The 288,358-nt window shown below is 44.6% G+C and overlaps 2 protein-coding genes and 1 non-coding gene across 3 annotated transcripts; 1 reads left to right on the top strand and 2 right to left on the bottom strand.

Annotated features, from left to right (window-relative positions):
- Nucleotides 1-48,684: 48,684 nt before the first annotated feature.
- RBP2 (retinol binding protein 2) lies at nucleotides 48,685-80,154 on the bottom strand. Its single transcript, XM_019961765.2, has 5 exons — nucleotides 80,023-80,154; nucleotides 73,514-73,636; nucleotides 58,885-59,063; nucleotides 50,450-50,551; nucleotides 48,685-48,939 (listed from the first exon to the last, which is right to left on the bottom strand). The coding sequence occupies exons 2-5, from the start codon at nucleotides 73,584-73,586 to the stop codon at nucleotides 48,889-48,891; spliced, it is 405 nt and encodes a 134-aa protein (XP_019817324.1). The 5' UTR covers nucleotides 73,587-73,636; nucleotides 80,023-80,154; the 3' UTR covers nucleotides 48,685-48,888.
- Nucleotides 54,647-54,775, top strand: LOC139185340 (small nucleolar RNA SNORA33). Its single transcript, XR_011568966.1, has one exon. It is a non-coding gene; the product is annotated as a small nucleolar RNA SNORA33 (small nucleolar RNA).
- A 35,649-nt stretch (nucleotides 80,155-115,803) lies between the features above and the next one.
- On the bottom strand, nucleotides 115,804-285,609 carry LOC109559781 (uncharacterized). Its single transcript, XM_070794115.1, is given in 9 exon segments — nucleotides 115,804-116,044; nucleotides 118,418-118,519; nucleotides 141,881-142,059; nucleotides 142,550-142,741; nucleotides 142,744-142,878; nucleotides 173,675-173,757; nucleotides 179,512-179,695; nucleotides 226,151-226,296; nucleotides 285,372-285,609. Coding segments are annotated over 8 exon segments (1,038 nt in total). The 5' UTR covers nucleotides 226,260-226,296; nucleotides 285,372-285,609; the 3' UTR covers nucleotides 115,804-115,990.
- Between the last annotated feature and the right edge of the window lie 2,749 nt (nucleotides 285,610-288,358).

Raw genomic sequence — 288,358 nt, 5'->3', positions numbered from 1 at the left:
TAAGCCTGGTTGGTCTTTGGCAACTTCAGCCTCTCAAGTATCCTCTCCTCCCTTTCCCACCAACTCTGTGTGCCATTACAGGGCCTTGTTCTATGACTTTCTCAAACAAAACTCATCACCTAGCCTATCATATTAAAGTGCAATCAACCAACATGGGTTTTTCAGGCCCTTCTCAGAGTGTCAAGAACTTTATGGGGGACCACATTCTAGGGAAAGAGACCAAATTCATTTTTTTCTTTTCTTCCCAAATTCATTCATTTGTGGTTTTGTATAGAATTATAGGTTTAGCACTAATTTTCTCTGAGCACATTAAAGCTCTATCAGTCTTCCCTCTTGCTGTTAAAAGTCCATTGTCAGTTCCTTCTTTGAAGATAATCTTTTTTTCCTCTGATTGTTTTAAGGTTTTCTCTATGTCTTGATTTTATGAAGTTTTAGTATGAGCTGTTTAGGAATGGGTTTTATTTTGCTGGAATCTACTGAGTCTCTTAAATCTGAGAATAGGTCTCTTTTATCAGTCCTGAAAACTTCTTGACCTCATCTGCTTTTCGCTCTTTTATATCTTCTAGCATGCCAATGTTTGCACCAACCTTGTACCACATTTCCCATGGCTTCTACACACTTCTTTAGCCAGTGTGAATTTTTTCCATTTTCTTCTCTCAGTCCTGCATTCTGTATAAGGTCTTCTGACCCTACCTTCCCGTTCTTCATTTCTCCCTCATAGTGTCACCATGTTGTAAATGTGATCATTGAGTTTAAAATTTCAATTATTATCTTTATTTTTAGTTTGGTTCTTTTTTTCAGATATAGTATGTAATTTTTGATAGTCTCTGAATAGTTATTTTCATGGTTATTATTTATTTCCATGAACATGGAAGCCTGGGTTTTAAAATCTGGCTTTAATAGCAGAAGTATGTGTGGGTTTATTTCTTCTCTCTGTTGTTTTGCTGGTTCTTGTTTCCTTGATGCTTAGTCATCTCTGATTGGATAACTAGTCACTGCCTTTAAATTGTTGTTGTTTAGTCGCTAAGTTGTGTTAAACTCTTTTGTAATCCCATGGACTCTAGCCCACTAAGCTCTTCTGTCCATGTGATTTTTCCAGGCAAGAATAGTTGGAGCGGGTTTCCATTTCCTTCTCTAGGGGATCTTTTCAACTCACGGATTGAAACCTCATCTCCAGTATTGGCAGGCAGGTTCTTTACCCGTGAGCCACCAGGCAAGCCCATCTTTAAATTATTTAGGGGGATATCTGAAGCCTGGTTTAGATGCGTGCCCTTCAGAGAGGCTTTATTTGGTTTTGCCACGCACCTGATAGCAACTGAGATCTATTCACACCAAATTCATGACTTAAATGCCTCTGTCCCACCCAGGTCAAGTGTACCCACAGTACAAATCCACAACAGGGTATTCTGTGGCTACCCCTTCTTAAAGACATTTAGTTCCTTTTCTTTTGAATTCTTTTGCCTTGCTTATAGCCATGGTAGGGTTTCCTGCAGTCCCCTGAGGTTGATGGGTAGGAGGAGGCAGCTTTATATCTGGTTTATCCTCAGTCTGTATGTGTATTGATTTGGGGAAAGTGAGACTTCAGTTTCGGTGAGTCTCAGGCTTTGACATGTGCCCATCTAGCTCCTACTGGTCACAGCAGTAATAGCAGATGATCTTAGGAGTTCTGATTATCCCATAGTCTTCCTTCCTACCATTTTGATAGAGGTTTTCATTCAGATATTGACCCAAGGTTGTTTTCGTTTGTTTTTTTAATTGGAGGATAATTGCTTAACAATGATATGTTGGTTTCTGCCATGTAACAACGTGGATCAGCCATAAGTATACACATATCCCCTCCCTGTTGGTCCTGCCTCCCACTGCCCCCCACCATCCCACCCCTGTTGGTCGTCACAGAGCACCAAGCTGACTCCCCTGTGTTTAAGTTGCCACTAGCTATCTATTTCACACATGGCTGTGGTAGTGTATACACGCCAATGCTACTCTCTCAATTTGTCCCATCCTCTCTTTCCCCCACTGTGCGCACACGTCTGTTCTCTACATCTGTGTCTCTATTCCTGCCCTGCAAATAGGTTCATCAGTACCATTTTTCTAGATTCCATATGTAGGCATTAATATATGATATTTGTTCTTTTCTCATCAAGAGTTTTTATCTGAGTATACCAGCTTGATATTAACAGAAACCAGAAGCCTTGAGTGATTTTATAATTGGGTCTTAACAAAGGCATTTTGAGTATGAAAAACAATAATGCTGGGTTTAACTTTAAAAATTAAAATGAAAAAAGAAAACAAAGGAAAACTCCACAGCACTGCAAAAGCCCAATGTAGAGGCAGAGGTTTATAACAACAGCAAAAAAAAAAAAAAATGTGACTGAGAAAAAAAAAAGTTCAGAAGCTTAATTAGATTTCATAGTGCCAATAAAACCAACAACTACAATAGAGGGGGGAATAAAAAGAAAAGAAAAAAAAATCCAAAAGAATCTACAGAACAAATCAAAACATAAGAATAATACATGTTTTTCTTGAGTCACTGCTGTCAGAGTCCTTTCCCATGCTGGGAGTCATGGTCCACCTCACCTCCCCAGGATGCCCTCAAACACTGTGCTGCTCTCTGGACCTGCTGTGGGGGCAGCTCAGATTCTAATCTGGTCCTACTTCTGTGTGTTCTTGCCTCCAATGTGCACAGCTATCAGAACTAGTGCGTTTTCTTTTGTGGGAGCTCTCAATGACATTTTATATATTCCATAGACAAAGAATCTGCCTAGTTGATCGTGTGGGTTTAATTTGCAGCTTGTACAGCTAGTGGGAAGGTTTTAGGTCTTCTTCCTTAGCCACACTGCCCCTGGGTTTCAATTGTGATTTTATTTCCACCTCTGCATGTGGGTCGTCTACTGGGGTTTGCTCCCGAGGCTGACCTGGAGGATTTGGGTTTGCCCCTGTGAGGGCCAGGTGTGGAAGTGGTGCAGCTGCTTGGGTCACAGGGGTTCTGGCAGCACCAGGTACTCAGGGGAGTTGACAGCTAGGGCAGCAGGAAATACAGTGCTCTAGAAGGATATGGCAACAAGTATTGGCCAATACACTCCAGTATTCTTGCCTGGAGAACCCCACTCCCTGACAGAGAAGCCTGGCAGACCACAGTCTATGGGGTTGCAAAGAGTTGGACACTACCAAAGCAACCCTGTGTGCATAGATGTGAGACTTTTCTTTGCCTGTGGCAGCCCTGCCACAGTGATAGCTGAGTGTGAAGGTGGCCCAGGTGCTTGGCTTGCAGGGATCCTGGTGGTGTCCAGTGTACAGCGACACGGACTGTCTCCGCCGCAGGAGTTATGGCCCTATAAGAGTCTTTTTTCGAGCCTCTTGTACCTGGCGATCAGAAGGTCTCTTTGGCCAGTCTTTCTCCTAGCTCCTCCCATTCAGGCACTTAGAGGGCTACCTTGCCTGAGGTCCTTCTCTGCTGTTTGATGCAGCAGGCACATAGAGGGGCCTCCTTGGCTGGGATCCTATTCTGTAGATTGGCGCATCAGGCACTTAAAGGGGCACCCTGGGTGGGGTCCTACTCTGTAGTTCAGTGCATCAGGCCAGCCTCTCTGTTGTTCAGCTGCAGATAATGGCAAGTGGGGAGAAAGCGGCTATGGTATTGGCTCCACCCTCTAAGCGTGACTCAGCAGTATCTCCTTGTTTCCATGGCTGCCTGGCTTTCCTCCACTGGCATTTCCCACCACAATCTCCTCCCTCACACCCCCTTGATCCATCTCTCCGCAGTCAACAGCAGCCCTCACCCTGGGATTGCTTCACAATCCCTCAACTCCAGCTCCCAGCCACTGCGCCTTCTAGGGCAACTGCATCCCTGTCTGGGGTATGTATGTCTGGTTCTCATTCCATATAGGCTGTCACGGCTCAACTGTTTCACTCTTAGCCTTAAATGTTTCTCCTCTGACTCAGACAATTGCTCCATGTGGGGATCGGATCCCTGCTTCAGTTCCTCCACCTGCTGAGGGCAGGTCCAGTCCTACTAACACTCCTGTTTTTCCCACTAGTTCCTTCATCCTACCGAGTTTTGCGTGGGTCTATATATTCTTTTTCACTGGTCAGGTACTCCTGTCTGCTTTCAGCTGGTGTTCTGCATGCACTTTTTTGTTTGAAGGTGTATTTCTGATGTATCTGTGGAGAGAGATGTACTCCATGTCCACCTACTCTTCCACCATCTTGTTCTCCTCCCACATTGATTTTTGACAGTTCAGTTTAGTTCAGTTGCTCAGTCGTGTCCGACTCTTTGCGACCCCATGAATCGCAGCACGCCAGGCCTCCCTGTCCATCACCAACTCCTAGAGTTCACTCAAACTCACGTCCATGGAGTTGGTGATGCCATCCAACCATCTCATCCTCTGTCGTCCCCTTGTCCTCCTGCCCCCAATCCCTCCCAGCATCAGAGTCTTTTCCAATGAGTCAACTCTTCGCATGAGGTGGCCAAAGTTTCAGCTTTAGCATCATTCCTTCCAAAGAACACCCAGGGCTGAGCTCCTTTAGAATGGACTGGTTGGATCTCCTTGCAGTCCAAGGGACTCTCAAGAGTCTTCTCCGACACCACAGTTCAAATGTATCAATTCCTTGGCGCCCAGCTTTCTTCACAGTCCAACTCTCACATCCATACATGACCACTGGAAAAACCATAGCCTTGACTAGACGGACCTTTGTTGGCACAGTAATAGCCACAGCGAATTTGGTGAGGCAAGTTGTTATTGTTGTGTAGTCGCTAAGTCATGTCTGACTCTTTTGCGACCCCATGGACTGTAGCACACCAAGTTCCTCTGTCCGTGGGATTTCCCAAGCAAGAATACTGGAGTTCATTGCCATTTCCTTCTACAGGGAATCTTCCCGACCCAGGAATAGAACCTATATCTTCTGCACTGCAGCAGGTTCTTTACCCCTGCCACCCCTGCCACCAGGGAAGCCCAGGGTAGCAAGTAGTCATTCCAAATTAGCCCTGGGTTTGGTCATCATTTATGGAAATAATGCTCTTTTCTCTCCTCAACATATGGGTGGCAAGAAAACAGTCTGAGTCAATCATCAAACCAAGCCTGACCCTTGGTTCTGTGTGACTCAGCTGGTTTCTTGGCTTGTTTCTTATTTCATTGAAAGCCAGGTCAGACTGTCCAGGTGGAATGTTCAAAAAACCAAAGCCTTAATGTGAACATTTTCTTTAAGGTCAGGGTAATTTACAATCTGTCCAGAGAAGCTTTTAGAGATTTAGCATGTGATGTTGAACGTGACCGTAATCCACAATGCCCTCTCATGGCCCTTCCTTCCTATCAGAAATTGATTCTGGCATGGTTCGTTCAGATGGAAAGTGACTCTGTCAGCAATTACTGTTTCTTTTTTCACACACTGGGGTTCCCCCCCACCGAAGTATTAAAGCCTCTTTAATGCTCCTTTAGGAAAGGTTAAATACAATTATCACCAACATCTGGAGTCTTATATCTGCCTGCTATTTCTACTGTGCTTTACTCCTTGGACAGTTAGCCATCCAATAGAGTAGAAGAGATTTCCCTCCAATCCTGAGCTTGACTACTCTCTGTGCCAAGTGACCCCGAAGGAAAGCATAACCAAACAAGGCCCTTAGCTCTGGCCATGGTTTACAGCATATGTTTTCTTTTCTCCCTCCCTCTGTGGGTCTTCCTTGCACTTCAGGAACATATGACACTGCCACAAAACTGTTTGTGACCACTTACATCTTGACTCTAGACAGGTCCAGAGAACACACTGACCCCTTTCAATAGATGAGCTGAAGCTGACAAAGAGGGCAGTCAATTCATCTTTGTATATGGCCTTTAGAGCTCCTATAACTTTCAGGGTATTTGGTAAAAGTGAAAGTCACTTTTAGTCACACACTTAAGTTGTGTCTGACTCTTAGCGACCCCATGAACTGTAGCCCGCCAGACTCCTATGTCCTTGTAATTCTCCAGCCAAGAATACTAGAGTGGGTAGCCACTCTCTTCTTTAGGGGACCCAAGGGTCAAACCCGAGTCTCCTGCACTGCAGGCAGATTTTTTACCATCTGAGCCACCAGGAAGGCCCATTTTGGGTAATATGATGGTTAAGTTTATGTATCAACGTGACAGGATCACCAGGTACCCAGCTATTTAAATAAACATTATCTGGGTAGAGAGGGGATGTCTGTGAAGGTGTTTCCATATGAGATTAGTGTTTCAGTTGGACTGAGTAAAGCTTGTGGCCCTCCCCAGTATGGTGGGCATCATTCCATCTGCTGAGGGCCTCCCTTTCCTCCAAAAAGTGAAGGAAGGGAGAATTTGCTCCATTCCTGTTTGAGCTGAGATGTTGATCTTCTGCCCTTGGATTGAGATGGAAACCATTGGTTTCCCTGGCTCTCAGACCTTTGGACCCAGATTGAATCATGCTTCCAACTTACCTGGGTTTCCAGTTTGCAGACGGCAAGTCTGGGACTTTGAAACCTCCATAATTATATTCCTCATAATAACTCTCTCTCTCTCTCTCTCACACACACACACATATAGTTTCCCAGGTAGCGCAGTGGTAAGGATTTGAGGTGCAAGAGATATAGGTTTGATTCCTGGATCAGGAAGATCCCCCAGAGTAGAAAATGGCAACCACTCTAGTATTCTTGCCTGGAAAATTGCATGGATAGAGGAGGCTGGTGGGCTACAGTCGTGGGGTCTCAAAGAGTCAGACACGACTAAGCATGCATGCACACTCATACACACCTACATAAATATGCTTTGTTTCATAAAGACCCCTGATTAATACAGATGGTGTCTCTTAATAGTGCCCAAGGTGCTCACTTTCTGTTATCAAACTTTTCAATCTGCTTAAATTTATGTCCTCTTTGGTTAAATATAAAAATTCTCCCTTACCATATATAGGTCATTACAGTTTCAGATTCCCAGATGTGAGGAAGATGTTAAGTTAAATTTTTTTTCAACCTATTATTTATTTTAAAGTTCCCATATATGAAAGCATATTGAATATACCTTTTAAAAATGAAGTAGATCCCCTAGAAGTTCGGGCTGGTTAGCATAAGGAGAGGCCCCTGGATAACAGCTATGGATTATGGCAAACCTGCAGGGTGCTGGACCCAACAGCCATTCTCAACCTTCTTGTTATAGCCATCCACTTGAAACACTGACTAGCTTTTCCAGATTTACTTGCAGTGAGGAATGGCCATGTTACATAGTATTGTACCAGTGATATGCTAGTAGAAGTCTGTCAGTGCGGGTTCTGAGAAAGCCTTCACTTTCCTAATAGAGGGGACAGATATAGCTGACTCAATCTCTTCACATTTTCTTCTTACCTTGGGGAAATTTGTCACCTCTAGCAACCTCAGTCTTTTCAATGTAAACTGATGATAATACCTAACTTATGGATTGCTGCAGGTGCTATAAAAATAATACATTTGAAATGAGGTTACCATTTCAAAAAATATTGACCCACTTTTTTTAACCTCATATTTCCTTTTTTGTGTGTTCTAAAATTCCTCCCCCCATCCCCTTATTCACGGTCAACTAAATTCTGAAAGAGATGGGAATATCAGACCACCTGATCTGCCTCTTGAGAAATTTGTATGCAGGTCAGGAAGCAACAGTTAGAACTGGACATGGAACAACAGACTGGTTCCAAATAGGAAAAGGAGTTCGTCAAGGCTGTATATTGTCACCCTGCTTATTTAACTTCTATGCAGAGTACATCATGAGAAACGCTGGGCTGGAAGAAACACAAGCTGGAATCAAGATTGCAGGGAGAAATATCAATAACCTCAGATATGCAGATGACACCACGCTTATGGCAGAAAGTGAAGAGGAACTAAAAAAGTCTCTTGATGAAGGTAAAAGTGGAGAGTGAAAAAGTTGGTTAAAGCTCAGCATTCAGAAAACGAAGATCATGGCATCCGGTCCCACCACTTCATGGGAAATAGATGGGGAAACAGTGGAAACAGTGTCAGACTTTATTTTTCTGGGCTCCAAAATCACTGCAGATGGTGATTGCAGCCATGAAATTAAAAGATGCTTACTCCTTGGAAGGAAAGTTATGACCAACCTAGATAGCATATTCAAAAGCAGAGACATTACTTTGCCAACAAAGGTTCGTCTAGTCAAGGCTATGGTTTTTCCAGTGGTCATGTATGGATGTGAGATTTGGACTGTGAAGAAGGCTGAGCACCGAAGAATTGATGCTTTTGAACTGTGGTGTTGGAGAAGACTCTTGAGAGTCCCTTGGACTGCAAGGAGATCCAACCAGTCCATTCTGAAGGAGATCAGCCCTGGGATTTCTTTGGAAGGAATGATGCTAAAGCTGAAACTCTAGTACTTTGGCCACCTGATGCGAAGAGTTGACTCATTGGAAAAGACTCTGATACTGGGAGGGATTGTGGGCAGGAGGAGAAGGGGACGACAGAGGATGAGATGGTTGGATGGCATCACTGATTCGATGGACATGAGTCTGAATGAACTCTAGGAGTTGGTGATGGACAGGGAGGCCTGGTGTGCTGCGATTCATGGGGTCGGAAAGAGTCAGACACGACTGAGTGACTGATCTGATCTGATATTATGATTACTTCCCCAGAGGTAAGATGTACTGTATAAAAAACAGACTTATGAGAAGTCCCCTTTAGTCACTGAGTAGGTGGAGGAGAGGAAAGAAGGACACAGGACATAGACTAGAGAATTCAACAATTTGGATGTTTTAAAATTTGTAAATATCAGTACTTGACTTCCACTTCCAGGAAAATGAAGTAGACAGACTTTTCCCAACTATTCTTCCTAAGTATAACAAACCATCCAGGAACCCAAGACCCAAATAATGACACAATGGTGAGTTCCCTGGATTGTTGTTTTGTGCTATATATCATCAGCTTCTTTGGAACTGAAGAAGCCAGCAATCTGGAAACACCAGTGGGCACAAGCAAGCAAATGAACAAACAAAAAAAGCCCAAATAAGAGCCCATTCTTACTAACCAATGGATTAGGAAATAGGAAGTTTAGAAAGACAGGAAAGCTTTAGGTGATAGCCACTTTTCTCTAGCCAAACACTACAGAAAAAAATGCTGCCCCACTCTACTCAAGCCGGCAAAGACCAAATAGTGAGCCTAGGCTTGCACCCATGCCAGACCGTAACGAGGTGTCCCAACCCTCTTGCTGTGGTGGTGTCAGGGAAGGCCAGCACCAAGCTGGATCCTTCATCCCTGCACACCCCCCGCCACAGTGTCAGTGGAGACCATGTGGGGAGCCTGGACTTCCCCTCTGCATGTCAGTAAAGAGATGCCCCTCTTCCTGCTTGAGTGATATCAATGGAGAGTTAGCAGTAAGGTGACCACTGTCCCCTTGACCCTCATGATGTTAGCGGAGCCCATTAGGGAAAAACAATGATACAGTCCTACCCCTCCTAGCTAGACAGGTGTCAGTGGAGGTCTGATCGGGAGCTGTAACTCCTACATCCACCTAACAGTAACAAGGAGCTCCCCAATACTGCTCTTAGGTGTCAAAGGAGGCTAAGTAGTGAACCTGAGCTTCTACTTGCATCTGCCAATGAGATGCCTCTCTTCTCCCCACATCACTAGAGCGTGTCAGAGGAAGTCAGCTAAAACACAAGGTTCAAATAAGGTCAAAAGTCAAGCACAATACCCAAAATGTCCAGATTTCAATTGAAAATCACTCATCATTCAAAGAATCAGAAAGATTTCAAACTGAATGGAAAAATACAATCAATAGATGTCAACATCAAGATGCCAGAATTGCTAGAACTATCTGACAATGATTTTAAAGCAGTCATCTTAAAAATGTTTTGTGAGCAATTATGAACACGCTTGAAACAAGTGAAAAGTGAAAAAAGAAAGTTTCAGCAAGAAAACGAAATACATAAAGAAGAATATTTGTGTCATCAGAGTCCTGGAAGGAGAGGGAAAAGAGTATGAAGCTGAAGTGGATCAATTTCTAAAAAATACACAACTAACCTAATATGAAATAGACAATTTGAATAACTTTATTACCATTAAGGAATTAAGGGCTTCCCTGGTGGCTCAGATGGTGAAGAATCTGCCTGCAATATAGGAGACCTGGGTTTGATCCCTGGGTTGGGAAAATCTCCAGGAGAAGGGAATGGCTACCCAGTCCAGTAAGTAGACAATTTGAATACCTTTATTACTATTTTAAAAATTGAGTTTATAATTTTAAAACTCCTCAAAGAGAAGTCTCCAGGCTCAAACGCTTTCACTGGAGAATTCTACCAAATGTCTAAAGAGGATTTATCACAAATTCTACACAGTCTCTTTTAGGGAAAAGGAAACGGAATTTTCCACATCATTTTATAAAGCTGCTGCTGCTAAGTCACTTCAGTTGTGTGACCAGGCTCCCCCGTCCCTGGGATTCTCCACGCAAGAATACTGGGGTGGGTTGCCATTTCCTTCTATAAAGCTAGTGTTACCCTAATACCAAAAATAAAAACCCTGAAGACCTCAAGAACTTAGACATAAAAAGCCTCAACAAAATATTAGCACATGTAATTCAGCAATAAGTACAAGTAGTTATACATCAGAGTCAGTTCAGTTCAGTCGCTCAGTCGTGTCCGACTCTTTGTGACCCCATGAATCACAGCACGCCAGGCCTTCCTGTCCATCACTAACTCCCAGAGTTCACTCAAACTCATGTCCATTGAGTCGGTGATGCCATCCAACCATCTCATCCTCTGTCGTCCCCTTCTCCTCCTGCCCCTAATCCCTCCCAGCATCAGGGTCTTTTCCAATGAGTGAACTCTTCGCATCAGGTGGCCAAAGTATTGGGGTTCCAGCTTCAGCATCAGTCCTTCCAATGAACACCCAGGACTGATCTCCTTTAGGATGGACTGGTTGGATCTCCTTGCAGTCCAAGGGACTCTCAAGAGTCTTCTCCAACACCACAGTTCAAAAGCATCAATTCTTCAGCACTCAGCTTTCTTCACAGTCCAACTCTCACATCCATACATGACCACTGGAAAAACCACAGCCTTGACTAAACAGACCTTTGTTGGCAAAGTAATGTCTCTGCTTTTGAATATGCTATCTAGGTTGGTCATAATTTTCCTTCCAAGGAGTAAGCGTCTTTTAATTTCATGGCTGCAATCACCATCTGCAGTGATTTTGGAGCCCAGAAAAATAAAGTCTGACACTGTTTCCCCATCTATTTCCCATGAAGTGATGGGACTGGATGCCATGATCTTCATTTTCTGAATGCTGAGCTTTAACCAACTTTTTCACTCTCTTCTTTCACTTTCATCAAGAGGCTTTTTAGTTCCTCTTCACTTTTTGCCATAAGGGTGGTGTCATCTGCATATCTGAGGTTACTGATATTTCTCCCAGCAATCTTGATTCCAGCTTGTGTTTCTTCCAGCCCAGCGTTTCTCATGATGTACTCTGCATAGAAGTTAAATAAGCAGGGTGACAATATACAGCCTTGATGTACTCCTTTTCCTATTTGGAACCAGTCTGTTGTTTCATGTCCAGTTCGAACTGTTGCTTCCTGGTCTGCATATAGGTTTCTCAAGAGGTAGGTCAGGTGGTCTGGTATTTCCATCTCTTTCAGAATTTTCCACAGTTTATTGTGATCCACACAGTCAAAGGCTTTGACATAGTTAGTAAAGGCGAAATAGATGTTTTTCTGGAACTCTCTTGCTTTTTCAATGATCCAGCGGATGTTGGCAATTTGATCTCTGGTTTCTCTGCCTTTTCTAAAACCAGCTTGAACATCTGGAAGTTCATGGTTCACGTACTGCTGAAGCCTGGCTTGGAGAATTTTGAGCATTACTTTACTAGCGTGTGAGATGAATGCAATTGTGTGGTAGTCTGAGCAAATTTCCAAATTTGCTGGCATATTGCGTGCAGCACTTTCACAGCATCATCTTTCAGGATTTGAAATAGCTCAACTGGAACTCCATCACCTCCACTAGCTTTGATCGTAGTGATGCTTTCAAAGGCCCACTTGACTTCACATTCCAGGATGTCTGGCTCTAGGTGAGTGATCACACTGTTGTGATTATCTGGGTCATGAAGATCTTTTTTGTACAGTTCTTCTGTGTATTCTTGCCATCTCTTCTTGATATCTTCTGCTTCTGTTAGGTCCCTACCATTTCTGTCCTTTATCAAGCCCATCTTTGCATGAAATGTTCCCTTGATGTCTTTAATTTTCTTGAAGAGATCTCTAGTCTTTCCCATTCTGTTGTTTTCCTCTATTTCTTTGCATTGATCGCTGAGGAAGGCTTTCTTATCTCTCCTTGCTATTCTTTGGAACTCTGCATTCAGATGCTTATATCTTTCCTTTCTCTTTTGCTTTTGGCTTCTCTTCTTTTCACAGCTATTTGTAAGGCCTCCTCAGACAGCCATTTTGCTATTTTGCATTTCTTTTCCATGGGGATGGTCTTGATCCCTGTCTCCTGTACAATGTCACAAACTTCAGTCCATAGTTCTTCAGGCACTCTGTCTATCAGATCTAGTCCCTTAAATCTATTTCTCACTTCCACTGCATAATCATAAGGGATTTGATTTAGGTCATACCTGAATGGTCTAGTGGTTTTCCCTACTTTCTTCAATTTAAGTCTGAATTTGGCAATAAGGAGTTCATGATCTGAGCCACAGTCAGCTCCCAGTCTTGTTTTTGTTGACTGTATAGAGCTTTTCCGTCTTCGGCTGCAAAGAATATAATCAATCTGATTTCGATGTTGACCATCTGGTGATGTCCATGTGTAGAGTCTTCTCTTGTGTTGTTGGAAGAGAGTATTTGCTATGACCAGTGTGTTCTCTTGGCAAAACTCTACTAGCCTTTGCCCTGCTTCATTCCATACTCTAAGGGCAAATTTGCCTGTTACTCCAGGTGTTTCTTGACTTCCTACTTTTGCATTCCAGTCCCCTATAGTGAAAAGGACATCTTTTTTGGTGTTAGTTCTAAAAGGTCTTGTAGGTCTTCATAGAACTGTTCAACTTCAGCTTCTTCAGCGTTACTGGTTGGGGCATAGACTTGGATTACCATGATACTGAATGGTTTGCCTTGGAAACGAAAAGAGATCATTCTGTCGTTTTTGAGATTGCATCCAAGTACTGCATTTCGAACTCTTTTGTTGACCATGATGGCTACTCCATCTCTTCTAAGGGATTCCTGCCCACAGTAGTAGATATAATGGTCATCTGAGTTAAATTCACTCATTCCAGTCCATTTTAGCTTGCTGATTCCTAGAATGTTGACATTCACTCTTGCCATCTCCTGTTTGACCACTTCCAATTTGCCTTGATTCATGGACCTGACATTCCAGGTTCCTATGCAATATTGCTCTTTACAGCATTGGATCTTGCTTCTATCACCAGTCACATCCACAGCTGGATATTGTTTTTGCTTTGGCTCCATCCCTTCATTTTTTTCTGGAGTTATTTCTCCACTGATCTCTAGTAGCATATTGGGCACCTACTGACCCGGGGAGTTCCCCTTTCAGTATCCTATCATTTTGCCTTTTCATACTGTTCATGGGGTTCTCAAGGCAAGAATACTGAAGTGGTTTGCCATTCCCTTCTCCAGTGGACCACATTCTGTCAGATCTCTCCACCATGACCCGCCTGTCTTGGGTGGCCCAACATGGCATGGCTTAGTTTCATTGAGTTAGACAAGGCTGTGGTCCGTGTGATCAGATTGACTAGTTTTCTGTGATTATGGTTTCAGTGTGTCTGCCCTCTGATGCCCTCTCGCAACACCTACCTTCTTACTTGGGTTTCTCTTACCTTGGATGTGGGGTATCTCTTCATGGCTGCTCCAGCAAAGCACAGCCACTGCTCCTTACCTTGGACGAGGGATATCTCCTCACAGCCACCCCTCCTGACCTTGAACGTGGAGTAACTCCTCTTGGCCCTCCTTTGTCCACACAGCCACCGCTCCTTGGAAAACTCAGCACTGGCCACAGGACTGGAAAAGGTCAGTTTTCATTCGAAACCCAAAGAAAGGCAATGCCAAAGAATGCTCAAACATCAGAGTCAAGTGGGGTTTATTCATGCAAGGGTGGGATGCAAGGGTGGTTCAATATTTGAAAATCAATCAGTGTAATACACCATATCAATGGGCCAAAAAAATCACATGATGGTATCAGTTGAACTCCTATTAATGATAAAATCTCTCAGAAAATTAGGAATAGAAGGGAATTTCCTTAAGTTGATAAAGTGAAAGTGAAAGTGAAGTCTCTCAGTCGTGTCCGACTCTTTGCGACCCCGTGGACTATAGCCTTCCAGGTTCCTCCATCCATGGGCTTCTCCAGGCAAGATAAAAGTCATCTCTAAAAACCTTCAGTAACATTATAGTTAATGGTAAAGGATTGAATACTTTCCCCCCAAGATTAGGAACAAAGCAAAGACATCTACTCTCATTGCTCTTATTCAACATAGTGATAGAAGTTCTAATTCATGCATTAAGGCAAGAAAAGAAAAATAAAAAGCATACATATTGGAAAGGAAGAAATAAAACTGTCTGTATTTACAGATGACATGGTTGTCTATGTAGAAAATCTCAAGTAATCTCCATGGAACTACAACAAATGAGTGGCTTTAGCAAGTTTGATGATAAAGATAAACATACAAAATTGATTGCTATATACTAGCAATGAACACAAGGACAATGAAATTAAAAATACAATGCTGTGTGCTAAGTCTCTTCAGTCATGTCCAAGTCTTTGTGACCCTATGGACTGTAGTCCACCATGGTCCTCTGTCCATGGGATTCTCCAGGCGAGACTACTGGAGTAGGTTGCCATTCCGTTTTCCAGGGGATCTCCTGACCCAGGGATTGAACCCGTGTCTCTTACATCTCCTGCATTTGTAGGTAGGTTCTTAACCACCAGTGCCAACCAGGAAGCCCAAGCTACCAGTTATAATTGCTTCAAAAATTAAATACTTCGATGTAAATGTAGCAATACTTGTATAGAACTTGTATGCTGAGAACTACACAACACTGATAAAATAAAGAAGATCTAAAGGTCTGTATAATCAAAGCTATGGTTTTTCTGGTAGTCATGTATGGATGTGAGAGTTGAACCATAAAGTAAACTGAGCACCAAAGAATTGATGCTTTCGAACTGTGGTGCTGGAGAAGACTCTTGAGAGTCCCTTGGAATGCAAGGAGATCAAATCAGTCAATCCTAAAGGAAATCAACCCTGAATATTCATTGGAAGGACTGATGCTGAAGCTGAAGCTCCAATACTTTGGCCATCTGATGGGAAGAGCCAACTCACTGGAAAAGACCCTGATGCTGGGAAAGATTGAAGGCAGGAAGAGAAGGGGATGACAGAGGATGAGATGGTTGGATGACATTACTGACTCAATGGACATGAGTTTGTGCAAGCTCCAGAAGATGGTGAAAGACAGGGAAGCCTGGAGTGCTGCAGTCCATGGGATGGCAAAAAGTCAGACACAACTGAGCAACCGAACAACAACTAAAATAAATAGAAAGACAATCCTTGCTCATGGATTAGGAGACTCAGTATAGAAAAGATGTCAACTCTTCCCAAACTGATGCACAGATTTATATATATTTGCAATTCCTATCAAAATTCCAGCAAAGTATTTTGTACATATAGACAAAATTATTCTAAAATTTGTATGGAAAGATAGAGGAACTACAATGGATAAAACTATTTTGAAAAAAATAAAGTGAGAGGAATAATCTTTTTAAGGCCTATTATGTAGTTACAGTAACAAAACCACATGGCATTGGAAGAAGTATATTCACGTAGATCAGTGGAACAGGAATAGAGAACCCAGAAATAGATGCACACAAGTATGCTGGACTGATTTTTAACAAAAGTGCAAAAACGATTCAATTGAAGAAATACAGGCTTTTCAACAAATGATACTGGAGCAGTTGGATATCTAGAGAGGAAAAAGAGAACTTCACTCTGTCTCATAATTTGCATAAAAATTAACTCAAGATGAATCATAGACTTAAGTGTAAAATATAAAACTATAGAGCTTTTTAAGGAAAAACAGGAGAAAATCTGCAGATCTAAAGCTAGGCAAAGAATTATTAAACTTGACCACAAAAGCACAATCCAAATAAGAAAAATTTGATAAATGGGACTTCATAAAAATTGAAAATGTTCTGCTCTGTGAAGGACTCTGTTAAGAGGATAAAAAAGATAAACTACAGGCTGAAAGAAATATTTATACACTACATGTCTTGCAAAAGACTAGTATCTAGAATACACAGGGAATGCTCAAAACTCAACAGTAAAACAAATAATTCAATTATAAAATGGGCAAAAAACATGAAAAGAATCTTGCTAAACGAGAATTTCACCAAAGAGAATATACAGAAGGCAAATAAAGACATAAAAAGATGTTCATCTGTAGCCATTGGTAAAATACAAATTAAAACCACAGTGAGGTATTACTATACACGTGTCAGAATGGCTAAAATGCTGATGAAGATGTGGAACGAATGGACGACTCATACATTGCTGATGGAGATGTAAAATAGTGAGACTGCTCAGGAAAAGTGTAGCAGCTTCTTGAAAAACTAACCATGCATCTACCATACAATTTAGTCACTGTACTTCTAGGATTCTATCCCAAAGATACGAAACGTACATTCACAAAAAACCTGTACCCAACTATTTACAGCAGCTTTATTTGTGTTAACTCCCAAACTGGAAACAATCCAGATGTCTTTCAGCATGAAAATGGTTAAACAATCTGTGGCACATACACACCATGGAACACTACTCAGCCATAAAAATGGAGGGGCTACTGATAATACATATGACAATCTGGATGAATTGCCAGAGAATGAAGCTGGGCTTCCTAGGTGGTGCAGTGGTAAAGAATCTGCCTGCCAGTGCAGGAGACTCAGGAGACAGTGGGTTCTATCCCTGGGTTGGGAAGATCCCCTGGAGAAGGAAATGGCAACCCACTCCAGCATTCATGCCTGGAAAATTCTATGGACAGAGGAGCCTGGTGGGCTACAGTCCATGGGGTTGCAAACAGCCGGATGTGACTGAGTGCGTGCACACAATGCTGAGTTCAAAAGCCAATTCTAAATGGTTATATACTATATTATTTACAGTATGTGTGGATGAAATGACAAGTTTGTGGACATGGAGAACAGATGAGTGGTTGCCAGGAGCGAGAGGACCATGGGGGCGATAAAAGGAGGTGTGGCTAAAAAGGGCAGCAGCAGGAATCACTGTGGTGATGGTAAAGTTCTATATCTCAACTGTATCAGTACCAGTATCCCAGTTGTGATCTTGTACTGTAGTTTTACAAGATGCTACCTTTGGGGAAAATGAGCAAGTTACATGATATCTCTGTATTCTTTCTGACAACTGCGTGTGAATTTACAATTACCTCAAAATAAAAAGCTTAATTAAAAGTATCAGTGCTTTGTGCAAGAAAAGTTCTTTTTTTTATTATTTGTAAAGCAACTTACTTTAATTGAGAACTATTGTCCACGACTGAAGCAACTTAGCAGCAGCAGCATTGTCCTAGAAGTTTAAGCAAGTTGATTTTTATTTAACTTTTTATTTTGAATTTCCTCTGGATTCACAGAGAAATTGTAAAATAGCATGGTTTCCATATATCCTTCACCTATACACTCCCAATTATTAACATTTTGTATAAACATCTGTTGTTACCAGAACCAGGAAATTGACATTGCTACAATCCTGTTAACCAAATTGAAGACCCCATTCAGTTTTTTTGTTAATTCTCAGGATCCCATCTTGTATCTGGTTGTTATTTCCCCTATTCTCTGACTAGTTCTAACTGTTCCTCAGATTGTCCTTGTTGTTCATGATCTTGACATCACCAAAAATCAAGGCTTTTTTTTGTTGTTGAATGCTTCTCATTGCAGGCCTATCTTCTTGTTATTGGACTGGGTCCTTGTGCTGTGAAGCCATCGAAAGCTTTCAGCTTCTGAAATTTGCAAAGGATTCCTAGGGAAAGAAAGGGGTGGTGGGTGGTGGTGGGAGAATTCACTGCTATTGCTGGGTCCTGTGAAGCAAGGTCCTTTCCCTCCTGAACCTTTAGATGTGTCCCTGGGAGGAAAACCACAGAAGTCCAAAGAGGCTTGTGCAACTCAAGGGCTAGAGGTCAGGAGACTTCTCAGTCAGCACGAACAGGAAATGTCCAAGATATTACACAAATCCCCATCATTTTGCCCCCATAGCTAGATGCAATCAGGGGGTTGAAGGGGACCTTCAAATTGGCTCTCCACCTAGCAGAATAAGGGCTCAGATCCAAATCTGTTTTGAGTTAGAGCAAAATAAAGATTACATTTCTTATGCTCCTGAGTTGAAATTCATCCTCGTTGGTAATAATGGAATATATGTCATCGAATATTGTGAACAAAAAGATATATACATATATATATATATGCCTAGTGGTGTGTGAATGTATGAGTGTGTGGTTTGTTCTGAGCAGAAAGAGCAGCATGTTCAAAGCCTGGAGATAGACATAAGCATGTGTATTTTGGGAGCTGCAGAATGTTCATGGGAAAGTACGCACCACCGGCTGTCTTGTCAGGTGGAGTTCCCTTCTATACTGTGTTGTGTTCCTTCTTTTACACATGGGTTGCAGTGCACCAAGCTGGGATGATCTTTTTATGAAATGCCATACCCCCCATCTGGGTAATGATGCTGCATGTCTTTGGTTTTCCAGACCACCCCAGGGTGTGCTGCCAGTGACCACAAGGGGGCATCCTTGGCACGTTTATGAGTGTGGGTGGGGAGCCTTGCCTCTCCTTCCTCCAGGTGATGAGCAGCTGAAGGAATGCAGCCACTCCACCACCAATAAAACTCCCAAACACCATGCAGTTCTTTATGGACTGAGACTCAAACTTCCAGACTTGTGAGATAATAGAGTTTCAGACCAACGAGGTTCCTAGAGGGGCCAACACCCTAAATTTACAAGTGGGCCAACTGAGGGACAGATAGGGAAGGATTCTTTGTCTCAATGCCCAGCAAGCCAGGGACCGAGTCTCTGGGTCTCTGAGCCCCCATCCCAGTGTCTTGTGGCTACCTCACCATGTTTCATGACCCTCTGGGGTAGCTTCTTCCCGGGAAAGCGCTACCTGTCCCCCAACAGTCCACCTAAATCCTACCCAGCTTTCAGAGACCCCCTCATGAACTTTTCCATGGAAATTCTTCTCATGCTGTGCTGTGCTTAGTCACTCAGTTGTGTCCGACTCTTTGTAACCCCGTGGACTGTATAGCCCACCAGGCTCCTCTGTCCATGGGGATTCTCCAGGCAAGAATGTTGCGGTGGGTAGCCATGCCCTCCTCCAGGGGCTTTTTCCCAACCCAGGGATCGAACCCAGTTCTCCCGCATTGCAAGTGTATTCTTTACCAACTGAGCACCAGGGAAGCCCAAGAATACTGGAGTGGGTAGCTTATTCCTTCTCCAGAGGATCTTCCTGACCCAGAAATCGAACCAGGATCTCTTGCCTGGCAGGCGGATTCTTTACCAGCTGAGCTACCAGGGAAGCCCTCTTGTCATACTATTTGGCAATTAAACAAGCCAAAACATTGTTTTAATGTCTTATCTTCTAAGGTTGTTTTGTCTGCTTGAAAATATATGCATGTATATATATTGCTATTACTTAATTTTTAAGCCTTTATGTGTTACATTATGCAATAAAATCATTTAATTCTCAAGGATGGACATCATACTCTGTGTGTGTGTGTGTGTTCTCCCAACAGTACCAAGCATAATATCATGCGTCCAGTGGACAGATACAAATGCATATTAGTTGATTGGATGCTGGCAGCACAAGCTGACTGAAATCTAACATGTGTTACAAAGGCAGTGTCATATGGAGATTAGTAGGCCTGGTTTTGACAGGCTGTGTGACCTTGAACCTCAGTTTGCTTATCTGCAATATGGGATAATGATATTAATTCTCACAGGACTGACAAGAGCTTTAAATCTTTCATATACATTTGTGTATATATGGCATACAACATACTTATATACACACATGGTCACAACCAAAAGCCTTCAGTTGATGGCAGCCATTATGACTACTAATGTCATGATTTGGAGACCACTGAAGGTCTATTAGCTGCATGGAATTCCATGGCCTCAAACTCAGCCTTCAACAAACACAGTCATTTCAACACCTCACAGAAGGGTTACAGGATTCAGGCAGGGAGACATGGGTGTGTGACCATAATTCTCACTCATTCTTATCCGTTTCCCACTGTCGTTTCCATGAAAAATGGTGGTGTATATTTGATATATTATATATATAATAAAATTCTATTTTTATCTTATAAAAGTAATTATAATATTAATCATAAATTATTTGGATGGCATCACCAACTAGATGGACATGAGTTTGAGAAAGCTCTGGGAGTTGGTGATGGACAGGGAAGCCTGGCATGCTGCAGTCCATGGAGTTGTGCAGAGTTGGACACGACTGAGCGACTGAACTGAATTGTATATTAATTAATAATACAAAATATTATATATTATATATGTATATTATAACATAAAACAGATAGCTTCAGGGAAACCCCTCCAAAAATCCCCAAACAAGCTCAGTCCCTTCAGTCATTCCAACTCTTTGGGACCCCAAGGACTGTAGCCCACAAGGCTGCTCCATCCATGGAGATTCTCCAGGCAAGAATACTGGAGTGGGTAGCCATGCCCTCCTCCAGGGGATTATCCCCACCCAGAGACTGAACCCACACCCCTTATGTCTCCTGCATTGGCAGGCGGGTTCTTTACCACCAGCACCACCTGGTAGCCCTAAAGAGTTGGTGCTGCTGCTGCCAAGTCGCTTCAGTCATGTCCGACTCTGTGCGACCCATAGACGGCAGCCCACCAGGCTTCCTGTCCCTGGGATTCTCCGGGCAAGAACACTGGAGTGGGTTGCCATTTCCTTCTCCAATGCATGAAAGTGAAAAGTGAAAGTGAAGTCGCTCAGTTGTGTCTGACTCTAGCGACCCCACGGACTGCAGCCTACCAGGCTCCTCCGTCCATGGGATTTTCTAGGCAAAAGTACTGGTTGGGGTGCCATTGCCTTCTGGTCCTAAAGTTGTTAGCCATATTCTCTCTGCGTAAATACTTTCAGGCACTAGGCGGTGCCTAAGTACTTCTCCAGTGGCAGCATTTTTGCTCTTTAACCACAGGGAGTCAGCTCTGAAAGTCTTTAAGTGAATCTTTCTCGACCTACTGCGGAGTGAGCAGATCATTTCCTTAGCTGATTCAGATGTATTATGATGTGCTGGAAAACCTGAGCATTCTCTTACCCTGTGGAGATTAATTACCTTGAAATATTCATTGGATTAAATGTATTTAAACATGCACTGTTAAAGCTCAGCGCTGCAAAATGCCATACTCAAGATCTATACTGTGGGCATTAAATAATTAACTTTCCTGTGGGAAAGGGAGGGAGAGAGAGAGAGAAGAAGAGGGGAGGAGAGAAAGAGAGGGAGAGACCGAAAGAGAGGGCTTATTTAGTACCAGGCCATGGGTGAGACTGATAGTCGCCAAGTCTAAAACTTTCCACAAATCGGCTAAATTCTGGATTGCCCTAATATCAGACTCATGTGACCTTGGGAAAAATACTTCACCTCCCTAAGCCTCAGCTTCCTCATCTGTAAATTAGGAATGATAGCCCTCAGAAGTGTGAATGTTACACGCCTAATATGTGGAAAGCCCTGGGCAGCTTTGTCTAAAACATTGTAGGCGCTCATACAAAACAAGATTCAGGGTTTGTTGTTGCTGTTGTTGTTGCTGTTCCTTTAGATGCAGAAAAGGCCTCAGTTCTGGCTCTGTGCCCTCTTCGTCTTCCTTCTCTGTGTTTCCCCTTGGCTCTAGGAGAAGCATTGGAGAATGAACGTTACGTGCACAGACTCAGGAGCTAAACTGCCCCAGTCCATGGTCCAGATCCACCACACACCCACTGTGTGAACTTGGGCAAATTTCTAAACTTCTAGTGCCTCAGTTTCTTTATCTGTAAAATGGGATAATAATGGTAGCTTACTTTAGGGTTGTTAGGCAGATTGAATGAGTCATCACCACTAAAGTCACGAGACCGTACATGCTGCATAATTAGTGCTCTCCAGATGTTGTTATTCCTGTTATTTCAGGTTCAATTCAGGCTTCACAGGAATCTGCCTCATGGCTGGCCTTAACATAAAGGGTAGGGGGTGAACTGGCTCCCAGTGCCCCATCCTGTCTGTCTCAGGGCCATACACAGATCTTAGAACTTCTGGAAGCCCCTGTGCAGACCTACCTTCTGCACACCTGCTCCCTGCTCCGAGCCTTCTCTCTTTTATTCAGTAAAATATCCCTCCTCCTTAGTAGCCTGCTTTGTGGCTGCTGTGGAAAATGAAGCAAACCAGCTAATTCACACTAAGATGCTAATGGCACTATAAGCTCCAAGGGAACAGAAATCCCAGTTGTCTTACTCACTACTTATCCCTAGTACCTGGCAGGTGCCTGGGGGTAGAAAGTGCTTAACAAATGTCTGCTACATGACTATTTGGACCTTAGTTGAAAGGCATGCATCTTGAATCATGGGATTCAAAACCTTAGTTGAAAGGTGTGCATCCTGAATGATGGGGTTTCAGACATCTTAACAGGCTGGAGAGGAAACTGGGAAAGACAGGGGACTCCAACCTGTGTCTGCCAGACTGCAGTGTCTAGGGGAACTTCTACTTCACTTAAGTACATAGCAGTATTTTTGAAAAACTTTTTATTTTGAAATTAATTTTTGGCAACAGAAAAGTTGCCAAAATAGTCCTCATCTCTCAGTTCCCCTGGAAGTAAATGCTAACACTTTAGCCATAGTCCAGTGATCAAAACCATGGAATTGACATTGGTACTATGAATGTGACTATTAGTGCTATTAATTTCTATTAACTAAACTTTAGGCCTGACCTGAATTTCTTCCACTAATGTAGAGCTCACATTACATTTAGTTGCCAGGACTCCTAATCTCTTCTAATCTGTGACAAGTTTCTTAGTCTTTCCTAGTCCTTGGTGACTTTGCCACTTTAAAGAACACTGGTCAGTTATATTGTAGATTATCTGTCATTTGGGGTTTATTGGAAGTTTCTCACTATTAGATTGAGGTTATAGATTTCTGACAGGAATAGCTCAGAGTGATGTGACCTTCTCAGCATGTATATCTGGAGGTATATGATGTCAATATGCCTTATTACTGGTGATAATTAACCTTGAGCAGTTGCTTGAGGGGGTGTCTTCTGGGTTTCTCTAGTATAAAATTGCTATTTTTACCTTTATAATTAATAAATACCTTGGGGGAAATACTTCAAAACTATGCAAATATTCTGTTTATCCTCAAACTTTCTCATACTAATTTGAGCATCCATCAGTAGGTTTTGCCTGTAATAACTGTTGCTGTACTATAAAAAATCATGATTTTTTACATTTATTTTTTTAAATTGAGGTATAAATTGATTTACAAGATTTTTTTACAGTTCTCATTTCTTCTACATTTATTTTTGGGGATTCTTCCCTATAGAAGAGTCATCCCTTCTTCTCATTTAATTACTTATGCAATAAAATTTATGTTAATATAGAATCATTTATATTTATTTTATTTTATAATACAGTCCTTACTTTAGTTATTTCTCATTTTGCTTCAGTTTTGGTCGATGGGGTTGCCTTTAAGTTGATTGTGCTTCTTATCACATGCTCCATTTTTTGAGCCTTCCCATTAAGTCATTTGGATCCCTGGGTCAGGAAGCTCCCTGGAGGAGGACCAACCCACTCTAGTATTCTTGCTTGGAGAATCCCATGGACAGAGGAGCCTGGAAGGCTATGGTCCATAGTGTTGCAAAGAGTCAGACATAACTGAAGCAATTTAGCATGCATGCATGCATAAGATCATATTTGGTAACCACAGAGATCACCTGGGCATATCCCATATTGTATACTGGGAGGAAGGTCCAAGAAAGCAGGCTGCTCTTAGGGGTGGTTGGGCTTAGAAGCCAGGTCTGCTGGATGCCTGTGGACCTTTTGCCTCTCCACATTTCACAGCCTTTGTTTACCAAGAAATTCATGTAACCCCGTGCATCCCTCCCACTTCTGATTCCTAGGGCTCATCCAGTCCATGGAAGGCTGGGAGGCATGACTCTCTCTACTTCTACCTGGAAACTCCTGGACCAAAGTGTCATGCAGGACTAAACTTCTCTGGTGACTCTTTGCATCTTCCCCCAACTCCTGGCAGGCAGTCAATACTTTGGGAAGGTAAACCTTTAGATTATCATTATTGTTGTTGTTATACAACTGTAAAAGTGTAGCATCTCACTTTTCAGCTAGTGTGGACAGCCACAAGTTGAGAAGCTACAAGTTGGCTGAAGGAAACAGGCTTGCAAGTGGGGCTTGTCTTCAGGGACCTTGAGATCATTTGAGCAAATGAGATTATACATATGATCACTGTCTTTTCATAATTTAAGAGTACTAACTCATTTAATGTGAACATTTAAAATATGTGAAAATATTTTAAGATTCTCTTTTGGTGTAGCTTCTTTTTTTAAGTATCAGGAGCCTCAAGAGTAGGACTGACAATTTGATATCTTTATGTAAAAACACAATTCTTGACCCTTATGTGACTCTATATACAAACATTAGCATAAAGTGGATCATAGACTTGAATGTAAGAGCCAACTAAAAGACTTCTAGAAGAAAATATAAATTAAGACCTTAGCTACCTTGGGTTAGAAAACGTTTCTTAATAGGACACAAAAAGCATGAATCATAAAAGAAAAAATGATTAAATTGAACTTCATTAAAGACAGTGTCTTCAAAAGACACTATTAAGAAAATGAAATATCATGGTCTAGTTTGGTAGAAAATGATTGCAAAGCATATATCTAACAATAGATTGTATTTAAAATACATGAAAGCTTTCTCAGAACTCAATAATAAGACAAGCAACCCAATTAAAAATGGGCAAAAGGCTTGAACAAATACTTTACTAAAGAATATATACAGATGGCAAATAAATACATGAAAAGATGCTCAACATTAGTCAAAAACATAGTGAGATACTACCACACACCCTCTAGATGACTAAAATTAAAAAGACAATACCAAGATTTGGCAAGAATATGGAGCAACTGAAACTTTCACACACTACTGGCGTGAATGTAAAATCATAAGGCCACTTTGGAAAACAGTTTGAGTCTATAGAGTTAAACATATACTTACTTTAATTTCTAGAAATTCTACTCCTATTTACCCAAGAGAAATTTATCCAAACATTTACCCAAGAGAAATGAGAGCATAAGTCCTCACACCATTTTTATGTGAATGTTTATAGCAGCTTAATTCACAGTAGCCCAAAACTGGATGCAGTCAAAATGTCTATCAGCTGGTGAATGGATGAAAAGCTATTGTATGTCCATATAATGCAATGCTATGCAAAAAAAAGGGGGGGGGTATGAACACACAAAACATGAGTGATTCTTAAAAATATGAAGAGTGGAGGAAGACAGACACATAACTGCACTTACACAGTGGTATTTCTTTGCCTTGCCCCTCAATGACATTTATCTTAACCCTTCCCTCTGTGCCTCCTCAATAAGAAATATAAGCATAAACCTGAGCTGGGTTAAAACCTGTCCCCTGGCCAGCTTTTAGCCAACACCAGCCCTCAGTAGGGTTTTTCTCCAGCACACCTTGGTCACCAATATTCTGTGAAGCTTTGGACAAGTCAACTTCTTTCTCTGGGCATCTTCTCCAGAATGAAAGACTTGGGCTGGATAATTGCTATGGGCTCCAGTTTCAGCTCCTCCATCAGTCCAGGAATGAAGCAATGGCAGAAGTCAAGAAGGAGTTGTAGTTGTATATAAATATCAAAGGGAGGAGACAGATTCTCTAGAGCCCTGGACTTGGGCCTGTGGTCCAGCTCTGAATGGAAAGAGGACCTTCAAGAAGAGTCAGTCTGGAGTCTAGAGGAGACAGATAGTGAATTTAGAGTGGTTCCTGTTTCCCCTCCTGAACAACCCCCCACCCTGAAAGGTGTTGTGGGGTGGGGGGTGGAGACATTGTCCTTTCTCAGAGGAAAATCATTCCTCAGGACTCAGTCCCTGAGGGTCTAGAGGCACTGACCTGCTCTCTTCCCCAGAACAGCTGACCATCAGTAGCTTCATATGAACAATGGTACTTGGCAGCAACCCACCTTCTTGAATTTCTAGTTTTCCTGTGAATTCCACCAAGCTGAAAGCAGTGAGAACAACAACGACAAAGACCAATCTAACTGAATTGCCTACTTTTGGCTGGGGCCTGCACATTTTGTATGTCTTTGCTGAGTGGGAACTGCATCATCTTGTTAGTTACAGGTTTACAAGTGGGCATGTAGTTTTGAAACAGTCAATGAGACCCAGAGGGAAGACTTCCAGGACCTTGTAGAAAAAACTTCCTAGTTCTTAAAGAAAAAGCCCCCAAAATAGACTAGTTTATCGCAGTTTGACAAGTCTGGGTATGACATCTAGAATTGTTGTTATTGTTCAGTCACTAAGTCATGTCGACTCTTTGTGATCCCATTGATTGTAGCATGGTGAATACCTCTGTCTTCCATTATCTCCTGGAATTTGCTCAAATTCATGTCCATTCAGTTGATGATGCTAGCTAACCATCTCATCCTTTGCCACCCCTTCTCCTTTTGCCTTCAATCTTTCCCAGAATCAGAGTCTTTTCCAGTGAGTCTGGAAGCCATCAGGTAGCCAAAGTAGTGGAGCTTCAACTTCAATAATAGTCATCCCAATGAATATTCAGGGTTAATTTCCTTTGAGATGGATTGGCTTGATCTCCTTGCAGTCCAAGGGACTCTGCAGCCATAATACCCCTACACTGAGAATAAGCCAACAAAAAGAAATGTGCAGAACAGAACAAATCACAGAGCAGCCCAGTCCTCTAGATGAGCGGGCATTTCATTTTTCACTGCAGAGATAAGGCACTGCTTCCTGGGGCCTGACAGAGAGGATGGGAAGACACCCGGGAAAGCACTCCCTGGATGGCAGTTTATTCCCACAAGTGATGTCTTACTCATCATGAACAATACAGATGAGGAAGGAGCCAAGTTGATATTGCAGTCCATACTCAGCAAAGGCATATCGATTTGGGGGAAGATGTTATGGGTTGAATTATGTTCCCATTTCCCACCCCTCAAATTTACATGTTGAATTCTTAGCCCCCAGTACTTTAAAATGCAACCTTATTTGGAAATGGGGTCATTACAAACATAATTATTTAGGATGAGGTTATACTGGGGTAGGGTGAACCCCTCCTCCAGTATGCCCATTATCCTTATAAAAAGGGAAAACTTGGACACAGACCTGCACCCAGGGAAACAGCATGTGAAGATGAAGGCAGAGATTGCAGTGATGCAGCAGAAGCAAAGGAACACCAAAGCTGATCAGCAAACCATTAGAAGCTCAAGGAGAGGCTGAGAACAGATTCTTCCCATAGCCCTGAGTAGGAACCAGCCCTGCAGGCAGCTTGACCTTGGACTTCTAGCCTCCAGAGCTATGAGACAATGAATTCTTCTGTTTAAGCCACCCACTTTGTGATACTTCACTGTGGCAGCCCCAGCAAACTAAAATAGAGGTGGACTAAATGTTAGGGAGTTGATCACCATATCTGCCATCAGGTAATGAAAGTTGCACAAATATCATTACTATGATGTACACTTAAAATATGAGATGAGCAGGGTCGTGAGATAGAAACTGCCAAGGTTTTGGAATCCAAAGGTGTGTTCAAGCTGTATCCCTGACTAGCTATGTGACCTTGGAAAAATCAACTTAAGCTCCCTGATCACTAAACTATAAAGATCTCTACTGAACTTGAGATGAGATATCAATTATTAGCTTGGAGATATTCAAGATATTTCTCTTCCCCAGCCTACCAAAGAGAACCCACTCCCTCTTAATTTTCTACCTGGTTTCACTTTATCCTTACTTCAATCCTTCCCTACTCCACCTCCACACCAAGAGAGTAAAAAGAATTGATAGAAAGAAAGGAGGAGATGAAAAAAAGTTTCAAAGTCTGGAGGTAGAGAGACATACTTTTGAGGGCATTTTGCTAGTGAGGGGCTTCAGAGAGAGTGGAGTAAAAGAGAATTAGGAAACAGAGAAAACAGATTTCCCAGGAGACTTGCTGGGGATTATGGATTGGATTCACCTTTGTTTTTTTCTAAAGGTTCTAGTAAAGAATATAACTCCTGAGCTCTAGAGAGAATATGAAGTTGGATCACAACTCACCTTCCTGGAATACTTAATGAAAGAATCACAGAATTAAAACCAATCTCCCTTGGCCATCCACCTCATCTTCGCCCTGAAAATAAAAATCAGTAGCAGCCAATCAAGGAAAGGGGTACAACTTTATGACCAAAAGCCCAAAGAGTGGTGGTCAAGGAACATGACTTGACTTGCCATGACTCGTAAACTTTCCAGAAGAATGCGAGTGAATAAAATTCTGAGAATTCCCACAACTCTTGTTCCCCATCTGGAGCAAGACTGACCAAGGCAGGGCTGCCAATTTACAGATAAACAATAATAGTTCTTTATCTATGTAATATAATTTTTAATTATATTCATAAAATTACAATGTAATTTTTATTCTATGCAATATTTAGAACATACCTACCCTAAGGCTCAGATGGTAAAGTATCTGTCTACAATGCGGGAGACCTGGGTTCAATCCCTGGGTTGGGAAGATCCCCTGGAGAAGGATATGGCAATCCACTCCAGTACTATTGCCTGGAAAATCCCATGGACAGAGGAGCCTGGTAAGCTACAGTCCACGGGGTCGCGAAGAGTCGGACACGACTGAGCAACTTCACTGTCTTTCACATCCTAAAAATTACTTTTTGTTTATATGAAATTCAAATTTAACTGGGTGTCCTGGCATCATTATTATTATTATTGTTAAATCTGGCAACATTAGACTGAGATCATAAGCAGATATTCTGTATAGTATTAAAAAACAAGGCCCTAATTACCCTAGAAAGGTCTCATTGGCAATAGGACTCAACATTTCTTAGTCTCCTTTATGAAGAAGGGGTGAAATTGATAGTCGCTTGGTCATGTCTGACTCTTTGCGACCCACAGACTATAGCCCACCCAGCTCCTCTGTCGATGGGATTTCTTAGGCAAGAGTACTGGAGTGGATAGCCATTCCATTCTCGAGGAGGGGCAGTCTTCCCCACCCACGGACCAAGCCCAGGTCTTTCACATTTTTGCAGGCAGATTCTTCACCGTTTGAGCCACCAGGGAAGCAGGTATAGGAGGGGCCATTCTAAAACCTTAGGGGAGATGCCTATAGCTTAAATAAACTCCCAGGAGAGAAAACTGAAATCCTCCAGCCTTCACGGAACTCATCCATGAGTCCTCCTCTCTATTGCACCCATAAGACTGGAGAGACTTGCATTACGCCAGCTTCCAGAGCTTGGAGAAGACAAACAGCCTTTGGGTACAGTGGGACAGAGTCTACAAATGAAGTTTTGTCAGAGGTGCCTACATTATAATGACCAAAAAAATAAATAAATATGAGAGCAAGCAACATGAAGAAGGCAAAGGAGAGGTGAAGAACATTGCCTAGAAGAAAAACCCAAGGAATAAAAGAAAATTCCCTCCAGCCATTTTGAGGCAGCTGTTTCTGTCCAGTTGGCCGTTCACCATATTTTTATAACAATGAAAGAAAAAGACAAGAAGAAAATGTCTTAGATCTCTGATTAGCCCTCTACTTCTGGCAATTCATGCTTAAGGACAAAATCAGAGAAGGGCCCCTCAGCAAACAAAAACAATATATATTCATGGATATTTGTTCTACTGTTGTTTATCATAGTAATAATTTATACAAAAATAATTTATAGAGTCAAAAATTGGTTGAGTAAATGGTAGAAATTCATACAGTGGAATACCTTGCAGTGTTGAGACTGAATATTGGGGCTTGCATATTTAAAACATTTCTGAGTGAAAATAATGAGGATATGGAGCAACATGTAAAGCAAGACACTCTTTGCCTTGTTTTTGAACCTGCTGAGTGGCTTGTGGAACCTTAGTTTCCCAAACCTGGGCCCTCAGCAATGAGAGTGTGGGGTCCTAACCACTGGACCTCCAGGGAACTCCCAAGGAAGACCCCTTTGATGCCGTTCTACATACTTGCTGTTGTGTGCTTACGTTTGGAAAAGTGCTCAAGAGAGTGTTTTCTAAGATGTTATCAATGGCTGTCTCTGGATGATAGGATTTCTCATTTTTCACTCTCATTTCTCATTCTCTGCACTTCTCTGTATTGAGTTGAATTTTTTCTTTTACATCATATATGTATTGATTTTATTTTTTTAAAAAGCTTGTACACTCTTCTGCTTTCTTGAGCTCAGGGGACTGGCAAGGTCCCTGTAGCCATCTGGGATGCGATGGACTAGACAGAATGAGACCAGGTCAATGTTTGCTTTGTAGTGAGTTTGCCAAACACCTTGTCTGGCCTTAGGACAGTTCTACAGCCCCAAGCCCTTGGGAAGTTTCAGCAACAGCTGCTTGACCTAAAGCTATTGATCGCCAGCTAGGTAGGTACCTGTTGGGACATTGGACTTGTGGCAGATGAATTGTTTTGGGAAGTAGAATGGGGTGGCAAAAGAGAAAGAACCCAGAAACTGTTGGGCAGGCAATCTTGGACACTTATTTCTCCTCTCTAGCCTCTGTTTCTTGGTTCACGAGTGCATGTGTGCATGCTAAGTCGCTTCAGTCATGGCCAACTCTTTGGGACACTGTGGACCATAGCCTGCTGGTCGCCTCTCTCCTATGCGATTCTCCAGGCAAGAATACTGGAGTGGGTTGCCATGCCCTCCTCCAGGGTATCTTTCCAACCCAGGGATCGAACCCATGTCTCTTATGTCTCCTGCATTGGGAGGCAGGTTCTTTACCACTAGCACCACTTGAGAAACCCTCCTCTGTCCATAAAATGCACTTAATAGACCCTATGCTATAGGGTCATTGTAGGAATCAGATAAAATAATATACATGAGAGATACTCAATACATGTCAGTTTCCCTCTTTAAAGTCTTTCCATTGTGCCATTAAAATTAGATTATTTTTATTTTATTGATAATTGGACCCTAGGTTGAGGGCAAATTTATGTGGAAATGTTTGTGGAGGACAAATGCTCTCCCTGTCCTCTAGTCTGTATCCACATATCTAGCCTTAAACACATTTTAGGATTTCACTCCTGATGGGAGACTTTCAACTCAATTATTTGTTTCCAGAACTTGATTTCCCTGTGCATTATCTTGTTTGATATGTGGGAAACAAGAGATTTCTACTATAATTTCTATGAATAGACTATGATTAAACAGTTGTCAGAAAATCAGAACAAAAGGGGATGCTTTGCACTGAAAAGGCTCACAATCAATGTTGAGAGGTCAGAATGGCATTTGTCATCCGAGACAAGTGAGTAGTGTTTCCATTTCTCCCTCTGGGTGATAGACTCTTATTTCCCACCTCTTCATCTCTGGATTTCAGCTCAATTAAACACCAGAGTCAGCCTGCTGACCTGGGCGGAAACACAAGTTGAGTACATTTGGCTCCTTCTAGCTTATTCAGAAGAGCAATTTGAATTTTTAAAAATAGTTAAGATGAGTGAACCAGCACTCCACATTGTTTTTTGGAGGGAGAGTCTGTCCCAGGCAGGGTATGGTGAAAATATTCCCTCTGAAGTCAGCTTACTCAGGAACCCAGCAAAACAGCTGTTCACTGGATCAGAGTTTTGGAAACATTTAAAACAAAGATTTCCAGGCGGCTCCGTGGTAAATAATCTGTCTGCCAATGCAGGAGATGTGGGTTCGATCCCTGGGTCCCAAAGATCCCTTGGAGAAGGAAATGGCAACCCACTCCAGTATTCTTGCCCATATAGTATGGGCAGAGGAAAATCCCATGGACAGAAGAGCCTGGCAGGCTACCTTCAGTCCAAGGGGTCACAAAGAGTTGGACACGACTGAGCATGCATGCAAAACAAAGATTATTTTATGGGAATTATTATATCAAAGCAGTGAACTCAAAGGGCTGAGTTCCAGTTCAGGTCCCAAGCCTGTAACCACGGAATCCAGGATTCACCAGAGCAAATAACATACCTGCACACAGTCCAGGCAATTTCTCTCTCAGAGGACAATATCTGCATTTTTTACTGAGGTTAGGGCTTCCCAGGTGGCTCCGTGATAGAAAATCCGCCTGCCAATGCAGGAGACCTGGGTTCAATCCCTGGGTCAGGAAGATCCTCTGGAGAAGGAAATGGCAACCCACTCCAGTATTCTTGCCTGGAAAATTCGACGGACAGAGGAGCCTGGTGTGCTACAGTCCATGGGGTCACAAAGAGCTGGGCAAACTGAGTGACAGAGCATGCATGCAGTGATTTAAAAAGATGGCTATACAAGTGAACCTAGATGTGTACCTAGCCCAAGGGCTTCAGAATTAAAAATTGCATGAAGGTCCAGGTGATAACCTTACAAGTCCAAGTCCCTCCACCAGGTAAATTTCACTTCCGTCCAGTGGGTGTGTGTCTGCAGGGGGGCTTGACAATACCTTGACCCTTGTCAACATCCTTGGTGTGGGAATTGGGGATTGAGGCGTCTAGGAGCAGTGTCTTGGGTTGAACATGATTAGGAAGTGATGACACTGATGAATCAACCACCATCAAATGGTCAATCATGGAGACTGAGCTCTTCAGAATTTTCCTCACATGGGATTAGTAACTTGGCCCATACTGTGAGTGATGTGTGTGTGTGTGTGTGTGTGTGTGTGTGTGCATGCATGCACACACATGCACAGACATTAAGTGGACCGAGAGAACAGAAATAAAAAATTCCAAACAATTAATTGCCCAATTAGCTGTCCTCACAATTATGGGAATGTGACATTTATTTAAAAACTCAATGATTGTTTAAATTAAATTGCCCATTTTGAAAGCATCCTCCTGGCTCAGTCGCCATGCCAACTGGCTCTTACAGCGGTGCCTTTGCTTTTGAGAGGCAGGCACAATAGTCTCCCTCACACCAAGCCCGGTCTGTTTTCTTAATTAACAAAGTTGAAACCAGGGAGGGAAAGGCCTGTGGTTGGGAGCTTGGGGTTCAGCTAGACTCTTCAGGGATTTCTCAGGCTTTGGAGCGGCCTGCCTGGCCTCTGAATCAGAGGAAATACTACAGGGGAAGGCAGGACCCGGCCAAAACGGGCTGATCAGGGATGTTGCTGTGCAATCAGCTGAAGATTTCTTTTCTCTTTTAAAAAAACTAAAAACTATGATTTGGCCACATCAGGTCTTTGGCGGCATGCAGGCTCTTTGTTGCAGTTCATGGGCTCAGTAGTTGTGCCTTGAGGGCTTAGTTGCCTTGTCAAATGTGAGATCTCAGTTCCTTGACCTGGGATGGAACCAATTTTTAAAGCACGGTGGTAAATGAGCAAAAATAAAAGACAAGTGAAAGTAAACAAAATCTAAGGTTCTAGAGAGCTAACAGCATTACTGATTGAGGTCTGGCTGGATTCTTGGCAGAATTTCCCATTGGCATTCAGAAATCCAGAAGGAGACAGAACCTGTAAACTTTCTCCCTCCTCTGTGTTTGCAGGTGTCTTGCTTGTAGACTGAACTGTTTGCTCACCCAGGGCCCATCTCTTGGATACACAAGAGCCTCAGGACTTTTTGGCATCCTTTCCCCCCTGCATCATACCCACCCATAAAGAGAGCATGACCTAAATACAAAGGGGCTGATTGTTCTCACATGTATCACTTTCACATCCCTGCACTCAGGGCAGAGGAGGGGTGGTCAAGATTCTGAAGGGCCCTGAGACCTCTTCAGGGAAAGCTCTGCACCCAGTGAACAATGAACAAATGCAAGCTTATGTGGCAGCGTGCTCCTCAAAAAGCCCCATTGGCCAACACTTCTCCTCTCCTGCACTATGAAATGTGCTGTTGATGTATAGGACGAACCAGCACTTGCTTAAGACCAATGGGAGCTTTGGATTTGGGCTTACTGAGGGGTCTGCTGCTTTGCAGTTGGAGGCACTTAGACAGGTTACTTAAACTTTCTGAACAGCAGGGAGCCTTGTCTATAAAATGCGGACGAAAAATGGTTACTGAGTTATTGTGAGGACTCAGGAAGGGAATGGATGGGAGAGGCCCAGCACTGTGCCTCATATGTAAGTACTCACAAATGGTAGCCTTTACTATATAACATACTATTATATAGTATATTACTATTACTATATTACTATAAACTATTACTATATTACTATTCGTTTCAAAAGGATAGCTCAATGTCAAAGTTTTAACTCCAGAGAGGATCCATCAATCTACAGGCTTACACAGACCCTGGGGCCTGGAGGCCAGACACAGGCCCACTGGGCCCACTCCGTGGTCCACCTTCCACATGGCCACCAGTAGGGTCTTTCTAAACATGGAGCTATAAAAACATGTCTTTTGTAGTACTTGAAGCCCTTCAGTGGCTGCCACTGACCCCAGGATAGGAGCTGGGGCTTCCTGCAAGATGGAGGGTTCCTCTGAGTTATGTGGACTCCTGGGTCTGGAGTAGAAGCAAGTATATGGGCCCAAGCGGGGAGCCTTCTCACTAGGGCAAGGGTCTGGGCCTTCATGCATCAGAGCCCAGGGTTCAATCCAGGTCTAGAGAAGACTCAGGAACAGAATGGGAGCAGAGATTTGGGGCAGGCATTCTAGGACCTAAGGCAGGCTGGCAGGAGGGGTGGCCAGGGTAAGAGCAGGACCTGAGAGTGACCGTTGATCCTGGGAGTGGGGGGTGGTGACCTTGCTCTGTCCCAACACCGTGTGACTGCTTTGCATCCTAGTGTGTGTGGAGAAGTGTGGCAGTTTCCAGCAGCACCCGGGATGGCTTCAGTGGCTAGTGGGAGAAAGACACCATCACTGCGGGCAGTTAAGATGTTTGAGTAGCAAGTCACAGGAACTCCAATTCAAATAGGCTTGAAGCATAAGGCTATTTGTTTTCTCACAATTTTAGAGGTACAAGTGGAACTGAGCAGGACCCCATGGGGCTCCTGGACGTGAAAGCCTTTCTGCTCCTCTCCCCACCCCTTCACCCCACAAAGTTTCTTTCTTTACAGGTAGGCTTCATTCAGACTTCTTGACCTTCCCTGAGTTCCAATGGGCAGGTTCAAACGGTTGTTAATCAGGAAGGGAGGGGATGTGGGGACACGAAGGAGGAAATAGTGCAGCCTTGGGGCAGGGTCCTGGTTTCCCATCAAAGGATACACACAGCAGTATCTTTGAGTTGTTTTGCAGTTACTGAAACCCCTGTCAGGTAGGAGAAGTTAACTTGTGCTGCCCATAAGCATGCAGACCACAGAACAGTTGGAACCAGAAGGTTGATGATACTAACTCCCACTCATCTCACCACCAACCAATCAGAATAAGGTCCATGAACTGGTCACACCCTCTTTGAAACTATTTCTATAAAACTCCTCACTCCTCACTCCAGGTTGGGACACACAATTTTAAGGGCATTAGGCTGCAGTGTCTCCCTTTGCCTGGCAAAGCAATAAAGCTATTCTTTTCTACTTCATCCAGAACTCTGTCCTTGAGGTTCAGTTTGGAGTCAGGATACAGAGGCCAAATTTCAGCTACACAGGCGAGGGACTACAGGTGGCTCAATGACGTTGTCAAGAATGCAGGCTGTCCTTGTGTCTGGGCTCTGCCATCCTTGCTGTGGACATCCTCCCAAGATGCTTTTCTTCAAAATGGCTAGTCTCTGCCTTCTTGTGAGGGTGGGGGACTAGTGCAAGAGTCCCCTTCCCCAGTCATGAAATGTAAATCATTTCAGCCTGACTGGGCAACTTAGGGTGCCCCAAAATCAATAAGTTTCCCTCTAGAGGTGAGTGGGTCCCAGAACAAACTTGAGACTGAACTAGGAGGGGCGCAGGGCAGAACTGTAGATTGGGTGGGCAAGCAACTCTCCAGCATGTCCTAACAGAGACATGCTTTACTGTAGTTCACGGGAAGCACTCCCAGAATTTTAGGACTATGACATCTTCTAGCTTCTTGAAGACTGTTAGGCTATACCCAGGAGGCCTGCAAGAGCTGTCCAGCTTCAAGACCAAAGAAAGAGCCCAGAATTAGCAATAGAGATCTGAAGCAAGGACTTACAGCAACACCCCACTGTGTGCAGTGGAGGCAGGACATGGCAGCAGTTTCCACTCCCCAGGGGAAGGGGAGATTGCCAGTTATAGGGGAATTGACGACAGGTGGGCTCATTAGTTACCAGGGAAACCAGCAGAGGGGCACGCTCCTCACAGCCTCTTTGATAAGAACAACCACTAGCTGGGGCCTGAGGCAAGCACTCAGGAAGGTCGATCCTGTGCGGAGGGTGTAGGTGTGGCAGGCACTAGTCAGGCAGGGGATGTCCGGAGAGAAAGAGAAGGGACATCTTGAGTGGCCTGATCATACAAAGACCCATGGCAACCTTGAGAGGTGGGCAAGGATTAGTCTACCTACTTGCCACAACAAGGCTCAGAGAGGTGAAGAAATGCATTCATGGTCACACCGGTAGAGAAACAGCAGAAGGTCTTTATTCCCCTCCCTGCCCACTCAGAGCTCATTTGTGATCTAGTGCCCCATGGAGGCCCAGAGATGTTGAATTTTTGCTGTGTATATGACTGGTACATAACAATGCCCTCTGGGACAACCCCACCACCTGCACATCCTAGAATTTTGGTGCTAGACTCATCCCAGCCCCCAGCCCTTAACCTTTAACCAGCAGCTCCCCATCACCCAGCTCTTCCTCTGCTTCCTACCCACAGGTTCTGCTTTTTCACATTTTCCCTTCCCACCTCTGAGTACCTTTGTCTCATGACTCCCCACTATCAGTTAATGACAAAGTCCTTCTAGTGTGGGTGTGATAGGAAGGGGACAGGGAGGAGAGAGAGAAGCACATTCCTAAGCAGGGAGGCTGGGGCAGCTGCCCCCCACCCCCACTCCAGGCTATGTGGCAGTGAAGCCCATCTGAGCAGATCTGAGCCAATCTGTATGGGTGCTCCCAGCTGGACCATCAATGCCATCAAGGAGAAGACACTGACTCATCCATTAGAAGATGTGGTTCCTTCCATGAAGTTTCTCTGTTGATGTTTGGTACAAAATAAGGGATTGGAAACAGGACTTTGGACAAGCTGGTTTTCAAAGTACTCAAGGAGCAGAGTCCACCTGTGGGCTGGTGGGGCCTGATCTTTGCCACCTGGAGGGATACAGGGAGATGGGTGTGTATGGCCTTTTCCTCCTTCTTATTCTGATGAGAGAACCAGAATCAGGGACTATCCATTCCACCCCCTTCCCTGTACCTTCCAGGTGCCACAGGAGGCTGCGGGCTCCTCTGGTCATTGAGACGTCCACCCTCCAGGTCAGTGAGTGCCCGGTTCTTTCAGGCTCTTTCTCTCCTTTTCCAAAGAGTCTCCCAAACTTGGATGGCCCTCATCAGGAATTTCTGGGCACTCTGGGGTTTCTCCTGCCTTTTGGATTTCCCGGGGCTGGAGCAAATGTGGTCCCCAGAGGAGCGAGAACTGCATCTGAAGCTCGGCTCTGCTCTAAGCATTGGAGTGACCTGGTAAAAGTCACTTGACCCTCTTGGGCCTCAGTTTTCTTCTCTGCCGAGAGGATCGTGACACTACCTGCCTTTTCTTCCTGGTTTTCACGAAGATCGAACACAAGTATGAAAACGCTGCACAAACTGAAAGATGCTTCATGCTTGTCAAGTGGCCCTTTTAGTGACCCCAGTGCTCTCCCTTGTGATCCCCATTTGGAAAGAAGAGCATGGGAGCGGGCAGCAAGTCTTCAAAGAGGAGGTTATTCTCCTTAAGCCAAACGTAATTGGGAAGCATTGTGAAGCAAAAGTCGGGAAAATCTGAATTTGAGTCCCGGCGTCCTCATCACTAAGGCATCTTAGCAAGTCCCTTCTCTGGCTTCTAGCAGGGAAGGAATGTCAGATGACCACCAAGTCACATCTTAGCTTCAGTTCTGTGAATTTTATTGAAATCCCTACCCTAACAGCCAGAGTTATAACCAGGTCCCAAAAGAGCTCTATTGAAGTATAATTAACATACAGCAAACTGCGGACCTGACTTCTGGCCAAGGGACTCGAGTTTTGACCATGGAAGGTCTTCTGTAGTCTCACCTGTTAGAGAAAATGTAGCCATGTCCCTGCAGATGCCTCTGCGGTCCCAGAACCTCACTCTGATTAGAGAAAGCAGCACCACAGTTTCTAATTATCCCTGCAATTCTGACAAGGCCATTGTTCCTTGAGTCCAAAGGGATTTGAAGTTGTTCTAATCTGGCTGGGCTCGCGTCACATGGCACAGGCTTTCAGATTTCCCATTATTGGAAGTGCATTAACATTCCCCCAAGGTCTTAACGGGGCTAAGAGGGATCTCCAGGCCTGCAACAGGGAGAGAAGGAACTCAGACAGGGCAAGCACTTAAAAATAGGAATTAGGGACTTCCCTGGCGGTCCAGTGGTTAAGACTCCGAGCTTCCCCTGCAGGGGTACGGGTTTGATCTCTGGTCAGCTTCCCTCATAGCTCAGTTGGTAAAGAATCTGCGTGCAATGCAGGAGACCCCAGTTCAATTCTTGGGTTGAGAAGATCCCCTGGAGAAGGGATAGGCTACCCACTCCAGTATTCTTGGGCTTCCATTGTGGCTCAGCTGGTAAAGAATCTGCCTGCAATGCGGAAGACCTGGGTTCGATCCCTCGGTTGGGAAGATCCCCTGGAGAAGGGAAAGGCTACCTACTCCAGTGTTCTGGCTTGGAGAATTCTTGGGTCGACTCTTGAATCACAAAGAGTGAGACACGACTGAGCAACTCTCACTTTTCTTTCAGAGAACTAAGATCCCGCATGCTTCATGGAGTGGCCAAAAATAAATAAATACATACTTAACTTGTCATCTGATCTGAAAAAATCCTTTTTAAAATATAGGAACTAAATCTTGGAAGTCCTGACTCTGCAAAAAAGTAGGTCTTGTCTAACTTCCGTGGTCCCTGAGCGAGCCAAGAAAACAGAGGGGACGTGGGATGAGACAGACAGTGGCAACACCCGAAGCCCATCTGTGAAGCTGGGGTAAAGCCGATTAATCCTATACTTAGATTACAAGGAAAAAAAAAAGAGCCTTCCAACTAATTCTAGATCATCACCCAGGGAATCGATCACTCTATGTCTGCTGAAAATAATGTTATAAGAAATAATGCTGCCAGAGAAGTCTCCATAAGACCAGCTTCTCATCCTCGGCATTTTTGGCATCTGGGGCCACAACACTTTTTTTGGGGGGGGCTGTCCTGTGTGTTGTAGGGTGTTAGCGTCCCTGGTGCCTTCTACCCCTAGTTACAACAACCAAAAAATGGTCTCCAGACAATGCTGAATGTTCCCTGGAGGGCAAAATTTTTCCTTTCTGGTTTTAAAAAATAGTGCCATTTTATTCTTTAAAAAAAGGAATTACAGACTACTGTCTTAGATTTGTTGCCTGACTGTTACCTGCCAGGCTCTGGGTCACAGGCCTTACAGACAAGATCTTGTTTATCTGTGGATAGTAGATTATAAGGGCTTTTTATTTTCTTCTCTTATCATGCTTCCCTGGTGGCTCAGTGGTAAAGAATCTGCCGATGGAGGAGACTTGGGTTGCATCCCTGGGTCAGGAAGATCCCCTGGAGGAGGAAATGGCAACCCACTCCAGTATTCTTGCCTGGAGAATCCCATGGACGGAGGAACCTGGCAGGCTACAGTCCATGAGGTCCCAAAGAGTCAGACACAACTTAGCAACTAAACAACAACAACATTATGGAAAACACATAAAACAATAGCATCTTCTTTTTTTAACCTCACTGCCTACAAGGTCTTAATTCTCTGACTAGGGCTCGAACTTGCAGCCCCTGCAGAGGAAGTACGGAGTCTTAACCACTGGACCGCCAGGAAAGTCTTAGCAGCAGCATCTTCTGATTTCTCTAGTTAATTTGCAGGTTCTCCCTCTGCCTCCTGCCCCATCCAGTAAGGAGGAGGAGCAGCGTCAAGCAGGGAGAAGAGATGCCTGACTCTGTCACTTCCAAATCAGGAGTGTGCTTTTGGAATCCTTCTCAGCCTGTTTGAGCTGCATTTATAAATGTGGATAATGATGCCTGCCTTGCAAAGCTGTGAGGCCAAAAATGTGGGAGGAGGTAACATGGCTGCTTGGCTTCCCTCTGTCCCATCAGTGTCCGCCTGCTGGGCCTGGTAGATGATCAGTAACACTCCTGGAATGAATAGGTTGATGAAGAAAAATGTTTGCATCTATCACAGGCCCTGGCACCAGGGTGCCCGATGAATACTTCCTGACTGACCACGTCTGCGATGCAGACAGGCAAAGGGCAGAGGCAGCAGCAGGCATGGAGGCTACAGAGAGCAGTATGCAAACCAGAGCTGCCTCTGCCCTTGTCTGTGATCCAGGAGGATGCGAATGACAAAGAACACGAATTCCAAATCGCTAAGCAGTTACCAATTTGAAAAGTGCCACAAAGAAAGGGTTCAGAGGCACTCACACCCAACACTTACCTGGACACAGGTAAGCAGATCTGCTAGAGCTGTGGTGTGGCCTGTGGAGTTATGGTGAGAGCCAAGGATCTGGGCTCCAGGGAAGTTTTAGAGAACTTGCCATGGCTTTTAAAGTTTAAAACAGTGAACTTTAATAAAATGTTTCCATTGAGCTTTTAAGTACTTAATAGGAGTTAAAAGTAAGGTGAATAAAATAGTCTGTTTTGTTTCAATTCAGTAAGTGCTTTCTTTTTATTAATTTCATTGTCCTTTAAGATTGGGGTTAAGGTTTGTCTGCATTTGGAAAAGGTCACATTTGCCCAGAGAGTGATGGATGTCAGGAGCCAGGCACGGGAGATGCAAACAGGAGCCTAAGCTCTGTGAGGCTGTACCCAAAGCTTCCCCACCCCCACCATGCCTGGCTGTCACCCTCCCTGCCCTGCCAAGCCTTAGTTTCCTTTTGTGGAAAGTGGGGATGGAACGGCTGTGCAACGTTGTGTTGAGGATTGAGAGATCTACCTCCCTACGGAAAGCACCTGGCACACTTGTGGCACAGGAGGGGTCAGTTGATGATGACCCTCCCCCTCTTCCCTGTACTGCAGAGATGGCCTGAGTCAGACTGGAAGCTCCTGAAGGGCAGCGCCTGGGTGCCACTCCCCCTAGTGCCCCTAGTGCCCGCTTGCTCTCAGATGCCTTCCCCTCCTTTCCCTGTGCTGCTCTGCCTTGCAGGGAACTCCATTTCCCAGGCTTCCAGGCAGCAGGCTTTGGGCTACTTTCTACTTGTGGGAGGACTGATGGGAGATTGGAAGGTGGAAAGAAGAAGAAGACAGGGTGATTCTCCATCTCTTCTTCCATCTTCTGTTTTTGGCCTTCTCTGATAGCTCCTCCTGCTGTGGTCCAGCCCCGCCCGGCAGCTGGCTTCTGGCTTCTGATAACTATGTTCCTCCTGATGCATCCATCCCTGTACGTGGTACTGGCAGCTTCCTGCGATTGCCAAGCTTCTGGATGCTCCACATCTCCTACTAGGCTTCTAAGCTTTCCATCTTCTGTGTAAGCAATTCCCGGTACCAAATCCCCTTCATGAGAAATGCCTAGCAAGGCTGCTTCCCTCACAGGAGTAAACTGACTCATCTGTGTCTCCAGCCTCTGACCCTGGCAGGTGCTTACTAATCTCTTATTGGCCGAATGCATTTTCTGTTAGAATATTCTAAAAAAAGGTGGAATTTGACCATTTTTTCCAGGTTTTCTCCTTGGTGCCCCTTCACTTTCCATAACCTTGGCAATCCAAGAAGCATGAGGAGCAACTAAAGTGAGGCCAGCCCCAGAAAAATCTATGACCAAATCTTGGAAGTTCTTGAAAATTCTGTCTAGTTCATTTCGATTTCATTTTCTTAAGCCCCAGCTTTTCACTGCATCCATCTACATAACCAATGTAATCAGTGAGCCAAAATTAAATATCCCTAACCCCTGACCTTCTAACCAATCACAAATCATGAATGAAAAGAGCCAGTTCAAGTGGAAAAATCAGTTTCAGGAAGCCTGCTCTGTACATCAGTTCTGTCAGGCTCTTTACAGAGGCGTGACCCAACTCCCCAACCGGGAGAATACAAACAACTCACTTCCAGTGACGTCTTGTCCACAGACTTAGTCTTGGAAGAGACATAGTGAATGTTAATTTAAGAAAAAGAAAACCTGATTTCAAATAACAAGGAAGAAATGGCCTTTGGTCTCCTGAGCATCCTACTGGGATGGATCTGGACATCAAGGAATGGGGAGAGCCACCCTGTTCCTGCCAGGGGCCACCTCCCCCAGGAAAGGTCTCTGACTCTGGTGACAGACCCACCTGGGTTCCAGTTCTGCTCTATGCCTTACCAGAAGTGAAATTCTGCGGGAGTGTTGGAGCCAGTCAGAGCTTTCCTCTTCTGTAAAATGGGATCCTCTGTCCTAATCTTAGAGAGTGTTCTAGCACTGATGAGGTACTTAACAAAAGTGGCCTGTATCCCCTCTCTGAACACCAATTAAGGACCCAGGTCTATTGAGCTCCTGTAAACATACCTGCTCTGTATTGACTTGCCAATTTCATTTAAATAAAACTTCCTATGCTTATGGCTTCCCAGGTGGTTCAGTGGTAAAGAATCCACCTGCAATGCAGATGCAGGAAACTCGGGTTCCATCCCTGGGGTTGGGAAGATCCCCTGGAGAAGGGAATGGCAACCCACTCCAGTATTCTTGCATGGAGAATCCCACTGACAGAAGAGCCTGGCAGGTTACAGTCCAGGGGGTCACAGAGAGTCCGACGTGACTGAAGTGACTGAGCACGCACTCATGCTTCAGGGTGTGTGTAGGGGGAACAAAACTAGAGAAAGTCTCTGGGGTGTGTCTCAGCTGCTGCTCTGCCTGGTTAGTCAAGGTTGTGTCTGCATCTCTCTGCCCTTACTCAAGGTGAACCGGGGCTCCATCCCAAGTCCCTCCTCCTCTCTCCTCCTCCCCCTCTTGCCCCATCTTCTCTTATTCTCCTCTTCCCTCCCCTCCCTTCCCCTCTCCTCCCTCTGCCCTTCCCCTCTCCTCCCTCTGCCCTTCCCCCTCCCCTCTCCCATCCTGTCCCCTCCTTTCTCTCCCCCCTCTCCCTCTCCTCCTCTCTCGCCTCCCTCCTGGTGTCATCATCACTTCCTGGCCTCAAAAGTGTCTTTGCAGCCTGGCCCTCTTTCAGCCCCAGCCCGGCCTCCTGCCCCAGCAGGGAGGTAAGGTGTAGGGGGTGGCACTTGGCCACTGGAGCGTGGCAGTGGGTAATGGGAAAGGCACATGCGCTTTGCAGTCACTGCTCTGTCAACGTCCTTTGCAGCAGGCCTAACCCAAGCCCACGACCTTCTTTGGCCCTCTCTCCCCTCGGCTGCTAAGCTGCATTGAGGCTCCTTCTCCCTCTTCCCCAAACTCACACCATCCTGTGGCCTCACTTCCTCTCAGAGCTTCGTGCAACCACCACCTAGTACAGGGGCCCCTCCCAGCATCTCTCATCTTCCTCGCCTGCATCCTAAAACCACCCCCTGGCCCTAATATGGGTCCCTCATTGCTTCTTCATATGAATGACCTATTGCAGCAGCCTGAGTCCCTTTCCTCACCTCCATCCCTCCTGCCAACAGTGGCCGAGCATCACTGCTGGCCTATGAATTGAATCACATCACTTGGCTCTCAGAAGCCTGCACTGACCCCCATGATGCTCCCACTGAGGCCCAGCAAGGCCTTCATAACCTACCTTGGTTGAGAAACTACCTTCTTCACCCAGCTCCTCACTTACCATCACAGGTGGATGTGGCGCGACCACCACCCCAAGCCCTCGCTGCCTTTCTGCCTCCTGCTTCAGCCATTTCCTTCTCTGCTGTGCCCTGTCCCCATCATCCACCATCATCCTCCAGGGCCTGAATGCCTCCCCTGTCACAAACCGGCTCCAGAGTGTGACATCACTTCTGTTACAGGGCTCAGCCACATGGGCAGCAGTCCTGATTCCACACAGCAGAAAGAACTGTGTGGGTGGTTCACATGACCTTTGGCCACCTGCAGAGATGGGCCTGGCTTTTGCTTGATAGTGTGTATGTAAAGTGAATCAATCATGCTTCCCTGAACAAGGTAGTGTTTGTCAATGTGCTTGCCAAGCACCTGTGGGTGCTCACCTGGGGAGCTTATAACAACACACATTTCTGGACTGTGCCTGAGACCTTAGAGCCAGAATCTTGAAAGGGAGGGGCAGGAATCTGTGTTTCTAATCAAAGTCTTCCTGGTGATCTTTACTTTGGAGGACTATAGTCAGAATCTTAGGGTTAAAGCTTTTAGAAAGCAAATAATTTTAATGAAGGGGATCACTTATTATATATGTACATATAAATATGTGGAACTGGGATGGAGAATGTGTATACATACATGTGTGTGTTAGTCATTCAGTCGTTTCTGAGTCTTTGTGACTCCATGGATTGTAGCCCGCCAGGTTCCTCTGCCCATGGGATTTTCCAGGCAATAATACTGGAGTGGGTTGGGGTTGCCATTCTCTTCTCCAGGGGATCTTCCTGACTCAGGGATTGAACCTGGGTCTCCTGCATTGCAGGCAGATTCTTTACCATCTGAGCTGCCAGGGAAGTTCATATATCTATATACATCTGTATATTTATACACACATATTTGTCCCTTAGTATTCATGGGATTGATTCCAGGCCACCCATGGAAACAAAAATTTGGAAATGCTTATATCCCTTATATGAAATGTCATAATACAGTTGACTCTCCACATCTGCAGGTTTTGAATCCATGAATCCAGCCAACCACTGGTCTAAGTTTGGATAATAGTGATATTGGCTGTTGTTTCAGTCACTTGCCAAGATCTTACTCAATCCTGACTACTCCTCATGAATCACAGTCCATATTCCTCACTTTGCTGATAGACAGAGGTTCAGAGAGGAGAAGTAACTGCCAGACTGTCACACAGCTACAGGGAGATGGGGCAGGATTTGATCCAAGGGCTGACATGTAAGTCCACACTGAGCCACTTGGCAGCGCTGCTCATTTGTGAGCTGAGGTTTTCATGTGACAAGTTCTCTTTAACTTTCAAGATTCAGCTCCCAGGTTTACAGTTAACCCCAGCCTTATAACAACTTTGAAGGCTGGGGTCCTGAAAGTCTGGGAATCTTTCCCACCAGCGTAACCCCTTCCACTCTGTCCCCAGACAGCCTTGTCAGTACCAGGGCGAGGCAATCCTGTCATGATTTGGTTTTCAAACAGGCTGAAAGAACAGAAACAAGAGGCAGGCAACTTGCTCTACCTCACTCACAGTGAGTGCAGGACTGGGCGACTAGCCAAGGTCCCAGATATTTCCCCTGGCTTTAATATAGGCACCTCTAGGGACTTCCCTGGTGGTCCAGTGGTTGAGACTCCACACTCCAATACAGGGGACATGGGTTTGATCCCTGCTCAGGGAACTAAGATCCCACATGCTGCATGGTGTGGCCAAATAAAGTTAAAGCATAAATAAATAAAATCATAAAACATAGATAAAATGGGTACCTCTCATTTGACCATTTCTGATGAGTTCAGATGCATTTTAGTTGAAAAAGAATGATCAGTAGCATGAATACTGCCACAGCAAGTCTTTCACACCATATGTAAAGTAATTCAGTTACTCTCCATTTGCAGGAAAAAAATATACTGAGAAAATCCCACTTGGGAAATGAGGGTTTTAAATGAAGTCATTTGTCCTCTCTCATTGAGTGCAGATGTACAGTGTTTCCAAAACACCCTGTGGACAGGAAACACTACAGGGTGAAGGGAATGCTGGGGTTTAAGGTCAAGCTTCTTGGCTGAAGGCCTTTGCAGGGCTTTAAAGACACTAATTCTCACTCTGCATTCCCAAGAAGAGGATGTAGTTCTCAGCAGTTCTGAAGTTCATTTGACCACGAAGATTTGCACAGAATCTTGGGGGGCTACCATTCCCTAGAATACACTTTGCAGAAACTAGGATCAAGAATTACTAATAAATATAAGTAATATATAAGTAATTCTCAACCATGGGGAGAACTCCCACCTCCCCTGGGTCCCTAGCCAGCGTGAAGCTCCATGGGTCACTTCCTTGGACATCACATGGCTTTGGGGGAGCACAGATTGCCAGCAGGCCCATGTCACAGCCTCCTGTCACAAGGGCTTGAGCCAAGACTGACCCTGGGTCACTCAGGCAGCTGGCAGCCTTTCTCTCCATCCCCAAACCCATTTAGGATGTTTGGGATCAATGATCATTCAAATCATACCAGAGTGTGCTAACACTACATGCTACCCCTCCTGGCATGAGCCTACTTTTCAAAGGCAAGGCTTGTCTGATTGTGAGATCCTCATTACTGAGGAGTGAGGAGATGCCTTCCCAGGACCCCACGAATGATCCACCTTAAATCCATCCCTGTTAACTACTCTGCTGTTTCAGGTGCACTATTCCACTTGTGTACCGCTCAGAGTAACGAACCTAATGTTCTGGAAGCACCAGAGGCCTTGGAGGAGCTGACCTCTTGCTATTTAGCATCCACTCATCTGGACCCCTGGGGTTGTGGAGGGAGTAACTCTACATAATGACTAGAGCTAGGAGAGCCCTTACACATTCCAGGTCCTGTTCTAAGCAATCTGTTTGTATTAACTTACTTAATCCTCACAGTGACCCATCCCAGTGGAGAAGATGTTATTTTTATCTTCTCCATTTTATGGAGGAGGAAAACAAGGACAGAGAGTCAAATGATCTGCCTATGGTGACCCCGGTAAGAAGTGGCGCAATAGGACCTGAACTCAGGTTACCTCGCAGAGCTTCGTGACCTCTCTGCCAGCGTGCTGGTCTGCCTGGAGCTGTAGGGCAAAGGGCTGACCTGAACCAAGAGCAGCTGGTACTGCAGACCTGCAGAGGCTTTTAGAGGTAGTTCCACTCAGGCTCTTCCAGGGAAAGAACAAACTGGAAGGCATATGCTTCTTAAAATAGAATCTTGAAGACATAGATGTGCTATCCAAAGGAATGAATCTCAAATAGGCAATGTCCAAGAATTAATAGGGGCTGCTGTGTTGGTCAGAGAATGTTTCCAGGTAAAACAACCCCACACAGAAACTAACAACAAACAAACAAGGCTAAACTAAACTAAAAACTAGACAATAACAAAAGCTTCATAGAAAACCACCATGTAGCCAATCACTTACGCTTATGAATAAAACTGACAGTTCTAGAAATAAATGGGAATAGACTAAAGGGTTTCAAAGAAGAGGAGTGATTTTTGATTTTGGTTTAATGCCAGCTTTCAAGGAAGGAAGACTGTGTCTGTTACTGTTACACACTCCTGTTTAAAACTCATATAGATGTCTTTTTTTTTTAATGCTCAAAATTCTCCAAGACAGGCTTCAGCAATATGTGAACCATGAACTTCCAGATGTTCAAGCTGGTTTTAGAAAAGGCAGAGGAACCAGAGATCAAATTGCCAACATCTGCTGGATCATCGAAAAAGCAAGAGAGTTCCAGAAAAACATCTATTTCTGCTTTATTGACTATGCCAAAGCCTTTGACTGTGTGGATCACAATAAACTGTGGAAAATTCTGAAAGAGATGGGAATACCAGACCACCTGACCTGCCCCTTGAGGAACCTATATGCAGGTCAGGAAGCAATAGTTAGAAGTGGACATGGGACAACAGATTGGTTCCAAATAGGAAAAGGAGTACGTCAAGGCTGTATATTGTCACCCTGATTATTTAACTTCTATGCAGAGTACATCATGAGAAACGCTGGGCTGGAAGAAGCACAAGCTGGAATCAAGATTGCTGGGAGAAATATCAATAACCGCAGATATGCAGATGACACCACCCTTATGGCAGAAAGTGAAGAAGAACTAAAGAGCCTCTTGATGAAAGTGCAAGTGGAGAGTGAAAACGTTGGCTTAAAGCTCAACATTCAGAAAACTAAGATCATGGCATTCAGTCCCATCACTTCATGGCAAATAGATGAGGAAACATTGGAAACCTGTGGCTGATTTTATGTTTTGGGGCTCCAAAATTACTGCAGATGGTGATTGCAGCCATGAAATTAAAATATGCTTACTCCTTGGAAGGAAAGTTATGACCAACCTAGACAGCATATTAAAAACCAGAGACATTACTTTACCAACAAAGGTCCATCTAGTCAAGGTTATGGTTTTTCCAGTAGTCAAGTATGAATGTGAGAGTTGGACTGTGAAGAAAGCTGAATGCCGAAGAATTGATGCTTTTGAACTGTGGTGTTGGAGAAGACTCTTGAGAGTCCCTTGGACTGCAAGGAGATCCAACCAGTCCATCCTAAAGGAAATCAGTCCTGGGTGTTCATTGGAAGGACTGATGTTGAAGCTGAAACTCCAATACTTTGGCCACTTGATGCGAAAAGCTGACTCGTTTGAAAAGACCCTGATGCTGGTAAAGATTGAGGGTGGGAAGAGAAGGGGTCGACAGAGGATGAGATGGTTGGATGGCATCACTGACTGAATGGACATGAGTTTGGGTGAACTCCGGGAGTTGGTGATGGACAGGGAGGCCTGGTGTGCTGTGGTTCATGAGGTTGCAAAGAGTCGGACAAGACTGAGCGACTGAACTGAACTGAACTGAAAGAGAAAAAAGGTTTATTCAGGGAGGAAACACACTCCATAGACATAGTGTGGACCATCTCAGAAGTGGGAGAGGCCCAGATATCTTAATAGGCTCTGTCAGGACCAGGGGGGTCCCCATGGCTGCTCCCCAGTGCTGGCAGAGAACCCTTCACGGCGAGCATGGAGTGCATGCTCAGCAGGCCCTCCTCAAACCATCACTTCTTCTTGAACACTTGACGGCATACCTGGTCGCCGCACGTCAGCTCCTGCAACACCAAAAAGCAGGTGAGCGACTAACAAGCGAGGCCTTCCTTCCACCCACCCCCAGCCCTCTGGGTGTCTGAGTCGGAGAGGAGGGGAGCTGGAATAAAGAGAACAGTTAGTCATTCCAGGCAAAGAGCATTTCAGAGACCAAATCAGCTGGCGTGCCCTGCAGGTAGCAGTAATTTGATTTTGACACTTGAATTGAGCTTGAACAGCTATAAAAATGAAAAATGCAAAGAAATTACCCTCTTGGGCGGGATTTCTCCTACTCTCATCATTAAAGCAACATTGCTTAATTTACAAAAGGCAGCAAAGCCACGGTGAAGGGAAGGATCTGAAAGGGGAGTGTTTGGAAGGCCTGGTGAGGGGTTTTCTGGCCTCTGGTAGGTTGGGCTGTAGAGGGACTCCTCCAGGCCTGCCTGGGTAAAATAGATGCTGCCTTTCATCTGGACAGAGGGAGTCCCCACGCCTTACCCACATCTCATGACCCTTTGAGGGGAGAGGAAAAACACAAGTGTGGGACAACTACAAAAATCTTTCCAGTTGACAATGAATCCATTGTCTTAGCCACAGGGACCACCAGGGTTTGTACTACAATTAAAAAAATCTATCATCCAAACCAGAGCACGTAGGGAAAACCATCGATGGAAAACATGGTGACTCCCTCCCATTCATCACTGGTTGACATTGCCTCTGAAATAAAGATCTCAGGTGAGGCAAGACTGGCTCTGAAGGACACCCTGTGACCTGAATACTGACGCTGGAGGCAGGTATCTGCCTGACTCTACAGGTGAATGAATGAACGAGTGAAGAGCCATCCACTGAATGAGTCATTCAGTTAACAAATGAGTGACTGAATGCATGAAGGAGTGAAAGATTTTTCACTCTTTGAATGTTGGATGCATCAATTTTAAAGACTGAAGTGTGAAAAATTAAGCTATCTAGACAGGCGTAATTTATTTAAGGAAATCAGCAATCGTTCCAACTGCTCTGTTCTGGTGCCAAATTAACATAAAATATTTTGGGATCAGGTGGATGTACCTTAGGATGGGAGGGGAGTGCCTGTCATCTACAGGCAGTTCCCAGGCCCAGCGGCCCGCAGTACAACTTGTCCCCACGACATCCCACCCCTATGGTGACCCCGCTCCTCCGAGGCTCACATCACTGAGGCCTGGTCTCAGCCTCCTCCAGGGCCTCTTAATTCTGTGCCTCACATTTCTCCCTAGCTGGTCTTTAACAGACTCTCTACATTTCTCCTTGGATTTCAGCTTCCTAACTCAGCATTTTGAACTTTCCTTTTAATTGCAGCCATTCACAGAAATAGCCATATAGAGTTCCTCCTGGAGTCCCCTGAGCCAGAAAGGAATGACTTTCTAACTGTATGACCACACTTGTTTGGCTGGTGCTTAGGGGAGGAGGGAGGGCCATTTTTCTTGTCAAAGTGCATGGCGAGGTGAACCAGCAGTTGACAAAAGCAGAGTAGAGGGGAGCTAGGGGGACCCTGAGACTTACCAGATACAGCTTGTCCCCCTCAACCCACTGCTTCCAGCCTCGGTTCTCCTTTTCCCCCTTCTGCACGCACACAAGGGCATCACCTTCCCAGACGACCAGAGTCTGCAATGAGAGGTTTCCAGGCAAAATCAAACACATGGTCTTGATGGGGACTGAACGCATGTAACCCGCAGCTGTAGACCCTGCAGCCACTCTCGGGTGCCTGTTTGGCTCCAGGGCAGAGCCCTCAAGCCACAGCCATGCCAGCATCACCCTCCCTACCCCGCCCCAGACTCCTTTCCACACACACTCTTCATTCCAGCCAGACCGGCTAATCATGGCTAGTTCTGTTCTCTTGGAAAGATTTCTATTCTTCCATTTTACCATATGGTAAAGACAGTATTCTAGATCAGTGGGGGAAAATGATGATGAATTTAACTATGCTGCCATGTAAATTTTCTGGGAGGGAAAAATACCCCAGTGTCAACAGATACATAACAAACTGGGAAAAGTAGTTGTAACTCATATCAGACAAAGATCTGATTTCCTTATATGCAAAGTGAAAGTGAAAGTTGCTCAGTCATGTCTGACTCTTTGTGACCCTGTGGACTATACAGTCCATGGAATTCTCTAGGCCAGAATACTGGAGTGGGTAGCCTTTCCCTTCTCCAAGGGATCTTCCCACCCCAGGGATTGAACCCAGGTCTCCCGCATTGTGGGCAGATTCTTTACCAGCTGAGCCACAAGGGAAGCCCTCCTATAAATCAATGAGGCGAAGATCATTAATCTAATAGGAAATTCAACACAGGACACCAAACCAACAACTTATAAGGAGAAAAAAAAACACCCTAAGAGCCTATTATACAGAGTGAAGTAAGTCAGAAAGATGAAAATAAATATCATATGTTAACACACACACACACACACACACTCACACACACACACAGGAATCTGGGAAGATGGTGCTGATGAACCTATTTGGAGGGCAGCAGTGGAGACGGAGATGTAAAGAACAGACTTGTAGACATAGGAGGGGAAGGAGAGGGTGCGACAGACTGAGAGTAGCATGGAAACATACATCACCATGGGTAAAATAGATAATCAGTGGGAGTTTGGCTGTGTTTTGCAGGGAGCTCAAACCCGGTGATCTGTGACAACCGGAAGGGTTGAGATGGAGTGGGAAATGGGAGGGAGGTTCAGGAAAGAGGTGATATATGTTTACCTCTGGCTGATTCATGTTGATCTATGGTAGAAACCAACACAATATTGTAAAGCAATTGTCCTCCAATTAAAAATAAATAAATTTAAAGTACAGGCAAAAAAAACAAAACCAAAACCCAAACCACCCTAGCAGGTGGCTTTTAAACATAAAAAACATATTCAACCTCACTTACAATAAGAGAGATGCACATTTTAAGGTTGTTTGTTTTTCAGTTACAATTCATCCTGTGGTCAAAGATCAAAGAGTCTAATAACACATTGAGTTGGAGGGGATGCTGAGAAACATGGGCCCTCATACAGGGCCAGTGGGTATATAAATCGGTATGAATCTTTTTGAGGGCAATTTTACATTACCTTTGGAAATATAACATTGATCTAGAAATTCTACTTCTGGGAATTCTCCCTGCAGGAAACACATTGGAGGACTGCCCATTGGAGGGCAAGAATAAAGGCAGGGAAACTCCCTAGTTAGCAGGGGGCTGCACGGATCACTCCAAAGTTAACCTTGTCATCCAGAACCAGGAGGTGGACTTTCCCTTGGTCTTGGGTTTTCTCCAGGCAGCCCTGCTGACCAATTAGCACAGAGAAGGTAGCAGAGATGCAGAGCTTGTGATGGACAACCTGGCTGAGTTGACCAGCGGGTTGGAGATGCCACAAAAGGCTCCAACCTCTTATTAAATTTATATATTTACAAAGTTCACATCCCGCCCCACTTCTCCTCCTTCTTTTCCCTCTTTACCTGTCTTATTACTTGCCTAAGGACAATCTGTGCTATCCCTAAGTGGTCCTCCAAGCCACCCACCTCTGTGCCCACATTAGGCTTGCACATGAAGTGATGATATCATTCCCATCCAGGCAGTGGTGGTGTGTAGGTACTGCCATTCTTCAAGGATGACCCTGATGTGAGCTGGTTTTCTTCCAAGTATGTGCAAACCATATTATACCTCTATGAATGATATTATGCTAAGGACCAGACATTTATTTCCCCTCTATCTTGCAAACCCAGTTGGTGATAAACAAATCTGTGTGTTTATTTTAATTCACTGTCCTTGCAACTTCAGGTCTATCTTTTTTTTTGGTAGAAATCTGTTTTCTACAGATTGTTAAGTCTACCTATTTCTAAAATAATATTTGACCTTGACCAAATTAAATATTTTATGTACAATTTTATTTCTCCTTATTTGACTCCTCAGCCCATCACAGCATTGTTTGTTACAGCAAAGGCCTGGAAGCCTCATAAATCCCATCAGTGCGCGACTGGTTAAATATAGTGTGGTTCCTCCCTGTTCTGCAGTCCTTGGAAGGAGGAGGCAGTTCTATATTATGGAGAAGCACAATCTCCATAGTGTATAGTTTAAGTTAAAGAAGCAAGGAGGAAGGCCATGTACATGAAAGAAAGAGGGATTGGGGATGCACGCATATGTTTTGAATATGTTCTCTGCAAGGAGGCAAGAAAATCTTTAATAGTGGTTGTCCCTGGGGAAGGAACTGAGGGGCTGGGGGCCAGGATAGGAAGGAATTTCACTTTTTAGTGTTTAATTTTATTTAATGTGTATATATATTAATATTCCCCCAATTAATTTAGTGATAAAATTTTACATGTTTAATAAAGAAAATATATCTCTTCTTCCTTCAGGGCCATCCCAAGCCTCACATTTTTTAATGTCTTAGAGAAACTTAATTCATAGGTTGTTCTTTTTGTCCTTTTGGAAGGAATTTATTATCTGGAATATTCCAGAGATTCCTCCCAAATAGACAAGAAAGGACTCACATCTTCTGTTTGGGCAAGGACAGTGTCTTCTAGTCCCCCAGCCCATATTGTCTTACACACCAAGGACACCTAATGCATGTTGACTGAAGGAATGTCTGTCTCCAATAGACAATAAACTTCATAAAAGAAGAGGCCATGGCAGCTGTTCATTTCTTCAGCCCCAGACTCAGCATAGTCATCAGCATATAGGAGGTCCCTGAGAAGCACTGCTGAATAAGTCTGTGATTAAATGATTTTGTTGAAATGGAATCTTGAGGATAAATCCACATGGGGAAATAAATGAGCATGTGTATATGTTTTTCACTGATAGTTCTTGACAGTGTCTTAGTCATCCCGCCTTCTTGCTTTAGTTCTGGTATCACCGGAGTGTACACGTGTCCATTAACATGGACACTAGATGGTAATTGTCATCTACTTGTCTGTTACTTCAAGAGGCTGTGAGATTTTTGAGGGCAGGAAAGGGGGTCTGATTCATTATTTATCGATAGCTCCCAGGCCTCACAGGTAGTAGGGGCTTAACAAATTTGTGGGAGGAACAAAGGAGAAAAATGTTGGCGCATGAGGGCTTGTCCCAATGTCTTCTTTTAATAACTCATGTTAGGGAACAAGATTAACTAAAAGTTATTCTGACCCCAGAGTAAATTGGTTACTAATGAATTGTGGTAATACCTATAATACTGTAGCTACACTCCTACATGAAGCAAACAATCAGAAGGGAGAAGAAAATGGTTATAGGAACTAAAATGCCACCACTCAATTTGCTTTTAGTTGGTGTCCTTTATCCATGCATTGGAAGAGGCTTTAAAAAGAGATTCAATTGCCTTCACAGATCTTGAGTTTGAGGAGATGGATATAAGAGCGGAAAACCACTGGTTCTGGGCCATGCAGAAGAGGGAGAGTGGTGTTCCATGAAGATGAAGAGGATGACTTGTAGGAAATTAGAGAAGGCAGTTGGCCTCACACTGCAATTTCCCCATCACCATGTCCAAAGTAAAGTCGTTCAGTCATGTACGACTCTTTGGGAACCCATGGACTATAGGCTACCAGGCTCCTCTGTCCATGGAATTTTCCAGGCAAGAGTACTGGAGTGGGTTGCCATTTCCTTCTCCAGGGGATCTTCCTGATCCAGGGATTGAACCTGGGTCTCCCACATTGCAGGCAGACACTTTACCATCTGAGCCACCAGGGAAGCCCACAAAGTTAACACCATTAAAAACAGCCCATGATAGCCAGTCAATGAATCTGCTTACCTGAATGTGTTTCTGCAGAAACACGTTTAGAAAAAGCTGGCAAAAGCCATGTTATGAGACTATAAGACACTGAAGTCATTAAGGCCCCTGAAAATGGCCACAAGAAAACAACAATAACAACAGCCTTTTGTGGTAAATTAGATACAGGTATTGTGTCAATGTTAAAGAAAAAAATGTGTACATACTAGAAAGAGTAAGAACAAATGATAAAGCAAATGAGGCAAAATGTCAACAATTGGTCACTCTTGGTGAAGAGTGTACAGATAGTCTTGGTTATACTCTTGAAACTTCTCTGTAAATTTGAATCACTCTGAAATAAGTTTTCTTTAAAGGAAAGTAACAGCTCTTTAAATTATGAGCGGTGAAAGATACTATTAGTATGTTAAAACCCTCCCCAGTACATCTGTTCTCTTCTAAGCGTCAGTTCTGCCTCCTGCCTCCCCAGGTGGGGCCCCTCCTGCGGAGTCGGTTTTCCCTGGGCTCTCATGGGTCCTCTCAAAATCATGACTCTAACCACCATCTTTATATCTGTTTTTCCCTACCATTATTTTTTAATCGAGATATAATTCTGATAAGATAAAATTCAGCCTTTTATAGCATATGATTCAGTCATTTTTAGTATATTCACGGTTGTAAGGCCATCTCCACTAATTAAATCTAGAACATTTTCATCACCCCCAAAAGAAACCCAGTGCTATGCTATGCTAAGTCACTTCAGTCGTGTCCGACTCTGTGCGACCCCATAGACGGCAGCCCACCAGGCTCCCCTGTCCCTGGGATTCTCCAGGCAAGAACACTGGAGTGAGTTGCCATTTCCTTCTCCAATGCATGAAAGCGAAGTCGCTCAGTTGTGTCCGACTCTTAGCGACCCCATGGATTGCAGCCTAACAGGCTCCTCCATTTGTGAGATTTTCCAAGCAAGAGTACTGGAGTTGGGTGCCATTGCCTTCTCCAAAGAAACCCAGTACCTGTTATCAATTCCTACTAATGGCAACCATTAATGTCTCTATAGATTCACCGATTCTAGACATGTCATATAAATGATACAATATGTAGCCTTTTGGCTTTGTCTTCTCACTTAGCATAACAGTTTCCAAGTTCATCCATGTTATAGTATGTGTGAATGCACTTCATTCCTTTATATGGCTGCATGACATTCTGTGGCATGAACATCAATTACTGCTTCTTAGTTTTATTTTACTTTGGGTAGCTTGTGTATTTTATTTTTTAAAACTTTTTGTTTTATATTAGAGTATAGCCAATTAACAGTGTTGTGATAGTTTCCAGTGGACAGCAGTGGGACTCAGCCATACCTATACATGTATCCATTCTCCCCAAAACTCCCTAGCTTGTGTATTTTTGATGGAGCTTTAAATTCTGAGAAATAAGTAAGTGTAGGAAGCTAGTAATGTATACAACCCACAGGAAGGAAGAAGGCGGTCCCTGAGTCCCTCAGAAAAGAGTCAAATGCATGATCAATGTGGTTTCATCACTCCTGCCCTTGGACATCACAGAACTGGGCCCTGCAGGGCCCTGAAGGGCCTCTGCTGCAACTCTACCCCCAACCTCTCTCCTCCAAACTGCTGGACGAGGTTTTCAGAGGGGCTCATGCAAATGACCAAGGAGTTAAGAAAGTGATGTCCTGGATCCTGGAGATTAAGAGGACGAGGAGTAGAGGAGCACTACACGCAAACGTGCACATGCATACAGAGCAATTTCTGCTTGCACTCGGGTGTGCTATCAAGCGTGAGCAATAGAAATTAATCAGAGACTTAGACTCACCCACTTTCTCCCCTCCCTCTTCAGCTAAAGGGTTGTAGTTAGGTTACAAGAAGAAGGTAGTGCTGAGGGCACCTGCTCTGTTGTATTTCTCATGGGAACAGCCCATGCTGAAGGCTGGGAAAACTGTCTGGGTACTTCTCAGCCCCTCCCCATTGTGTGTGTGTGTGTGTGTGTGTGTGTGTGTGTGTGTGTGTTATGTATGTTTATCAGCCCTGGCTTTTTGCTGCAGGCAAAACATCAACCAGAAGTGAGAAAGGAGAATTATCTCTCTCTGCAGGGCTAAGAGCTGATCTGGGAGAGAGGATGGATGGCTCTCAGAGGGGACAGTGTGCGGAAGGGAGAGGCAGAAGGGTAGGCATAATCAGATGGAGTCCTTTAAGAGTCATGAAGGATCAAAAGGACATGATCTATTTCAGCAAAAGTGAGTTCTTCAACATCAAAGGTGATAAAAGAATGAGTCAGAGGACAGGCCTGCTTTTCAACAGCCCACACCCAAAACTGAGAAGTGAGGGGAAAATGAATCATTTAGAACTGATTAGGTTAGAACAGCAGAGGGATGCAAAAATCCTGAGACAAATCTTCCTATCAGTTCTGGTGTCTGATGATTTGGCCTTGCAGCTACACAGTTCAGAAAAGCCTTGAAGATCCAGCAAACCCTGGGGGAGTGATTCCACAAGGGCTGAGCTTCGGGTCTCCTGCCAAGACTGCTCTGATGGAAACATTTCCAAAGTGCTTTCCATTTCCCACTTTTCTTCAGCAGGGGCATTAAACGCCATTCAACCCAGACTCAATGGCTGAGATGATCAATGTCTCAGGACAACTTGATTGAGAAATAAAATATTGCTTTCTTGGCTTTAGAGTTGTCCTCAGAGAATGATGACCTCTTTTCCTCCACATGCCAGGAGAAGAGCCAGAGCTCTGGGGGAAGAGTTGAGACCTGCAACTTTGAAGGAGCTCCTGGAAGCACCAGAAAGAGTGGGACTCTGGGGTGAGAGGTGCTTACAGGGAAAGGGGAAGCACGGGCTGGTGGGTCCTGCTTCCTTGTGACCCTCCAAGAGGCTGGCCCTCTGTGGAGGTGAGAGCATGGATAACTGGGCACAGGAGCCTTAGTCCAGCTCTCCTCAGCTTGGGAGTCAAGAGAGAGGTCCTGGTGGCCGCATTGGCAGAGAGGGAGTGGGTATCATGAGGCTTCAAGCTGCCCACTCCTGTATGAACTGCACGGGCTTGTGCTGGACTGTGCAATCTCAGGGCACTTGTATGATGCTAAGATTTGGGTGTGGGCATCCTTAAATTGGATTTCTTCTTATTTGTGTTTGTTGGGACTACCCACATGCAATTAGATTTGGAAAACCAAAGACGTTCACACTGATCGTGAGTGTGGACATGACTGAGATTGGATTTCTCCCCATTTGTGTTTGTTGAGACTACCCAGGTAATTGCATTTGGAAAACCAAAGACATTCACACTGAGCATGAGTGTGGACAGTATAAGAGTCAGTCACTGGGCTGTGATACCATGAGGTGACACAGGAGGAGAGAAGGACCTGCTGTTGGCCTCATGTTCCCCACCACTACCCCACTTCTCCCTGCTACTACCAATTTCTGCCTTATTCCTGAAGGCCCCTTGGGTGAGGGCCTGCCTCTTCTGCAGACTCCAGTTCTCAGGCTTGGAGATCACTTCCCACTCTGCACTCAGTCGTCTGCTTGCCTTAGGTGCCTCCCTATATTCAAACAGTTTAAGCAGCTGGAAGTCTGCCTTCTGACGCACAGAGGGTTTCCTTGATTATGTCCTGCAAGTTAAGGTGAGGCTGAGACTGAAAATGCAAACTTGACAGAGATTTCTCTGAGTTACTAGGATTGGAGAAAGCCTGACTTCATCTAGTCTACTGATTTTTGGGTGTGGTTTGCATTGCAATTTTCTAAAAGATAAATAGATAAATCAGTTGGGATCATCGAAAATGGAGATATTTCATGTAAGAACATATGAATGCTCAACAGCTCCTGAAAAGAATAAAAACTCTAGCAACATGAGGGCTTCATCCTCTATGGCAATGCTTGGCTGCTGCTGAGGAGGGCTGCCCTGTGATGAAGCTATGCTGTTTATTTGGCACCATTATCATCCTTCCCTATGTCTCCCCCTGGCCCTCTTCCCTTTGCCTGCTAGGCCCATGTCAGTCTATGAGTCAGTCTCTTACTCTGGATACTTGAGAGGTCAGTATCCTTTAATCTCTCCTTGGCTTATAAGCTTTGTTCAGAGGCCAGCCTGCTTCTTCCCACTAAACTTTCAATACTTGCTTATCCAGCATCATTGAGTCCATCCTGGTGCCACTCTCCTGATGCCTCCAGGTTGTTTCAGTCATTGTTCCCTTGTAAAGCCAAAACCCAGCCCCTGCACCAAGAGCACGCCAGTGAAAGCTCTAGCCCGGTCAGTACCTTAACTTTCCGGTCGTCCAGGCCCTTTGTATGCTCTTCAAACTCCACCCCAACTGTGAAATCCACATTATAGTTACGGAATGTGCTCTTGGTTTGCGTCTTGAACTTATCGCCATCTTGCTCAATGATCTTCGTCTGAGTCAGATGGAGGGCGATCTTGCGGGTGGCAAAATCAATATCTGTTGGCACAAGGAGTTGTGGAGGTTATGAGGTGCTCAGCCAGACTCATTCATTTCTTTAACAAGGCCAAGGACTTAAGACCAGAGGTGCGGATCTCAGGCTGGCCACATTTCTTCGCTTAAGTGGGAAGCAAGAGCTGTATTGTATACGGCCAGTCCGGGCATCTCAGCCAACTGTCAGGAAACCCAGGGTCTCTGCGCACCTACTTGGGAGCCCTGATGGGAACAGGAGGTAGCAGGCAGGGTTCACCCCTGAGTTGCAACTCCCCAGGGTGTGTGTGTGCACACGTATACACACACATGCATACATATATACAACGTGGACACACCCCTCCCCCACAGGAGCTCCCTTCTATCTACTGACATATTGGTTTCCTCCCAAGAGTCTGCTGAACAGAAGTCTTTGTGGTTTAAAAAAGACTGTTTAAAAGCAACCAGTCTAGATCCTGGGTAAAGACAGAACTTCCATTCATGCTCTCCAAAAGGAAGCATACATACAAACGTCCATTCTATAGCAGCTTTAGGAGGCTGTTGTGCCTTAGTCATGGCCCCCAGCGCAGCTTAAACATGCATCAGACACTTAACCAACACTTGCTCAGAGCTTTCTTTTGTTGTCTTTAAGGAAAAGATGAATAATTTTTTATCTTTTTATTACAAAAAATTCCAAACAAACCGAAGTAGAGGGGAGAGTACAAGGAACTCAGCACACTCACCATGCAGAGTTCACTACTGTCCAGTTTTTGTTGCAGCTACTCCATTTACACCTTTTCTTTGCCTTGATATTTTAAAGAAAATCTTATTCATTTCCTAGAGACTATTTGTAAGCAAAAGGGAGCATGTCCTTTAATAGTGTATTTCATTTCCTAAGCTTTTCATTTTACAGCAAGAATCTAAGTGCTTAGCCCACCTCCTGCTAACCTCCGTACATAAAATGGCACCCAAGCCAAAATGTTACTGGCCTGTGAAAATGATGTAGAAACAGAGGCTAATACCAGAGCTGTTACATTCATATCCTTGTTACAAATATCATTAAGTTTTCAGTTTCTAGCCAAATCATATTTGATATTTGACCTTAATGCCTGTGAATTTTCTTGCTTCCCTGGTGGCTCAGATGGTAAAGAATCTGCCTGCAGTGCAGGAGACCAGAGTTTGATCCCTGTAAGGAAGATCCCCTGGAGAAGGGAATAGCAACCCTCTTCAGTATTCTTGCCTGGAGAATCCTGGTGGACAGAGGAGTCTGGTGGGCTATAGTCCATGGGGTTGCAAAGAGTCAGACTGCAAAGAGGTCAGGTTGCAAAGAGACATGACTGAGCAACAAACACACACACTGTGAATTCTCCAGAATCTTTGGATGTCAATCTAAATCTTTAATTTTTTTTTATTAGAGACAGTTTACCTAGATGATTTCAAAACACACTGAGATTGATTCTCTCATAACCCAAGGTAATAATGACTTCAAGAATAAGAACAGTTCAAATTCACTGAGTGCTGTTTCTTTGAGAATTCCAGTCCCATCTCTATGGTTGTAGGTGATTAAACTTCACATTGTGTACTATCTGGTGGGGGATAAACACTATTGTGCCCAAGAGTGAGACCAGTAGTTATCAACACTTCATGGAGTAACTTTCAGTTTAGAGAATGAACAGCTCCAGTGGTTGCATCCCGACTCTTTCTGCTATCCTTCCCTGGATAGCAGCGATTCACTTCCCTGAAGTGAAGCATCACTTCACTCACCTTCTTCTCCCATTTCCTTTCTGACCCATTTCTTTCCGAATCCCTCTTTGGTCACTACCGCTTTCTCTTTCACAAAGGACCAAGAAGAGGTCCAAGCTGGATGCCTGGACCACAGTAGAATCCAGGAAGGATCTCAACTGCATGGTCTTTGGGGTCCTAAATAATATAAAGTCAGCTTTTATCATAAGGGGCTTCCCTGGTGGCTCAGATGGTAAAGAATTCGCCTGCAATGCAGGAGACTTGGGTTTGATTCCTGGGTTGGGAAGACCCCCTGGAGAAGGGAATGGCTACTTGCTCCAGTATTCTTGCCTGGAGAATCCCATGGATAGAGTCTGGTGGGCTACAACCATGGGTTTGCAAAGAGTCAGACATGACTGAGCAACAAACACTTTAATCATAAGGGAATAATTTCAAGTTATGTTAGGCAACCCAGAAGGTAAAAGGATTACATACCATAAATTGAAGAGACCAAAAGGTTCAAGTTGCCCTAAGCTGGTACATGAATGCCAGCTCCTTGCCCAACTACTGTTCATTATTAATACTATTTGTTGAGAACTTGCCACATATAAGAATTCACCGATGGGACCCAAAACTGACTGCCCATCTGCATCACCTGGGAAGATGTAAAAAGTATAGATTTCTGAGCCTCATCTCAGACCCTGAACCTCTGGACAGTTTTAGACCTTAGATTTCCTTAGGGGGCTGCTTTTTGGGGAAAGACTTCAATTGTTTAAGAAATTTGAAAGCTGCTGTTTAAGAAATTTGAAAGCAAGGCTGGGCCCAAGAACAGGTTCCTTATGCATAGGTATTATGCAGAAGGCAAGCCATCTCCTTGTTCTGCATTTAATGAGGCCATGATGGAGGAATGGCACCCAAGACAAAAACTTTGTAGCATCTGAGCAAGGGACTCTGACATGAAAACCGTGGAGCAGGCTCAATAAAAATGTACAGACTGCAGATGATTGGATGAAGGACAAAGCAGCCATGGCAGCCTCCTCATTCTTGTGATGGAGAGGATTTCTTCACCCAACACAGGTGCGGAGAGGATGTCAAGTCGTCCTCTAATAACCCTGGCCACATTGTAATATCATCATAATATGATTAGCATTGCGGTTTTGACCCCACCCCCATGCCTGTGGGTTTCGAGTAGGTGCTGTGGGAAAGATTCAAAATGGAGCCTGGTGGAAGTCCAAATAAGGAATTACAGATGATACAGTCATAGGAGAGGGAAAGGGGAGTCACTCCCACCTAAGCCTGGGAAGATTAAGCCCATATCCACAAACTAAGCTACCCCTATTCACACCCCTCCATGTAAGAACACCTGTGCTCTTCTTCTTCGAGGATCCAACTTCAGCTTCTGCCCTAAATAAACCGCTTCTTTGTACACTCTTCCACACATACTGTGCTTCTAAGAAACTCTGTGCTTGCTTTACAATCTTGGTCTCTTTGTTGAATTCTTTCCTCAAAGGGCTAAGGTCCTTTCACTTGCAGAAATCTCTCGTGGCATCTCACTCGCAAATCTCTCTGATGACATGGAGGCCCAGAGACGTTAAGTGACTTGTCTAAGGTTACACAGTTGAGAAGCAATCAGAAGGGTTTGGCAATTGGATGGATGTGTGGAAGATCAAGTTGGGAGGTGAAAACAGAGGTTCTGGGCTTAGGGAACCAAGATAGAACCAGACAAATTGGAGAAAAAATTTTACGGGGGCACTTAGGAGCTAAGTTTTAGCTAAAGTGACTCTGGGGGCCATGCTGTGTGAGAACTTTGGGGTGATAGTTAAGACATGCCTTGGAATCAACCAGGAATGGTGCCCCATGGTAGAACCTTCCCTGGGAAACTTCACTCACTCCATTCTCTCGGGAAACCCACAGATGAATATCAATTCTATATTATATCCATTTTACTAATGAGGAACCTGGCTTACAGAGGCTGTGCCACTTGCCTTGGATTATATAGTGAGGAAGCAATAGAGGTGGTAATAGAACCTGTAATTGATGGCCTGTCTCCAGGGCCAGCTCTGTGCTCCACAAGCTCTGGGCTGGCCCATCGCATCACATCAGACCACTCCAATTTGTGCACTTCCAGTAACTACCCAAGATACTAAGAACTTCTGATTCTACATTTCCCCTGGAGCCACAGGGCTTCTTGATCCAACTGTGTGAGCCCTCCCTGTTTGGAGCAGCTGATGTTCCCCAGAGTTCATGTGAACTGTCCCCATCACTCATCAATTGCTTACTAGGCCTATGACTCTACAGGAATTCAGAACTGGAGGAAACACACTCCAACCCTGAATGTTTTCTGATAGCTTCAGCCTTGTGACTTACAAAATGGTACCTGGGCACTTTCAAGCCATACAGCCTGGGTGTTTGGGGGGAAGGTATATAGGCCCCAGGGTTTGGGGGGGAGATAAATGCCCTCTCTGCCACTGTGAAGCCCCTGGGCATCTTGACCAGCATTCACAGAGCCCAGGGTGCCCCATGGTGTTTGCCACGGGTTCAGTCCATAAAAGACTAGTGGTCAAAATTACTTTCAAATGGGAACTCAATGATCAACTAAGTTTGAGAAATGAGGAATTAAAGCCAAGACAGTCTGGCTGTTTTCTATGCTGAAAAATTTTATGGAGCCTTTAATCTGGAAAAGATCCTTTGTAGCTCCAACAGCAGGGTACAAGATGTAGCCTCTCCCAACTTTGCATGTGTGCTAAGTCGTTCAGTTGTGTCTGACTCTGTTCAACCCTATGGACTGTAGCCTGCAAGGCTCCTCTGTCCATGGGATTCTCCAGGCAAGAATACTGGAGTGGGTTGCTGTGCTGTCTTCCAGGGGAACTTCCTGACCCAGAGATCAAACCTGCTTCTCTTACATCTCGTTCATGGGCAGGTAGGTTCTTTACCACTAGCATCACCTGGGAATCCCATTCCCAACCTTATGTGGCTGCATAACCCTCCATGGTGGGCTTTCCAGCTGGTCAGGGTTTCACAGAACATAATACAGGAAGGGCTGATGAAACCCCTCCTGAGGCCTTTATCTCTGTCTCCTGGTCCCTGCAATTGTGAAAATATCCCCTGTTCAATTTTTCTCCCTTTAAGGCAACAGTTGCTTTGTTTGGAATGGAGGAACAGGACCAAGTGGTCAAGCATTTCTGATTTAAAAATGAATCCTTCCTTAAAATTGCAAAAAGCTGAAAAAGAATGTCTTCCACCTTCCAGTCGGTATAAATATGTGCTTATGCTAGGCAGAGCCTAATATCATCCTCCGACTCATGTTTCTCTCCTTCTGCCCCAGAAATACAGCCTAACGAGCCAGGTGATATCCGGGGGTCCAACTTCAGCCACATCCCTGGTCACTAGGGTGCAGATCTGGAAGCAGCACAGAGCAGCGGCTGTAAGTGGAGTTATTTACAAACTGCATCAGGCTATTTTGAGGATTAAATGTGATGGCGTAGGAGAGTTTCTGCCTGGGATCCGGTGGCTATGGTAATGGCTCCTTAAGTGTAGCTGCTGGCATCATTGAAATCAGCCCCCTGATTGCACAGGCTGGTTTCCTCAGAGTCCTTTGCATTTTTCCAGATACTCCCTGTACCTCTGTTCCCTCTGCTCCCCTCTCCACCCAGCCTCACCTGCTCCAGCACGTCCTACCCTTTCTTGCCTCCTTCCTCACCTGCTTTCCAGGCCCAGAATTTTAGCTCCCAGGAGGCACTACCTGATATTCTCCTCTTTTTCATGGGGTTCGTTGTTCTTTTCTCCAAAGTCTCATCTCTGTGAGGACAAGGACAATGTTGGCTTTTTGCTCTGTGTCCCCATAGAACCAGACCCAGGGCTGGGCACACAGTAGGAGCTCAAGAGATGCTTATGGCTGGTTAATGTGGGCACTGTGGTCTAGGACCAGGGTTCTCCAAGTGAGGCCCCTGGGCCCGCAAGCAAGTACATGAGAACCTTTTAGAAATGTATATTCTGGGATCCACCCTAAACCTACAGTAGAGGGATGGGCCCTTCTTGTTTTTACAAGCCTTGCAAGTAATTCTGCACATGTACACTTTTAGAATCCCTGGTATAAAAGAGTGAGGGTGAGATCTGGGCAAAGATCCTGTCTCTGATCTTCCAGCTGTGTGACCTCAGAGAAGTCACTTTCCTGTCCTGAGTCTGTTTCTCATAGTAAAGTGGGGAAAGAAAGCTCATCTCATAGCATTATTTATGTAAGGATTCCCTTAAAATGATAAGTAAGTGCTTTACCCAGTGCCAAGGAGCTGGTGGGTATTTGATACAATTGGCCCCCACTCTTTGGTCTTTTCTGTTCTGGCCAAACAGTGGTCAGGGAGGCCTGCTGTTCTAATGGTTAGAATTCCAGGCTTTCACTCCCAGGGCCCATGTTCAATCCCTTACCAGGGAACTGAGGTCCTGCAAGCCACACAACATGGCCAAAGATAAATAAAAATATTTTCTTAATGCTTAAAAAACAAAACAGTGGCCAGATCAGCATTCAGGTCCTATTTATGCATCTCCACAGCCATCTGTCACTCCACACAGCCCAAGGATCCTGGGTTCTGGAGGAACAGTCAGAATGCTGACTAATCTAAGCTCTCCCTCCCTCATACAGCCCCGACTTGCCACAAGGGCATTTAATCCAGCCTGACCAGACCTTCGTTTGCATGGACTGGTTTCCTCACTCCATAGTTTGGCCAAAGGGTAGAAACTTGAGTTCCTGCTCTAGCCCTCTGTGCTGAGTGAGGTCCAGGCTATGCTAAACCCTGCTGGAGTCATAGGTAGGAGATGAGGAAATAAAACCACGGATCATGTGTTAACCAGATGAAACAGAGGGGAGGGTGTCATACAAAACCACAGCTGACTCCTGAATGACACAGGTTGGAACTGTGCAGGTCCACTGATATATGGATTTTTTTCAATAGTAGCTACAGAACTACACCATCTGTAGTTGGTTAAATCTGCAGATGCAAAACCACGGACACGGAGGAACTACATACAAAGGGAGGGCCAGCTCTATGTTCTGTGCACAGTTTTGACTCCGTGAAGAGTCAGGACCCTTAACATGCCCCCACTGCGCCCCCACCCCCCTGCCCCCATTGTTCAAGGGTCAGCTGTACTAAGGAAGAATTGGGAATTACAGAGCAATTTAGAAATCTAAATGTAAGTGGTCTTCAGAGAGCAAGTCTATTTTTACTCCACAGATATGGAAATCAAAGCTCAGAGAATTTAAGTGACCAGTTCAGAGGTACCCAGCTAGGAAACGCTCCTGACTCTTTGCCTACAAGTACATTCTGTTTATCATTTACAACTAAGGCTCCCCAAACAGAAATTATTGCTTGTCCCTGGTAGTTCAGAGAGGTAGAGAGCACCTAAAAATGTCTATTGCCAAGAGAGCGGGTTTGTCCTGGAAATCCCAGCCCCAGTCAGTCTTTCTGACCAGAGCCAGGGAATCTTATTAGGGGCTCTATGCAAATTGAATCAAGCATCGTTTCTTCTCTGGATTGAAAAATATCTTGGTCTCTTGGCTACCCTTTACCACGTGCGCTGGCTAGTTAATCATGTCACCTCTGCTCCACCCCAGGGAAGGGAGCCGAACGTTCTCTCGGTGGATTCTCGATATTTCTAATCAAAAGGCAAGGTTTAACTGCTGCTGTAGAATACACAAGCACACACACACAGAGATTACAAAAACACTTCCTCTTTGTACTTTGCAGGGAAAATTATTTTCCTGATACGGTATTTTAACACCAGGGTTATCAAATATATTTGATCTGCTTTTCTGGATTAAAGGTATCTCTGAGCTTGATTTATAGCCAGGTGAAATGAATTTCTATCTCAGAGGAAAAGGTCCAAAGGCAAGCTATTTCTGAATAGTATATATGGCTTGTAGCTGCTGCAAAAGAAAAAAAAAAAAAACCCACGGAAGTGACTTTATTAAAGCATACTTTTCATAACTGCATTTTGAACAATGCAAGCCATAAAGTTGAAATATGAGTATGCTACTCAACATTAAAAATGCTTTGTAATGTGCTTGTGGAAAAAGCTAAAGTTGTAGGCTAAAAGGGCAGGCGAGCTTTGTAAATTAAAGAGCAGAGATGCACACGGATTCATCACATGAAATCTGAGACCCATTCCAAGTGCAGCTTCCGTGGACTTCAAACCTCGACTCTTAATTCACAAGTCATCAGCACTCAGGCAGTTATGAGAAGCAGAGTGAAAGAGCAATCTTCTCCATCTTTCCATGCCATTTCCTCCTCTGGATAATCCATTAAGAGAGGAACTGTCCTTGCCCCCTCCTGCCTCCTCCTCTCTCACCCTCATGGACTTCTCCAAATATATTCGAAGCCTTCCCTAGGCAGCAGAGGCAGGCTGGAGACCCTGAGGTGTCTCCATGCCCCCTTGTACTTTTCATCTCTATGCAAATTGAATCAAACACTCCTTCTTCTCTAGGTTGAAAAAATGGCTTGGTGCCCCACCCAAAGTCTGGTCCCCACCATTGGGATGGAGGTCAGGGAGATGGGGCTGCCAGTACACACCAGGGAAGACCCATAGAAAGGGACCAGACTTATCTTCATCTGGGCTTTTCCCACAGCACTGTCCCTGTGTGAAAATGCAATCAAGTAAAGATTTTCGCAAGTGTCTAACTTCATTGATTTGTGAGCACCAGCAGCAATTTAAATGTCGTGAAACTAACTCTTTGTTAGGTCATCAGACATTCATTCACATATTCACTTGTTCATTCATTTCTACCCAGGGACTCTGAATTATTCTCTTGCAGTGTTTCTGCAGGGTCTCTGCAGTGTTCTGAATGTTTCTCCTGCCTTCTTTGGAGGTCCTCATCCTGACGAACCTTGCTCACTCTGAAGCTCCCTCTCCCATAACTCCATATTAGTACCCTCACATGGGAGAAGGAAATGGCAACCCACTCCAGCGTTCTTGCCTAGAGAATCCCGTGGACAGAGGAGCCTGGTGGGCTGCTGTCCATAGGGTCGCAAAGAGCTGGACACAACTGAAGGGACTTAGCATACATGCATGCATTGGAGAAGGGAATGGCAACCCACTCCAGTGTTCTCGCCTGGAGAATCCCAGGGACAGGGGAGCCTGGTGGGCTGCCGTCTATGAGGTCACACAGAGTGGGACACGACTGAAGCGACGCAGCAGCAGCCGCAACTAGGACTTGTGCAGTGGCCACTGCTCTTTTAAATCTGTGCATGAAAATTTCAATGAGAAGATGCTCTTCATAGAAGATGATTCTCACTTTTTTGTGTGAATTAAGGGGATTGTATTTTTCCTGATGTGTACAATGTTTGGAATAAAAATTTCCCCAAAGATTCTAAGTTCAAAGTTAACTGGGTATTTTCAGAACAGATGCCTTCCATTATACATTCCTATTTTCCTGATTAAAGTTACATGGTGGTGTTTTATTTTCTAGGCTCATTCTTGCCTCTTCTCCCCTTAGTCACCAAATCTAGTCTGTTTCCTGCTATGGACAAACCCCCGGCGGCCCTCCTTGGCACAGCTCTGGCATCTTCCCAGGGCCACTGTAACCGCTTCTTCAGTTCTCTGATCATCTCTGCTGTTTACACCTGTTTACACCCTGGCTGTTGGGGCATTCATGGTCTCTCTCTCTCTCCTCTCTATAGTTCTTCCCAGGATTCTCTTCTTGCATGATGTCCTTGGGTGACGTCCACCTGTGGTGACACACCACTTTATGATCAAGCCCTGGTGCCTTTTTGACTCTTCTTGCCCCACTGCCTTGGTAACATGACTCCTGCTTCCCTTGTCCACAAACATCCTTATCAACCCAAACTTGGCATGTGCCCACAGGGCCAGAGCTAACTCCATCTCTGTGTGGAACACTCCTCTCCTTCCTTCAAAACTCCATCCAGAAGTACTTAGAAAGACTTCATGCATGCCTGCTCAGTCAGTCAGTCACGTCCAACTCTTTGTGACCCTATGGACTGTAGCCCACTGGGCTCCTCTGTCCATGGGACTTTCCAAGAAAGAATACTGGGGTAGGTTGCCATTTCCTCCTCCAGGGGAACTTCCCGACCTGGGGATTGAACCCAAGTCTCCTGTATCTCTAGCATTGCAGGCTGATTCTTTACCACTGAGTCACTAGGGAAGTCCAAAGAATAAGCATCTACAATTTTAGCTAATTGGGTTTTAAAAAAATTATTATTATTTTATTTGGCTGTGCTGGGTCTTAATTGCAGCATGTTGGATCCAGTTCCCTGACCAGAGATCAGAGTCAGGCCCCCTGCATTGGAATCACAGAGTCTTAGCCACTGGACCACCAGGGAAGTCCCAGGAAGCCTTCAATGACCCGTCTATTGTAGGTCTCCCACCACCACCCCCAACCACACACACTTAAAAAAAAAAAAAAAAAACTATGTAAATTTCAGATGTACAACATCATAATTCAACATCTGTGTAGGCTGTAGAGTGATTCTCACCACAAGCCTGGTTACCGCCCATCAGCACACAGCTCACACACTTCCGGCCACCATTGTTCTATCGTCACTATAGTCCTTTCAGGCCCAAGGGACAGAATCACCTGCTGTCCCTTCTGTGGCAGATTATACTTTCTTAAATAGCTGCAACACTACGTCTCATCCTACTGGATGTTCTTACAATGTGATTTTGACATTTTGAGAGGCGGGGTCTATGTACCTTTCCTTTGAATATAGGTGGGCTCAGGACTGCTTCAACCAATAGAATACAACAGAAGTGATGCTATGTGACTTCTGGGTTTGGGTCATAAAAGGTCATTCAGCTGCTGCCTCCTCTCTCTTTGCACACAGCCAGGGTGATGTGAGGAAACCCAGGCCATGAGGGACACCACAGGTAGACACCCACAGCCCTGGCTGAGGTCTCAGGGGCTGGCCAGCACTGAATGCTAGACACAGGAACGAGGAAGCCTTTGAGATGGCCCCAGCCACTGTCCTGCTACAATGGAGTGAGAGCCTCCTAGCAAGACCTCTCTAGATGAACCCAGTCAGCTCCCACATCTAAGAGAGGCAATAATAAAATTGCTGTGTAAGAAAATGAAGCCTCTACGTTTTGGGAGCGATTTAATCACACTGTAATAGAAAACAGGAATGCAACTTGTACATGGCTATAGCTTGACTGGCTGCACCATTTTGCGCTCTTTGAGAATAGAGACTGGGCCTGGGCCTGCCTCAGATGGCACAGTCCCTGGCTTCCACGGCAACATCTAAAGCTTTGGTAGAGAAGTTGAATGATCCCCCTTGTACGTGCAGTTCTGACTTCACTCTTCTGGAGCAGAGTGAATGGACTCTCCCCTGCTGTTCTGTCACAGCACTGGGAATCTCTGACCCCCTGATCCAAGTTGAAGGAGAACCTCAGGACGTGACAGATTCCTCAGGGAAGAGGAGTTCACTGGCTGCTCTCCTTACTGTCAAGAAAGAATCTAGGGCCTTAAGGAACACCAGAAAACAAGGTACCATTGACCCTTGGCACTCACTCTCTGAACAGCTAATGATCTGGCTAATTTGGGGCAAGCCCAAAGGTTGCCCTGACATGTCACTGCTGAGGCTGGCAGCTAGGTCATGTGGGGAAGCCAGATATGGAGTGAGTTGCCAGCTGGGAACAAAGCCAGTTTGTCCCCCACCCCCCTCCCCCTGCTAAAGAAGAGTACTTCCTTCCTCCGGAACTAGCTTCCAGGTTCACAGAGAAAGCCGACTCCTTGGTGCTAGGGACTAAGGTCTAAGAAAGTGAAGGCTCTTTGGAATTATACTTAGTGATATTTCTGCTTCTGGGGACTTGGGAGGATCTCCACATATGTTCTTCCCAAATGCCATGGGCCTCATGCTCCAAGGGGCAAGAAAGTCAGGCTTCAGCTTGTCAATATTGGGGCAGTAACGTTTGTCTTGCGGGGTGGATGTGGAGGGAACTGTATGGATCTGCTGGGTTTCTGTTAGCAGATTCAATTGAAGGGTGGTGAGTGGGTCGGGGAGCCCCGCACAGCTGCTTCTGGCTGAGCCCTTGAGACCTGTCTCCAGTCACCGCCAGCGCCTGTCTGGCCCACTTGTGTCCCCACGGGCAGACGAGTGGGGTCAGGTGTTCTCTCTTGGAGTCGGAAGGTGACTCTGGCAGCAGCGTTTCTGCACAGAGTCATGGGTTCGAGCTGGGGCACATTCCTAGGACACCGTAGGAACACTGAGGCAGCTGGGCACGCCAAGGCACCCCACATCCGCATTCTGGGGTTAGCTACTACCATTCCCTATGGCGTTAGTCTCCACCCGGAACTGTGAGCCCACCTCTCAGCACTGCAGAGACTGGCACGAAGAGGCCAACCCACTGGCTCGCTAGAGTGAAATCAACATAGTAAGATGTTGAATGGAAAGTCGTGACTGCAGCTCTAAGAGATAAGAGGTGTCCAGTGCCAAGGAGAACCAGAAAGGCCACTCCCTCCAAAACCTCCTGCAACAAGACATCCACACATCACATTCACAATCCAAACACCCCTCCTCCATCAGGAGGCTGTAAGTTGAGGTGAAAGAGTCCAGTGGAAGGCTGCTTTAGAAGAGGATTGTTTGAAAGAGCTGACAGGGTGCCCTGCTTCCTGGCACCCCCCAGAGGGGTCAGGGGATGGTAACAGGACTGCATGTCTTTTACCTCCAGCCTAGAAAGAGGGGCTCCAGGGGCCCACCCTGTACAGAAGAAAACTAAACTGAGACTTGATTTTGTGCCTAAAGTCGCCACAGGACTTTTTATTATTTAAGAATAAGCAGCAAAGGACACAAAATTGCCTTTTGATTATATTCCCTGAGTTGGGCTTGTGCAGTTTTACTGCAGAAAGCTTGAACCCACCAAATAGCTCTTGTTAAAGTACTTTCAGTCATTCCAAATAACAAGCACATCCAACATCATCTGGAGAGACAGGCAAGGCTGCTATCTCTATTTGGTGGATGAAGAGACTGGGTCAGAAAGGTTAAAAAATTGGTCAGAGAGAAAGCCTCAGCTGACCTTTTGGTTTGGTTTCCTCCTCTGTATGGTGTTGTTCAGAATCCTAGTCCTGAGCTGAGCTCCAGAGCATTTACCCACATGTTAGAGGCAGGATTCCATTTTCTATCCTCACTCAGTATTAAAAGCAGAGGCAACAGGGTTAGGGCTCTGGTAGGAGGATTTTTTACCTCCTCCCTCCTCTCCCAAGTATATTGGTAACACTCTGTGCGTGAGTGCAGGCTGGATTGCTTCTGCTGAATCTGACTCTTTGCAACCCTTATGGATGGTAGCCTCCTAGGCTCCTTTCCCTATGGGATTCTCCAAGCAAGAATACTAGAGTGGGTTGCCACGCCCTCCCCCAGGGGATCTTCCTGACCCAGGGATCGAACCCACATCTCTTATGCCTCTTGCATTGGTAGCTGGGTTCTTTACCACTAGCACCAGCTGGGAAGCCCAACACTGTAGCCAGGAGGAAAAAAATCCATTCGGTGTTGGAAACATGTCTAAAGTCCATGAAAAAATTCCAGTCTCTGAAAATTGCACAACATGTCACATGAGCTCTCCTTATTCATTGCCACGGTGGAAGTGTCATCAAGGTAGAAGTGAATTGCACAGAAAAACCTATGATTCCCATTCTTGATGAGACAGTCTATCATCATATCCAAATTATTGGGCCTTGAACTCCAGTTGCAGCCGTTTTTCTCCTACTTGGTATAGAGAAGTTCCAGTTGGGAACTCTCTATGTGGAGAGATCTAAAGCTAGAAAAGGTGATCCAGAAGCCATCACAGGAACAAGAACAGGCAAGCTTCCTTGTCTGGGGCCTGGCCTACAGTGTGTGCTAAGTCACTTTCAGTCTTGTCTGACTCTTTGAGACCCCTTGGACTGTAGGCCGCCAGGCTCCTCTGTCCATGGGATTCTCCAGGCAAGAATACTGGAGTGGGTTACCATTTCCTTCTCCAGGGGATCTTCCCAACCCAGGGATTGAACCTGCATCTCTTGTGTCTGCTGCTTCGGCGGGAGGATTCTTTACCACTAGCACCACCTGGGGCCTATAGTAGCTGCCCCCAAAAGTGAACTCCTCTCCATGGGCCCAGCTCCTCTGGTTTCATGTTTTTTCTGCCTGCCCCAGAAGAGATCCCACAAGAGATTAACTCAGTACACATGCTGGTGGAGCCCCTGGGCTGGCGTCTAGTTCAGAAGTCAGGTGAGCTTCTGATTGTTTGATCTATGTGACGAAAGCCCTTCCTAGCCTTCTGTGGGCCTGACTTTTCCTCGGCTGAGAGATTTGTTAGCCACTCTTTTTTTGCTTCTCCACTGCAAGACTAGCAAAGGAGCAATGCAGGGCTCATCTGTGTATAATATCAGATCCAGCTGGTGGCGATCACAAGGCAAGGAGACCTGCTGTGTTTTCCTCTCAAGTCTGGCTTTCCTCATGTGTGCATACATGTGCCTTTGTGTGCATATGTGTGTGTGTGTGTGTGTGTGTGTATGTGCATTCTTCATTCAGTGAATCTTTTCTGTGTGCCAAGAACCTTCTAGACATAGCCTCATTTATTATCGTTCCCAGCTTGCCAACAAGGAATCTGAGCCTCAGCAAATGAGTATGGCCTGCCTAATACTATACAGCTGGTAAGAAGTGGGGAGCAAGACTTGCACACAGGTCTGGGGAACTCCACAGTGGCACTGTCAGAGGGGTCAGATCACAGTCCTTACAAAGCTGCCCTCTGTCTCCCCTTTTCACCTCCCCTCTCTCCCACCTTACCCAGGGCCTTCATGTAGCCTTCAAAGTTATCATTACTCTCCATCTCCCAGGTTCCATTCTGGTCCCTTGTCATGGTGGTGGCCTCTGGTTACCGTGGGTATGTGCTGGATGGCAAGGAGCAAGCTGCAGGAAGAACATGTTAGAATGAGCTACTTTTATAATCCAGTGGGCCAGGCTTACGACTTTGAAGATAACGAGCTCAAAGATCACAAGTACAACCCAAAGGAACTTTCCTTTCCTTTGCAAAGCTCAGCTGGACTATGAGCAATGTACGCTCAGAACCTGGCACAGCCAGGCATAGGTGTCCTGGTGACCTCATTTCTGTCTGGTTGGGCTCCCACAGAACCCCTGGCCTCATACAGAACACTCTGTCCAGCAAATACCCAGTGCTCACCCCTCATGTACAACAGGCCACCGGTCCCAGGCTTCAGACCTCAGCTGGAGTCTCTCGGCTGTGCAGCAGCATTTGTGGCCTGGCTGGTGAAGCCAAGAAATGAGAACTCACACCTGTGCACCTCTACTCTACTTTGGGCTGGGCACCAGACATCTTTCATCTTGTTTTCTTACAAGAGCTCTGAGCTATGTTTAAACATCTCCATTTTACAGATGAAAAAGTATCAAGGAGGTGAAATCACATGCCAAGTAATTACTGGTCACTGACCAACCTGGGATTCAAATCCAGGTCTGTCTGGCTCCAATGCTCTAAGGAAAAGAGTTTTGTTAAAACAGGGTGCTAAAGACATCACTTTGCTCATAAATGTTCATATAGTCAAAGCTTTGGTTTTTCCAGTAGTCATGTACAGATGTGAGAGTTGGACCATACAGAAGGCTGAGTGCTGAAGAACTGATGCCTTCAAATCGTGGTGCTGGAAAAGACTCTTGAGAGTCCCTTGAACTGCAAGGTAATCAGCCAGTCAATCCTAAAGGAAATCAGTCCTGAATATTCATTGGAAGGACTGATGCTGAAGCTGAAGCTCCAATACTTTGGCCACCTGATATGAAGAGCTGGCTCATTGAAAAAGGCCCTGCTTCTGGGAAAGATTAAAGGCAGGAGGAGAAGGAGGCAGTAGAGAATGAAATGGTTGGACGGTATCACCAAATCAATGGACATGAGATTGAGCAAACTCCAGCAGATACTGAAGGACAGGGAGACCTGGCAGGCTATAGTCCATGGAGTTGCAAAGAGTCAGACACGACTGAGTGACTGAACAAATTCAGCTTGGAAAAGGCAGCTTGGATTGGGGTTTGATTTGAGAACTTTATTCTCACTTGCTTCCCAGTAAGTTTCCCCAAGGCATCTAAGCAGTGGGGTTACTCAAGAAAAGTATGTTTGGGGAAGGCCAGATGGAAGGTAGTGGGGGTAGTGGGACTCTGCTTGAGACCCCAGGAAAGAGCTGAAGATTACCTTGACCAAGGAGGGGTGCATGGCTGGCATTTGGACAAGGACTCTTGGTTCAGGACTGTTCTTCAAATGGGCTATCCCAGTAGGTCAGAAGGTAGGTTGACTTACTGCTCTGACACATGGTTCTGAGAGTTGTGACCTGAGCCCTAACGACACTCTGAAGAATGGAGGTGTGGACTGAGATGGATAAACCACAAGTCTCTGATTTTAATTTTGATGCTTTAAAGCTCTAAGCTCTAAATCTAAGCAAATGGTTCTGCTGTTGAAACAGGGAAGGACCTTATGGTCCTTGCCCCCTCCCCACATCCTCTGGTTGCCTTTTGCCAGAGTAAAACTTTAATCAAAGAAAAAGTTTAATCAGAGAAATGAGAACATAGAAGAGCAAAGGAAAATAGTCACAGAAGACCAAATAATAATACTGTATTCATTAAGCATAGTCAAGGATCTTTAGTTCTTTCTCAAGGGCAATAGACAATATTCTGAGCCATATCCTGTGAGCTGTCTTGCTGCTGCTGCTGCTGCTGCTAAGTTGCTTCAGTCATGTCTGACTGTGTGTGACCCCCATAGACGGCAGCCCACCAGGCTCCCCCGTCCCTGGGATTCTCTAGGCAAGAACACTGGAGTGGGTTGCCATTTCCTTCTCCAATGCATGAAATTGAAAAGTGAAAGTGAAGTTGCTCAGTCGTATCCGACCCTCAGCTACGCCATGGACTGCAGCCCTCCAGGCTCCTCCGTCCATGAGATTTTCCAGGCAAGAGTACTGGAGTGGGTTGCCATTGCCTTCTCTGGTGAGCTGTTTTAGAGATACCGAAAACCCCAGGTGGAGAAGTTAACTACATGATGATCGGACTGTACCCATGACATGAGCTGCCACAGTTCTAAGAACTGGCTTCAAAGAAATGGAAACTCACCAATCCTAGAACTGAAGATTAACTGTAGCTGAAACAGTCAACATGCACTGATCAGACCATCAATGACCAATATGAAAATGACTGTCAGAACTGACTGTGCTGTTTTTACATGTAGCCCCCCCACTTCTGTCTATAAAAACTCTTACCCTACTTGTTGCCAGTAGGGGGAGTTGGCCTTTGGACAGATGTCTGCCCTCCCCACCAGTTGCTGGCATTTGAAATAAAGCAAACTCTCCTTCCCACCAGCCTGGCCTGTTTATTGACTTCTGGGTGGTGAGCAGCCAGACCCCATGCCTTTTAGTAACAGTGTGTGTGGTTTAGGGGTATAAAAGAGTATATTTCTTATTTTTTTTCAGTAAATATACTAGAGTCAGAAAGACACACAGTCAAAAAAATGGCCCATCTGTTGTCCAAAGGCCAATGTAGGATGAAAGGGAAAGAGGAATAAGGGAAAACTTTACAACAAATGGAGGATAAGTGAAGGCAGCAGAAGTGGACAGATAAGGGAGCCTCGGGCTTCATCCTTTGAAGTCTGGCCAGAACCTGCTGTAGGCTGAGCATTCAGCCTCCTGGGTTGAAGAGATAGGTATTCCCCTCCAGGTTCAGATTCCTATCCCTACCTGTCTGCTGGGGACCCCTCCCAGCAGTCCCCAACATTTTTGGCACCAGGGACTGGTTTTATGGAAGACATTTTTTCCCATGGACTGGGTGTAGGGGGATGGTTTTGAGATGATTCACTCACATTACATTTATTATTCACTTTATTTCTATTATTATTACATCAACTCCACCTCGGATCATCAGGCATTAGATCCCAGAGGTTGGGGGCTCCTGCTCTATAGGCCTTCCTTGCAAGAAAGTAACGAAACAAACAAAAAAACCTATGCTGGTAGGAAAGGAGGTTGACAAAAAGAATGGGTTTGCCAACTGCAAAAAGCCAGGGACTTGAGTTTCATAGGTCTTGGGGATGGGGGTGGGGAGCATTTACCCTGTGTAAGCGGGAAGCTGAAACTGAGAGGCTTGCGTAAAGTCAAAACACTTGATGGATTAGTCCCTCAGTGAGAATGTGAAGGCCAAAATCTACCTAGAGACAACAAGAAAGTTTGTTTATTTGGCTTGGGTTCTATGTGAGTTGGGTTTCCCAGGTGGTTCAGTGGTGAAGAATCTGCCTGCCAATGCAGGAGATGCAGGAGTTCCATCCTTGGGTTGAGAAGATTCCCTGGAATAGGAAACGGCAGCCCCCTTCAGTATTCTTGCCTGGAAAATTCCATGGACAGAGGAGCCTGGTGGGCAAAGAGTCAGACCCAATTGAGTGACTGAGCACGCATTATTTAAGTTAAAAAAAAGGTTCTTCCCTGCTCTCACTCTGGTTTAGGGTTTGAATTTATGTTTCCTGGTAGCCAATATATTAAAATAAATGGAGTCTTAAGCTTGTAATATTTGTAGGCTGCTGGAAAGAAGTAAATGTAAAAGCTGTCTAGGGGGACACACCTTCAAACCAGACCAACCAGAATGTCCTGTAATAAAGCCATGCTGAATGTGAGCTCATAATCCAAAATTACAAAGCACACATTAAATTAATCCACCAGAAAGCGAGCATCAGCAGAAACTTACAGTCCAATTAGACTTACAAGAGCTTCAGATAATAAAAATAATCGAATAAACTATAAATAAGTATGTTAAAATTAAATAAATTTAAAGCACCTAAAAACATAAAAAAAGGATAAAATGATTTTTTAAAAAGATAGATTAAAAATGACGAGAGTAGTAAAAATTTTAAAATAGAGTCATTAAAATTTAAAATATAACAGAGGAGTTAAATAACTGATTAAACACAGCTGAGGACAGATATGCAGGATGTATGTAACACAGAAACTACTGGCGGAAGTTTAGAACATCAAAACAAAACTTTAAATATTACAGAGAAAACAAAAACAACCATATAGATTACCATAAACAACACAATAATCAAATTGATATCACACTTCTAAACAACTCTGATGGAAGATAACGAAGGAATAATATCTGAGAGTGATAAGCGGAAATAGTTTGGTATAGAAATTACAGACCCAGCAAACGTCATTAAAATGTGAGGATTTTAAAAACGAAAATAGTTTCACATTTAACAGCCTCAAACTGGAAATAACTCAAACATTCATCCGCAAGTTAATAAATACATTGGGATATATTCACAAAATGGAATACTGCTAAAAGGAACAATCTCCTGATATATATATATATATATATGTATATATATAAAACAGCATGGGTGAATCTCAGACATTATGCTGAAGGCAAGAAACTTGACACAAAAGATCACGTACTACATGGTTCCACTTATATGAAAGTCTAGAAAAAAGCAAATCTTATCTACAATGATAATAAGATAGGTCAGTGATCTGATATTATGGGAAGAGAAGTAAAGATAGGAAAAGGCGCATGAAAAATTTCTTAGAGAGGTAAGATAGAAATGCTCTATAGTTAAGACGGTGATTGTAAGAATATTGCCAAAACTCAAGTTCTACAATTAATATATATTCCTTTAATGTATGTAAATTTTACTTAACAAAAATGAATACAACTGTTTTTATTCATGAGTTCATTCATGATTGTTTATGTAAAAAACATTTAGTTTCAACCCAAACTAAAATCTTGTGTTTTGAACACATGAGAAGTTAGCTGATTGACATGAAGTAAACAGGTACTAAAGGAAGCTGTAACGGTTGATTGACTAGACGTTTATAAGAAACTTAGGTGTAAATATCTTAAAAACTTAAGAGGAGCTTCTAGAGCAGTGGTTGTCAAGCTCCAGACAACATCATATTCGTTTGGAGGGCTTATAAAAACATACATTGTTGGATACTACCCCTAGGATTTGATTCAAAGGGCCTGGGGTGCGACCCAAGAATTTACACTTCTACTAAGTTCCCTGGTGGTGCTAATGCTGCTGGTCCAGGACCACAATTTGAGAACTACTGTTAGAGAGTAATGGGGGAAAAAAAGGGAAACAATGGAAAAATAAAATCTTAAAAAGTTTTGGAGCTGGGCACACCCAGTGTTGAATCCAGTTTCACTATTCCTAGCAGTGGGATCCTTGGAAACTTAGTTGAGTTTCAGATTTGTTTTTTGAGTCTTGGGTTCATGTAAGAATTAAAGGAGGTCATAAACATAAAGCTCTTGCCAGAGTTCCTAGCACATAGCATGGGTTTAATTCCAAGGTAGTGGCAATGGCAAGGGTCATAGCTCAAGTTCCTAGCAAGTATGTGACAGATCTTCAATGGAACACAGCTTTGGCACGATCTTCCATCTCAGATCTGTCTGTGAAGTGGATGGGGGGGGGCAACAGGAGAGGGTTCTAAGGGGGAAAATTGAGGGACCACTGAAAGAAAGCAATTGTCACTCAACAACTCAGCTAGGAGTGTCCTCTACACTCCTCTACACCTTCTATTCATTGAGGACCACTCTTCTTAGAGGGCTTCTCAGGTGGTGCTAGTGGTTAAGAACACACCTGCCAATGCAGGAGACACAAGATACTTGGGTTTGAACCCTGGGTTGGGAAGATCCCCTGGAGTAGGAAATGGCTACCCACTCCAGTATTCTTGCCTGGAGAATCCCATGGACAGAGGAGGCTGGCAGGTACAAGTCCGTAGAGTCGCAAAGAGTTGGACGTGACTGAAGTGACTAACATGCATGCACTCATCTTAGAATTGGCAGCAGAGCTCCAGTTTCAAAAGTTCTGTTTTAGGGCCCCTTCCTGGAGGAGGGCATGGCAACCCACTCCAGTATTCTTGCCTGGAGAATTCCCATGGACTGAAGAGTCTGGCGGGCTGGAGTCCATGGGGTTGCAAAGAGTCGGACACGACTGATTGATTAAGCACAGCACAGGGCCCCTTAAGTCTCCTGTTAGTTAGTCTCATACTAACATACTCATACTAACAAATCACATACTTGGATGCTGCATCTTCTCAGGTGCCTGGGTGTCTCCACTACAGCATTTGTTTACTGACTCTTTGCAGAATCCTCAGGTGACTCTGAGGACTGGGAAAACTCATCAGTTATAGATGAATCTTTCTAAGCTGGAAGAAACTTTCTTGAGATCACACTAAAAAGTGAAGATGTGGACTTCTCAAGAAGCCTGGATCTGAGATAAATTATTCAGCTGAGAGCACACACAGCAGAGATCCCCAGGTATTTACCTGAAGTCCTTCAGAGCATCTGACTGTAGGCAGCTGGGCTCCAGGCTGGCTCCGGGAAGCCTGGAAGCCTCTCCAGCCCAGGCCTGCCCAGCTCTACCCTCTCTCCTTCTCATGAGGTGAAAAGGTGTGCCCTTTGAAGACAAATGTCACCAACTGGGTGTTCACTGAGCTTCTCTGCAGAGCCCTTTCCTCTCCTCCCATTTCTGTTGAGCAACACCCTTTTGACTTGCTTGTCTCATCCAGCAAAATGTGCCGATTATGGGCATTAGACTTCCCTTGGAGAAGGCAATGGCACCCCACTCCAGTACTCTTGCCTGGAAAATCCCATGGATGGAGTAGCCTGGTAGGCTCCAGTCCATGGGGTCGCTAAGAGTCAGGCACGACTGAGCGACTTCACTATCTTTTCACTTTCATGCATTGGAGAAGGAAATGGCAACCCACTCCAGTATTCTTGCCTGGAGAATCCCAGGGACAGAGGAGCCTAGTGGGCTGTCATCTATGGGGTCGCACAGAGTCAGACATGACTGAAGCAACTTAGCAGCAGCAGCAGCAGCAGACTTTCCCTCAGACTTGTCTTCACCTGAAGACCCAAGAGGAAGGGGTCATGGGACTTTCTCCAGCTGCCAGCAGTACTGGGCCTGGCTTTGAAAGTGTTAGTCGTTCAGTCATGTCCAACTCTTTGCGACCCCATGGACTGTATCCCATCAGACTCCTCTGTCCATAGAATTCTCCAGGCAAGAATGCTGGCGTGGGTAGCCATTTCATTCTCCAGGGGATCTTCCTGACCCAGGGATCGAACCCAAGTCTCCTGCATTGTAGGCAGACTCTTTACCGTTTGAGCCACCTGGGGTCTTGCTTTAGTTTTATGCAAACTGTACTTCTCCACTTTTGCTTCCAGAAGGCAGGCCAGGAGATCAGGAGGTCACAAACCTTCATCCCTCCCAGGGCCACAGGGATCAAATTGCTCTGGCCCAGGAAGGGGCCCATTTGCAATTCTCTTATCCTCTGCCTCCCCTTCCGACTTACCAACTGTCCAGAGGAGGTCCTTAGGTGGCAGGGGTCACCCCAGACCACCTCTTCCCAAGGGGGCTATTTCTGCCTTTCTTCCAAGGATTTTTGGGTTGCCACTGGCTTCACAACCAATAGAAACTTCTTCCCACTAACCTTTCCTTTCACCAGACTGAAGGAATGTCTCACATTTCCCAAATTAGGCAAAATCTGTTTATTCACTGTCTGTCTCTCTGAGACGAAGAGGCCTTTTCTGTTTTATTTACCACCACATCCTCACTGCCTAGGAAATGGCAGATGAGAAATCAACAAATGTTCATGGAGTGAAAACTGCTCATCTTGCATGTGAATAGGAGGGGGACTTTCTGCAGCAGAAGACCGAATTTTCTGTGGAAGGAAGAGCAGAAAGACTTTGACTACCAATGGAGTTATGAGTTACTGACAATCTTTCTTTTTAAGACTTCAAATTAAATGAAAGCATTGGTGAGTTAATCAATAATGTATTGGTCCATATACTCTCCAACCATTTGTCAAATGCCATTTGATGTGTTAAAATCAATGAAGAGGTTCCAATTCAAGAACTTTTATTACATAGTGTTTTGTTTCCAATAAGTGGCTTGACCCTCGATTACAAAACAATTATGACCTTGTGAGTGCTGAGAATTTGCCCTGGCTTATTTCTTTTAACTCTCTTAGCAACCCTTTTAGATAGGGGGATATTACTATAAGGATGATGAAGATGAGGCTCAGAGAGGTTAAGTGCCTTCCCAAAGGTCACACAGCTAGTAAGAAGATGGTAGACTTGAATCTAGACTCTTTTATATCTGGCCTACTGGATCTTATTTTCTAATTGAGAAACAGAGTGGTTACAGCCTAAAGCAGTATTGAAGATTAAATTGGATGGCTGAAAAAATTTAGTGCGGTCATTCTCCAGCTTTGGTCCTATAGGAATCACTTGGTGAACTTGGTAAAAACACAGAGGGCAGGCCCTATGCTACTGTAAGGATGCTGAGCTTCTGTGTGCCTATTTCCTCCCCAGGCGTGATTCTGATACCTGCCAAAGTGGGAGAACCATTAATATGCTGTATCAATGGTTGGGGAAAACATGGGAAAGCTAGGAAAAAAGCAAGCAAGTATGAATTCCAATGAGGTCAGCCCACTCCAGTATTTTTGCCTGAAGAATCCCATGGACAGAGGAGCCTGGCAGGCTACAGTCCATGGGGTCACAAAGAGTCAGACACCACTGAAGGAACTTAGTATGCGTGCATGCATGTGTGAAAAGAGAGCAGAGGGTAGCCAAAGATGTTGAGCCAGAAAAAGCACTCGTTTTTGTTGTTGTTGTTGTTTTTAATGTTTATTTGGCTGTGTTGGCTCTTAGTTGCCGGCATGGGATCTTTGTTGTGGTGCGTGGGCTTAGCTGTTCCGGGGCATGTGGGATCGTAGCTCCCTGACCAGGGATTCTTTTTTTTTTTAATTTTTGGCTGAGCTGGTTGCACTCAGGCTTTCTCTAGTTGGGTGAGTGGAGACTACTCTTCACTGTGGTGTGCGGGCTTCTCATTGTGGCGGCTTTTCTTGTTGTGGAGCGTGAGCTCTAGGGCGCACAGGTTTTGGTAGCTATGGCACATGGGCTCAGTAGTTCTGGCTCTTCAGCTCTAGACTGTGAACCCAGTAGCTGTGGTGCACAGGCTTAGTTGCTCTGTGTCATATGGAATCTTCCCGGACCAGGTATCGAACCCATGTCCCCTGGACCACCTGTGTCTTAACCACTGGACCACCAGGAAAGTCCCTACACCAGCCTTTCATGGTCCCCTTTTATGAGGAACCTCATAAAAGGGGACCACAAAAGCACTTTCTGCAGGCGCTGCCCCCTGGACTCAGGAGAGCCAAACCTCAGAAATAGGTATTAGTAATGGCCATGGCCACCCTTGTGCCCACAGTGGCCTCAAGGAAGCCACATAGGAGCATGTAACTGCATTTGAATCAATGCTGGGCTGGTGAGGAGCGCCTGGTTGCACTGCCCTTGGCTGAGCAGACTGCCCACCTCAGCCATGGATGTGAATCTGTTTGAATGTTTCCCAACCAGATGCTCCTATGAGATTATGGAGACCAGGTAAGTCTGTACCCCCTGCTGCCAGAGGTGGGACTCCAGACCCAGATCCCCACGTGGCCTTGAGTAAATTTTTGTTTACTCAGGTCGGGTAGAAGCCATTGAATTTGTCTTCACCTGAAGACACAGGGAGAAGGAGATCTGAGACTTCCTTTAGCCACCAGGCAGCACTGTGTCTGGCTTTAGTTTTATGTGAATTGTGCTTCTCCAACTTTGCTCCCAGAAAGCAGGCTAGGAGAGCAGGAGGTCACAAACCCTCATATCAGGATCAAATTGCTCTGGCCCAGGAAGGGGCCCAATTGCAATTCTCTTGTCGTCCACCCTCCTCATCCTCTTACCAATAGTCAGGAGGAGGTAAGGAGCTGGCAGGGGTCATCCCAGACCACCTCTTCCCAAGTGGGCTGTTCCTTCCTCTCCAAGAATCCCTGGATTATTGTTGAAAGTCACACCTGATGGAAACGTCTTCCACTGAGCTTTCCTTCCACCAGTCCTAAGGACTGCCTGAAGTTTCCATTTAATATATCTTGGAAATCTTTCCAAATCAGCATACATGATCTACTTCATTCTTATTTACTTATTTATTCATATGTTATTGCATTTTTGAACAGGTAACATATTCACATGGTTAGAAATTCAGGTAGTATGGAAACATAGAAAACACAATGAAAATGCTCGTTCACCTATGTTCAGGTCCCACTGCTGCCACTGCCAAATGCAAAACCATCTGTATCAATTGCTTGTGTATCTCTTCAGAATTTCTTTATGTGTATAAAGCCAAATATGAAATATTTTCTCCCTCTTGCCTGTTTATCCGAAAAGGAAAGTATACAAACTTCGATCTACAGTTTTCTTTTTACTTATCTTGGCAAACTTTCCATAACAATACAGAGAGAATTTTTTCGTTCTTCCCGACCGTTGTATAGTATCCTATTGATTGCAAGTACCATACTTAATTTAGCTGGTCCTGAGCTGAAGGTCATTCGGATTGTTAGTATTACTCGTAATGACAAACTGTGCTATTCTGATCTGTTGTGTACATACGTTTTTGTACACATTAAGGAAAATGTCAAAGTGGTTTTCAAGTAGGTTTTCCCGGTTATGAGAGATCTTATTTCATCACATTCTTGGCAGCCCCGTGTATGAGAAAATAATTTAAAAAATCTTTGTCAGATAGGTTTAAAAAAGTGTATCTTCTTGTTTTAAAATGGATTCTTATAAGTACAGTTGTACATAGTTTCAAATTTTTGTGAACCACTTTTCTTATTCTATGAGCTTCCTTTTCACGCCCTTTGTTCATTTGAAATTGTGCTGTTAGTCTTGCTTATTGATTTAAAGAGCTTTTTATATATTAAGGAAATTAATCTTACTGTGCATCTCTTATAATTATTTCTCTTAGTTGCTCTTACCTTTCGTTACAACACTTTTTTCATATTTTTCTACATTTTTGAAAAGAGTGCATGCAGATATTACAAAAATTGAAGCACTACAAGCTTATAATAAATGGATAAGCTTTCCAGATGACCCAGCAGTTCCACTTCTGGATACATATCCAAAACAACCCAGATCACTAACTCATAAAGATACATGTACTCCAATGTTTATAGAAACATTATTTATAATTGCCAAGATATGTAAGTAGTTTAAGTGTCCATCAACAGATGAATGGATAGAGATGTGCTTTGCATATACACAATGGAATAGTATATAGTCATCAAAAAGAATGAGATTATGCTGTTTGCAACAACATAGATGGACTTGGAGGGTATTATGCTTAGTAAAATAAGTCAGAAAAAGAAAAATATGTATGATATCACTTACATCTGGAGCCTAAAAAATAAAGCAAAGTAGTGAATATAATGAAAAAGAAATAGAGAGAGAACAAAGTAGGATTATCAGTGGGGAGAGGGAAGAGGGAGGGGCAAGATAAGGGTAGGGAATTAAGAGGTACGACTATTAAGAGGTCTACTATACTCCTATGTATAACAAGCTACAGTGATGTTGTACAGCACAGGGACTATAGCCAATATTTAATAACAACTATAAATGAAGTCTAACCTTTAAAAATTGTGAATCATTGTGTTGTACATCTGAAACTTACATAATATTGTATAAATATACCAACTATATCTCAATAAAATCTTTTTTAAATGTAGAAGTCTTTTATCCCATTCCTACTTACTAAATTCCTACTTTTCAGAAGATGCTCTTTTTTTATTTTTAATGACTTTTAGTTGTTTTGCTGGCCCTTGCCTCTGCAGTTGTAAAAAAAATTGTATCACTTTCAAAATTATATCAATTTTAAACATTTTTTGTTGACTTCTGTCAATGAATGGTGAAGATGTAACACTCATACCAGCTCTTCCTTCCCTTCCCACGTGTACATTCATGTCCTCTATTTGCTCTCTCTTTCTCTCTATATATATACATACACATACATACATATATGATATTAGTCAGTTCAGTTCAGTCGCTCAGTCGTGTCTGACTCTTTGTGACCCCATGAACCACAGAACACCAGGCCTCCCTGTCCATCACCAGCTCTCGGAGTCCACCCAAACCCATATCCATTGAGTTGGTGATGCCATCCAACCATCTCATCCTCTATCATCCCCTTCTCCTCCAGCCCTCAATCTTTCCCAGCATCAGGGTCTTTTCAAATGAGTCAGCTCTTCACATCAGGTGGCCAAAGTATTGGAGTTTCAGCTTTAGCATTAGTCCTTCCAATGAACACCCAGGACTGATCTCCTTTAGGATGGACTGGTTGGATCTCCTTGCAGTTCAAGGGACTCTCAAGAGTCTTCTCTAACACCACAGTTCAAAAGCATCAATTCTTCTGTGCTCAGCTTTCTTTATAGTCCAACTCTCACATCCATACATGACCACTGGAAAAACCATAGCCTTGACTATACGGACCTTTGTTGGCAAAGTAATGTCTCTACTTTTGAGTATGCTGTCTATGTTGTCTAACTTTCCTTCCAAGGAGTAAGCATATTTTAATTTCATGGCTGCAGTCACCATCTGCAGTGATTTTGGAGCCCAGAAAAATAAAGTCAGCCACTGTTTCCATTGTTTCCCTATCTATTTGCCATGAAGTGATGGAATCGGATGCCATTATCTTAGTTTTCTGAATGTTGAGTTTTAAGCCAACTTTTCCACTCTCCTCTTTCACTTTCATCAAGAGGCTCTTTAGTTATTCTTCACTTTCTGCCATAAGAGTGGTGTCATCTGCATATCTGAGGTTATTGATATTTCTCCTGGCAATCTTGATTCCAGCTTGTGCTTCTTCCAGTCCAGCGTTTCTCATGATGTACTCTGCATAGAAGTTAAATAATCAGGGTGACAATATACAGCCTTGATGTACTCCTTTTCTATTTGGAACCAGTCTGTTGCTCCATGTCCAGATCTAACTGTTGCTTCCTGACCTGCATACAGGTTTCTCAAGAGGCAGGTCAGGTGGTCTGGTATTCCCATCTCTTTCAGAATTTTCCATAGTTTATTGTGATCCACATAGTCAAAGGCTTTGGCATAGTCAATAAAGCAGAAATAGATGTTTTTCTGGAACTCTCTTGCTTTTTCCATGATCCAGTGGATGTTGGCAATTTGATCTCTGGTTCCTCTGCCTTTTCTAAAACCAGCTTGAACATCTGGAAGTTCATGGTTCACGTATTGCTGAAGCCTGACTTGGAGAATTTTGAGCATGACTTTACTAGTGTGTGAGATGAGTGCAATTGTGCGGTAGTGTGAGCATTCTTTGGCATTGTATTTCTTTGGGATTGGAATGAAAACTGACCTTTTCCAGTCCTGTGGCCACTGCTGAGTTTTCCAAATTTGCTGGCATATTGAGTGCAGCACTTTCACAGCATCATCTTTCAGGATTTGGAATAGCTCAACTGGAATTCCATCACCTCTACTAGCTTTATTCATAGTGATGCTTTCTAAGGCCCACTTGACTTCACATTCCAGGATGTCTGGCTCTAGATGAGTGATCACACCATCATGATTATTTATGTCATGAAGATCTTTTTTGTACAGTTCTTCTGTGTATTCTTGCCATCTCTTCTTAATATCTTCTGCTTCTGTTAGGTCCATACCATTTCTGTCCTTTATTGAGCCCATCTTTGCACGAAATTTTCCCTTGGTATCTCTAATTTTCTTGAAGAGATCTCTAGTCTTTCTCATTCTATTGTTTTCCTCTATTTCTTTGCATTGATCTCTGAGGAAGGCTTTCTTATCTCTTCTTGCTATTATTTGGAACTCTGCATTCATATGGGTATATCTTTCCTTTTCTCCTTTGCAATTTGCCTCCCTTCTATTCACAACTATTTGTAAGGCCTCCACAGACAGCCATTTTGCTTTTATGCATTTCTTTTTCTTGGGGATGGTCTTGATTCCTGTCTCCTGTACAATGTCATGTACCTCCATCCATAGTTCTTCAGGCACTCTGTCTATCAGATCTAGTCCCTTAAATCTATTTCTCACTTCCACTGTACAGTCACAAAGGATTTGATTTAGGTCATACCTGAATGGTCTAGTATAAATATGTATATTATATATATATATATATTTTTTTTTTTGTCCAACAGAGATTACAAATCTTTGTAAGTTAAATCCTCATTTGAACCAGTTGTAACATCTTATTGGTTGCCTCATTAATTAATGAGTTAATTTAAGTGTTCATTTTATATTTATATGAGAGCTATGATTTCATCTTTTTAAAAAAACATATTTTAACAATTTTGGAGTTGCTGCTCAGACACACAATCGATTCACCTTGAGAGAGTCACCTAGGCCCTGTGCCCAGAGTATCCTTCATGGACGGCTTCAGCCAGAGCGTATTTCCTTGTTGGCTCCTAGAGGTGAATTCCAAATGTCAATAGAATTTTAACCTTTCCAGCTCTGTATTCTCTGGGATTTTTTTCCCTCTGAATTAATTTTGGTTTTATTTCACTTAGAGCCCATAAATTATACCTCATTGCCAACAGCAATGACTGGGAACTTGGCTTAATGGTCTGACCATTTGGTGATTTTTGTAGATGAATGATGGATATCTATTTTCTGCTGGGTGAGAGATAACAGAGAATCGGGCTATTTATTTGTTTTTTCATGTGTCTGAATACAAATTAGTTAAAAAATCTATGCCCACTAAGAGAGCAGTTGTTTTTGATAAATAAAATGTTAAAAAAAGTTTCTTTAATTTCTGTGTCTGCATCATTTAACCTGTGTGACAAGTCATAAAACTGAAGCTGTAAGTTCTCTGTCTGTAATTTAGAAAGAACTTTACCTCTCAATGTGCTTGTGTATATTTTTCTGTTTCTGGAGGGTATAAATTAATTCGATTATAAAATCTTTTGAATGAAAGAAGCTTTGTTGTGATTGGTTTATGGAATAAATAAGTGCTGATATAAAGTCCTGAAAAATAGGATAATTAAACTTCTAACACTTTAAATGTGCTAAAAATTGTTCTTTCTGCAGCTCACTCAGAAACCTTTTTAAGAATCCAAATTCACATAATTAAAGTAAATGTTTGGCAAACAAGGTCAGTTTACTAATGTGCGTTAATAAAAACAACTTTGTCTTCTCTGAGTTATCACTGTTAAGTATCTGGTTGATCCTTGAACAACACGGGTTTGAGCTGAGTGGTCCACTTATACACAGACTTTTTGCTAAATAATTTTTTTCATTACAGGATCCACAGTTGACTCTGCAGATACTGAACTGTGGACAAGAAGGGCTGACTGTAAAGTTATATGGGGATTTTCAGTTGCATGGAGGATGGGTGTTTCTAACCCTCCCATTGTTCAAGTGTCAGCTGTAATTTAGCAAACAATTATTTCTAATTGGGTATATTTTCCCCAAATGATTACAGGTTTGTTGATTGAATTAGCTCACATGACTCCTCCATAATGTTTGAGGATGGAAAATGTAAATTTATGTCCAGCTCCATCGAATCATGATTCTGATAAACAATTTCAGCAGTAATTGTATTCTGTAGTATGTCAGCTTGAAGATCATTTCCAGGATCTCTCGGTAACTTAAAATTTTAAGCTAATATTAAATTAAATTAATTATGTAATTGATGGATATCTAGGTACTAAGAGCCTAGAACACTAACACACTGATTACAAAGCATAATTTTGCATATTTGTACATGCTATAAGAGAAGCTATAGACATGAGTCATGTTAATGAATGTGTTTATTTTTTGCCACACAGGAATGCATGTGTCTGGAAAAAATGTATTATAAACTTTTCTAATCTGCTAAAATGGTTCAGTATGACAGAACACTCAATTATTTTCTCTGTGAAATAGAAGTTAATTACTTTAGTGAAAAGTTATAATTAATATGAATGGTTACAACTGCAATAATGACAGAAATATGACTGAGAGTATGGTTTTGCTTTTCCATAAGCAGTGGTTCTTGGGATTTTTGTTTTTTAAACCACTTTGTGCCTATTGAGGGCACAAAACACTTTTATTTATGTGTTTATAGCTAGTTATGTTTATTAAATGGAGAAGGCAATGGCACCCTACTCCAGTACTCTTGCCTGGAAAATCCCATGGATGGAGGAGCCTGGTAGGCTGCAGTCCATGGGGTCACTGAGACTTGGACACGACTGAGCGACTTCACTTTCACTTTTCACTTTCATGCATTGGAGAAGGAAATGGCAACCCACTCCAGTTCTTGCCTGCAGAATCCCAGGGACGGGGGAGCCTGATGAGCTGCCGTCTCTGGGGTCGCACAGAGTCGGACACGACTGAAGTGACTTAGCAGCAGCAGCATGTTTGTTAAAAACCAAAACTGAGAAAGACTTAAGATATTCATTTATCCACTTGAGGACAGCAATGATGAATGCATAGCATGCTAACTGAAATAGCCTTTAAATACTGTTATGAAATTAGTTTTGAACATATGGACCCCTTGAGATCTGTGTTAGAATAAAAGAGATGCTAGAAGTAATCAGGCTTGGTGAGTATAAAAGAGCATAATAAAAGATAAAACTTGGATTTGTCCTGAATCAAACAAGTAAATTTTACTTGTCTTGATTTATAATACTAAATCTCACAAGCTACAAAATTTGTTAAAATGTTTGCAAAGTTCTCAGTCTTGATGGATTTGCTCCATTGGTTTTCCGATTAACGTTTTCACCTACAGTTTGAATGGTTATTCTTTCTGGGGTGACCCACCTTTCTGATTGGCCTGGAACTGTGGGGTTTCTGGGGATATGCAGTTTTCTGTACTGAAACCAGGATGGTTTTGGGGGAATCAGGATGACTGGCTACTTTATATATTCTCTGTATAATCTACCTAGAAAGCACAGATTCTGTGATTAACTTGAGTAATTTTACATGCTATATGTTGACTTTATACTCTTAATTACCAAAAAAGAGGAGAAAGAAAAAGATTCCTCAATTATTAAAGTGTTAAGGTTCTTGTTTATTTTAAAATGTTTTATTGTTCCTTTGATTCATAAGCAACCAAGTATTGTTTCTCAGGTACTTGTTATTATGTCTTAATCAAGTGTCCAAATCTCCTTTGACAGCTCTTGATTTCTGCCTTTTAAAAATCAGGTCTGAAAAATAGAAGATAATAAAAACGGCCAGATGTCTTATACACCTAAAGCAGCCTTTGAGATTTCCCATAGGATTCCTAAAGAAACTCACAAAATTTTACCCTTTAACCTTATAAAAAGGGATGCTAGAAATAATCAGGTTCGGAGAGTTGTGTGGAAGGAGTTAAATCAGAAGAGATGCTCACCCTTCCCTGAGTTAAATTTTATAGGTAAGGTGTTATTAATAAAAGCATTTCAGAAATGTTATGCTTTATGGGATGATCCAGGAGATTTTTCAGTGCCTCACTTTCTGTGTGTTTTAATTTCAGGGAAAACACTGATTGAAGGTCTTATAAAATTGTCCTGTTGAATTTCCCCCTATTTATCTGAATCTTGGTAGTGTTATCAGTACCCGATAATATTGAGCAACAATATATTTCAGTTATTATTTAGCATATTGATTGCCAGTCTTTTTTCTTTTTAAAAAGACTTCAAACTGAGTAACCTTTAGGCCAGTGGTTCTCAATGCACATCAGACGTAATCTTGAAGTTTTACAGCTATATAGGTGTCTAAGCCCTTTCAGGTTTATGGAATCTCTTTACTCAACAGTCTAAGAACATTATATAGTATATCAAAGGATTATCGTGTGTCGTCTCTCAAGATATTTACCCCTATAAAATCCAATTTTATAAATCAGAGGCAGCATTCACTGGCCTCTTAGAAAATAGACTTTATCATTGAGCTAAGATATATTTATTTTTAATGTTTTCTTGGAGAATGGGTTATCTTTGTTTTGCATGCCACCAACCAAACACCCAAATATCCTTGTCAGTTGTATTATTCTTTTCTTAAAAATATTTATTTATGTATTTGGCTGCACTGGGCGTTGGTTGCAGCATGCAGGATCTTTAGTTGCAGCACATGGGCTCTAACTGCCTGACCTGGAACTGAACCAGGTCCCCTACATTGGGAGCATGGAGTCTTAGCCACTGGACCACCAGGGAAGTCCCAGTTGTATTATTCTTTTGTTTATTACAAACTCTCATCAGTCCTTCTACGCTTGAAATTTTTCAATGACAAAAAACTATAACTTTGTCTTTTATAAATAGCTTGTGTTTTACTCTAACTTTTGCTAAAGTCTCTTTTACAAGCAACAGGCCAGAGTTTGTGTCTTCAACAAACAAGGAAAATCTCAGAGACTTGTGAAAACAGGTACTGCAAAATATTGACCTTTCAAAATATCAAGTCTTGGATAGAAGCATCTGAGCTGGAATCACTTAGGCAACTTTCAGACCATATCAGTGGAGTGATTTGGGATTTCCAGAGCTCTTTCCACTGGGAAACAGATGGCTTCGTGAGACTACTAACCCAAGATCCAGTGGAGCAAGAATTAATTATGTAGAACTGAATGAGCTGATGTGCAACATTTTATTGTGGTTATTTGTTTGGAATTTTGCTGATGTCATATGAGTTTTTCCAGATCTATATATTTTCCAGATCTAAAGGACGCCCTTTCTGTGTCTTCTCATGCTCCCTGTGGCCTATAGCAATTGGTAGACTCTGCTTTTTTAAACTAAAATGAAACATTTAAAAGTGATATCTAATTTACCAACTAATTCAGAAGCTCTTTCTGAGTCTCCTTTTCATGGCAATATAGTTATTTGTGTAAGTTTAATAAGACTTTTTCTTTATATGAGAACATAATTAAACAAATTGATTAAACATCCAAGGTCCTCCTGTAGTATTATATTTGAGTACAATGCTCTTTTAATCAGGCATGACAAGTCATTCTTAAGGAACAAAGTCTGGTAGTACTTAAAGAGACATTGCCTATTATGGCCTCCCAGGAAAACAGGTCTGAGTGCTTTATTTACAGGGTCCAGACTCACAGATAGTAAGGAAGGTGACTTCCTTTAGGGGAAGAAACCCAAGTTATTTTAGGAGCCTTGAGAAAAAGAGAGTCATTGAACTTTGCAAGTAAAATCTAGTAGAGAGTTTCTTAGCCATGGGATGGCAAATAATAGATGTTTTTGAAAGTTCAATCTGAGTTGCCTTATGAAGACTTTCAGATAGAAGATAATCTTGTAATTGTTCAAATTTGTTTTGCTCTAGATATTGTTGGTTGTTCTTTAGTTGCTAAGTCATGTCTGACTCTTTGTGATCCCATGGACTGTAGCCCACTAGGCTCTTCTGTTCATGGGATTTCCTAGGCAAGAATACTGCAACGAGTTGCCATTTCCTTCTCCAGGGGAATCTTCCTGATGCAGAGATTGAACCTGTGTCTCCTTTTTGGCAGGCTACTCTAGATACCACACAGAAAATTTAGAGACCTGTTTGAACACTCCTCCAGCACCTATGTAGATAATCAGGTCAAACCTTAGGAGAAGAGTGTTATTTGTCATCAGGAATAATCTTTCTTGAGATTATGATGATTACAAGTAGGGGAGAGTATCAGGAAAATTGTAAAAGTCTTTGAAATGGGCAAAAAAAATATTATTAAGTGTCCTGTCTAGCCTAGCCATCCAAATTATCCTTGGTTGTCTTTGACTAGGCTCTTTTCCAACACTTCAGGGATAGAAGTTAGAACTAATAAAAATGCAAGAACTTCCCTGATTAAGACTGGTTAAGACTTTGCCTTCTAATGCAGGGGGTGCAGGTTCGATTCCTGGTCAGAGAGTTAAGATCCCACATACTTTGTGGCCCAAAACCCAAAAACATAAAACAGAAGCAATGTTGTAATAAACTCAATTTTTAAAAAACCTCTAAAAAATAATAATAGTGCAAATGTTTCCAGTCTATAACTATGCAAATGACTTCTGAATGTGGCAAAAATGAATAGATTCTGTTAGGTGGGGTATAATAAACCTGTAAGTTAAAGCCTCCATTGTAAGAAATGTAGCATCTTACTGGTTCCCTCATTAATTAAGAAGTTAAATAAAATCTCTGCCAAGTGTATACGTTGTATGAGGGTCATGATTTCTTCTTCTTTAAAATATGTTTTCTTCAACACTTTGTCTAAGTGAAATTTTGGAAAAAACAGTGATAAATCTGTGTATTAAATGCAAATTTTTAGACTTAAAGTTTTGTGCAGACATTTTAATTTATAAGTATCAAACTTTTACTTCATTGGTTCTGAAGTTTGTGTTTTAGAGTGGCTTTCCCTACCCTAAGATTAATTTAAAAAAGACAAACAAAAAATTCCTGTTACTTCTAGAACCTTTACATGTTCAGTTTTAGCTTATAAACTTTGATTTGGTTTACTTATTTTTGCAAATGTGTGAATGATTATCTAGCACCATTTCAAGTCATTTCCTCACTAATTTAAAATTCCATTTTGTTATAAAAATGAGAAACTTTTCATATTCCATTTATGTATTGATTTAGGAAGAAAGGACATTTTTATAATGTTGGGTTCTCCTATGTAAGAACAGGGTAGAGCTTTTCATTAATTCACATCTTATTTTATATGAAGACTGAGTTTAAAGTTTGTTGTAAATATATCTTTCCTATTTTTGGTAATTACTTCTAAACATTTTGTCAGTTGTTACCACTGTAAATGGAATATTTTTGTCCCTCTGTATTTTCTAATTCTTGTTCATATATAGAAAAGCTATTTATGAGCATATTTTGTGGCCTTTTTGAATTCTCTTATTATCTGTAATAGTTGCTCAGTTGGTTTGCTTGTATTCTTGTATTTTCCTGAATATAATGTCATCTGTATGTGGTGCTAGTGGTGAAGAATCCACCTGCCATTGCAGGAGATACAAGAGGCACAGTTTGATCCCTGGGTTGGGAAGATCCCCTAAAATAGCAACCCATTACAGTATTCTTGCCTGGAAAATTTCACGGACGGAGGAGCCTGGCGAGCTATGGCCCATGGGGTTGCAAAGAGTGGGACATGACTCTTATTGGACGTGACTCCAATTTACACCTTTACTCGTTTTGATTGTCTGACAGCAATATCTAATCCTTCCAGGAAAATATTAGTGGTATCTATAGCTTATTCTTGACTTTTAATAGAAATGTTTTTAATGTCTTGCCAATAGGACTGATCAGTTTTTAACCTAAGTCAGTCATCCATGTTTATTTTACTAAACTTTCATTTTTAGGTTAGAAATGGATGTTCCACATCCAAAAGGATGGTCATATCAATTTCTCCTTTGACATATTAACATGGTGAATAACATTTAATCTTCCTTACACTCTAGGAATTAACACCATTTTTCCTGGTGACTTGTTCTTTTAAAGTACATTTTGATTATTTTTATTTGGGATGTCTACACAGATATTTATGAATTAGGCTAATACGTAGTTTTCTCTGTTTAGACTATCTTGTCTGCTTTGGGTATAAATACTGCACTAGTTTTTAAAATGAATTTGGAAGCTTTTCTTCTTTTTCTCTCTGCTCTTGACTGCTTTGTATAAGCAGTATAGGGATTGGAAGACTTAGAACTGTCATTATTTGAGGTGATATAATCATTTACCTAGGAAAAGTCGGTATCAGCACACAATCTGTTAGAACTGATAAGAGACTTCAGAAACTTGGTCAGATATAAGGGGAAATAACAAAAATCAATAGCATTGCTTTATGTCAGCCATAATTTACTAGAAAGTATAATAAAAAAGGAGAAATTATTTACAAGGGCAAGAAATCCACAAAGAATATGGGAAAAAATGAAAAATGAAATAAAAATGAAAACATACACAATCTATTTGGAGAAATCTTAAAAGCCTCAATTAAAGGTCACATAGATAATTGAATAAAAGTGGAGATGTGTTATACTCTTGGATTAGATAATTTAGCATTCTGAAGGCCTCTATTCCCCCACAAATTCATCTATAAATCCAGTGTATACCCAAACAAAATTCTAGGTGGAAATTTTTGGTGGGGGAACATGATAAACTTGCTCTGAAATTTATATTGAAGAATAAAGGCCCATGAATAGCTTAGTCTAAGAAGAGTTAAAGATGGGGATTTGTCCTAACAATGTTAAGAGATATTACAATGCTAAAGTCATAAATGCACTAAATATATAGTATTACCACAAGTACACACAGACAGAAGGAGCACAATAGAGAACTAAGAAAAAGAGCCCTGTGTGCACAGGAAGTTAATACGCCATAGAACTGACACCACAGATCAATGGGAAAGAGTCAAAGAGCAAGCAAATCTGATTCAATATACAGAGAAAAATAAAACCATATATTTCCCTGATAGCCCATGCAAACGTGCATTCTAAGTGAATTAAAGACCTCAATGTGAATAGTAAAACTGTAACATTTTTGAATGACAATGTAGGGGACTGTTTTTGAACCTAAGGGCAAGGAGATACTTCTTGCAATTTCAGCAGCACAAGCCATATGCAACAAAATACCATTTACATAAATAAAAAATACAGTATCACAAAACAAAGCATATCTTGCAAAAATATGCCAACACTAAACTTACTAAGATGGTAGCTTATGGTATACAGGGAATGAGAGTACAAAGAAAAAAAGGAATAAGTATATTCATAAAAATGCCATGAAAATTTGAAAGAAAAATAAACAAAGTGGCATTATTTATTCCTATAGGATTTAGTAACATTTGCTTTTGAAACCTTATGGGTCTGGTGCTTTTGTGAGGAAGGGTAGTTCACTGACAGCTTACTCAGTTTCAACTAAGTAATTTAAAGATCTCTTTAGATCTTCTGTTTATTCTAAGGTCAGTTTTGAGTTTTGAAAAATATTTTACTTGAAAAGCTCCCATTTCTTGAAATTACTTACTTTTATTTCCTTGTATCAGTGGCTATTTCTTCATTCCAATTTTAATTTTGTGTACTATGGTTTCTTATTTTTTCAAAAATTTGGTTGGTTAGTGGTTTCTCTGGAGCTTCCCTAGTAGCTCAGCTGGTAAAGAATCTGCCTGCAATGCAGGAGACCCTGGTTTAATTCCTGTGTTAGGAAGATCTGCTGGAGAAGGGATAGGCTACCCATTCCAGAATTCTTGGGCTTCCCTGGTAGCTTCGCTGGTAAAGAATCTGCCTGCAATGTGGGAGACATGGGTTTGATCCTTGCATTGGGAAGATCCCCTGGAGAAGGGAACAGTTACCCACACTAGTATTCTGGCCTGGAGAATTCCATGGACTGCACAGTCCATGGGGTCGCAAAGAGTTAGACATGACTGAGGGACTTTCACTTCACTTAACAGTGGTTTCTATATTTTAATTTTAAAGATCCAACACTCAAGTTTGTTCTTTTTCTATCTTCAGTGCCAGTAATGTCTGCTTTTTGCTTTATCAATTCCTTCTTCCTATTATTTTTATGCTTTTTTACTGCTTTTCCTAACTACCAAATTCATAATTTAATTATTTTCATAACTTCTTTGTTGAGTGTTAATTGCTTAAGGATATGAATATTTCCTCTGAGCTCTTTTTAAATCACATCCCTTAGGATTTTATAAGTAGTGTTATTTTTAAAGCTTTTTACTTTGATATGATTATAGACTTAGAAGAAATTGCAAAATGAGTATGACGAGGTCCTATATAACCACCATCTAGCTTCCTTCACAGAGAAGGCAATGGCACCCCACTCCAGTACTCTTGCCTGGAAAATCCCATGGACGGAGGAGCCTGGTAGGCTGCAGTCCATGGGGTCGCTAAGAGTCGGATACGACTGAGCGATTTCACTTTCACTTTTCACTTTCATGCATTGGAGAAGGAAATGGCAAGCCACCAGGGTTCTTGCCTGGAGAATCCCAGGGACGGGGGAGCCTGGTGGGCTGCCGTCTTTGGGGTCTCACAGAGTCGGACACGACTGAAGTGACATAGCCGCAGCAGCAGCAGCTTCCTTCAGTGGCGACATCTTTTGTAAGTATAGAATATTATAAAAACCAAGAAATTGGCTGGCACCATTAATACAATTGACTACAGAACTTATTCAGATTTCACCATTTTTTTTGCATGCCCTCAGTTTTTGTATGTCTTTGTGTATGTGCATGCATGTTCAGTCACTCAGTCATGTCCAGCTCTTTGCAACTCCATGGACTCTAGCCCACCAGGCTCCTCTGTCTGTGAGATTCTCCAGGCAAGAGTACTGGAGTGGGTTGCTATGTCTTCCTCCAGGGGATCTTTCCAACCCAGGGATCTAACTCTAATCTCCTGCAGCTCCTTCACTGGCAGATGGATTCTTTACCACTGAACCACCAGTGAAGCCCATTTAATCACATGTATTGATTCACAGCTGAAGCTCTAATACTTTGGCCACCTGATGTGAAGAGACAACTCATTGGAAAAAACCCTGATGCTGGGAAAGATTGAAAGCAAAAGGAGAAGAGAGCAGAGAGGATGAAATGGTTAGATAGCATCACCAACTCAATAGACATCACTTTGAGCGAAATCCAGGAGATAGCGAAGGACAGGGAAGCCTGGTGTGCTACAGTCCATGAGGTCACAAGGAATCGACATGACTTTGTGACTGAACAGCAACAACATAGATGCATATAACCACCACCACAATCAAAACACAGGATTTCTTTCTCACAAAAGAACTTCCTCATCCTGCCCCTTTGTAGTCACATCTTCCTGCTCATTTCCTAACTTCCAACAACCACTGATGTGTCCTCCATTTCTATAATTTTGTCATTTATGTAATGTCATACAAATGAAATCTTACAGTATGCAACTTTTGAAATTGGCTTTTTCCATTTGCTTAAGGACTTTCCTCCTTGCTCAGTTGGTAAAGAACACACCTTCCAACACAGGAGACACAAGAGATGTGGGTTCAATCCTGGGTCTGGAGAAGGAAATGGTAACCCACTCCAGTATTCTTGCCTAGAAGATCCTATGGACAGAGGAGCCTGATGGGCTACAGTCCATGGGGTCTATAAGAGTCAGACACTTGGTGATGGACAGGGAGGCCTGGCGTGCTGCGATTCATGGGGTTGCAAAGAGTCGGACACGACTGAGCGACTGAACTGAACTGAACTGAGCTGAGCAACTAAACTACCACTTTGCTTAATGCCCTAAGATCCATCCAAATTATTGTTAAGAATCAATAGTTTGTTTATTTAATTGCTGAGTAGTATTCCATTGGTGGTTCAGTGGTATAGAATCTGCCTGCAATGCAGGATACCTGGGTTTGATCTCTGGGTCAGGAAGATCCCCCAGAGAAGAGAATGGCAACCCACTTCAGTATTCTTGCCTGGAGAATCCTATGGACAGAGGAGCCTGGTGGGCTACAGTCCATGGGGTTCCAAAGAGTCAGACAGGACTTAGGACTAATTTTCACTTTCATTCAATTGTATGGATATGCCACGGTTTGTTTAACATTTCATCCGTTAAAAAGAAATTTGGACTTTTTTCATTTTCAGATGTTACAAATGAAGCATCTGTGAACATTCATGTACAGGTTTTTTTGGTATGTATATAAGGTTTTATTTCTCCGGGGAAAATACCCTGTATTGAGATTGCTGAGATGTATAATAAGTATATGTTTAAACTTTAAAGAAATTTCCAGACTGATTTTTTCACAGTGGCACTACCATTTCTTATCCCCATAAAAAATACGTGAATTATCTACTATTGCTGTATCTTTGTCAACACTTGGTATTATCAAATTTTAAATTAAAGCCATTCTAACAAGTAAGTCATGATATATTATTGTGATTAATTAATAATTTGAATTTTTCCAATGGCTAATGAGGTTAAACATCTTTAATGTATTTATTTGCTTTCCTTATGCCTTCATTAGTAAAGGGTCTATTTAAGTCTTTTACTTACTTTCTAACTGGATTTTTTGGTTTCTTACTGTTGAGTTCAGAACATTCTTAACATATTTTTTATATGAGTTCTTTGCAAATATTTTCTCCCATACAGTTTTTTTTAATTATTCATTTTAAACTATTTTACAATTTCAGGTTTTTTTAATTGAATTATATTATTTACAATGTTGTATTAGTTTCAGATGTAAAACATGGTGATTCAGTTTTTGTAGATTATACTCTATTTAAAGTCATTACAAAATATCAGCTATATTCTCTGTGCTGTATTTCATTGACTTTATACCTTGTAGTTTATACCTCTTAATCCTTTTCTCCATCTTGCTCCTCCGCCACCCCTCTTCTCACTAGTAACCACTGTTTTTCTTTGTACTTACAAATCTGTTTTGTCATATTCATTTGTTTGTGTTATTTTTTAGATTACACATATAATGATTTCAGTTTTGATTTATTGTTTGATCTAAAAAATTTTTTAATTGAGTTAATGGTTAACCAAAAAAATGGAATTTAACAATGACCCAATGTTAGTCAGGAGAGGTCACCCAGGGTTGATGTGAAAGTTGTCTTGCTTAAGCAGGGCCTTTAGCTGATTCTTGAAGAATAAGTAGGGCTGGGAGAAAAAGTCTGTAGTGATTACAGGAACTTTGAGGGTTATCAATTAGGGGTTATAAAATTGTAAGAGTCCCAAAGTACAAAACAGAAGAGAGTTTCTTAAGACATCCCCAGGCATTATCTTGTTACCCTCGATTAGATGCTGCAATGCCCACTTCACCTGAAGGCAGCAACCTCTCAGACGTGGCCTTATTTTGTTGGCCAAAGGTCCTCACCTACTGCTGCGTGGCAGGAACATTTCTTAACATAATCTGAAGGTCTTAGAAGAGCCATAAATGAAAGTGTAGTCGAGGTTGGGCTGATAACCACAGTGTGTGAAGTTAAGTCTATTCATTAACTTACTTGCACAGTCTAGTCACTCAGAGAACTCAGGGTGAAGTGAGGAGAGCAAGGAGAATGACAAGAGCCTGGGTCTCACCTGGTTGGAGGAAGCCTGATGGAGGCCAAGAGAGAACTCCGAGATGGGCAGCCTGACTGGCCCGTCCCTGCCAAGGTCACAGCAGCACCAAACCAATCAAAATTGATTGGAATTCTTAGGAAAGAGGAAGTCAAGGAAGTCTTGGAGGAGTGTTAGTCACTCAGTTGTGTCCAACTCTTTATGACCCCGTGGACTGTTACCCTCCAGGCTCCTCTGTCCATGGAGTTTTTGAGACAAGCATACCGAGTGTGTTGCCATTTCCTTGTCCAGGGGATCTTCCCGACCTAGGGATCTAACCCGTGTCTCCTGAACTGGCAGGCCGATTCTTCACTGTGAAGCCATGGGAAGCCCTACTTCAATCTAAAAAACAACAAAAAAAGAAGTCCTTCCCTCCTCCAACTTCCCTGGTGGCTCAGACAGTAAAGAAACTGCTTACAATGCCAGAGACCCTGGTTCAGTCCTGGGTCAGTGGTTGCAAAGTGTTCCTGCCTAGGAAATCCCATGGACCGATGAGCCTGGGGAAGTACAGTCCAGGAGGTTGCAAAGAGTCCATTCTCTCACAAAAGACTCAGACACGGCTTAGTGATTAAATGGCAACAACATAGTTGATTTTGTGTTAGTTTTGGTGTAGAGCAAAGTGATTCAGATTCTTTGATTCATGATTCTTTTCAGATTCTTTTCCATTATAGTTTATTTCAAGATATTGAATATATAATAGTTCCCTGTGTTATACAGTAAGTTCTTGCTGTTTATCTGTTTTATATATAGTAATGTGTATATAAATGGGGAAACTGGAAACAGTGTCAGACTTTATTTTTTGGGCTCCAAAATCAATGCAGATGGTGATTGCAGCCATGAAATTAAAAGATGTTTACTCCTTGGAAGGAAAGTTATGACCAGCCTAGATAGCATATTCAAAAGCAGAGACATTACTTTGCCAACAGAGGTCTGGCTAGTTAAGGCTATGGTTTGTCCAGTGGTCATGTATGGATGTGAGAGTTGGACTGTGAAGAAAGCTGAGTGCTGAAGAATTGATGCTTTTGAACTGTGGTGTTGGAGAAGACTCTTGAGAGTCCCTTGGACTGCAAGGAGATCCAACCAGTCCATTCTAAAGGAGATCAGTCCTGGGTGTTCTTTGGAAGGAATGATGCTAAAGCTGAAACTCCAGTCCTTTGGCCATCTCATGTGAAGAGTTGACTCATTGGAAAAGACTCTGATGCTGGGAGGGATTGGGGGCAGGAGGAGAAGGGGACGACAGAGGATGAGATGGTTGGATGGCATCACCGACTTGATGGACATGAGTTGAGTGAACTCAGGGAGTTGGTGATGGACAAGGAGGCCTGGTGTGCTGCAATTCATGGAGTCTCAAAGAGTCAGACACGACTGAGTGACTGAACTGAACTGAACTAAGTGTGTATCTGCTAATTCCTAATTATTCCTCCCCCCTTTGGTAACCAGAAGTTTGTTTTTTCTGGGTCGGTGAATCTGATTCTGTTTTATAAATAAGTTTGTTTATATCATTTTTTTCAGAGTCTACATATAATTGATATCATATGATATTTTTCTCTCTCTGTCTGATTTACTTCACTTAATATGACAATCTCTAGGTCCGTCCATGTTGCTGTAAATGGCAATATTTCATTCTTTTTAATGGGTGAGTTATATCCCATTGTGTGTGTGTGTGTGTGTATCACATCTTTATCCATTCCTCTGTTGATGTACACCTAGGTTGCTTCCATTTCTTGGCTATTGTAAATAGTGCTGCTATGAACATTGGGATGCATGTGTCTTTTTGAATAAGAGTTTTCTCTAGATATTTGCTGAGGAATGAACTGGATCATATAGCAAATTTATTTTTAATTTTTTAAGGAAACTTCATACTGTTTTCCATGGTGGCTGTACCAATTTACATTCCTATCAACAGTGTAGGAGGATTCTCTTTTCTTCACAGGATAAAGAAGTTTTTGAGCAAATGTGTAAGAATTTTCTAGGAGGAGAAGAACTAGGTAGTTTTCAGGGGTGTCAGGAAGAATACTAGTGTGGGGCCGGAACTACCACATGATTTTGGGAGACAAGCCTGGCTCAAACAGAAAGAGTGTGTCTGGGAGCTTCAGAGGAGGGACTTGTGAATGAGATCTTAAACATCAAAATGTGGAGGCAGGTGCCATAGGACAGAAGTTAATGTGCCGCCTGTCCCTCTGTTTTTCTACCCACATGATGCACCAAAGTGCATCACCTGGGCTGCATCTGTGTGCCTGCCAGAAATTTCTGCCCTCTCACCTTTCCAATTTTCTACCCAGCTTGCTCAGTCTACCTGCTGCAGGGGGTCTTTCTAGATCCTGTACCCAACCCTGCCCTCCATATGCCAGTGAGCTTGGGCTGACTGAGGTGTTCATTTGGTCCCTGGCTCTAATGTAACATTTCCTTTGTGTATGGTCCAGACATGGCCCTGGCACTAGCCAGGTGATCAGCATACATTTATGGAGAATGAATGACATCAGGGGACATCTCAATCCACTAAGGCCATTTTGAAACTGTTATCTGTTATTGTCCTGCTGCTGCTGCTGCTAAGTCGCTTCAGTAGTGTCCGACTCTGTGTGACCCCATAGACGGCAGCCTACAAGGCTCCCCCGTCCCTGGGATTCTCCAGGCAAGAACACTGGAGTGGGTTGCCATTAATATCATTGGTAGGGGTTATTTGTTTGTTTGTTTTTGGTTTGAAACAATAGAAATTTAGTCTCTCACTTCAGGGAGGCAGAAGTCCAAAATCCAGTTACTGACAAGGTTGGTTCCTTCTGGAGGTTTTGAGCAAGGATTGGCTGAGTGCTTCTCTCCCAGCTTCCAGTTGTTGCTGGCAGTCACGGCATTCTTTTGTGTGTAGACACATCACCCCAATTTTTGCCTCCACATTCAAATCACCCACTTCTGTGTGTGTCCCTTTCTATCTCCTATAAGGACAGACTAATTCGATTTCAAAGCCCCCGCCCCCGCCCCCGCCTAATCCAGTATGATTTCATCTTGATCTCTACCTTAATCACATCTCTACTCAGCTTTATTTATCAAAAAAATTTTTTTTGATGTATTTGTTTGGCTGTACCAGGTCTTTGCTGCTCATTGTGAACTCTTAGTTACAGCATGTGGGATCCAGTTCCATGACCAGTGATCGAACCTGGGCTCCCTGCACTGGGAGCTTGGAATCTTAGCCACTGGACCATTGGAGAGATCCCTCCAATGGGTTTTAAATAATTAAATTAATAAGAGAAGCACCCTCTTACTCTATCCTCTAATTCTTGGTCTCTGATTCAAAAGAACCACCTTAAGTTTCTCAGCTGTTCCTTCCTGCTCTTCTAGCTCCTTGACATCCAGACTTTGAACTGTGACCTCATGGAGAGGCACAGTCTTTGGCATCACAAAGACCCAGATGCCAACCCTGGTACTGCCTCTGGGTTCTGCCTGGAAAGTTCTACAGAGAAGAAAGGAAGTCTTGCCATTGGCAGATATGTCATATTCATGGGTTCAGAGGACGAGGCATACCTGTCCTTTATGATTTCCATGGAGATACCATCAGTCCGCCAGAGGCCACCCTGATGGCGTGTATCAGAGAGTTCCTGTTTTAGTTATTACTTGCTGTGTGACAAATTACCCCAATAACTTAGTAGCCTAGGACAACATAAATGGGACTTCTGTAGTGGTCTAGTGGCTAAGGCTCTGAGCTCCCAGTGCAGGGGTCCATGTTGATCCCTGATTAGGGAACTAGATCCCACATGCCGCAACTGAGACCTGATGCAGCCAAGCAAACAATAAATATATATTTTAAAAGTAGATATTTATTATCCCAAAGTTTCTGTGGGGGTCAGGAGTTTGAGAGAAGCTTAGACTGGAGGATCTGATGTTGAAAGTGGCTCACAGCCTGGTAGGCTGCTCTCCCTGTGGGCGAGGCTGCTCAAGTGTCCGCATGACGTAGTGGCTAGCCCCCCTCAGACCAAGTGATCTGAGAGAGAGCAAGGAGGAAGTTGTATCCTCTCATGACCTGGCCCTGGAAATCACATCCCATCACTTCTGCCACCAGTCCATATTCAAAGGCAGGGTGGGTGGGGAGCAGTTAGGCTCCATCTTTTGAAAGAAGACACGTCAGAGAATTCGCCAAAATATTTTAAAACCATGACAGTTCTCTTCCACACTCCATCTTTCTTCTCTTTTGTCTTCAGCTACTTGGTCTTATTACTATTCTGCTCCCCACCCCCCACCTTCTCTCCACGACTCCCAGGGTCTAGGGTCTCTGCCAGAGTGGGGTGTGTATGTGTGTGTGTGATGGGGTGCTGGATTAGCTCACAAAAATCTCTTCCTGTTCTGTGTTCAAAAAATCTTCTCAATAAAAAGTGAGTGAGAGAGAGAAAGGGGTTGGGGAAAGAAAACACCCTACTTGACTTATGAAAGTGGTGGGTGTGTGCTCAGTAGCTTCAGTCTAGTCTGACTCTTTGTGACCCTATGGACTATAGCCTGCCAGGATCCTCTGTCCATGGGGATTTTCCAGGCAAGAATACTGGAGTGGGTTGTCATGCCCTCCTCCAGGGGATCTTCCCAACTCAGGGATCAAACCCCCGTCTCCTACATTCCCTGCACTGGTAGGTGGATTCTTTACCTCTGAGCCACATCAGAAGCCCATGAAAGTGCATAATTTTAAACAATTTCACTAATTTGTCAGAGATTTGGCTTTTTTCATCAGGAGGTTGGAGATGGTAATATTTGTCACACAAGATTTTTATATTAGGACTATTTTAGTCATAAGTCACAGAACTCTGATTCATGCTAGTAAAGAAAAAACAAAGGAGCTAGTTGGCTCATCAATCAATAGCTCAGGGTTAGGGCTGGCATCTGGAGAAGGCAATGGCACCCCCACTCCAGTACTCTTGCCTGGAAAATCCCATGGATGGAGGAGCCTGGTAGGCTGCAGTCCGTGGAGTCGCTAAGAGTCGGACACAACTGAAGCGACTTAGCAGCAGCAGTATCAGGGCTGGCATCAGGCAGGACTGGATCCTGGTGTTCAAATGAGCATCAGCATCTCTCCATCTCTCGCCCCTGCTTTCCTCCCTGTAATGAAGGCTTCATGACAGTAAGGCTCTCTCCACTCGATGGCTCTCAGCTGTTCCGGCTAACATTCTACCCTCTTCAGTTCAGCCGCTCAGTCATGTCTGACTCTTTGCGACCCCATGGACTGCAGCACGCCAGGCTTCCCTGTCCATCAACCACTTCTGGAGCTTGCTCAAACTCATGTCCATCGAGTTGGTGATGCCACCCAACCATCTCATCCTCTCTCCTCTCCTTCTCCTCCTGCCTTCAATCTTTCCCAGCATCAGGATCTTTTCCAATAAGTCAGTTCTTCACATCAGGTGGGCAAAGTATTAGAGTTTCAACTTCAGCATGAGTCCTTCCAATGAACACCCAGGACCGATTTCCTTTAGGATGGACTGGTTGGACCTCCTTGCAGTCCAAGGGACTCTGAAGAGTCTTATCCAACACCACAGTTCAAAAGCATCAATTTTTCGGCACTCAGCTTTCTTTATAGTCCAACTCTCACATCCATACATGACCACTGGAAAAACCATAGCCTTGACTAGATGGACCTTTGTTGGCAAAGTAATGTCTCTGCTTTTTAATATATGCTGTCTAGGTTGGTCATAGCTTTTCTTCCAAGGAGCAAGTGTCTTTTAATTTCATGGCTATAGTCACCATCTGCAGTGATTTTGGAACCCCCAAAAATAAAGTCACTGTTTCCATTGTTTCCCCATCTATTTGCCATGAAGTGATGGGACCAGATGCCATGATCTTAATTTTCTGAAGTTGAGTTTTAAGCCAATATTTTCACTCTCCTCTTTCACTTTCATCAAGAGGCTCTTTAGTTCTTCTTCACTTTCTGCCATAAGGGTGGTGTCATCTATGAATCTGAGGTTACTGATATTTCTCCTGGCAATCTAGATTCCAGCTTGTGCTTCATCCAGCCCAGCGTTTCTCATGATGTACTCTGCATATAAGTTAAACAATCAGGTGACAATATACCACCTTGATGTACTCCTTTCCTGATTTTGAACCAGTCCATTGTTCTATGTCCAGTTCTAACTGTTGCTTCTTGACCTGCTTACAGATTTCCCAGGAGATGGGTCAGGTGGTATGATATTCCCATTTCTTTAAAAATTTTCTAGTTTTTTTGTGATCCACACAGTCAAAGGCTTTGGCATAGTCAATGAAGCAGATGTTTTTCTGGAACTCTCTCACTTTTTATACCCTCTTAGCATCCCCATATGAGAGAGAGCATCTCTTTCCCAGTGGTTTAAACTGAACACCCAAGATTACGTACTTGTGCCAGGACCAGTGACCCTGGGTCTGATTGGCCAGGCTGTGTTGTGTGCCCAACTTGGAAGTGGCTAGGGAAAAGGGAGGTGTGTTCTGTCTGAAAGACATGAACCAAGTGCTATTACCAGAAGAAAGGGGACCAGATGTGGAACAAGCAAACTAGCATGGTCTGCTACACTGATGGTGAATGTTGAAGGAGATAAAGTATGTAAACTGCCTAGCACTTTTTGGGAAATATTTTTTTCTGAATTCTTCTCTGTTCCTCTCTCTGTATTTAACCACTTGATACATCAGTGGAATCCCCTTTAGCTTTGTTGCTTGCAGCTTCTCCTCCTCCACCCCACTGCCTTGCTGTGGCCTCTCACTGCCACTCTCCTGGCCTATTGTTGGAGGACCATCTCACTGACCTCACTGCATCTCTCTCCTAAGTCACTTCAGTTGTGTCCGACTCTGTGCAACCCCATAGACAGCAGCCCACTAGGCTCCGCTGTCCCTGGGATTCTCCAGGCAAGAACACTGGAGTGGGTTGCCATTTCCTTCTTCAATGCATGAAAGTGAAAAGTGACAGTGAAGTCGCTCAGTTGTGTCCGACTCTTCGGGACCCCATGGACTGCAGCCTACCAGGCTCCTCCATCCATGGGATTTTCCAGGCAAGATCTCCATCTCTCTCAGAGCACATCAACTAGAATCTGAATCTGAGAGATCCAGCTTCACAGTTTCCAGTGTCCCCTTGGTTGCAGAGGTCCATGCAGATGGTTTCTGTCAGAGAAAGCTGGCTGCAAGTGGCTGTAGGGTTAACTAGCTGCGATGGGGTGGAGATGCATGGTAGTCACGGCGCTGGGCACCATGGTTCCCAAAGCAACCTTGGGAACCAGAGCATCTCTGAGCTGAGGGAGACCAGTTGGCTGGAAGTGTACTACAGATTCACAGCCTCCCCATCCAAGTAGTTCCACCTTCCATCTCCCACAGAAAGAAGCCATTGTTGTCCATGCTTTGATCTAAAATGGAAAGTACCTGGCTAACCCAGCCCATCAGTTCTGCAAGGGTGTTCTTTGTTAAGCTAGATGAAGTTTGATTTAATATAGGATCATTGATTTATTTGGAGAAGGCAATGGCAACCCACTCCAGTACTCTTGCCTGGAAAATCCCATGGATGGAGGAGCCTGGTAGGCTGCAGTCCATGGGGTCACGAAGAGTTGGACACGACTGAGTGACTTCACTTTCACTTTTCACTTTCATGCATTGGAGAAGGAAATGGCAACCCACTCCTGTGTTCTTGCCTGGAGAATCCCAGGGATGGGGGAGCCTGGTGGGCTGCCATCTATGGGGTCGCACAGAGTTGGACACGACTGAAGTGACTTAGCAGCAGCAGCAGCAGCATTTCATTGTGTCATCTCTAAAAGATAAGAACTCTCAAAAATCCACGACCATACTACCATGATTTCACCTAAAAATTTAACAGTATTTCTGGTAATATTATCAAATATTGTCAATGTAAAAATTTCACTAATTATTTCCTATTCTTTTTGGCTTGTTTTAGTTTTTGTTTTTTGCAGTTCATTTTTGTGGATTGAAATAAAGGCTAAACAGTGTGATTAGTTGATATATCTCCTGAGTCTCTTCTAGAAGACACTTTTAGGAAGATCCTCTGGAGAAGGAAATGGCAACCCTCTCCAATATTCTTGGAGAAGGCAATGGCACCCCACTCCAGTACTCTTGCCTGGAAAATCTCATGGACGGAGGAGCCTGGTAGGCTGGAGTCCCTGGGGTCGCTAAGAGTCGGACACAACTGAGCGACTTCACTTTCACTTTTCACTTTCATGCATTGGAGAAGGAAATGGCAACCCACTCCTGTGTTCTTGCCTGGAGAATCCCAGGGCCGGGGGAGCCTGGTGGGCTGCCGTCTATGGGGTCACACAGAGTCGGACACGACTGAAGTGACTTATCATAGCATAGCATAGCATCCAATATTCTTGCCTGGAAAATTCCATGGACAGAGGAGCCTGGTGGGCTCCAGTCCATGGGGTCACAAAGAGTCAGACACAACATAGCAACTGAACAACAACAGTAATCCCTCTCCATCTCTTTTTTTAATTTTTAAAATTTTATTTATCTTTTACTGTACTGGGTCTTCATTGTTGCGTGGGCTTTTCTCTAGCTGTGGGGAGCAGGGACTACTCTCTAGTTGCAGTGTGGCAGCAATTGGAGAAGCTTCTCTGGAGCACGGGCTCAGTAGTTGCGGCATACAAGTTTAGTTGCCCCACAGCATGTGGAATCTTCCTGGACCAGGGATCAAACTCATGTCTCCTGCATTGGTGGATTCTTAACCACCAGGCCACCAAAGAAATCCCTCTATATCCCTTGTGTGTGGGGGTCCCTCGTGATTCATTTGTTGACAGAAACCAGGTTGTTTGTCCTCTAGCTTCTCACAGACTGGGTTTTGCCGGTTGCATCCCTGAAATGGCCTTTATCATGTCCTTCTGCTTCTGCATTGCTTGTAAATATGTAATTAGGTTGGAGACTTGACCAGATTCAAAGCTGGGTTTTGGAGAGACCACTTCAGAGGTGGTAACTATAGGAAGTACAGGACATACCTCTTTTGTGTCCACCATCAGTGTAGATGGCACTTATGACGCCAGACACCAGGAGCCAGAACCTCTGCCACTGGTACCACCCCAAAGCCAGTCCCTGTGTATTCCCAAAGAATCCAGTCTGCATTATCAATCTCACATAGTTCTTCTTCTAAATATTTTCAGTTTAGTCGCTCAGTCGTGTCTGACTCTTTGTGACCCCATGGTCTGCAGCACGCCAGGCTTCCCTGTCTATCACTAACTCCTGGAGCTTGCTCAAACTCCTGTCCATTGAGTTGGTGATGCCACCCAACCATCTCATCATCTGTCATCCCCTTCTCCTCCTGCCTTCAATTTTTCCCAGCATCAGGGTTTTTTCCAATGAGTCAGTTTTTCACATCCAGTGGCCAAAGTATTGCAGTTTCAGCTTCAGCATGAGTCCTTCCGATGAATATTCAGGACTGATTTCCTTTAGGATGGACTAGTTGGATCTCCTTGCAGTCCAAGGGACTCTCAAGAGTCTTCTTCAACACCACAGTTCAAAAGCATCAATTCTTCAGCACTCAGCTTTCTTTACAGTCCAACTCTCACATCTATACATGACTACTGGAAAAACCATAGCTTTGAGTATATGGACCTTTATCAGCAAAGCAACATTTCTGCTTTTTAATATGCTATCTAGGTTTGTCATAGCTTTTCTTCCAAGGAGCAAACATCTTTTAATTTCATGGCTGCAGTCACCATCTGCAGTGATTTTGGAGCCCAAAAAAATAGTCTGTCACTGTTTCCACTGTTTCCCCATCTATTTGCCATGAAGTGATAGGACCAGATACCATGATTTTAGTTTTTTGAATGTTGAGTTTTAAGCCAGCTTTTTCACTCTCCTCTTTCACTTTCATCAGGAGGCTCTTTAGCTCCTCTTCTCTTTCTGCCATAAGGGGGGTGTCATCTGCATATCTGAGGTTGTTGATATTTCTCCAGCAATCTTGATTCTAGCTTGTGCATTCCAGCCCAGCATTTCACATGATGTACTTCACATATAATTTAAGTAAGCAGGGTGACAATACACAGCCTTGAAGTACTTCTTTCCCGATTTTGAACCAGTCCATTGTTCTCTGTCCAGTTCTAACTGTTGCTTCTTGACCTGCATACAGATTTCTCAGGAGGAATAAGGTATGGTATTCTCATCTCTAAGAATTTCCCACAATTTGTTGTGATCCAAACAGTCAAAGGCCTTGGCGTAGTCAATGAAGCAGAAGTAGATGTTTTTCTGGAATTTTCTAGTTTTTTCTATGATCCAACAGATGTTGGCTGTTGATCTCTGGTTCCTCTGTCTTTTCTAAATCCATCGTGAACTTCCAGAAGTTCTCAGTTCACAAGATAATTGAAGGCACCTCAGTCTTACATCTGGAGCCTGGGTGCAAGTAGGCTGAGAAAGGTAACTCTCTTTCCCATTAATCTTGGAGAGACAGAATTCCTAATGAAGAAAGTTCTTTAAACGTGGGAGAATTGTTCACAAGATGGTAGACAGCCACAAATGTGATAAATGTCCAGTGGAGTGTCTATAACTGTGGTGGGATTGAGAGTTAAGTGTTAGGAATTCAAACAGGGCTTCCAGTGGGAGCCCACGGTGTTGGGGAAAAGGACCCATTGGCCCAGACATCACATTCATGAAGGGCTCTTCAACTTTGGATATTATCATCAAAGGAAGTTACACATGAAGGTCACAGAGAAACAGTGATGAAGTTCATTCTCCACCTTTAAACTTGTGAACCATGATTGGACCAGACTGCCTCAGGGACTCATGAATTCATTAATCTTACAGATTCTGTAAAGAGTTTGGAATTTGCACAGCATAATTATATTACTCTGTAATTTTGTCTGCTAAACTACTGGTTACATGCAACCACTTCAACAACAATTTTGTCATATTGATCTGTATTTCTGTATTGGGAGCATCTCAAAAAGGGGAAATAGCCAGAACCACATTCAAGAGGATCAGAACTCACAGATGGGAGGTTTGTGGGTTGTAGGGGTGGGGGGAAGAGGACCCAAAACTTGTCCCTGAAGGATGAGTGGGGGTCTGGTTATTGGAAGGGAAATGGGGGATGTCATGATTGGTAAGTATCCTTCCCAGAGCAAATCAAGTCTTTTTTTGTTTTTTAAACAAAGAGACAGCCATCCCTTTCCTTGTCCCAACTTTCCCTGAGAGGAAAGCCATTCCTGTGATGTGGGTGGTTAGGATATATCCCCACCGCTGCTATTGACTCTGCTCTGCAGGTCTGCAGGTCCCAGCTCAGGGTGGGATGTGTGGCTGGGGCTGAGTGGGCAGAGATCCTGGAGACACAATTCTGCAGGTGAGGTGGGATGGTGTGGATAAGGGACATTTTAGAGAATTGAGCAGAGGTTTTAATTGCAAACAGCGATGAGCTGTTTAATTTGCACCTTGAAAGGAATGGTAGAGGTGTTCTAATTAACCGAGACAGAGGTTATAAATTAGGACTTTCCAGAGAGGTCCTTGGTGGTCACATGTCAGGACTTTCTTGTTGGAAGGTTTGGGAAGCTGCCCAGAGAATGACATTTCAGGAGCCCTGGGGGTCTTGGTCAGAAGTCCATCCTCCTGCCAGCCCTGTGATGGACGGCATGGTGTTTCCATCAGAAACTCCAGAGTCTGTCAGTGCCCTGTGGTGGGGGTGAGGGGGTGGCAGACCTACGCTGGACTCTACACCCTCAGGTCAGAGGGGCCCTGTGTGAGATCTCTTGCTGAGGCAGTCTGAAGTTTCCTGCCCTAGAAACCCACCCCTCCTGATTCCTGTTAACAGCTTCAGGCTGCCGTGAGATTAGCTTCTCTGGCTCTTTCATCACCCATGCTGTGTTGTCGTGTCTACAGTGAGTTCACATTGCTTCCACCCTGAAGTGCCTCTCAGATCTCTGATTTTTAACCACACACATATAATTTGGCTAGTTATATGCCAGGCACTGTTAAATCTCTTTGCAGATAAAATACGTATTTGTTCTAAGTCGCTTACATAGATTAAGTAAATCCTAACAAATTGTCAAAGAGGAATTATTAGCCCCAATTTACAGATGAATAAACTGAGGCACAGATGGGTTGTGATGACTTGCCTTAACCTCACAGAGCTAGGAAGAGACTGAGATGGGATGCAAACCCGGGCTACATGGCCAGTGCTTGGCTACTCAGCAACTTCACCCCCTGCTGTCCCAGTGAGGGCCTGCCATTCTCTGAGGTCTGGCTTCAGCAAGGTGCCTGAGCTGTTGCACGTGGCAGCCCTAGTTTTTGAATATTTGAAATTATATGATGCAAATATATAAAGGCCTCACTTCAAGTGTATTTTGAAATGTTGCAACCCTTCTATTTGAAAAAATGTGAAAAAAAAAAAAAACCTCCAAAATAAAAACCAGGACCTTTCCAATTTGGCAGGCCCCAGGACTTTCAAGATGTAGTGACACGATTTCCAAAGCCTCATGGCACCAAGTGAGCCGATAAATAGGTAGCCTCCACCCTTTATCGTCCTGTGGGTATCACAGTATTGCTGCCATTCTTTGGGAGATCAGTGAGTGAATCCATTCCTAGAGCCCGATTATGTGATCAACCACTGTTGTTAGAACTGAAAATCTTTTTTATATCTGGTAACAATGCCATCCAAGTGTCAATTAGGTGGTGGAGCTGGCGGCAGTGTTCCCAAGATGGAGCCAACATCAATAGCTTTGTATTGAAAGTGAGAAGTACTAAAATGCCTCAAAGAGGGCTGAGCAAGCACTGTGATACACACTGCTGCCAATTTAGGAGCAAGCCCTTTGCAAGCCATCGGAAATGGCTTTTCCAACCGGAAAGTAGCAGTTAAAAGCCCAAAGCCTGCTTCTGTGGTGATAGATTTATGTACAGTAAGAAACATCCCTCCCACTCGACATGTACTTCTTTGGAAAGATTAATCTCATGTGAAGTGAATTTCAATTAAATGTGACTGCCCTGTGCTAAACTCCAACTGCTATTCCTCACCTTTTCTCTTCTTACTTTGGAGAGAATGGCTACCAGATTAGTTCTGCTAAAAGATGGATCTTGCCACTCTCCTACTCAGAAACCTCCTGTGGCTCCCACTGCCCAGTGAAATAGGTCTTGATATTCAAGCTAATCAGTGAGTGGGGCTGAGTCTCCCCTGGGGAACAGAGACTCCCGGGAGTCTCTGTACATCACACTCACACCAGTAGGGCCACACCATTGAGACCACCCCCATTCAGAACCTAATGGTTGAGTGAGGCATTTATGTATTGAGAGCAGAAGTCTGATGGGATCTCAGTTACCAGGGATGGGATGGGAATGCCTGGTGGCCAACAGGTGTAGTGTTTGCTCAGTGCCTGCTGCTTAACAGATCCTTATTAAGCATTGGTGAGGTTTCCCAGGTGGTGCCAGCAGTAAAGAATCTGCCTCCCAATGCAGGAGAGTAAGGTTCAAGCCCTGGATCGGGAAGATCTCCTGGAGAAGGAAATGGCAACCCACTCCAGTATTCTTGCCTGAAAAGCTCCATGGACAGAGGAGCCTGGCAGGATAGTCCATAGTGTCGCAAACTGAAGGACTGAGCATTCATGCAACATTCATGTGATGAATGAATGGATGGTCTTTACAAGAATCTTGGTCTTTGAGTTCTATACCCTCAAGGACAAAGACCAAGGCTACAAATGTAAAGGGGTCTTTAGAGTCTTAGGCCATTCTGGACTTTCATGTCCTTGGTCTGGGTTAGGGAAATAACCTCAGTAATCAAAAAACAAACATTTCTTATGTTTTTCTAGGTCAGGGCTTCTCAATCTTGCCACTGTGGACACATTGGGCTTGGTAATTCTTCATTGTGGGGGCTTTCCTGGACATTGAAAGATATTTAGAGGCATCCCTGTCCACTTCCTTTGTGGCTCAGATGGTAAAGAATCTGCATGAAATGCAGGAGACCTGGGTTCGATCCCTGGGTTGGGATGATCCCCTGGAGAAGGAAATGGCAACCCACTCCAGTATTCTTGCCTGGAAAATCCCATGGACAGAGGAGCCTGGCAGGCTGCAGTCCACGGGGTCACAAAAGAGTCAGACCCGACTGAGTAACTAACACACACACACTGGCCTCTATCCAAATAGTTGCCAGCAGCACCCACAACCTAAGCTGTGAAATCAAGGATGTCTCCAGACATTACCAAATGCTCCTGAATTGGGGTTGGATTACCCCCAGGTTAGAAACACCCAGCTCGGGCAGTGATTCTCAATTCCAGTGGCATACTAATATCACCTGGGGAGCTTGAAAAAAAAAAAATACTGATGCCTGGGTCTCACCTGGAGACATTCTGATGTAGTTGGTTCTGGAGAGTGGCTTGGGGATGGGAAATTTTCAAAGCTTCTTAGGTGGGTGTAAGGTTTAGCCCAGTCTGAGAGCCACTGGTCTAGTGCTGGGCAGTCCACAAGTTTTACATGCATGATAAGCTTCATGACCTTCCTGTGCAGGAAGAGGGAGATTATTGTTGTGGGTTTCTGACTACAGAAGTGAGGTCCAGAGAGGTATGGTGGCCCTGTGAGTGGTGGTACTGGCATTCCAACTCAGCTCATCTGACTCCTAACACAGTGCTCCTCCCAGGGGGCAGGGCCCAGCCTGGGCTAGCTTGATGTTGAGGGTCATGAGTGAGTTTCTCCCTTCCCAGTGGTTCTTCCTATCCCTTAGCTCCCATTCCCTCACTGTTTCCCTGTTTCTTAATGCAAAGGTGCAGCTAACAGTCATTTACACTTGGGTGAGAACATAAGGCTGCTTTTTGTCTTCCAGGGGGATTTGCAAGTTATGCCTCATCTCTAACAGTGAAGAAGATGGCTTTGCATTAGCCCACAGATGAGGTGGGGATGGTTTTGGGGTGGTGAGGAGTGTGTTTCTGACACCTCTAGAATCAAATCCAATTGGTAACAGCCTTTCATTAATGTTCACCTCATTCTAGCTTTGAGCTGAAAATCCTATCCAGCTCCATTTCATTTACAAATAATTTTTGGAGCGTCTCCTGTACACTTGTAAGTGCAGTCACGAAGTCACTGTTGGCTGGTTCTCATTCACAAGGCTATAAGTTCCCAGGCAAAGGGCATCCTGGCCTTCTTCCGTGGCACTCACTACACCTTGGCCCACACTGGACACGTGACATGGTAGGTATTTGGCACATAGACAGTTGAATGTCAGGCCACCCATCTCAAACCCAAGCCTATGCCCCAGGGAGAGACCACATAGGTTAACCTCAGGACTAAACCTGCAGGCATGTGGCTGAATTTTTCACTTCTGCTCTGGGCTGGCATTAAGAGAAGCCAGCTTCAGAAGCCTTCAGAGAAAATGTGAGCACCGTGGGGTTTTGAAGCTTCCCCAAAACAGACATCTCAAGCAGAAACCACTTTTATTGGGATGGCTTCGTTTGAAGAAAAGGAAAAGAGACAACACCAAGAGACAGACTCTGCTAACAGGCGGGGGTAGCCAGGCGTCTCTGCCCCATGCTGTGCAGAAAGGGGGGGACCCCGGTGCCCCCGTCATGTCACTCATTCCTAGAGACCAAGATCTGCTCAAGCTTCAATTCACCTTTTTGAATACTTGCTTGCAGACCACACCCTCCACTCTCATCTCCTGAAACAAAAACAGATTCTTGTTATTGGCCAAAGCAAGGTCACACTTGAGGCTCAGCATGTCCAGGGGCAGGAACTCTGAAAATACTCTGTGACTGCTATTTTTTCCTCATGAGTTGGTCTGAATGAGACAATTCCTTGAAGAGTTAGATGACCTGGGTCAGGGGACATCAGTCTTGGCTATGCCCTCTAGATAGAGCTGGCTGGAGACAGATGTGGCTCAGAGCTGATCAACAGGACCCTCGGATGCCTCCTTCCTCCTACTACCCTCCAGGAGCCAAAAGGCTTTAAAAACACCAGGTCTAAGCCCAGGTCAGAGACTGTGCGCACATTTGAAAGAAATCAGGGCCAGAAGCAAGGCTCAACCCCTAAAGGGCTCAACAGGTCACTGAGACCAGGGTTGCAAACTGGCATGGTGGTTCCAAGCTCCAGCTGCACACTGGAGTTACCTGGGGAGTTTGAAAAATGCCTGGGTCCCAGGTTAGACTGGTTATATCAGCATTTCAGTGGGTGGAGTCCTGGAATTGCTATATTAAAAGCTCCCAGGTTGTACTAAAATGCAGCAGGGCAGCCCCTGCTGAATGTCACCAGAGAGAACGACAGCACAGTGTTTCTACACGTTCCAAGGTTGTTTTTTTTTTTTTTTTTTTATAGGAGGCTGGAAACTTGAATATTTATGTAACATCTCCTAATTTTTAAGTTGTTAGCTGAAAAAGTGTAAGGCCCATGGATGGCCAAATAAAAGATACCTATGGTCCCTACTTTGTAACCTCTGGCAAAAAGTCATGGAACTTTTGAGCTGAAAGGGCCGATGAAGATCACATAACCCACCCTGGTTGCTCTGCAGCTGGGGAAGTGGAGGCTCAAGAAGAAGACTGGTTCAAGGTCAGGCACTGCAGCCCAGGCTGTAAGCTGCCTCTGAATATGATGTCCTGGTGCCTCTTCTTAGTGCACACATGTCCTGAAGCTCCTACAGACCCTGATCTCAGCAGAAGCCCTTTGTGGTAGGATGCTGTTTTCCAGATGAGGTTGACAGAAAGAAAGCACCTCCCAAAAGTACCTGGTGAGTCAGAATAGAACCCTGGTCACCTGTATGTGGCTCCTTTCTCAGAACACAGAGTTCCAAGGGAGCAGGAGTGATGCGAGGTCTCTGCTCAGAGGGTAGGTGGTATTTTAGACTCCCAGGGGCTAAGGCACCTACTCTGGATATGGATGTGCTTTTTCCCGATAATGATAGCATAGACGTGGCTTTAACCAGCGGTCCCAGGCTGGAGGACAGCGTGAGGGAGGGGCCCACACCTGAGCCAAGAAAGGCTTCTCCTCTCCTGACCCAGACTGTTGAGACTGTGAGCAGATAGGGTAGGGGGTCCTTGGACATAAAAGAAACCATTTTTGACTGAAGCCACTTTGTGATCTAATGCCTGCCCTCGAACAGGTCTGAGTAAGTAATGATCTTAAGGGAAGTGAAGAAATGCAGGAATCAAGGAAAAGCAGTCAAGGAACTGTGATAAAACAGGGGCTGAGTTTCTTCTCAAGGGATACACATGACAATCTCTGGGTTCTGAAGGAACTAAAGCCCCCACTGAGGTGAATGATGGACATTTTCTGACCCTTGTGACTTCCATCAATTAAAGCTTGGACTCTGTTGACCTTTGCCCCATCTCAATGCTGAATTCTCCTCTGCTCAAGTCCCTTCATGAATACGTATGAGCCCTTGGCTTAAAACTTCCCCAATTTTGGTGTTTGGAAAGACATGGCTTTCAGAAAAATGCCCAGTGTTCTTCTTACTTGCTGCAAGTAATAAATGCTTCCTTCTCCCAATCTGTGGCTTGGCTGTATCTTTGGGCTTGACACCCACCAAGAGGGGAACCTAGTTTTAGAGTAACAAGATCATGTCTTGAGAAGCTTAGAGAAGTCACCCTGGTTCTGGCTAGCCACAATTTGGCATGGTGAAAACGGGTATCATTTGGGAGCACATGTAAGTTCTGTCATCTTCTAGCTGTGTTACTGGGATGTGAGCCTCCACGTCTTCTCCAAAATAAGAACCATAACAGTACCTGGTCATATGGTTGATGAGACAATGGAAAAGAGATATGGAATGCTAAAGAGCTTGGGTCCACATCTGATGGTTAGCAGATGCATGTCCTCACCTCCCTCTGATTGGACAATTGGGTCAGCCCAGACCTTAAACACATTGCTCTGTTCTTCAAATCACTCAAGCATCTTCTCCAGGGCCTTGGAAGAGAAGTGTCAGAGCAAAGCCAAGGCCCAGACATGGTGCATTCTTCCAAAGTCCACCCAGGCCCCAACGCGACCAGGACCTGTGGGGTCCAGCGTGGCTTACCCACCCACCTTCCCAACCTCCAGAACCTACCAGGTGCAGCTCGTCACCCTCAATCCACTGGGTCCAGCCACGTCCCTCCTTCTCGCCCTTCTGTACACACTCGAGCTTGTCCCCATCCCAGCTCACCGTGGTCTACCGAGGCAAAAAATACAGTTGTTATTCTGGAGCCAGCAGCCCCTGGGCTTTGGGGTAGGGGCAGCCCCAACCTTGAGAATCCAGGGTGTGCTCAAGTCAGTTTCATTAGAGAAATCTACAGCCTTGTGCCCCTTGCCCATCACATGCAAATCAGTTTTAAAATTTACAAAAACCTTCATAAATGTAAATGGGTAATTAGGAGAGAAAAAGTCACTGGGGTGGGGCTGACAGTGCAAAGGCTGAGAATGGGGCTGGGGCGGGCACGGATGTGGAGCATGCTCAGGAAGCTCCTCAAGACGGTTTCGTGTCCGGTTCCAGGTTCCAGGGGACCACGGTGGGGAAAGAGGAGGAAGCAACTTGTCTGCCCTTCCGGTCAGGCCACCACCCCCTACCCCCTGCCCCACCTTTGAGCTCTCACGTCTTCCCTGAGCCTCGTGTGCCACACAGGTACTGGGTGTGCTGATGGCCAGACAGACAGCAGGAGGAAGCCCAGTCTCTGCACCTGGACCTACCCAGAAATACAGAGCTGGGAGTGCTGGAATTTAGATGGGAGACAGCCCAGAAGCCCATGGGCTAGACTGGGACCTGTGTACAGAGGGCTTATCCAGTATCTGCAGCTGCCCACCTCTGGTCCATTGAGCTCTGCCCTACCCCATGGAGAGGTTAGAACCCCATGCGTCCCTTCACTGTGAGGCTCTGAGCAAGTCCATCACTTCTCTGAGCCCCAGTGTCCTCATTTGTCATATGAGGCGGTCAGAGGCCATGAACTCAAGAAGCCTTGGCTTCACAGAGGTAAGCTTCTAGGATTCTTGTGTTCCTGCCCTGCTCAGCTGAGAAGACGGTTAGCAATTGCCTGAAAAGGATTTAGGAGAGCAGGAGGAATCTGGGAAGTGGGTGTGGAGTGAGGGGTGCACTCCCTACAGGAGGACCACCTGCCCCTTCCTACTCCACCCCCCAGTCTCCAGCCTGGGTTTGCTGATCTCTACTGCCCCCTACTGTTGGGATGAAGCCTGCCGTGAGAGGCGGGCACAAGGGGGACAGGTGGAGCCGGTGTGTCCCCAGCTCCGCCCAGGAATCAAGCTGCCCTCTGCTCCCGGAGCCCAGAGCGGGAGGGATATGGGAGGACTTGGGGTGAGAGCGGCTTCTTTCCCTGGTCCAGAAATCACTCGGGGCACATGTCCAGCCCCAAGCCAGAGGGAAGGTCCCACCTCCAAGTCAGAGCAGAATGAAGTGAACGTCTGAGAAGGTGGGTGTAGGGTAAAGGCTACCAATGACCTCAAGCCACAGACAGGATGACCCTTTGCTGAGCGCCTTGTGCACACCCAGCCTGTGAAGGGAAGTGGGGACTGAAATCAACTTCAAGGAGCTCATAAGAACACTTGGCCTCCTCATCAACTGAGCTGCTCTTCATGTTTATTCAGAAGCCTCCCCTGCATACAGATGCATACAGAGGGCTCCAGATGCACCCAGAGGCCAAGAAAGAACCGTGATGCTCAGTTACAAGAAATACACTTCTGTCTCTACTGGAAACATTCGAGCCAAGGAGCGTATTCCTACCCTCCGTCCTATAAAATGCAAGAAATGCTCAAAAAAGATCACAATAATAAAAATATTGTAATCTTGCTTCTTCAGAGATAATTACTCTAACATTTTGGTGCATTTCTGTCCAGTCCTTTTTTCTCTATGTATGAAAGTTGAAAGAATTAGTCGCTCAGTTGTGTTCCACTCTTTGCAACCCCATGGACTGTAACCTGCCAGGATCTCTATGTATAATGTTTTTGTTTTTAAAACAGTGGGCTTCCCAAGTGGTAAAGAACCCTCCTGCCAATGCAGGAGACATAAGATACAGAGACATAAGGTTCAGGGTTGCATCATATATGGTTTTGTACCTGTTTCTTCATTTAATAGAAGCAATTTTCCACTTTGACAAATATTCTCCATAAGCATTATTTTAATTGTTATGTAATATTTAGGAAATGGACACATAATTTGTAAGGCCCAGCCAGCAAAAAATGAAAATGAAGACTCCTTTATAAAAAATGATTAAGGATGGTAAAGGATGGTAAAGAACCTGCCTGCCAATGCCGATGTAAGATACCTGGGTTGGGAATATCCCCTGGAGGAAGGCATGGCAACCCACTCCAGTATTCTTGCCTGGAGAATCCCCATGGGCAGAGGAGCCTGGCAGGCTACAGTCCTGGGGTTGCAAAGAGTCGGACACAACTGAAAAGACTTAGCAAGCATGCAAGAATTTTAAGACAGTGACAGCAGAGCATTAAACCAAGGGAGGGGCCCTTCTGGGAACAGAAGCCTGTGGAGCTCCCCTGATGGCAGGCCCATGGAAGGCAGTCCTGGCAGTATTTCCTTGTACATGCACCATTATTTAACCTGTTACCTATTCTTGGACATTTAGGTTATTTATAATTCTGTGCTACTATAAATAAGACTTCCGTACATAGTTTTGAACACAATGTTTTGTTAGAATAAATTCTGAGGCAAAAAGACTTGCATAAAAGAGTGAGCATACTTTTAGGGTTTTTGATATATATCACCACCTTGATCTCCAGAAGGCTCACACCTGCTTCCCTTCCAACATCAATGTCAGAGAACGAGCTTGAAAGAGATGTTCATTAATGGTAAAGCAGGCTTTGCTCCGGTGCTAACACGTTACCCTTTCCAGATCATTTGGCATCTTTTAACAGGGACCATTTGGATATAGATAATAAAAATACCTTATCAAAAGAATGATGGATGGTGCAATTTCAGGCTTCATGATAGACCTAGGGATTCAGGGAGTAGAAGGCTCTTGGAGTGTAGAGAACTCTTTGTTAGAGCCCTACAAATCAGACCCTCAAAGAGAAGGATCCCAAACACACAAATGCTATGTCAGTTTCCACAGGAGGTACTTTCTCAGCCTAGAATTCCTGTTGACTCTTGACCCTGGGTGAGTTAGGCAGAAAAGAGACCGGTTCTCGTCTATATTGAAGATACAGAGAGGCTGAGCTCAGGGAGGTTAGGTGATTTTCTCAGTGTCACCCAGCTAATGAGGAAAAGAACCTGGGCTGGAACATGGGCCTTACATGACGCAGTGCCTTCGTTTCCCAGCCCATGCAGGGCGCCCAGCAGATGTCTGGTAAATTTTGAGGGGCTGCAGAGAAAACATGGACATTATGCTAAGACTCTGAGCAGCCCCAGAAGGAACACTCTTCAGTTCAGCCCAACCATTGCTGGGTGTAGGTGCTGGGAGCCAGAGTTGGGTCCTGAAGACCCATGCCCCTAAGAGACCACCACAGAGAAGGAGGGACAGTGACATGCCAGGTGGTTATAGCTCAGTGTTATAGGCGCTGGCGTCAGGGGAAGCACAGAGGCAGGAGGGCCCTCATTCTCAAGGAAATATGACTAGCTTTCTAAAGTGGGAAGGCATTCCAAACAGAGTCAGTGCTGAAGGAGGGGGAGGTAGACAGGGTCATAACCCTTGCACTATAACTGGGACTGTGGCCTGGTGCATGTCTTCAATGCCTCCTGACGCTGCCTTTGCCCTCACACAGCCCCATGGCTCTGGTCTGCTGGTGGAACACTCACCAAGGGGCCAGGGAGCCTGCTGGGCCGTCCTCTGGGTTAAAGAGGCTGGGAAGCTCAGCTCTTGGTATCTGTCTCCCTCCCATGCTGTATCAGGTTGACCCAGTATTGTCAGCAAAGAACACATTCCCTGGAGTCAACAGACCTGGACCCTCTGTCCCGAGCTGTGGGAATGACCTTGGGCAACAGGAGGAACCTCTCTGAGCCTCAGGCCCTCATCTACAAAAGAGGGATTCACAGTACCTTCTGTGGCACTGTTCCATCAGGATCCCCAGTGGGTCATATGACGTTCACACCCTTGGGAAGCCCCCTCCCACACTGATTCTGGCCTTGGTGGTGTGAGTTGCTTTGGCCAATGGGACAGCAGGAAGCACAATACAAACAGTGCTTTCAGAAGCCCGGGGGGCTCACTGGGGGCTCATCATCTCAGGATCCTCCCTCTTGGGATGGAGCTGTTGTGCTTTAAGGAAGTGCAGGCTATTCTACATGGCATCTGGTCCCATCACTTCATGGCAAATAGATGGGGAAACAGTGACAGACTTTATTTTCTTGTGCTCCAAAATCACTGTAGATGGTGACTGCAGCCATGAAATTAAAAGACACTTGCTCCTTGGAAGAAAAGTTATGACCAACCTAGACAGCATATTAAAAAGCAGAGACATCACTTTGCCAACAACAAAGATACCTCTAGTCAAGGCTATGGTTTTTCCAGTAGTCATGAATGGATGTGAGAGTTGGACTGTAAAGAAAGCTGAGTGCCAGAGATTTGATGCTTTTGAATTGTGGCGTTGGAGAAGACTCTTGAGAGTCCCTTGGACTGCAAGGAGATCCAGCCAGTCCATCCTAAAGCAGATCAGTCCTGAATATTCATTGGAAGGACTGATGCTGAAGCTGAAACTCCAATACTTTGGCCACCTGATGCGAAGAACTGACTCACTGGAAAAGACCCTGATGCTGGGAAAGATTGAAGGCAGGAGGAGAAGGGGATAACAGATGCTGAGATGGTTGGATGGCATCACTGAAATGGACATGAGTTTGAATAAACTCTGGGAGTTGCTGATGGACAGGGAAGTCTGGCATGCTGCAGTCCATGGGGTCACAGAGTCAGACACGACTGAGCGACTGAACTGAACTGAGGCTCTTCTATTGGAGTGAAGACCGCATGATTCTCTCCAGAGGATGAGAAAAAGTGATCACTGTAGGAGAACTGAGGCTCCTCAACCGAGCCTTCAGCTGAATGCACTCACATGAAGCTGCGAATACCCAATCAATCCACAAAACCACGAGTAGGGAGTAAATGGTGGTTGTTTTAACGTATTATATTTTGGGGTGGTTTGTTAAGTGGCTTTGGATAACGACAAGACCCACTTTACCAGTTTATGCTGAGGATGAGAGAAAATATACATAAAATGCATAGGGCCTGTGTATGGGGTCCTAAGTAATGGTGATCATGACATCCAAAACTTAGATAAGGGTGGGATTTGCTTGTCAAAGTTGAACAATAACTAAAGCATTTGTTTCTTTTTTTGTTTAAGCCTTTCTTTTTAAAGTTGGAGATTAGAGAAGTGATGGACAAGCTAGTTACCATGGCTAAATGTTTCAGAAGCACCTTCCCTTCCAGAAGACTTGGATCCAAGAGGAGACCCTGCAGGGCTGCCTGGTGCCCGGAAGCCTTCTGATGTCTGCTTCCCCTAAAATTTAATTAGTCTTTGTTTAAGTAGAAGACCTATTTGGAGACTCCCCACTGACAGCTGCAGTGGCTCTGAAAATGCGATTGAGTTCTCCCACTTTGCTGTTCCCTGTTCATACTTGGTGGACATGGATTTTTCTTTTTTAAGCTTTTTATCCTGTAGGAATAAACCAGCCATTTCCCAGAGGAACAGATTTGTCCTAAGAACAGAAAAGGGGTGGGGAGTCAGGGAGGGGGGTGATCATCTACAAACGCATAAGAGGACAGAAGGAAAGAATGTTGGGAAATGGGTGGGTAACAAACAATGGTTGCTTGTTTTTCTATGACACAAAACAGCTTATGATAACAACCTTTCCCGGAACCCAAGGACTTCTGTGACCTCCCTCTGTGGTGAGCAGCCACCTTTGGCACATCAGGCCAAGTCTGGAATGAGGCTCAGCTTGCACTGTGAATGCAAATCTGAAAGGGTCTTTAAGAGGTCATTCAATTCAATTTCCTAGCTTGGACACTCATCATGGCTTAATCCTGTAATCAGGGTCTAGTGGGGGCACTTTTAGGCAAGAGGATGTTCCTGGTGCTTTTTAAGAGGCACAGGAAGGCAGGTGCCAGTGGGAGCTGAGGTGGGTATGGTACAGATCACAGTGTGCTGTCCCCCCCAACCCCTGCACCATGGGCTCTGGGGCCCCACCTTGGAACTGAAGCCCAGACAAGTCAAGGACAAGGGGAACGTATGGCCACCTTCAGCTCCCCTCCTAACAGTAATCCTCACAGACCATCTGAAGTCTGCAAATGAGCTGCAGCTCAAGGCGGCTGGTTATAAAGCAAAGCCGGTCCAACTTTTCTATTAAAAACTAATAACCCCCAACACTTTGTCCTTGTCAGCAGCTTTCCCAGAAACACATGCACCAAAAGATGAGTGAGGACAGTCAGTCCTCTGATGGGGGACTGCCACTTCAAAAGTCATTATCCAGCTCCCCTGACCACTTAGAAACCCGAGCTGGCGTGGAGGTGACATAGAAAACCCAGGTCCCACCAGCAGCCTGAGGAAGCTGGTTCCAAGGATACCTTGAGGCCTCTCACTCCATCTGAGTGACCTGTACGGTGAGTGACAGACCATTCCCACTAAATGGACCCAGTGACCTGGCATGAACCACAGACAGTGAACTTAGCTGCCAAGGATTTATAACGATCCTTAGAGCCCCAAACATCCACTCCCACAATCACGGGGATGATGGCTCAGTGGTCCTTCTGCACTCGCCCTCCCAGCTCTGGGGTGCCTCTGCTTGGAGGCCTCGGGCTGGACCTGATTGCTTCTGTGGTTCCACAGCCAAGTCCTAAGAGGGGAGGTCTTGTCCACGATTGGTTCTGCCTGCAAAGGCCAGAGCCCTCCAAAGCCTGTGCTCTTTAAATTTAAGGGGAAAATTGAAAATCCAGACAGTGACCAGACACTTTCTATACGTGATGTGAAACGAGTCGCCAGTCCAGGTTCGATGATGCGCGATACTGGATGCTTGGGGCTGGTGCACTGGGACGACCCAGAGGGAGGGTATGGGGAGGGGGTAGGGAGGAGGGTTCAGGATGGGGAACACAGGTGTACCTGTGGTGGATTCATTTTGATGTTTGGCAAAACTAATACAATATTGTAAAGTTTAAAAAAAAAAAAAACCATTGTAAAAAAAATAAAAATAAAATTAGGATAAAAAAAAAAGATACAAATTAGCCATTCCCCCTGGAGTTTGGTGCTTCACCTTTTGAGGGCTTCTGGAACAAGGAGGATGTTTTTAGACTCTAGTACTGTTAAATGTGGAAGTGGGAGGGTAGGAAGGACAGGGAAAGTAAATGAGAACCTGCCAAGTGCTGGGTATGGTACTGGGAACTTTACAGCTGATCAAAATTAGGCTTGTTAAGTAACCCGCCCAAGCCATCTCAGGGTTAGGGGTTGAGCCATCACTTGAACCCATTTCTTTCTGGCTGACTCCATGAGCTCCCCTGCCCAGGAGGCCAGGCTGGGTGATCTTCTGATCCATTACAAGGGGGCTGGCAATGACTTAAAATTAGCACATTCAGGGGAAAAGCCGATTCATTCTAAAAGCAGGTTAAAACTAGATTAATAAGACCTTAAAACACGAACAAGTAATTAGGTACATAAAAGCCATCAGAAGCAACAGCTACAGACCCATAAAGCCACAGTAGGCCTTCGTGGGCATGAACAAATGTGATTCCAATACCATGAAGAAGCCAAGAGCAAATGATACTGTGAATCTTAGGACAAACAAAACAATAAAATGTTAAATCTTGACAAGTCATTTAAAAAAGTCCTTAAAAATTCCAGAAAGTACCCAGGATTAATTTTAAAACAACAACCCATCAGAGAGCTCAAGGTCCCGTGAGGCCACCATTCTGGGGAAGAGGGAGTGAGGCTGGAGAAAGTCATGGGGTTCCCATGGAACTGGGCTCAGTCATTCCAGGGGCTCAGTACTGAGGATGACCCGAAGTCTGGACTGGACCCAAGCTCTGCCATGAAGCAGCTCAGCCTGGAGGGAAGGCAGACATGCCAACTAGCACCAGTGCCACCTGTGTCCTGTTGCTGGGTACCTCCTCGTGGAAGTAACAGCATCCTGTCATTACTGCCATCATCATCATCCCCTCCCCAAATCAGGAACTGAATACTCACTGCATGCTGGGCAGGGTATTAAAGTGTGGGTCATATCAACACTTTGGCCACATCATGTGAACAACTGACTCACTGGAAAAGACCTGATGCTGAGAAAGATTGAGGACAGAAGGGGAAGAAGGCGACAGAGGATGAGATGGTTGGATGGCATCACTGACTCAATGGACATGACCTTGGGCAAACTTTGGGAGATGGTGAGAGATAGAGAAGCCCAGTGTGCTGCAGTCCATGGGATTGTGAAGAGTCAGGCATGACTTGGCGACAACATATCTGATTTGTTTGATTTGATTAACATATTTGATTCCCTAAGCCTCTGGGGCAGTGATGCTTCTCCCCAATTTACATATATAGAGACTGAGGCTTTACGGTCACTCAGCCATTGGGACTTCCCTGGTGGTCTGGTGGTTAAGAGTCCACCTCCAATACAGGGGACATGGGTTTGATCTCTGGTCAGGGAACTAAGATCCCACATGCCCTGGAGCAACTAAGTCAGCGCACTACAACTAAAGAGCCCTACAACTAGAGGGCCTAACGAAGCCAAAAATAATAGATAACTTTTAAAAAAAGGTCCCCCAGTCATGAAGTGGGGAGATGAGGTTTAACTTCAGAGCATATGCTCTTGGCTACTGGGCTCTGCGTTTCCCTAGTATAAGCTGACTCTTGAATGAACACTAAGGTTTTGCAACACAGCTCTGTGTAATCAAGGGCTTCCCTGGTGGCTCCGACAATAAAGAATCTGCTGGCAATGAGAGAGACCAGGGTTCAATTCCTGGGTTGGGAAGATCCCCTGGAGAAGAGAATGGCTATCCACTCCAGTGTTCTTGCCTGGAGAATCCCATGGACTGAGGAGCCTGGTGGGTTACAGTCTATGGGGTTGCAGACTTGGGACACAACTGAGTGACTAACAACTGTCATTTTTCTGGGTAAGTGAACAACATTCAGCAGAGATAGGTTGCACACCAGCCTCACATGCTAGAAACAGAAGGCAGGGAAGGTGAAGATTCTGCTCTAAAGAGCTCACAGACTATTGAAGACAAACAGAGAATTCCTGTAGAACGGCAAGTGCTGGTAGAGGCAGGTGATGGTGACTGTGGAAGTGGGAGGGCACCTCATCAGACTCTGAAGTGGAGAGAGAGGTCCATCAGGGAAGGCTTCCTGGAGGAGGTGATGCTGGAATCGACACCAAAAAACAGCAAGAGTTAGGTTAAGAAACAGAAATTGGAAAAGAGGAATGAGGGAATTTCAGGCTCAGAGAATAGCCTGTACAGATGCAGGGAGCTCAGGGGGTTGCATGAGTGAGGCTTCCAAATGGGCTTTGCCTGGCTGGACCCTTCTGGAACGATACCCCTCAGGGAGACTAACTCTGCACCTCCAACCCCAGAATGTACCAGCATCTCTTTTTTCTCACTTCACAACTTTGTGGCTCCAACCCGCCAAACCTGGTACAATAGAAAATCTAAATATTTGCCTATCTGGCAGGCAGAGTTGGCTCTACTACTTGGGCAGGTACAAGGAATTGGTCTATTCCCAAGTCCACCTGCAGTGGGGGTGGAATAAAGGAGGGGCTGTCCTGCCAGAAGGTGCTCAGAGAGGCCCAGAAGAGCAGAGCCTACTCGGGGGAGGCCTCATCTCTTCCATGGGGACTTCTGGCCTCTATTTTTCTGTTTATCTTTCAAAGCAAACAGAAATAAACAATTCCCGGAAGATAAGAGATGGCAGCTCAGTAACCAGGGAAGGTCAAGCAGGTCAGGATGTCTTGACGAAGAACTCCTTTGAGTCTATACTTTTATCCACTGCAGGATACCAGCCCCCATCTTAGCATCTAGAGCAGAGGAAACACACAGTATTGTTTGTTGACTCAATAGAATAAATAAAATGGCAGAAAACATTCTAGGGGTACTCATAAATTTTCAGGCAATGAACATCCCCCTTTCTTCTTTTACAGACAAGCTGTCCTAGACAAGGGGCTTCCCTCGTGGCTCAGATGGTAAAGAATCTGCCTGCAATGCGGAAGACCCAGGTTCAATCCCTGAGTCAGGAAGATCTAGAGAAGGGAATGTCTACTCACTCCAGTACTCTTGCCTGGAGAATTCCATGGACAGAGGAGCCTGGCAGGCTATAGTTCATGGGGTCACAATAAGTCAGACACGATTGAGTCACTAACACTTTCACTTTTTCATCCTAGGCAATGTGGCTGTTTGTTCTTTCATAGATTAGCCTCATAGAAACAGGTTAGCCATTGGAACGACATGGGCTCTGAGTTTCTGAAGCCTGGAGTGCTTAGGGCCATGCCCGGCGCTACACAGCCAGAATGAGCAGGAGTCATGGTTTCCATCCACGTCTCCCTGACTCTGAACCCACAGCCTGCCCATTTCTCCACAGGAACATCTTGCTCCCATGGATGCCATTCCCATTGAACCCGGCAGACTGTGTGTGAGGCTGGTCTGGCCATCAGACAACAACTTGTCTGACCTAGCTGGGCACTGGCAAGGGACCCAATGACAGCCTTGGACAGAGGCTGGTCTGGACTCCAATCCATCTCCACCTCTTTCTAGCTGGGTGACACCAGCTATTTACCTTTTGAACTCTTCATCAGCAAAATGGGGCTAATGAGTCCTGCCACAGAACAGAGCCATCAGGAGGAAATGAAACAAGGGTTTGGAAGGGTTTGGAAGGACCTGTCTTAGAGCTGGACTCTTCTTAGCTCTCGGTCTTGCCCTCCATGCCCCTGTTCTCAGTGGGTGTAAACAGGCAGGTGCCCCTGCAGCCCAGCCTCTGCACGTGTAACCTGCTAGCTCTTCTCTAAGTGGCCAGGTGTCTCTTCACACAATACCACCTGCAGAATTTGTCTCCTGGAGGACACAGTTTATAAAGTGAGAGAGCTACCGATAACAGCTCCTACTGATGGAGCAGTTGACTGCAGGCTTTCCTGCATCTAATCCTCACTGTGAAGCAGATATCCCTTACTTGATAATTATTCCCATTTCACAGACACGTGAAGGCAAAGGAAGGTGAAGTAACTTGCTAAATGACACCCAATTTGTTAAGCGGCAGAGATGGGACTCCAAAGATGAACTGAACTGATTATGATGTAGTCGGACTGCCAGGCCCTGCCTTGAAGGGAAATGGACTGTGGACAAGCAAGAGTTTAGAGGAGGGCCAAGAACAGCTACCCTCAGCCTGGAAGCTGCAGATCTTGGCCAGCAGGGCAGCCTCCACTGCCAGGGAGAATGAGATGGAAGCCAAACCTCTCACCTCCCCTGCCAATCCCATCCCAGGACATCACAGCTTCCCTGGGGGACACAGCATTTGAGACTGCAAAAGTCTCACAGAGAAATTAACTCAGAGCCCTGACCCCTTAACATAACAATGCTTCCATTTTTCTCTGGTAACAACCTGAAGTTAGACAGCCTGGATCTAAATCCTGGCTCCACCAGCTAGCTCCCTGATCTCAGACAAATGATATCTATTCATTTCTTATTAATATTTCCCTCAATCTAGGAAGAATTTTGGCATCTTTATCATAGAATTGTGAGGATTCAAAGAATTAGTGCATAGAAAGTGTTTAGAATCCTTAATACCAACACACATTAGCTAGTTTTTAATGGCAAGTAGATCTCGTAGATATGGTGAAAGACGACACCTATACTGTTTGAGGTTCCACTATTTTTATACTCATTTCATAAACACACTGGAGCTAGTTGTGCCAGGCACTGGAGATACAAAGGTGTGGGCCCCACTGCTCAGCATCTCAAATGCACTGAGCATCACAGGCGCCCTGGGGCAGCACCTGCGGAGAGGGACAAGGAGGCAGAGGGGAGGATGAAGGTGGATGGGGCGTCAGAATGAGGTCTGTGGAGCAGTTAAACCTGGGCTGGTCCTGACCATGAGTAAGTATCCTCCCAGGGAGAGGAAGCAGGGGACTTATCCCAGGGAAGAGCGCAAAGAGGTGCAAAAGAGGATGGTATGTGTGAATGGTGGGATGGGGCTAAGTGAAAGGTGTGAGGCGGGAGTGGGGCTGGATAGGCAAGCGCTGCCATGTTCTGAGGTCCTGAAGGCTGTTTGGATTTTGCCCATCAGCCCTGGGGAGACTCTTCGGATTTTTGAGCTGGGGAGTAGAAGCGTGATCCATTTCTCTTTTTATTTTTTTTAAATTTTTGCCCATTCCACACAGCATGTGAGATCTTAGTTTCCTGACCAGGGATTGAACCCTTTCACCCTGCATTGGAAGTGCGGCGTCTTAATCACTGGACTGCCAGGGAAATCCCCGTTTCCCTTTCCAGAATGTGAAGGATGGTAGAAGGGAGATCGGTGTGAAGATACTGGAGTAATTAAATGAAATCCTCCATGGAAAGTGCTGAGCCTGGCACATACTGAGTGTAAGAGATGTTAACTGTTATTATTATTACGGGCAAGAGATACTCAGATGATGGGGAAAGGGGAGAGAGATTAAGCAGCAGATCTGTGGAACTTGTGGATGGGTTGTCCATAAACACTTTCCATTTATCTTCACAGCAATCACCTTCATGGCTACACAGTGGTCTATGGAATTAAAAGCCCACAGTCACTCTAAACACCTGCGGTCCCAGGCATTTAGGGACAACTGCAGGAGGTGGCCTGTTGTGTAAACCACACAAAGCTGGGAGTCAGAGGTCTGAAGTTGAATCCTGGACTATGGTTAACCAGGAGTGTGACCCTGGCAGGACCATGGGTCCCTGTCTGTTAAAAAGAAGAGTACTTCTCGGCTCTAGGATTGTTGGAGGACTGAATATATAATACATTATACATCAGGCACTAGGGCGGAGCCTGCCATATATAGCCCTCAGAGGGTGGCTCTGATTCTATGGGCTGTTGAGGATTATTACTGACCAGCTTCTACAGATTCCTTTGTACAAATATAAATAGATACAGCCTATCTTCTGAATTTTCCTGGAATGTAATTCCATAAGTGGGATCTCTGAGTCAAAGAATAAGATGATTTTTCTGACTCATTGCACATTATCAGATAGGATTCCTACACACCCCAACCCTTGACCCCCTGCTCATTTTCTGAGTGCAGAGCCAGTTTTACTGTAAGGTTGGCAAAGACTGATTTTGCAGGCTGGGTTCTCCCCCAGTCCTGACTTCATGTTCTGCACACGAGTCTTGTTTTATACAGTTTTCCCCCAGACTATTCCTATGTTGTCCTTGGACCCTCAGGTCAAGAAAGAAAGGAGAGAGGGAAGAAGGAATCTAAGCTATTTGCATACTATAGGAAACAAGTAGAGTCTTTAGGTATTTAACCAAAATAAATGTGCTCTCATGGTAGAAATTCAGGTGGCATGAGGTGACCTGGGGTTCCTCTTTTGAGGACAAGGGGTGGTGTGTGTGAATGTGTGTGTGTGACGCTCTAGCACAACTCCATTTATACAACACAGACAGCTACAAAAATGCTTCCCAGGGAGGAAGCTTTTGTGAATCAGGCACAGTCTCTGCTGTCAGAGGAGCTTCCAGTCAACTTGAAGTCATACAGGAATAAATCCCCAAGCCCAGGTGAGATGTCTGCCAATGCTGATTTCCAGGCAGACTTCCGTGGAGAAAGGGGAATCATGTTTACAGCCTCTGGGCGCCTGGAGGGGGTTTCCCAGTTCCAGATCCTGTGCAGATAGGGGTCTGGGTTCACCTGTGAGGGCCTAGAAATCCTGAGTAACTAGGGTGGTAAACCAGCACAAAGGAGGCTCCCACGCTGAGTGCACATGCACAAGCAGTTTCAGCTGTGTTTAGACACAGTGTTTAGACCTGTCTATCCGGGACTTTTGGAGGTGGGTACAATAGGGCTGAAGGTGAAGCCCTGGATCACTCCCAACACCCTGAGGCTGTCCTTTTCCCCGTCAACCCACACTCCAGCCTCTCATGCGGGGCCTGCCTTGGGTGGGCGGCCCAGGGAGGTGGAGCTCCCACTCGGCCTGCAGAGACCCATCTCCAGGTACCACACACCCTCTCCCACACCCCTCAGAGTCCTTGTCGGCTCAGCTACTGCTTGAGATTAGTCAGAAACAAGAGCCCAGCCCTGGCAGACCTCCAAGCTTTAGTCAGAGAATATTCCAACTCCCACTGTGTACTCACCATACACCAACACTGTGGTAACCGCTTAGCTTGCATATAGCACATTGAATTTTGTAAAGTATCTTCCACTTGACGTGCTCTTTTAGAACCTTGCCACATCTGCACTGAGATGTGGAGTCCATGTTCCCTTCCTTGGGAAGATGGGTGGGCCTTTGGGACTGCCTGAACCAACAGAATATGGCAACATTCTTTCTATATGACTTCAGAGGCTAAGTAGATTATAAGAATGTCATATACTTCTCCTTTATTCTCTTGGCCCCCTTTTTCTTGGAACCCGGTTGTCATGTTGTGAGGAAGCTCAAGCAGCCAGTAGAGAGTATGAGTGAGCCATCTGGAAAGTGGGCCCTCCAATGCCTCACAAATGTGGCACACAGCAGGGATGAGCCTCCCTTTTTGAGCCCCGCCCAAATTGCAGATTCATGAAGAAAATAAAGAACTGTTACTGTCTTGGAGTCTTGGAGCACTAAGTTTTGGAGTGGTTTGTTACACAGCAATAGAAATTTGAGATAATTCATCACTACATAGTTTTCACAACAATCCTATTAGTGGTACTGTTCATATCTTTGGCTCCTGTTTACAAATGAGAACACTGAGGTCCAAAGAGATAGAGTATGTTCCCAAAGGAAACACAGCTGGAGAGTGGACCCAGGATTCAAATCCAGGTCCATCTCAAAGCCAAGCCTCCCAGTTGCTCTGCTGTACTCTGCACTTGTCCAGCTGCACACACTGTTGGTATCACTTTCTTGGACCCTGAGTCACAAACCATTGTGGGCTGCTGCAAGTTTGGTGTCTCCAGGCATCCACATGGACTGGAGTGCATCTCTCCTCTTTCATTAAATCCCCATAAATGGGCACCCTTAACTCCAGCACACTGAACCATGAAAAGAACATCATCAGAACCTGGGCACGGGCCAGCCCACTTTCTCATTTCTCTTTCTTAGTAGTTATTATAAGCATGGTCTTTGAACCCACAGCATCAGCATCAGTCAGGAACTTGTTAGAAAAGCTCTTGGTTCCTACTTGAGACTTCTGAATCAGAAAATCGGGATGCGGGGCAAGTTTAAGTTTGAGAACTACTGCTCTAACTCCTACGTGGTTCTTAACCTATGATCTGTAGGACTCTATGTCACAAGATGTTTTTAGATGTAAGCAATGGAGAAGGCAATGGCACCCCACTCCAGTACTCTTGCCTGGAAAATCCCATGGACGGAGGAGCCTGGTAGGCTCCAGTCCATGGGGTCGCTAATAGTCGGGCATGACTGAGCGACTTCACTTTCACTTTTCACTTTCATGCATTGGAGAAGGAAATGGCAACCCACTCCAGTGTTCTTGCCTGGAGAATCCCAGGGACAGAGGAGCCTAGTGGGCTGCTGTCTATGGGGTCGCACAGAGTCGGACACGACTGAAGCGACTTAGCAGTAGCAGCAGCAGCAGGAAAACTGCAAAACACTTCAGGGGAAAAACAAAGGGAACATACTAGCTGGTTCAAGGACGTGAAAAGTCTCGGAATGGTGTTGTATCAGGAGTTCCAGCAGCCCTTCAGTGTTGTGGTTTCTCTCTCCCTCTCTCTTTCTCGATTATTTCTGCTTATCTACTGGCCTCATTTTATTTTTTCCTTCTGTTCGATTTCTCCTGCAGCCATGGAAGGTGGCAGAAAACATACGACTGGCCCAGTAACACACACAATCACGGGTCAGGCCGCAGGACACTGTCACAGTCCTGGTTTAAGGTGCTCGACCCCGGAGAGATGACATACTGGGATGTGCAGCCTCACCAGAACCCACAGGTAAGTAGGGGTCCTTCCCACCCCAAAGAAGGTGCTTCTCTGGGTGGGTAGCAGAGCAATGTCGATCAGAAAAACAAACAGTTGTAATTCTCCAGTAAACACGTGGCCATCACAAGAACACTGCCTGTAGGCCAGGGTCTCGGAGGGATTTCCCCCTGCTTGTTGGACATAGTATCGTGGCTTCACAAGGCCCTATTTCCTGTGCCATTGCCCCAGTCCTCAGAATGAGCTGTGAGCCAGGTGGAGCGGCAATCACAATGTCCATTCAGCAGATGTGAAAACAGAGGCAGTGTGTTCAGTCATTTAAGGTCACTTTGTTAACTAAGAGGGGAGGATTCAAAACCAGATGTCTGACTCTAATACCAGCACTCCTTTCTCCATACCTCCAAGCCTTCTCACCACTCTCATCCAGGTTGTGATGAGGGTCACAATACAGAATTGAGGTGCTGGTCTTTAGCAGAACTCCATGAAGCTCTGCTTTCATGGAGCTCTGTAATGTAGAGTGTTATAAACAGACAAGTTGGAATCCTTCCTCTGCCACCAGCTGACTGAGTGACTTTGGGCTAAAAAAGATTCCTCACCCAGGAGCCTCAGATCTCCATCTGTAAAGTGGGCATAACGATACTTACCGAACAGCATTTGTTGTGGGGACCAAAAGAGAAAAAGTGCGAAAATCATCAGGGTCAGGCCTGGCGCTTGGTAAGGATTTAGCACATGTTATTTCCCTTTGTTCCTAACAAAACCCCAAACCTAACAAACAAGTGTGATTCTTGAAAGCTACTTTGTGAATTTTATTTGGGTTGCTTTAATTCTCCTTTTTGTAATCCTCAAAAGCATGCTGCTGACACTCATTTCAAAGGTCGAAGAACTTTAGCTAAGACATGAAAGACACTCCGTGTTTCCTTCCTGGAAAGGACCCAGCCAAATGCTGGGGCCCTGATCTGGGCAGGGGCGGCTCTCAGAAAGCTCTCAAACCCAGTGGCATTCTCAGCTCTGCGGCCCAGGGAGTGAATTCTGCCATTGACATCGTGTTTTTGTTTTTTTAAAATAAGAATCAAAGAAATCTCTTTAATGAATCAAGAATAGGATCAGAAAGCTGGCAAAAGAGTTTAAACCAAACTGTTAACAGAGGTTTGGTAGATACTTAGATGCATGAATGGATGGATGAAAGTAAGTCAAGGAGGGAAGGAAATGAAACATGTTTAAGTGCTGATATAGAAAGATGCTGAAGAAATATTGAGAAACAATGTGCAAAGAAGTAGATCCTTTCTTTCTTCTCTCCTTTCTTTTTCTCCTTCCTTCTTTCCCTACCTCCCTCCTCTCTCTCTCTCTCTCTGTTTTTCTTTCTGTCTTTTCCGGCTTTTGGTAGAAATATTGACCAATTCTGGGGGGCTTCCCGGGTGGCTCAGTGGTAAAGAATCTGCCTGCTAATGCAGGAGATGTGGGTTTGATCCTTGGATCGGAAAGATCCCCTGGAGAAGGAAATGAAAACCCATTCTAGTATTCTTGCTTGGAAAATCCCATGGACAGAGGAGCCTGGCAGACTATAGTCCATGGGGTCGCAAGAGTCACGACTTAGTTCACTAACAACATTTGACCAATTACCTACTCAATAGATACAGAGCTGCTGGCTTCTATATTTGAGGAAGATTTGGGGACAGACCAGCCAGAAACAGTACCAGTGATTACCTCTGGGGAGTGGAAACGAAGCTGAGTAAGGAAGGGGCCTTTCCTTTTCAGTCCACTTTCTCCTGTGCTGCTTGAATTCTTTTTTTCCTTTTACCTAAAAACAGACAGCAGCAACAGAAGGCTGGAAGCAGAAGGCAGGTTCTGTGGAAGGGGTCATCCTGAGTTCAAGGCTGGAGCTGGAGGCGAGGCCTCTGCCTGGGAGGAGGAGCCTGCTCCTGAGTGAACAAAGCTGCAGTTTCCCAGGGGTCCACAGTGGGATGACAAATGGCCCTTCTGTCACCAGCACACAGAGCCAGGCTCCTGGCTGAGACCCTGGCTGAGGCTCGTCTTCTCCCATAAAAGCAGCTCATGCCAGGGGAGCTGAAATCAGGAGTCGGATCATTCTTTGCACTGAGGGGCTCCTTGGCCTGGGTGTGGGGAACAGTATTTGAAGTGAGGGAGCACCTCTCTTTTGGCAGGTCCCCTACTCTGCCAAGGCCTCCATCTGCCAGATTCAATAAATAATATTGGTTTCAAACTAGGCCTGCAATTTCATTTTAATGGATAAAGGCATGCAGGAGGTGGTGGAGAAAAGCTGGACCCAGGCTTGACACATTTCCACCAAGATGACAGCCCTGACTGCTTGCAGTCATGTAAAGATCTGAACAGAACCGGCTGGAAATGTGAGCTGAGTGATCCTGGGCTCCATAGATCTGAGTGCCTCCACCCGTCAGCCTGGGGAGAGACCGCAGAGCCATTTCAGGTGGTGCTGGACATGGCTGCCATGTCCAGAGGGGTCCAGGAATGGGCTAAGCCATCCGGTGGCATGTGGCCCTCTACACCGGGCCTAAAAAATATCACTGAGTGTTTTCCACTTTTTCTAGAGACGCAGTTACAGAGAGGTTTCTTTTCTCCAAAGTGGTGGTTCTCAAGGTTTAGTTACACCAGAACCACCCGGTGGCTTATTGAAACCCAGATTGTAGGCCTCACCCCCAAAGTCCCTGATCTGGGAGGCCAGGGGTCTGGCTGGAACACGTTTTCCTAACAAGTCCTCACACACTGCTGCTGCTGCTGCTCTCAGCTCTGGGAACCACTGCTCTAAGGAATGCACAAGGCAAACAGTGATATATGGCTGTTTGATCCTGGACTTCAGGTAACGGGGTGGGCGAGGGCTGGGGTAAAGTGGAAAAGGTCCCATCAAATGGGAGCAACTGTGGCCATGTCCCGGGGATCCACATGGCACAGAATTAAAAGGGCACCCAGCCTTTTTAGCAGTCTTGACTCTGTTGGGGTATGAACAGCCAGGAATATGGATTTTTCTATGACATAACAATCTTTGGCAATCACTGGCAATTGGCTTTGAAATTTGTCAAACATGGTGCAAGCCAAACAAAACACATCTGCAGGCCGGATTTCATCCTCTGTTCTAGAAGACAGATAAGGTTCCCAGGGAAAGAGGCAGGAGCAGAGCTCTGTGGGCTCTTTGGGGAGGATGGCAGCCTGACCACGCCTCTCCCAGGCTCTCTGGCGCCCATCTGGTCACCTCCAGGCCCCCTACTGGCGCCCCAGCACTAACCTCTTCTCCAGCCACACCCTACACTTTGGCCACATGAAGTCTTTGCAGACGGCACCTCTTTCCCTGATAAAACCCCTCCCAGCCAGGCCTTCTCTGACCTCTGGGCCTCTGTGCATGTGGTTCCCTTTGCCTGAAATGCTTTTCACATCCACCCTAATTCTTACGTGTCCTTCAAGGCTCCCCACAGCTCCAGGGAACCCTCCTTGACCACTGCCTGCTCCTGCCCTACCAGCCCTGTGTTCCCAGCCCACTGTGCTTCCACCACTGCACCGGGTGGTGAAGGCCTGAGGATGTGTCTGGCTCCTCCACTGGCCTGGCTGCCTTTGTGCCCCCAGGCTGAGCCCAAGGCTGGTGTGGGACAGGTTTGAAATAGCAAGTACCAAGTGCTGTTGGAGAAGACACTTGAGACTCCCTTGGACTGCAAGGAGATCAAACTAAATCTTTTAGGATTGACCCTAAAAGAAATCAACCCTGAATATTCATTGGAAGGACTGATGCTGAAGCTGAATCTCCAATACTTTGGCCACCTGATGGGAAGAACTGACTCATTGGAAAAGACCCTGATGCTGGGAAAGATTGAAAGCAGGAGGAGAAGGGACGACAGAGGATGAGATGGTTGGATGGCATCACTGACTCAATGAATATGTGTTTGAGCAAGCTCTGGGAGAAGACGAAGGACAGGGAAGCCTGGTGGGCTGCAGTCCATGGGGTCGCAGAGTCAGACACAACCAAGCGAACAACGATAACAAGAGCTATTCTCTTGGCCTTGGCTTTGTTTTCACCCCGTTTCTGTTGTCTGCCCACTTCCTGCCTACCCTTCAAGCCACTGCTGAGACTCTACTTTCTGCGGGAACAGCTTGTGACCTCTCAGACCTGGGGGTCCTTCTCTGTCTGTCCCTCCCCGTCAGCACACCATCTCAGTATGCTCGGCTGCTTTGGTCTGTTGCCTCCATTACACTGAGCTCCAGGAGGGCAGGACTCCCATGTGATTCATGTCAGTAACACGAGGGCTGCAAAGATAAACACCAACGAAATGCTTATAGGACCAAGAGAGGAATGAACATAACAGGTGAGAAATGAGCTACTTGTAATGTGCTGGGAAGAACGTGTTAGAATGAGGCCAGCTGATGCTGAGAACTGGCTTCCTCCAGCCACAGTTCCTCCTGCTGGGTGCAGAGCACAGGGAGCAGAAGGTACATTATCTTTGGCAACCACCTTGCTCAGGACCCCCTGGGGGCCCTGGCCTGGGCCATGTGGCCTCTTGCAGGCAGCTCCCATCCATTCACAAGCACCAGGCTAGATAGCTGCTATCATTGTATTATCCTGCAGCCTCCCCTAGCCATGTTCTCCCTGTGGCTACCCAATCCGACTGGACAGCTGGGAAGAAGGACTTTTCTGCAGTCAGGGGCCAAAGGAAGGCCGGAGCAGAGGGCAGTCCATCTTCTCCATTTGCAACAGCAAGGTGAGTGCCTGCTGTCTACTCGGGAGGGGGCCTCCCTGAATCCCGAGACAGCAGATGTGACTGTGAGTCCTCACCCAATGTCACTGAGTTTGCCCAGCTGCTGGGCTCCCTGATCTGTTCACCTACCCCAGAACTAATGGCTAAGAAAAGAGGGTGGCCAAACCCCTCCCTCCTACCCACCCACCCACCTTCCCATTTTCTGTTACAGTAGGTTGTGACGTCACCACCTCCGGAACTCCTTCTGGGATCCCCTCCTCTGGTGCTTCCCTTTGTCACCACTGATCACACTGTGTTCTGACCCTGTGTGCATCTGTCTCCACCACAAAGATTGTGAGTTCCTGGACATCAGAGATTGTGACATGTTCCACTGGGTCAGACCACATGCAAACCCTCCCTCTGCCACTTACTTAATCCACCAAGGTCACACAACAAGAAATATCGCCTTGGTTTTCTCACTGTAAAATGGGGTTAAAATCAGTGTTGTGAAAATTCAGTGAGTTAAAATAAAACAGGAACACTACTTTAGCACTCGAGTACAGGCATGCCTTGTTTTATTGCACTTCGAAAATACTGTGGGTTTTTTTTTTCACCATGCTGCTGGGCATGTGGGATCTTAGTTCCCCAACAAAGGATTGAACCTGCATTGGAAGTGCAGGGTCTTAACCAGTGGACCACGTGGGGAGTCCCTGGTGATATTGCGCTTTTTAGATTGAAGGTGTGTGGCAAATTTGCATCAGACAAGTCTATTGATGCCATTTTTCCAACAGCATTTGCTCACAGTTGGTCTCTGTGTCACACTTTGGTAATTCTCCCAGTATTTCACACTTTTTCACTATTTGTTATAGTGATCTGTGATCAGTAATCTTCGACAGTACTATATTGCAAAAAGATTACAACTTGCCCAAGGCTCAGATGATGGTGAGCATTTCAGTTAAGGTGTATACACTGTTGTTTACACATAATATAATTGCACATTTAATAAACCACAGTCTAGTATAGCCAAAAGTTTTATATGCACTGGGAAAAGGAAAACTCTGTATGAACTCGCTTTATTTCGATGTTCGTTTTATTGTGGAGATCTGGGGCTGGACCTGCAATCTCTCTGAGGTCTGCTTGTATTAACTAGTATTACCAGGTGATCAATAAATGCCTCATGCATTAATGGATGAGAGTGGGAATGAAAGAGCAAAGATAATTAGCCAAGCAAGTATAAGCCAGCACATTCCAGAAGTGGCAGTGACCCAAAATAAACAGAGATGCTTGCTGTGCCTTGTAAGTACCTCAAGAGTAGGCTGGGGACAAGGACTGTTCTCACATTCGGTTCCAGGCAATGAGCCAGGGACCAGACCTTGGGCAGTGGTCCGACAGGCAGGGCCCCCACTTTATCAAGGCGGACTCTGACTGAAAGTCTCCTTTCCCACTGTGAGCCTCTCTGAGGATTAAGTGGCCTCGGGCGTTTAGAAGCGTGACCTGACATCTCACTACAACCACAGTGTTTTCTCCCACCAGTGGCCTCTCCGAGGATCCGCCTTGCCAGCCACCCCCTCTTCCGCCACTATTCCGAGTATAATCACTGACTCCTGATCCCCTTCGGATGAATCAACAAGTCGGGAAGGGTGAGTCATCCTGGCCTGGGGCTTTTTATCCCCAGACACTGGCACTCCTTCAACCACAGTCAACCAAAGCCCAGGCACAGGGTTCCACAAAGGCTATCTACAGAGGAGCTTAGCCCAGAGCAGGAGTCTCGGCCTCAAAGTCCCACCTCTTCAATCTCTTCGCCCGGGAGCCTCAGTTATTGAGAAATATGGGGTTAGTAATCCCTCCTTCACTGTGGAGTAAAACAGCTGGCACAGTGCAGGGCATGGAGTAGCCCCTCAGTGAAGGGTGGGAGGGGACGGGGAAGAAGAATGAGGAGAATCTCATCAGGAAGCAAGGCAGGCCCCTAGGTCTGGACCCACGACTGTGAGAGCGAGGCAGACGGCACCCTGACCTCCCAGCGACCCCCAGAATGTTGATGGAGGCCCAAGGCTGACCTTCCGGAGGCAGCGTGGTGGCGCTAATTGGGGTCTCCAGGTCACCAACTTCCCATCCTTGTTTACGGGTGGCTTACTTCCCTCCTCCACTGCTGCTCCTTCCGGCCTGGGCTGCAGGGGCATTGACCTACTGAGTAGGTGCTGGCTGCGGGGTTCAAAGGCAGCCAGCCGCCTGGAAGCAGTGGAAGATAAGGAAGGCACTGGCCGGGAGCCAAACTCCAGTTTGGGGATGAGGAGGGGCAGGTCAGAAGGCATAGATCACAGTGCCCCTGCTCCCTAGAGTGACTTCCTGCTCTGCCATGTAGAAAGTTTACACTTGAAAAAGGCTGCCTATGTTTGGTCTTGCTTTCCTCCCTTCTCTCCTTCCTCCCCAACCCTATGGTACAGATAGAGTCAACAGATTTGCCTGGAATTCCTGCCCAGCCCTGCCCTAGCCGCGCTACTCCAGGCACATCTCTTTGAGACTGTTTCCTCATCTGTAAAATGGGCGTCCTCAGACCTCCCTCAGGGGTTGTGATGATTGGATGAAGTCAAGCATATAAAGAAAGCATGGGCTCAAAGCCAGGACATAGTAGAGAGTCAACAAGCCACAGCTTTCCTGTTACTGTCTGGTTAGGAGGTAAGGGGAATTTGATGAGTCAGGTGCTGCCTACCTTGGGGGCTGGGAGTGGGAACATCTGCTGCCCCTCAGAACACAAGGGCCCTTGCTCCACTCTGGGATCACCCAGCCCCATCTTTGTCAGGAACCCTGGGAAGGAGATGCGCAGGCAAACGCAAAGCCTCACCATGCACTTGCGGTCGTCTATGCCCGTTAGATCCTCCTCAAACTCCTTCCCAACCTGGAAGTCCATGATGTAGTTTCTAAAAGTGCTCAGCGTGCGGATGATCATGTGGTCGCCTTCCTGCACGATCTCTTTGTCTGGCTTCAGCAAGTTGGCGATTTTGCGCAAGGCCACATTGACATCTGCAGGGAGTGCCAGGGTAGAGAGTTGGCTGAAAACATTTGGAGAACTGCTGCCAAGGTAGGGGGGCCCTACGAGCCTGCTCCCCCCACCCCAAGAAAACCACTGGAGTTCCTTGCTCGATTAACACGGCCTCTGCGTGCAGCTGGCCTGTCCTTTTCTTTCTTTCCTTTTTTTCCACAACAAAGTTTTCTGCCCTATGCTAAACCTTTGAAAACAAAAACTAGCCAACCAAGCCCAGCTCTTCTAATGAAATCCTCTACGTCGAGAGCCAACTATCAGACACTGACCACCATGAACCCTAACAACCCGGGTTCGGCAATTCGCAGGTCTCTGGCTCCCGGAGACGCCCCGTCCGCGGCCCGGGTGCTCTGGGCGGCGATAAGGCCTGACCGAGGCAGGCTGATGGGCGGCCGGCTCGGAAGGGCGCGGGGATCCCACCCTCAGAGGTCCGGCGGGGCGCCCGGGCAGAGCGCGGCGGGCAGCGCTTACCCAGCGCGCGCAGGTACTCCTCGAAATTCTCGTTGGCCAGCATCTTCCAGTACCCGGTAAAGTCGACCGGCATTTCGGGGGGACGACTGGGGCCCGACGGGGACCGAACAGGCCGGAGCAGATGTGGGCAGGCGGTGCGATCTGGGTGGTGGGCGGCCCGGAAATGTGCGTCCTCCGGGGGCAGGGGGCTCTTGGGGCGGCGACAGCTGGATTGCAAGCGCGCACAAAGCCGGCGGGAGGATCCATCGTAGCGGTCGCTCCGCCCCTCTCAGTGGGGCGGGGGCGGGGAGGTCGGAGGGCCAGGTTCCTCAGACGTTCAGTTCGCTTCCCTGAGAGGGAAAAGGGAGATGGGGTGAGGGTGAAGGGTACTTAAATGATTCCAAACTCTTAGGTTCCTGCGGGATTCCTTCAGACTCCTTGAACTTTTCACATTCAGCGGCCACTTGAGGATTGGGAAAGTCTCGGGGTTGGCTGGAGTAACTAGGGAACGGTATCTCTCACAGGCTTTTGTCTTAAATCCCCGCGAGTGGCTCGGCCTGTGGGGGTCCAGGATCCGGAAGGCTGGGCAGTTCAACTGCGGGAAAGAAAAATGAGACACTCCCACCTCCCCCTCCCCGCCCCAATAAAAGCAAAGTTGATGTTACTTGAAGTAAGTATGGCTAAAAGAGGCCCTCTGGGTGGTTTTGAAATCCGCTTGTTTAGTCGCTAAGTCGTGTCAGACTCTTTGCGAGCCCATGGACTGTATCCGGTCAGGCTCCTCTGTCCATGGGATTTCCTAGGCAAGAATACTGGGGTGGGTTGCCATTTCCATCTCCAGGGGGTCTTCCCCACCCAGGGACTGAACCGCACCTCCTTCGTTGGCAGGCAGATTCTTTCTGGCTGAGCCACCAGGATTATGCAAATATAAGCACTTATCAGTACCACGTTGTTCCTCACTGGGCTTTCACCTGGTGGCAGTGGAAGGCCACCCGGTGAAAGGCCAACTCCACAGGGTTGTGCACTTGGCTTTTTTTCACTTACTCTATTTCTGGAGACCTCATTCTTTTGCAGGATATGCCATTGTTTATCCAGCTTGTCCTGCCCTGATGGGCATTTATGGGAGTATTGTTTTCTGATCTCGTACTGTTAGAAACAGTACTGCAGTGAAGATCTTTGAGCTCATCTCATTTCTCACCTGGTAGGTATGTTATCGTGCTTTAAAACCTCTGTCTTTGCCAGCAAGAAGATGACATAATCATGTGGGTTGACTTTTTGACTCTTTATTAAGACTAAATATCTCTTTTAAATTGCTTTTTGTACAACTCGCAGTCTGGGTGACAGCAGGTACATTCTCCTCACACTCCAATATGACTGTGGCTCCAATCCCCAGGCACCTCTCCTTTGTCCCCCATCTCCAGGCTCATGTAAATCCTCACACTGCATCTGGCTGAGTTAGAAAAAATGCCTCTTCCTCAGGTTAGGGGCAGCTTCATTCCAGGCAGTGGGTTGGATTTTAGCCTCTCTTTGTTGCAATGCACAGGCTTCTCACTGTGGTGGCTCTAGAGTGCAGGCTCAGTAGTTGTGGTGCTTGGGCTTAGTTGCTCCATAGGATCTTTCTAGACCAGGGATTGACCCTGTGTCCCAGGCATTGGCAGGTGGAATCATATCCACTGGACCACCAGGGAAGTCCAACACCAGGGTTTCTTAACCTTGACGTTGTTGCCAGTTTGGACCATGTCATTCTTTGGTGGATGGAGGGTTCTTATGTATTGTAGGATGTTAGGCTGCATTCCTGGCATCTACAGGCCCAGTTGATACCTCCTAAAGATGTCTCCAGGTCTTGCCAAATGCCCCAGGCTGGTGGGGGTGGGGTGCGGGGGAGGGGAGCAAAATCACCCCTGGCTGAGGCCAGTGCTGTGGACAGCTGTAGCCCTCATCAGACCTATTTCCCATCTCTTCTCAGCTGTACTGGGATGCTCACACCATCAGTTGTTCACACAGGCCTTGGCTCTGCATCCTCCCTGGCCAGCCTGGAGCTCATCTCAGGGACTATGGGGCAGCCTGTCCCTGTCCTGCCTAGTTTAAAGATGCAAGAAGAAAGCCCCATAGCTTGGTCAAGTGGATAGTGGGTTCTCACCTGATTTGGCTTCTCTAAGGCATCTAATCAGGACTAGCCATGGCCCTGAACTTCTTTGTTAGCCTGACTCACTAGAACAGAGGATCAGCCAAAGGCTTAAGCAGTGAACTAACTGTTCCTTGGTCACCTTTGACTAGTCTAAACTCCTCTCCCTGCTCCCTACATCATCCATCTCAGGCAGGTGGATGTCTCACCCTCCCCCATTTTTGTGCTGAGTCTCCTGAGATGTTTATGCCAAATGTCCAGCACAGTGCCTGGCACATAAAAAGGGCCAAGTCACTGCTGGCTCTTTGCATGCCCAGAGTGGTCCCCTCATGCTCCAGGCAGAGGTCTGCCCCTCTCCTCCCCTTCCAGTAGGTCCTCTGCTGTTCATTCCCAAGAACCGAGATCTGGCCACTCCTACCTCCTCCAGCCACTTTAGACACTTCCTGTTCACCTAGCCTCAGTCTTCTGAGCTGGCTGGCTGGGTGCATGGCAATTAATTCGGCCTGCTTTTCCCTGGTTCCTATCTGCCTTTGTTTAGTCTCCCAGTGGCTAAGTATATGCCTGCCCTGCTGTGTCTCCTCCCAGAAGGAGGGGAAGGTAAATGGGGATAAGCCATGAGCTCCATGGAGATAAATCAAAACTCAGTGAGCCATTTCGATGAATCAGTGCCTCTGATAAAGAAATCCTCCTTCATCCTTGTTTCTCTTCTCAAGAGCTCATTTTATTTTAGAGACTTGTAAAATCTTCTCCCTTCCTGTGTTCAAATATGTGTCTGGAATTATGTTGTAGAGAACCACCTCACTCCAGTCCCCGAGCTACTACTGAGCCATCTGTGAGGTTAGTGTCTGAAAGGATAAGGGTGGCCCAACAAAGCTGCCTCCCTGTGTCCACCGTGTTCCGAAGTGAGAGGGCTTGTCAAGAGGCCACAGGAGCTGAGGGGGCACCAAGGTCTGCTCAGGATACTCCTCTTTAATGCATCCATGAATATGCAGATATGCAAATGAAACACCAGGTCTACAAGCCCCAGAATCTTAAACCCACTTTGGGGAGGTGGCCCGGGGATTTATTTCTGTCCAGAAAATGGTTCTGCAGAGTGGGTCAGTTACTTTTCATCGACACATGACAGTTGTTTCTACAGATTGTGATATACACTGCATGGGAAGTGTTTCTTCATTTCTTTTCCCTCCTTTCTCCCTCCCCCGCTCCTTCTTCCTTCCTTTCTTTCCTCTGTTTTTTTTTTTTTTTCTCTTTCTTAACTATTTTATTATGGCAACATTTAAACTTCCATAAACAGAGATATAATTGTACATAGACCTCCCACGGATCCATCACCAGCTTCAACAATTATTAACCCATGGCTGATCTGGTTTCATCCATATCCCTGCCCACTCCCCATTTTCCAAAATTATCTTGAGTCAAATACCAGACATCATATTGCATCATCTGGAAACATTTCAAGAAGTATCTCTAAAAGATAGACTTAAAAAAAAAAAACCACAGCATCATTATCACAGCTAATAATCAATAATATTAATTTCTAAATATTATCAAATACCCAGAAAATGCTTACTCATCTCTTAATTTTCGTTTCAGTTTTCCCATAGTGAGGACGTTCGTCCAGTGGGTAGATCCAGGACACTCAACGAGGAGATGCTGGTTGTGGTAGTTTTGTGAAGGACACCTTTACTTATCTACTCCAGCCCACCTCCCCAGCCTAACATCCTTCTGCAAAGATACCTGGGTCCCAACTGTCTAATCTGGAGGCTCTGTACAATTAGCTAAGTTACTTCAGTCATGTCCGACTCTGCGATCCTATGGACAGTAGCCCGCCAGGCTTCTCTGTCCATGGGATACTCTAGGCAAGAATACTGGAGTGGGTTGCCATGCCTTCCTCCAGGGGATCTTCCCAACCCAGGGATCCAACCACACAGCCATATATCTGCAAGGAAAATGCTTCCTAGAAAACGAAATCTGGGTCCTGTGGAATCTTGTGATTTCTGTGGGGCAGGCATAGATGTCACATGGAGGGGATTACCCATAAGCTGTATTGACTAAAAAAAAAAAAAGCACAGGTTGAGAATTATGTTTTCAGTGGACAAAAATGAGGTCTTAAGCCCAGGACACAGCCTTCCAGACAATTTTAAGGAACTGTTCCAAAGAGGTAAGGGAGGAGCCAGGATTTACAGGAGTTTTTGCAACAAAGACCAGGTAATTAGACCATCAAAAGATTACTGTTAATTAAAGTAAAGCAGGCATCTCAGTTTAATGAATTTAGCACTTTTGTATGTATAAAAGATGCAAGATTCTGGGATCATTGAAATCATTCCTTTGATATGTCCCTCAGCCACCCTGGGGGCTCAGATGGTAACATATCCACCTGCTATGCAGGAGACCTGGGTTCAATCCCTGGATTGGTAAGATCCCTGGAGGAGGGAATGGCTACCCCCTCCATATTCTTGCCTGGAGAATTCCATGGACAGAGGAGCCTGGATGGGTACAGTCCATGGGGTTGCACAGAGTCAGACATGACTGAGCGACTAATGCTTTCACTCTCACAGATGTCTGACAGGATGGTCCTCCAGAATACTGACTTGGCTGAAAGATAGCATCTAAAATAGAGACGTAGCTGGTAGGAAATCAGAAGTCAGTCTTTGAGTTCCAGTCTGATTTCGGTCTTTAAGTGGCCATTTCATGCGATGGGAGATATGGTGGGTGGAAAGACTAGAGATGTCACAGTTCCGTGCCTCGCAGTATCAAGACAGCGAAGTGGGAATGGTTTTGGTCAGAAGCAATTAGTAAAGGAATTTTTAAATGATTTGTCATCAGCAATTAAGTTAAACCAGAGTCACCAAAAGGTGGGAAAGGGTCCATATAATTTATCTGTCTACAGGTGGCCAGTCAGCATACCTCCCCTAGGACGTGCCCACAAAAGGACTAATGTGCGGAGTGGCACAGCTTATCTGTGAAGTTCGGCAACTAAGAGCAGTCCTTGCCAACTTTTAGACAGAAAATAGGTGTCGGCAGATTCTTGACCCACATGGTGTTTGCTGTGGTTTCAGTAGGCTAATGTGGCCAGTGTGTGGGGAGAGGTGGCCCGTGTTGTTGTTGTTTTTAAATCACTTCTCTTAAGCTGTCTTTCCCAAGTACTTGGTGTACTTGGCCTTGTGGATTTGAGATTTAACAAAATATATATAAATTTTGTGTTTTCACTTTGATGATACTCTTTTAAAAATTGAAGAATAGTTGACTTACAGTGTTGTGTTAATTTCTGTTGTATGGCAAAGTGATTCAGATATATATATATATATATATATATATATATATATAAATAAAATACTCTTTAAATATAGTTTTGGCCAGTAATAAATTTGAAAAAACTGCATTGTACATATCAAAATTTTTCCCATCTCCTTGTCTTTTTTACAGAGGACCATGATTCTGTGTACTTTACCCTAGACCTTCTTATGAGGTTAATCAGAGATGCTGGTTAGAAGGGAGGATTAGAGGTGGCATTGAAAGGCTAACTTAGTAGACAGAGAAAGAGCCAGCAGTTATTCTTGGAAGAGAAGGGGAGACTGGAAAAAAGGTAAGGGATAGGGGTAAGGAGTGGCTGTCCTTGCAGAGTCAAGGACTCTTCAACAGTAATTGTTATGGCTGTATATGGGCTTTGTGCTGATTATACAAACCCGGGTGAGATATGAGTCCCTTGGGTCTTCATTTTCAATGAGCCTTAGAGATGCATGTGACTTGCTCGAGGTTGAACAGGTAGAATGGCAGGGCTGGGACTGGATTTGTGTCTGGCTCTGTGTGACCTGTGGAGAGGGCAATGGCACCCCACTCCAGTACTCTTGCCTGGAGAATCCCATGGACAGAGGAGCCTGGTAGGCTGCAGTCCATGGGGTCGCTAAGAGGCGGACACAACTGAGCGACTTCACTTTCACTTTTCACTTTCATGCATTGGAGAAGGAAATGGCAACCCACTCCAGTGTTCTTGCCTGGAGAATCCCAGGGATGGGGCAGCCTAGCGGGCTGCCGTCTATGGGGTTGCACAGAATCGGACACGACTGAAGAGACTTAGCAGCAGCAGTTGTGTGACCTGAGGCCCAGGGTCTTAGCCACTGCTTGGCTCCTGAGTGAGGCAGAGATCTATGGGGTTCTTGGCATGCTGGCACTGATAAATAAGCCCACAGAACAAAACCCCAGAGAGAACATAAGTCTTCAGAGTCATCATCAATATGGAAGCAGAGCTTCAATCTCCACGTGAAATGCAAGCACAGAGTATATATTCTAAGCAGAAAAATCTATAAAAAGTTAAAGATTAATGGACTTTAGTGAGGCTCCAGCCAGATTTAAAAAGAACAAATCTTGCCAGACCAGTGTTTTTGCCTTCGGGGGGCAGAATTATACAATGAAAAGATGAAAGGGAAGCAACTGGTCAAACACATTGATTTCCAGGCAGCACGTGACCTGTCCTCCAAGGAATTCCCTGAGAAGGAACACAGATCCAGCCGTGCTGACCGGGAGGTGGGGAGGCCTTGGCAGGGAGGCTCAATGGGGTAGGGCGGGCTGTAGTCACCTGTTCAGTTCAGGGCTAACCTCAAGGCCTGGGTCTCTGTCCTGTCTCCTTAGAAGCAGTGGAGGTAAACACACACTTTAGGTGGCTCATAGAGGGTTTTGCTTCCAACTAGAGAAGAAATAGACCAGGAGCTCATTGATTCAGGGACAGAGAACACAGTCCAAATAGCATTAAGATAATATTTGTTAAGACCCATCTCATCCATAACCTCCCTTCCTGCTAAACCTTGCTCTCGGCCTCCTGACTGATAAGAGTCCAGTGGAATGAACAGATGGGTATTATTTTATTTTAAAACAATTTTTATTTTATATTGTAGTGTAGTTGATTAACATATTGTGTTAGTTTCAGGTGTACAGGAAAGTGGTTCAGGTTCACATATATCTATTCTTTAAAAATTTTTTTTTCCATTTAGGTTATTACAGAATATTGAGCAGAGTTCCCTGTGTTTATACAGTAGGTCCTCATTGATTATCTATTTTACATATAGTGGTGTGTATATGTCAATCCCAAACTCTCAATTTATCCCTCCCCTGCCTCCCACCTTTTCCCTTTGGTAACCATAAGTTTGTTTCCTATGTGAGTCTGATTCTGTTTTGTAAATAAATTCATTTGTATCATACTTTTTAGACTCCACATATAAGGGATATCATATATTTGTCTTTCTCGTCTGACTTACTTTACTTGGTATGATCATCTTTAGGTTCATCCATGTTACTGCAAATGGCATTATTTTTATGGCTGAGTAATATTCCATTTTATCTATGTACCATATCTTCTTTATCTACTCTTCTCTCCATGTATATTTAGGTTGCTTCCATGTCTTGGCTATCGTAACAGTGTTGCAATGAGCGTTGGGCTGCATGTATCCTTTTGAACCAGGTTTTCTCTGAATATATGCCCAACAGTGGGATTGCTGGATCATATAGTAGCTCTGTTTTCAGTTTTGAGGAGGTGGATTTTAGAGTCAGACTGGTTTTGAATCCCAGGCCTACCATTTCCTAGCTGTATTATCTTGGGTAAGTTACTTAATGTCTCTGAACCTTTACTCACAGGATAGTTTTGAGGAACCTGGCCTTCTCACAATCAATAAATTCTAGCTTCCTTCTTGTCCTTGTCATTCGAGGCCCTTAACCATCTGACCTCAGCATCTTTTCCCAGCGCTATATTTGTTTCCCCTTGAGTCACCTTCTTGGGCTGGTGGCTTGCTCTTATGTGTCTTCACAGCCAAGCCTCACTCATGCAGATCCTTGGCCCCCAAAGCCTTCTTCTCTTCCTCACTCATCAAAGTCCCCATGTCCCAATTTCACTGTGATCTCTTCCATGAATTCTGGGCACCCTGAGCTCTCCCAGAGGTGCTGGTGTCATGCTACCTCTGGTGGGCAGAGCTTTGATTTCTGGGAGATCACGTGTGCACATGTGTGTATGCCTGCTTTCGCTCCCTCCACGAGACTATCAATGCTTTGTGGCTAGTCCAACACCTGGTCAGGAACTGGAAACACAGTGGACACTCGCTGAGAGGACAGGGCAGGGGGAACATGTCAAAGCTGCAAGGGATGGATCCTTTCAGCAAACACCAGGTATCTTCTAGGCTCCTGGAACTGGGCCAGATGCTGAGGACACTGCCATGAGCCAGACTCACTGCCCCAAGGAAGGTAAGTCCAGGGGGGAGACAGAAATGTAACAAGTGGAGGCTTGTACAAGATGCCCTCAAGGACAAGATGGTGGTGGAGCACAGGGATGAAGTCTTAGAGGACAAGTAAGCAAACGTCCCCTTGACTGAGGGCAAAGGGATCACTTCCAAGAGGGAACAGCACATACAAAATCAGGGAGGTGTAGGAAAGCTTGGCGTCTTCAAGGAAAGTGGGGGAGCATCATGTGGCTACAGCAATTACTAGCGGGGAGCAGGTGGGAGAGGGAAGGCATGGTCTGCCATAGCAGAAGAAAACGTTGGGGAGACAAGTGGGGCCAGGCCATGGGGAGTCTTCAATGCTGCAGCAAGTTACTTGGCTTCTATCTTGTAGGAAATGGGAGCACTGAGAAGTTTAAGGGGTGTCATCATGAGGGAAAGGAGAGACACACAGTCATGGTAACAGGCCCTGGGCGTGGCCAGCCTGCCCAGGAGCAACAGAGATTCCGGTGCGATGCCGTGTGCAGCAAGGTGACTCATTTGCCCACCAGGAGATTGCAAGGGATGTAGGATGGAAGCGTGGTCTTCTTGTTCCTGTGTGACCATGCCCCTTGACTCTAAGGATGAGAGTAGGATGTGAGGCTTCTGCCCACCATCCATGCAAACCACCTCCATTCACTCACCCTGTCACACTTCACCACTGAATGCATCTTGCATCTGCCCATTCACCCATCTACCCACTCATACACAGTGGCGCCCAGCCACCCAGCCACCCTCTGTCCATCCTCCCAACTGTCCACCCATCTTTATTTTATAACAGAGTTTTTTCACTTCAAGCCATAATCAGGAACTATAAGGGATGCAGAGAAAAGCTTGAGGCCTGTGGTTGATTGCAGACATGTCTGTAATGTACAATACTTGGTCATTCTTCTCATGGAGAGACTGGCCTCATGACTTGCTCTGATCAGTAGGCTTTGTGGCAGGAGTGATGTCATACCAGTTCTGAGTGAGGCCTCCAGAAGCCTTTTGGAACAAAACCTTTAATTAAGGCCAGCCAAGATCAATTGATCTTGGCCTAGAAGCACCCAGCTAACTGCTGGACTCATGAGAAATCATAAATGGTTCTTGTTTTAAGCCGCTGAGACTTAGAGTGATTTTTTTTTTTTTTTTCCCACAGCCAAGGCTCACTGATACAAGGATGAGAGGGAACAGCATAGTCAAAATCTTGCCTCTTTCCACTGAGAGGAATTCTCTCTGCACTTAGGCTCCTGGGGTCCTGGCCAAGGCACTTGCTTTTGTTTTTCTTGGCGGAGCAGGGACTGGATGTGGAGCCACCCCAGAGGAGATGTGGTAGTGTGATGATTGATGGTGAGAAGCTTCAGGGACAGCTCAAATACTTCATCTCCAACATGCCTGATGAGGATGACGGAAGATGATGCCAGCCATTGTCTGAAGCTCATGTGACAAACAAGAGAAAAACACTATCTAACTTTATCCTGAGACACACAATGGGGTAGGTGTTTTCTTATCACTCTCTTATAAACAACAGAGTTGGAGAGATGAAGGTGCAGGCCACATCATTTTAGGTTAAAAAAAATCATGATGCTAACCCAGTTCCGTGTGATCCCAAAGCCAGCATCCTTTTCTGTTATTGCTACTCTGCAGAGTGATTTCTCTGTGCTCCGTCCTTGGAGAGAAGGGGCGGGGGTTGGGGGAGGTGGCTTCCATCTTTGTTGGGTTCACACCAGTTCCAGTTAGTTCTTTCTGTCTGTTTGGGATCTACCTGAGGAACTAAGGTGGCCTTAGTTATGTTTGGGCCTCTGGATGACAATGACACTGGATCTGAGGGCAGGTGGGTGGAGTGCAGCTTGCAGGAGAGAAGACTGGGGAGAGGCAGGAGGTTTAGGTGTGGGGGGAGTGGGAGAGGGGTAAAACAGGAGCACGGTTGGTCAACTTTAGGCTTAGGGTTGAACCGAGATGCCCAGTGCGCCACTGAGAACCTGTGCATGGGCTGGAGACTCTCCCAGTCCAGCTCAGAGTGGGTCTACAAATCTGCCCCCCACAGCCACTGCCAGTCCACTCCAGTCTTTCCAGGTCAGACAGTCAGAATGGAGTTCTCCTCATTGACCCTCTGACCTTCCTCTGATTCAGAGGGACAGGAAACCCTTTGTCAGTTTCAGTCACCTGACACAAAGCGACCCTAACATGAACTTGGAGGAAGGGAGGTCCCCGGGGACCAGGGTGGGGAGCGAGGGCTTTTAGAAGGTGGAGCTTGAGAGGGTCACCAGGACGAGTGGTGATCAGAGAAGGTTAGAGAAGCAGGAATCGTGTCCTAGGTTAGGGAGAGGGCTCGCACAAACGCTGGGGAGCAGGAAACCATGGTTGATTACAGAGAGGATCTCCAGCCATGCAGAGGAGAGGGTTCGTGGATGGCCATGCAGAGAACAGGCGGGAGTGAAAGAGAATGACTGGACCTGGAGGCTCAGATGCTAACTGAGGCGTCAGCCTTTCCCCATGAAGTGATGGGAGGATGTTGAATGTCTTTGACGCCCGTGTGACAGCAGCACAATGGAAAGACAGTTTAGGAGGAGCTGCCTTGGGAGGGGGCGAAGGACAGATACTCTCCATCTTATAAAAGCTCTACAGAGGATCAGCCAAGCTGCATGCTGAACAGGACACACCCATCTGCATGCCTTCTTCCTTCACTTGATTGAGTCTTAGATAGCATCTTCCAGAGAGACCACTTGCCTCAGGCTCCTGGGGTTTTGTTAAAACTTAGATCCCTGGGTTTGTTTCAGCTCACTGAATCACAGTCTGGATAAGCCCAGAAAAGGGTACTTTTACCAGGCTCTCCAGATGATGCTTATGCCCCTGGCATTTTGAAGACATGACCCCTGGCATCTTTTTTTTTTTTCTTACCAATTTAAAAAAATCTTTATTTTTTATTAAATTATGAAAATACGATAATACATTTATTATTTCAAGGAGACTTGAAAAATACAGAACAAAGTTACATATTGTTCCATTATATATTACAATTGCTTGTTTCAAGTAGATATGTTAAGATTTTTAGTTGGTGCTTCAATACCAAACTCTCAAAAATTAATAGAATGAATGTACAGAGAAGTAGGAAAATATAGTAGACCTGAAAAGCATTATGAACCAATTCAACATCACTGAGATTTACAATTTTCACACAACAGTAGGATACAAATTCTATTCAAGTTCCTATATAGACTATAAACTAGGAGACACTGGAACATATCCAGAGACATAAGACCACGTACAGAAATGTCATGGTCTAAAGGTGTTGAAGTCATAGAGTCTGTTCTCTTATTACCATGGAATTATGTTAGAGATCAAAAGATATTTGAAAATAACCCACGTATTTTCAAGTGCAGTATGACATTTAACAAGAGAAAGCTTTGACTTAGCCATTGAAAGCCTCAATAAAGTTAGAAGACTGAAAAAACACAGAGGGTGATTGCAGAGAAGAAAGCATTTAAATGAGAAATATCAAGATGAAAAATTAATATCAAAGATACTTAAAAAAATCCCTTGTATTTGGAAATTAAATGTCTGCTTTTAAGTGAGGGATATATTTAAGAAGCCATAACAAGGAAAATTAGAAAATATCTGTAATAGAATAAAAATGATCCCTAGCTTCTTTACTGCTCAGTTGTCCTGGCCCCTTCCCTTCACCTCAACTCTGTACTAGATAATGCTGGGGGTACTCTGGATATGGAGCTCTCCTAAGAGCCTCGGGAACCTGATGGTGGGGCCCTAGGCCTTCCTGTATCTAATAGCAGGAGCTCTGTAGGTGTCTGTAGTGCCATGATGGGAGGACCCCGTGAGCCCGACATCATTTGTGAGAAGCTAAGAGAATTGTCTGAAATCATCTCCGTGGCTGGCCCAGTGGTACCACAGATGTGAATGTGCGGGCTTGGCCTAGCTGTTCCAAGAAGACAGTGTTGCTCATCACAGCCACCATTGCCCTGTCCATGGCTGCCCTGCTGATGGCAGGCTTTCCAGCTAGACTGTGGTCTGGTCTCATTCACTCACTGGGTGTTTGAGTTAGTTTTCCTCCCTCCCTCCCTTTCTCCTTCCCTCCTCTTCCTCTTCTGCAGTCCCCAGTTACAAGCAACAGAAACAGATTCTGGAGCTTTTAAAAAATGAGGAAATACACTGGAAGGATTACCAAGGACACAATCATGTTTGGAGAGAGAAATAGGAAAAACAAATGAGACCCTGTATTGGAACTGGCCACAGGATAAACCTATTCTGGCCATTTTTAGTGGTCACTGTGTTCTAGATTTAAATTGCAGGGAGTGAACATCTGGGTGTGCTCACCAGGCTGAATCCAGTGAGGAAGATAAGTCCTTAAAAGAAACTGAGGGTGCTGTTAGGAAGAAGGGTAGGTGGCAGGCCTTCACCAGACCATCTGATGTCCACCCATGGGGGGCTTGGTCTGGGCACAGTGAGACACCGAGCCCCTCCTCTTTACAAGGAGGAGAACAAGTCTGACCCCATATTGGATCTGCTTTTACTCTAACCTTTACATTCCACTGCATTGAATACAAGCTAATCACTAAAGGGAAGTTGCCTGTAAGCTTATTATACATAATGGTCCATCTCTGGGAACCCTGCCTCCCAGGTAATGAGGATTAAGCTAAAATACCTTTGTTTGGGTCACAAGAAACATCCTGACCAGGCCCACCTGGCTGTAGGAAGAAATGAATACATTCCCAATCCAGGAGTTTACCCCTCCTCTTTTAGTGTAAAAGAAGCCTGAGTTCTAACTCAGCAAAGACGATTCTTTGGGACACTAGTCTGCCATCTTCTCAGTCTGCTGGCTTTCTGAATAAAGTTGCTATTCCTTGCCTCAAAGACTCATCTCTCAATTTATTGACCTGTCATGGGGAGAGTCGTACAAGTTGGACTCAGTAACACTCTCAGGGTGCAGTCAAGTCAGGGAGACAGCCACAGAAACAGGGGCACTTGGGGTGGCTGGGGTTGTAGCATCACTGAGTAGAGGCTCTTCCCAGAGAAGAGAGAGGGACGTTAGAGCAGAGGTTGGGAAAGACAGGTCTCTGGTGACACAACATCTTGAGATGCCAGGGAAATCCACACTCACCTTGCAAACATCCGTTTGTACCAACTTGCCATCCTTCTTCCAAGAAGCCAATTGAGTTTTGGCCAAGTTAGGACTCCCAGTGAGGCTGTGAGGGTCCAGACATGGCTTCTGGCTGCTGTGGAGCATGGGGACCCGCGCCTGGCTTGACCCTCCATGTCCTGTAATCCACGCAGCCTTGAGGAGGAAGTCCCTGCCCCCTCTGCAGGATCCCGCTGAGGGGGCCGGCTCACGATCCAGCTGTAGCCATTGTACTCTGCCCTCCCTGGTCCTCCCAGACCCACGGCTACTCAAGCACATGCCTTTGGGCCCTGGGGGGACTCCCTCTAGCTTCTGCCCAACCCATCCTGGGGTCTGGTCCGTCTGCCCACAGCATAAGGAAGAGTGGAGAAGGAGAGACTGACATCTGATTGTCATCCTGCCCTCCCTCCCCCTCTCCCCCCAGGGGCACATTTCCTAGCAGCACCACCTGCAGCAGAACAGGAGCAAGAGGCATATACACAGATGCTAGGTTACTCTGCAATTTTGTGGGTGCTTACCCAAAAGTGGGAAGTGTCCTTCACTTCTTTCCTGCCTGCCCACCTTCCACCCTTGTAGAAATGTCACTGCCGCATAGACCAGGTAGATAAGTCCACCCAGGGCCAGTGAGTCAGGGAATCTAGAATTGTGACACTGAGACAGGGCTTAAGGTGGAGGGTCACGTGGGTACAGGTGTGCCAGCTGCTGGAGAATGAGCAGTGGCTGAGGACCATAGCAGTTAGTAGTGGGGGCAGAAGGGGAGGGAGATGAGGAAGTAGGGGAGGAGGAGGGAGGAAAAGGGAAGGTGGGGAATATAAATTTCTTCTTTCTCTCCAGTTTCTTTGTTTTGTTTTGGCTCTGCTGGGTGTTCATGAGGTGACCAGGCTTAGTTGCCCTGTGATAAATGGTATCTTAGTTTCCCCACCCACATCCCCTGCATTGGAAGGTGGATTCTTAACCCCTGGACCACCAGGGAAGTTCCTCTCCAGTTTCTCATGAACTGGTATATATGTCCTGTCCATGGGCTCTGCCATTCCTGACATCCTGATGACACCTGTGCTCCCACCTCTGTTGTTTGGGTGAGTTTGAGGAGCTCCTGTGTACCAAAAAGAAAAAATAATCCTTGACGGAGGCACCCAGCAAACACCGGGAACAGTGTGTGGCAAATTGCTCTCTAAAAGGTGCGAGAGTCCCTGAAACTCTTCCACACAGATTATCTGTTGGAATAAAGAGACGGGTATTGCAGTGGTGTGTATGAAAGATAATGAAGGTGACTCCCTGCAAAGGAATAAGGAAATGAAATTTCAGCTGCTTTATGAGATTCTATTTTTTTAAAAAAAATTCAATGTACTTAAAAAAATCCATCTGGTAACATTGATTCAAATAAAAAGTACACATACTGTTTGACCCAGCAGTACCACTCCTGGAATCTATGTCACAAGAGCACTAGCTTGTAAGGGTTTATATACAAGGATGTCTATTGCAGCAAAAAGCTAGGGAAAAAAACTTTAGATAAGAACTTTGTAAATTACACTCTGAGTTCTGTGTTCCTCATACTGTTAAGTGTGTGTGTATAGAAAGGATTCTGAGTGCAAATATGCTTCAAAAACACGGATTTATACAGACAGGTGTGTTTATCATGAGCTTCTTGGAGCTATTAAGATGCTTATTCATGTATTATTTTTATGCAATATTTACTGAGTCCTTACTGTAAGTCAGGAGTCATACTGGAGAAAAAGCACAATGATCAAGGCAAATCCTTGCTTTCAGGGAACTTGATGTTGCTATTGAATCAGTCATTTCAAGAGTGATGAAATTCTCTCACCAAAGAGGAAGGTAGGGGGCTGGGAGTCCAGTGGGCAAGTCTGGCTTAATCGAGACTCAGAGAAGTGTGTGAGAAACTGAAAGAAGCCCTAGGCTGGAGCAGAGGGTAAAAGGGCTGGGGGCCTGGGGTGGGTCAGGGAGGACTAGGGGGAGGAGGAGGCCAACCCTGGGAGGAGCCAGGTCTCTACTCCAAAAGCATGTAATGGAAGCTCAGGAGGATTAAAAAAAAAACAATTTTATTTATTTTCGGTTGCACTGAATCTTCGTTGCTGTGTGGGCTTTTCTCTAGTTGTGGTGAGTGGGGCCCACTCTCTAGTTGTGGCGCTTGGGCCTCTGGTTGTGGTGGGCTCTTGTGTTGCTGAGCACAGGCTCTACGCCCTTGGGCTTCAGCAGTTGTGGCTCCCGGGCTCTAGAGTATAGGCTTAATAGTTGGGGCACACAGGGCTTAGTTGCTCCACGGCATGTAGGATCTTCCTGGATCCGGGATTGAACCTGAGTCTCCTGCATTGGCTGAAGGATTCTCACCCACTGCACCACCAGGGGACACCTTTATTGAGGTATAATTTAAATACCACAAACTCTATTTTATGTGTATAGCTGACGAGCTTTGGTAACTTTATATACTTGTGCAATCATCACCACAATCTAAATTAGAATATATCTATCACCCCCTAAGTTCCCTTGTTTCCACTTACGGTCAATCCCCATGCCTACCCTTGGGCAGCCACTGGTCTGCCTTCCACCTCTAGAGTTTAGTCTTTCCTAGAGATTTCATATTGATGGAATCGTACAATATTTCATTCCATATGCCTGGCTCTTTCCATCTGACCTGTCTTTGAGATTCATTTCACCTTGTTGCAGGTATCCATCCCTAGTTTTTCTCCTTGTAATTGCTAATGGTATTCCACTACATGGATGCAACACATTTGTTTTTTCAAGCACCAGTTGATGGACATCTGAATTTCCCCAGTTTTTGGCTCTAGTGGATAAACATTTACATACAAGTGTGAGTGGACGCATGGTTTCATCCCCCTTGCACGGACACCTAGGGTTGCTCAGTTGGTTCTAACCACTCCAGCGGGTGGCAGATGGCAGCTCACTGTGGTTCTCTAAAGACTGAGAAGGCTGAGCATCTCTTCCTGTGCTTGTCTGTCATTCCTGCATCGTCTTTGGTGAAGTGTCCTTGTTTCTAGGATTCCATATTTGGTGACCTGCTTGAAGGATTCGCAGGACTCAGAGGCAGTTACCTGTCTTAACAATGAGTCACTACAGTGAGGGGACACACAGCAGGGCCAGCCAGGGGAAAAAACACATCGGGAGGAGTGTGGAGGAGCCCAGGTGAAGACATCCAAAGTTTTGCCTCCTGGGAAGAACGTGCACAGAATGTGCTTTTTCTCCAGCGGCAAAATGCAGAAACACTGTGTACTGTTTCTGCAGCGGAGGCTGTCTGAGACTCAGAATCCAGGTTTTTTTTTTTTTCATGGGCTGGTGATGGAGGCACTCTGCCTGCGCGACCAGCCGTGATTACTGACATTCCAAACTCCTAGAAGGAAGGCAGGTGTTCCCTACAAATCACACTGCTTGTAAAAACAGTCTAGGCAAGCTGGTCCAGTGCCCCAGGCAGGCAAAACAGCCTTATCAGTTAGACACGTAGGCAATATTCCAAAAGCCAATTTCTCAGATGCCAGCCAAGGGCCAGCCTTCTGTAGAGCTGCATCAGGCCTGCTAGGTTAACCCTCTCCTGAACATGACTAGTCAAATCTTTGGGTTTTTAATTAGGTTTTTAGTCTTGTTTTTTATGGTTTCTTACATGTACTAAGGGACTTCCCTGGTGGCTCAGATGATAAAGAATCTGCCTGTAATGCAGGAGACCCAACTTCGATTCCTGGTTCAGGAAGATCCCCTGGAGAAGGGAACAGCAACCCATTCCAGTATTCTTGCCTGGAGAATTCCATGGACAGTGGAGTCTGGTGGGATACAGTCCATGGGGTCGCAAAGAGGTGGACATGACTGAAAGACTAACATTACATACTAGACACCAGTCATTTATTAGATCTACATTTTGTAAACATGCTCTTCAAGTCTGTGGCTTCTATTGGAGTCTCCTGGTGTTCCTTGGAAGGAATATGGGCAGGGGAGGAATATACCCAGTTTTGTACACATACATGACTGCTCTGGCCCCAGTATAGAGAAGGGACTGCAGGGGCTGGGAGTGGTAGTGGGCCAGGTAAGAGATAATGGAGAGTCTGGCTTGAGAGGGGACAGGATGGATGGAGAAAAGAGGCTGCATATGAGGCATGTACAGAAAGTAAGACTGACAAGGCATGCAAATGCTCATAATGGATTTCCAGCAGGAGAAAGAGAGGTAGGGCTCCCCAAAGAAACACGGTACTACTGTTTCTAATAGCGATACAGAACACTGGGATTTCAGCGTTCTGATAATTTGGGAAAGGTGGGACCTACCAGATTAACTTTAGGGTCCCTTCTAGTGCCACAAACAAGCCTTCTGGGGATTATCTTAACAATTCTAAAATATTCTGAGGTCTGTGCCTAGGTGCATTATGATTGATTAAGATCACACACGTATGTATATTTAACATGCAGAGCTGTGGTCCAAGAAAACAACATGACCGAAATGGAACACGGTCTATGCATTGAGACCCTTGCAAAAAGCAAAGGCGGAAACACTGTTAGCATAGAAAGTGTGAGGCTGGGGAGAAGAAATTCATATTCATGTATTAACTCAATTACCATGTGTGCCTTGCAAATCCGGAGCACTATCTGTTTAAAATGGGATTTCACATCATTCTGTCCCAAGTGACACAGACAGGATTATAAATGAAAAATCTTTTCCTCAGGCCAGAATACAGAGCTGCGCTCACTTGGGCAGCATACACTAGCACAGGAGAACCTTTATTTAAGGCTGGAAATTCTATTTACCCAGGAGCCCAAACCACTGTTTTACCTGTTCTCGCTGAATAAACAAAACACCCTGGCAAACGAGATGCAAAGACAGCCTGAGGGACTGGAGAAGAATGTGAAATCAGGTATGCAGGTCAGTGTCAGTGCAATAAATCAGGAGCACGGCAGTGACACGTATTTTCTCTTCTGATACTAAAAAAAGGGAGGCTATGTGGATCAATGAGACAAGTGAGCGTGCAGAAATATAATGTATGTATAGTTGATACTATATATGCTGCTGCTGCTGCTAAGTCACTTCAGTCGTGTGCGACCCCATAGACGGCGGCCCACCAGGCTCCCCTGTCCCTGGGATTCTCCAGGCAAGAACACTGGAGTGGGTTGCCATTTCCTTCTCCAATGCATGAAAGTGAAAAGTGAAAGTGAAGTCGCTCAGTCGTGTCTGACTCTTAGCGACCCCATGGACTGTAGCCCACCAGGCTCCTCGGTCCATGGGATTTTCCTGGCAAGAGTATTGGAGTGGGGTGCCATTGCCTTCTCCGGATACTATATACACACACACACACACACACACATATATATATATATATATACACACACACACACACACATATATGGTAGATGTATGTCTATTGGGGATTATCTTAACAATTCTAAAATATTCTAAATTCTATAACAATTCCATATATATCTAACAATATATAGATATATATCTACATATATAGTATGTAGGTATATATACATATACATACTATATGTAGATATATATCTACATATATAGTAGATATATACCCATTATATATATATGTATATATATATGTATGTATATATATAGTAGATCTTTTGTGATGTTTTATTTTAGGGACAATATATATAAAGGTGGACTTCCCTGGTGGCTCAGTGGTAAAGAATCTGATTGCAATATAGGAGATGTGGCTTCGATCCTTGGGTCAGGAAGATCCCCCTGGAGAAGGAAATGGCAACCCACTGCACTATTCTTGCCTGGGAAATCCTGTGGACAGAGGAGCCTGGCGGGCTACAGTCCATGGGGTTACAAAAGAGTCAGACATGATAGCTACTAAACAACCACAAATATGTAAAGGCTAAGGAATGAATGCTTTGCCTGGTGGGAGCCACAAGGTATGACCATGAGTCAGACAGGAGGTCTTCTCCAGCCTAGTTGGGCCTAGTGCCCCCGAGCCCACAGGGAGGCTGGTCAGGGAGGCCAATGCTGGCATGCCAAGATGCCTCCCGTCAGATGCACGCTATAACACTCAGCCTCTTCTTAAGGAGTGCTGATGAATCTAGCTTGTCGTGTTGTCTATTTGGCCCTCTCTTGCCACAGGGCCTTTGTGTGTGCTGTTCATTCCGCCTGAAAGTCAGTTGCCTCCACCCATCCCCAAGTCTCGGGGATTTGTCTTTCAGGTCTCAAATCCATCCTCTCTTTTCTGCTGTCTATACTCTGTCATCAGGGTGAATCCCTGGTGTCTTATGGGGCCTAAACTTTGTATGATCTTGAAGGCCCCTTTCCAGAAAAAGAATAAAAAGTTTGCATGTGAAATCAGATACCTACATAATGAAGATCCCTCCAGGCAAATGAGGAGCTGCTTAAGCTTCCTTACTTCACAGGGAACCTGCTGCCTCTGGCTGGCAGAGTACATGGTGGATTTGCCCACTGGAGCCCTCAAGATGGTATGAAATCATGTTTCGTCATGGAAATGCTTGATTCCCATCCATACAATGGTCTGTAAGCTTCTCGAGGGGCGAGACCATGTCCATTTGCTCACATCATTTCTCCGAGTGTTTAGTCTAGTGCCTAGCACAGGCAAGGTCCTCAATAAATGGGATTTGAATAAATGAATCTTGAAATTTGAATAATTATAATCATAGAACTGTTAGCTCCCACTCATTGGGAGTCTCCATTCGCCAGGCCCTGAACATCAGGACTGAGGGTACAGGGTATGTTGGAAGACTCGGCCTGTGAAACAAGGAAGAGAAAACTACTCTGGGCACTGGGATTAGAGGGAGACTGAAGGTGGGGTGCCTCTGAGTCAAGGATGTGGCTTTTGATTCTTATTGTCAACAGCACTGTGTCCCCCAGAATAAACATGACTTCATGACTGGTAGGGATCCCCCTACCGCCAAACTAGACCTTTGTAAGATACTCAGCTGCCATTTCCTAATCTTCTCTCTTGGGAAGCAGAGACCCCATCTTATAAACATCCCCCTCCCACTCTAAGCCATAGTCTTAAACTAGCGGGTCTGGTGATTGTCTTGGTTACAATGGGCAGATATTATTACCAGCTACTGAACTGAGGCAGGGATATTGCTAAGCATTCTACAAGGCACAGGATAGCCCCTCCCGGTGAAGAATTCTCTGGTACAGAATGCCAGTAATGCCCAAGGTGAAAAGCCCTGCCTCAAACCCACAGGCTCCCTCTCCATCACTTTTTCTGGATACTACAGCTGTGTGCTGTTTTTCTCTTTTCCCTCCTTTGCCTTCTGTACTCCACACAGAACAGTGGGGGCAATTTACCAGAGTAAATGTGATGCAGTTTCAGCTATACGTACAGTTTATTCAAAACAAAACGAATAATTTTTATACCACTCTAATGGCAGAAAGTGAAGAGGAACTAAAGAACTTCTTGGTGAGGGTGAAAGAAGAGAGTGAAAAAGCCGGCTTAAGACTCAGCGTTAAAAAAACTAAGATCATGGCATCTGGTCCCATCCTTCATGGCAAATAGAAGGGGAAAAGGTGGAAGCAGTGACAGATTTCCTCTTCTTGGGCTCTAAAATTAATGCAGATGGTGACTGCTGCCAAGAAATTAGAAGACAATTGCTTCTTGGCAGGAAAGGTATGACAAACCTAAATAGTGTATTAAAAAGCAAAGATATCATTTTGCCAACAAAGGTCTGTATAGTCAAGGCTATGGTCTTATCAGTAGTCATGTATAAAGATGTGAGAGTTTGACTGTAAAGAAGGCTGAACGCTGAAGAATTGATGCTTTCGAATTGTGGTGCTGGAGAAGACTCTTGAGAATCCTTTGGACGGCAAGGAGATCACACCAGTCAATCCTAAAGGAAATCAAGCCTGAACACTCATTGGAAGGACTGATGCTGAAGCTCCAATACTTTGGCCACCTGATGTGAAGAGTCAACTCATTGGAAAAGACCCTGATGCTGGGAAAGATTGAAGGCAGGAGGAGAAGGGGACGACAGAGGAGGAAATGGTTGGATGGCATCACTGATTAAATGGACATGAACTTGGGTAAACTCCAGGAGATGGAGAGGGAGGCCTGGCGTGTTGTAGTCCATGGGGTTGCAAAGAGTCAGACATGATTTGGTGACTGAACGACAACTCTAGGCCAGTGCATTGAATGGTATGGGAACCTTATTCAAATACAGAGTGAGTCAGTAGATGTGGGCTAGAGCCTGAGAGTCTGTCTTTCTAGTCATTCCCCGGGGATGCGAACCCTGGGCCTGCAAGCACACTTGTAGTAGCAAATTTCTTCGCACTTAGGATACAGCAGCAAAGAATACAAAGGCCCCTGCCCTTGGGGAGTGTCCAGTTGGGCTAGAAGTGTATTGTACCCAAATAAGGATGGAGATATTGAAGTCAGAGGTACTCAGAGTCTTAGAAAATCAGCTGGAAGAGAATGTAGAGGATGTCTAACCAAACTTCCCCATTTTAGAGACTGGGAAACTGAGGCCCAGCGTGGAGAAGGGAGCCAGTTTACATAACACAGCTTGCTGTGCCAGCTTTGGGCCAAGACTATTTGATTCTTATTCCCTTGAATTAGCAGAGTCCTTAGGGAGACTCTGAGGGCATAGCTCATCAGAGTGGGGAAAAGTCAGCAGCTTAGAGGTTACAGGGACAGAAGTCTGGAGACTCCCATGTGAAGGCTCCCCCCACTCCACTCTCCTCACAGGGAACCCTGATTCCCAACTTCACTCATGTCCATCCTGACACACCTGCAGACACTGGGATATATTTCCAATGAGTCAACTCATTGGAAAAGACCCTGATGCTGGGAAAGATTGAAGGCAGGAGGAGAAGGGGACGGCAGAGGAGGACGACAGAGATACCAGATTCTTCCCACCAACTCTGTGCTTCTGCACGATTAAATTTGTAACAAGTATGAACCAGGGCAAAGTCTGGGAGAAGTAATTCTAAATGCATTCAGTCAGCAAGTGGAAAGAGTCAACTTAAACAGGGTTTGGCCAATCAAAATCTCCTCCTAATCAGGAGTGGAAGGACAAATCCTGGACCTACACCGGGCTCCTGGGAGCATCTTCCAGGGCTCACCTGAACAGAGCCATTGACCCAGAGCTTAGAGAACCTTTCACTTGGAAAGCAATTGCTTCCTCCACTGCTGGTACCTGGGACTGCTGCTGCTGCTGCTAAGTCACTTCAGTCGTGTCTGACTCAGTGAGACCCCATAGATGGCAGCCCACCAGGCCCCCCCGTCCCTGGGATTCTCCAGGCAAGAACACTGGAGTGGGGTGCCATCACCTTCTCCGGTACCTGGGACTAGAAACTTTTAAATTCATGCCAGTTGGACTGGAACAGTAACAGATTTTATGGAGTAGCTAAAAAGAAAAGCAACAGCTGCTATATCAGGCATTAATAATATAACAAAGAAAGAAAAAGAGAAACTTTTCATTAGTACTTTTTGATGTCAATTTATTATTTATCCCTTCGCCGATATTCAAACAGGCAGGCCATCATAAAACATTCAAAAAGATTCTCTAAAACAGTCAAGGCATCTGTTTTAACTCAGTTCTTTTTTAGAAACCTGGAAATCAGGAACCCTGGCATTTATATAATAGAATAGCCGTGTTAAAAATATATATATATGTATACTGTATCAAAAATACTGTTTGAGGATCACTACTTAGAAAGATTTTGGTTTAAATTTTACCAATGACCAGGAGGCAGGCAGACAACAGCTCGTAAAAGAAGATTCAGTGTCAATCAACAAAGTGCTGCTCCTGAATGTAGGCCTCCATGAGTGTTGTTTTGTTGAAACAAGGCCTTGACAAAGCCCACTGTTTGGTAATTAGCATCCTGTCAAGTCTCTCCAATCAAGGCCCACAGGTTGCACCTGGTCCCAGATAAAAAAGGCTTTGTGGGCAATTCTGATCTGACCCTCAGGGGCCCCTGCCATGTGCAGAACCGCCTTCTGTGTTCTTGCCATAACTACCATTTACAAAGCAAGGAGGCCTTTTCCACCAGAGGTTCTGAGAGCTTTTGTCTAATCCTGATGCACTGCCACGCCACTTTAACCTTGATGATAAATGTCCATCCTTGTAATGCAGACCTTTGCTCCTCTCTGAAGAAGGTATCTCTTCCTGGGACAGAAGATGCCACAGAAGCAAAATCATTGTTGAAACAAACCAAATGCAAAATGGAAAGATTTCAGAAAACAAAGACCATAAGTGCCCTGTCTTCAGGACGACCTGGTTGGAAAAGAAGGGGCTGGCCCTCCCTAGGTTGGCAAGCCTTCATTCCTCCCCGGGCTGGCATCCCTGATGTAAAGGTTGTGTTCCCTGATGTAGGAGATGACAGCATCTGGGAGCAGGTACTTCACGCTCTGCCCCTGGCTCAGGGCCCACCTGACGTATGTGGCGCTGATCTCGTTCTGCACCGGCTCCCTGGCCAGGTGGATCTTGTCCTGGTATCTCTGCAGGATGGGCGAGTCTGAGACATATCCCTTGGGGTCATGCCCTGCTCGGGTCACACACACCAAGCCAAACTTCTCCACTATTTCCTGGATGTGTGTGTCTTTCCAGAGGTTGGGGATCTGGAAGGTCTTGAGGAAATCTGCCCCGCAGAGGAGCTTCAGCTCAGGCACAGCTGGAAGACAAGGGTGGATCTCAAGAAAGTAACAGGAGGGTCATGGCCAGGAAAGATAGCATCATATTCTGTTTGAGATTTTCACCAAACGCTTTTCTTGGAATGTATGGGGAACTCAATGTCTATGTGTTCATGACTTAAGGAGAAAAAGCATGTGATGAATCTGAAGCTACTTTAGGGACATACAGTTGTTAAGTAATACTTTAATCAATAAATCTTTTGTTTAACCTTGGCAATATGCCAAGTAATCCAAAATGAATTTTTTTTCAGTGTCATACCACAAGGCTGTCTGTGGTTGCTGGAGCCCACAGCAGGTCCAGAAAGGCCAAAGGTGGCTGTGCTGAACCTAAAACTCTTGTCTTCTGATAGAAGGTGAGGTTCTTAAAGCCCTAGGACTAATAGACGATGGACCTCCAGCAAGTCACCGCCTTTCTCAAAATCTATTTCAGCCCTGTGCTCCTCTGGGAGCTCAGTGGTAAAGAATCTGGCTTTCAGTGCAGGAGACATGGGTTTGATCTCTGATCTGGGAAGATCCCACAAGTTGCTGAGCAACTAAGCCCCTGCTCCATAACTACTGACCTGTGCTCCACAACGAGAGAAGCCAGAGCAATGAGAAGCCCACGCACCACACTGGAGAGTAGACCCTGCTCGCTGCAATGAGAAAAGCCTTCACAGCGACAAAGACCCAGTGCCACCAAAAATAAATTAAAAAGTAAATAAATTTATATTGCTTGCTTCACTTCAGTTGTGTCTGACTCTTTGCCACCTCATGGACTGCAGCCCACCAGGCTCCTCTGTCCATGGGATTCTGAAGGCAAGAATACTGGAGTGGGTTGCCATTTTCTTCTCCAGGGGATCTTCCCGCCCCAGGAGTCAAACCTGTGTCTCTTAAGTCTCTCTTACGTGGAGCACAGGCGGGTTCTTTACCACTAGGGCCAATCTATTTCAGCCCTAACTTCTGGGACCTTTATAAGTACAATCCCATCTTAAAGGTTAATTATAAACAATCTTTGGGTAACTAAAAGGTCTCTAAGACCTCAGCTGGTGACCTTTTCATCTGTTTTCAATAAAACAAAGCTCTAGAACAACTGATCAATGTGGATAATCCTTTAGCATTTGTTCTAACAGAGAATGATGATTGTGATGATTAAAGAATACTTAACATTTATTGGCTGTTTACTATGCGCACTATTATTAAGTGCTTTATGTGTTTAATTTCATTTGAGCCTCAGAGTAACCTCAGGAGATAGGTGTTATTGTCATGCCCATTGTGCAGACGGGGAAAGAGAGGCGTGTGACTTGCCTGAGGTTATTCATTGCTAGCAGTCGGCCAGCCTCCACTGGGGGGCATTTGAAACCCCTGGGCTCTGCTGCCGCCTGCTGGCAGGAATTGTACATGCATCACTCTGCCTGTATTTTCCTGGCACCATTCCTATTCCCGTCCGCTTTGAATGGGCTAATCAGAAAAAGAAAAACTAAGTCCATCTAGAAGCAAGCAGCAGGGCCTCCGGTCCTTCTGGAAGTCAGTTCTAGCTTCAGTGAACAGCAAAGGCTGGGCTCTTAGAGCAAGAACATCTCAGTCACCATGAAACCTCCGCTGGGAAGGGCTTCAGGGATACCATCTGCTGGGGGGGGGAAACCTGATATAAATTGTCAGTTTAGGCTCCTCTGTTGTGAAAACTTTAAGGGAATCTGGACATGGATTAGAGAGACGAGTTTACAAAGGAGCACTCGGCCAGCGATGCACTGGAAAGTGAGAAGCTGGACATGTCATAAAGAGGTCAGAGATCTCGCCTCGGTTGGGTACTGGCTGCTGCGGGGCTGGAGCTGAGATCCTTCCCTGGGCCTCAGTTTCCCTGTCCGTGAAACGATGGCACTGGACTTGTTTACTCATTTTAAGGCATCATATGTAATTATAGAAACATACTTCAAAAACTTTAGCAGTGTACTACTGGTATAATAAAATGATATTCAAATATTTATTAAGACATGTATTCATGAATTCTCCAGGTTAAGAACTAGGACTCTAGAGCCAGACTGTTTATATTCAGATCCTGACTCAGCCATCTGACAGCTATATGACCTCAAGTTTAAAATAAGGATATTAACGCTATTTATCTCATAGGATCACTTTAGAATTGAATGAACTTATAGAACACTTAGAACAGAGAACAGAAAAAGTGTGGCATGTGTTAACTACCATCCATCCATTCATCCATCCATCCATACACCTACTTCTCCACCAATCCACTCACTGGCACATTCACCAAGCGCTCATGGAGAGTGTCCTAAGTGCATTTAAAAATTATTCAGTAACTTAGACTTTTCACTCATTTGGGCTGGTCCCATTGCTTACATAGGTCCCATGGGGCTTCCCTGGTGGCTCAGAGGTTAAAGCGTCTGCCCACAATGCGGGAGACCTGGGTTCGATCCCTGGGTCGGGAAGATCCCCTGGAGAAGGAAATGGCAACCCACTCCAGTATTCTTGCCTGGAGAATCCCATGGATGGAGGAGCCTGGTGGGCTACAGTCCATGGGGTTGCAAAGAGTCGGACATGACTGAGTGACTTCACTTTCACTTTCATTGCTTACAACATGTATGTGGGTTCAAGCTATTCTATACCTGTGAGATTTTACTCTACTTTCTTATTTATCTGACCACTGTAATATTGAAAGAGACCAGTGTTTGATCTTTCAAGCAATTGAATTGTTGTTTTGTGCTCTTCCTATGGGGGAGGTTAAGAGATGTGCATTGAATTCCAGGGCCTCCTGGGGTCTGGGGACACCTTCCTGTTCCCACAGGTCAGGGTTTCTTCTCCTGTGGGTTTCTGTGGGGATGATCTCCACATACCTGCTTCAATATTAAATACTGTTTGAATTTATTAACAATGACAGTATGGAATACAATTCACTCTGAGCCCTTGCCCAGAGGGAACAAGTACCCACACCTGCCCCCTCCCCCATGCCAAAAAGCATGCCATGGGGCTGGTGCGATGGGTCCCTCGTGCCAGCCACACACACCTTAGACCCCAACTCTGGGCACTCCTGTCATCAGGCCCCTTAAAGGCAGTTACATTTCCTTTCAGACCCATTCATATCACTGGTACGAGATCTGCAGACCCAGTTACTCTGGGAGTCCAGTCTGTAAGTCTGAGGTTTTGAATAAAAGCTGCCAATTTGATTTGTCTTAACAGTGACTCAGTGACATAAATACATGTCCATGGGCGTTTTGGGGCAGTGTGCTCTGTCTTTGAATAACCACAGGCTCTGGAGAGCAGATGAAGCAGATTCACACAGAAAGCAAGAGAAATGCCACCAGGACCTGTCTGTTTGAATGTCAGAGTTGCCCACACTCTGACATTAAAGAGCACCAACCCTGAGGCCAGTCAGCCCTGGGTTCCAATCTCAGGTCTGCGAGGACCTTGGGGTAGTTACAGCTGATGGGCCTGTTTCCTCAGCTGTAGTAGGGATAATAAAGCCTCCTTTGGGAGTTATGGAAGTTGAGTGATGGTGAGAATGTAATGGAAACTTCCTGCCTAGTGCAGCAAATGAACACAGGCATGGAGGGTGGTGTCTGGAGTGTAGGACTTCTGGGTCTAGACAGGATACCTACGATGAAGCCAGGTATTGGGATCTGAAGTGTGTGTGCGTGCTCAGTTGTGTCCAACTCTTTGCAACCCCATGGATTGTAGCCCACCAAGCTCCTCTGTCCATGGAATTTTCCAGGCAAAAACACTGGACTGAGTTGTCACTTCCTACCCTAGGGGATCTTCCTGACCCTGGAACTGAAGCATCTCCTGCATTGGCAGGTTGATTCTTTACCACTGAACCACCAGGGAAGCCCACTGGTATATGAGGGGAATGCCCCAACTAATCATACAAGTACCAAGGCCGCCTTGGAACAGACAGTGTGAAATGCAAACAGAGGAAGCGTCTGCTCTGGCTGTATGGAAAGAGAATCCTCTGAACTGTGCTCGGCCCCAGCAGCCAAGGCAGGGACCACCTCACGAGCGACAGAACTGGGCTATTAAAGGACTGAAAGTGTCCCAAAGTGTGACACCCACGTGGCCCAGGACAAGGCAATCCACACGCCTCTGGGTGAGTCCAAGGAGGACTACAAATCACAGCGGTGATGGGCAAAGCAGGGCCCTGGCAGCCAGAAGATGCTGAGCTCAGCTGCAGAGTAAAACAGCACATGGCAGAGTGCACGGCACACAGCATGGTCCTTTGGCAACAGGTCACCGGTAGCATGTAAGGTACCTCATCAGAAGCCAAACTTACGCAAGAAAAACTCCACCTTTCTTTTTTAATTGCTCTATTTTTTTTTCTGATGACAAACATGAAATCTGTGTCGACTGTGGACCGTGTGGAAAATATAAGTATTTAAAATAGAAAATAACAACAATAATTCTGCTTTCTACAAAAATTTGTCAATATTTTGGTGTATTTCTTAGTCTTTTCTATTTAAACATGCAAATAGATGTGAAAGTACATTTACATATGTTTATATACTTGAGATTATCCAGTCTTGTATCCTGATTTTTTTCCCACTTACCTCCTAAGTGTTTCACCATATCATGAAAACCTTTTGTGTGGGTTCTTCATCCTATATTATATATAGTAAATTTACTTATACATTCCCTAACATTTTAACACTGAGGTTGCTTTATGTTCTGCCATTATAAAAATTGCTGTGATAAACCTCTTTCTCATAAGTCTTTGTCCCAATTTCTAATTACCTCCTCAGGCAGATTCCTAGAAGGGGAATTTATCAAGCAAAGGGCACACACATTTTTAAAGCCCTGGATATATTTTGGTAAATTGAAAAGCCCACTTTTCATTCAATGTAAACTTTCTTTTTTTGTTTTTCAAACTTCCTTTTTTAACAGTTACTTTGGAAGAGAACAAGAAGAGTAGGATTTAGGGTTTGAACGGACAGAAAGGGAATAAGGGACAAACCCCCAATGTCATAGGGCCAAGCAGAGCAGGCTAGTAGCCCCTGGACAAGCACATCCAAAAAGAAAGTGGGGTGACTTGAAGTGGTGGAGGGGGAGCTGGTTTCTCAGGGAGGGTTCCTTCTTAGAGAAGGGAGTTACAGGACAGACAGCTTTTCAACAGCAGAGCCACAAAAGGAGGTGGGAGAAGAGGCAGGCCAGGCAAAGAGACAGGGCTTCTGGAAGCATCTGCAGAGCGGTGAGAAGCTGGGAGCTTCAGTGTGGAATCCCTCCTGCCTCACTGGCAGCTACTCCCTTCTCTCACCACAGGTTCCAGCATCCTGAATGGCATGGGGTGGCCAGCACTTCCTGCCCTGCGTGCCTTACTCAGCTGCTCCTCTGCCCCAAGGTGTCCCCCACCCCAGATAACCTACAGGTCCTGCAAGTGGTGATGCAGCGTTGCCTCCTCCAGACTGCTCCCCTATCCACACCTGGACTCACTGCCATCCATAGATGGTCTCCAGATCAGGACAGGTGCTGGGCAGGCCACCTCTGTTCTCACCCAGCGTCTCGAGAACTCTATCAGGAGTGACTGCTGAGCCAGAGGTGATTCAGAAAGAAGACAGAGGGCTGAGAATGAGCACTGTGTGCTGTGCTCAGGGCTGGGGTCAGGTGAGGAGGAGCCCCTGCTGGCTCCGGAGGAGAGGCGGACAGGGAGGCCAGAGGAATGTAATCAATACTGGAGAAGCTGATCATATAGGAAACTCTGTAGCTCCTTTTTTCTTGGGTTCCCACTCAACAGCACAGTTCCCCAGACTGGAGGTAAAGCAGATCCCCAGTGTGCCTGTTAACCATTGAGTTCCAGGCCTCTTCCCCACAGGAGGTCTGGGATGTGGCCTGGGCTTCAGTGTTTTTAATAAGCCGCCCAGGTGATTCTGCTGTGAGTGATGCTTTGATCAGCATCCGAGGACTGCAGTGGGAAACTTGAGGGCATTTTCAAGGCCTCTTAATTAATTTATTTTTAATATGTATTTTTTTCAGATTCTTTTTCATTATAGGTTATTGTTCCCTGTGCTATACAGTAGGCCCCTGTTGTTACCTATTTTATATATAGCAGGGTGTATATGTCAATACCAGACTCCTAGTTTATCTCTTCTCACCCCACCTTTCAAGTCCTTTTAGGAGAGCGGTTCCCAGTCTGTGTTCTGGGGAGCACCAGTTCTGAGGAATACTAATATGCATTAAAAAGAGCCCCATGATTAAAAAGTGCTAAGAATGGCTTCAATCTACATCCCTTCCTCATTAGAGTCCCATATACATGAACATAGTTAAGGCTCTGAAAAGTCCTGTAAAATTCTAAGACGGCATTGTAAGCGTGTTTAACCATGACAATCTGGAGGTCTCCTCATAGGGAAATAGTGTCCCACCAGCTAAAGTTGGGAGAGCTGCTGGAGGCAACCCCACGGAAGAGCCTGTTGGAATGCTGGCCGGGTGGGACCAGTGATCCCTTGCTCCTGGCCCACCCTGTCCCCCATCACTGTGCTCTGGTTTATGTGCCTGAGGGGGCTGTGCATTTAACCCCTGGCACCAGGGCTGCCATGGGAGGTGCTCTGAAATCACAGCTGACAAGGTTCCATCAAACACCAGGAGCTGACCACAGGGTAGAAACCCAGGGTTACAGATTAAAAGGAAGATCCAAACAGACGTTAAATCCCTTAAAACTAGGTTTCCTTTTCCGAGTAAAACACTTGAGTAACAATGCTATACAGTGGTAGGTTAAGCGATATAACGGCACATTTTGTATTCAAAAAGGCTAAGGCTTTCAAACCAGCTCAGCAGCACCCAGAAGTTGATCCCAGCTTTGTCCTGGCTGTAATCCAGGTCACAAGCGCAAGTCATAAGGTAGGTAAACTCCTTTGGGGCAGGAAATCCCACTTTAGTAAACAACGATTTACAAGGGATGGTGGCAGATTGTTTAACCTGACTTTTCAACACGGAAAGTGTCACCCCAAGCAGGCTTCAAATACTCTTACCTGTGCCCAGGGGCTGTGGCTCACATGGGTTCTCACCTGAAGCCCTGACATCTCACCCCCTCTCCCATGCTCCGCACCCCCGACAGAGCAGAGGGTTAGCACCTACCTGCGGAGGCGGGGGAGCTGGCACTGCCTTGGTCTGGGTCTTCCATCCGGGGCAGAGATCTGAGCAGTTCGCTGTGATGATGCCTGTGGGGTAAGCATATGGGCTCAGGGTGCATCCGTGTGGCCTACAGTCCCCCCACCACCCAGGGTGGGTCTCTGGTTTTTAAGTCTCATTCTGCCTTTGTCCATTTAAGGTAGCTCATTCCACAAATACGTACTGAGGGCCTACTGTGTGCTGGGCCTTGTGCCAGGTGATGCATCTGGGTGCTCACAGACCACCCCATCCAAGACTGCCTTCTATGAGCCCCAGCTGAAAGGAGGAAACAAGCAGATTTCTACTCTTTTAAGTATTTTCTTTCCGTAGCTCACTTTTTATAAAAGTTGAATAGGGATTAAGGACCTGGGCTATTAGAATCAGACCTGAGTTCCGAGTACAAATTTTCAGTTGTAAAAAGCTGGAATAATGTAGCTACTTTTCAGACTTCTGTGAATGTAAGTACGTTACCACACAGTAAGGGCTGGCACCGGGTTTCCCTGATGGCTCAGCAGGTGAAGAGTCCACTTGCAATGCAGGAGCCCTGAATTTGATCCCTGGGTTGGGGAGATCCCCTGGAAAATTCTCTGGACAGAGGAGCCTGGCGGGCTACAGTCCATGGGTTCACAAAAAGTCGAATACGAGTGAGCGGCTAACACTTTCAAGTGCTGGCGCAGTGCATGGCCCATAGCTGCCTCTCAAAACAGAGGCTTGCTCGGATCATAAGCTAGTACTTTAGAACCTGACTGGGTCATGGCTCAGAGCCTGGTTTGGAGCTTGACTGCCGGGGTGGAATCCAGTCTCTCCCATCAGCCAGCAGTAGGACCCTGGGTGGGTGTTTCATGTCTCAGTACCTGCAAAACGAGGAACGATGACAGTGCCTGCCTCCCAAGTGTGGTTATGAAGATGCAAGGAGTAGATGTGCAAAGTCCACGGAGGGGTGTAGAGCGCAGAGCAAATCACAAATCTCGTTATATGTTAGCAGTTTGGATGTGATTAGACTTACACCCATTTGATAGGCCTGGCTCTTTTAGCAATCTGTCTTCTGAAAGTCAAGAGATACCTGTGCCTTCTTTTTAATCAAACACGGGTAAGCACTAAGTCTTGTATAAATCTGATCTTCTGTCTTCCGCCTACTGTATTATCCATTGACTGGAGCTGTGTTTGGGGAAAAGTGCCTGATGGAAGAAGCAGGTATTTTCAGTATGAGTGGCTGGGTTCAAGTGTAGGCTCTCCTGCTTGTACGCTGCTGGGTGAGTCATGAACACTCTCAGAGCCTCATTGACCTCTGTTATTTGGTCAGGAAAGTTAATGGCGACCTTGTCTACACTGAGTATCACAAGACCATTAAGGAGCAAGAGCTTCTCCCTGGCTGGGGAAGAGGCTGATGTGGATTGTTAGGAGAAGGTGCAGTGTAGAAGTTAAGTTCTAGAATGAAACTGCCTGGGATGGTATACTGGTTCCAAATAGTAGCGCTGGAATCTTCTTGGGTGTCTTAAGCAATCTGCCTCCCTTTCCTCATCTGTAGAATGGGGGACAATGACAGTACCCACCTCAGAGAGCTATAATGAGGCTGAATTAAAGAGCTGAGCACGGTCCATCCACAGAAAAGTGCCCAATCAACATGAGCTGTTATTAACAGCCTTACTCTCAGTCTTTCTTCCCCACCAGATTGTGAACAGGAAACTCATTTAATTTATCCTTATATTCTTGGTACCTAGGAAACTGCTTACCTAAAGTCAGCTGAATTCAGGAAAGATGGAAGGGGGATAAATAAATACATTTAGTTCAGGTCTAAAGTCCTTCCTGATGGTCTCAGAGACTCACCTGAGTCTTCTTAGGGCCTTGCTGGACTCGTCTGTGCTTCCATTATTGTCTTTTTTAAAAATATAAATGTGCAGTTTTTATTTTTAAAATATTTTCTTGGCCATGCCACATGGCATGTAGGATCTTAGTTCCCCAACCAGGGAGTGAATCAGCACCCTCGCACTGGAAGCACGGAGTGTCAGCCACGGGACCATCAGGAAAGTCCTGCCATTATTGTCTTACTGCTTCAGTTTTAGAAAGCATCACCTCTTGAGGCTTCACTCCCAGATTAGTCTGGAATTTCACAACAGATGGAAACAGGTTCGGGTGCCATCTTTACTTTCTCATTGTAGGACTCTGAATATGTTGTTGACTCTTTCAGGACCTGTTTCCTCATCTGTGAAATGGGGCCAAACTCATCTACTTCTCAGAGTTGCTGAGCTGCCTAGTTATTATGTTTGGCACACATAGTAGGTGATCAGTAAAAGCTGGTATTATCATTTTATTTTTACTGACCTTGAAGCCCCTGGTTCAAGTTGACCCTGCTTTGAATAGTAGCTGGAACTCTGGTGTGCAAAAGGCTACTTTCAGTGCCAAATGCATCTTCCTCACAGACCTCTACTCTGCCTTTGTGGGGTGGGGGGGGTCATTGCTTCCTTTTGTTGCTTGCCTGAGTGGTACCCTGGTGTCCCCGGCCTTGGGCCTGATGACTGACCCTGGCAGCATATTCTTTGTGTCCTCAGCATCCCCTGGTCTCCAGATAAGCCTGATCAGAGGGTTACTGCAGAAGAAACAGAGTCAGCCACGTGGTGTTCCCCTCTGTAGATCACTGGTTTTGAAGATGGCCACACGTATAGCTTCAGAGTCCAACAGACTGGGGTTCCACCACTTGCTTATCTGTTGTGCAACTTATTTAACTTAGCCTCTCTGAGCCTCAGTTTCCTCATCTGTAGGATGAGGACAACACAGGCTCATATTTGCCAAGGGGCACATGAGCTGCTGCTGCTGGACCACATCGAATGGCATCATGACCAAGGCCTGCCCAGCATGGGGAAAGGGCGAGTGAAATAAGCTATCAAGTGCTCTAGAAGCATGGAAGCTGACCCAGATTTTAAAAATTTAGAATAAAAATAAGCAACTTGATAAGGAGAAAGAGAACACTCGATAAACCCTACAGTGAATTGACTTCATAGTGATGTATGTCACTGTCGCCATGATGTAGATTCATTGTTGACTCCACCAAGTGTTAGTTGCTCAGTCCTGTCTGACTCTTGCAACCCCATGGACTGTAGCCCACCAGGCTCCTCTGTCCATGGGACTTACCAGGCAAGAATACTGGAGTGGGTAGCCATTTCCTTCTCCAGGGGATCTTCCCAACCGATGAAGAGAACCCAGGTCTGATGCACTGCAGGCAGATTCTTTACCATTGAGCTACCAAGAGGATACTAAATGGAGCAAAAGGGTGGGAGCATTCTAGAGCATTCTACCATGTTTCTAGAATCACCTCACTTTACAATTTTAACCAGATTTTCAATCTTAAAAAATGTTTTTGATAATTTTAGGAAAACATTAGTAATTAAACAAAATTTCTAATGAAGGCCACTCCAAATACTGAAAAGACTCTTAACTGGCTGATAAAACACTGCTGCCTTTATCAGTGGATTCTCAACCTTGGCTGCACAAAATAAATCATTTGGGAACCTTTAAAATATCCATGCCTAGACCTTGCCTATTACCCTAGAAAAATCATAAGCTTGGGTAGGAGAGGTTGAACATTTAAAAAAAGCTTCCCAGGTGAGTCCTACAGCCAGGATTGAGACCACTGGTTTGGATCGATCCTGGTATTAATCATAAAACATGATTCACACACTTGGTGACTGAGACTGTGGGCCTCAACCCTGGCCACACATTAGAACCACTAGGGAGCTCTTAACAATCCTGACGCCCCGTCCCAGACCAATGACATCCCAGTCTCTGGGGTAAGACTCAGGCTTCTGTGCTTTTGAAAGCTCTCTTGGTGATTTGGTGTGCAGCCAGGGCTGAGAAGCATCTGTCTAAAGGATACAGTAAAAGGAGAAAAAGAATGCATCCTGTAAATCTTAGGCCTGCATTTTATAGCAGGATATTAATATGTGGTACTGTGGTCAAATCCTATTTACCCGTGAATGGCTTATCTGTTATGAGAATAAACTATGGGCCAATTAGGGACGCAGGGAAGGTATTCTTTACCAACTGAGGTGGAATTGCAGGCAGATTCTTTACCAACTGAGCTATCAGGGAAGCCCCTAATGTTATTAAGCCCCTATTATAAACCAGGTGGGCACTTTCCTGGTAGCTAGGCTGGTAATGAGTCCGCCTGCAAGGCAGCAGACCTGGGTTCGATCCCTGGGTTGGGACGATCCTCTGGAGAAGGGCATGGCAACCCACTCCAGTATTCTTGCTTAGCAAATCCCCATGGACAGAGGAGCCTGGTGGGCTACGGTCCATAGGGTCTCAAAGTGTCAGAGAGGACTGAGCGACTAAGCACAGCACATAAGCCAGGTGCTTTCCTGCACCACCTCATTTAATGTATACAGTATCCCAGTGAAGTGGATGATGTCATCCCTATCTTATTAGTTGAAGAGAGAGCCCATCTCACTTACCTCAAGTCACTTCACTAGTGAATTTGGCTCCAAGATCTGGGCCCGAGGCCACAGCGCCTCCCACAGGGTGGAGGAGGACCACGTCTCTTTGTTTCTAACTGCATACTAAAGCTAAATGATTTGTGGGATTATCTGATTTGTTTCTACTCCCCTCTGTTAGCCTAGATAAAGGAGAGCTGACTACATTGTTTATTCTAAAAGGATGATCTAGGTGTAAATTTATTCCTTATGTTAAAAAAAGAGCATATATCTAACAATTATTTCATATTTGCTCTCCTTCAATTTGGCAACAGATATTGAAGAAGCACTACAACTGAATACTTCTAGCTGGTTCTTTCCCCTGTAAAGGGTAAGTAATAAGAACAGGATATGGAAACTAAATATTTACCTTTTTTTTTTTTTGCTAAAGGTAAACATTTTTTCTCCCAAGTGACTTTCAAGAGTAAAAAGTAAAAACCAAATTATGGGCAGGCCTGCCAATTTTTCAACCTGGCCCCTTGTGTCTAGTCTCTGACGAGTCTAGTGCTTCCTTATGAATAAAAGACAGCCCACAGTCTGCAGTCCCTTCCAGTCGAGCTGGCTGTCGGCAGTGACAGGCAGACCCGCCTCTCAGTCCCCTCTGACAGGCAGGACAGGTGGGGTCTCCTGCTTCCCTAGCAAACTCCCAGGAAGGTTTCCCTGACACAAGTCAGAGACTGACTGTCCTCATATACAGGGCTTGCTGGGGCTTTTAAACAGCTCCATTACTTAATGCTGAACACTAATAGCAATTCTAAAAGAAAAAAAATTCCTGTGCAACTATCTCTAGATTCATAGTTCTTTTTCAAGTCCAGATTTAGAGAACCCAGGATTTGTACAATTAGAAAGATGGCCCATTATGTAGATGCAGTTATCAACCTAGTGGATGATGACAATAATAAAAGGTCTCACTTACTGTGTATGATTATGTGGTTCTGGGTCAGAAAAATGATTTACATTTTTGTGATCCTTGTTAGGTTATACTGTGCCCATTTTGCATGTGAGAAATGTGTCCTGGAGAAGTCATCATGTATCTAATGTCAGACAGCTACTGAGTGGTAGCCCTGGACCCTGGATGCTTCAGCCTTCTGAATCGAGACTGGGCTTTTCCACAAAGAGTACCCTGAAGGGTAGTGGTTTGTGATTTGTTTACTCAGGGTCTCTCTGCGAAGGTGAACCTGTCGGTCTCTCTCGCTCTACGGATAAACACTTGCAGGACTTGGGTGCGAGGATCTGGCTGAAGCCCCACTCAACCCTCCATCCGCGCCTCCCACCCTGCGGGCTCTTCGGACATGATCGGGGCCCCTGCCCATCCCACGCGCGCATGCCCACTGTTACCTCAGCACCTTGATTGTCTCCATCCACTGCGTCTGCTCGCTCTCCCAGGAGTCCACCCGGATCCAGTCGGATGTCTGCAGGGCCAGCCGGGCCATGGCCACACGGTGCCGGGCAGCCACAAGGCCTTTCTTCCGGTAGTTGTCATTGACAGGAGAGATGATGCCCCCAATCACCTGGTACCTGCCTAGGCAGGGGAGAGCAGGGGTGTTGCTGGCACGGGGGCTTGCCACCTGGCCACTGGAGTCCAGGCAGGCACTAAAAATCTCGGGGCCTCATCCTGAGTGGGAACAAACACTGGCATTCTCTGCTGGGCAGGTCAGCTCCCTTGGGTCAGGTCAAGGTGCTGCCTTAGGCATCATGTGCCTCTTCTCCAGAGTCTTCTATGCCCTGGAGTAGCTGAGAGGGGGCTGGGAGGGTTGGGCTCAGGCCAAGGCTCCTGGGTGGCACTGTGGACAGTTAGGGTCAGAACACGTTAGGGGAATACAATGGCTCCCCTGTGTGTGCCTCCTCTAATATAGCTACACATGGCTTCTTAGCTCAAATAGGAGATTCTGTGGATCAAAGACAAAGGAATGACATGTCCCCCAGAGCAGGTGGGTGAGGGGATGCAAACTGACTGCACAGGGGCACCACTGGCTTTGGAGGACTGTGATGCTAAGGGAGGGAAGACCTACTTTGACGATGACGTGGGCCGTCTATGAACAATGCTGCATGGCTTAGCGACAGAACAGGGCGGTATAGATTTAGAGCTGCAGTGAACTGTAGAAGCTATAGGGAACCATCGTGGAAAGAGCATGAATGGGGCTCAGAGAGCCTCTGAGTGGGACTCAGGTGGGAGCTCCAGTTCCATCACTCACTAGGATGCCTTAGGCAAGTTACCAAGATATTTGAAAGAATAAAATGCTGAGTCAATTGAGCTCCAGTTTTCCTTTCTGTAAAGTGGGATAATAGGTGCTTGGCAGCACCTTGTGGGAAGGATGAAATATAATATCTATGAGGGGAGTTAATATTTTAACTTAGTACATGCTATATTAAAAATTGTATTATAAGATATAAACATGCACATAAAAGAGCATGAAAAAATACAGTTTTACAAAGAGTTATAAAGTACATCCTCTTCTAATCCTCGCCCAGGTTAAGATACAGAAGTTCCTTATCACCACCCCCACACTCTGATGAAAACTAATCACTATTCTCACTTTTCTCCCTGTGCACACAAGCACCTGATGCGAAGAGCTGACTCATTGGAAAAGGCCCTGATGCTGGGAAAGATTGAGGGCAGGAGGAGAAGGGGACGACAGAGGATGAGATGGTAGGATGGCATCATTGACTCAATGGACATGAGTTTGAGCAAACTCGGAGATGGTGAAGGACAGGGAAAATGCTGCAGTCCATGGGGTCACAGAGTCTGACACAACTGAGCGACTGAACAAAGATCAACAATTCTCACTTTTTCATAATTCTCTTGCTTTCCTTTATAACTTCACCATGTATTTATGCAGCCTGAAAAAACAAAGATTTTTGCCTGCTTTTGAAACTTTAAAAAAATGGAATCATACTGAATTGTTCTTTCCATAAGCCATTTTCATTTTGTTAATAAAATTCATGTAGTCCAACCAGTTTTATTGCTACATAATATTCTATTGCATGATTATATACCAAATAATTGATCTGTCTTATTGTTGATAGATTTCATTTGATTCTGGCTTTAGACAATTACCGACAATGCTGGTCTGAAAATGCTTGCACAAGTCTCCCTGTGTGCACAAGCATATATTTCTTAGGATATGTACCCTTCCTAAGAGTGAAACTGCTAAACCATTGGGTAGATGTATTTGCAGCTTTACTAGATAATGCCAAACAATCTTCTAAAGCGGTTATAGATATTTACTCTCCAATCAGCAGTGTATGAGCATTTCATTTGCTCCACACCATCGAGCAAATAACCATACAGGGTTATTGTCAGGATTTTCCCATCTGATGGATGTATAGTTATGGCTCATCGTGATTTTAATGTTCCTTTTTCTGCTTACCAATGAGCCTGAGCATTTATTCATATATATTATTAAGCATTCAAGCTTAAGTCTTTGTGAAGTGCCTGTTTAAATCTTTTGCCTTTATTTCAGGTTTCTGCCTTTTTATCATTGATTTGTAAAGTTCTTCATCTATTTCAAATATTGGCCCTTTGTTGGTTGGTTGTACATGTCCTAAATAACTTCTCTCACTTGTCTTATTGTTCTTTTTGTGGAATCGAATGTCCTGAATTTTTATGTAGCTGGGTTGTTAGGTTTTTTCCTTTATGGCTAGTGCATTTTGTGTTATAAAGGTATTTTCCTGTATTATCTCATAAAGTGTTATAGTTTTGTTTTTCACACTGGTGTCTTTGCGCATGACGGGCGTCCTATTAAAAGTATTTTCCATTTGGATAGTCAATTACTCCAGCACCATTTACCAAAAAGAGCCTCCGCCCCCCTGCTGTGCAGTGTCACCACGTGGGATTCCTAGCGTCCATCTGTGTACCAGCTGCTTTCTCCACTCTGCTATGTTCTGTGGTTCTATTTACTATTTACTGTCCCTAGACAACGTCACACTGCCTTATTTAATGGAGCTTTAGTACACTTCTTAATGTGACTAAGTAAATCTTCCTAACTTGTTCTTCTTCGAGTGTTTCAGCAAGTCTTGACTCTGTACTTTCCACATACATTTTAGAAAGCATTTGTTAAGTTCCATAAAGATGAAACAGCCCCCAAAACCTGCTGAAATTTGATAGGAATTGGATTAAATCTATAATTCAATTTAGGGAGAATTGACCATTTTATAATATTGAGCCTTCCATTACATGAGCATGGTATTTCTTTCCATTTGAAGTGAAGTGAAATCCCTCAGTTGTGTCCAACTCTTTGCAACCCCATGGACAGTAGCCTGCACCAGGCTCCTCCGTCCATGGGATTTTCTAGGCAAGAGTACTGGAATGGGTTTCCATTTCCATTTGTTTAGGTCTTCCTAAATATTTCTAAACAAAGTCTTACAATTTTTCTTGTACAGCACTTAACACGTCTTTTGTAAGATTTATTTCTAGATTCTTGATATTTTTTGATGCCATTATAAATGATACTTCTAAAAATACTTTTTTTTTTTTTCTCCTTGTTGATGTGCAGAAATATAACTGATTTAGTTATCTTGAATGTGTATCTGGTAAGCTTGCTAAACTCTCTCATTAATTCTAATAGTTTACCTTCAGAGTCTTAATCTTCTATGTCCAAAATACCAACAATTTTACCGTTTCATTTTCAATTCTTTTACACTTTATTTTTCTTGTTGCATGGTTTAAGACCTCTGGTATTATGCTGAACAGAGATGGTATTAGCAGGAATCCTGTATTATGCCCACTACAAGAGGAAAAACTTCCAAGCTCTGTTATTACATATGATGTTTGCTATAAGTTTTCTGTGGATATCCTTTCTCACGTGTGGCAGAGAACATGCTATGTGTTCATCAGGACCCATTTTTATTTTTCCTCTTTCAGAGCTTATAGGAAGCTAATATTTCCGTTTCTCTTGAAATTAGGTTGGGTTTTTTTGTGATTTGGCTGAGTTATAGTCCCTGATGGCTCAGCTGGTAAAGAATCTGCCTGCAATGCAGGAGATGCAGGAGATGTGGGTTTGATCCCTAGGTAGGGAAGATCCCCTAGAGGAGGGCATGGCAACCCACTTAAGTATTCTTGCCTGGAGAATCCCATGGACAGAAGAGCCTGGTGGGCTATAGTCCATAGGGTGACAGAATTGGACTTAACTGAAGAGACTGAGTCATGGGATGTGGGTAGAATTGATGTATGCACGAAGTAGACTTGGCCATAAAAACCCTTGCATGACCCTCCAGCTCTTCATAGTGGATCTGAAAGCTACTATTAAGACAGCAAAGTCTATGGGACCTACCAGGATCCCTGAGACACAGGGATTCCTTCCTGAGCTTGGGAGGAAACTATCCATGTAGATCTTCTGAATCTACATGGGATTTAGCTGATGAGAGATAAACCTTATTTAGTGCATTAAGCTCCTCAACTTGTGGCATTTGTTTCTTTAGCCTAGCATGGTCTGTCGTGACAAATATGCTATTTTAAAAGAGATGTTTAATGTCCAAAATACATAAAGAACACATACCATTAAACAACAATAACAACAAAATCCCAACTTAAAAATGAGCAGAGGAAGTAAGTGGACATTTTTCTAAAGAAGACATACAGAAGACCATTAGACACATGAAAAGAAGCTCAACATAACTAAACATCAGGGAAATGCAAATCAAAACCACAATGAGATATCACCTCACGCCTGTCAGAACAGCTATTGTCAAAAAGACAAGAAATCAGTGTGAGTGAGGATCTGGAGAAAAGGAAAACCTCTTGCACTCTTGGTGGAGAAGACAGTATGGAGATCCCTCAAAAAAAATTAAGAATAGAACTACCATATAATCCAGCTATTCTACTTCTGGATATTTATCCAAAGAATACAAAAAATACTAATTCAAAAGATATACACACTGCTATGTTCACTGCAGCATTGTTTACAACAGCCAAGATATGCAGCAACCTAGGTTCCTAATCAGATGAATGGATAAAGAAGTTGTGGTAGGGAAGCCCATATATATACACATATACAAATACATACATACATACAATGGAATACTACTCAGTCATGAAAAGATGAAATCTTGCCATTTGTTACAACACGGATGGACCTTGAGGGTAATATGCTAAATGAAATAAGTCAGAAGAAAGACGAATACTGTATGGTTTCACTCATATATGGAATATAAAAAAATAAACTAAAAAAAACCAAACCAAAACAAATGAACAAACCCAACAAAAAGAAACACAAACAGAGAACAGAGTAGTGATCACCAGAGTGGGAGGGGTGGAGGGAGGGTGAAATGGATAGAGGAGATCAATGGTATGGTGACAGCTGGGAACTAAATCTTCAGTGGTGATGGTATGCATGCATGTGTGCTAAGTTGCCTCCGTCCTGTCCAACTCTTTGTGACTCTATGGACAGTGGCCCATCAGGCTCCTCTGGCCATGGGATGCTCTAGGCAACAATACTGGAGTGGGTTGCTATTCCCTCCTCCGGGGATCTTCCCAATTCAGGGATCAAATCTGCATCTCTTATGTCTCCTGCATTGGCAGGCAGGTTCTTTACCACTAGTGTGACCTGGGAAGTCTGGTGAGGGTATACAGAAGTAAAAATATAATGTTGTACACATGAAACTTGCATAATGTTATAAGTCATTGTTACCATAATAAAATAAAAAAAGATATTCTCAGCTATTCATAGTTTAAGAGCTTTTGTCATAAATGAATTCTTTGCAACTCTTGGAATGACTATGTGGTTTTTCTCCTTTAGTCAGTTAATACAGTGCATTGCATTGATTAACTTTCTAATCTTTAACATTGCATTCCTGAGATAAACAGTTAGGTCAAGATATATTATCTTTGTAATGTGCTGATGGATTTACTCTGGTAATATTTTTTTAGGAAGCAAGAGAAGTCTATAATTTTCTTTTCTCTTAATGTCCTAATCAGGTTTTGATATCAAGGTTATGCTAGCCTTATAAAAGCTGTTAGAAGTTCCCTTTTTCTATGCTCTAAAAAAGACTGTATGGGTTTGGAATAACATTTTCCCCATAAGTGTTTGGTAGAAGCCACTGGTGAAGTCTTATGAGGCTGGAGCTTAAATTGTGTGATTTTTTTTTTGACTACTGATTTAATTTCTGTAATGGTTGTAAAATAATTCAGATTTTAATTTCTTCATTATAATTTTTGGCAACTTTCATCTTTCTAGGATTCTGTCCATTTTATCTAAATTTTGAAATGTACTGGCATAAGGTTGTTCCCAATATTCTCTTATCTGTTTAGTGTCGATACCATCTGCAGGGATGTTCTTTTCATTCCTAATGTTGGTTGTGTTTCCATTCTTTTTCCTTGCTCAATCTTGCCAGAGGCTTGTAATCTTATTAGTCTTTTCAAAGGGCCAACCTTTGGCTATATTGAACTTCTCTGCTGAATGCTTGTTTTCCATTTCATCAATTTCTGTTCTTATTTTTATTAATCCTATTCTCCTACATTCTTGGTGCTAGTTTGCTGCTCTTTTTCTAATGGTGATAGATGTGCAACTAACTAATTTGCCATTTGTCTTATTTTCCTAATACAGTTAGGAATGCCTATATAGTTCTGGCTATAAAACTTCCCTATAAGCATGATTTTACTTGTATACTTGAAACATGACTTTACTTGCTTTTACTTTTTACTTGCATGTAAAGTTTTCATGATCATTTAGTTCAGAATACTTTCTATTTTTATACCTTTTCTGATCCATGAATTATTTACAAGTATTTTTTGTAATTACCCAAACAAACATATTGAGATTTTTGGTAACCTTTTTGTTACTGATTTCTGGCTTAGTTGCAGCTGTGAAGAACATACTCTATTGATTTCAATCCTTTGAAATGTGTTGATACTTGCTTTATGTCCTAGGGAATGATCAGTTTTAGTCAATGTTCCATGAGTACCTAAAAAATGTGTATTCTATGACTGCTGTGTGATCTTCTGTCCAACTACTCAATACTGCCAATTGCTTTTTTAAAATCTATGTTCTTATTTTGTCTGTTGTATTAGTTACTAAGAGAGGCATGTTAAAATTTCCCACTATGACTGTGAATTTTTCCATTTTTTCTTTTTAGTTCTTTTAACTTGTGCTTCATATATTTTAAGGCTGTTATTTAGGTGCCTATGGCACCCCAGTTCAGTACTCTTGCTTGGAAAATCCCGTGGACGGAAGAGCCTGGTAGGCTGCAGTCCATGGGGTTGCTAAAAGTCAGACACGACAGAGCGACTTCACTTTCACTTTTCACTTTCATGCATTGGAGAAGGAAATGGCAACCCACTTCAGTGTTCTTGCCTGGAGAATCCCAGGGACGGGGGAGCCTGGTGGGCTGCCGTCGATGGGGTTGCACAGAGTTGGACACGACTGAAGTGACTTAGCAGCAGCAGCAGCAGCAGCAGCATATTTGTGATTCTAACATATCTATGAGTCAAGTCTCTCTCTATAGTAATCCTTTTTACTTAAAGTTTGTATGCCTGATAGTAATATAGACCCTAGCCTCAATAGTGTAACTTATTTTAAAATTATTATTATTTGATCACACTGTACAGCATGTGGGATCCTAGTTTTTTAACTAGGGATTGAACTTGCACACCTTGCATTGGAAGCACAGAGTCTCAACCACTTGACCACAAGGAAAGTCCCCAACAGTTTTATTTTGATTAGTATATGCATATCATATATTTTTTTTACCTTTTTATGTTCAACCTTTCTGTACTTTTGTTTTAGGCAAGTCTTTTGTAAATAGCCTGTAGCTGAATTAAAAATAATTTTTTTTTGGTCAAGCTTGACAGTTATTGACTCTTTCTTGGAATAAGTTAATTTACATTCAATGTGAATGCTAACAGACTTAAGTTTAAAGCTACCATCATATATTTTCCTTCTTGTAACATAATTTATGTTCTGTTTGTTTTATTTTTCCCCTCTTGTCCTGCTTGTGTTTGGGCTTCTTTTTTTTTTTCTCCTGGATTGGAATTAAATGTAGTCTTACATCCAAAGTAAATAAAGACCTTTCCCCTCTTCCTGAATCACATGAGGACTGGAGAGCTCTGTCCATGCTAGTGTTGTACATATATTAAACCTATTGTTTCCCCTTAGCTATTAGAACTTATTATTCTGTTTTATGCAACCAATGCTCATTTACATTTACCCATGTATTTGACATTTTCTTTGCACTCCATTTCTCTTTGCATACGAGACCTGCTTTCTGGAAATCACTCTCCTTCTGACAGAATATATCCTGTAGAATTTTCTTAAGTTAGTGACTTCCTGCCTGAAAAGACATTTTCAAGATACTACTCTCACCCCCAAAATATTCTTGCACTGTGTATGAACTCATTGGTTTGGCTATCATTTCTATTCAGTCCTTTGAAGTGAAGGTTCTGCTGTTTTTTGACTTTTAACTGATGCTGTTTTGAAACCATCTTTAATCTAACTGCCATTTCTGTGAAGGTAACCTGTATTTTTCTGGTTGCTTTTAATATTTCCTTTGACTACACAGGGGGTTTCTGTTTACCCTGCTTTGGGATAAACAGATCCCTTAAATCTGGGCATTGGTATCTTTTTTATCAGACCTGGAAAATGCTTAGTTATTATCTCCTCAGAAAATGCCTCTGTCCCCTGTGCTCTGCCCGCTTCTTCTAGCTGATTGTGTATATATAGCTCCCATGTCTCTTACCCTCTTTCTTGGAATTAGAAACAAATCTCTTTATCTCTTCACTCCATTCTTGATAATTTCATCTGATCTATATTCCAATTCACTAAGTTTGTATTTCTCTCTCTCTAGTCTGATTCCAAATCATTCATTGAATTATTTACTTATTTTTTTGAGTCTTCCAATCTACAGCCATGTAAACATCTCCATTTGTCTTGGTCTTCTTTGATTTCTTCCATCAGTATTTTATAATTTTGAATAGTTTGTTGAGTTATACCTAAGCATTTCATTTTCTTTAGATCAACTGTAAATGGAATTGTGTTTTTAATTTTGGTTTTTACATGTTTGTTATTAATATACATAAATGTGATTGACTTGGTGATTTTTAAAAAAGATTTGTTTTTGGCTGTGCTGGGTCTTCATTGTGGTTCACCGACTCTTCATTGCTATGCATGGGCTTTCTCTGGTTGCAGTAAGTGGGGCTACTTTTCATTGTGGTGCACGGGCTTCTCATTGCTGTGTCTTCTCTTGTTGCAGAGCACTGGCTTTAGGGTGTGGAGGCTTCAGTAGTTGTGGCTCAGCTCACAAGATCTAGAGTGCAGGCTCAGAAGGTGTAGCGCACAGGCTTAGCTGCCCTGTGGCATGTGGGATCTTCCTGGACCAGGGATGGAATCTATGTCCCCTGCACTGGCATGCAGATTCTTAACCACCAGACCACCAGGTGAACCCTGTTTATCTTTATCTCACTTATTCTATGAAATTAAAAAAAAAAAATTAGATTCCTTGGCATTGTCTACATAGACAACCATGTCATGTGCAAACAAGGAAAGTTTTATTTCTTCTTTTCTATATGTATGCCTTCTATTTCTTGATTTTTTTCCCTAAAATAACCATTTAGTGTTATAAATTTCCTTCTTGTACTGCTTTAGCTGCTATGTTATTTGCCATATTTTACTAATTTTTTGTGATAAAGAACAAGGTTTATTGTTGTGGGGGTTGCATTTTTTTTTGTGGTGGTAAAATATACATAAAATTGACCATTTTAACCATTTTTAGATGTACAATCTAGTGATTGGCCATATTAGAATATGATGTATTTTCATTTTCACTCAGTTCTATGTTTTTAAAAATTTCTTTTGAGATTTTCTCTTTGACCCATGGACTATTTAGCAGTATGCTTAATATCCAAATGTTTTAATATTTTCCTGTTGTTTTATTGATTTCAGTTTGATTCCATTATGGTCATAGACTGTAATCCAAATGATTTCATTTATTTAAAAGTTGTTGAAGTTTGTTTTATAGCTTAGAATATGGCCTGTTTTAGTGCATGTTCCATGAGTCTTTGAAAAAAGCGTATTCTGCTTTTATTGGTGGACAGTTACATGCACATGAATTAGATCCTGTTGGTTGATGGTGTTAGTTCAGTTCTCTTATAACCTTGCTGATTTTCTGTCTAGCAGTTCTGTCAATTTCTGCAAGTGGAGTATTGAAGTCCCAAGTATAATGGTGAATTTGCTTATTTTGCTTCTCAGCTCTTACTAGTTTTTGCTTCATGTATTTTGAGACTCAGGTTTTGGTGTGCACACATTTAGGACTGTTATGTCTTCTTAGTTGAAGGTACCTACTGCACAACCCAAGGACCTAGTGTACAGCACAGGGAACTCTGCTCAGTGTTACGTGGCAGCCTGGATGGGAGGGTGTGCGTGTGTATGTCTGGCTGAGTCACTTTGCTGTGCACCTGAAACTATCACGATATTGTGAATTAGCCCTACTCCAATAGAAAAAAAGTTTAAAATATCCCACACAAAAAATTACACCCTTCTACCACCCCTCAGAGACAAAGTCTGGTGTGTGTTAGGTGGGGGAGGGCATAGTGAAGGGGTCCAGCTGGGTTTGGAAATTGCAGAAGAGACAGACACACATTTTGCTTCCCACCTGGAATTCTAGGAGGAGACCGCGTCCCATTGTCCTGTGCCAACACAGAACGGCATCAATAGAGTGGAAATGGCAGTGTGGTGAGTGCAGGCAGAGATGGTGTCAGAAAACACTCTCTCCCCTGCCTTCTGAGTTCTCCATCAGCTTTAGCAGGACATGGCAAAGGTCCATGAATATCTCCGATTCCTCAAGAGGAGTACTAGGGGGGTGGGGTGCTGAGAAGTAAAGGTCAGGAGCGATACTAGGTGGGGGTACAGGGTACAGGTGTGCAGCCTAAAGTCAGGGGCCACGGCATTGGCAGTACCATGGAGAGCCCAGCTTGGGCCCAGATAGAAGCAGCAGTGCCTGAGCCAAGAGAAGCCAAGGAGGCTTCAAAAGTGGAGGCAGAGAGGACAGAGGCTGATGCCCAAGGGCAAGGGCAGATCCCTCAGCTGAAGGGCATTCAGATGCCAGGATGATAAGCCATCTCAAATGCTTAACTCACTCTTGGGAAAGTAGGCAGGAAAATAGAAACTTGATTGCAAACTGACCTATAAAAAAAAAAGTTTAAAATCAGAAGATAGTTACCTTAAAGTGGCAATTTTTTTTTTTTAATCATTCATGGAAATGGTGGTTTAGAACAAGTTGAGTGTTACAGAAAGGAAAGGAAGTTGTAATTCTGCACATGAGTCTCACATTACACATGGAGGGTATTAGTTCTTTCTCTTTTCCTCTTTAAAAGAAATAGGGGCTAGGAGAACTAACTCCTATTGGGTGTCAACTCTCTTGGGAAATTTACATCCTTTTAATCTTCACCTTAATCTCTGTTTTTCAAGGGGTGGGAGGCCAGGGGCTCCTCCAGGCAGCTCTGCTGAGCATCTTACATACTCAGGTGTCACCTGGGATGGCTTAGCTCATTTTGACAGGGGAGGTTATATACTGAGAAATCAATGCTTTGTTATAGTTCCCAGGAGAGGAGAGTCAATAAAAATAACAATTTGAGCTAAAACTCTGCCTTGCCCGCTAAATGGTTATGAATTTAAGTGTTTATCCTTCCCCACAACCCTACAATCCCTGTGTTGTCTCTTATGTGATCCCCTCTCTCCCTCTTGCTGGGTTTCCCAGGTGGTGCTAGTGGGAAAGATCCTGCCTGCCAATGCAGGAGTCATAAGAACCATGGGTTCAATCCCTGGGTTAGGAAGATATCTGGAGGAGAGCATGGCAACCCACCTCAGTATTCTTGCCTGGAAAATCCCTTGGATGGAAGAGCCTGGTAGGCTACAGTCCATAGGATCGCAAAGAGTCAGATACAACTGAAGCAACTTAGCACGCATGCAAGCATGCACTCCCTCCTGTTAGATGGAGGTACTTTTTCAGTGACCTCACTGTGGCCCAGACACACCTCTATTACAGCACTTCTATGATAATTATCTGTTTGTCTTTGTATTTCCTATGCATGAAGTTGAGGGTTCCTTAAGTATGTGAACCTATCATTTTATTCTGGGTAACATGGCCAGCACATCACTTAGTACGAAGCTATCCTTTCCTTACCTTGGGGTTATCATAGTAACAGGTGGCTACGCATTTAACATGGCAGAAAGAATTTCTTGCTTATCTCCACCCACTCTGGAACTCAACAAAATGGCAGTAAAGGAATAAAAGAAGTATGAAATCACAAGGAAAGAGAATAGGGAAATAAACAGCAATAGGAAAGGTCAACACAATTTTGGAAGCTGGTGAACTGATGAACAAGGGTACCAGAGCTGGCAGAGTCTGCAGGCAGGGGAGACAGTAAGGTACAGACTGCCATGCATGGCACAAGCCCAGAGGAACCAACAACCTCCCAGTGAGGGTGCCAGAGGGCCTGAACACAGGAGGACTGGCTGGGGGTTTGTCTAAGGAGCCCTTGGATCCAACTGATTACCTTATTCTCCCATCCTGGCAAAAAACCAGATTTCTGCTTTCTGCCGAGGTTGGACCAGAGAGACCCCTGACTCCTGGGCATAGGTGAGTGGAGGAAGAATTACCGTTCTTAAGACAGGAGGGCTCCCAGAATACCAGATTGGAGCCACCTCTCTGGACACATTCTGGGGTTTTGGACATGGGGGCTGGACATATATCATAAAGACCACCAGCTTCGCCCACACACCCATAGCTTCCCGATGACACTGAGGGCCTGATCTGCAGATGGGAGTGGACAGCCCAGGGAAAGACCAGTTTTAGAAAGGTGCTGATCATGAAAGACAGAGACCAAAACAGCTGTCAGGAGGAAAGGAACTTGGAGGACATAAAAGCAAGGCAGAAAGCAAAAGGTAACTTCAAAAATCTTCAAATAGTATTTTCAGAAAACAAGGGGTGATATCCCATCCGTGAAACAAGAATGGGATATTTTATAAAGGAACAATCAGAGAACAGGACAAAGCTCTTAGAAATTAAAATACTCAGTCTGACTTACCTCACTCTGTATAACAGGGGCTAGGTCCATCTGTGAAACTACAAATGACCCAAAATTGTTCCCTTTATGGCTGAGTAATATCCCATTGTATACATGTACCACAGTTTCTTCATCCATTCATCTGTTGATGGACATCTAGGTTGCTTCCTCATCTTGCCTATTGTAAATAGTGCTGCAGTGAACACTGGGCTGCGTGTGTCTTTTTGAATTATGGTTTTCTCAGGGGATATGCTCAGTAGTGAGATTACTGGGTCATGTAGTACAGATGAACCTAGTTGTAGGGCAGGAATAGAGATGCAGATGTAGAGAATGAACATGTGGACATGGGCGGTGGGTGAATCGGGAGATTGGGATTGACATATGTGCACTGCTATGTATAAAACAGCTAGTGGAATTCTACTGTACAGCGCAGGGAGTTTGCTATACCTGATACCCTAGGTCCTCTGTGATGACCCAAATGGGTAGAATGTTGAGGCGGGGGGAAGTGGAAGGGAGCTCCAAGAGGGAGAAGAATGTGTGTATACATATTTATTCACTTGCTTGTACAGCGGAAACTGATGCAAAATTGTAAAGCAACTATACCCCAATTAAAAAAAAATACTCGCTCAGTTGACAATATTCACCAACTGCCTATCACATGCCAGGTGCTGGGCTGGGTGCTGGGGCAATACAGTAGGGATGAGGCAGACCAATTTTTGTCTTCAAGGAGCTTACATTCTGGTGGATGACAGCAGCAACAAAATAAGTTAGGAGAACTGGAAGGTACATTGGTACCTTAATGGTACAAATCTTAATGCTAATTGGTACAAATTTTAATGCTAAAAAGAAGACAAATTTAAACGATCTGGAAGGTCCAGCGTCTAACTAATAGAAATCCCTAAAAGAGAGAACAGAAGGAGAAAAATATCAAAGGAAGAATACAAATATCTTCCCAGACTAGAAGGAGTCTGAGAAGTTTTCAGAGTCCAAGGCTCTCTAAGTGCTCAGCACTTTGAATAAAAGAAGTTCCACACACTGGCAGACCACTGTAAAATTTCAGATTACCAGGTTTAAAGAGAAGATTCTAAAAGTTCCCAGAGAGAAAATAAGAGATTGACTACACAGGACTAGGACAGCACTGAACCTCTCTACAGCAATTCTGGGATCCAAGAGACAATGAAGCAAAGTCTTCAAATATGAAAGGAAAATTATTTCCAGCATGGAATTCTTTATTTGGTCAAGCAACCAATCAGTTAGGATGGGGCTGGCAAACTTTTTATATTAAGGAACAGATATTTAATAGTTTAGGCTTTGTGGGCCACATATAATCTTGATGGCACATTCCTTTTTAAAAACACCTCTTCAAAATGTAAAAAGATCATTTTTAGCTCACATGAAAATAGGCTACAGGCCAAATTTGGCCCATGGGCTATAGTTTATTGACCTGTCAGCTGAAGAATGGAATAAACTTGCATTCATGTATGTAAGGTCTCAGAAACTTTATCTTCCATAGATTCTTTCTCAGAAAGATGCTAGAGGATGCACCCCACCAAAAGAAGAGTATAAACAACAAAAAGGACAAAATAATCTCCAAAACAAAACAACTCCCCCAGAAAATCCACTCCCTCCAAACAAAACCTAAACAAACAAACAAAATAAACACAGAAGGCATGGAAGGCATGGGATGCAAGAAACAAGGGTTCCAAATCAGGAGATAGGCAAAGGCAGTCCCTAGGAAAACAGTGATGGGAAGCCCTCAGTTGACAGTGGTCCAGGTTTGATGTATGATACTGGATGCTTGGGGCTGGTGCACTGGGATGACCCAGAGGGATGGTATGGGGAGGGAGGAGGGAGGGGGGTTCAGGATGGGGAACACGTGTATACCTGTGGCAGATTCATGTTGATGTATGGCAAAGCCAATACAATACTGTAAAGTAATTAACCTTCAATTAAAATAAATTTATATTAAAAAAAGAAACAATAGTGTAAGCATATTATTTAGAAACAGGGAGTCAAAAAGCAGAGAGAACAGCTTAAAATAAAAAATCAAAACTGATTGCTCTGGGAACCAGGAGTCAGTGCTGGGGAAGAATGGAACAAGTACTACTACAAGTCTTATAGTAATTTAACTTTTATTACATATGTTTATAAATATATGGACTTCCCTAGTGGTTCAGATGGTAAAAATCTGCCTGCAATGGAGGAGACCTGAGTTCAATCCCTGGGTCGGGAAAATCCCCTGGAGAGGGAATGGCTATAAATATACACAATAAATTTTAAAATTAATGCACTTCATAGAAATATTATATTTTAGTATATTAACAGTGTAAAGAATCAAAAACTTAACAGAGGATAATATCATTTATACTTTGGTTAATTTTTGGTTAACTTTGTCTTTTTCTTCTATTTCTTCATATAATGTAAATTCAATTTTTTATCTTCTTTATTTAGATTATATCATAAGCATTTTTCTTGGTCATTAGAGCTCTGAAAATGCCATTTGTAATAGATGCATGGTAATAGAGATTTTTAAAAAATTTATGATAGAATCAATATATTGTGATCATCTTTGTAGATCTTGGCTGCAAGTTTTAGGTACTTCTTTTCACATTTATATGATGATTATCTTTTTTTTTAAGTTTTGGATACATTTTTATGGTAAATTTAGAAAGGAAAACTACTGGCTTCACTATTTTGTGTGCTTTTGCCACATCTTGCTAAACTTCTTTTCAGAAATTCTGAATAAGGGGAGAGAGACTGCAGCAGAGTATGAGATGGCTCATTTCTCTCCACATGGTCAGTACTGGTCATACTGGGAGTACTCAATTTAAAAACATTCGCCAATTAGTAGGAATTTCCTGGGGTTTAATATTTGCATTAAAAATGGCTTGTGTAATTTTTATTGTTTATTAGATATTTATATTTCTCTTGAACCTCCTGCTCATATTTGTTGCTCATTTGTCTACTGATGTGTATGAATTCTTTTAAACAAGCATGTTAAATGTTTGCCTGTTGAGTCTTGGCAAACATATAGAGAGAATTCTCCTTCAAATCATGGACCTTCCCCAACTTCTGTCTAGCAGCTAGCAATTAGGTCCAGGTATTCATCCAACTGGGGCTTCCCAGGTGACTCAGAGATAAAAAATCCACCTGCTATTGCAGGAGACTCAGGTTCATCCCTGGGTCGGAACATTCTCCTGGAGGAGGACATGGCAACCCACTCCAGTATTTGTGCCTGGAAAACCCATGGAGAGAGGGGCCTGGCAGGCTACAGACCATAGGGTCACAAAGAGTTGGTCGTGACTGAGAAACTGAGCTCTCATGCATTCATCCAACTAGAACTTCTCATGAAAGTGAAAGTGAAAGTATTAAGTGTCTCAGTTGTGTCCAACTCTTTGCAACCCCATGGATGCAAAAAGTGAGATACGAATCTGCGTCAGACGCACAGGACCCACCGAACCTGCCAGGCTCCTCTGTCCTTGGGATTCCCCAGGCAAGAATACTAGAGTGGGTTGTCATTTCCTTCTCTAGGGGATCTTCCTGACCCAAGGATTGAACTCTGGTCTCCTGCATTGCAGACGGATTCTTTACCACCTGAACCACCAGAGAACTCCCCATATCCTCATTACTGCCTCATTACTTGAGGCAGTAAAGCCTCAAGTCTGCATATAATGAGGATACAGCTCTTCCTCATTTTATGATAAGCTAGTCCAGATAAACCCATCATAAGTTGAAAATATCATTTAGTCAAAAATGTGTTTAATACACTTAACCTACTGAACATCCTAGCTTGGCCTCACCTACCTTAAACACTCTCAGAATACTTACATTAACCTACAGTCAGGCAAGATCTTCTAACACAAAGTCAATTTTATGATGCTTGTGCTTAGTCACTCAGTCGTGTCCAACTCTTTGTGACCCCATGGACGGCAGCCCACCAGGCTCCTCTGTCCCTGGGATTCTCCAGGCAAGAATACTGGAGTGGGTTGCCATGTCCTTCTCCATTCAGTGCTATAGTAATGTATAATAATAATTCATGTTTGTTACATACTCACATAACTGGTCCATGCCCAGCTTTCTTTATATTTACCCATCTTTACATTTCTTCATTTACTCATACATTGATTTACTTGTAAAAATTAATCTATCTCCAGAAGACGTCTGTGATCCAGATATCTGAATATTCTGAACTTTTGCTGTATACTCAGATAAAGGGATGAATACCTCCTGAAATTTAATGGATAATGTATTGCAGAATTGTTGGATGGGTACAGAACAGCTGTTAAGTATAGAAGTTGTTCACCCTTATGATTGCGTGGCTGACTTGGAGCTGTGGCTGCTACTACTTCCTAGCATCACAAGAGGACCATACCACACATCACTAGCCCAGGAAAGGATCAAAAGTCAAGATATGAAGTACAAAGTCTACGACATATGTATTGATTTTGCACCATCATAAAGTAAAAAAAACTGTAAGTCTAGGATTTCCCTGGTGGTCTGGTGGCTAAGAATCCGCCTTGCAATGCAAGGGACACTGGTTCAATCCTTAGGTCCCGGAAGATCCCACATGCTGCTGTGGAGCAACTAACCCTGTGCACCGCAACTACTGAGCCCTTGAGACACAACTAGAGAATCCCTGCAGCACAACACAAGACCCGTCATGACACAAGGGAGACCCCGAGTGCTGCAACTAAGTCCCAACACAGCCAGATAAATAAATACATGTATTGTTTTTACAAACTAAAAAACTGTAAGACTAACCATTATTGGTCAGAGTCCTTCTGTATTTTCTTCTGTCATTTCTTGACTGTTGCTGCTCCTCTACTCAAGTCTTGCATTGGTTCTCTGTCTCATCTCATAATTTTCCTATCCTTATGTTTTCTTGTGTTCTGGAAGAATTCCTTGCGCTGGTGACCTAATTTCCTATTCAGTTGCCAGAAATTGTCTCCCTGCTCCCTGTCTCCACTGAGCATGAATGTGGTGATGCCATTTTTCATTCCAAAAGCCCTTCCCTGTCCTCAAGCAGGCTACGCTTTATCACATTCTGCTCTTGAATCTCATAAGAACCAGGGATTTAAAATTTTTATCTCTGTAAGTGGAAGGCTAGGTGGCCTGAACCTGCAGGGTAGGGCCTTCTTTGGAAATGCAATTCCTTTTATGATTCGTGACTTCCCTCTGACCAGTCAGCTGACTTCAGAAAGGTCTATCTGTCAGTGGGAAGGCTGGGCGACCATCTCAGAGTCTGGGTAGATCTTAGTTTCATTATTTTCTTCACAGTTAAAGGATTCAGGCAACATTTAGGCTTTTTGTAATCGTTCTTTCCATCTTAGAAGTATTTCAAGGGGGAGCTACAGGTCAAAGGAGACACCATTGACAGGGATTTCTCTACTTCTAAGGTTTATCTGTAGCATTTTGCTGACTGAATTTCATAAGGTAGGAAATTACTGATTTTTTTCTTCAAATACTTAGGTGACTTCCTCATTTCCTGTTTAACTAAATAATCTGTACCCCCATCACTGATTTTTTTGTTTTTTCCTTACAGCATATTTTCTTTCACATAGATTTTAGCTTCTGTTGTGCTGTCTTGAGTCCCCGTCACACTCATTTAATCTGTTTTTATTTTCATTTTATTTTTTCGGCTGTACCTCACAGCATGCGGGATCCCCAACCAGGGATGGCACCCATGCCCCCTGCATTGGAAGTGCAGAGTCTTAACCACTGAACCGTCAAGGTAGTCCCTAATCTCTTTTTAAAATTACATTTTAATGTCTTAAGAGAGCTTTCTGAGCACATGGTTAGTCTTCCAGGAGAAATTTGGCATACTTTTTTGAGTTAAATAAAGAAAAATACCCATTGGCATTTTCACTAAAAAGCCAATCAATGAATGCCAGTTCTCATGAGCACTTGGTCATATTTCACTGGGTCAAGTCTCTCAGCAGAGGACAGAGCCACTGCCTTCAGTACCCTTCACATTTTTGGTTCTGGTTAGCCCTGAGGGCAGATGTCCTTAGCTCTTTCTCATGTGAATGGATCTTTTATCCCCTCATATTTTATCTCTCTCTCTATCTATATATTCCATTACATTGTATTATAGCTGTTATACAGAAAACTCTGCTGCACTACTAAACTTACTAGTTCTAACAGTTTTCCAAATGCCTCTCCTGGATTTTCTAGTGATATAGTAATACCACCTGCAATAATGAAAACTGAGTCTCAATTCTATGGTGATATTTCTTATTTTTGAATGATGCCATCAGAAAATGATAGTGGTGAGTAGGCATTCTTTTCTATTTTCTTGCTTCTGTGGCAAGGGTTCTGAAGGGCTGTTATTCCATTGTGTATCATGCTAAATAAGTGTCCTAGTTCTAATTTACTAAGAGCTGTAAAAAAAAAAAAAAATCCCTGAGTAGGTGCTGTGGAATTTTATGGAATGGCTTTTAAGTGTGTACTGAGATGATAAGTTTCATAAAAATATATTGTCTTAGTAATGTGATATATTAATAGATACCTTTATGTTATACTGTCCTTGAATACTGGGATACATGCTACCTGGTCATGTTGAATTTATTCTTTTAGTAGCAGTTGATAACCTACTACTTTATATGGGTATTTTGCATCCAAGATTATACTGTTTAACACTAGCTATAATGTCATAATATCCTTATCCAATTTTCTCTGTTCTAGAAAGTGAAATGGTAGATTGGATTATTAGTCCTAATTTCTCACTCTGCCATTATAATATTGCACACCCACACCTCTGCCACAGCCTCACTGAGGCAGAACGTACTTCCCCACCACTTGACTTTGGGCTTGGCTGTGAGACTTCCTCTGGCCAATAAAAGATTAGCAGATGCAATATGAACAAAAACTTAAAACCTGCTTGCTTGGGGCCATCCTGTGTACATGCCATCCCCGTGAGAGGATAAATGAGGTAGCCACTACCCTCTTGTGTTCTCCCAGTCCCCAGAATTCTTTAAATGCCTTACACTAGTAAGAATTTGATAACATATGAATAGTTCATGATGCGTGGCTGGCGCTCAGCCATTATGCCTTGCTCTACTCCCTGGCCTGGCTGGTCAGCAGAGGAAGGAACTGTGATAAAGATGGTCCCATTATCATCTCCCAGCCAACATATTCTTCTAGATCTGGCCAATTCTCCATCTAGAGGTCCCTTTGGATCTGGGTGGGAACCTTTGCTTAGGGGAAAAGGTGTGTTTTCTGAGGCTGTGTTTTCACCTTGTAATCTGAGGGCACTTTAGTCTTAGAGCCCAGCTACCAGGCTGTGAAAGCCCCAGCTAGCCTATGCAGAGTCCCCCTAGCAGAGCTCTGAGTATGGTTAGAGTCAGTGTCCCACCTGACGTCCCTGGCAGTATCCAGCATCAACTGCTAGTCATGTGAATGAAGAGGTCTCCAGCTGACTTGTGCTTCCTGCTGTCCACTCATTCCTAGTCTCTGAATCTTCTCAGCTGAGTCCCCAAACATCGTGGAGTGGAGACAAGCCATCCCCATGAGGCTCTGAGCATAACAAAGTGGTCAGTTGACACCATTAGTTTATGGTGGCTTGTTATATAGTCATGATAACTAGAACAGGAAAAGAGATTCAGAAAGGTCATGTGATTTTTCCCACGGTTACACTACCAGCAAACGGCAGGAGTGTGATTTGAATCCAGGTCTGCCTGTGCTTTTTCTGTTTCACTGTGCTGATGACCAACTGAGCTTTGGGGAGCCCTAAGGCAGCCTAAATCAACCCTGAATATTCATTGGAAGGATTGATGCTGAAGCTGAAGCTCCAATACTTTGGCTACCTGGTGCCAACTCATTGCGGAGAAGGCAATGGCACCCCACTCCAGTACTCTTGCCTGGAAAATCCCATGGACCGAGGAGCCTGGTTGGCTGCAGTCCATGCGGTTGCTAGGAGTCAGACATGACTGAGCGACTTCACTTTCACTTTTCACTTTCATGCATTGGAGAAGGAAATGGCAACCCACTCCAGTGTTCTTGCCTGGAGAATCCCAAGGACGGGGGAGCCTGGTGGGCTGCCGTCTATGGGGTCGCACAGAGTCGGACACGACTGAAGAGACTTAGCAGCAGCAGCCAACTCATTGAAAAACACTCTGATGCTGGGAAAGACTGTAGGCAAGAAGAGAAGGGGATGACAGAGGATGAGATGGTTGGATGGCATCACTAATAGACATGAGTTTGAGCAAGCTCTGGGAGATGGTGAAGGACATGGCGGCCTGGTGTGCTGCAGTCCATGGGGTCATAAAGAGTCAGATACGACTTAGTGACTGAATGACAACAACAAAGGCAGCCAGGCCTCAGAAGGTAGTCCCACCTCTATCTGTGAACATCCCCAAACCAGGTCTGTTGGGCACATGACAAAGATTCTGCCTCTAGAGTAGACTTAGACAAATGAGACCACTCCCCCAACAGGACTGGGCTTCAATAGAATGTTTCTGCTGTTTAAAACGCTTAGCAGCCTCACGAGCCATGAAGCAGAGACTTAACAGCATCCCAAACAGTAAAGACTTCATTATTTCCACAGAGCATGCTTTGGCACATTTATCAGCATGTTATTAAGAATTACCATACATATTTAAACAAAACTACACTTGTCAAAACAGTTGAGAAAAGTGTTAGGTAATGCCAGCAGGCATCTGGCAGCCTTCAGTTCTGGGACTTTTGCCGGGCAAAGCTCACTGTTCCCCTGGGCACCAGTACAGTCCAACTCTTATCCACTTCAGGGACCCTTTTATTCATTTTCTTCTTTCTTTTGTTGTTGCTGAAAAGCATCCTGAGAAACAAAGCCCTGAAAGGCAGGAATCCTGTCAAAAGTATCAGGAGCAACAATTGCAAGTGCTGTTAGAAATTAAGAAACATGGAAACAAGGAAAAGAAGCTGGAGTGACCATAAGCAGATTGGTGGCGGGGGGAAGGAAGAAGGTAACCTCTCAACTAGACTAAACTAAACTAAAGGGGGATTCCCGGGTGGCACTAGGGGTAAAGAACCCACCTGCCAATGCAGGAGACATGAGACTGGGGTTCGATCCCTGGGTTGGGAAGATCCCCTGGAGGAGGGAATGGCAATGCACTCCAGTATTCTTGCCTGGAGAATCCCCAGGGACAGAGGAGCCTGACGGGCTAAAATCCATGGGGTTGTGAAGAGTCAGATACAATGACTGAAGCAACTTAGCGCACAGGCACCTGCCTTAATAGTGCAGTTCGTGTGATTACTTGGGCCTCCAAGCTAATGTCAGCAGCTCCTTTGCCTCTTTTCTATTTGATCATCCCTGTTTTCTCCAGGCCTTAATCATAAAGAGGAGAGCATTAGGCAACATTTTACTTAGCTCCTGATTTCTGCTTTACTAAACATACATAATACCTTACCTAACCTGTTGATTCCTTTCCTGCATTAAGAATAAAAATGAAGAATTAAGTAGTTAAAGGATGACTGACCCTCTACCCTGAGCTTCTGCTTAGTAAATTTATAGGCAGACCCATACAGACCATGTGGGCAAGAGAACATCCAATTGCAGGAGGGCCACGTGGGCAAGATAGTGTCCCAAGGAAGATCTGGAGAAGTCAGCAGGTCTGCATGCAGTGGAAAGATGATGAAGAATTTGACCTCCCACCTGATGACTAACTGAGATTGTGTCCGCTTCTTTTCTCCTTTAAAAATTGTCATGGCTGAGCAGAACCTTTGGAGGTGGTCTCTGGACGTTAAGTCCACCACCTTCCACCATCTCCCCAGATTGCCAGCTTTTCTGAATAAAGTACTTTTCTTCTCTACTGAAGCTTGCCCCTCAACTTACTGGCTGAGTGGCAAGCGGACGAACCTATGTTTGTTCACACTAAGCCTAGTGAATATGACCTGGCTGAGGCTACTGAGGCTTTGAGGCCTTTTTGGCATCTTTTCTTTTTTGGCATCATCAGCTCTCAAGATTATTTAACAAGTTTTGCTCTTTTCTTCATGTGTTTGTTTGTTTCTTCAGCCAGATCGCTCTTAGCTCTCATGGTCCAAATGAACTGGAGACTGCCTATTTATTGCTTTGCTCAGGGCACTGCTGGCCAGAACACTCATCAATTTCCATGCCCACTGCAGGTCTCGATGGCAGAAGTCTGCAGCAGGGAGAAGACCAGATTCAGCATTCCCAGGACCCCATGGAGAGGGAAGGCCCTCTGGCAACATACTGGGCTGGCTAGGACCCTGGTGGCCGTTACGGGAAAAATGACCATCCTGCCTCCAGGGCCCTTGGTGTATGCTCCTCTTTTTCTGCCTGCCCTCTACTTCCCTCACTTCTTTCTGGGAAAGAGTCTTTCTGTCAACCAACAAACTCTTCCTGCACACGACAAAGCCCACTCTGGTCTCAAGCCTTTCAGTGCTTGAGCTGGTCAGCATGAGGTTTCTCTTTCTTTCCCTGCCAAACGTCCCAGTTTGGGTGTGCAATTTCTTAAAAAAACACTTGACAGAGTAAACAACAAAGTGGTAATATTTCATAGAGTTTAAACTTCCTCTGGTCCTGGGTAGAAAGGACTTTTTGGTTTCCTCTTTCTTCTAACCCAATCTCTGCAATCATCTCCCCAAGCTTCAGAGCCTTGGCACTGGCCCACTGACAGTGCCTTCTGTCTGCCTGAGCACTGACAAAGCCTCGGGTAGGGTGGCTGGCTCTGTGGGGTCCTGTGTGCTTTCAGGGTATCAGAAACTCTTTCTTTTGCATGTCTCTGTTTTCCATTGTTTAACTCCTGGCAGCTGCGTCTCTGCCTGCTGAATGGAATGACTATCCTTTCAGAGGAGAGGATTATAAAAAGAACTCAGCAGAATCTCAAATGCCAGGGTCTCGTGGCTTCTTGTTGAAGGCTTTAAATCTGGCTGGAACTTCATACAGGAAGCAAGGCAGTGGGGGGCAGGCTGCAATTGGGCAGTTCTGGCTCTGTGTGTAGTCCACTGAAGTGGGTCATGGGAAAGCTGCCCAAACACTGACCCGGGCAGCCTTGCCCCAGGCAGCCTCTGCATGTGGAATCTATGCAAAGAAGCCTCATTTCCCATTAAGGAATAACTGGTCCTGGGCAATCAGTCCCTTCAACTGTCCTCTCAACATAGGCTTTGTGGTGGCAGGAACTTGATGGTGAGCAGGCAGAGACACACCTGAGCTTCTGACCTGGGGCAACTTATTTAACCTCTCAGTTCTCCATTCTCTTCTCCTGAACCAAATGAGCTCATGCAGGAGACAGAGACCAGTTCAGGGCAAACACATGGATGGAGAACATGCTAGAAATATCAGTTGAATCTGAATTCCCCTCTCCTTCTGTCCTGTTTTCACTACAAGCACCATTTCTCTTATGAAGGCATGAGGGGCTGGCTTGGCAGGCACTTTAAGCTGGATAATGCACCAGCACTGTGAATTCTAAAATAAATATGGTGGGAGCCCTGCCCTCACGGAGGTTTAGTCCTGGTAGATGGAGAGTCACCATGGGGTGGTCAACGTAGGGGAGACGTACACAGGAAGCCCTGAAGAGGCTCTGAACAGACAGAGCAGATTTTCTGGACGGGGGCATCTAAACCAAGTCACGCCACTGCTGAAGGCAGATGGTGACCCATGAAAGGTAAAGTCTTGTTAATCAAATCAATTCTTTCCACTATAACTGTCCTGAAAAGAGACTTAGAAAATCTTCAGAACAACTGAAGCTTGATGACTCCTTGATTCTCCACTAATATCCCTGCCCATTTCTTGATACGTTTTCAATTTACCTTCATGGTAATTTACACTCAAGGAAACTGTCCAAGATCTGCTAAGGGATTCAATAGAATAGGTTATGGAGTTAAACGTGGTAAAACCTAGGGCTTAATTTTATGGATAAAATTTAAATTGCTTAGCTGCCTTTTTGCATTCTTCATGTTAAGACTAATGGCTGCTCAGTGAGTGGGAAGAGATCACTGTAGGAATCAGGGGGCCATCTTGCTATTCTTTAAGCACATCTGGTGAGGCTGTGGACTCTGCCCTCAGGGTTAACAGATCTTGCACTGGGAAGAGATCTGAGCAGCCCACTAGCCCACCTCCACCACTGGGGCTGCTCCTGAAACTGCAGTAGGGGCAAGGAGCCTGAAACTGGAATTCTTCCCAAGATGACCTTGGGAAGAATGAGGGGTGACAACATTTTACCACCAGCACTTTTTTGGTACTTCTCAAAGTGAGGTCTGCATTGGTGTCACGATTAAAAATGCATAAGCCACGTTGCACCTGGAAGTGCTCTCTGGTTTGAGATTCACAAACTCTTTATGAACTTTCATTTATCCCAAGTATCTCAGGTGAGTCTTAAGCATCAGTGGAGAAGCATGGGTCAGCAGTGGCTATAGGGGGACCACTTCCTTTCAGTTATTCATGGTGCTCTGATTAACCTAGCTCTAAAGTAACTGAGCTCTAAGGTAAACAACGGAGAAGGCGATGGCACCCACTCCAGTACTCTTGCTTGGAAAATCCCATGGATGGAGGACCCTGTTAGGCTGCAATCCATGGGGTTGCTGAGGGTTGGACACGACTGAGTGACTTCATTTTCACTTTTCACTTTCATGCATTGGAGAAGGAAATGGCAACCCACTCCAGTGTTCTTGCCTGGAGAATCCCAAAGATGATGGAGGCTGGTGGGCTGCTGTCTATGGGGTTGCACAGAGTCGGACATGACTGAAGTGACTTAGCAAGCAAGCAAGCAAGGTAAACAAGGACCACTTAGCTATTATGACCAAATGACCCAATTTTATGAGTATGGAACAAAAGGATAAAGTTAACTGTATCTCAATTTTAAAAATGTTTAGTTTTTTTTTTTTAAAGGATATGTATTTCTTAGGTTGTAAGTGTTTTATATAGTTTAATGCAATTTCATTTTGAGGTTGGTTTCTAATGATAGCCTTAATTTACATGTCTAATATATGCATCGGTCAATTCTGATTTATGTAAATTATAGATGATCCTATTCACTTGCAATAATAAGCCATAATTTAGAGTTGCAAAACTAACCTAAAGCTAACCATTCTCAGCAAGCACTAAAAAACTAGTCTCTATGGGGAAACATTTTTCTTAAAAAGTTTTTAATTTCTATTTCCAGTGCTATTTAGATTAGTGTTTCTGTAGCTCTTCTGTGTAATGGTTAATAGGCACCAGCTGCCCCAATGAAAAAGGGTTCAGTGATCCAATAGGCTTAGGAAACCCTGGGGAAGACAAAGTGAAACAGGTTTTTACTATAGATTACAGATCCTCTGAGAGACCCTAATATGTGGATATGCATAGTAACTCCAAGAAGAGGATGGAAATCTTAGGGTTTGCCAAGCTCATTTAGCTTTCATGGAATGTTCTATTGGATGAGCACTGAGAGGACCACTAGTTGTCAAACACTCAGTTTAACCCACTGGCAAACTATTTCAGGGGAATTATGCTTAGATGTGCTGCCCTTAAGACCCAGTCCTAGGAAAGTGTATCACAACTGGGAGTGTATATGAGATCACATGAACAGCCCCCTCAAACACAAACCTCTCATCTGACATTCAAGTTCAAGCACTGATCTCAACTAAGGGAATCATAGTCTACTTGGTCATCACCAACACTCACTGCCACCATCCTCAAATAATGATCAGCACTTCTGACCAACACCACGACTTCTACCACTCCCAACACATTGAAAAGGTCACCAACAGTCTACAAAGACCAACAGGAGCCAATCAAATGTGATATTATTACAATTATTTTGGTTTCAAGTAATAAAATTCTTTTTCCTATATTACACATTTGTTTAGTTATCTGGATAATGATTTCAATATAATTACTGGCTTCCTTAGTAATTTTACATCTTTTAGCTTTTTATTTCAAAATAGTTTTAGACGTAACACAGATAGTACAAAGACTTCCCAGACATTCTTCACTCAAATTCTGCTAATGTTAACATCTTATATAAGCATGGTACAGGGATCTAAACCAGGAAGTTAATATTAACTCTATTCACTAATCTACAGGCCATGTTCATACTTCCCCTCTATTGTCCCACAGTTGCATTTTTCTAATGTAGGGTCTGATTCAGGATTTCATGTTGTGTGTGACTGTCCTGTCTCCTTGGTCTCCTCTAATCAGGGACACTTCCTCAGTCTTTCATGAAAAGGCATGAACAGGTATTTTGTAGAACATCCCTCAATTTGGGATTGTCTGCTATTTTCTTATGATTAGATTGAGCTTATGCATCTTGTTATTTGTTGTTCAGTCGCTAAGTCATGTCTGACTTTTTGTGACCCCATGGACTGCAGCACACCAGGCTTCCCTGTTCTACACCATCTCCCGGAGCTTGCTCAAGCTGTCCAATGATTCAGTGATGCCATCCAACCATCTCATCCTCTGTTGCTCCCTTCTCTTCCTGTCCTCAATCTTTCCCAGCTTCAGGGTCTTTTCCAATGAGTCAGCTCTTCCAATCAGGTTGCCAAAGTATTGGGGCTTCAGCTTCAGCATCAGTCCTTCCAATGAATATTCAGGACTGATTTCCTTTAGGATTGACTAGTTTGATCTCCGTGCTGTCCAAGGGACTCTCAAGAGTCTTCTCCAACACCACAGTTCAAAAGTGTCAATTCTTCAGTGCTCTGCCTTTTTTAGGGTCCAACTCTCGCATCCATACACGACTACTGGAAAAACCATAGCTTTGACTATACAGACCTTTGCCAGCAAGGTGACATCTGCTTTTTAAAACGCTGTCTAAGTTTGTCATACTTTTGTTCCAAGGAGCAATCGTCTTTTAATTTCATGGCTGTAGTCACTGTATGAAGTGATTTTGGAGCCCAAGAAAATAAAATCTGCCACTGGAAGGACTGATGCTAAAGCTGAAACTCCAATACTTTGGCCACCTCATGCGAAGAGTTGACTCATTAGAAAAGACTCTGATACTGGGAAGGATTGGGGGCAGGAGGAGAAGGGGATGACAGAGGATGAGATGGCTGGATGGCATCACCGACTCGATGGACATGAGTTTGGGTGAACTCCAGGAGTTGGTGATGCACAGGGAGGCCTGGGGTGCTGCGATTCATGGGGTCGCAAAGAGTTGGACATGACTGAGCGACTGAACTGAACACTGTTTTCACTTTTCCCCATCCATTTGCCATGAAGTGATGAGACCAGATGCCATGATCTTTGTTTTTTGAACGTTGAGTTTTAAACCAGTTTATTCACTCTCCCCTTTCATGGAATCTTAGGCAAGAATGTCTCAGAGATGACGTGCCCTTCTCAGTGCATAGTATCTGAGGTACATGATGTTGATCTGTTTTCATTCTGGTGCTAATATTACCTTTAATACTTGGTTGAGGTGGTGTCTGCCAGATTTCTGCATTGTAAAGTTCTTACTTTCTCCTATATATTTGTAATTAATAAAGATCTTGTGGGAAAATGCTTTGAGACTATGCAAATATCATACTTTTACCCACTAATTCTAGCATTCATTGAGTATTTTGGTGTGTAATACTCATTACTATGATGTTGGCTAAATAGTGATTTTCTATTTCCAACATTCTTTATTAATTTGAATTCTACTGGAAGAAAGAAATGTTGCCTTTCCTGCAATTACATATTCATTCAATCACTTATTTCTATCAATATGGACTCATGAATACTTCATTTATTCTATGGGATAGAATCCACTATCATTATTTATTTTGTTCCATAGATTATCCCAGATTTGTCCAATGGAAGCTGCTTTAAATTGGCTTTTTTTTTTTTTTTTTCGTATTTCTGACACTCCCAAGCCAGGCTTCAGCAATACGTGAACCGTGAACTTCCAGATGTTCAAGCTGGTTTTAGAAAAGGCAGAGGAACCAGAGATCAAATCGCCAACATCTGCTGGATCATCAAAAAAGCAAGAGAGTTCCAGAAAAACATCTATTTCTGCTTTATTGACTATGCCAAAGCCTTTGACTGTGTGGATCACAAGAAACTATGAAAAATTCTGAAAGAGATAGGAATCCCAGACCACCTGACCTGCCTCTTGAGAAATCTGTATGCAGGTCAGGAAGCAACAGTTAGAACTGGACATGGAACAACAGACTGGTTCCAAATAGGAAAAGGAGTACATCAAGGCTGTATATTGTCACCCTGCTTATTTAACTTCTATGCAGAGTACATCATGAGAAACGCTGGGCTGGAGTAAGCACAAGCTGGAATCAAGATTGCCAGGAGAAATATCAATCACCTCAGATATGCAGATGACACCACCCTTATGGCAGAAAGTGAAGAAGAAGTAAAGAGCCTCTTGATGAAAGTGAAAGAGGACAGTGAAAAAGTTGGCTTAAAGCTCAACATTCAGAAAACTAAGATCACGGCATCCGGTCCCATCACTTCATGGCAAATAGATGGGGAAACAGTGGAAGCAATGGCTGACTTTATTTTTCTGGGCTCCAAAATCACTGTGGGTGGTGATTGCAGTCATGAAATTAAAAGACACTTACTCCTTGGAAGGAAATTTATGACCAACCTAGACAGCATATTAAAAAGCAGAGACATTACTTTGCCAACAAAGGTCCATCTAGTCAAGGCTATGGTTTTTCCAGTAGTCATGTATAGATGTGAGTGTTGGACTGTGAAGAAAGCTGAGTGCCGAAGAATTGATGCTTTTGAATTGTGGTGTTGGAGAAGACTCTTGAAGGTCCCTTGGACTGCAAGGAGATCCAACCAGGCCATCCTAAAGGAGATCAGTCCTGGATGTTCATTGGAAGGACTGATGCTGAAGCTGAAACTCTAATACTTTGGCCACCTGATGTGAAGAGCTGATTCATTTGAAAAGACCTTGATGCTGGGAAAAATTGAGGGCAGGAGGAGAAGGGGACAATAAAGGATGAGATGGTTGGATGGCATCACTGACTCAATGGACATGAGTTTGAATGAACTCTGGGAATTGGTGATGGACAGGGAGGCCTGGCGTGATGCGGTTCATGGGGTCGCGAATAGTGAGACACAACTGACTGACTGCACTGAACTGAACTGACACACTCCCATCATTTGTTAAGTATTCCCTTGCTTTCTGGAACCACAAGATACTCAGGTTTGTTTTGCACTTTCTCTGCCCCAACTCTGGAATCATTTTTCCAAGAAGCTCTGATTTCTTTTATTGGAGAATGACACATAGAAACCAAGAAGGCTAGCTGTGCTCACTGCTACTGGAGACTTGTGGTTTCCAGGAACCTCTGAGAAGACACTAGAAATTACACATACACATATGTACACACACCTCACCATATTTATTTCTATAACCATCCATCTGGATATATTAAAAGCCATGAGATCATACTGAATCCTCCCATTCTAGTCCAACACCACAGAGTTCATTCTAGCGTTTCTCTCCTTTCTCTATTTGCAATTCCTTTCTTCAGTACTGAGATACCTGGCTCTGTCACCACAGTAATTTACTCATTTGCTTGATCCTAGTATTTGAGTGTGCATGTGCGCTAAGTTGCTTCAGTCGTGTCTGAATCTTTGTGACCCCATGAACTGTAGCCTGCCAGGCTCCTCTGTCCATGGGCTTCTCTAGGCAAGAATACTGGAGTGCGTTGTCCTCCTCCAGGGGATCTTCCCGACCCAGGAATCGAACCCACAGTTCTTACTCCAGTGAATTGGCAGGTGGGTTCGTTATCACTAGCGCCACCTGGGAAGCCCCGTAGTATTCACACAGTTTCAAAAGTGTTTACCTACACTTCTGTGGAAAACACCTTTTCTAACTAGATAACAATATTTATGTATGCTTTTTTTTTTTTTTTGTCTTTAGCATTGCAATGTCTGGTCACAATGATGCTTTCCAAGTTATCAAGGTTGGTTCTTTCCTTTCCCATTGGCTTCATTGTGGCTATGTATTCATTTAGTGGAGAAGGAAACGGCAACCCACTCCAGCATTCTTGCCTGGGAAATCCCATGACAGAGGAGCCTAGCAGGCCACAGCCCATAGGGTCACAAGAGAGTCTGACACAACTTAGTGACTGCTGCTGCTGCTGCTAAGTCGCTTCAGTCGTGTCTGACTCTGTGCGACCCCAGAGACGGCAGCCCACCAGGCTCCCCCGTCCCTGGGATTCTCCAGGCAAGAACACTGGAGTGGACAACAACACATTTGTTTATAATGGAGAGAGGCTCATTTGTTACTGCCTGTTTTACACTTAGGTTCCCCCACATCCTGGTTGACCTTAACCACATATTTAGTTTTTGGAGTATGAGGTTTCATGGTTCTCAAGAATCAGACTGAAAACAGAGGTATACACTCAGAGAAGGTGGTCTCCTCCCTCATCCTATTTTCTACTCTATTCCCACCCTGTGTTCTTTCCACTCTGGTCCCATTTACCCACTAGAAGGAACCAACATCATTAGCTTATAAAATCCATTCTTAAATGATTTTGTCCTCTTAAGATTTATTTCCCCTGTAATTATCAGTAACTCATCAATCTCCCCAAGGTCAAACTCTTTCCCAACAACCTCATTTTTAGGAGTATTTATACAGACACATCTTTTCAATGCGTTTTAATTAATGCCCTTTGTGCTGCTGGGAGTGGTACTTTGCTGTCTGTTTTATCTGATGTTGGCCTGGATTTCCTGAATGCGCTTGCATGAGTTCTCTTTACGATCTGCTTAAAAAAGCTGCCAAATGCTGGTGCCTGATTCTCAGTGATCTTCACTTCCCATTTAGAAGACAGAGATGGCTGCAGGTCCTTCCATATTAACCCCGGAGCCGTCTCTTCAGGGAGTTGAAAGTTTGACCTGACTGGCTAGTGTGGCAGTGGCAGCAGCAGGTAGAGACAGCATGGTTTGTCAGGAGATGGGGACCCTGTGGACAGATGACAGGAGCCCTGGCTATGCATTCTAAGAGTCTGGGGCTTTGTCTTTTATTTGTTGGGCAGGTCACATGTAAAACGTGTCACCTTTCCAGACCTCAAGCTTCCTTGTAGCGGTAAAATGGGAATCTTAACACTCCACAGGGCTGTTTTGAGGATGACGTTATTCTATTTGGAAACCCCTGGCATGGAAGCGGTCTATTGAAGGATGCTGTCACTTCCTCACTTCATCCTTTCATCCACAAACTATGTTGTTTCAATCTTTGTTGTTTTTTAAATTATGCTTTTTGAGATAATTGTAGATTTGTAAGTAGTTGTAAGAAATAATGTGGAACAATCCCATGTGCCCTTCACTATTTCCCCAATGATAACATCTTCCAGTGTGACACTTCCTATCACACCAGGACGTTGGGACTGAGAATGCACTGACCGCATTCAGATTTCACCAGTCCCACACTCACTTGCTCATTTGAGTGCATGTGTGTGCATGTGTTTAGTTCTGCGAAATTTCATCTCATCTGTAGGTTTTGTGTATCCACTGTCAACAGCAAACTACATAATAGCTCCCTCACCCTCAGGAGGCATTGTGTTGTGCATTTATTACCACACCCACTTCCCTCCCACTGCCCCCACGCCCTCACGCTAACCCCTGGTAATCATGAGTCCATTCTCATTTATATAATTTTGCCATTTCAAGGATATTACACAAATGGAATCATTTAATATGCAACCTCTTAGGATTGGCTTTTTCCACTCAGCAATACTGCCTGGAGTTGACCTAGCAGAAGTGTGAAACTACGCTAGTGTGGAATTTGGGACAGACTTAGTTTTTGCACATAACCTTGTACAATCTTGCAACAGAAGCAAGCCACACAAGATATATACCTGGACTCTCCTGTATTATGTAATTTTTCTTGTTCTGAATATTCATGACGCTACAGCTGACAAAAACAAAAACTGGTATTTCGGACATTTTCTTAAATCTCTTAAGCTAAAATCACATGCAAGAATAGCCTTTGCAGTTAATAATTTTGACCCCTTTTAGACTGGTATGAAAGTTTGTGTTGAAGCAGCAGACTTCAACAAGCAGACAATGAATGCTGCCTTTTGGATACTATGTTTCATCTTTAAACACTTCCCTGGTATATTCATTTATCATGCTCTTGTGCTCAGTCACTAAGTCGTGACTCGTGACCAACTCTTTGCAATCCCATGAACTGTAGCCCACCAGGTTCCTCTGTTCATGGGATTCCCCAGGCAACAATACTGGAGGCTGCCATTCCCTTCTCCAGCAGATCTTCCTGACCTATGGACTGAACCCACGTCTCCTGAACTGGCAGGTGGATTTGCCACTGAGCCACCAGGGAAGTCATATTCATTTATATCATCTAATATGTGACACACTGTTGTCGTATGCATAATTTTGTGATCTTTTGCCTATTTCCTTATTGGACTGTTTGTGTTTTTATAAAATTTTGAGAATTCCTTTTTTTAAAGTGGGGTAAAATTGTTATATAACATCATCAAAGTTGTTGTGCAAATAGAGTTTGTTTCTTCTTATACTAAGTCTATTCTATGATCTGGATGTATCCCAGTTTAAGTGTCCGCCCCTTGAAAGATACCTGGACTGTCTCCAGTTTTTAGTTATTATAAATGAAGCTGTAATGAACGTCTGAGTACAGGCTTTGTGCAAACATAAGTTTTCATTTCTCTGGGACACATGGCCACGAGTGCAATCGCTGGGTTATATGTAGTTGCACTTTCAGTTCCACAGGAAACTGCCAAACTGTTTCCAGAGTGGTTGAGCCATTTTACATTCCCAACAGCATTTATAGATGGTCTTGTTCTCTGCATTCTTTCAAGCATTTAGTGTTGTCATTATTTTTTATTTTAGCTATTTTGATAGGTGTATGATAATACCCTTTTATGTTTATAAAGAAGTTACATTTCCCTAATGACTAATGTTGCCAAACACCTTTGCATGTGTTTATTTGCCATCCGTATATCCTCTTCAGTGAAACATGCCTTTGTGTCTTTGGCCCATTTCCTTATTAGGTTGTTTGTGTTTTTATTAAATTTTTAGAATTCTTTTTCTTAAAGTGAGTTGAAATTGGTATATAACATTATATTAGTCTCAAGTGTACAACATAATAATTCGGTATTTGTATACACTACAAAATGATCACCACAGTAAGTCTAGTTACCATCCATCACACAATTGGCCCCCTTCCCCATTTGGCAGCCCCTTCAAACCCCTTCCCCCCAGGAACCACTAATCTGATCTCTGTATCTATGAATTTGTTTTTGTTTTGTCTGTTCCTTTGTTTTGTTTTTATAGATTGCACATATAAGTGAAATCATATGGTACTTGTCTTTCTCTTTCCGACTTATTTCACTTGGCATGATACCCTCTAAGGCTATCCATGTTGTTGCAGGTGGCAAGATTTTCTTTTTTATGGCTCAGTAATAGTCCATTGTGTATACATACTACCTCTTCTATATCCATTTATCTATACATGGGCACTTAGGTTATACCCATATCTTGACTATTGTACATAATGCTGCAATGAGGATATATCTTTTAAAATCAGTGTTTTCATGTTCTTTGGAGAAATACCCAGAAGTGGAATAGCTAGGTCATATGATAACTCTATTTTTAGTCTTCTGAGGAACCTCCATACTTTTTTTTTATAGTGACTGTACCAATTTACATTCCCACCAACAGGGTATTGGGGTGAGATTCTTTATATATTCTGGACACTAGTTTTTTGTTGGCTTTGTGGTTTGCGATTTCAACTCCTTTTGAAGAATCAAGCAGCAAAAAATTAAACAAAAAATATTGATTTGTTTTAGTTTTCTATCTGTTTGGGGAAAGGAGAAGAGTGTGGGGAATGAGAGGGGAAAGTGGGAGGCATTTCACAGTTTATGAGGATATGAGCAATGGCTCCCATTTTTCATAGCATGTACAAATGGACTGCAGTGAGGCAGATGGAAACCAGAATGCGGGCAGTCAGGCAGTGTCTGAGGGCCCGATATGAAGCACACTCACAGGTAAGGCTCTGTTCACTCCCTACCCTGGCACAACCGAGTCTGGCACGAGAGTCCATGCTGTGGAAACTGCCCACTTAGAGACTCTTTCAGGATAAGGAAAATGCTGAATTGTTATTAAATCAGAAAAGCATCTCCTCTCGAAAGAATGTGAAACCCTTAAAGCCTCACAAGATAAGGAACAAATTATCTTGGTTCCAAACAATTGCTGGAGTAATTCAACATTCTTAAATCTATCTTCTCCAGAAAAATCTCTTAAATTAGAAATGTGAAAATGAAGAGTTTTTCAGACCAGGCTGGAGGACTGCCCATGAATATATATTAAAATCACTCTATCTGATTAATAAGTGTCCGTGTGAGCCCAAGATTAAGATAACATGCTGAGCTTATATAATATTTACTCACTCTCTGATGATATCTCCAAAAGCCCAGAAGACCCAGATTTGGGGTTCCCGCTGCCTTAAGTAGAATTATTATAGCTTAATTTCCCTCTTTATCTCAGATTGTAATGTACCAGTGTATCATGGTGCATTGAATTCTCTCTATATTCATTGTGTAATAGAGGATCAACATTAAAGTCACAGGGGTAGCACACTGGACACTGACCAGACATTTTTATTTAACACAGAAAAATGCTGGTGTAAATGATATTGAAATAAATATGCTCTGATTTAAAATGCAAGTTCCTGAAAGGAAATCCTGGGAGCCATAAAATACCTTTCTCCTCCTCAAGGTTGTCCAGAGGGAAAAAAGTCAGACAAGGCTTTCAACCGGGTTGTTATCTTTATGATGCAATTTAATCTGGGATGCTACGAACACGCGGGGCAGGATTGTTAAGCAATAACATCATAAAATATCAAGAAGGGACTAAAGAAAACAGGAGAAACTGTTCCGCGGTTTTCTCACTTCCACGCAAAGATGTGAGAATATTATGTTAACCTGTCTGGCGACCACAGGGAACTGCTCTGAGCCTGCACTGGGTGGGGCCTGCTCCGATGCAAGCGGAGAGACCAAGTGTATTGGTTGTCATGTGGGTTAGACCCTTCACGTGTGTCCTCTCATTTAGGCCTTTTGATAAACAACTTTTAAGATTAGGAGACATTTCCCTCATTTATCCGTTTATTCATGTAATTAACTAATAAACTGTTTTATATCAATATAGATTCAAGGACTTACTTTATTCAATAAGTTATAATGTTTAACTTCATTATTTATTTTTATGCTCAAATTATCCTATATTTTATCAGTGGGAACCTCTTCAAGCTGGCTCTTGTGTGCCATGGGCATTTAGACATGTCCCCATTATTGAAGTACTTTCAGATTTTCTGGCACCATAGGATGTTCCAAGTTCAACATCTTCCTTGCCCTAGCCCCAGAACTGACCATTTTTCCAAGGAGAGATTTTCATACAGAATAGTATTTAGAAACCAAGATTAGAAATGTTAGATGGTACTATTGCTACTGGAGTATAATTATTTCTGACCCTCTCAGCAGATAGGAATAAGCTACAGATGTATATGTATGTGCATCTGTATGTATACTGACAAGACATATCTGTTTATCTATCTAATCTAGTTTACCTATCTATCCATGAGTTCACATTAATACCTTCAATGGCAATCCCACACCTCGAGGGTATTTCTAAGTTCCTTCTGTTCTATCTGTAACTCCATTATTCAAGAATGAGAAGCCTGACTTTCATTATCCATAAGATATTTAATTATTAATCCTAGAATACCTAGGATTGGGCTTCCCTCACAGCTCAGTTGGTAAAGAATCTGCCTGCAACACAGGAGACCTGGGTTCGATCCTTGGGTTGGGAAGATTCCCTGGAGAAGGAAATGGCAACCCACTCCAGTATTCTTGCCTGGAGAATCCCATGGACAGAAGAGCCTGGCAGGCTACAGCCCATGGGGTCACAAGAGTCTGATACAACTTAGTGACTAAACCACCACCAGGATACCTAGAAAAGAGTTTTAGACTGTTAGCCCATAACTCAGGGAGAAAGAAATCTACTTATTAGAGTTGAATATTTGTTTACATTTGATTTTGTGATCCTAAGCAATGTGGCAACCAACCATCTTTTAAACATAAAGCTCATATTTGCAGCTTTTCTTGAGAAATCAGAAGGTATGGCTCTCCCCACCTTTGGACAGGGCACGAGTGCTTTCCCAGGGTTTGCTGTCTCCCCTACAAATAATACCGTCTTGCTCTTGCACATTCAAACCCCACGTCACCTGGACCTCTGCCATTCATGGAAGGACTGTCTCCACCACTGCCTCCTTTTCCTCTCTCATTCCCTCCATGCTGGTGGTCAGTGCTGCCACTCCAATAAAAGCAATTCACAAAGAACTGGCTTCATGCTGCTACCCCCAGATACATGATTTTTTCAGCTTTGTTTAACTTGACCCCTTAGTAGCACTGACACGGGATGCCCCATCTTTCCTGTGACAAAAACTGCTCTGGTTCCTTCCCACTTTGTGGCCTCCTCACCCTCCTGCACAAGCTCACCCTCCTTTGTTCATTTCAGCTCAGTTCAGTCGCTCAGTTGTGTCCGACTCTTTGTGACCCCATGGACTGCAGCACGCCAGGCCTCCCTGTCCATCACCAACTCCCAGGGTCTATTCAAACTTATATCCATAGTTAGTGATGCCATCCAACCATCTCATCCTCTGTTGTCCCCTTCTCCTCCTGCCTTCAATCTTTCCCAGCATCAGGGTCTTTTCCAGTGAATCAGTTCTTGGCATCAGGTGGCCAAAGTATTGGAGTTTCAGCTTCGGCATGAGTCCTTCCAATGAATATTCAGGGCTGATTTCCTTTAGGATGGACTGGTTGGATCTCCTCACAGTCCAAGGGACTCTCAAGAGTTTTCTTCAACACCACAATTCAAAAGCATCAATTCGTTGGCACTCAGCTTTCTTTATAGTCCAACTTGCACATCCATACTTGACTATCGGTAAAATCATAGCTTTACTAGATGGACCTTGGTCGGCAAAGTAATGTCTTTGTTTTTTAATATGTTCTCTAGGTTGGTCATAGCTTTTCTTCCAAGGAGCAAGCATGTTTCAGTTTCATTGCTGCAGTCACCAGCTGCAGTGATTTTGGAGCCCAAGAAAATAAAGTCTGTCACTGTTTCCGTTGTTTCCCCATCTATTTGCCATGAAGCAATGGGACCAGATGCCATGATCTTCGTTTTCTGAATGTTGAGCTTTAAGCCAACTTTTTCACTCTCTTTTTTCACTTTCATCAAGAGGCTCTTTAGTTCATCTTTGTTTTCTGCCATAAAGGTGGTGTCATCTGCATATCTGAGGTTGTTGATATTTCTCTCAGCAGTCTTGATTCCAGCTTGTGCTTCATCCAGCCTGGCATTTCACATGAGGTACTCTGCATATAAGTTAAATAAGCAGGGTGACAACATGCAGGCTTGATGTACTCCTTTTCCTATTTGGAACCAGTCTGTTGTTCCATGTCCAGTTCTAACTGTTGCTTCTTGACCTGCATACAGATTTCTCAGGAGGCAGGTGAGGTGGAGTGGTATTCCCATCTCTTTAAGAATTTTCCACAGTTTTTGTGCTCCATACAGTCAAGGGCTTTGGCATAGTCAATAAAGCAGAAGTAAATTTTTTTTTCCCCTGGAATTCTCTTGCTTTTTCGATGATCCAACGGATGTTGGCAATTTGATCTCTGGTTCCTCTGCCCTCCTTTGTGGGGCTGCTAAATGTTGTGGCCCCCTGGAGCTTATGCCTCCTATGGCTCTCTCTGTGATCTCACTTAACCCAATGGGTATCTTCATTTATAACATACAGGGAACTTGCAAACGTCCATCTCCACGCCTGTTTTCTCTGAGTTCTAGTCACTGCCTTCTCTCAGATGTTTCACAAGTCTCTCAAAGTCAACAGATATGAAGCTGAACTTGTTCCTCTCCAAGTCTGCTCTACCTCCAGACTCTTTCTGCTGTGGTGGCGCTTTCTCTATCCCCCAGACCCAATCCATTAAGAGGTCAGCTTGAATCTCTAATGATCTTCCTCATCTGCCAACTTCTTTTCATTGCCATGTCACCCTCTCTTCCAAAGTATTGTTCCAATGGCCCCTTAACTGGCTCCCCTCCCTTCCCTAACTCTACAGTGTAGTATGTTGTGTGTGTGTGTGTGGGGGGGGGGGGGCAGACAGAAAGAGGAGGGAGGGAAATGCAGATTTTCTCACAGCTCTTAGGATGAAAAGAAGACTGCTTAACAACGGCCCGCAAGGCCCTCATGGTTTCCTGATGTCCTACAGCACTCCCCTCTGTTCTTGCTTCTCAGCTATTGCATCTGTTCATCCCTCAGTGGGCAGCCATGTCCTCTTCCCCATGGGGCATTTGTACATGGGCTTTCTTGGTCAAAGAACGCTCTTTTCTTGCATCCCCTAACCCCGGCCAACTCACTTTCAACCTAAAATGTGCCTCACTATTCTTCTCCAGCTCAGTCCTTCCATTTTCAGAAACACTTTCCCTGGACTCACTGTCTGTGCCTAGCTGCCTCCCTGTTCACACTGATAGCATTAGGAACTTGGCTCAAAGGCATTTTTACCTCTGTGGGATCAGATTAACACCTGCTTTCCTGTTACAGACTGAATACCTCTGTTCCCTCCCTAATTCATATTTGGGACCCTACTCTATGATGTGATGATATTAGGAGATGAGGCCTTTGTGAGGTGCCTGGGATTAATCGGGGTTAATTCGTGCCCCTATAAGAGTCATGAAAGAGCTTGCTTTCTCTCTCTGCTCTCTTCCATATGAGGACATGATGAGAAGTTGGAGTCTGCAATTTTGAAGAGGACTCTCAGCAGAACCCGATCATGCTGGCACCCTGATCTCAGATTTCCAGCCTGCAGACTGTGAGAAGTAAATTTCTCTTGTTTACAAGCCACCCAGTCATGGCATTTTTGCTTATAGCAGCCTAAACTGACCGAGGCACTCCCCTAGGGGCACAGGGTCCACTCTTGTTATCTCTGCTTCTAGCACAGTTCCCAGCAAGACATGTGCTCAAGAAGCTTGTTGAGTAAATGGAGACAACATGATGTGGTCTACAAGCATAGACTCTGGGGAGACTGTCTCTACCCTGTGTATGATGTCAGGCAAGTCACTCAAATTCTCTGAGCCTCAGCTTCCCCATCTGTTAAACAGGGAGAGTGACAGCACTCACCTCATAGGGCTGTTATGAAGATTCAGTGATCTTTGTTTAAATGTAATGCATTCAGAATACTACCCAACAAATAGTAAGGATGATGTGTGTTTGTTAAACATGTAAAATGAACAGGTACTAAATAGTCATGGAATGAATAAGTATTAATGAAACAGAAAGAAAATATGATTTTAAAAAAGAAGTACAAGTGGGCTGTTACTCACATATAGGCCAACGGCCAAATCGTGTTGACTAGAAATAACAAACTAAGTAACAGAAAACAAGATTTAAATTTAATTCAACATGCATTTGTAAGTCTGTGACTACATGCTGGGAAAACAGCTTCTTACAACTGGGAATACATCTAACATCTTAAGAGAAATGGGGACTCAAATTCTTAATATATTCAATGAAAGCTTTAGGTATGCCTGATGCTATTGACTAGTCATAGGTAGGGCTGAATTATTTCTGTCAAAAATCAGCAAAACAAGAATAAAACTCCCAAATGAACTTTTTATAAACCACCCACAGCTACCACACAAATTCATCCATCAAAGGTTTGAGAATCTTCTTGGAGAAGTCCCCATGCAGCACCTAGTATAAGGCAAGAAAGCACCATGGCTAGGAGACAACACTACAAAACACAGAAATCACACATTCCTACCAGCCTTTGTCATATTCTTGAACATTCTTTCAAGTAAAGAATATAAAAAAAAATATCTGGTTCATCATTTCTTCCTTTGAGCATGTATGACTTTGTCAGGGTATTAGCAATGAAAACCTTCAGGTCTAGTTTTCATCCAATGTATAATTTTTTTTTTCACTATAAAGGGGTGTATTATTATAGGACTAAAGACAGTTAAAAAGTTTTTGATATAGTGTTTCTGTCAGTTTTTAAGGTTTTGTTGTTGCTTTGGGAGAAAAAAAAGGAAGGACAGTTGTGGTACTAAGAAAAGGTGCTTGGCAAAGGGGAAAGAGCTCAAAACAACAAAGTCATTAGAGCTACTGCAGCAAACTAGGAAGACACTATTAGTTTCTACTTAAAGGTACTACATAAATTACTGTAGCTTGTTTAGTTCAATTTATATGCACACAATATCGAATTAAAATTGTGAGTTGTTTCAGTGAAAATGCACCAACAGAAGGGAGATTTCATTTTCTTCATGAAAAAAGAAAGTCAGCTGTGAGGCCAGATTTTCATCCAACCTTAATTGTGAGCTGATTCTGATTGAGAGAAAAGGCTCTGTTTAAATATTTGTCCCAGGAGAGACAAAGGGTTGGGTGAAGACTTGGTGCACAGTTCTGCTGGCTGTGGGAGGCTGCAGCCAGCAACTGGGGCTGTGGGTCAGGGAAACTGAAGCCAAGCTGTGCAGAGAAGAAATTCACACCACACACCAAGACCTGGTCCTCCCTACCAGCCTCATCTCCCTCCCACGTGCTGGAACGAGATTCTCTTCCACCTCCACATTTTACCTGTGCTGCTTTCTCTGCAGACAGTGCCCTCTAAACAGCGCTTGGCTAAGTCTCTTATGTTCTTTAAGCCTTTGGTGTCACCTCTTCCAAAAAGCTTTCTCCAACCCTCAGGTGGGAGACATCTCTCCTCTGCACCGAGTGCCACAGTCATGTATTTCTCATCACTTATGCTGTGTATCCAGTTTGGGCAGGAGATGCAATTTAATCAATTCTATTTCTAGCAACAGTGCCTGGCGTGAAGAAGACACAGTAGGTATCTGAATAATGTTGAAAGATGTCAACCTGCTGGGTAACACGCAAAGACACAGCCAGCAGAATCCATTCTGGATTTTCAATAATGACTGGGTACTTTCTATGGAGGAATGATTGAGAATAAAGGCAAAAAGATGCTTGAGGTTCTATGTGAGGCCCCTCTACCTATTAATACCTTAAATAATAGGGTTCAGGTTAGTCTAATTCGTCTCCCGCCCACTTCCCTGTTTTGGGTCATGCTTTTGGTAGTGTCTTATTTAAAAAAATTTTTATTGAACATAAGGTCACAAAGATTGTCTATGTTTTCTTCTAGTTTTAGGTTTTTACATTAAAGTTTATGATCCATTTTGAGTTAGCTTTTGTATATGGTACAGGGTTTGGGTTGAGTGTTTTCTCTGGGGCGAGGGTGACAGATGAATATTCAGTAGTTCCAGACCTATTGGTGAAGGTGAAAGAGGAGAGTGAAAAACCTGGCTTAAAACCCAACATTCAAAAAACAAAGATCATGGCATCTGGTCCTATCACTTCATGGCAAATAGATGGGGAAAAAGTGGAAATGGTGGCAGACTTCCTTAGGCTCCAAAATCAATGTGGATGGTGACTGCAGCCACGAAATTAAAGGTGTTCTTGCTCCTTGGAAGAACAGCTATGACAAGCCTACACAGTGTTTTGCCAAGAAAGGTCCCTATAGTCAAAGCTATGTTTTTTCCAGTAGTCATGTATAGATATAAGAGTGGGATCATAAAGAAGGCTGAGCACTGAACAATGATACTTTTGAACTGTGGTGCTGGAGAAGACTCTTGAGAGTCCCTTGGATAGCAAGGAGATCAAACCAGTCAGTCCTGAAGGAAATTAACCCTGAATATTTATTGGAAGGACTGATGCTGAAGCTGAGCTCCAATACTCTGGCCAGCTGATGCAAAGAGCTGACTTATTGGAAAAGACTCTGATGCTGGGAAATATTGAGGGCAAGAGAAGGGGGTGACAGAGGATGAGATGGTTGGATGGCATCACTGACTCAATGGACATGAATTTGAGCAAGCTCAGGGAGATAGTGAAGGACAGGGAAGGCTGGCATACTGCAGTCTATGTGGTCACAGAGAATCGGACACAACTTAGTGATTGAACAACTTTTGAAAAGATTATTCTTTCTCTTCTGCATTGTCCTTTGCAATTTTGTCAAAAAATCAATTGTCTATGTCAGTGGGGAGAAAAATTTGGTGTTTTCTATTCTGTAACATCAATCTATTTAATTATTTTCACACCAATACCACACTGTAACAAGTACTGTAACTTTATAATTAGTCTTAAAATCCAGTAATTTAATCTCCCAACTTTGTTATTCTTTTTAAAAATTATTTTGGTGCATTTCCATATTAATTTTACAATTATCTTATCATTTTTTACCAAGAAAAGCTTACTGGGGTTGAGTTGAATCTATAGGTAAATTTGGAGAAAATTGAAATTTTAACACTGTTGAGTTTTCCAACCCACAAAACAAGGCATGTCTCTCTATTTTAATAAGGTTGTCTTTAGCTCAACAATGTTTTGTCACTTTTAGCATATAGGTCTTGTACACTTTTGCTGGATTTATCTCTATTTATTTTTTCTATGCTATTGGGAATGGCAACCCACTTCAGTATTCTTGCCTCTTCTTCATATCTTCTGCTTCTGTTAGGTCCCTACCATTTCTGTCCTTTATTGAGCCCATCTTTGCATGAAATGTTCCCTTGGTATCTCTAATTTTCTTGAAGAGATCTCTGCTGAAGAAGAGATGGCAAGACTACACAGATGAATTTATACAAAAAAGATCTTCATGACCCAGATAATCATGATGGTGGGATCACTCACCTAAAGCCAGACATCCTGGAATGTGAAGTCAAGTGGGCCTTAGGAAGCATCACTACGAACAAAGCTAGTGGAAGTGATGGAATTCCAGTTGAGCTATTTCAAATCCTGAAAGATGATGCTGTGAAAGTGCTGCACTCAATATGCCAGCAAATTTGGAAAACTCAGCAGTGGCCACAGGACTGGAAAATGTCAGTTTTCATTCTTCTTAGATTATGATGTATATTCTTAATCAAAGTATATTCTGATTATATTTTATCTCCTTTGAATCCTTATGAGTTAAAACTGTTTGCCTTTTTTTAGTGGTTGCATTAGGGTTTATAATATGTATCTTTACCTTATTTCAGTCTACCTGTAAGTGATATTATACCACTTCATGTATAGAATAGAAACCTTACAATAGTATTCTTCTATTACTCCCCTCCCAGTTTTTTTTTGATACTGTTGTCATAAATTTTACTTCTACATGTTATAAACTCCATAATACATTGTTATTTTTGTTTAAGTGGTCAATTATCTTTTAAAGAAATTTAAATAATAAACAACTTATATAATTGCCCATGTAGTTATCAATGCTCTGTATTCCTTTGTGGGGGTCCATTTTTCCATTTGGTATCATCTTCCTTCTGCCTAAAGGACTTTGGTATCTCTCATGGTCCAGGTTTGCTGGTGGTGACATCATCCAGATTCTATAGATTTGAAAATGTCTTTACTTTGTTTTTGTTTTGAAAGATATTTTTGCCAGATAGAGAATCCTAGATTGACAGGTTTTTTTCTTTCAGTACTTTAAAGATCTTTTCCACTGAACTCCCTTATGCTGAATTCAGAAGCAAGAAATTTACTATCTTCTTTATTTGTTCTTCTGTAGCTGCCACTCCAGGACTCTTGCCTGGAAAATCCCATGGACGGAGGAGCCTGGTAGGCTGCAGTCCATGGGGTTACTGAGGGTTGGACACGACTGAGCGACTTCACTTTCACTTTTCACTTTCATGCATTGGAGAAGGAAATGGCAACCCACTTCAGTGTTCTTGCCTGGAGAATCCCACGATAGGGGGAGCCTGGTGGGCTGCCATCTGTGGGGTCACACAGAGTCGTACATGACTGAAGCGACTAAGCAACTTAGCAGTAGCATCAGCTGCCTTTAAGGTTTTCTCTTTATTATCTGTTTTGAGAAATTTGATTATTATATACCCTGGTGTTGTTTTCTTCATGTTTCTTGTGCTTGCGGTTTGTTGAGCTACTTCATGAAATCTGCTTTCATCAAATTTGAAAACATTCCAGTGATTACTTCTTCAAATATTTTTCTGTTCTTCCTGTTTTTTCCCTTCTATTGAACTAGTTCAACTACAAGTATATTAGGATGATTTAAATTATCTTGTACTCTTTTCTTTCTTTTTAAAAATTCTTTTTTCTCTTTATGTTTCATTTTGAATTGTTCCAGTTTGGATGGATAGTTTTATCTTCACGTTTACTAATTTTTCTTCTGCAATGTTTACTCTGTTGTTAATCCTAACCAGTTTAATTTTTATCTCACATACTGTAGTTTTAATCTCTAGATATTTGAGTCTTTTTTATATTTTCCATGTCTCTACTTAATTTTTTAACATATGTAACTATAGTAAATTTTAAGATCCTTGTCTGCTAATTCTAACATCTGCATCAGTTCTGGTTCAATTTTCATTGGTTGATTTTTCTCCTCATTATGGATGTGAGTATAGATTTCAATTATTTTTTTCCACAGAAAACCAAACTGCCCTCCAAAAATGTTTTATCATTTCCCATCACTACCAATACATGGGAGTGTTTGTTTCCCTCCCTCTCCTGCCAACACTGAATTTGACAGCCTTTAATCTCTGTCAATCTCACACTATTTACTCCTAAAATAGACACTTATTTTTCTAATTAAAAACTTTTTTTGGCTGCACTATGCAGCATGTGGATAGTTCCCAGACCAGGTACTGAACCTGTGCCCTCTGCAGCAGAAGTGTGAAGTCAACCACTGGACTGCCAGGGAAGTCCCACAACAGATATTTATTGAGCACCAACTATAAGCCTAGTGACAGATGGTGGCAATTGTGTAGTGTTCAAGCAGTCATAGTAGCTGCCCACATGGTGCTTATTATCTTGTGATGCTTACACTTTTATTTGCATTTCATTAATTATTAGCAATCATAGTTGAGAAATTTTTCTCAAGTTTATTGTCCAGTTATATTCTTCTTTGCATATGGCTTACTAATGTTTACTGACCAGTTTCAAGTGGATTGTTTGAATTTTTATTCCTATGTAACAGCTATTCATTTACTAAGAATAAATATCTATTTCACTTTGTGAATAATTAAAAATATCTTATAAACAATGATTTTTTAAAATAAATTAACATTTGTATGCAATTTCTTTGAAGAAATGGTTTACATGTTACTCAAATTTTTTTTCTATATTGAAAGTAAACAGAAATTGATTTTGGTATTAAAAACATGGCCCTTAAAGACAAACATTTTTGAGCAATGCAAAAATACAAAACACATATATGAATACATAAGATATTGTGCTCTTGCTCAGTCATATCCAGCTCTTTGTGACCCCATGGACTGTAGCCTCCCAGGCTCCTCTGTCCATAGGATTTTTCAGGCAAGAATTCTGGAGCAGGTTGCCATTTCCTCCTCCAGACATAAGACAGACATAAACACATAATAAATAAAACTTTCATATGTATTTGATATCAACAAATAAATGACTTACAGTCTTTAGAAATAATCAAGCAGATCCCAAATGCCATTTTACTCTTTTAATAATGAAATGGAAAGTCAAAGAGATGAAACATTCCCAGATTAAACATTTCCAGCTGATTAGATATTTCTGGCAAAGCCATGCCATCTGTATTAGAAATGCCCTATATACAAGACTTAATTTGTAATTGTCTAAGATCTATTCTTTCGAAGGAGAAAATGTCAAAATCCCCATTATAGAATATTTGCTTACCCACTGAAGAGTAGTAGCAGGAGTTCTCAAAGGCATGTGCTATGTATTCATCTGGCTGTTTGGGTAAATGCTTCCTGGGGCACAAGGAAGGATCCCCTGATTGAGACACAGGTTCTATAACAGGCCCAGTGTCTTTTTAGCATTCATGGTCAACATGAAGTGGACAGGGGGATAGTGGATCCTGAGAAGCATTTCAACTCTATGGCCAGGGGTATGACTTACATACATCGTATAGCTAAGGAGTGTTAGCCCTCTGAATATGATGGAAGAAATGTATGTCACCACTTATGCTATAAGCAGCTTTAATAATGGGGATGATGATAGCAGCCAGCAAAGCCCCCAAAAGCCCAACTCACCAATTCCTCCCGTAGGCCTGGGCCCCTTGACTGACCTGTTTGGTGAAGGTGGTCTCTGGCCACCTCAAACAAGCGCAGATGCATGTTGGTGATGGGGTTGAAGGAGCCACAGGCCAGGAGCACCACAGGGATTCGGCTCTTCATCCTGTCAGACACATCCACACCCGATGCTGCAGCCACCCTGCCTTCATTGGGACAAAAACTCAAGTCAGAGAGTTGGCACCAAGACAAGTGTACAATTGCTGAGATAACTATGAAACTTTAATGGCATCTAAAAATTACAGTTAATGTGGATTTCTTGATTTTTATGATCATCTGTTGTGGTTATGTAGGATAATGGCCTTATCAGATATAAACAAAAAGTTTTTGTAGATTACAAAAGGAAAAGACAACTGTCCAAATCAGTGTCTCTGAACCACATACAGGCCATTATTTCTTACTTGTAAGATGACTGAGGAGGCAAGAATAACAACATTTACAGGAGGCTTACCATGGTCAGGAACTGAGCCAAAGTATATCCCTTATCTCAATAAATCCTTCCAAGTTAATCCTGAGTGGTTACTTATAGGAGCTTAGAAGCTGCAAGGTCAAGACTGGAACCCAGGCAGCCTGACCTAGAAACCATGTTTTCTTGTAACCTCTATACTCTTCCTGTGCTTTGAGGGTCACCTTAGGGTCACCAGGGGCTTCCCTGGTGGCTCAGAGGTTAAAATGTCTGCCTGCAATGCGGGAGACCCGGGTTCAATCCCTGGGTCAGGAAGATCCCCTGGAGAAGGAAATGGCAACCCACTCCAGTATTCTTGCCTGGAGAATCCCATGGACAGAGGAGCCTGGTGGGCTACAGTCCACTGGGTCTCAAAGACTCGGACACGACTTCACTTTCACTTTCACTTTCACTTTAGGGTCAAAAGGAGTATGTAAGATGCTCCAAATGCCACCTCTGATAGTCCAAATAGAAGTCACAATGCCCCAGAGCAGAGGAGTGGTACTTTTTAAAAACTTATTTTAAAATAATTTCAGACTTACCAAAAAAAGCTGCAAAATTTTTACAAAGAATTCCTATGCACAGAATCCCTAAATGTTAACATCTTAGCACACTTGCTATATATCATTTATTCTCTCTCTCCATATACACATGCATACATGTATATACCTATAAATAATTTTTTTTCTGAAATGTCTGAAAATAAGTTGCAGACATAATATCTCTTTACCTCTAAATATTTCAGTATATATTTTCTAAGAGAAAAGACATTTTCTTATATAACTGCAGAGAAATGATTAAAATCAGAAAATTAAGTACTATTAATTTACTATAAATTATCCCATGGACGGAGGAGCCTGGTAGGCTCCAGTCCATGGGGTCGCTAAGAGTCGGACATGACTGAGCGACTTTGCAGCAGCAGCAAGCTACAGTAGTATTATCTAATCTATAGATCTTTTCTGATTTCACCCATTGTCCTTTATCTGGAGTCCTAGCATTCTGAGGTGGGCAGGCTAAGCCATTTGTCCCCTCACTCTGTAGCTTTCAGCACTGGGGAAAGTTGGTTAAAGTAAGGTTAAGGTAAAGAGGTTGAAGTTTAAGGTTAAAGTAAAGCAGAAAACAGCCTGGGCTCCAGGACAGGCTGGCAGACAGGGCTCTCTTAACTCTGAGGCACTGCCTCCTACAGTGTTGGTGAAGTGCTCAACTGGAGTTCAGGCCTTAGTTTGAATCCTAGTTCTGCCTCTTACTGGCTATGTGACCTAGTGCAAATCACAGTCCCTTTCAAGCCTTAGATTCTCCATATGCAGACATATGGAGTAATATGTCAGTAATAATGGGGACATTATTACTTACACTTACAGGGTTGTTGTAAGGATAAATGAACTATGGATGGAAAATGTCTGGGTGCACAGGAAGCATTTAATAAATAACCACTGTCACTGTGATGATGATGATGCAATGATAAAAAGGATGTTGCTGTTGACCACACGATGGAGGAAGGGAAGGGGAAAGGTGGTGGCAGTATGTTTGTGATTCAGTTCAGTTCAGTCGCTCAGTCGTGTCCGACTCTTTGTAACCCCATGAACCACAGCACGCCAGGACTCCCTGTCCATCACCAACTCCCAAAGTCCACTCAAACTCATCATGTACATTGAGTCAGTGATGCCATCCAACCATCTCATCCTCTGTCATCCCCTTCTCCTCCTGCTTTCAATCTTTCCCAGCATCAGGGTCTTTTCAAATGAGTCAGCTCTTCACAACAGGTGGCCAAAGTATTGGAGTCTCAGCTTCAACATCAGTCCTACTAATGAACACCCAGGACTGATCTCCTTTAGGATGGACTGGTTGGATCTCCTTGCAGTCCAAGGGACTCTCAAGAGTCTTTTCCAACACCACAGGTCAAATGCATCAATTCTTTAGTGCTCAGCTTTCTTTATAGTCCAACACTGACATCCATACATGACTACTGGAAAAACCACAGCTTTGACTAGACAGACCTTTGTTGAAAAAGTAATATCTTTGCTTTTCAATATGCTGTCTAGGTTGGTCATAACTTTCCTTCCAAGGAGTAAATGTCTTTTAATTTCATGACTGCAATCACCACCCACAGTGATTTTGGAGCCCAGAAAAATAAAGTCAGCCACTGCTTCCACTGTTTCCCCATCTATTTGCCATGAAGTGATGGGACCAGATGCCATGATCTTCGTTTTCTGAATGTTGAGCTTTAAGCCAACTTTTTCACTCTCCTCTTTCACTTTCATCAAGAGGCTCTTTAGTTCTTCTTCACTTTCTGCCATAAGGGTGGTGTCATCTGCATATCTGAGGTGATTGATATTTCTCCTGGCAATCTTGATTCCAGCTTGTGCTTACTCCAGCCCAGCGTTTCTCATGATGTACTCTGCATAGAAGTTAAATAAGCAGGGTGACAATATACAGCCTTGACGTACTCCTTTTCCTATTTGGAACCAGTCTGCTGTTCCATGTCCAGTTCTAACTGTTGCTTCCTGACCTGCATACAGGTTTCTCAAGAGTCAGGTCAGATGGTCTGGGATTCCCATCTCTTTCAGAATTTTCCACAGTTTATTGTGATCCACACAGTCAAAGGCTTTGGCATAGTCAATAAAGCAGAAATAGATGTTTTTCTGGAACTCTCTTGCTTTTTCCATGATCCAGTGGATGTTGGCAATTTGATCTCTGGTTCCTCTGCCTTTTCTAAAACCAGCTTGAACATCAGGAAGTTCACGGTTCACGTATTACTGAAGCCTGGCTTGGAGAATTTTGAGCATTACTTTACTAGCGTGTGAGATGAATGCAATTGTGCAGTAGTTAGAGCATTCTTTGGCATTGCCTTTCTTTGGGCTTTGAATGAAAACTGACCTTTTCCAGTCCTGTGGCCACTGCTGAGTTTTCCAAATTTGCTGGCATATTGAGTGCAGCACTTTCACAGCATCATCTTTCAGGATTTGAAATAGCTCAACTGGAATTCCATCACCTCCACTAGCTTTGTTCGTAGTGATGCTTCCTAAGGCCCACTTGACTTCACATTCCAGATGTCTGGCTCTAGGTCAGTGATCACACCATCCTGATTATCTTGGTTGTGAAGCTCTTTTTTGTACAGTTCTTCTGTGTATTCTTGCCACCTCTTATTCATATCTTTTGCTTCTGTTAGGTCCCTACCATTTCTGTCCTTTATTGAGCCCATCTTTGCATGAAATATTCCCTTGGTATCTCTAATTTTCTTGAAGAGATCTCTGCTGCTGCTGCTGCTAAGTCGCTTCAGCCGTGTCCAGATTCTGTGCGACCCCATAGACGGCAGCCCACTAGGCTCCTCTCTCCATGGGATTCTCCAGGCAACAACACTGGAGTGGGTTGCCATTTTCTTCTCCAGTGAATGAAAGTGAAAGTGAAGTCGCTCAGTCATGTCCGACTCTTCATGACCGCATGGACTGCAGCCTATCAGGCTCCTCCACCCATGGGATTTTCCAGGCAAGAGTACTGGAGTGGGTTGCCATTGCCTTCTCTGAAGAGATCTCTAGTCTTTCCCATTCTGTTGTTTTCCTCTATTTCTTTGCACTGATTGCTGAGGAAGGCTTTCTTATCTCCCCTTGCTATTCTTTGGAACTCTGCATTCAAATGGGTATATCTTTCCTTTTCTCCTTTGCTTTTTGCTTCCCTTCTTTTCACAGCTATTTTTAAGGCCTCTTCAGACAACCATTTTGCTTTTTTGCATTTCTTTTCTTGGGGAAGTGGTCAACCACTTCCTTAATTCCTGTCTCCTGTACAATGTCATGAACCTCCATCCATGGTTCATCAGGCACTCTGTCTATCAGATCTAGTCCCTTAAATCTATTTCTCACTTCCACTGTATAATCATAAGGAATTTGATTTAGATCATATCTGAATGGTCTAGTGGATTTCTCCACTTTCTTCAATTTCAGTCTGAATTTGGCAATAAGGAGTTCATGATCTGAGCCACAGTCAGCTCCCGGTCTTGTTTTTGCTGACTGTATAGAGCTTCTCCATCTTTGGCTGCAAAGAATATAATCAATCTGATTTCGGTGTTGACCATCTGGTGACGTCCATGTTTAGAGTCTTCTCTTGTGTTGTTGGAAGAGGGTGTTTGCTATGACCAGTGTGTTCTCTTGGCAAAACTCTATTACCCTTTGCCCTGCTTCATTCTGTACTCCAAGGCCAAATTTGCCTGTTACTCCAGGTGTTTCTTGACTTCCTTCTTTTGCATTCCAGTCCCCTATAATGAAAAGGACATCTTTTTTGGGTGTTAGTTCTAGAAGTTCTTGTAGGTCTTCATACAATTTTTCAGGTTCAGCTTCTTCAGCATTACTGACTGGGGCATAGACTTGGATTACTGTGATATTGAATAGTTTGCCTTGGAAATGAATAGAGATCATTCTGTGGTTTTTGAGATTGCATCCAAGTACTGCATTTCAGACTCTTTTGTTGACCATGATGGCTACTCCATTTCTTCTAAGGGATTCCTGCCTGCAGTAGTAGATATAATGGTCATCTGAGTTAAATTCACCCATTCCAGTCCATTTTAGTTCACCGATTCCTAGAATGTTGATGTTCACTCTTGCCATCTCCTGTTTGACCACTTCCAATTTGCCTTGATTCATGACCTAACATTCCAGGTTCCTATGCAATATTGCTCTTTACAGCATCAAACCTGGCTTCTATCACCAGTCCCATCCACAACTGGGTGTTGTTCTTGCTTTGGCTCCATCCCTTTATTCTTTCTGGAGTTATTTCTCCACTGATCTCCAGTAGCATATTGGGGACCTACCGACCTGGGGAGTTCATCTTTCAGTGTCCTATCTTTTTGCCTTTTCATACTGTTCATGGGGTTCTCAAGGCAAGAATACTGAAGTGGTTTGCCATTCCCTTCTCCAGTGGGCCACATTCTGTCAGACCTCTCGACCATGACCCATCCGTCTTGGGTGGCCCCACACAGCACGGCTTAGTTTCACTGAGTTAAACAAGGCTGTGGTCCATGTGATTGGCTAGCTGTCTGTGATTGTGGTTTCAGTCTATCTGCCCTCTGATGCCCTCTCTCAGTGCCTACCGTCTTACTTGGGTTTTTCTTGGCAGCTTTCAAAAAGGCTCCTTGTGACCCTCACTTCCTGGTATTTACCTGTAGACCCCTCTCGTTGAATGTGGACAGGACCTACAGACTTGCTTCTAGTGAAGATTCCACTAGACTCCTCACTAGAGGATTCCGCTTCTCAGAGAAGGTTACAAAGTCTCTGGCTTCCCTCTTCTTCACCTCTTTCAATTTCTCTTTTGCTCAGTCTGAAGAATTTGGCGACTATGTTGTGAGCTGCCTCATGGAGAGACCCATAGGGCAAAGAATTGAAAGTCCTCTGGTGATGACAGCCTGCGAGAAACTGAGTCCTGTTAACAACCATGGGAGAGAATGGGTGAGACCACAGCCCCACAAACACCTTGACTGCAACCCTGTAAGAGACTCTGAACCAGACACCCCAATTCAGTGGAGCCGCCTCTAGATTCCTGACTCACAGAAACTGTGAGATGATAAATGTGTGACATTTTAAGCTGCTGTGTTTGGGGGTAATTCGTTATGCAGCAACAGGTAACTATTAGAATGACCAACAAGAGGGATGCATTTACTTCTTCCTTACTCCTCTTGCTATGTTGGCCTTGGCTGTAATTCTGCAGTTAAAAGGGTAACATGGATAGTCCTTGGTTACTGGAACCTGGTTCCTCTCTGTACTGGAGGAAACTGTTTTAATCTGGCCCTTGCTGCTGCTTGTACCAGCTGTATCCAACTACTACTTGCTTCACACTTTATAGTCTGGCTGTGACAAACTTCTTCTCAGTGGTTTCTCTGTGAGCTCCTCATGGCCTCCTGCTTCACCTTCAAGTGCTTTGATTTTGGGTTGGCTAACAAGTTTGTTTGGGTTTTCCATAACATCTTAAAGTTTCTGGCCAACCCAGTATATGCTACTTTAGTTTCTTCCAACTGGAATACTCACAGCACATCCCAATCTGTTAAGACCCAACTCAGGTGATGATATTATGTATGTGACTTCAATCATTATGTCCTGATTGCCTGCTAGGTGTTTGTTATCAGTTAGGGAGGTATTTGGCTGCAAGTTCCAGAAGCTAATCTCAACGACTTAAACAAATAAAGGTTTATCTGTTTTCCACATGATGAAATATCTAGAAGTAGGCAGCAGCTGGCACTGGATCACTGGCTCAACAATGACCTACAGTTTGCTCACTTTTCCCTCGTGGTCGCAAGAGGTCATCAAGATTGCTGCTGTAGCCACATCCATCATGACTATAATCAAGCCAGGAAGAAGGAGCAAAGAGCTATACAGACTAGATGCCCCTCTTAAGCAAGAATACAAAAGTTTTAAAAGAACTTTTCTGTAGATTTTGCTTCTGCCTCATGGCCATAGGTCCAGTGGCCACTCTAGGCAAGAGAAGCTGGAAGAGCAAGTCTTTAGCTTTGTAGCCTCCAGTTTGGAAGCAGTAGGGAAAAGGGAGTTGGGAATAGGATTAGTTAATTCACAGCATCTGCCACAATGGCTTTTCTGACGCCTAGGCTAACTGATCTCTGCTCACCTTTAGTAAGTCACATACCACATTTTTTGGAAAAACCTATTCTTATGTCTGTCTTCCCAACCAGAGAGTAAGCCCCTTAAGAGAAGGAGTGGTGTTTTCTTCATTTTTGATCTCAACTTCCAGCACAGAGCCTGGCCCAGAGGAGGCCTGGGTGGAGACTGAAAGGGCACCGGCCAGCTGGCCAGTGGACCCATGTCCTATTACTGGGAAGGCTTAAACACCTTCTCAGGTACAAAGAGAAGTTGTCCTGGGAGTATTCTGAGCTACAGTGGTGTGAAGATAAAAAAAGTCTCAACTGAGGCAGGCTGTGGTTTGCTTCTCACTTCCTTTGAGGCAGCAGGGACATCCCCTGCTATGTGAGAAGAAAGTAGCCTGCGTGTGAGAACTGCTGCCCCTGGCTTTTTCCAGGGGAGGGCGGATCTTTAATGAGAGAGTATTTGCAGAGTGTGCTGAGCTACTCACAGGAGCAGCCTTGTGATGAGTATAGCTGAAGAGGATGGCTGGTTTTGTTTTTTTGTTTGTTTGTCTTGTTTTTTTTTTAAACAATTGTTAGGAGGCCTTTCAAAATTCTATTTTATTTTGACAAAATATCATGTTTTTAGAGCCCTTAAAACATCTAACTGCAGCATCTCAGGTAACCTGGGGTTTTGATGCATTTTCCCAAAGTCCCCAGAAACTGTAAATTAGAACATTAGTTTGAATGGCAGCATCAATGTGATGCAGTGCCATGTTGGGAAGGAGAATAAATCATATGTAGCAAGTGTCTGTCTGTCTTTTCTCTCCTCGCATGGGCACCTGGAACCACGCTGCTCTGAGAGCGACTTGCCCTGTCTTCACCGTGCCTCAGGCGGGAGGGTGCAGTGGGCATACACTGCCAGGCTCAGGAACAAAGTCAGTGCACCTGCATCGTTGCATCATTTGTACTCTCCAGCTGGCTTCAACTAAACACCCTCCCAAGCCCAAACCCAGAGGAATACAGTGACAGGTCTGAGACGGACTCCCTCCTGGGGTCCACCAGAGAATAAACCCGGCTCAAATTTGAGCACATCTCAAAAGCTGGATGTACGCCATAAATGACTCATCTATAAAACAGAATTAAAAAGAGAGGGAAAAAAAGTGACTCATCTGTTCTATCATGTCCAGTGAGTATCCAGTGAGATGAAGCAAGTGTGGGGGACTTTTGCTACTGGGAAACGCTTCTCATCAAGAAGCATTTAGTGGGAGGTCCACAGAATGAGCAGTAATTGCAGCTGAAGGGTTTAACAAGTAGAGAAAGCGGCACACGGTCTTCTTGGAATTTATCATTAACCTGGAGGCAAGGCAAACAGATTCCACCTTTGGATCCTGCCTGCTACTGTACAGTCATCCCAACAGTGTCTCATCGTGCTGTGTGCTCAGTCGTGTCCCACGCTTTGTCCGACCCCATGGACTGTAGCCTGCCAGGTTCCTCTGTCTATGGGATTATCCCATCAAGAACACTGGAGTGGGTTGCCAGGCCCTTCTTCAAGGGATCTTGCCAAACGAGGGATTGAAGCCATCTCTCTTGTGTCTCTTGCATTAAGTGGATTCTTTACCACTGTACCACCTAGGAAGCCCAATAGCCTCTCATTGTTTCCTCAGATACAATACGATACTCCTTTCTCCTCACTTGTGCAAATACTCTTCCAACCGTCTGAAACACCAACCTTGGTCCTGTCTTCAAGGCTTTCTTCTTAGTCTCTACCCAGTGCCTCCCTCTCCCACTGTACTAACTGTACCTGTTACATATTACACATTTATCACTTTCTTCTTTCATCGGACCACAGACCTGTCATTGTTTTGTTTCCAGGTTGCTGTTCCTCAAGTAGAAGGTGAACTCCTACAGGGAAGTTTCTTATTCATCTAGGCCCTATAACTCCTGCAGAGTGCTGGCACACAGGTGCTCAGGAATGTGTGTGGTGGCATGAATGAGAGAATTAAGGACTGTTTCTGACCAGTTCAGCCCAGTTCAGTCACTCAGTCATGTCTGACTCTTTGCGACCCCATGAATTGCAACACACCAGGCCTCCCTGTCCATCACCAACTCCTGGAGTTCACTCAAACTCGTGTCCATCAAGTCAGTGATGCCATCCCCAGACATTTCATCCTCTGTCGTCCCCTTCTCCTCCTGCCCCCAATCCCTCCCAGCATCAGGGTCTTTTCCGATGAGTCAACTCTTTGCATGAGGTGGCCAAAGTACTGGAGTTTCAGCTTCAGCATCATTCCTTCCAAAGAACACAAGGACTGATCTCCTTTAGAATGGACTGGTTGGATCTCCTTGAAGTCCAAGGACTCTCAAGAGTCTTCCCCAACACCACAGTTCAAAAGCATCAATTCTTCGGCACTCAGCTTTCTTCACAGTCCAACTCTCACATCCATACATGACTACTGGAAAAACCATAGCCTTGACTAGACGGACCTTTGTTGGCAACGTAATGTCTCTGCTTTTGAATATGCTATCTAGGTTGGTCATAACTTTCCTTCCAAGGAGTAAGTGTCTTTTAATTTCATGGCTGCAATAACCATCTGTAGTGATTCTGGAGCCCCCAAAATAAAGTCTGACACTGTTTCCACTGTTTCCCCATCTATTTCCCATGAAGTGATGGGACCAGATGCCATGATCTTAGTTTTCTGAATGTTGAGCTTTAAGCCAACTTTTTCACTCTCCTCTTTCACTTTCATCAAGAGGCTTTTTAGTTCTTCTTCACTTTCTGCCATAAAGGTGGTATCATCTGCATATCTGAGGTTATTGATATTTCTCCCAGCAATCTTGATTCCAGCTTGTGCTTCTTCCAGCCCAGTGTTTCTCATGATGTACTCTGCATAGAAGTTAAATAAGCAGGGTGACAATATACAGCCTTGACGTACTCCTTTTTCTATTTGGAACCAGTCTGTAGCAATGTCCTTTTCAGATAGTGACTTCCTCTCTTTGCTTGTCCAAAGCAGTCAAGACTATGCCTTCCAGGGATATAAGCTGACCTTCCCAGCTTCCCAGAAGCACCCAAGGCCCCTCTCCAAGACCCCAGTCTACCCAACTCAGGCTGAAATCAAACAAGATGTTCCTGCCCTGTTGTACCACCTCTGATGCCAGGATCCCATGAACAGGGATATATGGGCCTCCTGCACACTGACACCAAGGTCATTCCTCTGCCCTGATGGTCATCAGTTGTGGCTTTGCCAGGTGAGAAGACTATGAAGGTGTTATTAAATTAAGGATCAGAAATGGGGAGGGTACCTTGGATTATCCAAGGTGGGCCTAATTTTAACATGATTAGGATCCTAATAAGAAGGAGACAGGACAGTCACACAGGGAAAGACGTAAGGACCAAAGCAGTGATCAAGGGGCAAGAAGATGCTCTGCTGCTAGCACTAAGATGGAGGGAGGGGCCGTGGCCCAGCAGTGCACGTCGGGCCCACAAGGAAACAGAGACTTGCCTAGAGCTTCGAGAAGGAGTGCAGCCTTGCCGACACCTTGACTTCAGACTTCTGACCGCCTGAATTATAAGAAAATAAAATTGTGTTGTTTTAAGCCAATAATATGTGGTAGTTTGTTATAGCAGTCGCAGGAAACTCATACACTCACTTCTTTGGGGCAGACCTTCAAACTGGGGCAGGAAAGGCTCAGGGATTGAGCCAGTAAGGAGGATATGAAAGAGTGTGTCAGGCACAGGGACCAGCATTGCAAAGGTTCAGAAACCACCACTTAAGGAAGGTGATGAACACACTGGCTATGTGACCCTATGTGATGTGAGCCATTGTGCAGGTGGCCCAAGGTAAGGGTGCAGAGAGTGCAAGGATCACGCAGGCCTCCAAGCGGTCTGGGGGCGGTGTCTAGATTTCATCTTATAGGCAATGAGGAACCTCTGAAGGATTTTAAGAGCTCTCAAGACCCCCCAGGATGGTGTGCAAGGAAGCAAGCCCCAGGATGGCTGCTACCCCGAGGGCCCTCTGCCTGGCAAAGGTTAGGCAGTCCCCAGCTTCCCAGAGGATGACTTTTCCTGTTGCCTACATTTCACCTCAATCACCAGGTAATGTGTGCTGGCCAGTGACCCCACACGCACTAAATTCTAACAAATGTAACACTCAGCCCATTTGTCACAGGCCATCGCAGAGACACAGAAAGGAAAGGCGAGCCGGGAAGGTTAAGTGTTGTTGCTGCAGATGTAATGTACTAATGCTCATTGCTGGGAAGGCAGTCAATTTACCTTTCCCTGCAGAGAGTAACTCTAATGCGACTTGGCCTGGGGAAAGTGGTTGAAAACATCCCTGTTTATTTTAGACATAAAGCAGATGGCTTCGGGCAGAATAGAAATGGATTCCACAAACATCTTTCATTACACAGACCTCTTGACTGGACTCCTCGTCTTAAAGAAAACAAGAGACGCAGTATGATTTGTTGAGTTGACGAGCACAGTTTTCAGGACCCAGGGAGATCATCCCCATCTGCATGACTGCGTCAATTTCTCCAGGGCAATCAACCTTCACGCAAACTCTGGGGCACTTTTTCTTTCAACTTTACCAGATTTGCTCGCTGTTGCTATGGGCACGCAGTACTGCTAAGAACAAAAGCAGACCCGGCCTCCTCTGTCGTGTGAGGCGCCTCCGCCAGGCACCCCTTGGAGGAAACAAACATGCCAATTAAGCACTCGTCCTAATTATGAGGATCGCAGGAAAGCAGGAAGCCTGGCTCTTCAGTTTTGAGAACTTTCAAAAGATTTGGAGGAGGCCAAGGAATGGAATGCGGTCTCTTGCAACCCCACACTCAGGGGGACTGATTTCACTGTTATAGGAGGGAGGAAGTGAGTAGCAGCTACAGGGTTTGTTGAGTGACAGGCTGGGCACTGTGCAGAAACCTTGCGCACGTTGGTGCTGATTCTTCCAACGTGCCTGGAAGGAAAGGGTTGGTGCCTGAGTTCTGGTGAAGAGTCTAATCAACTTCTCCGAGCCTCAGTCACATGGAAAATGGAGATAATTACACATACCTCTTAGGGCTGTCTTGAGGATCATTGGAGTTGACCCACTTAGCACAGTACCTGGCCCACAGTGGGTTCTCCAGGAATATTAGCTCCTTTCTCTTCCCTTCCATTATACTTAAAACAGAATTCATCAACCTCACATCCACTTCCACATACCTGTTCACCTTGCTTGAAAAAGAGCCTACCATTTCATAGCCACCCATGATCAAAACCTGGCAGACTTTAGGAATACGTCAGCATTCCCAACCTGGGAGGTAACTCACTAAGATCAGCTTGAGTTGCTGCCATAGGAGAGGGCTCCCCTAAAAGACCACTCTCACATATCACTGCTGTGGTTTCTTTTCATTTGTGTTTTTAGTTGCTAAGTTGTGTCTGACTCTTTTTGTGACCCCCATTGACTGCAGTCTGCCAGGCTCCTCTGTCCATGGGATTTTCCAGGCAAGAGTGGGTTGCCATTTCCTTCTCCAGGGGAATCTTCTCGACCCAGGGATCAAACCCGTGTCTCCTGCATTGGCAAGTGGATTCTTTACTTCTGAGCCACCTAGGAACACCTAGGCAAGTTCTAGCTGTAACAATCAACTTGAAGCATTACTTATCTTAGAATTGAGTTGAGTTGATATTGAGAAGCAGAGGAATGAATAGTTTAATGTCACTCAGGTAGAAACAGCATCTTCTTAAGTTGAAGAAACCTGCCCCAAATCACAGCCAACTCGCCAACTTCAAATAAAGATGGTATCAGAGGAGGTAACTGGTGAGAAGCGGTGCCTGGGGTCTGCTATGAGGAGCATGAAGTAGCAGACTGTGCTAGTGCCTTGGAGGTACAGGGCTAAATGAAATCTGGCCTTGTCCTCCTAATCCTGCAGGTACTGAGGACATCAGGTAGGACAGAGTCTGCAGTGAGCTCCCAGCATTCCCTCTCCCAGTCTTTGGCTGGGCATGCTGCTGCATTCCCGTGTCCTGTGCAGCAGGGTGAGGCCACATGACTAAGGCCTGGCCAGTGATCTATGAATAGAAGTGTTGAGTGGGACTTCCAGTAACTCTATTTAAAAGGGAAAGGCATGCCTTTCTCCTCTTCTCCCTTCCTGCTGTCTAGAATATGATTACTGGAGTATGACGGCTAGCTTGGACCTTGAGGATGACGATCAACTCCAGGCTTGGGAGAGAATACGCCAAGAGAAGGGCTTATCTGGTAGCTCATCTGGTAAAAAATCTGTCTGCAATGCAAGAAACTCCAGTTTGATTTCTAGATCAGGAAGTTCCCCTGGAGAAGAGATAGGCTACCCATTCCTGTATTCCTAGGCTTTCCTGGTGGCTCAGATGATAAAGAATCCGCCTGTAATGTGGGAGACCTGGGTTCGATCCCTGGGCCAGGAAGATCCCCTGGAGGAGAGACAGGCTACCCATTCCTGTATTCCTAGGCTTTCCTGGTGGCTCAGATGATAAAGAATCCGCCTGTAATGTGGGAGACCTGGGTTCGATCCCTGGGTCAGGAAGATCCCCTGGAGGAGAGCATGGCAACCCACCCCAGTATTCTTGCCTGGAGAATCCCCACGGACAGGGGAACCTGGTGAGCTACAATCCATGGGGTTCCAAAGAGCAAGCCAAGAGAAAGTCAGGACCCTGAGGACCTAGATTGCTGACCTCCAGGTGTTTTTGTTTTTTGTTTTTTTAAACTGAGGAGAGAAATAATCTCCTAAATCACTATTATTTTCTATTTTCTGTTATATGCAACTAAACCTAAATCAGTTTAGGTTGAGGGAATGGCTACCCACTCTAATATTCTTGCCTGGGAAGTTCCATGGACAGAGGAGCCTAGTGGGCTACAGTCCATGGGGTCACAAACAGTCAGACACGACTGAGCAACTAACACACACACAAGGAATGTTTATTGAATTTGGATATAAACAATGAAAAGTGTGTAAACTTTTAAGTTTCTATTGTCCCTGTTAAACCTATTTTATATACAGAAACTCAAATGGATATTGTTTGAAGGGAAAATATACCTAACAAAAAATTCTACCATCACTTAATTTTGTATATGAATTTTTCATAGGAGGAAAAATCCCTACTCAGGACTCTAGAAGGCTGAAATGTGCAGTAGTGAATCTGCTTTTCTGTGGATCACAAAAGCCAGACTCTGTCCTATCTCCTTCCCCCCAAAACAGATTCATTATGGTGCGCTGTCGCACTCTGCTTCGAGTGGGCATTTGCCATATGGCTTGGCAGTTTAATGGTTTTCTGATACTCGACAAAAATGAAGCGCAATCATTTTGCAAGGAGTTTGCATTCCTAGATGGGTCTTTTCCAAATAACAGCTGTGCCTCAAAATTGAGTTACTCAATTTGCAATTTGTGGACACAATACTCAAACATTTACAAGTGAGCAAAACCTCAAATCACTTGGGCTATTTCCAGACTTCAGAGTTTATGAAGTTTTTAGCAATGTTATGAGTGTGCAGCTGTCAACAAGCTCAAGCCAACGTCTCTGAACCATCAGACCCAGCAGGCAGCAATGATGTCCTACTTACTTAGCAGGCACGTGGAGCCGACCACAAACCATCAGGGGAGAAAGAACATGAGGGAGAGAGAGAAGTCTCATGCCAAAGTCCACGGACTAACTCCCCATTCCTTCCTCTCTGCTTCCTCTCCCAACTGTAGAGATGACACCCAAATCTATTGCACTACTCATGACTCCGCTATGGGCCCCTATAGGTCCATGGAGGGCCATCTGTCACTGGCTTGATAGCAAGCCAGACAGACATGGATTCAAAGCCAATAAGTACTTCCAAACTGAGTGACCTTGAGCATGCTAGTCAGGAGAGGCCAGGTGAGGTACATTAACAAACAACCCCCAAATCTCAGTAGCTTAAAACAATGAAAGTTTATTTCATGTTCCTTTAGACACCCAGTCCTTGCTTACTGAGGGCTCTGCTCTGTGTCATCTTTGTCTTCAATCCAGAACCCAAGTCAGTGGAGGAGTCACTATCTGGAACAGTCATTCACTGCAGCAGAGAAAAAGAAGGCTCTGGAAGGTCAAATGGGCACATGTCACTTCCAGCAAACCCACCTGACTTCAACAAGCTAGAAAATATAATCTGACTCTGTGTCCTGAAGTTAGAGAGCCAGAAATATTTGGTGAATAGCCCTGCAGTTATGAGTTAAATCAACTCTCTGAGCCTCAGTGACCCATATGGAAAATGGAGATAATTACACATACCTCCTCAGATTGTCATGAAGATTATTGGAATTGACCAGATGGGGTACTCAGAACAGTGCTGGCCCATAAGAGGTTCTCCAGAACTTCTATTCCGTGTGTCCAAAACAGAATTCACCACCTCCCACACCTGCTTCTGGACTGCCTGTACCCCTTCTCTGTGTTTTCAGTCACCAATGATCAAGACCTGCCAGTTAGCTATGACACTTCTTCATCCTTCCTCATGTCCCTCCAATACAATTAGCCTCCAAGTGCATCCAATATTCTTTGCATGAGGTCACCTTTCATCACAACTGAGACCTGCTCTACTAGAGGATTTCATCACTTTCTTGTACCAATTAGGGCAAGTGCAAATAAGAGACAGGAGCTCTGGTTATCTCAATTCCCCTCCCCACCAGAAGCAAAGCAGTGAAGGAGCATGGCATGATCAGAAGGCCATCAGGCCACTGTACAGAATAAAGGAAGAGCTGAACGTGAGATTTCAGGATGGCCTGGGGACAGGACAGTGTCACAGTCTCAGCCCGGTGGGGTCCCATGGTACACACATGGTGACTGGGGCTCTCACCAGTGTACAGTGCTGTTCCCGGAGAGGGGCAGTGCATGTGGACTGGACACTCACCCCCAGCCCCAGTGAGGGCTCTGACATGTGATAAGGTGAGAGAAACTCTTGAATCACCTCTCCACCACCAATATGGCCCCAATCCAATCTTTTCTCAATATTCTGAGCAGATGAACTAGTTCTAAAGTTTGGGTTCAATCACTCAGACCAATGTGATAAACTATTGAGTGTTCACTGTGCACCAAGCACTTGACAAAATCTGGGCCTTTGTGCTACGCCAGCGATAAAATCTTCAGTAATTTTGTTGTCTACTGTGGCATTTATGAGCTAGGTCAGGTCCTTCATCTGGCATCAGAAGTAGACTTGGAGACTCTGGCCTCATTCCACCTCTCCTAATTGTCTCCTGACTGTTCTCTCTGTTCCCTCCGTGTGCTCCACCTCCTCACCAAGCTGGGACCACCTGCCACATTCTGATGAGTCTTCTGAGTCTTTCTGCTTCTGGGGGTGGGGGTGGCGGGGGGCGTCTCTGTTTAAGCCACTTCCTAGAGATAGAATCTCTTCTAAGCCAACCCTCCCACAGAGCTCCTCCTGGTGGCCCACCTGGAAGTCAAGTGTTCCTTTTTCTGACCTCTTCAAGGTCTATAAGGTTGAGTCCTCACACTTTTCTTGCAGAACAGACTGTAAAGCCCTGAGGGCAAGGATCCCAGTGCTTCTCATGAAGAGTTGAAGGCGGATAAGGAATATTCACCTTATTCACTGGGGGACAAGGTAAAAGTGAAAAGTAGATGAAAATGGGAGCCAGGGAGCACTGATCTAGGCTGAAGCAGGAAGAGGCAACTGAGGAAACATCCTCCAAACCAGAAGAGCAGAGCCCCAGGTTTGTCCACCCTCCCAACTTCCTTTCCCTCTTGCTTCCAACAACCAACACTTTCTGGTCTCCAATCTGCTTTATTTTAACCCATTCAAACTTCCGTCTCGCAATCTGGGGTGTCAGCTCCCTTCTGGACTGGAATTTTGCTCTCACCCCATGAACTGTGTCTGCTGTCTTGTCCAGACCCCACCCAGGATCCTGATTCCTCCTTCAGACACATCATCTGACTCCTTTGTTCCCTCTCTTGTCTCTGCCCAGGCCTTGTCCAGGGTGCATGCCCAAGGCCATGCTCCAGTCCAACAGGGGGCAGTGAGACACAGTTAGTGTTGGGAAAGCCATTCCATACCCTCTATAGTCCTGGAGTGGGGGGGCTTTCCTATATGGCAGCAAAATGCAGAACTGTTCATAATGACAGCAGGGGATGGCACCAGGGCCCTTCTAGGGACCAAACCTCAAAACCGGCAGCCATCTGGGCTCTTCCTCCTCCCTGGCCATGACAGCCTGTCAGTTCCACCTCTGTAATATCTTTATTATCCAGCTCTCTCTCAAATTCCACAGTTGTTGTCTTGGACTGGGGCTCATTATTTCTCAATTGGACCTGAGTACACTCTTAACCTGTTTCCTGTCTCCAGTCTCACCTCTGATGCACCCTCAGCTCAGCTGCCCAAGGGATCTTTTAACATGCACATCTGGTTCCCTGCTAAATCCTCTGCCACCCAATCAGATTCTGAGTAATGTGGAAATTCCTGAGCATGGCATCCATAAACCCTTATAATCTGGTCATGACCTGTTTCACCAGGCTCATCACTTACCTTCCAACCCCTCTCTGGGCTCCATCCAACTGCCTTCTATTCTATCCCAAGTTCCTCTGGACTGAATTTTAGGACCAGTCTTAAAATCAAATTAAAAATTCTAACAAAGAAGGCAGCTTGTTTACCTTGCTTGTTTATTCATTCACTTAAAAAGAAAACAAGTTGCTGCTGCTGTCAAGTTTCTCCAGGCATGGGGCAGAAGGGTGGAGAGGGTGTGACAGGGAGCTCCTGAAATACCTGGAAAGCTGAGGAGCTGGCCGGGACCTCCATGAAGGCAGGACAGGCCAGTGGAGGCCAAGGGAGATGCTGGCAAGTCTTTCTTCTGAAAGATAGGTGTTCACTTGAGAATGTCACTGGGCACAATATAACCAAGTCCAGAGCAATCCTTTCCCATCTCATGTAATATAATTTCCTCCAGAAATTATAAGACGAGCAGCCCATCTTCCCTTCTTTATTGAGTTATAAGCAGAATGTGATGGTCATGAGCAGATAACTGCAAATCTGTGCAGTGATCTATGAAGTCAGATCAACTTGAGCCAGGTTTTGGACTGTGATTAATTAAAATTTTTAACCAAGTTCATTCAACATATATTTAATGCTATGGACAATCACTTTTGCGCTGGTCAGAGATGAGGGCCAAATGGTAGGCAGTTCATAGAAATTACTGCAGCCTCTATGAATCTTTAACAGACAAATCTTGTCTTGTTTCTTGCCTGTTACTGCTTCAGAATCCACTAGCAGGAGAGGCAGCACAGGCCCTGCCCACATCTCCAAGGAAGCTGATATGCAGGTCAACATTTCTCATGCATACAAGGACATGTGTACTCAAACAATGAAGCCCAAGGAGCACTTCTGGCCTCGAATTGAGGTTATCTGTGCTTGCAATTGGGGGACCTTTGGAATGGAAAATGCTTGTCTTTTTGTTCCAAGCTCTATGCCTCTGAACAAGCCCTCCAGTTCTTTGTAAAATGAGGATATTCCAATACCCATCCATGGGGGTGTCATGAAGATGAATGAAAGAGACACATCAGGGCCTCACCTCTTACATAACTCTAAGAGGAGGAGGAAGCCTTCCATTAAAAAGTTAAGAAACAGGATTCACCTGTGCCAGCCCTGATTAAAGACTCCACCGGTCCAGGACAGATTCAATCTGTTCCTGCCAGAGCAAGCCAAATGAGGCCACTATTTATCTCTGGGCATGAGCCCTACATGCAGCGAATGAGGGATTTAGTGAAGTCGGTGTTTGAGGCAACTTAGGCCTGGGCTGGGAGAATCAGAGGCCCAATATATCTACCAGCATGTCATGTCATACACAACACTCCAGATGACCTGCACCAGGTTCCCTCCCACGAAGTCAGGACTTGGTGCATTTTTTCACTATGCAAAGATATTAATTTGCTCCTATGATTTCTGAAGAACCAAATTATTTAAATGGAACCCTCTGGCTTTTGGCATTTTTTACAGGAGATTGTGTTACATGGTAATCTATGAGGGTACAGGGCAAGAACACAGGGTTCCTGGGAGTTGGAGCAGAGTTGCTACCCAGAGGCCCGGACAAGGAGAGTCCTGGCTGAAGGGGAAACAGGAATATCCCCCAGCCTCAAGCTCAATGGATAGAGTTAGAACCCACTCAGGCCAGATGAATTACAGAGCACCACATGCCCAAAGGATGGGGTAAAGCCAGACACAGAAATCTGGAGGTATCTGCTCCAAAATTAAGACTTAAGCTTCCTCCCACAGGCCTCTGGCTCAAGTGAATTTTGCAGGCGAAGGCCTCACTAGATCAACAAAATGATAACTTAAAGTGTGAAAGAAAATATAGCCAAAGTGAAATGATTTAAGCTCACTGTCTTCCACAAGCAGATGTTCCACAGGGAGTATGCTGTGGCAGAAGTTATGCTGGTCCTTCCTGTAGCAGTGATCACCTGTTCACTTTGTTAACAAACCTGGTTTTGCTCAAAGAGGAGGCACACTGACCCATACAGAAACCATGGCACCACATCCACCATGGCAGTCTGTCCCCTTTGCTGTGATTGGTTGGGCGTGGGCATGTGACCCAGTCCTGGCCAATGAGATGTAAGAGGAGGGGCCTCTGGGAAAGATGTTCCGACCAGACAAAAGAGCAGCAACATGATGGCCCTTTCTTTGCCTCTTCCTGCTCTGGCCTCTGGTGTAGGATGAGCCACTTGGGGCTGCCACAGCCCTCCTGTCATTATGTAGGAAAGGCCTAGAGAGCTGAAGAGATAAGGGGCTACCCAAGTCATGGTCTCATCAAGTCACTGATTTAACCTAGTACTACCTCTCTCTGGACTTTATTACTAAGCTGCTAAAATACCTTAACTGCCACAGCTATTGGTCAGGTAGTAAGTTACCTGTGGCCTGAAGAATCCCAGTGGATATACTTCAGGAGGCCTTGGTTCTTGCTTCACCCTTATGGTGTGTGCTGGCCAAGTGTGACTCCAGTGTGAAAAGACAGTGACCTTCTGCATGATATGGTCCCTAAAGTCACAGCAGCCACTTCATCTGGGTTGCAAGCCAGAGACAGACACTGCACCTGTCCTTGAGGGAATCCAATTGTGTGGGTCCCAGGGAGGGGTGGTATGTTGGACCCCATGTGGCTAATGTACTGGGAATTTTCCAGGGACTATTTTGAACACGATTTTTGGTTGACCCTGGGCCCTCAGAATCTAATCTCAGGGTAAGTTGCCCCCTGAGCCTCTTAAGAGACCCCTCTCAACTGCATTCACTGTCCCCACGTCCCCACAGGGACCTGAGGTCAGCTCTGTATCTGGTGGGACTGTCTTCACACCCTCAATGGCTCCCCTGGAGGACTTTCTCCTCCCCCCAGCTCTCCAGGTGGGGACAGCTATGTCTTTTCTGGTTCAGTGCCTTGCTGCCTGCTTGTCTGTGCTTCTGGCCCAGCACAACCTGGTGACTTGTGGAAGCCTGGTCCCTCTGCCTAGAATGCTTTTTCTACCTACTATATCCATTTGTACCTATCTAACTTTGCTCCCCTGGGCCACATAAAAAGTCTCCTTAACAACAACAGAAACAAATAACCCAATTAAAAGAGGACTTGAATATACATTTCTCCAAAGAAGACATACAACTGGCCAACAAGCACATAAAAAGATTCAACATCATGAATCACTAGGGAAATGCAAATCAGAACTACACTAAGCTTCTACCTTATACCCATCTGCATGGCTACTACCAAAAATACAGAAAGCAACAAGTGTTGATGTGGAGAAACTGGAATCCTTGTGCATGATGGCTGGGAATGTACAATGGTGCAAGTACTGTGGAAAACAGTACAGAAAATCAAAAATTAAAAATATAATTTCCATATGATTCCTCAGAGCTACTTCTAGGTATATACCCCAAAGTACTGCAGGCAGAGTCTCAAAGAGATATTTGCATAGCTAGTCACAATAGCTAAAATGTGGAAGCAACCCAAGTGTTCATGATGGAGGAACAGATAAGCAAAATGTGATATTTACATACAACAGACTATGCTTTGGCCTTCAAAAAAGAAAATTCTAGTGTATGCTTCAACATAAGATGAAACCTGAGGACACTGTGAGTGAAATAAGCATCAGAAAAAGACAAATACCCTATGGTTTCAGTTATATGAGGTGCCTAGAGTAGTTAAACTCATAAAGACAGAGAATAGAATGGTTGCCAGACACTAGATGGCGGGAATGGGGAGTTTGGTGAGGAGTACAGCTTCAATTTTGTAAGATGTGAATTTTGGAGATGGTTGTATAACACTGTGAGTGTACTTAACACTACTGAACTATACACTTAAAATGGTTAAGATGATAAATTTTATGTTATGTGTATTTTACCACAATTACAATTTTAAAATCAAAGATCTTTGGTGAGGCTTCTCTGATGCCAAGCTCCAATTGCACTGTCTTGCTCATTAACCTCTGCTTTGCTTCTTTGTTTTCTATTCTCTCCAGATTGTTTTGAGACCTACCCAGCTGCATAAACCAAGAGAATTGCAGAGAAACAAGCCAGAGCCCTGATTGAACTGCTCCTAAAATCAATCCTAACTAGGACATCTCAATTACGTGGGCCAGTAAGTTTTTTAACATTAAGCAGCTTTGAGTTGATGTCCTGTGACTTGCAACCAAAATCACCTAATTGCTAATACACTTGATCTGAAGTAATCAGAACACTAAGGATAAAGAAAAGATGCTAAGGATTTCTAGGGAATAAGAAAGTTCATAGACAAAGGAATGAAAATAAGACTGGCATCTGACCTCTCCTTTGCAATCTTAGATGTCAAAGATAATGAGCAATGGCTGCATACTTCTAAAAGATGACTTTGAATCTAGAATTCTCTATCTGGCTAAACTATCATTTAAGTATAAAGACCGAGTAAATACACTTTTTGGACATGAATGGAATCAAAGTTTACCTCTGAGGCACACTTTCTTAAGAAGTTCACTGGAGTGTGTTTCAGCAAAACCAAGAAGAAAAACTAATAAAGTAGAAGGCAAGGCATACAACCTAGGAGGCTGGTGAAACTAGGATGAGAGCTGTGCACGTGGCAGAGCACGTCCAGGCAGATGAGGAAAAGGTGGGCCTCTAAGAAAAAGGTGTTTGCTGAGAGCCTGGGTAAACTGAGATGAGAGTGAAAGCATTTCTCTCTCAGCTATAACTAGAAGGAAAAAAATCCAAGTAAAACAGAAAGCTATATAATAATGTAAACTAAAATGTGACACAATTTTAAGCCCTGACGGAACATGAGAAAAGAAAATTCATTTGACTCTGATGTTAGGAACTTCCCTTTGAATGGGCCAAGAGTGACCCTGGAGTGAACATTCACACAGTCAAAATGACTTACATGCTATTTAATGGTATACAACCTTTGGAGTCAATCTGTTATAAAACCATAATACAAAGATAATGCTAACACCCTGGGCAATGTGAGAATACAGCTACCAGAAGGGAAACAGTTAAGGAAAGAATAATGGGACAAAGAGGAGAAGCTCCAGTATTTTCTTCTTACCTCATAGAGAGTCTTGATACTGACTACAGTTTATGAATAAGAAACAGAGATTTGATTCTAACAGATAAGGGGAATGTAGTGCTTTAAACAAGATACAGCATAAACTTTTCCTCCAAAAAAAGAAGCTAGAAGGTAGGCGGTTCAGGGGTAGTATACAGGTCTGCTATCTTAAGTATCTCTGGATCCCTCTAGATTTCTTTGTCATTCTTAGAATATAGACTAGTTCATCTTGTCTCATGGCCACAAGATGGCTGCTATGGCTATGGCCATCACATCTGCGTTCCAAGTAAGAAGAAGAAAGTGGGGAGAATGGCAAACTAGGCCAACCTGCTGAGTCAGCAGAACTTTCCTGACGCCCCATCCACAACTGCTTACATCTTACTGGCTAGAACACGGTGACATGAGTGTCCTTTTCACAAGGAAAACAGAGAAGTGTAGTTTGTTTAGATGGCACATTGCTACTTTCAACAAAACTGGATTTGTTTGGAAAAAAGTAGGAGTGGATATTAAGAATGCATCATTTGTGACTCAAGAAATAAAAGTATACTATTTAAAATAAAAAGGTAACCAGTAAAATAATGAAAAAATAATAAAAACATCGAAAATGGGAGGAAGGAAGAAGGGGAGGGTACAAATATAATTGAGTTAAACCTATCTTTCTTAACAGGACTCAATGGCTATCTTTGTATGTTTGCTGCTGCTGCTGAGTCACTTCAGTTGTGTTCGACTCTGTGCGACCCCATAGACGGCAGCCCACCAGGATGCCCCGCCCCTGGGATTCTCTAGGTAAGAACACTGGAGTGGGTTGCCATTTCCTTCTCCAGTACATGAAAGTGAAAAGTGAAAGTGAGTCGCTCAGTCATGTCCGACCCTCAGTGACCCCATGGACTGCAGCCTTCCAGGCTCCTCCATCCATGGGATTTTCCAGGCAGGAGTACTAGAGTGGGGTGCCATTGCCTTCTCCGTTGTATGTTTAACCCCCCAAATAATTTAAAAAGGCTACCTTTGGGAGGCAGGCAAGTGGGGTAGGGATGAAGCTATAACTTTATATTAAAAGGCCCTTCTGAATTAGTCGCATTATTTTGATTACAAAAGTATCAGTGTTTAGTCTATTATGCTGGGAAGCAAAGCATCGCTATATTTCTTTTACCTTTGATAACCTGGTTCAGTGGTTAGCATCTCAGTATGTTTTTTAATTCCCTTCACTGTCTTAGAAAGTGACAAAACCCAGCCCTATTCAGGGCTTTCTTTATTTAATTTCTTTGAACTGATTAGTTATCTTTCAACTCTAGCCATTCATATTCCAGATTCGCTATAAGAAAGATTGGCAGACACACCACCTCTTGTGTTTCTGGTGAGGTGAGTCTGCCTGGGCCCCACCCCCTGTCTGAAAGGCTGCTGCCAGTATCCCCTCATGCTCACTGCCCTGGGTCACTCTCACCTGCTGGCAGACCTCTGTGCAGGAAAGTGTGTTCTCCACCTGCCTGGTCTGCACTCTCAGATCACTGTTCTAATGTCTCTATAACATATTAACAGGTGGTAGCCAAAGGGAGTTCTGCTGAAATAGGCAGTAGTTTGGGCCATTTTGGACTAAATCCTGGAACGCACACAGATAATGCTAAGCAATGCAGTTTAATTTACGAGCATGCAGGTCTGCTATAAAATTGGGAAATGGAAGTACGCGACATTAGCATTCACGTGGCAAGGGCAGGGCCAGGTCCGAAGCTATAATAGGCCTTTCACACTGGTGAGTTTGAAGGAGCTGATGCTCTGTAGGTTAATGTGTGCTCACGGACCTCATCCTGGTGTTTCTGTAGCATCAACCGCCTGAGACGCACGTGCTGCTCCTGGCCTTAGGCCCTTAATATAGCTCAGTGCCCCCTCCCACAACTGCTCCCCTGCCCCATTGTTTTCACAACAGTAAAATACTTGTATGTGCACCCTCTGCGCAGGTTTAAAAGATGAATTTCATGCTTTGATCTGTAGGAGGGACGGAAGAACAGACAGCTTCTCCACTCCTTCTAGTGAAGGCATACGAACTATAAGATGGCTGCTGCTGCTGTTTAGTTGCTTAGTCGTGTCTGACTCTGCGATCCCGTGAACTGTAGCCTGCCAGGCTCCTTTGTCCATGGAATTCCCAGGCAAGAATACTGGAATGGGTCGACATTTCCTTCTCCAGGGGATCTTTCCAACCCAAGGATCGAACCTGGGTCTCCTGCTTGGTAGGCAGATTCTTTACCATTGAGCCACTTGGGAAGCCTAAATGTTTCCAACTTAAAATAGGAAGACAGACACACTTGTGATTTAACTCATCACAGTTGTACATGCAGTTCATGCCATGTAGTCTCCAGTTTAAAGAGGTTGTCAGCCAGAGATTTTCTGTCTGACCTTGACTTTCTGCGTACTTTTCAATGCACAGAGTGAAATAACATTTTTTTCTGTCTTCCTTATGAATGAAAATACATTCTTCCAAAGTTCAAAGGAAATATCAAGTGTGCCCCAGCAGGAAGCTAAAGTATACACTAGAAAAGAAGATTTCTTTATGGGATTTGGAGAATCCCATAGTAGAGGCTGAAAGATGTCCCCAAATGTATCAGGTCCTAATCCCTGGAACCTGTCAATATGACCTCATTTGGAAAATAAAGTCTTTGCAGATGTGCTTAAGTTAAGGTGCTTGAGATGAGGAGGTTATCCTGAATTATGCAGAAGGCCCTAAATGCAGTCACATGTAAGGAGGCGAGAAAGGGAGATTTGACACGCATAGAGAGGAAAGTCCACGTGAGGATGATACAGAGAGAAATTTGGAGATGATAGTCTTAAAGACTACAGTGATGTGGCCACAAGCCAAGGAATAGCGGCAGCTACTAGAAGCTGGAAGAGGCAAGAGACAGACGTCCTGCCCCTCACACACGTTCCCAGAACCTCCAGAGGGCAAGTGGACCTGTTGACACCTTGATTTTGGCTCAGTGATACTAACTTGAGACTTGTGGCCTGCAGAACTCTAAGAAAATAAAGTTCTGTTGTTTAAAACCACCAAGTTTGTGATCTTTTGTTACACCAGCCCTAGGAAACTAATATGCTTCTAGAGGTGCTGCAGGGGAAGGTTTTGGTTTGTACAAAACCATCCCAAACACTCTGGTTCCTTTGGCGGTGGCAGACTTCAACTTCCTGCCTCCAAGCAAGTGGCCAGTGAGAAGGCTGAATGTACAGTAGTCAGGTCCACCAAGCACAGGGTAAGAAAAGCAGGCAGCCCCACTCCCCACCCCCTGCCCAGGTCCTCAGGAATGACTCTGGGCCACTCCCCTCCTGAAGCTTGGGGCTGAGTGCATGAAGCAAACATATCTAGTTTTTTATTTAAAAATTTATCTATTTGGCTGTGCCGGGTCTTAGTTACAGCATGCAAACTCTTAGTTGCACCATGTGGTATCTAGTTCCCAGACCAGGGATCGAACCTGGGCCCCCTGCACTAGGAACAGAGTCTTCCCCCCTGGACCACCAGGGAAGTCCCAATGTCTAGTTCTTAAAGCAAACATTTGAATATGTAAGTGGGAAGGGAGTGTCTGCATGTTCAGTTGCTCAGTTGTGTCTAACTCTTTGTGACCCTATGAACTGTAGCCTGCTAGGCTCCTCTGCCCATGGGATTCCCCACGCAAGAACACTAGAGGGGATTGCCATTTCCTCCTCCAAGGGATCTTCCCAACCAAGGGACTGAACATGTGTCTCCTGCATTGGCAGGGGGACCCTTTACCACTGAGCCACCTGGGAAGCCCAAGTGTGAAGGAGGTACCAAGGATTTAAGAAACTTGGCATAAATTAACCTCATGGCTTAGATAGGGCTGGTGTGTGTGTGTGTGTGTGTGTGTGTGTGTGTGTCAGGGGAGCATATCTTCAAATAAATGCATTGTGCGCTCAGTGTGCTCAGTCACGTTCCACTCTTTGAAACCCCATGGAATGTAGCCTGCCAGGCTCCTCTGTCCATGGGATTTTTCCAGGCAAGAATACTGGCTCGGGTTGCCATTTCCTATTCCAAAGGATCTTCCCAACCCAGGGATCAAACCTGCATGTCTTGAGTCTCCTGCATTTGCAGGCAGATTCTTTACCACTAAGCCACCTGGGAAACCCTAAATTCATTGTAGTTGTTAGTAAACATAGCCAGATGCCTGTGAGGGTATGTCACAACACTGTTCTCTGAAGGTTTATTTGGAAGAGTGAAATATTAGAAACCAGAACGTCTACCAACAGGGTATTTTGGCACACAACTCTATGCATCTCTATGCATACACTGATATGGGAGGTTATCAATGAGTAAATGTTGAGGGGAAAAGAAAGAATGTTATAGACAGTATTATAATACTTTCATTTTGGTTGAATGAAGCCATCTATGTTGTAATACACGGGAATAATACATAATATATACACCTATATATGTGTGTATATCTCCCAGATCAGTGCTCATCAAATGTAAGTCATTATCTCTGGAAAGGGGAGGGTTTGTTGGGGGGACAGTAGGAGGAGGGACAGACTTCTTATTTTACATGAATCCTTTTTCTCCTTAAGTGTGTAGGTTTTGCAGGTTTAAGAAAGAAAAGATAAACACGCAATAAAGACATGCCATGTAGGTACTAGGCTCACTGTGGCCAGAGGGAGGATTGGGCGGCTGGAGATCTTTAGAGACTGGCTGTGACTTCTCGAGGTTGCCTGTAAACCAGCTAATGTCACAGGGCTGGAGGCAAAAATGTTGGTTTTTATACAAAGTTCTCTAGTGGTGCTGCCATGTTTTTATTTATAAAAGAAAAAAATGGCATAGTCAGCAGACCAGAGGGCTTCCTCAGTGGCTCAGCAGTGAAGAATCTGCCTGTGATGCAGAAGACACAGGAGACCTGGGTTCGATCCCTGGGTTGGTGAGATCCCCTGGAGGAGGGCATGGCAACCCACTCCAGTATTCTTGCCTGGAGAATTCCCATGGACAGGAGCCTGGTGGGCTCTAGTCCACGCGGTCGCAGAGAGTCGGACATGACTGAAGCGACTGAGTACGCACACAGCAGATCAGAGGCCCAGGGTAGTGTGTCTATTGTCTCCTCCACAGGAGCAGGGCAAATCCTCTATTCACTGGCTCATCTGTTTTGCTTCAAAGCCATGGGGAATCTGTCTTTGGAGCACAGAGAAATTCTACATGAGGATGTTTTGAAAGGTTTTGCCCCCTGGAAGGGTGGTTTTCTTGCTCGTGAGCAGAACTGTCTGAGCACAACCTTTCTCCTTTAGTGAGCTGCCCAGCAGGACAGGAGCTTATGCCTTAGAAAAGGATCCTCAGAGTGCACCCCAAAGAGCACCCCAACCACACTCCATCACACAGGAAGACAGAGATCTTGGATCGAAAGAGTCCACTAGTTACTTGCCCACTGGAAGCACTCTTTGATATCAACATACAATCAGGTTGGTCAACTGTGCACCAAAAAGGCATGAATAAAGCTGGGGAAATATGCATTGACCTCCCCCTATTCAATTCAGGGGCTCTGGAGATGTGATAGGAGTGTACCTCGGGACATCAAAGCAAAGATGAGATTTCTGGACAATAAGAAACCATGACGTGCAATTCCCTTTCAGATAAAAGCAGGGTCGCGGGTCACTTCCATCTCTAACGCATGCCCTCTGAGCACAGGGCTGTGAAGGTAACAGGTCTCTGCCAATACCTCTGCAATGATGGCTCTCAGTGAAATTACTGCTTTTTGTGGAGTGAAAGGAAACAGTACTCTCTCTCTCCTATATAATATGAAGTGTTTATTTTTCCAACTATGTTTCTCCAAGATTTGCTGCAAATCATCAAAAGTCATGACATTTTATGATTCCTTACTACAAATTTCAGAAAAAGACTTTCATCTCCTTTAAAGAAACTGTTGCAAAAACAAAAGATTGGGAGATGGATTTGTCCTTAAGCAGAGGGACTGCTATATCTAGAAGGCTCAGGCTTAATCCAAATATTGAACCCTTGGGACTTCCCTGGTGGTCCAGTGGTTAAGACTCTGTGCTTCCACTCCAGAGGGTGTGGGTTTGATCTATGGTCAAGTAGCTAAGATCTCACAGGCCGTGTGGTGAGTGAAAAAAAAAACCAAAAAAAAACCCCAACAAATATTGAACCCTGTTGGTTTTGTGCTTCCATTCACAGAATCTGAACATCTGGATCAAACCCTTTGTTTTATAGTTGAGGAAACTGAGGACCAGAGAGGCAAAGCTGCTGATCCATGGTCACACAGTAAGTTAGTAACAGAGCTAGAATCAGAGCTTGAACTGAGACTTCTAACACACTGTGATGCTGCCTTCTAAGCCAAGCTCTTAGGTTATGGAGATTTTTAGGTTTTATCCAAGGATTGCATCATGATATATAATCCTCATCACTAGGCCTAATGAGACCAGCAGCCTGGAACAAAAGCAGGGAATGCAGAAGACTCCTTTTGCACAGGTAATAAATTCAGAGAAATACGAGATTGGAAAGGGCCTGGAGGAATTCTCTACTATATTTCCTTTCCTGGAAGCAGAAGTCTCAGACATCATTCCAGGAGAGATGGAGCTTATTTCTAAAACCCTTCAGGGAAGATATTGTAACTTCACTTACAAAAAGGAGTATCTGATTTCCTCTCAACAGTAGGATCCAAGAAATAACCAGAGAAAATCAACTCGTGGTCTTTTACATAAAAAAAAACATAAAACTGTCCTCACCTGATACCTCAGAAGTAATTATTTAAAATCACCTCCTAATTTAATTAGTTATGGACATTTCTACCGTAAAAGGAAAGCATTTTGGAAAATAAGCAGTACAGAGTTATTCTCTGTGTGTGCATGCTCAGTCGCTCCATCGTGTCTGACTCTTTGTTATTCCACAGACTTAGCCCTCCAGGCTCCTCTGTCCATGGGATTCTCCAGGCAAGAATACTGGAGTGAGTATTTCTTCCTCCAGAGAATCTTCCCCACCCAGGAATTGAACCTGCATCCCCTGCACTAGTAGGCGGGTTCTTTACCACTGAGCTACCTGGGACCTCCACAGAGTTGTCATGACACCTTAACTATGCCTTCTGTAGGAATCTGTAAGAATACTGGAGACTCATTCAAGCTTGATTATATGAAGAACTTCGGCAGAAAAGATAATACAGAGAGACCTGCAGAAAATAAAACAGTTGTAACATGAAAACTCTCGAGTCAGAAACCATGCAGCAGCTCCCACTGTATGAATTTTATCTCCAAGTTTTATAAGAAGTCCTTTTTTTTTTTCTTTCTGCAAAGCTGTTTTTGTAGTGCACCTCAGCTGGAGAAAGTACATTTCTCAGTAATCCAAAAGGGGGAAAATTTGATTAAAAACTCCACCAATGATTCCACATATATTCATGCCAAATGAGTCCAAAGCCAGAGGTGACTCTGAGAGGAGGAAGTCTGCCCAACATCCGTGATATTAAGAGAGCGGAAGCTAATAATGTGCGGCACTTTATCTAAGACGATACCGCTGACCCACTGCCAATGGCTCTGAACTGCTTTTTCATCAGATGATGAGATTTTGGGCTCCTGAGAATCCAGGGGTGCGGCTCAAAGGCAGCTGCTGGAGTTAAGGTGGTCCAGGCCAATGGCACAGTGCAGGCTGCCTATGTGGGAAGCTGGCAGGTCTGTTGCTGTTGTTTAGTCACTAAGTTGTGTCTGACTCTTTGTGGCCCCACGGACAATAGCCCATCAGGCTCCTCTGTCCATGCGATTCTGGAGTGGATTGCCATTCCCTTCTCTGGGGGATCTTCCTGACCCAGGATTGAACCCCTGTCTCCTGAACTGCAGGTGGATTTTTTTTATTGCTGACCCACAGGGGGACCCCTTGGCAGGTCCTAGGACAGAGCACACCAGAGTCTTGGTCTCAGAATCCTGGACAAGGGTACAAAATGACCCTTCTTTATTTTTCCCCCACTCCCACTCAACCCCCTAATGACCTGTCAGAGCTTCTTTAAGCCATGACTCAGGGCTCCTGTTCCAGCCACTTCTCTGTTGTTCCAAAGTAAGTATTTCTCTAAATGCCCTCTACTCCTCCCAGGTGTTCAGGAATCTCCCTTCTACTGATGGGATATCTGGGGCCCACTGCTTGATGTGTCCAGCTGTCATCTTCCACCCAGCCTCAGGCCTGAGCAGTGAAAGGTCCAGGTCCTTACCTGGAGCCCAGGCTGGAGGAGATGCTTGGAGGACAGAGGCCTGGAGAAGACTTGCCCTCTGGGGTCCACCCTGAGCCAGCAGGTGCCTGGGCCAGGTGTGGGCTCCCAGAGGAGATTCAATAGCATCTTAGTCCAGAGGTGGTCCATGGCTGGTGGAAGAGCCCCATGAACCATAATCCGATTTAGTGCAGGTACTCATGAAATGCAAAGGGGCCCAGAAACAAGGCTAGGCAGCTCTGTGTGAATGAGCCAAGGAAAGCTGGGGAGTTTGCAGTGGCGCCAGATCATGTAACTACTGGGGGTTTCCTGGGTGGCTCAGCAGTAAAGAATCTGCCTGCAATGCAAGAGCAATCTCTGGGTTGGGAAAATCCCCTGGAAGAGGGCATGACAACCCACTCCAGTATTCTTGCCTGGAGAATTCCATGGACAGAGGAGCCTGGCAGGCTACAGTCCATGAGGTTGCAAAGAGTTGGACACGACTGAAGTAACAGCACACATGTGTCATTCCCATTTATGGGGCACCGTTGCTAATGGCTTACGCACGTTATTTCAATTAGATGCTATTATTCCCCCTTTGCAGATGAGGAAACTGGGGCAAAGAGAAGTGAGCTACCTTGTTCCAGGTTACATACGGTGGAGGAGCGAGCTGGGCCCTGACCCCACACTGTGGGCTCTTGGGCTGCCTCCCAAGACCTGGGTATGAACCAGACGACAGCATGTGGACCTGTGAGCACACACTCGGGGGAACTTCACAGCCTGGATTCCCAGGTCCCCAACAGCACAGTGTTGAAGTGGAACCGCAAAATTCTCAAAACTAAATTGAAGTTGCTTTAATTTTGAAGGCAAGGGCAAACAGATCCCCCACAGCCTCTTTCAGTAGCAGGGAGGATGGAAATCCAGTAAACCACAGTCTCTTCCCTCCCCTGAGAGAAGCTAGCAATCGCTGTCAGTGCTGGCTGTAACTCTGGAAGTCCAGAAGCAAAGTCAAGAAAATCCTGAGCGTGAGGTCCTTCACCAAGGAGATGCACATTCACTCAAGAGACGATTAAAAATATTCAAAGTACAAAACAGGTTTCAAGATATGCATCCTACCCCTATTTTATTGAAACAATGGAGTTAAAATGTTGAACAGATGGACACAGTGAGAAAAAAATACAAGAGGTTTCAGTTTAAGGAATCTTTGCTTCATAAATGTCATCTTATTGGTGGTATTCTGTCATTTCCTGTGTCTACTCCAGTTTATAAAAATACTTATGCTTGGATGAAAAGGTTCCTAAGAGGTCATTCTGCAAAGAAAACCAGACTCAGAGTAGGTATTTTTAAAAAAATTCTGATGCAAAAAACCTCACACCTCTCAATTAAGTGCTATTGTTAAAAACCTGATAAAAAAGGTTTTTTTCCTTAGAAATATAAACAAAAAAACTCCTGTAATTAAAAAGTAATAGAAAACTATAGAATGCTGACCTCTCCCTGTGCTTCTCTGCCTCCATATCCTCAGGTGAGTTTCTGGCCTCTGTCCAGAACACCCTCCCCCCAACCGTTTACTACCTCCCTGAACTCCACTGGTCATAACTCACTATTTCCTTGTGAGAGCGGCTCCTTGTCCCACATCAGCAGTCCTGGGGATGGCACTGAGGGGTGGAAACCTCATGCCTCGCTGCCCACCCAGCAGCTGCGCATCTCTCCCAGGCTGGCCCTTCTTCCTCTGTGTCTGAGACCAACATGCTTGTTCCTGGCATTCCTGGCCTTCAACCTAATATACAGAAGGTGCTTAATCAATGTTCACTGAACACATGAGGCAGGCATCTGGCCAGGCACCTCTTGCTTCCTCCCTTTCCTGGGAGCTCTACTGTACACCCGGAATGCAACCCTACCCCCTCAGTTTACCTAAACCACCTTCTCCAACTTTCCATAAATGAACAGCACTGTCATCTAGGCAGCTGTGTGCAAGGGATTTGAGGCCCCCTTTTTCCCCTCCCACCACCACCCTCCTCTCAAGTCATCCATCATGGATTCCTGTGCATTCTACATCTCAGGTCCCTCTCTTACTGCCTTTCTTCTCCACCCCCCAGCCCCCAGAATGCCTGGCCCTGGCCTTCCTTGTGTTCATGGGGCCACCACATGGCTCCCCTGCTCCCCGCTCCCCTGTCCAGCCTCTCCTGAATACACTGAGCTCATCCTCCCCTCTGTCCTCAGGATGGAGCCCAAGCTTGTTGACAAGGCAGAGGGGTGGTCTGTAACATGGCTGTGTAAGTCTCAGCTTCTAGCAGTCAGCCCTCTTACTGCTAAAGACGCCTTCTTACCCTCATTTCTGGCTGGGGAAGCACAAACAAATGGTCAAAGCAGAGAATCATCCCCAGAAAGTCTAGGCAAAACTTTAGCTTTAAATTAGTCCCATACAAGTGAGCGGTCTGATGCAGGGCCAAGGCTCTGTTTTTGAGCAGGGCTTGGAGCTTCACAAGCCCTATCCATCAGCATCAGTTCCCCATGCCAGCTTCTTCCAGGTGGAGAGGGTACCAGGGGCAGCTGAGGGCAAGGATCTGTCTTAATGTTTCTGATCTGTTCCCCGCCCCGCCAATTTTTTATAGTCAAGTTCTTTCACCAACACCTGGTGGGTGGGAAGGAGAGCCACTCATCTTTTTGAGCCTTTTCAAAGTATTCAATTCAATCCTCAAAAAGCCCTACTCTTTCCCCACCCTACCCTAATCCATCAGTTTATGCAACATTTAGTAATGTCATCCATGACTACAATTTACTACGAGTACAGTGGGCACCAACACATTTGGAAACAAATGCAACTGACTGATAAGAGCTGCATGCCAGAGGTGTGGCAGGAGAAGGTGGGCAGGGGGCTTGGCCAGGACCGGGGGGCTGAGGGCAGTGTGTGTGTATGCCTGGCCTGTCTGGCCCCCTGGATTATGCACTCCAGACCAGAAGAGCCTGGCTCAGCTTGCTGTCTTTAGGATCTCTGTGTCTGGCACAGGACTGGAAGGTAATCTGGGCTTAGGAAACACTGGTTGAATGCAGAAATAGGCCTCCCCACAGGCCAGTCCTACCCCAGCTCCTGAACCTTTCTAGCAAATCCAGGTGGCCGAGACACCCCTTTCCCCTCCCTACTTGGACTCACTCATTGCCAGAATCACAGAGGACAACAGGTTCTAACTCAGACCTAGGGCGTGACCACATCTCAGAGCTGGATGCAGATACGAGGGACCAGAGATCCTGGCTCATGCTGCCATGTGCTTCATGGGTCAGGAGGATGGAGACAAGCTAAGGGATCCTGTCGGGACATGCAGTGTTTGACCTCATGTCAGATCCTGCTCCCTCCCAGACCTCTCTCATCCCTGGGTCCCACGAGTTGGGAGAGCACAGAACACATGTAGACTCCGGAGATGGCACAGCCCCAGCCTGAGAATGGCTCTGGAGCATCCCCACTCTATGTGAGTGTCTTACAGGGGAGACCCTGGGCGAGAGACACACCTTCCTCTTCTCTCCCGTGGCTTGGGGTGTGAGAGCTAACTTGCCTGAAGATAAAAATAAAATCAACTTCAAACAAGGAAGCTGATTTAAATGTAAAAGTCACACCTCTACTGCCCATGAGCCCGGAACTGCTCAGAAATAAGGGCAGTGATGAGAAAGTCAATCACTGGCGAACGTGTCTACTCAGCGGCAGGCAGAGAGCGAGCTGGACTCTGGGTTACAGAGGAAGGGCACAATGGAGATGAACTTGTTTCCTGGGCTCACGGATGCTTTATTAATAAGGCTGACCTCCTTTTCATGCCGAAAGCACTTGTATGCCCGTCCATGCTTCCAATAATATCACAAAAATAAGATGCAAAGCAGTAAGCATACTGTTGTCCTGATTATGATACACAGGCATGTAGAATGGAAGACAGGTGAAGTGAAACCACTAGGTATCTCAGGCCAGTTTTGCTCTTGACTTAAAAACTGGGCAGGCCAACTTCATGACCCACCCATCAGCTCATCACAAAAATGAATGTGGACCCAGAAGACCCAAACCTCCCACTTGGCTATAGAATGCATTATGGATTTTTTTCATCAATGGGATAACTGTGTTTTAAAGACAAAACTTTAAAATTGTTTCACACTCCTTCACTGTCATTAATAATCCCTTCGTTCAGCAAACATCAGTCAGCATCTACTATGTGTCAGGCAGTGTGCCAGGAACTGGGGAGACAGAAGGGAAAGGGCTGTGCTGGGCGGGGGCAGACAAGTTACCTGCTGTTCAAAACGCATATTGGAATCGGTATAAATGGAAACAGAGGGAGGCAGAGTGTACAGAAGAGGGTTCCCATCCCAGTCAGGCTGACAGTGTGCAAAAGGCACATAGAAAGGTTCTAAGAGGAAGTAACAGGTGTTTGGGGCTTTGACGAATGAACAGGAGTTAGGTAGGGGACTGAGTTGGGAAAACAGTGCTTGCAAACCTGGGGAAGGGGGAAACCACAGGGCTTGCTAGATTTAGGGATGTAAGAGCGTCAATGGAGTAGCTAAGGCTGGTGGAGGGGGATGGGGTGGTGTAGGGGGGAAATGACAGGGTGCTCCAAGACCTGGTTGCCAAGGGCCTTGTGTTCTGTGTTGTCAAGGTGGAGCTTTATCCTGATGGTGGTGGCTGGGGAGCCCAGACACACTTACACAGAATGTTCAATCCACAAGTGATTACCTGAGGGTCTCCTGAGCAGCAAAGCAGTCCCCCAGGGACACCTTCCTTTATTCACAGCTCCTGAGGCAATAGCAACTTACAAACCTCATTAGCAGGCAGGTCTCCAACAAACACCTCGGCCTGCTTTCCCTTCCATAATACCCTCTCTTTGAGGCCACAGCTACTTTCAATTGCATCCTAATTTCAAGAAGTGATAAACATATGCTCATGTTTCCACTTACAAGTTTTTGATTATCAGCCTGGCATTGTAGCTGCAAATTGCCCATCTTCTATTATAATTATTTTTACTTCTCTAGATGAAGAAAGAAAAAAACCACTTTTAAATTACTAAAGTGCCCGAGCCACAGAAGGAGGGAAGAATTAAGCACTGCCATATCTATTGCCAATGGCAATATAAAAGTAAGGGTTTGAAAAATGAAGTGCTGGCTTGTGGGCTGTGTCAGACCAGGCTCCCTGGATTAAGTGCATTTGTGCACTGTGATCAGTTCGGTTCAGCTCAGTTGCTCAGTCGTGTCTGACTCTTTGTGACCCCATGGACTGTAGCACGACCAGGCCTCCCTGTTCATCACCAACACCCAGAGTTTGCTCAAACTCATGTCCATTGAGTCAGTGATGCCATCCAACCATCTCATCCTCTGTCATCCCCTTCTCCTCCCACCTTCAATCTTTCCCAGCATCAGGGTCTTTTCAAATAAGTCTGTTCTTTGCATCACGTGGCCAAAGTACTGGAGTTTCACCTTCAGCATCAGTCCTTCCAATGAATATTCAGGGTTGATTTTCTTTAGGATGGACTGGTTGGATCTCCTTGCAGTCCAAGGGACTCTCAAGAGTCTTCTCCAACACTACAATTCAAAAGCATCAATTCTTTGGTGCTCAGCTTTCTTTATATAGTCCAACTCTCACATCCATACATGACTATTGGAAAAACCATAGTCTTGACCAGATGGACCTTTGTTGGCAATGTAATGTCTTTGCTTTTTAATATGCTATCTAGGTTGGTCATAACTTTCCTTCCAAGGAGTAAGTATATTTTAATTTCATGGCTGCAATCACCATCTGCAGTGATTTTGGAGCCCCCCAAAATAAAGTCTGTCACAGTTTCCACTGTTTCCCCATCTATTTGCCATGAAGTGATGGGACCGGATGTCATGATCTTAGTTTTCTCAATGTTGAGCTTTAAGCCAACTTTTTCACTCTCTTCTTTCACTTTCATCAAGAGGCTCTTTAGTTCTTCTTCACTTTCTGTCATAAGGGTGGTGTTATCTGCATATCTGAGGTTATTGATATTTCTCCTGGCAATCTTGATTCCAGCTTGTCTTCATCCAGCACAGCATTTCTCATGATGTACTCTGCATATAAGTTAAATAAGCAGGGTGACAATATACAGCCTTGACGTACTCCTTTCCTGATTTGGAACCAGTCTGTTGTTCCATGTCCAGTTCTAACTGTTGCTTCCTGACCTGCATACAGATTTCTCAAGAGGCAGGTCAGGTGGTTTGGTATTTCCATCTCTTTAAGAATTTTCCACAATTTGTAGTGATCCACACAGTCAAAGGCTTTGGCATAGTCAATAAAGCAGAAATAGATGTTTTTCTGGAACTCTCTTGCTTTTTCCATGAACCAGCGGATGTTAGCAACTTGATCTCTGGTTCCTCTGCCTTTTCTAAATCCAGCTTGAATATCTGGAAGTTCACGGTTCACGTACTGTTGAAGCCTGGCTTGGAGAATTTTGAGCATTACTTTACTAGCGTGTGAGATGAGTGCAATTGTTTGCACACTGTGATCAGCTTACCTAAAACTAGGAAGAGCAGGGCTGGCAGCAGAACAGCTCCTTGAAAATCCGCTGCTTTAGGTACCAGGGGGATCCCTTGTGCTCTCAGCCACTGAGCAGAGCAAAGGAGCAAAGGAGCTCAGTCATGTTCGACTCTTTGCGACCCCCACGTACTGTGGCCTACCAGGCTCCTCTGTGCATGGGATTTTCCAGGCAATAGTCCTGGAGTGGACTGCCATTTCCTTCTCCAGGGGATCTTCCCAATCCAGGGATCGAACCCGGGTCTCTCGCATTGTAGTCTTTTCTGCTTCTAGGAGGCATTTTTAAACATGGGATTGTTGCTAACTCAGATCCATCCAAGCAACTGAAACGTTTGGTCATATTCTGATTAGAATTCCACAAGTATCCAGCCACACTCATTGGTGTCCTGAACCTCACTTCCACAGGAGACCCAGCACAGGGGCATGGCTTGTCTCTGTTAGGGTTGGGATGTGGGTGAGGAAGAGCCCTGAGAATGGATGGGAGACAAGGAATTCAGGTCATTGAGTGAAGCGGAGAGGATTTGAGCATGCAGCGTTGCATGCCTATTGGCAGCTTAATGTCCCATTTAATTGGCATGTAATGTTAATTGACAGAGTAGCATGTAAATGAGAACACAACCATGGCTTTGTGGCTTTGGAAGGTGCTTTGTTTCTAAAGCCCAGTTCTGATGAGCTGCACGGTTTCATTATTGGGATGACTTGCTCATCAAGAAACCATGCCAACCACCCAGATTCCTAACATCTTCCCTGTGGCGCTGTGCTCAGGGTACAGAGGACCCAGACCCTGCTTTGGAGCTGGGGGTAAGGCATGGGAAAAGTGCCAAGCAGCTACTTAAATGTTCAAAATGCCATTTGTGGCCAAAGCAAAAGCTCATGTCATTGTAGCCACAGAAATTCTAAATTCTGCTCTCTTCACATTTTGAACCCTTGTGGATGACAATAATATATCCCAATCATGTTAAGTCAATAATCAATAGGAACCATGGCCACAGCTAAGAGTTAGTGTACTCCGTACTAGGAACTTTTTAGGTCTAACTCATATTCTGTCAGCATCTATACTGTGCCTGGTGACTGAGCTGTCTTCTGTGTTATCTTTTATCTTTGCAAGCACTATGCAGAGAAGTACGCATTATCATCTTGTTTCTGATGGTTCCCTGAAGCTCGAGGCTCATCCAAGGATGCGGTACCTCAAAACACAGAGTCAGGACAAGCTCCCATCTGATCACAAAGGCTGGGTCATTTCATTCCCTGCTGCCATGAAGGCAGAGAAACCAAGATGGGGCCAGACTGCCTCTCCATCCAGGCCACAGGCTTTCTGCTATTCAAGATGGGCTCACTCATTTTTCTAAGAAACAATAGATGTAATCAACATATTAACCATCCTTTAGACGTCAATCGTAAATCCTTCCCTCAGGAGTAAACGCTTCTCCTTCCAGTGTAGCTCAAGATCCTTGCGAGAGTTAGGAAAGGTAAGAGCAGGTTAATGCATCAGATCAGATCAGATCAGATCAGTCCCTCAGTCGTGTCCGACTCTTTGCGACCCCATGAATCGCAGCACGCCAGGCCTCCCTGTCCATCACCAACTCCCAGAGTTCACTGAGACTCACGTCCATCGAGTCAGTGATGCCATCCAGCCATCTCATCCTCTGTCGGCCCCTTCTCCTCCTGCCCCCAATCCCTCCCAGCATCAGAGTCTTTTCCAATGAGTCAACTCTTCGCATGAGGTGGCCAAAGTACGGGAGTTTCAGCTTTAGCATCATTCCTTCCAAAGAAATCCCAGGGCTGATCTCCTTCAGAATGGACTGGTTGGATCTCCAGGTTAATGCATAGAGGACCCTCAATAGCAAAGGGAAGGGGGCCTCTACTTAAAGCTCAGCAGGGTGGTGTGTGCATATGTGTGTGCGTGCATGCACAGTGGGGAGTGTGCTGTGGCTGTGTTGGGCGTGTGTGTTGCAAGGAGTCAGGGAGGGGTTTGACAGATGGTCTACGAGGTGTTTCATGGGGAGGTATGTGGTGGATGTGGGGAGGTCAAGGGCAGGTGACAGGGGATATGCTACACTGTGTGTGGTGGAAATCATGTTGTCAGGGGTGTATGCACTGAGGGGGTGCTGTGGAGGGCCTGGTGGGATTGCAGTTGGGGTGTGCCATTTAGAATGCCACTGGCCACCTAGTTCTATAAGAATGAAGTCCTCAGCCACTGTAGTCATCAGTCTTCAAAACATCCTGAAAGGGGTTCACGCAGAATGCACTCTGTGTTCTGAGAAAATCTGGCAGAACAGGACTTCAGAGAGTTAGATATTTTCAGGAGAAATTTTTATGAACCCCTGTTGGGCCGCACCCTGCAGGCCTACAAGCCCTGGGCTTGTTCAGCTTCCAGATGGAAGAAAGCCTGCAGTCAGCAGTAGAGTCATCAATGGTTTAAAGGATGGGAGAGCTTACGAGTCTGGAGTGGAGTCCTGGAGTGACATGGCACCTGGCGGGCAGAACGCAAGGCCGTCTTTGCTCCCAGGGTAGGGGGAGGTTGCCAGTCATAGAGGGGATTACTTCAGGTTGGCTCATCGGTCATCAGCGAAACCAGCAGAGGGCAGCACATCACTCACAGCCCCTTTTGATAAGAATGATCACTAGTCAGGGTGGGGATGAGTAGCTAGGAAGGTCAGTCCAGTCAGTCCAGTCAGTCCAGTGCAGAGGGTGTAGGTGAAGCAGGCACTGGTCGGGCATGGGATGTCCAGAGAACAAGAGAACAGCCATCTTGAGTGGCCTGACTGTACAACTCCAGTTCTTGCACCTTTCCATACTTGGAAAGGCACTAAAACTGTTAACTAAGATGTCTGATCCTCGTGACTTAGCAGCAACCTTCCACTGAGACGTGTGCTTGATTACACCTACCCATCGCCAAAATCTCAGATATGCTGACTTCCTTCCTCCCCATCTCTCTGGAACAGATCCTCAGAGCTACTGAGAGGCTGGCCCCTGGGCTGTATCCTGGGTAAGACACAGACTAAACGACTCACAGTTCCTGTGTTATAGGTTTTGTTCCCAGCTTGCGGATGTCTTATGGGGTTGTGCTGTGGAGGTGTGTCACAGGTGTGTAGTGTGGGCATGTGGAGGGTGGGGAGGACCCAACAGTCCAGGGAGATGCCTCAGGTCCCTGGTCAGTGCTGTGGGCCCCCTAGACAGCCCATCATGGCATCTGCTGATCCCCATGGTGGGAAGCCTCAGTGCCCCGTCTCTCCCCCAGACACATCCCTGGCTTCAGGGCTACCCAGGGGGACCCTGGGCTGGCATGTGCTGGAGTTCTGCTGGCTGGAGGAGCCTGGGAAGGCCCTCTACTCCTCACCCATTCCTACTGCCTTTCTATAACGGGGTCCAGGTGGTCTTTGCAGGTCACATCTGACACAGCCTCTGCACAGCCCCTCCCAGGGAACACCCAGGACACAGCATAGGTGGAAGAAGGGAGTGTCTAGACTGTCTCCTCTTGCAGGGGCCCCAGCACAGGGAGCCTCTCTCCTAGGGCAGCAGCCTCTCTTAAGGGTCCCCCAGCCTTCCACACCTGGCTCACGCCTCTGACCCTCTAGCTTGTCTTCTGAGGGAGTCCTTGCACTGGCAGATACAGAGAGTTCAGACATGTGGGGGAAGTGCTGGTTTGCTATTTTGAATGCATATGTCAAATTTTCTTCAATCTTTCATGGGAAAGATTTTCAAACATCCTGCCAAGTTGAAAGACTTTTAAAAGGAACACCTGAATATCTCCTACCTAGATTCTACCATTCATATTTTATTGTGTTTGTTTTGTCATGTATCTATCCATCCATCCATTCATCAATCCAGCTTAGCTTTTGGATGCCTTTCAAAGTAAGCTGCAGAAAGCAGTACCCTTCTCCCTGAAAACAGCAGCAAGGATATCACTGACTGGAGTTCACTATTGGTTTAACTCTTTTCCCCATTTTTTGAACATAGAATGAAATGCACAGATCTTGAGGGTACCATTCAACAAACTGTGACAAATGCATGCAACCATGTAACTCCAACCCCTATCAAGACCCAGAACATCCTACTGCCCCACAAAGTCCTCTCGTGCACCTTCCTACTCAATCTCCCAGTACCCCTCCCCATAAGCAACTACTGTTCTAAATTGCAGTGTCTAGTCTCTGAGTCTGGCTTTCACGCAGCACACCATCTGGGAGTCACCAAGGGGGTGAGTCCATCAGTCATTCCTTTTCATCACCAAGTAGTACTCCATTCTCTGGCCATACCACAGTTTATCTAGATTCTTTTCCCACTGGTGAATTCGTTTCTTAACAGTAAAGATTATCTCTCAACCAAGGCTGTTCTGTAATGAAATCACACTCACTTGCATTCCAACCTGTATCTCTGAGGGGAAAAGACCAGGTGTGCCAAGAGTTAGCACAACCTTGCCTGACCAGTGGGAGGGGAGGAAAAGCAGAAATACTGTATTCCATCACCTTTATGAAAAAAGAGTAAAAAGCATAGTTCTAGAGTAGAGACTCCCAAAGTGTGATGGGGTGCAAGATGATTCTAAGCCATACACATTTAAGCACTCTTTAATGTGTTTGCTATTACAAGCATGTAACAGGCACAGCTGGCCTGTGAAACTAATTTTCCTACATGAAGGGGGAATATAATTTTCTTTTAAAATAAGTTTATTTACATAAAAAACTTTAAAGAAATATTAAATATACAGGGAGTAAAGATAGGGGAAAAACCATGAGACTTGTATGCAGATAACTGAGATGTTGGAGAACATTCCCGAGAGCAGTGGTCATCAACCCTAGATGCACATTCAGATCACCCGGAGCTTTAAAGTCACCTGCTCTTGGGTCCCACCTCCACAGCCTCTCGTATAACTGGATTAGTTGTATCAGCTACCAGTAGGTTTATAAAGCTCCCCAAGTGGTTCTAATGTGCAGCTGGGAGAACCAGAATGGTCTGGAAAGCCACAGTTCTCCAAGTGAGGTCCCTGGACTGGCAGGTATCACATCACCCGGGCACTTGTGAGGCATGCAAACTCTTAGGCTCCGCTCCAGATCTACTGAATCAGAAACCAGGGCTGGGGCCCAGCAATCTGGGGCTTCACAAGCCCTCCAGGTGGGCCTGATGAAGCTCAAGTTTGAGAACCACTTCTCAAGGGGTGGGGCAACAAGCCCTAAAAGCAGTCTTCATCTAACTCCCAGCACTGAAATCTGTGTCTTCATGGTACTAGTCTGGCCAAGGTCAGCTAGCTCTGCTTGACCAGTCCCCAGGAAACCCTTCTCCTCCCTGGGACAGACAGGGTGGGTGGAGCCCAGGTGGTGAGCAGCTGCTGACCAATTACCACGGCAATGACATCCTGGGGTCCACTGTGGCTTAACCTCAATTAATTCACAAACCAGTTAATGAGCCCCCAGAAAATCCACTGTTGACTGCAATTTTATTTTCACCATGATTTTTGATTATCACTGACTTCCTTCCACTCCATTACCCTTGTTAATTGAGAATTGACTATGCAGTTAAAATGAATGTTTCCTCCACTAACAGAGCTGTACCAGATTCATCTTAGAGTCCCTTGCAGCTCAGAAAATGTGATGAGTCTACAGATATATTGATCTGATACAATTCATTTCACCCAGAATTTATGAAATTACCACTCAGAGGTCACCTATTATGTGTTCCTATCTCCAAAGGCTTATAGGGAAGAAACAGAGTGCTCATGGAAGAATGACATGGTATTTAGAGAACTAAACCAGCACTTGGCCAAGGCTGGCCTCTTGGTTGGCAGTGATGTGTGTATTAAAAGATGTTCAACACAGTTCTACAGATTTGGCAAAGTCCTTGGAAATACTGAGAAGATAAAGTAAGAACAAACACTCTGTGGGCTGTTCTTCACCGGCTGCCTATTTTGATAAGGAAAAATGGAAAGAAAGAGGAGGCTGACGGGAGATCAGGGAACCTGATTATCTCTTCCAATGCTAAGTTTGAAAAATGAACTTTCATGTGCAACCCAAAAGATTACAGAATTTGCCAAACAAACAAACAAAAAATGTGCTTGGGAATCAGCAGCGACAAACGAATTCGTCTAGTGTCTGTGTCGTGAGAAAATGTTGGACAAAACACCACAGTCCTTTCCTCCTAGCATCACATGAAAGGTGTAACGCCACCACGAAGGACAATTCAGCCTGCCTGGTGGAGGACAGTCGCACTCCGCAGGGACTCTGTCTGCGGTCAGCCATCAAAAAAGATCCCGACTGACTACAAACAGCTCTACAAGAGCACCTACAACTAGGACAGCCAGAACCTTTCTCCTAGGAGCCCGGCTCTCCGGGGGCTGCCCCGCCTTCTGCCTGCATGCGCCTCCCCTTCTGCTCCCAAGCCCCGCCCACTCCCGCTGTCATTTATTTGTGGATTTCCGGAGTACAGTTCTAAGGCGCTTCAGTCCTGTCCGATTCTTTGTGACCCTGTGGACTGTAACCCGCCAGGCTCCTCTGTCCATGGAATTCTCCAGGCACGAATACTGGAGTGGGTTGTCATTTCCTTCTCCACTGGGGTACAAGGCTATGTCTAAAGTGTGTCCGAAAGCATCAGCAAATGATTTTAAAAAAGGAAAAAACAACTTTTTATTATAAAAAATTACATCATAGAGAAAAGTAGAGGAAACAGTGTAATGGACTGCAACACAACTGTCTCCATACGCTCATTAATACATTTCCACATTTACTTCACCTTTCTTTCCTCTTGAATTATATTAAAGTACACACATTATAAACACCATGACATTCCACCTCTGAATACTTTAAAAATACAGGACACTTTAAAACACGGCCACTTTCTTACCTATTCATAATACCATGATCACACCTGACAAAATTAACATCAACAAAAATTCCTCAATATCATCTAACAGTACAAATGTCAGCATATGTCTTTTGAGAAAGTAAAATATTGATACAGCCTAGATGACCTGGAGAGAGACAGAGCAGATGTGAATGCCCTTATGAGGCCCCCAGGGAAGCAAACTTGCTCACCCCCTCCCACCAGAGGGCGCTGTCATCCCCAGAAGGGTGGGAGGGCCCTTTCTGGAGACTTTGTGGGACCCCATCCTCACAGTACCACTGCATCCAAATGCAGTGCTCCCAAGCCCCTCCAGTCAGCCTTCTCCCACCCAGTGACCAGTCTTGTACAGGAGGCTGGGTCTGGTCAGAGGAAACCAGCCGTAGGCCCAGCTCTGCCACTGATAAGCTGTTTGACCTTGAGCAGATGGCCTGCGCTTCTGGAGCCTCCGTTTGCTCCTCTGTAACATGGGCCATGCGGCTGGCCTCAGAGGACGGTCATGAAGATTGGAGGAGAGAGTGACACAGGCTCTGCTGTGGAGCGCCTGGCACACTGCCTGGGCTGGAACAAGCTCCCTGAGGTTCTGTGGCCACCACCAGGGGTGGCAGTGATCACCCTTAAGGCTACAGGGCAGGCAAAGGCACGAGGCTGAGCAGGGTCCAGGCAGAGAGTGGCCCACATCCCACAGATCTCTAAAGCAGGGCTTGCCTGCTGGGAGACCCCAGGGCCAGCCGTTCCCAGCTCCCATGTCTCCCATGTAAGACGGCGCTGCCAGATGTAAGCACTGAAGAGTTGGGGGAGGAAGGCCGTGTGGACTATTAGAGCAGAAGGGTTCCCTGCATGGGACCTCTGGCCACCGACCTGGGCCATCTGGTGTTTCCTACCTGCCTCCTGCTAGCTCTGAACCTCACACCTCACCAAGGCAGCAACCTTGGCTCTTCAGAAGCACCTGCCATCAGCTCCTCTCCCTTTATTCTGTGTTAATGATCACCACTGTCCACCACCGCCACTGTTCACCATCAACACTGTTCATTAAGCATCTACTACAATCCGGGGGTTTGCTGTGTAATTTTTGGACATTATCTCCCTGACTTCACACTCCAGTCTTTTGAGAAAGACATGATAACCTCCCCTCCTTTACTCAGTGACTGAAAACAACATACATTTTATTATCTCCTAGTTCTGGAAGTCACAAGTCCAACAGGGGTCTCACATGAGTAAAATCAAGGTGTTGGCAGGATTGCAGTCCTTTCTGGAGGCTCCAAGGGAGAATCTGTTTCTTTTTTTTTTTTTTGGCCATGCCACATAGCATGCAAGAACTTAATTCCCAGACCAGGGTTTTAAACCCATGCTCCCTGCAATGGAAGTGCAGAGTCTTAACCATTGGAAGGGAAGTCCCAAACAAGGGAGGTTTTAAAAAAAATTTTGTTTGTTTATTTTTGGCTGCATTGGGTCTTCATAGCTAAGTGAAGGCCTTCTCTAGTTTCAGTGAGCAGGAGCTACTCTTTGTTGGGGTGTACGGGCTTCTCACTGTGGTGGCTTCTCCTGTTGCAGAGCATGGGCTCTAGGCACAAGGGCTTCAGTAGTTGCAGCTCACAGACTCATGAGCTCGGGCTCAGGAGTTGCAGCCCATGAGCTTTGTTGCCCTATGGCATGTGGAATCTTCCCAGAGCAGGGATCAAACCCATGTCTCCTGCATTAGCAGGAGAATTCTTAACCACCGGATCACCAGGAAAATCTGAGAATCCATTCCTCGCCTTTTCCAGCTTCCAGAGGCCACTGTATTCCTTGCCTCATGCCCCTTCTATCTTCCCAGACAGCGAAGGCCGGCTGAGTCTTCCTCACTCTGCATCACTCTAACTGCCTCTCCTGCCTTGCTGTTTCATTTATAAAAACTCTTATGATTACATGGTGCCCATTTGGATGATCCCAGATAAATTTAGGGTCAGCTGATTAGCAACATTAATTTTGTCTACAACTTAATTCCCTCCTGCCACGTAACCAAGCCTAATCACAGGTTTCAAACCCAATCATGGGGATTGGAATGTGGACACTTTGGGGGGCCGTTATTCTGTCCTCCACAACAGGTGAGGGAGACTGAAACTCCAAGAGGTAATGGGGCTTACTCAAGGTTATGCAGCTATTAAGTGGTACCAGATTCAGCTCCTGCTAATTCACTGTGTGACCTTGGGCAAGTCATGTAACCCCTCTGACTTCAGTTTCCCCACCTACAAAATGAAAAAGGCTACCTAAATGCTCTCTAATATTTCTTATAGCAGCCAGTCTGTGACTGTCTGAAGATCTCAACCTTCCCCCAGCAAGATATGTGGGGAAGTCCAGGACTCCGTGAAACTCTTACCCGCTCTGTCCACACTAACCAAGGCTCTAGTACTGACCACCAGAAGGAGACAGCGTAGACTCGTTCTTTCCTCTGGCTGGAATTTTCCAAGCCTTTTGTCCTGGGAACCATGAAGATATGGACTTAAAAGAGCACCTGACTGCCTTACCCTTAGGCCCCTTCTAGCACACCCCACAAATCTTGAGTCAAATATGATGTGTTTCCCCTGTCCCAATCTCTAGCTTAGAGGAGAGTAAGGATTAAGGTTTCTTTACACAATGAAAAGAAAATGAGAGAGTGAGAAAATCAGACAATAAACATACAGGTATGTGCAGGCCTTTTTGCTGAGAATTCCCAAACCAAGGCAGAAAAAAACTGCTCTTATTTTTTATACTGTATTTCTTTTAAAATGTACTATTACCAAAAAAAAAAAAAAAAATCAAATATATACAAAAATAGAGACATCAGTACAATGGGGTTTTTTTCCTAACTAACTCCTAGGCCTACCACCAGCAATTCAGGTGCTCTTCACAGTCTGAAATTTGAATCCCCACCTGCAATGGGCCACTTTATGTGTGGGTCTTGCATCTCTGTTTTGGAAACTGCTCTGCTACCACTCATACAATTCTGGAAGGTCATGCAATCAAGATGGCCAGAAAACTTTAACTACAGGACAAATCAGAGCCCCTTTTCAATATGAACCCTGAAATCAGGAGCTGTAAACACCATAAAAAGTCTGGAGCTGCCATTGTCACTATCTTAGAGACTGAAGCCAGCACAGTGGTAGGAACTGCAGACGGCAGCCCACCAGGCTCCCCCGTCCCTGGGATTCTCCAGGCAAGAACACTGGAGTGGGTTGCCATTTCCTTCTCCAATGCATGAAAACGAAAAGCGAAAGTGAAGTCGCTCAGTTGTGTCTGACTCCCAGCGACCCCATGGACTGCAGCCGACCAGGCCCCTCCGTCCATGGGATTTGCCAGGCAAGAGTACTGGAGTGGGGTGCCATTGCCTTCTCCGGGAAGATAAGAGAAGGTGCAATTCCCAGTCCATCAACTGAGCACCTGGATCCAGCTGTACCTGATACACTGAAACATTTTTTTATTCTAATAAGCATATTTCTAGTTTTGCTTGACTTAGTTTGAGTGAAGTTTCTTTCCTTGTAAGAGATAAGGATCTTAAACATTCTCAGAAAGCCTTTTTTAAAACAACTAGCACAACTGTCAATTTTTCTCACAGGGGTTAGCCATTGGCCTCCTTAATTTAACAAAAACAATTGATATTCCTTAGGGAATATATTTTTCAGCAGAGAAAGAGTGAAACTACGTGATTTAAGGATACTTCCTCAAGCAGGAATTTTCTTTTCCTGGATGTTAATCAGGACAGCAACTCATTAACGATATCTTACAACTACACCTTCCCCCAGCAATCCCTGCTGGTGCTGTTTTTGGACATGACAAGCTGTCAGAGAGTGGTCCTTGAAGTGGTATACCCATGAAGCCAGGCAGGACAGGGTGGGACCAGGATCCAGTCTCAGTGACAGATGGAGAGAGGACCCATGTAGGCCTCAAGTGGTAACTGCCTTTAAGAGACTTGGCTCCAAATGAAATTAGAGAAGGTGGACCACAGGCCACCCAGAAACCTATACTCAGTCACCTTACCCTGCTCTTTCTTCTTCCCTGCTCCTTGGCACAGGCCTCCTCCGCACGGTGTGGACACAGAGCTCCCCGTGCCAGGCAGTGTGGGAATGAGTGACAACGGCTATAGTTCATGACCCAGAGGATCCACAGTCCGGTGAGAGGAGGCAGGTAAGTGCAGGATGGAAGGAGCTACAAGGTAGTGGCTGTCTATGGAGAGGCAGGGGTGTAGGATATGGGATGAGAAAGACCATTTTCATTGTGTATATTTATATTTACTTTTTTCTTAACTTTCCAATCATGTAAATATGTCATCTATTCCAAAATTTTTTTTTACTTAAAAGGTAAAGCTTCTGTGGCATTTAGGGTAGTTCTTGAAGGGATAGACACGTTTGGAGACTGTAGCTAGGTTCATTTCCAACAGTCACAGTGTGACACTGACATGCCTCCTACCTCTGTTCTGTTGCTCTGCAGCTGGGTAGGTGGATAAATACAGAAGAAATGATGCTCTGAGCCTTCTGAGGGTGTGTTATGAGAGGTGATGGAGCTTCTGCCTCGTCCTCTTGGGATGCCTGTTCTCAGATCCCAGCTTTCCTGCAGGTAGGAACCAGGTCCCAGCTTCCAGGCCCGTGAGAGGGCCACTGAGATGCTCCGGCCCCAGCCACCAACTAACTGCCCCTGGATGAGACCCCTAAGGTGAGATTTGCTTCACTAAACCCAGTCAACCCCCAGAATTGTAGAGACCATAAGCAAATACTTGTTTTCTTTTCAGTCCTTGAGTTTTGAGGAGCAGTCCTTGGTTTGTGCCTTTGTCTTACACTTGATTTTCCAAGATGGAAGCTTTCTGACATGCTTAGAACAGTTTACCTATAATCCCAAGGAGGGAGCAGAAACCACCCCGGGGGGCAAGTATTTAGTTGCCCTGTGAAAGTAAGAATAGTCTAAACAAATGAAACATGTGACTGTGGATGCTCTTGGGGGCCACAAGAGGCACCCTTTGGCAGGCTGCTGGGTACCAAGGTCTGGGCTCCAGAGAGGAGCTGTGATGGAGCTGAGGATGCAGAGGGTGTTCAGGTAAGTGAAGTCATTTAGTCATGTCCGATTCTTTGTGACTCCATGGACTGTAGCCTACCAGGCTTCTCCATCCATGGGATTTTCCAGGATACTGGAAGTGGGTACTGGAGTGGGTTGCCATTTCCTTCTCCAGGGGATCTTCCCGACCCAGGGATCAAACCCAGGTTTCTCATGTTGCAGGCAGACGCTTTACCTTCTGAGCCACCAGGGAATATTGTTCGTAAAGGTGGTCGTTAAAAACCAGGGGTGAAGATGAAGTCATCCATGTGGAGTCTAAGGGAAGTCAAGAGAGGAGGCCTGGGGATGCCCCCACTGAAAACATCAGTGGAGGAAAGGGAACAGGTGGAAGTCAAAGAATCATCATCAGGGAAGAAGGAGGAAAATGCACGAAAGTAAAGTTCAGGAGGTGGGCACGGCCAGAGGTGTCGACTGTTGCACCGAAGACAGACTGAGAAAGTTTTGGAAGATTTCGCAACACAGAGGTCACTTGTGACCTCTCTAGAGGAGAGCTCTTCCTGAAGAGGTGGGGGAAGAAAGGAAAATCTCACCAACGTTCATCATCAACACATTCCCATCAACACAAAGCACTGCAACTAAACTTGATGAGACCAAATAGCAAATAATTTGGGGCTCCCTGCTTTATCTTCTGAGCAACATGAGAGGGGAAAACGGAAGAAGGAGAAAAATCAAAATGCATACAATAAAAGGAAAAAAGGAGACAAACATTAACACACTGGATGACTGCCATCTGCACAACACTGAGGTGGCTGAAAAAGTACAAGATAAGGGAACCAACCACCTCTGAAATTCTTCTTTTTTTCTTATTTTGGTAGAGAGACTGTGAAAGATTCCTTTGTTGATCATTCACAGCAATGGCACAATGAAAAGGTGGGCCATGGCACGGGGAGCCCATAGGCCTCATCTAGGGAGCCAGTACCAGTGAGCTGGAGTGGCCGCAGGGAGCACTTTGAGGACAAGGATGCAGATTCAGGTATCAGGGAATGAGGTCTGTTATATACCCAGGACATGGGAATAGGGTGCAAGCACCAAGCATTCACCATCTCAGTGTTTATGGAATGTGTATCAAAACCATACCTTAAAGGGAAATGGCCTCATTTCTCTAAAACACCAGGATCTTGAATCCTTATGCAAATACCAAAATGCCCATAACTCAAAGCATATGAGATTTAGCTACTAAATCCTATTGAGCTTGCTACATGAACAATTTTAAATCATCTCTTGGAGAAAGGTCTTCATTTGTAGTGACAAATATGCCAATAGACAATAATAATAAATACATGGAAATATTTCTAGAATCTTCAATATGTGCCCAAATTTCTGCCATTATTCCTCCTCCGTACAAAAAAATACAAACAGGCATATAAAATGGAATGCGAGTTAAACTATAGAGTGAATTAAGTTGAAATGTCAGCACAGCCGTAGTGTGCGCCTCAATTGTTAACAGATATTTTGAGGAAGAGCTTACTAAATCTTTAATTGGAGATGGAGTGTTTCTATATAGAGGCAATGACTACAAAACATTTATCACAGTGTCTAAGGCCATAACTACAGAAATTCTCTCCCATCCTCTGGTATTAGTGTCAGGATGGTGAATCCAGTGTTAATATTAAAACATGACACTGGAAATATAATTTAATTATGAGTTGATACAAATGAGGTTCAATGTTTTCTCCCAATGATTTTTTTCTTTTAGCATCATCCTAATGTACTTGAGAAATAACAGGAAAAAAATCTAGCTACAGCAAAAGAGGGGGAACATTGCCACAATAAAGATAAATCTTACTATATACTCAGGCCCTTTTTTAAAGTGTTGGGTCTCAAAGTGCATGGCTGCAGAATACTTATGTTCTGTGACAAATAAAATATTGGAAGTCTAGCCCAACATACAGGGGAAAATATGGTAGTAGTATTCATACTTAAAGTTTTCGTTGTATGATTTTTCATAAACTTTGAGGGTTGGTTATCCTTAATGTAGTCTTCAGTTTAGTATAAGTAGGTGTCTGATTCAGCACAGAACTACGGATTTGGTTTTTATTTTTGGCCACACGGTGTGGCATGTGGGATTTAAGTTCCCCAACCAGGGATTGAACCTTCGCTCCTAGCATTGGAAGGCAGATTCTTTAACCACTGGACCACCAGGGAAGTTCCATGGATTTGGTTATTTCAGTTTAGTGCACTGATCATTCTCATGGTGTTTAGGGAAGAATATCCAGGAGACACTGTCCGAGCTGAGCCCTGAACTCTCAGGACTCGTCGTTTAGCAAGCCAGCATCTTCTGTGTGTCTGCATCGACATCCCTTTGCCCTGGTGCTTTACCTGGTGTTTGAGGCTGCTGGAAGGCCCAGAGAAATCACTCCCCATAAGGAGTAATGTTCAACCAATGATGGATCACAGTGAGAGATATACATAGGCAGGTGCCAATCCCCAGAAGAGGTTAATGCTGGGAGGGGTGCTCTATACTGGCTGCTAGAGACTCCTAGCAGGTTTACACTTCAGTGGTTCACGATGGTGACCTGCTCGATGTGTGCTTCTCTGGCCCATTCCTCTACTTCCTTATGTCCCTTCTTTATTTGGGAATCTCCTCCCAAATAAGCCACGTAGACTCAAATCTTTGTCTCAAGTAAGGACACATGTCATGATTTCCCAGTGTATGGCCTGTTGAGTTCAAGAACTGCTGCTAGCACTAAGCAGCAGAGGATGCAGGGACAGGGCTGACCCAGGGAGAGTTGACATCAAGAATGTAAAATCCAGGCCCCGAGGTACAGGATACCAAGACCTGTACAGGACAAAAAGCCAGAGTGCTATGGGTTACCAGTTATGGTGGTAACTAACCTAGGGAGTGAGCGTGTGTGTGTGTGTGTGTGTGTGTGTGTGTGTGTGTGTGAGTGAATGTGTATGTGTGTGAGTGTGTGTGTGTGTTGTGGACAGAGTTTGCTGAAACTTTACCAATGAGGCCTCCAAAGGTTGCAAACCCAAACTGCCGAACCCCACCCACCACTGGGGACTAGGTGGGGAATAGGGAAGAGAAATAATGACAGAAGGGTGTGAGGCTGCAGGGCAGGGAGGGGCAGTAACTTCCTTTAACTTCAAACAACCCAGAAAATCTGTCTGCACGGCCAGAGTTAGCACATCTCTGGGCCACTCAGCCAGTGGACCCAGAGGATGTGCCTCGACCAGAGACACAGAGGCAGGGAGCCAAACTTGGCCTTAGAAATTGTTAAGTGAAAGGTTTAATCAGGATAAGGCCATGAAGGCAGTGAACTTCAAACGGCAATTAGCATAAAGATCATTGTTTAATTTGGCTTGTTTTAGAATTTAAAAATGTTAGAGGAGTAATAAAAAAATAGAAAGTTTAAAATATGAGAAAAAGGTATCCATTGTTCCACTGTTCAACTGCAAGTCTTGTCCCTTCAAGGCATCCCTTACAGATTATTTTTTTAAAATATTTATTTGGCTGCGCTAGGTCTTACTTGTGGCATTCCCTGACCAGAGACTGAACCTGGGCCCCCTGCATTGGGAGTGCAGTCTTGGCCCCTGCACCACCAGGGACATCCCTAGACTATTTTCTTGAGTACATCTTTCATATAACAGTGTTCTGTTCACTGAACAGGTAATGACTTCCCTCATTACTAATCTTCCTATTTTTAAATATTCCACCAACCTGGTCTCTGAAACTTGACTAACCCTCTTATACTGTAGAGTAAGTCACTTCTAAGTTTTCACTATTATAAATAATGATACATCTTTATATAGTGGCATTTTCCATTTTTCAATTATTTTCTTGAGACAGAATTCCAGAAACCAAAGGGTAGCAATTCAGTGACATGTGAAACAGGCAGCCCCTCTACTTTTATCATCTACAGTCCTTGGATTAGTCATAAAATATAAGCTGGGCAACACTGGCATCCCTTATCTCACACAAAAAAATATTAACACAAGATGGACCAATACTATCATAAAAGTTTCAAAGGAAGGCCAGATGGGAGAAATAAAAAACAGAGCAGTCTTTGAAACTAAGTATAGGGTTCGAGTAATAAACACCAATTTCTGATCTTTAAAATGAACATCTGAAAGTTAGCAATGATTTCAAGTTAGACTCCTACACCCTAATTCGTGTAACAGGCATTCTGTTTTAATGATCACCTGCTCAGAGAGAAACTTCTAGCCTTTCGAAGCTTGCTCTTTCCCTGGCCTGGTGGGATTCCCTGACTGACTGACATTCATCCTCTCCCATATGCCACTGACTGAGCCCAAATTTGGCTTAGTTTGCATCACTTGTCTTCATCATTCGTTCCCCCCAATTGCCCACCCTTTTCAGCAAGCAGACTGGCTGACAGCAGAGCAGCTGGTGCTGGTGGTTAAGGGGCAATTAGGCTGATCCTGTTGGTCAGTCATGCTCCACACTCCTCTCTTGCCAGTGCTGTGACTGGGTGGGAAGGATCGGAACCAAGGTGCTTACCCCTTACATGTCTGCCTTGAATATGTTAATTCTGCCAGTCTGTTCCCACGCTCCTACCTGGGCTGTGTCCTGCCTTGACAGTTCATTTTTATAACAGGAAGCAAGGAGGGAGCAGTTTGCTGATGGAAGGGGGACGGCAGGAAGGAAGGTAGGCTCTAATTTAAAACCATCTTAGGGGCTCTAAAAAGTTCCGGGATGACCGATGGGCATGTTTACTCCTTAGAACCCTTTTCATAAATACCTACCACTTAACATGCACTTCCGAGAGGCATAAATACTGCCACTGTGCGTCAGCCTTATGGAAGGCAGATTTCCAGAGCCACACGATTGCAATCCTATTAGAGCTGTACCCTGAGAATACAGCAGTCAACCCCAACCCACCAAGACTGGTGTTCAATTTCTGCACTGCAATGCAGCTTCCCTTCCCTTGCTTCAGGGAAAACGGCCGCTCATCTCTCATAATAAGGTCCACTTCTAAGACAGGTGGGGATCAAAGATGTATTTTGCCATCACCACTGGCCAAACAAATAAAGTAACTCTCTAATAACATTCAGTCGTGGAGAGGGAACGTTTCCTGGGGCTGTTTGGATCATGTCTTATTTAACGCTGGACTTCTAGTATGATTTTCTCCTGGTTCTCAGAGGGACTGACTGGGCTCGAGGCAGGTGTGGTGCCCCTCTGGAGAGGACCCCGGCTCCTCAAGAGGGACCACACTGGGATGGCAGGGCTCTGCAGGAGCAGGTGGCTGCCAGCTCATCCACCCACCCACCCACCCTCTGCTGCATGCAGACAGGTGCCCCTCCCGACCTGGACAAGAGCAGTCAGCTGTGTCCTTCCCCCTCAAATCATAGGTCTCTAGACACAACGTCATAAAATCTATGCTGGAACCTCAGCCTGGTGCCTAGAGGTATCAAAGAAGGAGGGGAAAACAGGCTCTCAGTGGACCCTATGGCTCTGAAGGGACGAGGCTTCAATGCCCACTGTGCTTGGTCTGCCATGAGGCAAGCTGGACGTCCGTTAGCTGCCACCACCCAGTATAAGAGGTGTGATTCTGAGAACTAGCACACCCAGCAAGACAACATCCAAGGCAGGGCTCTGTAACTGTAAAGGGTTAAGTCAGCAGTTAGCACCAGGGGGCCGATTTCCTGGAAGACAATTTTTCCATGGACTGGGGGGTGGGGTGGTTTCAGGATGATTCAGGCGCATTTTATTTATTATATGCTGCTGCTGATCTGACAGGAGGTGGAGCTCAGGCAGTAATGTGAGTGACGGGAGCAGCTGTAAATATAGATGAAGCTTCCCTTGCCTGCCGCTCACCTCCTGCTGTGCAGCCCGGTTCCTAACAGGCCAGCCACTGCTCAGTCCTGCTGTGCAGCATAGGCCAGCACCAGTCCGTGGCCTGGGGGCCCTGGGGTTTAAGTAAACTGGAGCGCTAGCATTATTCTCCCATTTTGAAGCCAAAGCACAATGATTTTTAAAGTACACATTCTTATAAGATTACCCTGGTCACATAAAATATATTATTTGCCAGCATTTACTGAAAAATACTATACTATCCAATAGTCTTCAAAGATATATAAATAACTGAGTATAAGCCCCCAATTAACATTTATGGGTCTCTTCTATGTATATTGATACATTTCTATATCTATCCCACCTTATGCTTCTCCTGGCATGCCAGGCTTCTCATTCAAGGCAGTAAATTCAGTTTAAAATTTGACAATATATGTGTGGTCATGTGCTCAATACTGTCTTTATCAATAATCTGTCTCATGATGTCTTTGGGCTGCATGAGGGTGGAGGCTGTGTCACTTCATCTCAGCATTCTAATCCCCAGGACGCTGCCTGAAGAATGAATAGAAGTGGGGGTGAGGGGGGCGGGGAGGAGATAGGACAATGAGCAAGATAGGTGCTGGGTACCAGGGATGCTCAGTCCAGTAGCTGTGGAAGTGCTCACAGCCCACAGAGTAGCTGGAGAGGCAATACCCATCAAAGATGCCCACTGGGGCCACGGGAATACAGGGTCGATTCAGAAAGGCTTCCTTAAGCAAGTTGTGCTCCTGCATGTGCTGCAGGGGTTCTGGCTTTCAGGGAAGCTCTGGCCAGAGGCAGGGGCAGCAGGGAGGCACAGAGATGCAGATCAGACCTTTACCCAGCGGGAGGTCAGGCCCAGAGATGGGACTTCTGGATGGGAAGGGCAGACAGCCCTGACTTCTAGAAGACACTGCCATTTTCATCCAAGGCATTTTCATCCCCAAACCCATCACTGGGAACCTGAGATTCCCCTGGAGCTGACTTCCCCAGGTTCACACTGACCACAGAATGCCCTTCTATTCCTCGTTCCAAGATTGGTGCTGTGGGTCTATGAGTACGTGAGTGAGACAGTGATGAAGGGATCATGAGTCCACTGTGGTTGTTAAACACACCATGCAGAACTGCATGTCTAAAACAGTGGGGCAGGAGTTGCTGTCCTGAGGCCTGCCCTGCAAAATGGGATCTGTCTGTCTATCAGGGAACTATGATAAACGAGCAAAGACAGACACTGGTCAGGACGAGCCACTTTATTTAAAAGCTTCGACAGCCCAAAGTGGTTTAACATAGATGCATGGAAGATTTATCTCGATGATAAAATACCTGAACTTGAAAGGCACATAAATTATCATTTTGCAATTCTTTTTCCTTTTAAGATTTCACATAGTCAAGAGCTTTAAGTAATGAATGAAATGCACATAAAGCTGTCTGGTTAGTGTCTGCCCAGACTGCACAGAGCCTCTGCTTCCAGACGGGACTGAGCTTAGAATCAATGCCACCCATCTGTGTCTGTGGCCTTCTCTTTGCCTTCACAGTGGAGATCACTGGGAGAATTATCAAGATAATAATAATATTACCTGCAGTTATCAAGATAATAATAATAACTGCAGCTATTATTGACTGAGTACTTCTGATACCTCATGCTGCATGATGAGGATGTGTGCAGGTGTGTGTGTGTGGATCCTCCCAACCCAAGGATCAAACCCATGTCTCTTGCATCTCCTGGGAAGCCTGTGTGCCGAGGACAGCAAACCACATACTTATATACAAGCATTACTGAATGTCCTGTGAATAAGGGACAATGAGTCCCACGTTACAGATACAAAAGTGCACTTTGAAGAGCTTCTGCGATGCGTGTGAGATCACACCAGCAATTTCATCTGACTCCAAAGCTGCAGTGTTCACCACTAAGTTGCAACATACATGAAAACGGCCCTTAGCAAGGGCCTAAAAACAGTAGCTATCTCTCCCTATCTTCATACTCCTTTCTTTTAACAGCACACTTAAATACACTGGGAAATTTGCCCTGCAGGTTTAGGTTTCTTCATTCATTCATTCATTCATTCATTATGTCCCCAGTACTCTGCTGGGTACAGGGCTTACAGAATCGGATTCCACAGCTCCTGGACCAACCAGTCTCAGGCAATTACCATATCCATAGGAGGGCAGGGGCCAGCAAGGAGCAGGGGCAGCCCCTCACGGGGGACCCACATCCAGCTGTGGGCTAGAGACAACCCAAACAAGACAACATTAGGTCTCTTTCAACTGTACTACCCCACCCCCACCCCCACCCCCACCCCCATGCTTTTGCTCTTTTCTTTGGCTTGAGTCTTCTGACAGCCTGGCTGCTCAAAAGGCCCTTTATCACACAGAACACCCCTTTCTGCTGCCAGGGCTGATGCTTTCCGGTAAAACCACTGCAATAGATAACCCAACTTCTCCACTAATCACCCCTCACAGTTCCTCAGAACCAACCTCCCATCTCGTTTTATCAATTTTTACCCAGAATAAAGAATAACAATTGCAATGGCAGCAGTAACTTCTACATGTCAGACTCTGACCTATGTATTTTATGTACATTAAATCCCCATAATAATGCTCTGAAGTAAGCACTATTACTACCGCTCTTTTAGTTTATTTAGGGGAAGAGGGAGGAAGGTTACATTTCTTCGGAGCCAACTAGATATCAAATGCTGTCTTCAGCTCCCACAATCAGACAATAAGTGACCTGCCCAGGGCCAGACACAGAGCTAGGCAGTAACAATCTGAACCCAGGTCTGTGACTGCCTAACCCAGCACTCCCTTTTTGCTCTCCACAAGTGGTATTGCTACAGTCTGTGAGGGGAAACATAGTGGCTGCCCAAAGCTGGCCCTCTCCTCCCCTTTCCTCGAGCAACCTTCTGTTGTTGTTTCTTTTAATCCCTATTCACAAACCACGCCAGACTTCTCTCTCAACTGTGTTAGCCACTCTCTGGGCTTCCTGGCCTGTTTTCATGGGGCAAATCCTCAGTCAACACCAACACTATAAACAGAGCCAAAGAAGGAATTGGCATCATCCAAGACAATAAAGTATACCAAGCAGTCAGCAGCCAGGTGTCTTCTGAAGCCCTCAACGTGCTCCTAAATCCCTGAGGGTCCAGCAAGGGACCAGCAGGGTTGCTGTCTCCTGAAGCGGTAATGCCACCAATGAAAATAGTAAAGTCAACGCTCAGCTCAGGAGTATGAGCCTTGTGTTCTCAGGGGGCTCGCTGAGCTGGCAGCGGCAACCGAGGCTTTCTGGGAAATGCATACCCGGCCCTGGTTGGGAGCAGAACGGCTTTCCCTGGCAAGGCCAGAGGGTCAGGCTCTGCTCCCAGAGCACCACGCTCACCAGGCTGGGACTGTCAGTATACTTCACCTGACTCACCCAACGTGGGCTCCAGGAGGGCAGGACCAGTGGGGAGTGGGCATCAGTTAAATAGTGAGTGACTAAATTGGTCATCATTTCAGAGAAGAAGCTGTTTGAGAGATTCTACTCAGACAAGGAGACAGGACTCCAGGAGAGGGGAAGTGAGTTTGCCTGTAAGCAGCACACTGCGTTCAGCCCAGATCAATGCCCTGCCCAATCTAAACATCTTCACCTTTACCTCACTTGCTGCACGTTTGAATACCTCTAAATTACTTACATGCAACGTCTCAATCGCTAATGGGGAGGAACAGTCCCATTTTACAGAGGAGGAAGTTAAGGAACTTGCTTTTCTTCCAGCTCTCAGTGGGCCAGGCCCCCAGACCTTCCTTTTCTCAAAGAAGCCACAGTCCCTCCCAATAAGTGTGCTTGCTCTGTGGTTCTCCGCTTTGGAACCCTTACATTCATACTGAAGAGTGAGCTCCTGGTATTCTTTATAGATAGGGACCACCCGCTACCTACTCTCCCAGCACTCTGCACGTACTATCTTCATCGATCTTTCAGTTTCAACTTTTACACTAGCGTGTGGCGATTATCTATTTGCTGTGGGTCTCTCCCACCAGACTGCAAACTCCACGGGGGCGGGCACCACGTTCGTTGGCCCGCACTATACCGCCAGCACGGAGCGCAACGGCATGCAGTGTTGGGTGAAACCTTATTTGTATTTGTTGAGTGCACGAGTGCTGAAGGTAGGCTCGGGTTTGAGCCACAGGGCTGCTGGGGTTAGGTTGATAATGCTGTGGCTAGAATGGGCGGCGCCAGAGGTAGAGAGGAGGCGCTTTAGTGTCCACTCGACCCGGATGGGCTACCGGGCACCGCGCCCCGCCTCCACCTGTCGCTCCGGCGCCGGCCAGGTGTCGGCGGCCGCCAGCCGGGGAAAACGGGGGCTGAACAGGCCCGGCGATGGCTGCGCTTACCTGCGCGTTGCGGGGCTCCGCAGAGGCACTCGGCGAGCCTCCGGGGACTCCAAGGAACTAGGGGCCCGGAGGCGCCGAACCGGGGCTCCTCGCCCGCGAACAGCCCTGCACCGAAAGCCCGGCGAGGACCGCGCCAGACCTGCGCATGAAACGTCCTTTCCGGGCGGGGGCGGGAGGGGGGGGTGTGGCGGGGTCAGCCCGGGACCTGCCGGCCCCGCCCCCGCGCTGGGGGTAAGAGGGAGGGTCTAAGGAGAACTTGACCTTGCGCTACTCCGGTTCTCCGAGGTGGGCGGAGTCAGAGAGAAACCGCCGGCGCCCTGCTTCCTCACTGGGGGCGGGCCCTAAAGGAGACCGGGTTCCCATGCCCCGCCCCCTCCCTAGAAACCACGCTCACTCGCCCCACTCTCCCACCCCTGCCCCCATTCACTGTTATTGTGTGTGCGTTTGCATTTTATTTTTGTTTTGCATTCCGTTTTATTTCTTATTTTTATTTTTTACTTTCTTTTTTTAAAGATCAAAATTTTAAATATATCAAAGTAATGCATGAACGTTTTTACAAAATAAAATTACCTACTTACGTGTTCTTAGTATGAAAGCAAGTGTCCTCTCCCTTGCGCCCTCCACGCGGTCCTTTATATCACTTCCTTTGTTGAGTTCTAGTGGTTGCCCCCATGTCGCTAAAAAATAAGCTTACATAGCGGTTTCTTGATTTATCTATTGACTTTCTGCCATGTTAGATGAGGATTTACTCTTTACTGCAGCTCTGCCCCCACCTTCATGACAAATTTACACCTCTGTTCTCAAGTCCTGCCTTGGTGAGCTCTGAGACCTTAAACCAGGAGTGGATGAAAGTTTTCTGGGGCTTATATAGTTGTAGGGGGAGGGGAGAAAAGAGGACTGTTACAGAAAGCCCTACAGGATCAAGGCTTGTGAATGAAAATTTATTTAGAATGGGGAAAGCAATCACAACAAAATGCTGGGGCCTTGGAAATTCAGATCCGTGTTCTCTGAGATCTTTGTAGGCAATTTATTTCCTGAATTTGCTTCCCCAGTGCGGCCTGGCCTCCTCTGCTCACCCAGAACCCTCCATAACCCCCAGTCCTTACAGAAGAAGTGAAGGTCAAGATGCATCAGTTTCTGCCGATAGGATTTCCTAATGGAGTGAACTGAAGTGTGCAAGAAAGAGACATCGAGGATGATGTCAAGGTTTTATGACTGCCGCACACCTCATTCCCAGCCCTTCCTAGCATCCATGACAGGTTCTTAGTACAGAGTGTTTTGTAAAGCTGGCTCTGGGTCCCCCTGCCTGGTCACCTGATCCTCACACTGCTCCCACGAGACTGGCTGGAGTGGCATACTGTCCCTACTTTTAGGAGGGCCTGTACTTGTCCCTCTTGAAATAGCACAGGGCACACGGCTAGCACACAATAAGTGTACAGGTGACAGGTGATAGGCTTAGTCCACGTCTTCTTACTCAGACTGAAGAGCCAGTGTCCACGCCCTCCCTGACACCCCTTCTCTCCTGGGAGTTCAGCCCTTCCCCTTCCTCTGCTCTGCCTCTCATGTCCCCTTCTCTCTCTTCTTCCTCATCCATGTTCCTAGAATCAGGAGTGACTCCCTTAGGGTGTGAAATGTGCCTCAACAAGCTAACCTTGAGCAAAATCTCTTTACCTCTCCAAACCTTAGGATCCTTCTCTGAAATCAGAGGGAAAGGCGTCTGTCTAGTCAAGGCTGTGGTTTTTCCAGTGGTCATGTGTGGATGTGAGAGTTGGACTGTGAAGAAAGCTGAGCGCCGAAGAATTGATGCTTTTGAACTGTGGTGTTGGAGAAGACTCTTGAGAGTCTCTTGGACTGTAAGGAGATCCAACCAGTCCATTCTAAAGGAGATCAGCCCTGGGTGTTCTTTGGAAGGAATGATGCTGAAGATGAAATTCCAGTACTTTGGCCACCTCATGTGAAGTGTTGACTCATTGGAAAAGACTCTGATGCTGGGAGGGATTGGGGGCAAGAGGAAAAGGGGATGACAGAGGATGAGATGGCTGGATGGCATCACTGACTCAATGGACGTGAGTTTGAGTGAACTCCGGAAGATGGTGATGGACAGGAAGGCCTGGCGTGCTGCGATTCATGGGGTCGCAAAGAGCTGGACACGACTAAGCGACTGAACAGAACTGAACTGAAGTGGTTTCATATGTATATGCATTTTGTCTGTGTGCTCAATCATGTCTAACTCTTTGCAATCCCAGGGACTGTAGCCCACCAGGCTCCTCTGTCCATGGAATTTTCCAGGCAATAATGCTGGAGTGGGTTGCCATTTCCTATTCCAGGGGATCTTCCCAATCCAGGGATTGAACCCACATCTCTTGTGTCTCCTGCATTGGCAGGCAGATTCTTTACCTCTTCGCCACCTGGGAAGCCCATGTAATATGCATGAAGATTTTTTTTCCCTTTTTTAAAACCCCTCCTTTTTTTTTTTTTTTTTTTAAGCAACTCAGAAATTTTAAATATTTGTCAAGTTTATTGACCTTTTCGTATTATTGCTTCTGGATTTTGTACCATAAAGACCATTCCCACTCTGAGATCTTAAAGAAATTAGAGTATAATGATCTTTGGCTGTTCTCTTATTGATAACATGGTTTATCTCCCAGCAAAGTGGGAAGGTTGTGAGAAAGGTTAGGGACTTAAAATCTGTGTGTAGCATGTTGGAAATATAGGTTGAGTTAAAATCAAGGGCTATATCATTTTAAGTCAGGGCCCTGACTCAAGGAAGAAGAGGCTTGACACAGAATGCCAAAGAGGGGATGGGCAATGACCTATCCTTGCAAGGAATGCTTATTTCTCTGGGGTAATGAAGATTAAGCCTTGGTTCAAGAAGAAGCATAAGTATTGAAGATTCAGCATCAGTCCTTCCAATGAATATTTAGGACCGATTTCCTTTAGGATTGACTGGTTTGATCTCCTTGCAGTCCAAGACTCTCAAGAGTCTT

This window comes from Bos indicus, chromosome 1, assembly GCF_029378745.1.
Source record: "Bos indicus isolate NIAB-ARS_2022 breed Sahiwal x Tharparkar chromosome 1, NIAB-ARS_B.indTharparkar_mat_pri_1.0, whole genome shotgun sequence".
Classification (NCBI taxonomy): Eukaryota; Metazoa; Chordata; class Mammalia; order Artiodactyla; family Bovidae; genus Bos; species Bos indicus.
The sequence above is the reverse complement of the archived record's forward strand: the minus strand, read 5'-3'. Positions and strand labels throughout refer to the sequence as shown.

Bases quoted from the DNA above. Each gene is read 5' to 3' on its own strand.
- RBP2 (XM_019961765.2), bottom strand. From the start codon at position 73,586: ATGACAAGGGACCAGAATGGAACCTGGGAGATGGAGAGTAATGATAAC. The intron at 59,064-73,513 runs GTAAGGTGGGAG...TTGTGCCAACAG, and splicing joins AGGCTACATGAAGGCCCTGG to ATATTGATTTTGCCACCCGC. The intron at 50,552-58,884 runs GTACTGACCGGG...CTCTCATTGCAG, and splicing joins TGGACGACCGGAAAGTTAAG to ACTCTGGTCGTCTGGGAAGG.